The sequence below is a fragment of the Pleurodeles waltl genome, chromosome 10 (genome assembly GCF_031143425.1).
Source record: "Pleurodeles waltl isolate 20211129_DDA chromosome 10, aPleWal1.hap1.20221129, whole genome shotgun sequence".
Taxonomy (NCBI): domain Eukaryota; kingdom Metazoa; phylum Chordata; class Amphibia; order Caudata; family Salamandridae; genus Pleurodeles; species Pleurodeles waltl.
This window is the reverse complement of record NC_090449.1, coordinates 769,387,649-769,676,006: the sequence shown is the minus strand read 5'-3', so window position 1 is coordinate 769,676,006 and position 288,358 is coordinate 769,387,649. Positions and strand designations below refer to the sequence as shown.

General features: G+C 45.3%; 2 protein-coding genes across 3 annotated transcripts; one reads left to right on the top strand and one right to left on the bottom strand.

Annotated features, from left to right (window-relative positions):
* Positions 1-131,243: 131,243 nt before the first annotated feature.
* Positions 131,244-205,237, bottom strand: ENKUR (enkurin, TRPC channel interacting protein). 2 transcript variants are annotated; one of them, XM_069211365.1, is made up of 5 exons: positions 204,948-205,237; positions 192,175-192,320; positions 174,154-174,383; positions 170,107-170,253; positions 131,244-131,851 (listed from the first exon to the last, which is right to left on the bottom strand). In XM_069211365.1, the coding sequence occupies exons 1-5, from the start codon at positions 205,022-205,024 to the stop codon at positions 131,681-131,683; spliced, it is 771 nt and encodes a 256-aa protein (XP_069067466.1). In that variant the 5' UTR covers positions 205,025-205,237; the 3' UTR covers positions 131,244-131,680. The 2 variants fall into 2 exon arrangements, with proteins under 2 accessions (XP_069067466.1, XP_069067465.1); XM_069211364.1 differs by having other exon boundaries at positions 174,154-174,407; positions 204,948-205,212.
* Positions 205,238-205,660: 423 nt separating this feature from the next.
* THNSL1 (threonine synthase like 1) lies at positions 205,661-286,959 on the top strand. Its single transcript, XM_069211363.1, has 2 exons — positions 205,661-205,883; positions 282,940-286,959. The coding sequence occupies exons 1-2, from the start codon at positions 205,847-205,849 to the stop codon at positions 285,189-285,191; spliced, it is 2,289 nt and encodes a 762-aa protein (XP_069067464.1). The 5' UTR covers positions 205,661-205,846; the 3' UTR covers positions 285,192-286,959.
* The last annotated feature ends 1,399 nt before the right edge of the window (positions 286,960-288,358 follow it).

Here is a 288,358-nt window from a genome sequence, read left to right as displayed (position 1 = left end):
ACATTCACTGCTCTGGAAACTCTAAAGCTCCCTGTTTCTCTGTCAATTTGAACAACTGCTTCAACCAAAGACATGGCGCGACACCTCGCTCCTCCATCACAATAAATGCCAGAGAATTTTCCGGTGGGGTCGGCTCCCCCACTGTCACCTTAATGTAACTATCACCCTTCATGGCACTCCTAAACGCTTTGAAAAACTTCATCTTTCTCTGTTGTATTTATTTGATTCAATAAGGAAATTACTTTTACTCCCAAGATTCCCTTCACCCGCTTTCTCAACCAATTGCCTCTTACGGACGGCTGCCAATCCGCTCGTGACTCTTCTCACTAACCGACCTATCCCAGTGCAGCTCACTCCGCCGTCACACTCACACACTGCAGCTGACAAAGTCTTGCGGCTTGTCCTCCTAATCTTCAACTCACACGAAACTAATGCAAAAGTATTGCAAGCACTAACCAAAAACCAATAACCGAAAAAAATCAGCTGGTTTTCTACAGGAAGGTGCACAAACGCTTCAGAGCCCTTACGGATTTTCACTGATGGCATTTTCGCTCATGCAGCTATTCCTCTTTCCCAGTCTCCCACATTCGCAAGCAAAATTCAACCCACAAATTTCACTCTCAGCTGATCAATGGGTCTGTCCTGGTGCACATAGGACTCGCCAAATCTCAGTCGAAAATTTTTCTTTACTCACTTAACTCACACACCAACTTGTTTACCATGCCCTTTCAAAGTACTATACCAGACAGATTACAACATATAACCAAGAGTCTCCTACACTTGTCAGTATACTCCGGAGTCTTAGACCACGCAGGGTCCGTACATCACCAACAACCACGTGGACAATTTTTGAGCACAAAGTGCCACACACACATAAAGTTCGACGACTTCCCTACTCTCATACTGCGGAGTACGCACACTCCTACTAAACCTTAACTGGAGTACGCAGACTCCCTACTTTACCTCTCATACATCACAATTCACCAGCGATCTGCATAAGCCTTTGCAAGCGCAAACTACCACTTTCACACTTATCACTAAAACGCAGAGAACATACCCAACTTTACTAGTGGGATCAAGGATCTGGGAAAGTCCTTTCTGGGCTTAAGGGGAAATCATCTTTGCTACAATTGCCATTATGAAAAATAAAATCCAAATCACAATTATAATGAACAATTAACCCTAACTCAAACTACTACAATGACCACCAGTCACCACATAACTAGTTCGCCAAGGAAACTAACCATCAAGCTGCTACCAAAAACTGCTAGCGCGCCTGGTCCATAGTAAGTACACGTCTAAGGGGACGAGTATAGGCCGATAAACCTTTTGGATCGCATGGCGTATCCTAGCCATGTAGTGACCAATGTTATCGATATTCAATATACCCAAACAATAACCACTAAAATAATTATTAATCATTAATCATTAATCAATTAAATCAACATTTCATGAATAAACACAACACAATATACGTTAAACAATTTTATTTCCCTTTTAGTTACAATACTAAGTTATAAGGTTAATTCAAACTTTATTCAATCAGCTCATAATTAGTTCATTAATGACCACCAATAACATAATCTAATCAGAACTTGAGAAAACATATGCTCGAATGCTTCAGCATAATCCAAAAAAGATAAATATCACAGCATTAATAGCAGAGTTCAGCAATCAGTTCGTCAATCATTTGTCACTGTCAGTGTAACCCTAAGGAACCTTACCTAACCCAGATTAGCATTAGCATGTGGGACTTCATGCAAAAACAATTTAGAACAAGAATTTAGAAAACATCTAGCTAAAAGAAAAACTATTTAAACAGCGTAGTTGGTACCTAGAAAGAAAGGCACAAAAGTCAATCAGTCACATTGTCGTAGCTACCTATCCACGGAATGGATCAGCAACAAAGTCAGTCTTTGTCTTCAGGTCATCAATCGATCAGCAACGCTTCAGGTTCTCAAGAGCATGAGCCCAATGACAGAATCTTGAATCGGGTCTACTGACATCTAATATCTGCATCAAGTCTCCCCTCACATCTGAAGATTTTGCCCTTTGTCATGACTTTTTATTAAGGTTTTCCAGTCCATCCCCCTAATTCCTAATTGGTCAGACAATCACCAGTTATTACCCTAACCAATAATGTTTATTTTATGAATCGATAAATTGTAAGATTACGCCCTTCCCAGTTCATTGATTGGTTCACTGTACAATGTCCTCATCATCCGGCTCATCCTGGGAAAGTCCATCTTGTCTGCTCTACACAACATATGTTGCGATTTGATTCACTCATCTCCTATCCGTCGGTACATTACAGAAAATTCTATCTAGGCAGGCTTTATCAGCAAATGGTTCACGGTCAGTTCAATACATCAGCTTCTCTATAATGCTAGTAATTCAGCTTCTGCATGAGGCGTGGCAAAACTAGGCCACAACTTCAGCTACGTTAGCTCTACAATATAATGCAAAATACATGTTATACATCTTAATATGACATATTACTACAATTTTATTACACGTTTCCAATATTTCATGCATTTTTTATCATTTTTAGTATAACTCGTGAATGATGGCAGCCACTCTTCGTGGGCACATTTTCAAACGTGCACATTAATTTTCTACGTTTCATTTCTACTATCATTTTCTCGTTAATCAAAATGCATAAACATTCATTAATAATCTCTAATTAACATATCTGCTTCAACACAGGGCCCGGGAGATGCCTCTCCTGTGCTAGAGGCCAAAAGGGACCAGGCCGAACAGCTCCAGTTGGAGCATGGAACTTAGTTGACTGCAACATAAATTGGGAAGTCAGAGGTACAGAGTTTTTAGAGGAATTGGGTTCCAGTAGTCATGAAGCAATAAATCCTGGGCAGCCAATAATACACAGGCAAATGGGAGTAACTGTTGCTCAAGGAGTGAGTACAGTGTGAGCCGCCCGAACAGTACTGTTTATTGCACACCAATGGAGTTATCATCAAACAGAAGGAACTGGGGAGTCAGCGGAGGTGTCAAAACACACAGGCTACCCCTGAAGGCCACCTGACTTGCTAGACAACAGAATGAAAATTGCCAGAGATCAGCTGATTCTGGACCTGTGTAATGTTGATCACCACTGCAATTGGAAGTCCAGGGAAAAGAGACAAGAGGGCAAAAAAAAACTTTTAAGACTTCTGGAACCCACAGAGCAACAGGTACAACACTTTAACTCCAGAACTCCAAGCCTCACAGATCACCATGGCACTTGGACAGGAAGATTCATCTCTGGCCAAGGAAGACCTCAAGGAATAGAGGGAAGAAATGGACAAGGTTAAAACCAGAATCAACAAAGCCACCCTGATGTTTTGGCAAGGAGTGCACCAACTGAGTACGTGAAAAGGAGACAACCATTCAAGAAATAAGAGTCTCGTCCAGAGACAGAGCATGCAAGACAGCTGAGAGACCATAACCTGGCTGTGCCCATATGCTCCAGAAAACGTGAAATAAAAGAGTAATCAGTTTCCTACATAACATGGGAAAATGGCTTTTCATTTAAATGTTGTGGACTGAAATACATACAAATAAAGTGCAGGTATGAATATCATGTTTTGTGTAAACTGCATTTAATCATTTTGCAAGAATGTTTATGCTATAGTATTTTAGAAATGTTATTTCCTTAATCATTTTATATAGACTGTGTTTATGAGAAATGAGTGGAATATCATTTAAAACAAATGTGTATTCATGTTTGCGTTAGCTTGGCCGGAGTAAGGGCCTGAGTTTTTTGTCTGTTTCTAACCTTCAACGTGAAGGTTGTTTTATTCCATATTTTCTTAAACTGCAGGTGTCATGGTATGAGTCTTTGGTTAATAAGGATCTGTTTTGCTTTACTGCTGACCGAGCCAAAATACACTCACACTGAAAAGAGTAAAATAGAATCTCTGGAATGTACCTCTTAATCTTAAGACGATATTTATTAAATCACTTCGCAAGGTTCATAAAGGAAGGTGCACATTTAAAATGTGCTCAACAATAAAAGGAAAGATATAGAAAGAATTTTCAATCTATAAACAGCAAATATATACATGCAAAGTTATAGGTATATATATATATATATATATATATATATATATCAGAAGAATTTGAATTTTTTCACATGTTCTCAAATTGCGTCATATGCCACATTATTCCACAGTCAAATCTTCTTACATTTTTTTCCTTTATTCATTCATATTGAAGATGATCTATCCATAGCCAACGCGTTTCGTCCTAACGGACTTCTTCAGGGCTAAAGACATATGAACATATAAAACCATAATTCAATACAAAATTATATATATATATATTCTAAAATATTATACATCCAAAATCCCATAAAACATGTTAGATATCACATGCTAATGTCACCATATTCTTATTATAATACTTCATTACAATGGAGACTATCTTATGAATCTATGGTGGTCATTACAACCCTGGCGGACGGTGTTAAAGCGGCGGTAAGACCGTCAACAGGCTGGCGGTTAAAAAATGGGAATTATGCCCGTGGCGGAAACTGCCAACAAAGACAGCCACTTTAACACTCCGACCGCCACTGCGGTACAGACAAACAGCGCGGCGGTCACCGCCAACAGACAGGCGGAAGACAAAGTACCGCCCACAGTATCACAACCTACCAATCCGCCACCTTTTCCGGGGCGGATTCACCCCGAACAAAAACACGGCGGAAACAGGAATTTCAAAGGGAAAACGCTCACCTCTCCACACTCCATGAGGAACGACAACACCATGGAGCCGGAACTCCATATTCTTCCAGCACTAGTCTTCCTGCTCCTATACGACGATCATCAATGCCGGCGGCGAAGACAACGGTGAGTACTGCACCTACGACATAGGGGAGGGGGAGGCAAAAGACAGGGACACACACATGCAACACCCCCACCCCCACCCGACCCTTACCCACTACAACACACACACCAATGCATATCCAAACATTACAGTAACAACCCCCAACCCCCCCAGAAGAATGCAAAGACAAAAGGAAATGAGTGGAACCATTGTAATATATCAAAATACAGTAACCAAATAAATACATATATATATATATATATATATATATATATATATACACATTAAACAAAATATACACCACGATTAGTAGTGCAGGTAATGCACCATTCATTGTCCGTGGACCACTGGGCCCAAAATGCATGGGTGAGGCCCACACTAGATACCTGATCAAAACGGAGAGAACACTGCTGGGGCATCAGATAGAAATACAACAGGCACCTCAGGGGGAAGGAAAGGGGGGGCACCTCAGCCGGATGAGTGCACCACGCCAGATCCACGAGGGGGCTCCATGCCCATTGACGTATCCTGGGGAGTGCAAAGCCACAGTCTCTCAAGTCTCTACAGTGGGTGGGTTGCTCACTGTACCATCCTGGGGAGTGCAAAGCCACAGTCTCTCAAGCCTCTACAGTGGGTGGTTTGCCCACTGTACCATCCTGGGGAGTGCAAAGCCACAGTCTCTCAAGTCTCTCCAGTGGGTGGGTTGCCCACTGTACCATCCTGGGGCGTGCAAAGCCACAGTCTCTCAAGTCTCTCCAGTGGGTGGTCTGCCCACTGCTGCATCCTGGGAGTGCAAAGCCACAGTCTTTCAAGTCTCTACAGTGGGTGGTTTGCCCACTGTACCATCCTGGGGAGTGCAAAGCCACAGTCTCTCAAGTGGATAACAGTCTCCACAGGTGCTGGAGGGGGACTGGTGCCCAGAGTGCTTCATCCTGTGAAGGACAGAGGTAGTGGATGCATGTCTCCACTGGTTCTGGAGGGGGACTGGTGCCCAGAGTGCTTCATCCTCTGAAGGACAGAGGTTGTGGATGCATGTCTCCACTGGTTCTGGAGGGGGACTGGTGCCCAGAGTGCTTCATCCTGTGAAGGACAGAGGTTGTGGATGCATGTCTCCTCTGGTTCTGGAGGGGGACTGGTACCCAGAGTGCTTCATCCTGTGAAGGATAGAGGTAGTGGATGCATGTCTCCACTGGTTCTGGAGGGGACTGGTGCCCAGAGTGTATCACTCACCCCGTGACGGTCCCAGTTGCCTCACTGCCCCTGCCGCCCATGGGCTAGCGGGGCTTGAGTTGGCGGTCTTTGCCCTGTTCAGAGGAGCTTGCCATGGTGCTCTTTGCCCTGTTCAGCGGTGCTTGAGTTTGCAGTTTCTGACCTGTACAGCGGTGCTTGCCCTGTTCAGCGGTGCTTGAGTTGGCGGTCTTTGCCCTGTTCAGCGGTCTTTGCCCTGTTCAGCGGTGCTTGAGTTTGCAGTTTCTGCCCTGTTCAGCGGTGCTTGAGTTTGCAGTTTCTGACCTGTTCAGCGGTGCTTGCCCAGTTCAGCGGTGCTTGAGTTGACGGTCCTTGCCCTGTTCAGCGGTGCTTGAGTTGGCGGTCCTTGCCCTGTTCAGCGGTGCTTGCCCTGTTCAGCGGAGCTTGCCATGGCAGTCCTTCATTGCCCAGCTGGGCTGGGGCTGGTGGTCCTTCATTGGGCAGCTGGGTTGTGGCTGCCGGGGCCCTCCTGGGCAGCTGGGCTGTGGCTGGCGGTGGCCTCCTGGACACTGACTCCAGCGGTGGCCTCCTGGCCAGTGACGATCGGGCTGCCCTCCTGGGCACTGACTCTGGCGGTGGCCTCCTGACCAGTGACGATCGGGCTGCCCTCCTGGGCACTGACTCTGGCGGTGGCCTCCTGGCCAGTGACGATTGGGCTGGCGGTGGCCTCCTGGGCAGCGGGGGTGATGGCGGTCTTCTCCGCCGTGCTGCTCCTCCCAGACTTTGGCGATTTCTTCTGCCCCTTCCCCACCTTGGGAGGAGTCACAGCTGAGTCGACACTCCCCCCGGGACCCATGTGAGCGGCTTTGCTGCCTGGAGTCTTCACCCTCTCCCGCCGGGCACTGTCCAACTTCTGGTGCTTCACAGGGGGGGGACTGGCTGTGCTGTGGCTCCGTGTCACACTGGCTGGCCTGGTGCCTGGTGCACTCCACATACCTGTAACAACAGACACCACTGGTCCCTGAGATTTTTTGACTGAGGTGCTGGTATGGGACCTATCATTTGGAGTGGGGGGGGTGGGAAAGAGGTCAAGCTTGGTCAGGAAAAGTTTCTTAGGAACACTGGGACGGGTAGCTGGAGGGGGTTTGGGAGTGGAGGAAGAGGTAGTGGTTGTAGGAGGTGTACGTTTGGTGACTTTGGGTGAAGGTGCATGCGCTGGAGGCTGTTGTGAGATGGATGGCTGTTGGGTGGGTGTGTGCCTGCGTTTGTGTATCTTGGGAGGGTGCGTCACAGACACACTGGGAGAGGACACAGGGGACGTGTAATGGTAGTGGGGGTGGTGAGTGCACGTTAGCGGGGTGTGGTGGTCGGTGTGCTGTTGCGGGACCTAGTGGCTGTAGTGGTAGTGCATGCAGGTGAGAGTGTAGACAAGACTGGGAGGGAGGAGGGAGACGACGAGGAGGGGGACACAGTGGAGGCAGTGGATGTTGCTGTGTCTGTATGTGTGTGATGCTTGCGTGAGTGCCTGGGGATGTGTGGTGCTTATGTTTGCCTGAGCTTCCCTTGTGTGTTGACGTGTGTGCATGCTGGTCTGATGGTGTGCTTGGGATAGGCTGGGGTACATGGGATTGGGTCTGGGTGGAGGAAGTTGGAGGGGGGAGGCAAGAGACAGGGACAATGGCTGCCATCAGTGCTGAGGCCAGAGTTTGCAGGGTTTGATGAAGGGCAGCCTGACCAGAATTAATGCCCTCCAAGAATGCATTTGTGTGTTGCAATTCCCTTTCTACACCCTGGATGGCATTCAAAATGGTAGACTGCCCAACAGTGAGGGAGCTGAGGAGGTCAATGGCTTCCTCTCTGAGGGCAGCAGAGGTGACAGGGGCAGGGGCTGAGGTGCCTGGGGCGAAGGTGATGCCCACCCTCCTGGGTGAGCGGGCACAGGGCGAAGGCTGAGGGGCTGCTGGGAGGGCGGTGCTGGTAGGGGGGGTGGTGGCTGCACCTGTAGAAGTGGGGGGCACAGATTCTGCCGCCACCACAAGGGAGCTCCCATCGGAGGACGAGTCTGTGTCGCTGGTTGCAGATCCTGTGACCGCCGTGAAGCTCCCCTCGCCCTCTGTCCCACTGGTGTATTCCGAGTCCGTGGTGTGGCCCTCCATGGCCATGTGGGATGCAGCTCCCTCGTGCTCCGGTGCCACTGTACCTCCGCCTGATGATGCTGATGCACACAAGAACAGGGAGACCACAAAAAAGGGGGGGACGACAGAAGAAAGACAGGTTGAGTGCATGGCTTACCGCTACCGTTGGCGGACAATACAGACACAGCAGCCCCCTGCACTACGCCTCGCTGTTGGGCTCTACAGATGCAATTCCTGGGATATGTCCTACATGGCTATGGTCGACATCTGCACACATAGATGACACAGGGGCCTGTATACCTGTACTTGGCACTCTACAGAGGTGGGGTGGGGTGCCACATGGCCTGCATTACGGAGGGGCCAAGCCTACGGAACTCGCCCTGGCCTAGGGAAACCCACAGCCCTCCTCCCCCACCCAGACACCTTCACAGCGCGCAAAGTCAGCTGAATGATGTTGTACTCACCCCCTTGTGTCTGCTGTGATGCCCTCAAGCACCCATCCAACTCAGGGTAGGCTACCGCCAGGATCCTGAACATCAGGGGGGTCATGGTTCGACGGGCACCCCTCCCACATTGGGAGGCCATCACCAGCTGAGCCTCCGCTGTCTTCTTGCTCCAGCGGCGAATGTCCTCCCATCTTTTCCGGCAGTGGGTGCTCCGTCTGTGGTGGGCCCCCAGAGTTCGGACGTCCTTGGCGATGGCACGCCAAATATCCTTCTTCTGGTGGGCACTGACCTACATGAAATGTACAGGGGAAGAAGAGAAGTCATTACCAACTGCACCGTCGAAGTGAGTGGCCCACATCCCTAGCCTTGCCATGTGGCACATGCATTCACAGTCCTTCATGCACGCAGAACTGTGCCCCCTTCATTCTTACAAGCAGCCCTCTCCACACAGGCATAGCCCATACAACGTGCTCCATGTGTACTTACCTGTTGGTCTGGAGGACCGTAGAGTAGCGTGTACTGGGGGAGGACCCCGTCCACGAGCTTCTCCAACTCCTCTGCAGTGAAGGCAGGATTCCTTTCCCCAGACGCACGAGCCATTGTCTCTTCCAGACCGAGGTCACAGCAGCACTTGCAGTGTAGGTCCTCTCCTGTTGAAAATCAGGTATCGAGTGATTGAACAGCTAGAAAATGGCGGTCACGTCCGCGGCGGTGCGTACCATCACCGCCGGCGTACATCGTCATTGGCTCCTGGGACCCATAGGGTCCAATGTTAACCAATGCAGCATTGCGCCACGGTCTTCGACCGCCTACCGCGACGGTGTAGAACGCAGCGCAATTACCTCACATCCCATTGTCCCACTTTAGAGGTCAGGCAGCCGCCATTTCAGGGGCCCACATGGCCTGATTCACAACTGCGTCACACAGACCTAGGCCTTGTTGCACAACACAAATACAGGCCAGATTCTGTATATGAATGGTGTTCTGTGTAGACTGTGGGTACATACCTCTGAGTTGTTTGACTCTGTGGTCGCTGTTGTCCTTCCTAGGCACCGTCTGCTGGGACATGTGAGGAGATGGCGGAATCCTCCGGTGTACCGACCGCTGGTGGACCTGTTAACAGTGGAGGAGCAACATTTGATCATCACCTACAGGTTTGACCGTGCCACAATCCAGGAACTGTGTACCCAGTTGGAGCCAGACCTGATGTCAGCAATCCGCCATCCCACAGGGATCCCCCTTCAAGTGCAGGTGCTATCAGTGCTCCATTTCCTTGCAAGTGGGTCATTTCAAACAACAGTGGCCATGGCATCAGGGATGTCCCAGCCTATGTTTTCCAACGTGTTGTCCAGAGTGTTGTCTGCCCTGCTCAAACATATGCGGAGCTACATCGTTTTCCCTCAGGTGGAGGATTTGCCTACAGTTAAAGGTGACTTCTATGCCCTTGGACATATCCCCAACATCATAGGTGCCATTGATGGGACCCATGTAGCTCTGGTCCCCCAACACAGGAGTGAACAGGTGTACAGGAACCGGAAGAGTTATCATTCCATGAATGTACAGATGGTATGTTTGGCAGACCAGTACATCTCCCAGGTAAATGCTATGTTCCCTGGCTCTGTGCATGATGCCTACATCCTGCGGAATAGCAGCATCCCTTATGTGATGAGTCAACTCCAGAGGCACCGGGTGTGGCTATTAGGAGACTCTGGTTACCCCAACCTGTCATGGCTACTGACCCAGTGAGGAATCCCAGGGCAGAGGAACGCTACAATGAGGCCCATGGGCGGACTAGGAGGGTGATCGAACGCACCTTCGGCCTCCTGAAGGCCAGGTTCAGGTGCCTCCATATGACAGGTGGTTCCCTATTCTACTCACCAAGGAAGGTGTGCCAGATCATCGTGGCCTGCTGTATGCTTCACAATTTGGCTTTGCGACGACAGGTGCCTTTTTTGCAGGAGGATGGTCCAGATGACAGTGTTGTGGCAGCTGTGGAGCCTGGGGACAGTGATGAGGAGGAAGCAGAGGAAGAAGACATTGACAACAGGGACTCAGTTATCCAGCAATATTTCCAGTGGCACACAGGTGAGAACACATTCCTGCCTACTAAAAGTACTTTCACACTTCTACCTCTATCCTGTCTGTCGATTTCAACCAGTATATGGTAACTGAGTTGTACATTTCCATTACGGTTTCACAGGTGTGGTTTCCAATGCGTGTTATCTGCTTAGATTCCTCATGGACTTGAGATGTGTGACATAGGTATGTTGACATTACATTTGAGAACGCATTTTGTCACTGTCATTGCTAATAAACATTTTCAAAATCACAGACTGACTCCAGATTGTTTTGTGCTTCAAGGGTGTTTATTGCAGTGCTAAATATTGGAGGGGAGTTGTAAAATGTTGAGGGGTGATGGTGGAGGAATGTCCATGGCAGAGTCCAGTCTATTAGTCTCACAGGTGCATTGCCCATATGGGCATAGGAAGTGGAGCTGGGGCAGTTCCAATATGGACCGGGTTACAAAGTGGGACAGTAGGATGACAATCAGGGTGTTCTCATTTCTTGGCGGGGGTCTTGGCATTGTGCTCTGTCTTGTTCCTGGATCTCAGGGACCGTTTGCGGGGTGGTTCTCCGTCTGCAGGGGGTGGGGTGCTGGTGTGGTGGTCCTGTGGCGGTGCCTTCTGTCCACTAGCACCGGCGGAGGTGGTGGGCAGTTCTTCGTCCATGCTAGTGTCAGGGGCCCCTTGGAGTGCCACAGTTTCCCTCCTGGTGTTAAGTATCTCCTTCAGCACCCCTACGATGGTGCCCAGGGCGGTGCTGATGGTTCTGAGTTCCTCCCTGAACCCCAAATACTGTTCCTCCTGCAGGCGCTGGGTCTCCTGAAACTTGGCCAGTACCATTGCCATCATCTCCTGGGAGTGGTGGTATGCTCCCATGATGGAGGGGAGGGCCTCGTGGAGAGTGGGTTCCCTAGGCCTGTCCGCCCCCTGTCGCACAGCAGCCCTCCCAGTTCCCCTGTGTTCCTGGGCCTCCGTCCCCTGGACCGTGTGCCCACTACCACTGCCCCCAGGTCCCTGTTGTTGTTGGGGTGGTGGGTTATCCTGGGTTCCCTGTAGTGGTGGACACACAGCTGATTGACGTGTCCTGGGTATGGAGGTATGGGCCTGCTGGGTGGGTGCTGTGCTGGTGTTACCAGAGGGTGGAAGGTCTGTGGTGGCCTGTGACTGGGTGTGGGGAACCGACTGTCCCGAGGCCCACGATGGTCCGGGCTGGTCATCTGGATCCAGTTTGACAGAACTGCTGTCATCACTGTGGGACTCTTCTGTGGGTGGGGTGGAGACGTCTGGACCCTCCTGTCTGGTGACATTGGGTAGTGGTCCTGCAGGGGTGTAAAAGCATGATTATTGCATCTGTGTGTGTCATGGTGTGCAATGGGTGGGTGACCGTGTTCCCCAGTGCTATCATTCCTGTGTGTGGGCTTGTGTGATGATGGTTTAGGGGGGTGTTATGGTATGTGCAGTGGGCATGCTTTAGTGATGGGTGTCCATGCTTTGTTGTGTCATGCAGGGCTTGGTGTTGGGATGGGTGGTTTGTGTTAGTAGTACATATGTGAGGAGTTGGAGTGATAGGGGAGGGGGCGAGGGTGGGGGTCTGTGATAGCATGCAGGTAGGGTGGGGGATATGATAGTTAAGATTTGACTTACCAGAGTCCATTCCTCCACCGACTACTGCGAGGCCCTCAGGATGCAGAATAGTCAAGACCTGCTCCTCCCATGTTGTTAGTTGTGGGGGAGGAGGTGGGGGTCCGCTGCCAGTCCGCTGTACCGCGATGTTGTGTCTGGAGACCACGGAACGCACCTTCCCCCCGTAGGTCGTTCCACCTCTTCCTGATGTCATCCCGATTTCTTGGGTGCTGTCCCACTGCGTTGACCCTGTCGACTATTCTTCGCCATAGCTCCATCTTCCTAGCTATGGAGGTGTGCTGCACCTGTGATCCGAATAGCTGTGGCTCTACCTGGACGATTTCCTCCACCATGACCCTGAGCTCCTCCTCCGAGAACCTGGGGTGTCTTTGCCGTGCCATGGGGTGGTGTAGGTGATGTGTGGGGTGGTGTATGTGGTGATGTGTGGTGATATGTAGTGGTGTGTGGTGTTTTGTGCATGGAAGTAGTGTGGGTGATGGTGTTGAGTGCCCCTGGCTGCTAGTTTGTGGATGGTGGTGTCTCTCTCTGGCCTTCTTTCAGATTTTTTGGTCGTAGGGGTTTGTGGGTGATGTGGGTGTGTGTTTTATATAGTATTGAGTGTGTGGGAGTGGTGTGTGTATGTGTATCAGGTGTGTTTCTTTCAAATTGTCCAATGTGGTGGTGTTTTGGAGATGTGTGTGTATTTTGAGAGCGGCGGTGTGCACCGCCAATGGAATACCGTGGTTGAAAGACCGCCGCGTGGATTCGTGGGTCGTGATAGCATGGGCGTTTTTCTGTTGGTGTGACAGTGGAGGTTTTGTTTTCGCCAGTTTATCACTGACCTTTGGTGTGGTGGACTTGTGTGGGTGTCTGAATTTTGTCGGATTTCGGGATGTTGGTCACTATAGCTGTGGCGGATTTCCGCGGCCACGGCGGTGTGTTGGCGGTCTTCTGCATGGCGGGAAGTGGCTTTTACCTCCAATGTTGTAATGACCCCCTATATTTCTTACAACAAAATTGTAACAATTTATGATAGAGCATGTATGTTTAAATCTTTTCTGACATAATTGTTATGTGCATATAAATGCTATTATATTATTCAAATTTACTATTATCACAATCTATAACATATATATTTTAATAGCAAGTATATGGCCCAGAGACAGAAAGAATAATACATTTACATTTAAGAATAGAGGCTATTCTGTATTATGGTCATTGAATTATAAGCAAACCAAGTATTGCTTCCTTTATTTTTTCGTAGAGCTCTTTTGTTTAAATGTCAGGCAACTTCCCCTTAATACAGGTTATAATGATCAAAAATTATTGTCATATGATTAAGTAGTCATTGTAGTGTAATTTTAAATCTAAACACCTGTGTTTTGTCCATAAAGCTAACACTTGCATCAATAGCTATTATATTAAGTATCTTGATGCAATATATGAAATACTATATATGCCGATGTATTGGCACATATATCTAAAGTGGTGCCTCCTTGCCTTTCCCCTTGTAAGCTGGTGGTGCCACCTTGCCCTTCCCCTTGTAAGCTGGTGGTGCCTCCTTGCCCTTGGCAGCTGGTGGTACATCCTTGACCTTCCCCTTGGCAGCTGACGCAGGCACACTGCCAGTGCTGATGGGTGTCTCCTTGGAGCCTCTCACACCTGCAGTAACTGCCGAAACTACAGTGGCTGTGGACTGGATGGCTGAGGTGCTAGCCTGGGTTCTGCCCACCCTGGCCTGACGTGAAGGGTGGGGGGGAGGGAAGAGGTCAACAGCGGAAAGGAAAAGCTTCTTAGGGACACAGGGGCAAGAAGAGGATGAAAGTGTGGGAGTGGAGGACGAGAGAGTGGTTGTAGGAGGTGTCTGTCTGCTGTGTTTAGGTGCTGGTGCATGGGCTGGATGCTGTTGTGAGGTAGATGGCTGTTGGGTGTCTGAGTGCTTGCGTTTGTGTACCTTGGGAGAGGACACAGGGGATGTGTGCATGGATGTGGGGGTGGTGACTGCCAGTGAGGGCCGTGTAGTGATAGTCGTGATGGTGGTAGTGGATTAGGATGTAGTACAAGCAGGTGTGAGTGTAGATGCTACTGGGAGGGAGGTGGACGACAAGGTGGAGGGGGACACAGTGGATGCAGTGGATGTTGGTATGTCTGAATCTGGATGGTGTTTGTGTGAGTGCCTGTGTGATGATGTGTGGTGCTTGTGTTTGCCTAAACCACTCCTGTGTGTTGTACGGTAACCCTTGAATGTTTTATGATAAATGCTTTAGTGAGATTGAGATTCTTTCACTGCTTCGGTCAGCCTTTGTTGTGTGTTTATGCATATAATTTGGTTTTGTGATTGTTTTACATGATATTAGCATTGTTAATCTAGGGAGATAAACTTTCTAACTTTACTGAAAGGTGTGGTTACTCTTGGCTATATAGGTCATGGTGTGTGAAGATTACTGACTCCAAAGTGTTGATGATGTTTTATTGTCCATGTTGTTTTATTGCTAGATTGAGGTTATGAGAAATATTGACACCCACGGCAGACCCACTCTAAGCGCAGTCAAAAGGTCTATCGAACCTCTAACGCATCCCCTTATCAATAAATTATAAAAGACCAAATAAGGCCAGACACGCTCAGAGTGGCACAGTGATGAGAGCAAGAAGCATTGGCTCTTTATTGACCACAACGTAGATCGAGTCCAGGTTTCAAAATCGCTTGGATGCCCAGGAGGTTCAGAGCTTGGGTACTAGACTTTTCGTCAATGACACATGCAGCTATGTCCGCATCAGATACCTCAGTGATAAAACCAGGTTTGGCAACTCTTTGATCACCCATCACACCAACAATTGGCAATGCAGACTTTATACCAGGTCTTCACACCAAGGAGTTTGCAAAGTGGCAAGAACAGGCCATACAATGATCAGAGACTTATTTGATGGGAGGGAATAAAATCCTTTCAGCAAGCCAAAGATGACTACACTGTTCCGAGGAGGAGAGATAATAAATACTTTCAAGTTCAACACTGGGTGACTCACACACCAGTTAGACCTGCAACTAGTCAGCCACTCCTCCCCATGGAAAAGTGGCTTATCACTAACATATACTTTCTGAAATCTACAAACACTTTTAACATCCTCGGACAGTTGAAAAAACCATGGACAGAGGAGATGAGAGGGTGAGACAGGGAAGTCACTGGCACCAAGGGGGTGGACTGCTATCTTTGAGAGAGTGGGGGTAACTGCGTAGAGGGCCACTGTTAATGGATAAAACTATGGTACTATATCCCCGAAAGAATTCATACCTTAGACAACTAGAAGACCAAGGGCCAGATGTACCAAGAAGGCCTTTTGCGAGTCGGAAATAGCAATTTTAAAGAAATCGCTATTTCTGATTCGCAAAATGCAATGCATCAAATTTGCGATTCGGTAATAGCGATTTCTTAAAAATCGCAAATGCTATCACCGAATCGCAAATTGCGATACCGGACCCATTCGCACCTATGGGCCTGTAGGCCCATATCTGCAAATTTTTTGCATTTCCAAAATTGCAATTTCTTAACTGGAAATCGCAATTTCGGAAATGCAAAACCCCAGGGTGCTGGGGGCCTAAGGCCCCATCTGCTGCACCCCAAAATAGTTTTTTACAACATGTAAGGTGCACACATGCCAAAAGGGCATGTGTGCTTTACATGTAAATTTTAAAAATGCATTTTTAAAATTTGCACACAGTTACCACCAGGTTCAACCTGATGGTAAATAGCGATTCCTAAATGCCCAATTCGCATTTCGAAATTACTTCTTACATGTGCTTTAGAAATCGCAAATAAGGAATCCTTATTTGCGATTTCTTATTTAGAGAGTCGCAATTTGCGACTCTCTAAACAGGGTCGCAATTTTAAGGAATCGCTATGTTAGCGATTCCTTAAAATTGCTTTCAGAATACCTTTAATACATTCTGAAATGGCTTTTTGCATTCGCAAACGGTCATTCGCACCGTTTGCGAATGCGAAAAGCTTTCATACATCTGTCCCCAAGTAATGTTAGTGGCCATGTAGGGGTAGTAGAACACTAATAATCTGCTTTGGCCTTGCCCCAAGCTTGTAAAAACCTGGGAGGAAATACTGAATGAGATTGATGTCATGTTCAACTGCTCTGTTATCAGACTGCCTGCCTATATGATACTAGGAGTAGCGAATGACTCACGTACCCCCTAAAGTCACCCAAGGGAAAGATGAACCTTTTAAGCGCTGTGAAGCAGGTGGTCCTGGCGGATTGAGACACAAGTAAACTACCAGAATACTGATACTGGCTATACAAAGTTTGGAGATAATTGGTACGAACACCATCTCCATGACAATGGATCACTAAGAGAAAGAGTTTGAAACTCGGTGTGGACCCTGCATAGCGCTTTTATCTGCATAGTTCAAAGAAATTACTTGTCTTCAGTATCTTAAAGTACCGAGACTGTCTACGGAGATAACGTGTATGACTTGGATAGTCACCAAGGTAATAAAGCAAGTGGAACTAGCTATATTCCACAAATAAGATCCTTTATTTACATCGAACATCACATGATTTAAGGTATCATTTACATAGGCAAATAGTAGAACTTTTGGGGTGGCAAAGGGAGGGGTGGGGGGAGTAGGTTGAGTTACAAGTTGAAATTTCTTTTAACTATCACCAAAGTCCCATCGGCCTTTGGACATAGGGAGGATAACGTGGAATCTCTCAAAACTCAATAAAAAGAATTGTTAATTATATGACGTCAGTAATGGATTTTGTCACCGACCCAGCTATATCTGCAACCCTCTAGCATCGTTTTTCTCCAACAAGATTACTAAAATCTAGGACAGACTTAAGATCCAAGGTACAGTTTTCTCAAGTGGCTCAAAAGATTAATAGATTCTCAACCTGATCTCACCAGAGCAGCAACAGAAGTCTCCTACTCCAGGCCTTATTTGAGAAGTTCTTCTATGCAAGAGATACATTTACTGTGCCCGACAAAGCTAAAGGCCACTCCATTGTTATTGAGGACTGGGTCTTTAGAGGACCCGTGAGACATTAAGATTTTTAAAGTCCCCTTTCCAGCAATTAAAGACCACATCTTAACAGCCATTAACACACCTTTGAGGCTAGGCTCAGTGCATGATCAATTCAAAAGAAGGGTTGTCTCTCTTTTGCTAAAAATACAAGGCCTTGATGTAACCAAACTTAAAAACCTTCATCCAATAACTCAGCTACTACTGACAGCTAAATGGATAGAGAAGCAATTGACCGTACGCCGGCGGTGATGGTACACACCGTCGCGAACGTGACTGCCATTTTCTATCTGTTCACTCACTTGCTACCCTACCTTTAACAGGAGAGGACCTACACTGTAAGTGCTGCTGTGACCTGTGTCTGGAACCGACCATGGCTTGTGTCACTGGGGAAAGGGCCCCTGCCTTCACCACTGCGGAGTTGGAGAGACTGGTGGATGGGGTCCTACCCCAGTACCGAATGCTGTATGGGACTCCAGACCAACAGGTGAGTACACTGTGAGCATGATGCATGGAGTGCTGTATGTGAAGGCCTTGTGTAAGGGGGGTGGTTGAGAGGTGCTGGGCTGCATGCTGCATGTATGGTGGGCAATGTATGTGTGTAAGGGGATGGGAGGGATATGGTGGGCCATTAGTGTAACAGGCCCGACGGTATGACTGATACCCTTTTTCTATGTGTATTTCCTCTGCAGGTCAGCGTCCATCAAAAAATGGGTATATGGCGTGCCATTTCCAAGGACGTGCGGACCCTGGGGGTCTACGGTAGGCAGAGCACACACTGTCATAAACGGTGGGAGGACCTGAGACCCTGGGCACGGAAGATGGCGGAGGACCAGATGGGGATGGCCTCCCAACGAGGAAGGTGTGCCCATCGAACCCTGCTTCCCCTGATGTTCTGCATACTGGCAGTGGCCTATCTGGAGCTGGATGGGCGCTTGAGGGCATCACAGCAGCCACAAGGGGGTGAGTACAGTTCCCAATATACTACTTGCGCGTGGTGGGGTGGTCTCTGGGTGGGGGATGTGCTCCTGTTGGTGCCCCTAGGCCAGGCCGGACATTGATGGGTAGGTTCCATGTTGGGCAGGGGCTGATGAACTCCACCTCCAAACAAGCTAGGGGGCATCCACTACTGGGTAGGGCTCTGTGGGTCTCAGGTGTGCTGCAATTGGCGTTAGGTGTTACTGTCCATGGCTGGGTGACTAGCATTGTGACTGGTAGTGCATTGCTTAGTGTGTAGGACTGTTCCCTGTTTGTTGTGTACGCCAACAGTGGTGGTGTTGCTGCCATTGACCAAGTGTATCCTCTGTCTCTTCCCCTCCTTTTTGTTTTGTCATTCTGTCCTTCTGTGCATTAGCATCATCTGGCGGAGGAGCAGAGGCACCGGCGACAGAGGGAGCTGCATCCCACAGGACCCAGGAGGCCGAATCCACAGACGATGAGGGCACCAGTGGGACGGAGGGCGAGGGGAGCACCAGGGCGGAGACAGGAAGGGACAGTTCTGAAAGTGATACTTCCTCTGATGTAAGCTCCCTAGCGGTGGTGGACAGCTCTGTGGCCACCCCAACTACAGGTATAGCCGCGATCCCCCCTTGCCAGGATGAAGCACACTGGGCATAAAGCGCCCTCCAGAACCAGTGGAAGAAAGCATCCACTCACCCCCTTCTTGCCAGGATGAAGCACACTGGGTACAATGTTCCCTCCAGAACCAGTGGAGAAGCCATCCACTTGAGAGACTGTGGCTTTGCACTCCCCAGGACCAAGCAGTGGGCAAACCACCCATTTGAGAGACTGTGGCCTTGCACTCCCCAGGACCAAGCAGTGGGCAAACCACCCACTAGAGAGACTGTTGCTTTACACTCCCCAGGACCGAACAGTGGGCAAACCACCCACTTGAGAGACTGTGGCTTTGCACTCCCCAGGACCAAGCAGTGGGCAAACCACCCAAAAGAGAGACTGTGGCTTTGCACTCCCCAGGACCAAGCAGTGGGCAAACCACCCACTTGAGAGGCTGTGGCTTTGCGCTCCCCAGGACCAAGCATTGGGCAAACCACTCACTTGAGGGACTGTGGCTTTGCACTCCCCAGGACCATGCAGTGGGCAAACCTCCCACTTGAGAGACTGTGGCTTTGCACTCCCCAGGACATTGCACACGGCATGTTGTCCCCTCCAGGACAAGTAGTGTTGTACCATCTTCCGGCAGAGGTGCCCCCCCATTCCCCGTCCCCCTGAGGTGCCTGTGTATTTTTGACCTGATGCCCCAGCAGTGTTCTATCCGTGTTGATGCAGGAGTAAGGTGGGGCCTTGGCCTATGTGATGTGGCCCTGTGGTCCACAGACATTATGGAATGGGCAGTGTCCCTCCATTTGTATATCTGTTAAATACTGTTTTGAATTTTGAGGACGCATTTCTAGAATTTTATCTTATTATACTCACTTCAATCACTTCCTTTTGTCCTTGCATTATTCCTGAGGGGTACGGGGTGGATGCGTAATGTTGTTGCATCTGTTTGTGTGTATGTTGTTGGGGGTGGGGTGTTGCGTGTGTGTGTCACTCTCTTTTTCCTCCCCCCTCCGCTGTGTGCTAGGCGGCAGTACTCACTGTGGTCGTTATCGCCGGCGTTGGTATTCCTGGTGTAGGAGGAGATAGACCAGCATGGGGAATACTTGCAGTCTGGGCTCTATGGCGGCATGGTTCTTCCCTGAGTCTCCAGAGGTGAATCCTTTGACTTTTGAGATCTGTTTCCGCCGTGCTTTTGTTGTCGTTGGTACCACCCCGGAAAAGGTGGTAGTTAGGCCTCTTGTAATACAGTGGGCGAAACATTGTCTTCTGCCTGGCTGTTGGTGGTTACCGCTGTGGTGCTTGTTGCTACCGCCGTGGCAGTCAGTGTGTTAAAGTGGTTGTCTATGTTGGCGGTTTCCGCCGGGGTCATAAATCATTTTTTTTTACCGCCGGCTTGTTGGCAGTATTACCCCCGCTTTATCACCGACCGCCAGGGTTGTAATGAGAGCCTTTATGTCCAAAGTTTCCCAAATGATTCAACAGGGCATATGAGTCATACTTACACTCCTCCCTTGTCCTGGATGCAATCAGCAAATCATCAATGTACTGCACCAGAGTCGATTGGTACGGTAGTTCTAATGACTCCAAATTCTTTTTCAGGATCTGATTGAACAGAGACGGGGACTCTGTAAACCCTTGTGGAAGTCTGTACCACCCGGTTCTCCTGCATTTGATTTCTTTTGCGCAAACAATGGTATCGCTGGACCAACAGTAATCAGCAGCAATATTGCATCTGGTGCTGTTCTGACACCTGCATTTTGTGGAAGGGCTATTCCCATAGTCTGATTCATCACTGATGTCACATCTGACTGTGTCCCTGTCATTGGCGTAAACGTCGGCAAACCCTGTGGCTGTGCCTGAGGCAACAACATTGGAGTCGGCTCAATCTGAACTAGCATTGGCCTTGGGAGCACTTGCTCCGACCACTCCACTAAGTTCGAAGTTGTCTCAAGAATTGGTACGTCTGGATAAACTCTCTGTATCAATGGTGGGTGTATCTGCGCTTGGACCACTGAAGTAGTCACTGCATTAGGAGTACTCTGCACTACTTGTACTTGTCCAGTATCTGTCTGCACTGGTCCCACTGTTCCCGTCACTTATGCTGGAGCAGTCGGAACAGAACTAGTACTCGGACCCCCATCATGCGCTGCATATGGTGGAGGTCGATCCCTCAATATCTGTGTGATAAGATCCTCAAAATCTGAATCTTCTTCATCTACATAAGTCTTTCTCTTCTTTTTATTCCCTGAACTCTTATGACTCTTGTCATCATCCTCTTTTTCATCTGACTTATCTTCCTCTGCAATAGCAAGAAACAATCTAACGCCCTGTAACGTTGTCATTCTCCACTTCTTCTGTTCCGAATCCCATCTTGTGTCTGCCAAAGACTTCTCTACCTTCCTTATTCTCCTCTGGAATTTAATCTCTTGCTGCTGTCTGGCTACAAGCTCTCAAACAACTAAAGTCTCAAACTGTGCTGGGCTCGGAAGTGGCTTCGTCTCATATAACGTCATTCGCAACTGATCCAAAATTCTCAAATTAAACGTTCCATGCTCTGGAAACGCCAAAGCTCCCTGTTTCTCTGTCAGTTTGCACCACTGCTTTAACCAAAGACATGGCGCGGCACCTCGCTCCTCCATCACAATATATGTCGGAATATTTTCCGGTGGGGTCAGCTCCCCAACTGTCGCCTTAATGTAAGAATCACCCTTCATGGCACTTCTGAACGTTTTGAAAAACTTCATTTTTGCTATCTTTTTGTGTATTCGATTCAATAAGGAAATGACTTTTACTCCCAAGATTCTCAGCGCGGCTCACTATAACATCACACTCACACACTGCGGCTGACAAAGTCTTGCAGCTTGTCCTCCTAATCTTCGACCAAAAACAAAAACAAACCTGCTGGTTTACTACAGGAAGGTACAATATCGTTTCAGAGACTTTACAGATTTTCACTGATGGCACTTTCACTTATGCAGCTATTCCTCTTTCTTAGTCTCCCACATTCGCAAGCAAAATTCGACCCGCAAATTTCACTCTCAACTGATCAATGGGTCTGTCCTGGTGCACATAGGACTCACCAAATCTCAGTCGAAAAATGTATCTTCCTCGCTTAACCCACACATTGACTTGTTGACCACGCCTGATCAACCTACTAAACCAGACAGATTACAACATATAACCAAGTGTCTCCTACACTTGTCAATATACCACGGAGTCTTAGACCACGCAGGGTTCATACATCACCAACAACCATGTGGACAATTTGTGAGCACAAAGCGCCACACACACGTGAAGTTTGACGACATCCCTACTCTCATACTGCGGAGTACGGACGCTCCTACTAAACCTCAACTGGAGTATGCAATCTCCCTACTTCTCTCATACATCACAATTCACCTGTGATTTGCTTAAGCCTTTGCAAACGAAAACCAACCACTTTCATACTGTCACAAGAACGCTGAGAACATACCCATCTTTAATAGCAGGATCCAAGATCTGGGAGTCATTTCTGGGCTTACAGGGACATCATCTTTGCTACAATGACCATTTCAGAAAAACAAAGAATTCAAACCTCATAAAATGAACAATTAACCCTAACTTAAACTACCACCATAACCACCAATCACCACATAACATGTCCTCCAAGGAAACTAACCATCAAGCTGCTACCAAAACTGCAAATGCGCCTGGTCCTTAATAAGTAAACTTACAAGGTGACGCGTATAGGCCGATGAACCTTTTAGATCGCATGAAGTATCCTAGTAATGTAATGACCAGTGACATCAATAATCAATGTAATCAATCAATACCCACTAAGAGAAATATTAGTCAATAGACAAATATAACAACAATTCATGACTAACCACAACTCGATAGAGCGTTTAACAATTTTTATTTCCCTATTAATTACAGTTGTGATGCATTTGGTTAACTCAAACTTTATTTAATTAGCTCAGAATTAGTTTATTAGCAACCACCAATAACACAATCTAATCAGAACTTGAGAAAACATGTGATCAAAAGCTTCAGCGTAAGCCAACAAAGATGAATATATCAACACTAATAGCAGAGTTCAACAATCAGTTCGTCAATCATTTGTCACTGTCAATGTCACCCAGAAGAAACCTACCTAATCCAGATTAGCATCAGGATGTGGGACTTCATGTGAAACAATTTAGAAAAACATGAATTTGGAAAACATCTAGCTAGAAGAAAACCATAAAATAGCACAGTTGGTACATAGAAGGAAAGGCACTAAGTTAATCAGTGACATTGTCATAGCGATCAGCAACAAAGTCAGTCTTCGTCTTCAGGTAATCAATAGATCAGCAACGCATCAGGCTCTCAAGAGCATGAGCCCAATGACAGAATCTCGAACTGCGTCTCCTGGCATCATCAATTCTCCCCTCGCATCTCCCCTCGCATCAGTAGTTTTAGCCCCTTGTCATGACATTTTATTAGAGTTTTTCAGTCCATCCCCCTAATTCCTAATTGGGCAATCAGTTCTCCATATGTGACGTTACCCAATACTTTTTATTCTACATATCTATGAGTTCTAATATTTAGTCTTTCTCAGTTCATGGATTGGTCCACTGTACGATGTCTTTATCATCCGGCTCTCCAGGTATCGAAAATGTTGCATGTTCCTCTTCAGTCAGGGTCTCTATTGTTCAAGTCCTGGGAAAGTACATTCAGCCCACCCTGCACATAATTGTATCAAATTGACTTCATCATCTCCTGTCCGTCAGTACATTGCAGAAAAGTCTAGCTAAGCACACAGTTGTCAGGAATCCCCATGGTGCCTCCTGCATTATCTGTCAGCATCTCCAGGGATTAGGGTTAAATCATATCTCTGTTCTGGGTTAAACCTTCATGATTCTCAGTAAACATAATAACATAATGTGCTGTGTTACACAATTGGTTTTATCAATGATTGTTTTACCAATGCTTGTTTGCTAATGTGAGCAGGTGTAGACATGTGCTTCTAATTGGGTGTGGTGTAGACATGTGCTTCTGATTGGGTGTGATGACTCATCCACGTGTGGAAACCCAACTGCTTTCCTGATTGGCTATAAATAGCAGAGCGAAGCATGCCTCCCGGCTTGGCTTTGTTTTGCTTTCTGATCTCAGCATCTGATTTGGCAGTCCAGACCCTGCTATCATCCTTGTGTTCAGGACTTTTGAGGCAATTATTTTCTTCGTTCCTGTACCAGCTGACATCAGGCATTCCTCCAGCACTCCGAAAAAGACTGCAGCTAAGTGACTAGTATTCTCCAGGAAGTTTGTTCTTTGAGCACCCGCTTTCCTAGAACAGCTGTTGTATTTCTGACCTCGTATTTCAGCAGAGTGCTTATCTTGAAGAGACAAATGCATTTCTGAACATTCTACATTATTATTGTAGTTACTTGCCTAAATGTGCTTCAGGAAATCTGTTTGAGCTCAAGTTCTACAAAAAGTGACAGTGCAATTTTAAAAGAGCATTTACGTGACTTTTCTTTCTTTAATAGCATAATTCTTGGATTTAAATTGTGTCATTCATGTCTGTGTTTCAGGTTTGAGGAATTTTCTTTTTGAAGGGTTTTTCATACACAGAGTGAAATCAAACCAAACTGTGCCACCCTAACTGTTTGATCCCAGAGTGGACATTTGTATTTCTTGGATTGTTTTTGTTCCTTTTAGTTTAACCCTATGCATGCAGGAACGTTATATGTGATATAATTAATGCCTGTGTTTGTCTTTCTTGTGCATGATAAGTGCAACCACAGTTCTAATTGTAGTGTGCAACAGTGAATCTCTGTGAAGCCTGCCCCAGTGTCGCAGTACTTATTGTTATGGTACTCAGTTTGGGTTTTTGGTAATGCAGTGTTAGTAATTGTGCCAACAGTAATTATTATCCAAGAAAAGTGCTGGAGCATCCCGGTGTTCTTCTACCACTCCTGTGCCCATATCAGAAAGAGAGATTCAGTTTCAAGGAAGTTAAGTGCACTAACTCTAATAGCACTCTGTCAACAATGACCTGCCCCCCACTCCCCCCCAAGATACAGGATGCCTTGCTGGACCGGCAAGACATGAAAGTGTTTTGTCTCTTTCTATTCCACTCCCCCTTTCCTTTTGGGACACCTGCCGGGATTTCTGTGTCCACCAGGAAGTGCAGAGAGGTGTTCCAGGAGGTTGGGGGGCATACCATTGCCCCTGCAGACATCCTGTTTTTCAGGTGAGTGGCCCTGTCTCAACAACAGTTCACAGTCAGTTTATAGGCACCAGCAACTTCTACATCGTGCGTTTATTAATTCTGCTTCTGCATGAGGCCTGGCAAGTAGGCCACGACTTTGGCTAAGTTAGCTTCTACGATATAATGCAAAACATAGGTTATACATCTCATCATGGCACATTACTACATCATCATTACACATTTCCATTATTTCTCGCATTTTTAATCATTTTAATATAAATTTGTATAAGTGGCTACCACTACCCATGGGCATATTTTCAAACGTGCACATTATTTTCTCTACAATTAATTTCTCTATGAACTTTTTGTTAATCAAAACACATGAACATTCATTAATAATTTCTAATAAGCATATCTGCTTCAACACTGTGGATTATTCTCATGACCTAGTACAAGAATAACAACATTTGCTTTTTCAGAATTCAGTGTATAGACATACCATGGTGTTACAGTCTATAGACATTCCAATAGTTCCTTCAAGTGTCTCAAGTTCTTCTGGAGACTCAATTAAATTAATTTATGAATTCTCTTATGGTGCATTGTGCTTTCACCCTGTGCAGTTTGATCAAGATCAAGCCGAGGTGGGTTGGTTACCAGATTAGTTATCTGGCATTGGTCGAGGCAACTCCATTTGTAAGCAGCTTAGATTGTTTGTTTACAATCTTATGATATCTTCCTATCAGCTTTTAAGAAGATTTTGCACATCCGAATTTTGAGTACTCCACTGAAGAGGCCTTGTGTGATATTCACCGAGAGGAACTGATGTGCTGGCTTATATGACTCATATTCAGCCAATTAACTGCTGAAACATCTTGGGTTGAGGTGACCCTGTTTCAACATAGTTTGAAGGATGAAATCAAAGATAAATTGATTTGATCACATCGTCCTGCTTATTTTGCTGAAATCACTGACTTAGCACTATTGATTGGACACAGATTAAAGATAGATATATGCAAAGGGAGTGGTCTAGAAGAAGTTCTAAAGAAAGTGAAAATATTTCTTCCAGAAAATTACTTCAGAACTGCTCTCCTAGCATTGGTACACTCACATCTGGATGGATTAGCGCCATGCTCTGCTTCATTCCAGACTCCACACTGGCACCACTTAAGGGCATCCCACACACTGCTGCATGGCTCATCGAGGGCCTGAAGAAATATGATCACACCACCCCCACTCTGGTTGAACTCTGTTGGCTCCAGAAGCAAGATATCACTATTTTCAAAACCAGCTGCATCATTGACAAAGCCACCACAACCAGCACTGCACTTATCTTGCAGATAAGCTCACCATTTCTCATCGTTCACGGCACATTTGCAGCCAAGACATCATCAGACTACAGACTCAAAAGTGTAAAAAGAAACAAAAACAAGGCAGCAGGTCTTTTCATCTATGCACTCAGGATCTGGAACAATATTTCCACATATATCAGAACTTCCCCAACGTTGCTCCAGTTTAAGATTGAAGATTCAACTCTTTCAACAACACAACATCACAATGGCACAGTGACCACGGAGTAGACGTTGGACATTGTAATTAGTTTGTCTAGTACATAAATCTGTAAATTGCAGTCTATCCCACCCCTCCCACCCAACCCCACATCATAATCTTTATCCCATATAGTGTATTTGTCATCCTTCTCATGCGCCATGTCCTTATGTTTCATGTCTATAGCTCTGAATTTCTTCATCCAGGCTATAGGTGGTGGGATGGATGGGCTCTAATACAATCCCCCTAGAATCAGCCCACCCTTGCCATATATTTGCATGCTTGCGGGGGGACCCCCTGCGAGGTACGCTAACACCTCCATCCCCATGCCGTGATCAATATCCTGCATTCATGCTGCGAAGGACAAGTGTGTCACAGCTTTTCGTGCCCTGGCAATGTCTCTTTTAGCAACTGTGAGACCCAGAAAGAGAAATAATCTTTTATATCTATTCCCCTCCATTTTCCCCTATACAGTACCCTACCCTGCTCTGTAGGCCTCCCCAACTACCACATCTGCTTCAGGGAGTGCTGCCATAGCTGGAGGACCAAATGAGTAATTGATGAAAGATATAACATCCCTCTCCCTTCATATAGATAGTGCAGTAAGGGAGTGGAACCCATCACCCACTTTTCTGCCGCAAAGGCGGGGTCTCCCGCTGGGCCGTATCACCAGTCATTGACAATTAGAAGGTGGGAAGCCAAGTAGCAGAAGAAAGTTTCAGCTGCAATACTGCCACAGTACATGAATTGAAAGCAGGTTTGGAGTGCAATCTGAGCGCTTCCCCCTCCCCAAAGGAGCCCTCCCAAGATGGAGTTAACGTGTTGGAACCACGTCAGGGGGATAGTGTATGGGTAATTTTGTACTTTATATAATAAGCAACGTAGGGAGACCATCTTAAAGATTGGCAGTCAAGGACCGCTGAAATTGCGACCAAATTTTCACCTCTTCCCTTACTCGGGCCAGTGTGGTCACCACATTCCGGGTCAAGGATATGCCTACGTCTGGGGACACAAAGACACCTAAGTACTGAAAGCCTCCCTCTGCCAATGTGAGGCCCAGAGCCCAACTGGTGGACCCAGTACAGCCATTGAAAGGAAATACCTTGGACTTTGTGGCATTCATGCAGAAGTCAGCCGTCGGCACAAATACATGCAGGATTTATACTATACGCCGTCCCGAAGGTAAGAAATAATAGGACATCATCCGCATAGAGAGCGATTCTGTCCCGTGCCCAACTCGAACCCCGAGAGCTGGGCATCTAATCTAACCCAAACGGCCAGAGGGTCCATGGCCAAGGCAAACAGGAGCAGGGATGAAGGACACATGTGTGGTGTCTCCGTACAAATTGGGAAGGGGTCAGACAAGGCCCCGGCCACGCTTACCATGGCAGGTAAATCAGTATATAATAGCAGGATGTAGAAAATAAATCTGGACTGAAACTCAGTCACCTAAGCAAAGCAAATAGGTACACCCTGCTGACAGAATCAAAAGCTCTGTCGATATCTACCGGGAGCATGCCGCTGGTGTCTCCAGACGACTTGCAAGTGCTAAGGCATTATAGACATGCCTAATGTTGTGTCGCATTGTGCATGTGATCATAAAACCTGACTTGTCTAGGTTTACCAGCTCATGTATGTATTCAGGTGTGTATTTCACCAGTTGGTTTGCCAGCTTCTTCGCCAGAAGTTTAATCTCTTTATTCAGGGGGGAAATCAAGTGATAGGACAAGCGCTCCTTTGATTAACGGCCAAATTTGGGAAAAACTACGACCTCTGCATGTCGCCAGTCGGACAGCAGTGGCTCACCATGCATCGTCTACTGCGCTCCTCTAATGACTGGGTCTGCTGTTCAAGGTCAATAAGTGCCTGGTCTCTGCTTCAGCACTCTTGAGCATAATAACTGACCTCAGTGCCACGAAAAGTTGATTTAAAGGCGTCCCACAATGTTGCCATGGAAGTCACTGTGCCCACATTAAGGATGAAGTATGCTTCTATTGATCCTGCAGTAAGAAAGTGGTATTTGTGGTTGCGCAAATGCCACTGTGAAAGGTGCCAACGGAACGTGGGCCTCTCAGGCCCCATTTGGGCTCCATTGACTAATGGAGAGTGGTTAGACTGTCCCCTTGCTAATATGCCAGCGTCCTGTACCCTGTGCACATGCGAAAAGGGAAGGAAGAAGTAGCCCAGACGGAACGAGGCACCACGTGCCCAAAAAAAGTATGTGTAGCTATTACTGGATGGTGGTGTAGTCTCCAGACGTTTACCAAGCACAGACCAGCTACCAGGGAGTTTAGTCTGAACCAAGTTGTATCTATACTCTCTCCCATAGCCTGCCACACTGTCAATACGTGGAGCCATAATGTCGTTCCAGTCCCCCCAATGACTGACAAACCACCTGGCAACTCAATCCACAGATGCACCACCATGTCCGCAGGTAACTGTCCCATTTGGGGAGGAACGTATAGGCTGCCCAGGATGAGGAGCTCATTGAATAGTGTGCCCACTACAAATGTGTACCTCCCAAATCAATGACGCCATACCTTACCGGGCACAAATGGGATTCTCTGGTGGATCAGCATGCCGGTGCCCCGGGAACCCTAAGTAAACCCGGAATGGAATACCTGATTACAGCCATGTTGGAACAACAACACATCTGCCTGCAGCCTTTTTGCATGTTTTAATACTGCCCCTGTTTGATCTTAGCTAGGACTTCCCAAACGTTTCATAAAATCATGCTGAGAAGTCCCATTGGAGCAGGTCCTGCCCTGTCACTCATAGTTTAGGTAGGGTGGTCATATCTGGGTCATCACATGTGGTCTTTGGTGCGGGGTGTGGTGCGTCATTACATCACAACAATAAAATCCAGAACAACCGTCCCTCAATCCCCCTGTCCACCTGTCTCCCATACTGCGTAAACCAGAAAGTATCTATTGTGGGAGGCATCCACCTGGGCCACAACGTGAAGCACCAAGTGGGAACTCCCAGTGGATCTCCAATTCCAGCAGGTATCAGTCACTATAGATTACTACACAGCAACCTCAGTAGCATGTGGTCTTATAAAGTAGGGGCACCACTGCATATCATGCAAAAAAAGAGGGAGAAGAAAGAAAGAAGGAAACCCTTTCCCTTCAGACACAAACTTGCCATTAAGAACTAAGCACAAAAGCACAGTCACACGGCAATGATATCCCTTGCAAGGGTGGGCATGAAGGCCCTAGAGCTCCTCATCCCTACTGGACTTCCGCCAGGACAATCTGGAATGATCGGGACCCTTAGCTGGAGTCTTCATTGGGTGGTCTCTTCTGCTGCTCTGGAAGGAATTCGGGTCTGGAATTGGTGGCTTCGAAGTGCCACTTTTTCTTCCGTCCATCTGAAGACCTCTTCTGGAGAATCATAAAAGTGTGTCTGAGAATTAAATACCACTCTGAGGCATGCTGTATAGAGGATCATGTAGGACAACTTTAAGGTCATGCAAATGCTCCTTAGCCTCTGTGAAGGATTGTCACTGTTGTTGCACCAATCTCATGTAGTCGGGAAAGATCATCATATGATGAGATTGATACAGAGGCTTGGCTTGATTTCACGCATGTTTGAGCATTACATCCCTGTCCATGCAATTCAAAATTCTGGCAATTACCGGCTGTGGCATCACCCCCGGAGGAGGCATCTGCATTAACGCTCTATGGGTGTGGTCAACCGCAAAGCAGAAGGAGAGGGTTTCTGCTGGCACAATCGATTGGAGCCATTGTGTCAAGGATGTGTCCTTCACATCCCTCTGAGAAGCCGACAAATCGTAGATTGTTAGGGCTTGTCCTTCAGTGTCTTCCACCTGTGCCAATAGTTCTTTTGTGACTGCCATTAGCGAGTTTAGTTTCTGCTGTAGTGTCGTGACTGAGTCTTCAACTCCAGAGACTCGCGTCTCCGCTTCTGTTATACACTCCACCATTTGTCGAAGATCTTGTCAAAGCAATGTGAAATCTGACCCCACAGCACCTATCTTGGGATCTAGCATATACAGCAACTAAGTTATGGCCTCCAGGAGTTCTGCATTATCAGGTACGTCTACTTGCAGTTTGCCTGCCTTTGGCATCAGCGCCATCTGTCCCAGTTGGGCATATTTGTCCATGGTGTTCTGCTTGAAGGTGGGATGGGCCTTATCCTTTGTCATAGTGGAACAAGTCACAAATAGGCACTGGTGATTCTCTTTCTGGTGTATCTTCGTGTATGACCTGCCAGGCCCCTTGGGGATAGACTCGAGGGGTAGCACGAGCAGTCCGCTATTTGAGGACCCTGATAGGCACCTCCAATTCACACAGATGGTACAGTAGATCACAGCACAGGGTAATCAAGTCAACAACAGTCTGCTGGCCACATGCTGTGCCAAGGCCTGGCCCGGCCGTCCCAGCAGCCCACTGCTTATCTCAGACAGCATGCCCCCAATAGAAGACCTCACCAACAAAGTCCAGCAACAAGGTTGAGCAGCTGGGGCCAGATGGGCATATGGGCCAAACAATGCACGATCCTGCCCACGTAGACATGTATGTTGGTAGTCCTCCAGCGCAACTCAAGCAAAAGAATCTATCTTGAGTCCCCATGCAGTACATACAAGCGGTGTTGTATCTCCACTGGCCCTCGCGCTATGTTCAACAATTCTTTTGTGTTTAACCTTCCATAGGATGATGCAGTCTCTCAATGTTTATTGCTGTCCATGTTGGCCAACTGCATCTTCTCTTATAGTAGATAGTTCTCTCTCACATAGCCATCAGTCTATAGACCCCCAGTCCACATTTACAAACAAGGAGCCCCCCCAGGGAACCAGGCCAGCCACCAGGTGCATATGTCCAGCCAGTGCCACGCCGCGAGTGCCACAGCCCACACGGAAAGCAGCATCCAGGGGCCTCAATCTATGCAACGGTTCCCAAGTCATAGGGAGCAGGGAGGCGGTGCTGTTCAAACAACAGGGGCCCCGGTCGATTTGGCGTTTTCCACAGCCAAGCCCACCAGGGCTGCGGGTGCCCCTGGGTGAGTATCAGATTACGGCTTCTTCCTCGTCACAGCCACTAACCCTTGCCCCCACCATCTCTTCAACCTCGGAACAAACCCAATCAGCACTAAACTCACCATCATCCTCAACGCCTCCATCTCCAACGCCTCCATCTCCATAGTAACCTTCCCAAACAGTTGGAGACATGCAGATGTCAGACCCCTCCTAAAGAAGCCCTCTGCCAACTCTAGTCACCTCAAAAACTACCGTCTGATCTCCCTGCTCCCCTACCCAGCTAAAATACTTGAGAAAGCCATCAACCAACAGCACACCAAATACCTCAAACAGAACCACCTACTCAACACCTCACAATCAGAATTCCAGGCCAACCAAAGCATGGAGACCACGCTGATTTCTACCACAGACGACATCAGAACTCTCTTCGACCACAGAGAAACTGTGACCCCGATCCTCCTTGACCTCTCTGCCAAGTTTGACACTGTCTCCCACCACACCCTTATTGACACTCTACAAAATCGGTATAAAGCGGAACACCTCCTTCCTGACAGGAAACACACAGAGCATCTTCAGCCATGCACCCAAGAACATCATCTGCGGCGTACCCTAAGGATCATCCCTCAGCCCCACCCTGTTCAACAGCTACATGACCCACCTCACAGACATCGTCAGATCCCATGGACTCAACCTAATCTCCTACACAGACAACACGCAGCTAATCCTCTCATTCAACAAAGCCCCCACCAACATCAAAACCAACTTCTGCAATGCCATGACCAACTTAGCCAAATGGATGAGCGACAACTGCCTCAAAGTCAACTCCGACAAAATAGAAGTACTGATTTTCGGGAAGAATGCCTCCATATTGGACAACAGCTGGTAGCCAGCAGAACTCAGACCAACACCCACACTGACAGATCATGCACCCAACCTGGGTATCATCCTCAACAGCCAGCTGACCATGAAATGACAAGTCAATGCAGTCGCAGTTGTCTGCTCCCATGCCTTTCGCATGCTCTGCAGAATCTTTGGATGGATCCCAATCAACACCAGGAAGACCGTCACACAGGCCCTCGTCACCAGCCACCGCGACTAGGGCAGTGCCCTCTTCTCTGGAATCTCCACCCAGCTCCTCAGAAGACCATACAAAACATTGTGGTCAGACTCATCCTGGACCTCCCCAAACAGACTTACATCCCCCCCACCTCAGAAACCTCCACTGACTCCCCATCCAGACGAAATGCCAGTTCAAAATCCTCTTGCATGCCTACAAAGCCCTACATGTTCAAGGACCGTCCTACATCAACCATCAACTGAACTTCCTTCTGCTGTCAAGACACCTGCACTCTGCCTCACTTGCTGTCGCACTCCCCTCCACATCCATTGCAGCTGGGGTGGGGGCCGCTTCTTTTCCTACATCACCGCCATAAATTGCAACGACATGCCCCTCCACCTCTGAACAGCACCCTCCCTGGTGGACTTCAGAAAATAACTCAATACCTGGTTTTTGATGGAGACATGGCACCCTCAGTGCCCAGATACCCCTAGGGTTGACAGTGCTGCGCTATACAAATGCTGATTGATTGAGGCCATGCCTCTTTTAGCCTTTCTAAGGTGTAAACTATTCTGATTTGGCCTTCTCCTACTGATGTTACAGAGTCTCAAAGTTTTCTTCGATTTACAGATTTTTATTATAAATTTATCAAACATTTTGCTGAGATAAGTGGTACCATTACTCAAATTCAGAAAAAGAAGAATACGAATATGGGTTTTTGATGGGATGGGATAATCTAGCTGAAAAGGCTTTCAGTATACTGAAAACGTTTGTTCAAGAGTTAATTTTGCATCATTATGATACTTCAGAGAAGAACAGTTGCAAAATTTGTATTGTAAAAACTGGGGGGTCATGGGAGAGAGATCCTGTCTTTTATCTGTCTCATGCTCTGTCAGAGCACAATTATTTCTCTTTGAAAAAAAAAGAGAGCTCCTAGCAGAAGGGGTGAACTCAATGAAAACATTTTTGAAGTTGAAACTGATCATCAGAATTTGAATTGTGTAATAAATATCCAATGCAGGATCAGCTGTGAAGCAAGATAGATACTTTTCTCTGCACATTAAGATTGTATGTCACTTATACACCTGGGTCAAAGAATATGCCAGCAGAGGTCTTTCCCCTTGGTTATATAGTATCATCACTCACTCGTGAGTTGCCTGTAATTCCTCCTCATGTTGGATTTTATATTCTTTATTGGTTCTATGCAAGAAGAAGACAAAAACAGCAAAAATCCTGAGTAAAAGAAACAATGATAGTGTGAAAAAATAAAAAGAACTAAAATTCTCCAAACATTTCCCCAACTCGCTTCCCTACCCTCCCTCGCTCCTCTCACCTCTTCAGTGCTTAGGACAACTTCAATTTCCAGTGTTCTTGTGTGCTAAATGTGCTACTCTTCTTATGATATGCCAGAGGCTACGTGTGTGAGTGCCAATCCCTAGAAAATATGATGCCGTCTGGGCAATGTCGGCCGCACAGTCTAGCACATCCAATAGTAGGATCCGACCATAACCCCCCCACCTGTTCATACCAGCATGCTATGGTCCAGTGTTTGTTAGGGTTACTACACCACCACCCCCCCACTCTGCACTGTTCCTGCATTGTCATCTTGCCCTTACTTATTCAGTAATTCAGTCAACATTGCTGCCCATGCAGCCAGATCATCTTGCACTTTCTCATCACGTCTTACATGCTTCAGCCGTACTGCTTCCGCTGCAGCCCACTCCAACAAATCCAGGAGCCAGTCAATGTACTGTGGGGTTGGTGGGCGGGCTGGGGGCTGTAGCTTCCAGACACATCATGTCACTGTGATGTTTTGCAAGCAGGAAACTATTTAACTTCTTATTCTCTGAGGTTGGTATCAGGCCCAACAGGACAGTTTGCAGAGTTAATTGCAGATCCAACCTTCTGTCAGTATGATGCAGGTGATGAACAACTCCATACAACACGCATAAAGTCTGCTTCAGGGCTTCTGAATCTACTACATCTCTCCGGTCTGTACTCATAAATGTAGTGCAGTGTTTTTGGTGAGATGAAGGCTTGATGGATAAAATTATATTGTATTAACTTAAATTGCGCTTTTGAACTAACCGTTTGCACTCCAGCATGAATTTCTTCCTACTGTATTGTTGGGCTGGTATTGGTTCTCCAGAACCCCCTCCCACTTAGCACATGCCTTCGGTACCTGCTTAGGCATGTCTTCTTGAAGTGCTCTGTACATATGGGAGATCAGCCTGCGCCTGCCCGCAAGGGACAGAAGTGATCTTAATGTATGTGAGGGTTCCTGCTCCCCAGGAAAGCACACAAACATTTTTCTGGGCTGTCGCTGATAGTTTCAGGTATTTCAAATATTGCCCCTTATCCAGTGCAAAGGAGCTGAATGCGTCATCTTGTGTTATAAATTGTCCTCCCAGTTATAAGTCATCAAGCACATCACACCTGCCCTCCTACCATTTTTGTAAGGACATCACCTCGGCAATCTGTGTGTACGGTTTTAGGTCCCATATTGGCATGTCTCACGCATAAGGTGCATGCCTCAATACCTTCCTGACTGTCATTTCCCAAATATAACACAGCTGGCCAATCACGTAGGGTGTATCATGAGAATAGTTGGCAGCATATAATATGGTCCCAATGGAATCCCAGTTATCTTCTGGGTCCATCCAATGGATGGCATATTGCAGATGTATTGCTATGTACTAGAGTTCTAGGTGCGGAGCCCCATTTACCCCCACCACCCGGTTACCAGGTCTGTCAAAGCATAGGTAAGCAAATTCATTTCTTTTTGTTAGCTCACTGGGGATCGAGAGTCAGACAGTCTAATTCAATGAAATAATGCATGGGAATGTCATAGAACGTATTCTGCAATGCATATAGACAACGAGGGAGCACCACCATTTCCACGATCGCTGCTTTGCCCATCAGAGCCAGAGGGAGCACCCTTGAAAACTGAACCAACACTCTAAGACCTTCTAACACACAGTTGAAATTAAGCTCCAGGAATGTCTGAGCTGTGTGGGCCTGTCAGATTCGGAGGTACCTGATCCCCTTTAAAACACATGGAAGGCCCACTAGTGGGAAGGTTTTGGGTGTTGTTGTTGTTAAGCGACCCAAGGGGAAGACTTGGCATTTCATTGTATTGACTCCCAGACCTGAAGTGTCCCCAAACCATTGCAGGATATTTAATAGAATAGGAATTGAGTATTCAGGACATCGTCCGCGTATAGCGATATACAAATAGGTTGTGCCCCCCACCTCTATTCCCCACAGCTTCAGAGCATTTCTCATCATCACCGCCAACGGCTCCATAGCCAAGGCAAACAAAAGGGGTGACAAGGGGCAGCCTTGATGCGTCCCCCCTAAGTAATGAGAATTTACTGGAGACCAGTCTCCCAGGTCTGTATATTGCAGTTTATTCCAGGCATCATATCGTGGGCCCAGGCCTATTTTCCTCAGAACTTCCCAGAGGTACTCCCAATCCACTGAGTCATATGCTTGTTACATGTCCAGTAGGGCCAATGCCCAGTCGGCCACTCCTTGATGGGTAGCATAGTCACATGTGAGAAGTGGCAGAGATTATGTATAGTACTCCTTCTTGGGATAAACCCGCATTGGTCATAGTGTATTAATGTGGACATATATGGTAGCAAACGTGCTGCCAATATTCCACTGAGAATTTTTACATCCACATTTGAAAAAGATATCAACCTACAAGAGGAGGCAAACAGTGGGTCTTTCCCTGGCTTTGGAAGCAGGATTATAAGGGCTTTGCCCATCGATTCTGGCAGGGAGACCCGCTGCTGGGCCGCTTTATATACTTCTAGTAGTTTCTCTACCAGCTGGTCAGCATATTTTTCATAAAATGCAGCCGGGAGGACGTCCCCGCTCGCAGATTTTGCAGTGAGAATTCTTTATAGCGACTAAGACCTCCAGTATAGCCCAGCCCTCCTCCGACAACTGCAGTAGATACACTTCCTGATCACGTTTAGTCTTCCCACTAGCCGTGTATATTGCGCTCAGGTGTGCGTTGAAAATGCCATTGATGACTGCCTGGAAGTGAACCAAGGTTCCAGCCCAGTTGGATTTTGGCCTACCTGTTGTTTTCATAAACAGGCTAGCATAGATCCCGTTTTACCACCCTCGGCATGCAACCTCTGGCAGTGGGCTGAATATGCGTGTTTCTCCAGCCTACGCCAATAATCTAGTAATTCCTGATGCATTTGTCCCCATTCCATGAATTTAGATGGCTGAGTTGGGATTTGTTTTTCTAGGTCGCTTAAAGAGGTTTCCCGGTGGCTTAAGTTTCGCTCCAATTGTGTCCTAATGCTATAGGACGTCTTGAGGGACACACCTCTAATGACCACCTTCACTCAAGGGCCCTATTACCTGCACTGTCCCAATTTTCCATGAAATAGTGTTTTAATGCCTCTCTCACCTCCATTATAGAAGGGGGATCTGTAGGGGCCTCCCCCCGGAAGGCGCCAGAGTGGACTCGCAGGCCGGTCATAACCCCTCCGCAGTCTCATGAGCACTGGGGAGTGATCTGAAAAATAGCAGACCAGATAGGAGATGTCAGTCACTTCCCGTGCCATGGTGGGTGTTAACAAACAATAATCCAACCAACTATATGTTCCCATTGCAGGTGTATAACAGGAGTACATCTTAGTGTTAGGATGCCTATCTCCCCAAACATCAGTCAATCCCAGACCTTGCATCAAACCAAGCAGAGCTCCTGTCATATTAGGTTTGGTGTGAGCCCTCGGCGGGACACGATCCAGCGTCCAGTCAAGAAGACAGTTACCATCCCCCACTAGGACAATATCGGCCATTAAGTATGGAGCCGCAGCCGTCAGGACCCTCAATAGTAGGTACCACAATCAGCATTAGGGGCATACATGTTTCTCACATCTCTCACCCACCCAAAATACCATGTATGATTACGTAGCGGCCCTCTGAGTTCAATACATGAGCCTTATGTTGAAAAGGAACCCCTGAGCCCACACAAATCGACGCCCCACATGCATACCCAGAGTGCGAAGTGGCATATAGCAGTCACCGCGATCTTCTCCGGAGACTAGTAACATACTCTCCCCAAATATGCGTTTCTTGCAAAAATGTAATGGAAATTTGGTATCTCTTTTAGCAGACGTGCTGTCTGCAGTGCTTCTCCAATCGACCTAGGCCTCTCATGTTCCATTTCAGAAATGTAAACCCATCAGTTGCCATTGTCATGATTTCTTCTCATGTTGTTGGAATAGTTCCGTCTTTCTTTAGCTAAGGTCAAGGTGACACAAGAACAGGTGGATCCAAAAAGGTTGGAGGACCTTCATCTATAGGCTCTTTCAGTTCAATAAATCTAAATGTATGTCAGTCAGAAAACTATTTGTTTCCACTACAGAATTACATTTGAATGCTATAAAGAAGTGTTATGACTTAGCTAGTTCTGATTATAGAGGAGTGAAGACTACATTCAACTTGATTCTATGCTCTTCTTTGTGGACAGCGGTTTGTTCTGATATCCAAGATTGTGTTCTTGCTTGTCCTGTTTGTGCCCACCTTACATCCATGCACTCTAAACCGTTTATATTATTGCAGCCTTTACCACATCTGAGCAACAGCACATGATTCTACGGCTTTTATAACAAATATTCACCCTTCAGAAGCATACCAGGTGATATCTTTTGCACCATAGACCTTTTCAAAGATGGCTAATTTTTCTTCTCTGTTTAAATTACCAACAGTTTACAATACGCCCAATTAATAATTTTTGTCAACGTAGATTGCCTTGTATAAATGCTCAATGTCTGTCATGATTCAGGAGCTTTATCTAAGGCATTGGAAGTTGAATAAGCTATCTAAGATATTTGGGGTTGATTAAGCTTTATTTTCTCGTTGTCTTCCCCAGTCTAATGGACAAACAGCACAAACTAATCAAAGTCTGGTGCAATATTTATGATACAACTCTAATTTAACTCATTTCAATTGGACTTCTTATTTACCAATTGCGGTAGTTTCGTACAATAATGCAACTCATATTGCTACCATATTTTCACCTTTCTTTTGTATGAAAGGATTTGATCCAGGAATTTGTCCATCTTCTCCTTGTATTGATGTTCTGCTTCCAGCAGATATTGATTATTTAAATCAGTTACGGAATGGATAACCTGTTGCAGAGGTGTTGGGTTGGGAATGTAGCCTGCATGCTGAAGGTGCCTTTACCCATGCTCTGAGTGCCTGACTGAGTGCGTAACTTGTATTTTCACATTTTATTTAGTCCTAGTGTCATATTAATGTAGCATATGCGTAGAAGCGTAGACCTGTTCCTAGTAATCCCAGGCCCAGAACCTGTTCTGGGAGCTGGGGGGTGGAGGAGGGGTGGTGCACAAAGCATTCTTTCACATTGGGGGTAGGAATGCTGTCCATTTCCGGGTTGAGGTACTTAAGCAGTTGTGACAGCATACTAAGTTTGTGTAAAACAGTGTTACTAGTCCTTTTTTTCTGTGTCATGGAGAGCAGTGTCTACTGACCCCTTTCATGTAATATTCTGCTATTACGTGAATCCCCAGAACCTTGCCTTAGCATCTTACATGCGTGATGAGTGCATGTATGTGTAGTGACTGTAGTAAGACTTTGTATGTGGGATGAGGCTGAGTACTAGGGCCATTCGCCAGACAATGGAAGTGTATTGCTCACATTCTTGAGGGTGGAAACCCAGACTTTGAATTGAGAGAGGACTGAGACAGAGTTTCCTTTGCATATCCAGTGAGGGCCAAGTTAGCAAAAAGTTGCTGATCTGCTCTTTCTTAGCCCTGCCATTTAGTGGATGGCAGGGGTGAGGAGTGGGACTTCAGTTTCTATTGTTCAAGGTGAGGAAGTTTGTAGGCAGGGGCTTCCATTTTGTATGTCTCTAATTGCTGCCCAGGAAGGCTAATGACATTCAGGTGCAAAGAGCTTATACTTCATTGTGTCCTTGTTTTTGATACTCCTGTTTTGAGCCAGCCTCATTACTCCCTGCTATGAGTGCCATCACTTTGTACAAATGCTGTCCCTGAGTGTAGGAGGCTGGCCTGGTTTGTAGTGGCTACCAAGGGGTACTTACACTCTGCACCAGGTCCAGTTATCCCTTATTAGTGTAGAAGAGGTGTTTCTAGCAGCTTAGGCTGATAGAAGGTAGCTATAGCTGAGCAGCTTAGGCTGAACTAGGAGACATGCAAAGCTCCTACTATACCACTGGTGTCATATGCACAATATCATAAGAAAACACAATACACAGATATAATAAAAATAAAGGTACTTTATTTTTATGACAATATGCCAAAAGTATCTCAGTGAGTACCCTCAGTATGAGGATAGCAAATATACACAAGATATATGTACACAATACCAAAAATATGCAGTAATAGCAAAAGGAAGTAATGCAAGCAATGTATAGTCACAGTAGATTGCAATGAGAGCACATAGGTATAGGGGCAACACAAACCATATACTCCAAAAGTGGAATGCGAACCACGAATGGACCCCAAACCTATGTGAGCTTGTAGAGGGTCGCTGGGACTGTAAGAAAACAGTGAGGGTTAGAAAAATAGCCCACCCCAAGACCCTGAAAAGTAGGTGTAAAGTGCACCTATGTTCCCCAGAGAGCACAGAAGTTGTGATAGGGGAATTCTGCAAGAAAGAACAACACCAGCAATGCAACCAAAGTGGATTTCCGGAAGAGAGTACCTGTGGAACAAGGGGACCAAGTCCAAGAGTCGTGACAAAATGTCGAGATTGGCCAGCTGAAGGTGCAAACAAGCTGCCACCGGATGGTAGAAGCTGTGGATTCTGCAAGAACGAAGAGGACTAGGAACGTCCCCTTCAGAGGATAGATGTCCCACGTCGTGAAGAAGCTTGCAGAGGTATTCCCACGCAGAAAGACCACAAACAAGCCTTGCTAGCTGCAAGGGTTGTGGTTAGGGTTTTTGGATGCTGCTGTGGCCCGGGAGGGACCAGGATGTCGCCAATTGCGTGAGGAGACAGAGGGGGTGCCCAGCAAGACAGGGAGCCCTCACAGAAGCAGGCAGCACCCGCAGAAGTGCCGGAACAGGCACTACGAAGAGGAGTGAACCGGAGCTCACCCGAAGTCACAAAAGAAGATCCCACAACGCCGGAGGACAACTCAGGAGGTTGTGCACTGCAGGTTAGAGTGTCGGGAACACAGGCTTGGATGTGCACAAAGGAAATCCTGCAAGAGTGCACAGGAGCCGGAGCAGCTGCAAATCAAGCGGTACCCAGCAATGCAGTCTAGCGTGGGGAGGCAAGGACTTACCTCCACCAAACTTGGACTGAAGAGTCACTGGACTGTGGGAGTCACTTGGACAGAGTTGCTGAGTTCTAGGAACCACGTTCGTTGTGCTGAGAGGGGACCCAGAGGACCGGTGATGCAGTCTTTTGTTGCCTGCGGTTGCAGGGGGAATATTCCGTCGACCCACGGGAGATTTCTTTGGAGCTTCTAGTGCAGAGAGGAGGCAGACTAGCCCCACAGCATGCACCACCAGAAAAACAGTTGAGAAGGCGGCAGGATCAGCAATACAAGGTTGCAGTAGTCGTCTTTGCTAGTTTGTTGCGGTTTTGCAGGCGTCCTGAGCAGTCAGCTGTCGATTCCTTGTCAGAAGGTGAAGAGAGAGATGCAGAGGAACTCTGATGAGCTCTTGCATTCGTTATCTAAAGAATTCCCCAAAGCAGAGACCCTAAATAGCCAGAAAAGGAGGTTTGGCTACCTAGGAAGGAGGATAGGCTAGCAACACAGGTAAGAGCCTATCAGAAGGAGTCTCTGACGTCATCTGCTGGCACTGGCCACTCAGAGCAGTCCAGTGTGCCAGCAGCACCTCTGTTTCCAAGATGGCAGAGGTCTGGAGCACACTGGAGGAGCTCTGGGCACCTCCCCTGGGAGGTGCAGGTCAGGGGAGTGGTCACTCCCCTTTCCTTTGTCCAGTTTTGCACCAGAGCAGGGCTGGGGGATCCCTGAACCGGTGTAGACTGGCTTATGCAGAGATGGGCACCATCTGTGCCCATCAAAGCATTTCCAGAGGCTGGGGGAGGCTACTCCTCCCCAGCCCTGACACCTTTTTCCAAAGGGAGAGGGTGTAACACCCTCTCTCTGAGGAAGTCCTTTGTTCTGCCTTCCTGGGCCAAGCCTGGCTGGACCCCAGGAGGGCAGAAACCTGTCTGAGGGGTTGGCAGCAGCAGCTGCTGTGAAACCCCGGGAAAGGCAGTTTGGCAGTACCCCGGTCTGTGCTAGAGACTGGGGGATCATGGAATGGTCTCCCCAATGCCAGGATGGCATTGGGGTGGCAATTCCATGATCTTAGACATGTTACATGGCCATGTTCAGAGTTACCATTGTGACGCTGTACATAGGTAGTGACCTATGTACAGTGCACGCGTGTAATGGTGTCCCCGCACTCACAAAGTCCGGGGAATTTGCCCTGAACGATGTGGGGGCACCCTGGCTAATGCCAGGGTGCCCACACACTAAGTAACTTAGCACCCAACCTTTACCAGGTAAAGGTTAGACATATAGGTAACTTATAAGTTACTTAAGTGCAGTGGTAAATGGCTGTGAAATAACGTGGACGTTATTTCACTCAGGCTGCAGTGGCAGGCCTGTGTAAGAATTGTCAGAGCTCCCTATGGGTGGCAAAAGAAATGCTGCAGCCCATAGGGATCTCCTGGAACCCCAATACCCTGGGTACCTCAGTACCATATACTAGGGAATTATAAGGGTGTTCCAGTATGCCAATGTGAATTGGTGAAATTGGTCACTAGCCTGTTAGTGACAAATTGGAAAGCAAAGAGAGAGCATAACCACTGAGGTTCTGGTTAGCAGAGCCTCAGTGAGACAGTTAGTCATCACACAGGGAATACATACAGGGCACACTTATGAGCACTGGGGCCCTGGCTGGCAGGGTCCCAGTGACACCTACACTAAAACAACATATATACAGTGAAATATGGGGGTAACATGCCAGGCAAGATGGTACTTTCCTACACAACCCCCCCCCCACAAACGAAGGACAATAAGACTAGCCATGACCTGATGAGTCTTCATTGTCTAAGTGGAAATATCTGGAGAGTCCATCTGCATTGGAGTGGGTACTCCCAGGTCTATGTTCCACTGTATAGTCCATTCCCTGTAGAGATATGGACCACCTCAACAATTTAGGGTTTTAACCTTTCATTTGTTTTAGCCAAAGTAGAGGTTTGTGGTCTGTCTGAACAATGAAGTGAGTGCCAAACAGGTATGGCCTCAACTTCTTCAGTGCCCAGACCACAGCAAAGGCCTCCCTCTCTATGGCAGACCAACACTTTTCTCTAGGGGTCAACCTCCTGCTGATAAAAGCAACAGGTTGATCCTGGCCCTCAGAATTGAGTTATGATAAGACTGCCCCTACCCCTAATTCAGATGCATCAGTTTGAACAATGAATTTCCTGGAGTAACATGGGCTTTTTAGGACAGGTGCAGTGCACATGGCCTGTTTCAGCTCCTCAAAAGCTTTCTGACAGCTAGCTGTCCACAATACCTTTTTAGGCATTTTCTTTGAAGTGAGGTCATTAAGAGGGGCTGCTATGGAGCCATAGTTCTTTATGAACCTCCTGTAATACCCAGTGAGGCCTAAGAAGGCTCTCACCTGGGTCTGAGTTGTAGGGGGAACCCAATCTATGATAGTTTGGATTTTCCCCTGAAGTGGTGCAATCTGTTCCCCACCTACAAGGTGTCCCAGATAAACCACTTTCCCCTGCCCTATCTGGCACTTTGAAGCCTTGATAGTGAGGCCTGCCTTTTGCAGGGCCTCCAAAACTTTCCATAGGTGGACCAGGTGATCATCCCAGGTGGAGCTAAAGACAGCTGTATCATCTAGATATGCTGCACTAAAAGCCGCCAACCCTTGCGGGACTGTATTCACCAACCTCTGAAAAGTGGCAGGTGCATTTTTCAAACCAAAGGGCATTACTGTGAATTGGTAGTGCCCTCCAATAGTCGAAAATGCAGTTTTTGCTTTAGCATCCTCTGATAACATGATCTGCCAATACCCTGCAGTCAAATCAAAGATGCTTAGATACTTGGCAGATGCCAGTGCTTCTATGAGCTCATCTGCCCTGGGTATAGGGTGAGCATCAGTTTTAGTTACCTGGTTGAGACCTCTGTAATCTACACAAAACCTCATCTCTCTTTTCCCATCTTTAGAGTGAGGCTTTGGTACAAGCACCACAGGAGAGGCCCATGGACTTTCAGAGTGCTCAACCACTCCCAGTTCAAGCATTTTCTGAACCTCTTGTTTTATGCAGTCCCTGGCATGGTCAGGCTGCCTATAGATCTAATTTTTGACAGGCATGCTGTCTCCAGTATCTATAGTGTGCTCACACCAAGAAGTGGTGCCTGGCACAGTAGAAAAGAGTTCAGAAAACTGACCCAGGAGATTTATGCAGTGGTCTTTCTGCTCACCAGTAAGACAATCTGCTAAAACTACACCTTCCACTAGAGCATCTTGTTCTGTGGAAGAGAAGAGATCAGGGAGAGGGTCACTCTCTTCTTCCTGTCCTTCATCTGTTGCCATGAGCAGGGTGAAATCAGCCCTTTCATAGTAGGGTTTTAGGCGATTGACATGGAGCACCCTAAGGGGACTCCTGGCAGTGCCCAAGTCAACCAAGTAGGTGACTTCTCCCTTCTTTTCAACAATAATGTGGGGTCCACTCCATTTGTCTTGGAGTGCTCTTGGGGCCACAGGCTCCAAGACCCACACTTTCTGCCCTGGTTGGTACTGAATCAGAACAGCCTTCTGGTCATGCCATTGCTTTTGGAGCTCTTGGCTGGCCTGAAGGGTTTTACTGGCCTTTTTCATATACTCAGCCATTCTGGATCTTAGGCCAAGTACATAGTCCACTATGTCTTGCTTAGGAGCTTTTAAAGGTTGTTCCCAACCCTCCTTTACAAGTGTTAGAGGACCTCTTACAGGGTGCCCAAATAGGAGTTCAAAGGGGCTGAAGCCCACTCCTTTCTGGGGTACCTCCCTGTAAGCAAAAAGGAGGCAAGGTAACAGGACATCCCATCTCCTCCTGAGTTTTTCAGGGAGTCCCATTATCATTCCTTTGAGAGTTTTGTTAAACCTCTCAACCAGTCCATTTGTTTGTGGATGATAAGGTGTGGTGAATTTGTATGTTACACCACATTCCTTCCACATGGCCTTTAGGTATGCAGACATAAAGTTGCTACCCCTGTCTGATACCACCTCTTTTGGGAAACCCACCCTGGAAAAGATTCCCAGGAGGGCTTTTGCCATGCAGGAGCTGTAGTGGTCCTTAGAGGAATTGCTTCAGGATATCTTGTGATATGGTCCACTCCCACCAAGATAAGCCTATTGCCTGAAGCAGTAGGAGGGTCAAGGGGGCCAACTATGTCAACCCCTACCCTTTCAAAGGGAACCCCAACCACAGGCAGTGGAATAAGGGGAGCCTTTGGGGTGCCACCAGTCTTGCCACTAGCTTGACAGGTGACACAGGACTTACAAAAATCTTTTGTGTCCTCTGACATCCTAGGCCAATGAAACAGGGGGACAAGCCTTTCCCATGTTTTAATTTGCCCTAGATGTCCAGCCAAGGGAATGTCGTGGGCTAGAGTTAGGAGGAACTCTCTGTATTGCAGGGGAATGACCAATCTCCTGGCTGCTACAGCTTTAGGGTCCCTTGCCTCTGTATACAAGAGGTTGTCCTCCCAGTAAACTCTATGTGAGTCACTGACATCCCCATTTTGCTGTTTGACTGCTTGCTGTCTTAGACCCTCTAGTGTGGGACAGGTCTGCTGTGCCACACTCAGCTCCTCCCTGGCAGGCCCCCCTCCACCCAAAAGCTCAGCAGTGTCTGCTTCCAGCTCCTCTGGTGAAGGTTCTGCACAGGGGGGAAATTCTTCTTCCTCAGAAGTAGAATCATCTGTAGAGGGAGGGATAGTAGGTAGGGATTTACCTTTACTAACCCTAGCTTTAGGGAGCACTTGGTCAATTGTTCCAGGATCCAAGTCACCCTGTCCTTTTTGCTTTTTGGCCTGAGCCCTTGTCAAAGCAAAAATATGCCCAGGAATGCCCAGCATTGCTGCATGAGTCTCCAACTCCACTTCTGCCCAAGCTGATGTCTCTAAATCGTTCCCTAGTAGACAGTCTACAGGTAAATCTGAGGCAACCACAACTTTCTTTGGACCAGTAACCCCCCCCCCAGTTGAGATTTACAACAGCCATGGGGTAGCTAAGAGTGTTGTTATGAGCATCAGTCACTTGGTACTGGTGACCAAGTAGGTGTTGTTCAGGGTGTACCAGTTTCTCTATTACCATGGTAACACTGGCACCTGTGTCCCTGTAGGCCTGAACCTCAACACCATTTATTAGAGGAAGTTGCTTGTACTTATACATATTAAGGGGACAAGCAACCAAGGTGGCCAAATCAATGGCACCTTCAGAGACTAACACAGCCTCTGTGGTCTCCCTAACAAGACCAACCCCAACTAAATTACCAAAAGTGAGCCCAGCTACTCCCTTTGTTTGGCTATTAGTAGGTTTGCTCCCACCACCACTGCTATTACTAGGGGCACTAGGTGTAGCAGTAGGGGTTGTGGTAGTGGGAGGCTTGGTGCTTCTCTTTGGACAACTGGCATCAGTTGTCCAATGGCCTTTTACTTTACATAAATAGCACCATGGTTTCTTTACTTGATTAGAAGAGGATTTGGAGCCACTACCCCCACCAGAGTGTTTTTGTGGGCCGGATGAAGATGCATTTTTAGATTTGTCCCCACCCTTGTCTGAAGACTTACCATCCTTCTTCTTGCCATCTTTGTCACCCCCTGTATGAACTTTTCTGTTCACTCTTGTTCTGACCCATTTTTCTGCCTTCTTTCCCAATTCTTGGGGAGAGGTCAGATCTGAGTCCACTAGATATTGGTGTAACAAATCAGACACACAGTTATTCAGAATATGCTCTCTCAGGATCAGATTATACAGGCTTTCATAGTCAGAACCTTTACTGCCATGTAACCACCCCTCCAAGGCCTTCACTGAATAGTCAACAAAGTCTACCCAGTCTTGTGAGGACTCTTTTCTGGTTTCTCTGAACTTAATCCTGTATTGTTCAGTGGTTAAGCCAAATCCATCCAAGAGTGCATTCTTCAAAACTGTAAAATTATTGGCATCACTTTCCTTCACAGTAAGGAGCCTATCCCTACCCTTTCCACTGAAAGATAGCCATAGGATAGCAGCCCACTGCCTTTGAGGGACCCCCTGTACAACACAGGCCCTCTCAAGTGCAGCAAACCACTTGTTAATGTCATCCCCCTCCTTGTAAGGGGGAACTATCTTATGCAGATTCCTAGAATCATGCTCTTTCACAGGATTACTATCTGTAATACTGCTGCTTCCACCATGGGGTCCTAACCCCAACCTCTGTCTTTCTTTTTCTAAGTCTAAAGTTTCCCTGTCTAGAGCCAGCTGTTGCTGTTTAAGCTTCAGTCTGGACTCTTCCACTCTCAATTTATTGAGCTCCCTTTCTAACATTCTCTCATCAGGGTGGGTGGGTTGGTTATGCTTTGACACAGAAGAATGGTGTGAATGAACAGAGGGAGAATTGTCCCTAACAGTTGGCACTCTAACAACTTGACCTGCAGGAATGACATCCCTACTGTGATGAGAGCTCACATTAGTACCAGTTATGCTAGGTGGTCTGCTAAGGGGCAAGTTGGAAAGAATACCATCTAACAATCCTACTGGGGCTACCCCAGAATCAGAGTGTGAACCATCTGCTAACTTCTCAACTGATGTGCCAGCTAAGGCCTTATCATTTTCAATGAGCATGTTAATCAACAATTCTCTAGAGGGATTCTTCCCTACCCCTAAACCTCTATCAATGCAGAGACTCCTTACACCTTTCCAGCTAAGGTGGTCATAAGCAGAGCTGACCAGATCAAGAGTAGGACCTGTACCAGACATGATAGAAAAAGGTTTAAGGGACAGAAAAAGAAATAAAAAGTTTCAGAACTTTTTAAGGAAACAGAAAAAAAACTTTTTCAACGTTTTAGAACTTTTTGAAGGTTTTAGAGGTACTTTTCAGCACTTAGCAATAGAGTAAGAGAAGAAAAGCAAAACTTTTTAGTTAGGTGTACATACACTGAACTTGTTTTGTATATTTTTCTCTTATGAAAAGTACAATATGACAAAGTGGTAAGTAGTTGCAAGTACTTATCCCACCGCTGCACAACCAATGTAGGAGGCTGGCCTGGTTTGTAGTGGGTACCAAGGGGTACTTACACTCTGCACCAGGTCCAGTTATCCCTTATTAGTGTGGAAGAGGTGTTTCTAGCAGCTTAGGCTGATAGAAGGTAGCTATAGCTGAGCAGCTTAGGCTGAACTAGGAGACATGCAAAGCTCCTACTATACCACTGGTGTCATATGCACAATATCATAAGAAAACACAATACACAGATATACTAAAAATAAAGGTACTTTATTTTTATGACAATATGCCAAAAGTATCTCAGTGAGTACCCTCAGTATGAGGATAGCAAATATACACAAGATATATGTACACAATACCAAAAATATGCAGTAATAGCAAAAGGAAGTAATGCAAGCAATGAATAGTCACAATAGATTGCAATGAGAGCACATAGGTATAGGGGCAACACAAACCATATACTCCAAAAGTGGAATGCGAACCACGAATGGACCCCAAACCTATGTGAGCTTGTAGAGGGTCGCTGGGACTGTAAGAAAACAGTGAGGGTTAGAAAAATAGCCCACCCCAAGACCCTGAAAAGTAGGTGTAAAGTGCACCTATGTTCCCCAGAGAGCACAGAAGTCGTGATAGGGGAATTCTGCAAGAAAGAACAACACCAGCAATGCAACCAAAGTGGATTTCCGGACGAGAGTACCTGTGGAACAAGGGGACCAAGTCCAAGAGTCGCGACAAAGTCGAGATTGGGCAGATGCCCAGGAAATGCCAGCTGAAGGTGCAAAGAAGCTGCCACTGGATGGTAGAGCTGTGGATTCTGCAAGAACGAAGAGGACTAGGAACTTCCCCTTTGGAGGATGGATGTCCCATGTCGTGAGGAAGCTTGCAGAGGTGTTCCCACGCAGAAAGACCGCAAACAAGCCTTGCTAGCTGCAAGGGTTGCGGTTAGAGTTTTTGGATGCTGCTGTGGCCCAGGAGGGACCAGGATGTCGCCAATTGCGTGAGGAGACAGAGGGGGTGCCCAGCAAGACAGGGAGCCCTCACAGAAGCAGGCAGCACCCTCAGAAGTGCCAGAACAGGCACTACAAAGAGGAGTGAACCGGAGCTCACCCGAAGTCACAAAAGAAGATCCCACGACTCCGGAGGACAACTCAGGAGGTTGTGCACTGCAGGTTAGAGTGTCGGGGACCCAGGCTTGGCTGTGCACAAAGGAAATCCTGGAAGAGTGCACAGGAGCCGGAGCAGCTTCAAATCACGCGGTACCCAGCAATGCAGTCTAGCGTGGGGAGGCAAGGACTTACCTCCACCAAACTTGGACTGAAGAGTCACTGGACTGTGGGAGTCACTTGGACAGAGTTGCTGAGTTCCAGGGACCATGCTCGTCGTGCTGAGAGGGGACCCAGAGGACCGGTGATGCAGTCTTTTGTTGCCTGCTGTTGCAGGGGGAAGATTCCGTCGACCCACGGGAGATTTCTTCGGAGCTTCTAGTGCAGAGAGGAGGCAGACTACCCCCACAGCATGCATTACCAGGAAAACAGTCGAGAAGGCGGCAGGATCAGCGATACAAGGTTGCAGTAGTCGTCTTTGCTACTTTGTTGCGGTTTTGCAGGCGTCCTGAGCAGTCAGCAGTCGATTCCTTGTCAGAAGGTGAAGAGAGAGATGCAGAGGAACTCTGATGAGCTCTTTCATTCGTTATCTAAAGAATTCCCCAAAGCAGAGACCCTAAATAGCCAGAAAAGGAGGTTTGGCTACCTAGGAAGGAGGATAGGCTAGCAACACAGGTAAGAGCCTATCAGAAGGAGTCTCTGACGTCACCTGCTGGCACTGGCCACTCAGAGCAGTCCAGTGTGCCAGCAGCACCTCTGTTTCCAAGATGGCAGAGGTCTGGAGCACACTGGAGGAGCTCTGGGCACCTCCCCTGGGAGGTGCAGGTCATGGGAGTGGTCACTCCCCTTTCCTTTGTCCCGTTTCGCGCCAGAGCAGGGCTGGGGGGTCCCTGAACCGGTGTAGACTGGCTTATGCAGAGATGGGCACCATCTGTGCCCATCAAAGCATTTCCAGAGGCTGGGGGAGGCTACTCCTCCCCAGCCCTGACACCTTTTTCCAAAGGGAGAGGGTGTAACACCCTCTCTCTGAGGAAGTCCTTTGTTCTGCCTTCCTGGGCCAAGCCTGGCTGGACCCCAGGAGGGCAGAAACCTGTCTGAGGGGTTGGCAGCAGCTGCAGTGAAATCCCGGGAAAGGCAGTTTGGCAGTACCCGGGTTCTGTGCTAGAGACCCGGGGGATCATGGAATTGTCTCCCCAATGCCAGGATGGCATTGGGGTGGCAATTCCATGATCTTAGACATGTTACATGGCCATGTTCGGAGTTACCATTGTGACGCTGTACATAGGTAGTGACCTATGTACAGTGCACGCGTGTAATGGTGTCCCCGCACTCACAAAGTCCGAGGAATTTGCCCTGAACGATGTGGGGGCACCCTGGCTAGTGCCAGGGTGCCCACACACTAAGTAACTTAGCACCCAACCTTTACCAGGTAAAGGTTAGACATATAGGTGACTTATAAGTTACTTAAGTGCAGTGGTAAATGGCTGTGAAATAACGTGGACGTTATTTCACTCAGGCTGCAGTGGCAGGCCTGTGTAAGAATTGTCAGAGCTCCCTATGGGTGGCAAAAGAAATGCTGCAGCCCATAAGGATCTCCTGGAACCCCAATACCCTGGGTACCTCAGTGCAATATACTAGGGAATTATAAGGGTGTTCCAGTATGCCAATGTGAATTGGTGAAATTGGTCACTAGCCTGTTAGTGACAATTTGGAAAGCAAAGAGAGAGCATAACCACTGAGGTTCTGGTTAGCAGAGCCTCAGTGAGACAGTTAGTCATCACACAGGGAACACATACAGGGCACACTTATGAGCTCTGGGGCCCTGGCTGGCAGGGTCCCAGTGACACATACACTAAAACAACATATATACAGTGAAATATGGGAGTAACATGCCAGGCAAGATGGTACTTTCCTACACTGAGGAACAGCCAGAAATTTACATTTGAAGACTCCCAGCCCATACTGGTTTTGAAGCCTTAAGCAGTGGATCCACATCCCCTGTATGGAACAGAAACAATAGCAGTAACTACTAGATAAGATAGCATACCAACTATAGCAGTAAAATCATATTAGCGGAAAAAAGGAATTTGTAAGGTGACCCCTTTAACAAAACTAATAATCATTCTTATGTAATATTCAAACTATTTTCTACAGTCACGGATCCAGCTTATTGTTTTCCTTTGTGCGGGATGATCGATGGATATATGTAACAATTTCAATACATTGTTCAGTGACAAAATTAAAAGTATAGGACAAGTATGGACACACTTGCTGAATCTGAATGGTCATTGTTGAAAGCTTGCTGAGCCTCAGACTGACAAATCCTTCATTGAATTCAGCCCAAGCCAAGATTTATAACGACGGTAGCAATCTTTTTGAGTCCTATAATTAACAAATTAAGCAGTACATGTAAACATATTAGAGGCTATTGTCCCTGCGTGTTTTAAAACTGTTTTGTACTACTCTTCCTAAACAAATACAGTACACCCCTTTCATCTGGCCAAGAAAGTCATGTACATTTTAATACAAGATATTTTTAAATGCTTAACGGTGTCTCTTTTGCATGGTGTGGATTAAGGGAAAACACAAACAGCACTCTTTATTTTGGAGGATGCCATGTGATTGGGAGGTGAGGACCCAATTAAGCTGCTGGATATGTTAAGACCTCTCTACAGCATTTAATATGATGGACTACCAAATCCTGTTTTATATGTAATTAATGGACACCCATGCAACCATGTCCACAATTAGGTCCTTCCAACCTTTCTTGGCACCTTAGAATCAATATGTTAGGTTTAGTTATTTTCTTCCTGAGGAAGTCTCAACTTTGTTGTAGTTCTGCAGTGATTTCTTGTTTTGCCCTGCTCATTTTAATAACTCGTGCCTCACTTTTAAGGTTAACATACTTATACTGACTGTCATCATAATGAAAGGAAGCAATGCAGTCAGAACTCATCATCCTTATTGTCTGTCCCCTGGTGCTATGCCAACCCGTTCTCGCTCACCTAATTCTGACCAGCCACAGCGAGACATCACATAAAAAAGAATGAACCTTTTCTATCTATTAATATGTACAGGTGCCCATGATCTATCAAAGCTCACAGAAGTTATTTCAACATATTCCTGAGGTAGGTTAAAATACATAAGAGGGGCAGCGACTCTGCTTAGGGTGCAATTTGTCTTGCCCAGATATGCTGCATGCCTTTCTACTCCCCTTTTCCCTTTTGTGTGTAATCTAAGAATGGTTGCAGCTAGAACTGGCCCTTTTTGCAGAGTCGTCCCTAAACATTTTGCCTTTCTCCTCCTATTTTTCTGACCTCTTTTTGTTGGCCTTGGGACTCTGGACACTTTATCACTGCTGATCAGTGCTAAAGTGCATGTGCTCTCCCTTCCAAACTTGGCATGATTGGCTTACACCTGATTGGCACATTTAATTTACCTACAAGTCCCTTGACCAGTGGTATCTCTTATACCCAGGACCTTTAAATGAAATGCTACTAGCGAGCCTGCAGTGCAGCTTGCGTCACCCCCAGAAGTAGTCTTTGAAACCTGTCTCAGGCCTACCACCACGGGGACCTGGCATCTAAATTTACTTGCCAGGCCTGCAACTCACCTTTTACAACATATAAGTCACCCCTATGGGAGGCCCTAGCCATCCCTATGGTCAGGGTGCTGTGTAGGTAAGTGGTAGGACATGTCCCTGGTTGTGTGGCCTGTCCTAGTAGTGACAAACAGTCTATTTGGTTTCTTTCTACTGTGAGTGCTGCCTCCCTCATAGGATTGCATTGGAAATGCTCTTTCCTATAGCTCAGTGGCATTGCCTGATCTATGATGGGTGGCGCAGGCATGTTTGGTATGGTTGGAATGATAGTGAGAAATGCTGCTTACTGGTGTAGGTGGATTTTGTATTACCATCGTAGAAATGCCACTTTTAGAAAGTGGGCATTTCTTTGTGCTTATATCTCTGTTGCTTTTGCAGTTTGACTCCTATCCACATCTGAGGCAGAATGATAGCTGGGCTTTGTGCATACTTTTCAAACAGCTAATACACAGGGAGGGTGGAGGTGTAGCAACATCTGCATACGGAATTGTCTTTCTGGGTTTGGAGAGGTAGAGGCGGGCACACATGCATCTGTAAAGGCTGTGCCCTGGCCTCACACAAAGGGCTTGTTTAACCTCTACTGATGTCTGGAGCCAGTGCTGGAGGAGAAATGGGATATTCCTGGAACCGGCTAGTGTTGGTTGGAACCCCATCTCCCCCTTTTGTGGAAGCAGTGCAAAATAAGGCTATAGTACAGGGGGTTGTCGTCCACATTTCTAGACACTGCGTGGACTCGAACCAGATGCTGCTGGAGGGGGCTGTGATGCTATAAGGAACCGCCACTGGACTAACTTGTGTGGTGCTGACATGTGGCCTGGTGACCCACATGAAGGACTGCCACTTACTCTACAATGACCCTGGTGTGCTGGCCTGTTGCTTACACCCTGTTCTGTGTTCCCCAGTGATTTCCAGGGGATGAGTGGTGTGCCCCCACCCCTGCTTCTTACTTTTGAACAGGGAGTGAACCGCATTATGAGGGCTGGAAGAAGCACTTCAGGTTTCTCCTTTATGGCTCCTAATGTGTGGCGAGTACTGTTGCCCAGGAGAACTGCATGGAGAGCACTCTGCCCAACTCCAGGGAGTGCCCCCTTGTTTCTACTTCCAATGTGCAGAGGCCAGGGAGAAGAAGAAATTTCTTGCCTGCATCGTTGTAGTGTCCTGGGGGTTTGGGGGAGCGCGGACAAAGCTCACCCTCCCCAGTGCCCCTGCATCATAGGTGGGCACTTACTTTTAAGGATTCACCACCACAACCCTGGCCAAGCAAGCCGAGTAGCAGACAATGTGGGTGAAGACACCAAGAGGTCTCCCGGGGCCGAGCCGCCCCCAGAGACAGAAAATAGCTGTTGTGGTGGCCCTGGGGGGTTCCAGACATGCTGCAAATAGGAGCTGACATTTGGGGAAAGACTACAGCCGCGCTGCATGGACGCAGGCGGCTGCTGTGTGGTTATTTCCCTCAGAAGGAGAAAGAGCCGGCAGGAGCCACCACGTCCTGAACTGATGCGCCGCCCCTGAGTGGGTAGCAGCCCCTTACGAATCCTGCCCAGGTTCGCCAAGAGGTGGTGCCGTAGTTCCTCTGGTAGAGGCACAAGCGGGTGCCTCAGCTGCTGCCTCCGCATCCGCCTATGCATTCTTGTCCTTGTTTATCCTGACGTGCATTTTTGGTGACAATGATGACCTGACTACTGCAACCTATGTGTTTACCTGACTACTGCTTGCTTTCACAGAGTACTAATAACCTATGTGATGTTCTGACAACTGTCTGTGTCGCAGGGTATTACTGCTACATGTCGTATATGGTCTACCGATTTATGTGCAATACAATTTATTTTTATATAACTGATTGTGGAGTTTCCTTTGTGGTGTATTTATTGTGTCACTAGTATTGTGTCACTAGTATTCTGTGTGTTGCGCAATAGCTTTACACATTGCCTCTGGGATAGGCCTGACTGCTCCTGCCAAGCTACCAAGGGGGTGAGCAAGGGTTATCTTGGGTGTATAGCTCTCGTTCCCTGACTAGAGTGGTGGGTTCTGCCTGGCTGAGGCGCATACCCTAGCCAACCAGACACCCCATTTCTAAAAGTTGCCATATCCCCAGAAAACATCATTTTGATCTTGAATATGATACAACAATTTTTAACACATTAATATGTACCACTAAGTTGGGATGGAAAAGTCCCCAGCATGGTGACAAATATGCACTCCCACCCTGGGTGCCCCAGCTGCATACATATATATATGGACCCTGGTTCTGATTTTTAGTCATGGGCGAACAGGGAGCCTGTGTGAGCACCATGGTCTAGGCCTGTCTCACGGTAAGGTGATCTTATTAGACCGAGAGGGGCGCACCAAGCACTACCCTGATATTGGTAAAGGACTGGGACCCAATGTCTGCTAGTCTTCCTACTGTTGAGGGGCCAGCACCCAAGAAGCCAAGTCACTTGCCCTAGCTGGAGCTTTCTGCCTACCTGCCAAGATCATTGTTCCCTGTGAAGAGAAGGATGGCGCCTGAAGTGAGCTAGGCCCATCAAGGATCCAGTTGTATGGATTCCAGTGAGAGAAATGTGTGACTCCAGGTCCAGTTGGGACAATCATGAGAGTGTGGGCAGTCTGCTCCTCACATCATTGACAAACCTGTATGCCAAGTGGAGAACCACCATGAAGTTAGGACCATTGCCCTTGTGTTTCTGTAAGCCGGGGACCCAAGTATGCCAGGTGGGAGCCTCCATGATGAGGGCCATTGGCATGGAACATTGTGCCAAGAGAATCCCTGCCAAAAGTTCTACAAGTAAAGACCTGCACTGGAGACCAGTGCATGTGGTTACAACTACTGAAAGCCAAGGAAGCTGTGGAAGAGACATTCAACACCTCAGCTGGCTGTCTGGAGACTGCAGTGGCCCCAACACGACATCTGGAAGAGACCACAAGACTCTGTGACCCTCCAGCATCGACAGGCCAAGGTACAAAAAGATGTGTCCTGGTCTTCCCTGATCTCACTGTTTGCTCTTGGTTGGGTTAGACTTTTTCAAGGCCACCAGGCCTTCCTGGGACTGGCACAAATTTAGTGCTTGGTGCTGCTTAATTGGCACTTAAGGTCAGAACAACACTTACTTGTGTGTTGACTAGCATGGGCCACACCTCACAGGGAGACTCAGGGACACTAACCAAGAAGCACGCCAACCTTAGGAAACTGCAGATATTATTTAGATATTTGGATATTATTTATTTTGCATTGTGTGCTTATACTAAATGCTTTTTTTATCACAAAAGCAAGTATTTGACTGGACAATCAGTTTATTTGTGTTGCTGATTATACTTTGAGTCATGTGCTTTTGTATGCCTTAGACCTACCTGTTCCAAGAAGCCTTGGACTGCTTGACCTGCGCTACCACTAAGAGTCACCTTCATCGCCACCTGGCATCTGCACTATCCTCCAGAATGTTGCCACCTTTTGCACAGCTGCAAAGAACAGCAGAGAGATGGGTTTTATTCCATTGTGGGTGAAGTAGTCTTGGTCTTTATACTAACCTAGAAACTCGCCAGCTTCAGGCATGACCACCTAAGCATGTGTCAGAAAATCATGCACTTGCTGTATTCTCACTGACGGCAAACACTTTTCTGTTGATGAGTAGTTCAAAACTACTCTGAACTTCATCTAGCATAATATAATGGTAGACCTGGTGCTGACTGCTGGCATTGTGCTCCCCCCTCTTGATTGTTGAGCCCCTCAGGGAGTCATTTGGTTAATGCACTGTTGGAAATGTCTCTTTCTGCAGGGTCATCGCCAGACCTTTTTCCTTTCTCCTCCCCTATTTATTGAATTAATTTTTGTTGACTCTGTGCACTTTACCACTGCTAACCAGTGCTAAAGTGCTTGGGCTCTCTCCTTAAAACATGATTAGATTGGCTTTTACCCAATGCCATATTTAATTTACTTATAAGTTCCTAGTAAAGTGCACCATTGCAGAGCCTGTGTGTGCAGTTTTAAACTGTCATTCCGACCTGGCAAAATAAACCTTTTGTCCGGCTGAAACCTTCTTTTTTAATACATATGTCACTCCTAGGTTAGGCCGTGGACAGCCCAGAGTGCAGGGTGCAATGTATTTAAAACGTAGGACATGTACTTTTAAGTTTTACATGTCCTGGTAGTGAAAAACTCTTACATTTGTTTTTCACTACTGCAAAGCCTATCTCTTCCATTGGATAACAATGGAGTTGCGTTCTTACATTTTATAAGTGTAATTTCCAAATGGGAAGAGATTACTAGTTCATGTTTGGTGTCTCTGGAATCCTAATTTAAAATCCTAATTTATGGTGTAGCTGTATTATAAATTACAAATCTGAAAATTACACTTTTAGAAAGTTGACATTTTCTTGCCTTAGCCGTTTGGTGCCTGAAGCCTGTATCTGGTCACAGGACTGGGTGTAGTTGGCAGTTCGGCTTTGTGTATTCCTCCTAGACAGCCACACACAATCGGAGTTTGATGTGATTTAAAGCACCAGTAATGGCAGGATGAGATTGAGGAGCAAGACCCAGCCCCACTTGCTACTGTGTAGGCTATGTCCTGTCTCCACACAAAGGGATGCATACCCCCTGTAGTTAGTCTGGAGCCAGGGTATCAAAGGCAGGTCATCTGTGCACCTCAAAGGAATGACTCTAAAAGCTTCTTCCCACTTCAAAGGCACAATTGTGTATAAAAGAAGAACCGCAGACATTACCACATAGTACACTTCTGGACCTGTGGATACTCTACCAGGAAGACAGACTGCTGTGCTCCTGAAATGACTGCGACTCTGCTGGACTGCTACTTTGAAGGAACTGCTGCCTTGCTGTGCTGACCTGCTGCCTGCTGCCCTCTTGCCTGGGGGAGAAGACCTGAAACTCCATTGTGAACCCAGGACCAGTGACTCAAAGAGCTAGTCTGATGGCCTTCTAATCTAAGCCTCAGAGACATTACTGTCTCCCAACAGCTCCTGGACCCATATTCAACAAGTTTCTGACCTCCCAAGAGGCGCCTTTCAGGTCCTGGGCCCTTGGTGGGCCTCTTGAGCTCCTAAAGTCAAGCTTTTGGGCTCTTCACAATTGTGATCGGGCCCGTTGGCACCAAACCTGCACCCCTCCCATGGAAAAACAGTGTGAGCTGCCGCACGTCCATCTCTTCACACAGCAAGCATCATCAAACTGCATGGATTGCCACCGTGAGGCTCTAGCTCACCCGTCTGCAAAGCCCGGCCTGCTCCTTGCACCATGCAGACCATCGTCAGTGACATGAGAAGGTAAATGTCTGCGGGACTAATCTGGGACTATCCGACCTGTGCTTCATCGCAGTCTGCTTGAACTTTTTATTTTGACCCGGTCCAGCGAGACCAGATAGCCAAGGTTGGCCTTGATGCTTTTAGATGTTATTTTGCAGTTTATTCTTTAGAAATTCATAACACAGGTCCTACTGATTGGATTTTTGTTGTTTTTGGTCTTGTTTAATGTATTAACTTTTACTCTATTTTTCTAACTTGATGTGGGATCTTGTGTGGTGTTTTTACTGTTTGAAGTGTTGCACAAATACTTTACACAATGCCTCTAAGTTAAGCCTGACTGCTCTGAGCCAAGCCTCCAGGTTAATTTGAAGTTTGCTTGTGCGTTACCCTGACTAGGATTGTGGTTGCTGCTTGACCAGGGCTCACTTCCCAGTCAACCAGTAACCCAATTTCTGACATGCACCATTAGATGCACCTGCATGCTTTTGAATGATAGACTTTCCCTGATATACTATAAGCGTATTTCAGGCACCTCCAAACATACCCGTTATTTTCTGCTGAAGTTGGGCAAGAATCCAAAAACACAAATGCAAGCACTGGCTGCGACCACAATAGTGGCAAACATGTTTTCTACCTGTAATTCAAAGTCGAAAAAAGAGAAAGAGTGTGTGAAAGAAGGGGAAGAAAAAAACACTGAAAATCAGTGACAAAGTGAGAAAGCAGGGGTGAAAAAGACCCTGTAAGAGTGAGATAAAGGTTCAGGGAGTGTGTGGTGATGGATAAAAGCAGCCTGGAATGGAATCAAAACTACGAAGCCTTGGTACTGGTAAGCACTGAGCCCCGGCACTTTTCGCTCACAAATTAAGCAATGTTTCCCAGTTTGTTTTAAATGAATTACATAAAGTTTTCTGCCCGCCATTACTCTGTTCTCCCATCTGCGAAAAAACATGTATTCACATTTGTTCCATCTCTATGCCCTTGCACGTGGCTGCATTGAAGAGGAGGTTTCGTTATTGGCAGCCACTCTCATTTCCTGCGCACATATGCGCAATTTGTGAAGCTTCCTGGAAGACTTTGAAGGATATGAATGTTTCCCTTGTATTCCTGTTTTCGAATTCTTGAGTGTAATGCATTCTTTTAATAACTATCGAGTTTTTTGCACAAGATAATGGTATTGCCAAAAGGAGCGCGCCCCCCTCCAGGTTTAAAACGCCGGTTAAAAAGGTCTGTTTCTGAGAGGCAAGCATTAGCCTGGTATGATGTGTCGAGATTCACCTTCCCAGCGGTGGTGCCGCCTTGTATCGAATGTATCTTGCTCCCGCTGTTTTTCTGAATTTTACTGGAAAGTATGATACCGATTGGAGAGATGAAAATGATCTTTCCCTCAGCAGAATCATGTGTTTTGTAGGCGTAACTCCTGGGTGCCTGAAGATCATGAGATGTTTCTGGCAAACAAAAATCTGCACGCATGACTCAAGCCGGAGTGTATTGGAATGTTGTTATTGGCTAGTGTCAAGTTTGGGTCTGTGCAATACTTAAACCAGGGCAAGCCGAAGGAAGAAAGTGGGCAATGTTAAAAGCTGGAGGTATAATACCACAATAGAACAATTAGACTTCGTATCCCAGCTCAACTGGCCAATATTATATATTTCACTAGTGTCCCTTATCAGAATTTAGAGCTCCGGATGGCCCAGAGATTGTCTGGAGAATCTGCGAATCTGCTGGTTAACAGTGATGGACTTCTCAAACCTCCTTGTATGGGCAGAGATTGAAACCACATCGGTCTCACCCCTGAATCTTCTCACTGGGGCAAGTTGGCTTGAATATATGTCAACCCCAGTTGGAGACATAATAGATGGCGGGAAGAAGATCTTAACAAGTGTTGGAAACATATGTCTAACTCCTGACATCTTATTGGTGACATTGGCAAGGTCATTAATCAACCAGCTGTAGGCCATGCACTGGATTTTTACCCAGCACAGCTCATGGTAGTCAGTGCTTCTGTGTCTGAGTGAAGATGGGTTGACTAAACCTGTGGCTAGTTGAATTAACAACATAAAAGGGTAAAGAGTGCCTGAAGGGAGGTAATAGGGAAAACTAGGAGGGGGTACTGTGTCTTTCCTAAGGTCCATTCACACACTACTGCAAGGGCCTGAGGCAGGAGAGGCCAGAACGATGAAAAGAATCAGACCAGATTATTGTGTTTTTTCCTCATTAAACCAGGCATGGAAGAAAATCCACTGTGGAGAGGGAGAACTATGGGTCAGCAGTTCCAGGGGAGGGTGGAATAAGTAGATCCACTGAAAACAAACTCTTAGGCAGCTAGGTGCTGGGGGATGTCCAGAGAAATGTTTTTGTTATTGTCTTTCCAGTCAATGTCTTCCATAGGCTCCTGAGAGGAATTTATGTTTCTAGAGACTCGCACATCACCATAGTAAACCTAGTATAACTAATCCCATTTCTTACATGTGAAAAGAGCAGTGAAAGGAAATTAAAATCTTGCTGTACATGTGTGTGCCAGGAGACTTGCCAGTCTCACCCTTGCTCGGACACAGCCATGTTTGACACATGACGGAAAACTGCACCTTCCATCGGATAAAAGCACAAGTTAAATACAAGGCATGAATGTCCCAACAGAAACAAAACTGAAACCCTGCAGGTGGATGGCAAAAGAGGGACATGTGGCAAAGAAAGAGGTGCTCGCCTTTGGCTGTGAAGGAGACCAGGAAAGTTGAAGTCTCACACCAAGGTAACCTGTGCTCCTGTTAGCTGCCCACACTTTTCTCGGTGTTGTCACTCGAACCCAGCCCAGCCTATAAGCACTCTATCAGTCTGAAGTTCAGTTCTCTCAGCAGGAAGCCTTGAACAGTACATTCATTCAGACGGAAGTGTGTTCCATTGCCCCCCAGCGAGAACCAAAGTTCAATTAAACATTTTCGCCCTATGGATAAAGGATTGCTTTATTTATTTAATTATTTTACGATATTATAACATTCTATATAGCGATAACTCACTGAGCAGTATGTGCGCTTTGCATTATAACAATTACATTGTTTATTACATCGAAATAGAAGAACGTAGAGAAACAAGCATTGGCAGAGCCAGTAGGTCTCGCCTATGTGAGAGCTGTTGACTTTGTCAATATTTTAAGGAGTCAGCAAATAAGAGTGACACAAAAGACAACAAATGTTACCAGTGGGCAGGCTCCAAGCCCCTTACTTTACACAATACCCCTGGCAGTGACAGTGCATGCACTGTCGGCAGGCGAGACATTATCATGATCTACTGCTGACACTGGTCTTGGGGTCACTGCTGGTAGGCAAGATGATAGTAACAAGGCATGATCACCAAGAAACTGATTAATTTTGGATCTCCTTTGAAGCAAATCCCAATAACCCAAATGTCTCCGAAATAGATGTAAAGGTAGAGAAAGTGATATGCATTCAGGAGATGTATGTTAATTTTTATTTGCGCTGGGCCCAGAAGGTATGGAAGCTCTTTGAGCACCAGTTACAGTATATAAAGATCAGACAGGCCAGGACCACAGGGGGCATTGGAGGGCCAGGCCACCCATATTAACCTTTCCCCCCCACCAACAATGATACAAAAAGTTGGCATATTATATTAATCAAAAGATAGTTTCATTTAAAAAAAATGCATTCATATTTGAATGCATACAATGAAAAACAAAAGCCTTGGACCTCAAAATGATCCAGCTTTATTAAAGGGGAAACACTGCAATTTGGCACCTTTGAAGAAAAGCAGTTTGCTGCCAACAGCCAGCCTGCAGAAGCATGTCTGGGGCTTGTCCTGGGTATGACCTCTCAGAGGGAGTCACAATGGACCACCTGCATGAAGAGTGAAGTTCCCTCAGCATTGTTTCTGCTGAAAACCTGGGAGTCACGTGGAGCTCCCGTCATGCTCCGTGACTAGAGCGTTCCTGCCTGGAGCGGTAATGGCAGACACGAAGTCTGGAACACCGCGCAGATCAGGGAAAAGGTTTGTGCGGCTAATGGTGCTCCCCCGCCTCAAAGATTATCGGAGGCTGCCTCCGAGGACATTTCCCTACACGGAAATTGCCACGCTGACCGGGGCAACCGTGTGGCTGATGGTGCTCTCTCCCTTGTCCTCCTGCCTGAAACCTGTATCGGAGGAGCGCCCCCGAGGGGATTCACTTACTCGAGGTGTGCCGCATGGATCAGTGACGACCGCGCGGCTGATGGTGCTTCCCCCCTTGTCCTCCTGCCCTGAAATTTACCGGAGGAGCGCCTCTGAGGAGATTTCTCTATACGGAGTGCCAGCCAGATCAGTGACACCGCGTGGTTGATGGTGCTCTCCTCCCCTCTTCCTGTGCAGAAGTATTCACCTTTGAGGCGGGAAGCGGCTAGTCGGGCCGAATTACCCTGCAATCGGCTGGGAAGCAGGGGGATGGTGAATATATACAGCAAGAAGACGGCACGATTAATGGACTGGCTCTGAGTCTCCTGGATTCAATAGACAGGAGTATGGACCTGCAGTATGAGCAAAGAGGAGGAAGGTGAATGGTGTTTCCACTACGGATAGAAGCAGCAGAGAGCAACTAAGGACGCAGATTTAACAACATCCAGCAGATAAGTGGAGTATTGGGGCGAAGCATGTGGTTTGGGGGGTGGCAGGGGTGTTGAAACAGGAACCTGTGGTGCCCAACAGAAAGAACTTCTTTCATGAACCCTACATGAATCGAAAGTTTTGTTAAGGACTATTAAAGACTATTAAAGATTGGCAAGACTGCAAAAGAAGGGGGGGGAATACTTAGCAGTTGTTGGCAGGGGGCAGGTGTTTCCTCAAGATTAAAAGGGGTCTAGGGAATATGACCAAAGCAGCTGTAGAAGTGACCGTGCTTCCCTGACACCCACTGCGGTCCTGCTACCCCTTTTACCCCTGCCGCCCACTTTTGGGTGCCCGTAAACCCCACCACACCAAGGACATTCAAGTTGCCTACTAAATCACCTAGTCTGATGCCAGCTTCTATAGTCTAATATTCCACCTCCACCGTTGTTTCAGTTCTATTCGTGGCGTATCTCCTCCTAGAGTACAATGAAACGTATGACCAGGGATGGTGGTTTGAAAGCACGAACAATGACAAAGCACTCAAGAGGAGCAAAAACAAAACTCGTGTCTCCCACCTTGGGTAGGTTGAGGCATAGCTCTCATCAACAAGACGGACTAGTCTATATTAGAGACTATGCAGGGAGCCAGGACTCTACATCTTCCCTCTTAGGTCTCTCCACCATGCTGGAGTTCGGGGAGGACTCAGCGCAATCAGTAGTGCGATTGTACGACCCGCATCTGCAGGATTGTTTAACAGATCTGACTCCCTCTCTAGTACTACCAAGTAATCCCCCGCCTTCTTATTCTATGACATCCTCTCAGTGCAAGGGAAAAGCCTATCTGCTTTTTTCTAGTATTACTAAGGAATCATCCAAAGCAACCACAGGAGGCACATCAAAGGTAGGAGGATCTGGCAGTACAATTTTCCCAGAAGAAGAAGAAACCGCAATAAGTATCACAGCACCTCCCATCGATACTAGTATCAAGACGCCAAGCAAATTAAGGATAACTAATCCATCTTCAGAGAATATAGCAACCTGCACTCTGCTCCCGACACCCTGTTCTGTGCAGAATCCTCTTGTTACGGGGAATACAGAAGGTATTACAAATCCTACTGCAACAATGGAGGAGTTGATGGGCCAGATCTTATCGGAACTTTGAGCCATAAAAGTTTCGCAGGAAGCAACCTGTAGGGAAACAAGGGGACAGTTGAATCAACTCAACACCCATTTAACCCTTCTTTCGACTAGAGTATCACAGGTAGAACAAAGGGTTTAGGATTTGGAGGACACCATTAGACAAGTAGAGTCAGCAAACTCACGGGTCCAATCCGAATTAGAGGATTTACAAAATAAGCTGGATGAGATTGAAAACAGATCACGACGTTCCAACCTCAGATTCGTAGGAGTTCCGGAGGGGTTGGAAGCTGGCTCATCTGTAACTAAGGTGGTGTCGGATCTTATTACGAAACACATTCTTCCAGACAGGGTTAATCCGGAAGGAGATTCATCTATCATGAGAGCTCATAGGGTACCTTTTGTGCGCCTGGTCAATTCAAAATATCCACGTACCATTTTGGTTAACTTTGGTGATTTTAGAATAAAAGAGCAAATTCTCTCTCAAGCCTGGAAAGCACGTGAATTTAAAGTGGACGATGGCTCAGGATTTCGTGTGTTTTCAGACATGTCAGCGGCAGCAGCCCATCTGCGTCAGGAGTTTGTCGGCCTACTTAATGACTTAAAAAAATCGGGGGCTCCAGCTGGGATAGTGCAGCTAGGAAAACTGAAAGTATTGTACAAGGGCAAGCAAAAATCTTCCTAAGTGTTCAGGAAGCAAGGAATTTTTTGCAGAACATACAAAAACAAGGAAATAGTTAGTTGAAGTCTTCATGTTCAATGGGACAGACCAGTTTTTACATAATATGTACCTGTTTTCTTTTGAAGTTTCGAGATTGCTAATATTGCATGCTTTTCAGTGTTTTGAAGCACATGTCTATTTCAGGATTTAACTAGCGCATAAGGATAGAAAACTTTGCCATGAGGTGTAGGGGCCTGGTAAATCCATTTAGGAAGGGAGGGAGGGGACAGGGAGGGGGGGTAGGTACCAGAGTCGCGCAATATACAGTATATATATTTTTTTGTAGATTGAATGATTAGCTTTTACATATTGTTTTTCCACCTTACCGCTCCCTGGGACGAAGGCTCTATTAGGTTCCACATCAGTGCACCTCACTGTCGGTATCTTGGGGTACAGGGAGGGGGGAGGTGAACTGGCTGATTGATCCATGACGGGTTGGATCCGTCAGGGCTGGGGGGTGGAGGTGGGGGGCTGAGTTTCACAGTGGGGATAAGAGGGGGTACAGGGGGCTTGAAGGAAGAAAAATGCAGGTGCTAGGTAACCAACTTAATTGTCCGGTCCAGAAAAAAACACAAGATAGTAGCTTGGTACGAAGGCGATGGGCTATATTAGGAAGGAACAACATTCTTGCACAAAGATGGAATCCAAATTAAGAGTAGCCTCCTGTAATCTGAATGGGGCCAATAATAACGTGAAATTATGTACTTACTTGGTTGACAACAGAACAGGCTCAAGTGCTTTTGGTACAGGAGACACACTTAAAGCGCAATGCCAAGCTACCAAGATTACCGTCTGACATTGCCTATTCGTTTTATGCTTCAGCAGATGCTGCTGTACGAGGCGTGGCAATTTTGTTTACCAAGAGATTCATAGGGAAAATTAATAGGGTTATTTGAGACCCACAGGCAAGGTGGATAGTAGTCTCCACAATGTTGGTAGATAAAGAGACTCATTTCATAAGCTATTATGGCCCAATATAAGATGAGGCAACGTTATTGCAGACATTATATACGCATCTCTCCCTTCTTCAAGGGTATTTCATAATAGGAGGAGATTTTAATGTTATGCTAAATACCCTCTGGGACTCTTCACGTAAGAATAAATCACAGAAAAAAACCAAAACTTCCCAATTTTTGGCAAAGCTGATACTAGAGCTGGGTTTAGTAGACGAATGGCGAGCTGATCACTTGCACGCTAAAGAGTACACGTGCTGCTCTAAAAGGTATAATACGACGTCAAGAATTGACTTTATTTTGGTGTCATTTAGATTAAAAGGGCATAGAACAGGAATTCTTACAAACTCCTTCTCAGACCATTCAGTTCCTTGGATCGATCTTGAAGATTTCAAGGATCGGGCTTATCAGCATCGTCTTTCACAATGGCATCTCGACAGGTCACTTCTGGCAGATGAAGATTGGGTTTCTAACCTTAAAGTATCAGTGTCGGATTTTCTGAAGATAAATCAGGGATCTTCCTCTATTTTTTTACGTGTGGGGGGCACTTAAGGCCTTCATTCGAGGGGAGGCTATCTCATTTAAAGCCCATCTAACTAGAATAGCTCGCAAAAAGAGCTCTAAATTACAAAATGAGCTAGAACAGGCATTAAGGAAAAAACAACTACTTTCTAGTTCGGAGACATTTCAAGGGTTGGCAAAGTCCCAGCTTAATAAAAAAAAAATGTTTGTCTAAGGAAATACTTAATCGACTTACTAGTTATCAACGTCAATATGAAGAAAGTCAGCATGCCGGTAGGTTTCTAGCTTGGTCAATCAAAAAGTGTGCCAGTATTAATTTAGTAAAAGCCATTTCAGATGAAGAGCAGGGCAGGATGGTTACACATTCTAATGAGATTGAAAAAGTATTCCTGGCACATTATGGTAAGCTATATACGGAGGAAAAACAAGCAAAGAATTCACAAATACAAAGATATCTAGATACAATACTGTTACCCAGGTTAGATACAGAAGCCCAGAATTCATTGCTTTCTCCTATTAATTCTCAAGAAGTTATCAGGGGTATAAGGCAAGCTTCCAACGGTAAAGCCTCTTGCGAAGATGGCCTCCCCGCAGAAATCTACAAAATACTAAAAGATCAAATTGCTGACATATTGACTAATTTGTTTAATGCGATGTTAGAAGGAGCAGAGATTCCCGCCGAATTCTCAAGAGCAATTGTGGTTCGCTTTATTAAAAAAGATAAACCCCCTGAATATCCTAGTTCATATCGTCCAATGAGTTTGCTGAATCAGGTTTATAAACTTTTTACTAAGATTCTGGCAGTTCGTGTAGCTCAGGTTGCACAAGCGTTGGTACATGAGGATCAGTGCGGATTTCTGCCGGGCAGGCTACTATCCACCAACACAAATTTTTTAAAACAAACTATAGATTATTTATCGCATAGTTCCCACCCGGCGGTAATTGTGATGCTCAACGCTGAAAAGGCTTTTGATCGAGTACAGTGGCAAGTGTTATTTATGGTGCTAGCAAAATTCGGGTTTCCTGAGAAATTTATTCAGATTATACAGACTCTCTATGCAGGGGCCCAAGCATTAGTTTCAGTCAATGCCCAAATAGTAGGATCAGTACAGATAACCTGAGGTACGCGACAGGGCTGCCGTCTCTCTCCAGTCTTGTTTGCACTATTTATTGAACCGCTAGCTGCAGCAATTAGGCAGGATTCCAATATTCGATCCCCTTTACCTCTAGCTCCCAAAGTAAAATTATTTGCTGACAATATCATCCTTTATCTTAATGTAGAACTTAAGAATATAGATAGAGCATTTGCAAAGATCAGGGCATTTTCTGAGCTAGGGGGATATAAGATTAATCAATCTAAGTCAGAGGCTTTGGTATATAATACAGGAGTGTCGGTCCTGCCGCAAGGTATTCGTGTTGCAGCCTCATCCTCACATCCCATTAAATATCTTGGGATTTATGTATCTCCAAACTCGGCAGATCTGTTTCAACTGAACCATATGAATGTTTTTTTAAAAATACAAGGATTGTTACTTCAATGGCAGGAGACTCCTATGTCTATTATAGGAAGGATTGCTTTGGTTAAAATGTCGATCCTTCCGCTACTGCTATTTGTCTTTTCAAGCGTGATTCTGCGAGTTCCAAAGAAGTTTTTTGACAACTTAGACGTATTAATTAGACAATTTATCTGGAATCACAAGAAACCCAGGCTCCAATTGGCTAAGTTATCTCTATCAGTGGAAAACGGAGGGTTAGCTCTTCCCAGTATGGCAGCCTACTACGAGGCAGCGGTACTCAATTGGGTGTCGAGGGCAGCACTAAATCCGTAAAAGTAATTTCTAATTGAACCAGATGATGTTAGAAATTAATGTCCGTCTTAAGTATTTCTTGAAATGTCCTCGTCTACCAAAAAGGGTCAGGTATAAGCTACCAGCTATGATCCAAACAATTGTGCTACAGGTAAAGCATAAATATCAAATTGACGTGGCACCCTCACTCCTTCAAGTAAGGGACATTGGATGTTTAGGAATAGAACTAAGTCAAAACACTATTCAGCAATGGGAAGAGCTGGGATTCCAGACTCTAGAAGATTGTTACGTAGCGATCGTTTGAAAACATGGGCACAGTGCACAACGGGCGCAAGCAATGTTCCAGTCAATCTACAATTTACATATTGTCAAATTCAACACCTTTTGCAACCAGTGCTCCAACCATTGAACAATGCAAATAGACGTATTGCCCAGGCCTTCTAAAATAACCAGCAAGGTATTGGGAAATGGTATAAATCTCTTCAGGAGGCAGGGACAATTAAGTTAACCGCCCAACTACTGGTCCGAATAACTAGCATGACAGGATGTTGGATAGAGTTACAGTATTGGAGAAAACACAACGAGCTGGCCCACAAAGCACTTAGAGGGGACAATTTTAAAAAGATCGCCCTCTTTTCCGGGTGGTTAATGTATTATACCCCCGCTGTAGTAAGAGATATGCATCCAGAGACATCTGGCTCCTGCCCACGTTGTCAAACCTTCCAGGCAGGTTGGATACATATGGGTTTTAGTTGCATTTTTTTAGCAAAGTACTGGGAGCAGATCTTTCAGAGATTACGTTTCTGGATAGGGCATGTGATCAATCCTAGCCCACTAGTTGCCCTTTGGTAGTATGTCACAAAATATGAATCTTTCCAATGCATCAAGACAATTGGTATTTGTAGGTTCAGTAGTAGCTTTATCACTTATCTTGCAGGCATGGAAATCACTAGCCCCCCGACATACTCACAATGGGAGGCAAAAATAGAATATACAAGGGCAAAAGAAAAGCTATATGCCCAGAAGATAGGAGCCACGAAGAGATATCATGCGATTTGGGCCAGAAAGACTGAGCTGGCGGCAGTTGAGGAGGAGGGCCGGGACAGTCAAGGAAGGAGAATAAGCAATTGATTTTGGAAGTATATCAAAGATGCAACTGTACGTTATAAGTTATTGTGTCTTAGCAGTTATGTATGCAATGAGAAAAGTTGGAATTGTTTTTCTTTTTGTTTTTTGAGTGTAGCTTATGTAACGTAACCGCACCTGCTTATAAATAAACAAAAGCATTGTCTCTGCTGAGTTTTGCAAAGTGGGTGTGCTGGGCCCCTGACCCAGACTACAGGGATCTAGAGAAAAAGAGTGGATGATTTCAAGGGCAGACAGGAAGTGTGTGTGTGTGTGTGTGTGTGTGTGTGTGTGAAGCCTGTCTGTATCTTTTGGACATGGGAAATGGAACAGGGGAATTAAACTGGCCAGGAGTATGACTGGATCTGTAGTTTGAGTACATTTTGCATTACCCTCACTTATGCAGTCTAGCAGGAGAGGAACCACTGAACAACTTTCTTGATGCATCACATGGATTAATTGAACAATACAAATGTTTCAAAAACAAAGTTAGTCCCGCAGGCGGGATCCCCGAAATCCTTGTATTATACAGTTTGGAGCTCGAATGTCCATTTTAACAACAATCAACTGCACTGTCAGGATAATTTTGCTTGGTGTTTTTTTAATTTATTTACAGAATATCAGCATGTTCCTCGCATACCCTTCAGAATTGTTGTGTGCACACATATAGCTACTCCCAGTGACTCCATCATTATGTGTAACACAATCAACCATTCTTAACCAGTTTTATCCAAAAGCACTTAACATTTTTGCTTTACCACAAAAAACATGCTTGTAAGCATCACAGCATGTAAGGTATTGTTGGATAAAATCAAGGACTACTGTAAGATCTAGCACTTAATACAATGCACCTTGGCAGCTTTGCACACCTGTTTGTTCCCCACTGCCAGCAGAGTGTACATGTTTTGTGAGGAAGGCTAGAAGTGCTGATTCTTTCCTGACCTGGACCTAAGGTTGCCACTTTTCCAAGAGAAAAATACCGGCTATATGTTCACATTTTAAGTTTCTGCAAAGGCCAGGACATGATACTTAAACAAATCGTTGGACAAATTGTCTATTTTCATTTTTAACATAGCCTTTCCTTCTTACTTATTCTTTAACTGTCAGTCAGGATTTAATGATGCAACTCTAAAACACATTCTAAAGTGATTTTTTCGTGTAACTACTGGTATACATATATACTGGTAAGGGGAAAAATGACAGACTTTGGATGATTTTCTTAATTTTTGTTCCAACTGGGCCATTAAAATACTGGTTATGCCAGTAAATAATGGGGAACAGGGTCAAGACTGATTTGCATATGGCTGGGTCCAAACTGGGGTGACGTGGCGAGCAAAAGAACAATGGATTAAACCCAGATCTGTGACTGGGGGCAAGAGTTTGAAAAGTTTCAACACTCCGTCCATCATTTTATTTTGTTTTGTGATGTTGCTAGGTGGCAACCCTACCTGCATCTAATTTTAAGATGTACAAATGCTCTTCTACTGAACATACTGCTGTTTTTTGTGATTGGGGCTCGCGCAGCTGGTGTCAATGCTGTATATTTGGTGAAGATAAATGTCATTGCTACTTGCTTCCAGAACTTTCTATTTATGCTTTGTGTCAAGGAGAGTTACACACAGTACCTACCATCCTCTATCTATTTTGTGAGGGAAGTTCCTCAAGGTTTAAGAATTTCTTGAGGTAAGTAACAGGTCTCACTTAATTAGAGCCCACATTTCATCATCATCATTTAATCCAGTTCTTGCTGTTTGGAATCTCTCAATGAATCTTGCTTCCATTCTTAATAATTTCTTATTATACCTGTTACTTACCTCAAGAAATTCTTAAACCTTGTTAGTACTTACAGAATGACAATACACTATGCCTAATTATATATATAACATCAGATATAATAGGTTTTCTGAGATTAATATATATATGTAGTACCCAGGTTTGAAGAAAAAAACATGTATACTGTTTATTGGTTTTTGTTTAGCTTTCATAAAATGACCCAGAGCAATTAGGAGATTCTCCCTAAGATTACCTCTGGTAGAAAGTATAAAAGACGAAGGGGCCCTTTAGATAGTTAAATCGATAATAACAGAAGGTGATTGGTCCAAGTACAGAAACTTTAAGTATAAATATGAGTTAAGTGGATGGAAATTACCTGATTCTTCTGCTCACTAATTTTTTCAATTTTTTCTTTTTTTAGGCGAGGTCTCATACATTTTTTATTGTTACCGGCTATGATACTAGATCTGTTTAAATGTAGGATTGAAACACTGGCTTTTATAATGGCAAAGGCAGGTCTGTTTCCCTGCTCTAAGATGGCCGCGTTTTTTTCCGACGTGCACCATCATTTTTGATAGATTTCCCACAATTCCACTGGTTTCCTTCATTACTAGAGACGCCAGCACGTCTCCAGCGCGTGACGTCGCTTAGTTACGAGTTCAACACGAAAGACGCGTTTTTTTAGTATACGCGCTGAAGTGGTAGCTCCATTTGTTGACGCGCTGAATACGGTAAGACGACAGCGGTTTTTTGACTTGATAGCTACTTCGAGCGGTGAGATTAAAATAAGGATGGTGTGAATGCTGATTTAAGCTTTTGTTTTCCCTGTTAGGGAGCCGATATTAGCAGCACTGTTTTGACTTCAGATGGGCGTAAATAAGCAGCTGGGTCCATCGTATAAGTTAACTGAAGATGATATACAAGATCTCTGTTTCCTGTTGTTATCTTTATAACCAAGGTAAAGACATGAGGTTTTTATAATTTAAATAGAGTATATATGGAGAAATAACTTTGTTGACTCTATAAGCAGTTAAGCACTTTATCACAGCCAGACATAAAATAATCTTTTGTATGTCGGTATAATGGTATATATTACTAAATTCAGCTAATACTGTTTCTAAATATATATAAGCTTTATTTAATATCATATATTCTGTAGGCATGTATCATACACCTTGTAATTGATTTATCTATTATATGTATGAATGTATATTTGTAAGCATTTCCTGTGCTCTTTTTTATTGTCTTTTCTAGAACTACTATTGCCCTTCTCCAGTCCTGATGAGGCCCTAAATCAGTAGGCCGAAACGCGTCGACCTTTTTGTATTGCAAGTGTATTGGGCTTGTCAAATAATGGAGTATATTGTAAAGATTTGAGATGCACTATATCACGCTTGTGTGAAAGAAATGCACAACATGATGATAAATGATTGCATGAAAAAAAGCCCAGTGCCTTAGCATATAAAAGTGGATCACATGTGGAGTGATAACAGTGACCACGACTTAAATATATAGGGCATTATCTTAAGATGGTTTTACAGTGGTAAAACCTAGATGTGGTCTATTGTGTATGTTTTGTCAAGGGTCATTTGGTGTATAGTTATCGTTGTAATGTATATAAGTTTTATATTACCATAAATCCTTTTTTGCTACTTGAATAATTTGGTTGAAATAATTTTGGGAAAGAAATAAACTCAGAAGCAACAGAATATAGGACTGTTCTTACAACTTAAGATTTAATTTGTCTCTACCTGCCATCGTTTTCTTTGTTGAGCTTATGCCGCCCTATAGCCTATGAAAGAGATTTAATTTGCTGCTGTCTTTAAGCATTTAAGTGATCTCTATGATAGCCCTTGCCCTCGACTCTGTGCTGTGCCCTCAATCGCAATGTCATAAGTAATCTGGTTGAGAAACTGACTTGACAGGGCTAAATGACAACAGGGAAGTGGACTGCAGAGTTGCGACAGTAGGACAAACTGGTACTGTTAAAGAACTGGGAGGACATCAGGCAAAGAGGGGAGGGAACAAAAGAAGGGGGAAAGGAAAGAAAAACAAGGAAAATGAAGAGGCCAACCCTTGATACACTATACCATTGCAACTACCACACTATTTCTCTCCTTGCCTTCTCAGCATCAGCTTTAAAATCAGCATCTTGTTCTTAAATTAATATTGTGTAGCACATCATGGCCACCTTCATCATGTGAAAGCAGAGATTCTTCCACGCCATAGCTTATGACTGATAGTGCTGTCGATCCTGGGTGACCTGAGAGGAGAGGTTTACTTTGGCTGTGTCAGAGTCCAGAATGTTTTACTTCTGTTGGCATCTTTCATGGTTGTTGTCTTTGATAAGCAGTTTTGCAGAGGTGGTATCCAAGGCTCTTAATCTACATTGCTAAGAGAGTGCCTTGAATACCCATCCATAATTCAATTTTACAAAATCCCTGCAGCTGTGGTTTGTCAATTTTCCTAGCTGTGGGTAATTGGAGAATTACATGCGGGAGTGAGAACTACCTCAAATAATAATCACAATTCTTGTGAAGGTGAACCAATTGAGTCACCCACAGAGTACATTTCAATAAATAAAATGACAACAAAACTCCATAAAATCACCTAGTAGAACCAAAGGTATGAATTTTTAGATTTTGAATTAAAAACCGCAACAAAAAGCACACAATGACAACTACAGTTATCTTCTCACGCTTGACAAGGTCAAAGTTTAAAGTTAAGGACACTCGTGAAGGAGTGCTGGTTGTGGTGGAATACAGCTACCACGTTCATCCCAGTAGAATGTTAACTTCTGACTTATAAACTTATATGCGGAACAGGGATTGTTAATGAGTTGTCAGAGAGGCACACAGTTAGCAGGACCCGATATGGAGCTCGGCGACGGCACGTTGCTCAAGACCGGGGTCCCAATGCAGTTGTCATCAAAGGCAGGAAAGTAAGCGGTCCTGATTAAGTTTTTTATGCTCGGACTTAGAAACTTTTCCAGAAATATCTTTTTGTGGGGCAAACCAGTAAGTTGAAGTTGACTGGCAATGCAAGGGCTGCGGCTCTGACAGGGATCCCTCTCTCAATTCGTTCTCCAGTCAGAGAGTTAGCAAAACATTTCCAAGTCTTACTTCCTTCAGTTTGGGGGCAGGAGGAATACACTCTAACACCAGCAGGGGCCAGCAGTAGGGTCCAGGGCAGGCCTAGATATAACTGGTCACCTGGGCAGTTACAGGGAGAGAGGCCTCTGGATGCTTGTCATGTCCATGTAGCTCAAACAGGAGGTCAGTCAGCTGGCCCTTGGAGTCCCCTCTGGGGTCCTGGGTTCAAGGCAAACATGGTGAGTTTTCCTTGAGGTTCTTAAGGCTGCAGGGCAGTCCTTCTGATTCCTCACAGCCCAGGACTGTTCTGAGGAGAGGTCTGTGGGGTCCACTTTTATACCCAATGTCAGCCTTTGTCCATCCCCTAAATCTGTTCTGGTCAGTTCCTCCCCTCCCACCGGGTCGGGAGCCAGCCTAACTGGCGGTACAAAGGGGATAGAGGCCTAGGTGTGAGCTTGATCTGCCAGTAACAAGGCCTCAGTAAGGGCTGGGTACACCCCCAAAGTCATCTTGACAAAGGAGGCATTTCCCTCCCCACACCCAGAAACCATTGTCTACTGTCTATGAGAGGTCTCACTGCAGGGGCGCCATCATGGGTCAGGTGACAGCTGGACACTCTCAGGAAAGCCTATTGGTTTTGGGCCGTTAAATGGCAACTTTCTAAAAGTGTAATTTCCTAACAAGTAATCTAAAATCAGACTTGACCATTGCGTTGAACGTTAAATTGCTATTAAAATGAGCCCTTGAATCCTTTTCTAGCTATTTCCAAACTGAATTTAGCACTTACTGAATATAATGGTGTAAACCACTGCTAACCTGCGGGAGAGACAGTTTTCCTACTGTAAAATACGACTTTGGATGTTTTTAACTGCCAGGGCATGCAAAACATTAAATATACATGACCTGGTTTTAAACACCATGTACCCTGCTATGAGAGCATTTATGGATTACCTTGGGGGTGATGTATAAGTATTATTAAGGAACGTTTAGGCCCGGCAAAGGTTTATTTTGACAGGTCGAAATGGCAGTTACAACTGCACACCCAGGCTGCAGCGTTAGGCCTTGAGATATGTTTGCAGTCTTACTGCAGTGGGTGGCACAATAGGTGCTAATGTCCACTAGTAGAATTTAATTTACAGACCCTGGGTATAGATGGTACCATATACTAGAGACTTAAAGGCAAATTAAGTGCACCAATCATGTCTATACCAGTGTTACCATCTTTGAAAAGGAGAGCACATTCAGTTTACTACTGGTTAGCAGGGGTAAAGTGCACAGAGTTGTACAGCCAACTAAAACAGAGTTCAGTGGAAACTGCAGGAAAGGCAAATTATTTCATGGAAGACACATCAATTACAAAAACATAAAGTAGAATTTTAAAATTCTGGATGTATTCTGCTATAATGAAGGTCTAAAGAGAATTTTTTAGAGGTTAGGAATATCTGTGGTTTTTTTGTGATTTCAAGTGCTAGTGTTTAGTCATTAAATATCCTATAGGAAGTGCTGGTCTTGTACATTTATAGTGCAATACTTCTACTGAGAAGTGCATGCATTGCATTATTATAAATCGGGCCAGGTGGATCAGTTGATTAGTGCATGCATGGCAACTTTCTTTGTTTGGCTCCATGGTCAAAGATTTGAATCCAACCTCATGAGCTAGCCTTTGCCTTTCTGAAAGAATACAGTTAATGCCATTGAGTGGGTGATATTAAGCATCTGTATATTATTAAGCTGGGTGTATATGCACATTTCCAAGCATGCCTTTTATATTACCAGTATAATAAAGCAAAAGATAACAAAGCAGAAGAGTGAAAAGTAAAGATAAACTCACTTCTCTTCCCTTTATAGACACAACAATCCATGAAAATTAGCTTGCTACCAAGATCCAGTGCATCAAAGTGCCCTTCTCTCAAGTATGTAGGAAACCCCTTTAGCTTTATTAAAAGAACCCTCACCCACTAACACTAGTTTATGGCATGTTAGATCATAAGATATCTCCGATCTAGACACCTATGCATCTGGGTGTGTAGCGACACCTGAAGTACAGCCGAGTGGAGCTTGAGGTTACGGTGAGTGTGGAGCCCACTACCTTACACATAGTAGACAATGTCCTCAAGGGCACAGATAGGATGGTCTCTATCTCCTGAGATTACTGGACCTAATATTGCTTCAATTGGCACACCAAAGATACACAGTTCTACTTGAAAGCTTCCTTTCTTCAGACATCAAACAACTGAAACACTGTCTAAACATCATCCAGACCTGGATACCCTGTGCCTACAGGGCGCTTACCCCTGCCAAGGCAGAATTCCTGTTGTTTGGGAAGAACAACAAACAAACAAAACAGTACAATATGAAAAAAGTACAGGGTAGTCAGTCCTATAGTTGTAGACACATTTGATAATGACTAGTATTGTGCTTTGACGTTCACAGGAAATACATTTCTGTAGATGTTGGCGAATTTTATATTCTCACAGTGTGTTTTTGCACAATTTTAGATTTGTAGTTCTAACCAAAACATTTTTTGGAACATCGCAAGAATGGCAGTCAGCACATTTCACCTCTCTTTGCACACAGGCCTAAGGCTTTCTCATGCCTAAAACTCCATTGTCTGTAGGGTCGTGAGGGGCCGCACATTTAGAGTGGAGTATGGAAAGTTGATTGAGTCTGCTTTAATATGTACCTTAAAAAATCCATGCATTCCTTCAAATAGAATGACATAAAAAATTACCAAAAAGCATAGGGTGCTTTAAAACCTTACATACTGTATGTTTTCCTCTACAAATATTTGGGAGAGAATGCACCTTTCTTGTTCGGTCATAGCCGAGGGCCATGCCACCCCCCCCCCCCCCCAAAAAAAAAAATGTACTTCTAGCTAGGGCCCATTCTTTTTTTATAAAATAGCGCATGGAGTTAATCGGCATTAGATATGACGTCACAAGTGCTTTAGTTACTTGCGCTTTAAACCTTTCTTTACTGAATCCGGGTAGATAAGTGCGTGTGTTTCTTTTTCTTTTCTTTTAAAGTGAGTAGACCTCCGATACTGGTTCATGTGTGTCCTCATTTAGCCTCTTTCTAGCCTTGTTACCCCCACTTTTGGCCTGTTTGTGAGTGTATGTCAGGGTGTTTGTCACTGTTTTCACTGTCTCACTGGGATCCTGATAGCCAGGCCTCAGTGCTCATAGTGAAAACACCATGTTTTCAGGATGGTTGTTATGTGTCACTGGGATCCTGCTGGTCAGGACCCCAGTGCTCATAGGTTTGTGGCCTATATGTATGTGTCACTGGGACCCTGTCACACAGGGCCCCAGTGCTCATAGGTGTGCATGTGTATGTTCCCTGTGTGGTGCCTAACTGTCTCACTGAGGCTCTGCTAACCAGAACCTCAGTGGTTATGCTCTCTCATTTCTTTCCAAATTGTCACTGACAGGCTAGTGACCATTTTTACCAATTTACATTGGCTTACTGGAACACCCTTATAATTCCCTAGTATATGGTACTGAGGTACCCAGGGTATTGGGGTTCCAGGAGATCCCTATGGGCTGCAGCATTTCTTTTACCACCCATAGGGAGCTCTGACAATTCTTACACAGGCCTGCCACTGCAGCCTGAGTGAAATAACGTCCACGTTATTTCACAGCCATTTTACACTGCACTTAAGTAACTTATAAGTCACCTATATGTCTAACCTTTACCTGGTAAAGGTTAGGTGCAAAGTTACTTAGTGTGAGGGCACCCTGGCACTAGCCAAGGTGCCCCCACATTGTTCAGAGCCAATTCACTGAACTTTGTGAGTGCGGGGACACCATTACACGCGTGCACTACATATAGGTCACTACCTATATGTAGCTTCACCATGGTAACTCCGAATATGGCCATGTAACATGTCTATGATCATGGAATTGCCCCCTCTATGCCATCCTGGCATTGTTGGTACAATTCCATGATCCCAGTGGTCTGTAGCACAGACCCTGGTACTGCCAGACTGCCCTTCCTGGGGTTTCTCTGCAGCTGCTGCTGCTGCCAACCCCTCAGACAGGCAGCTGCCCTCCTGGGGTCCAGCCAGGCCTGGCCCAGGATGGCAGAACAAAGAACTTCCTCTGAGAGAGGGTGTGACACCCTCTCCCTTTGGAAAATGGTGTGAAGGCAGGGGAGGAGTAGCCTCCCCCAGCCTCTGGAAATGCTTTGTTGGGCACAGAGGTGCCCAATTCTGCATAAGCCAGTCTACACCGGTTCAGGGACCCCTTAGCCCCTGCTCTGGCGCGAAACTGGACAAAGGAAAGGGGAGTGACCACTCCCCTGACCTGCACCTCCCCTGGGAGGTGTCCAGAGCTCCTCCAGTGTGCTCCAGACCTCTGCCATCTTGGAAACAGAGGTGCTGCTGGCACACTGGACTGCTCTGAGTGGCCAGTGCCACCAGGTGACGTCAGAGACTCCTTGTGATAGGCTCCTTCAGGTGTTAGTAGCCTTTCCTCTCTCCTAGGTAGCCAAACCCTCTTTTCTGGCTATTTAGGGTCTCTGTCTCTGGGGAAACTTCAGATAACGAATGCATGAGCTCAGCCGAGTTCCTCTGCATCTCCCTCTTCACCTTCTGATAAGGAATCGACCGCTGACCGCGCTGGAAGCCTGCAAACCTGCAACATAGTAGCAAAGACGACTACTGCAACTCTGTAACGCTGATCCTGCCGCCTTCTCGACTGTTTTCCTGCTTGTGCATGCTGTGGGGGTAGTCTGCCTCCTCTCTGCACCAGAAGCTCCGAAGAAATCTCCCGTGGGTCGACGGAATCTTCCCCCTGCAACCGCAGGCACCAAAAAGCTGCATCTCCGGTCCCTTGGGTCTCCTCTCAGCACGACGAGCGAGGTCCCTCGAATCCAGCGACACCGTCCAAGTGACCCCCACAGTCCAGTGACTCTTCAGCCCAAGTTTGGTGGAGGTAAGTCCTTGCCTCACCTCGCTGGGCTGCATTGCTGGGAACCGCGACTTTGCAAGCTTCTCCGGCCCCTGTGCACTTCCGGCGGAAATCCTGTGTGCACAGCCAAGCCTGGGTCCACGGCACTCTAACCTGCATTGCACGACTTTCTAAGTTGGTCTCCGGCGACGTGGGACTCCTTTGTGCAACTTCGGCGAGCACCGTTTCACGCATCCTCGTAGTGCCTGTTTCTGGCACTTCTCCGGGTGCTACCTGCTTCAGTGAGGGCTCTTTGTCTTGCTCGACGTCCCCTCTCTCTGCAGGTCCAATTTGCGACCTTCTGGTCCCTCCTGGGCCCCAGCAGCGTCCAAAAACGCCAAACGCACGATTTGCGTGTAGCAAGGCTTGTTGGCGTCCATCCGGCGGGAAAACACTTCTGCACGACTCTCCAAGGCGTGGGGGATCCATCCTCCAAAGGGGAAGTCTCTAGCCCTTGTCGTTCCTGCAGTATTCACAGTTCTTCAGCCTAGTAAGAGCTTCTTTGCACCAACCGCTGGCATTTCTTGGGCATCTGCCCATCTCCGAGCTGCTTGTGACTTTTGGACTTGGTCCCCTTGTTCCACAGGTACCTTCAGACAGGAATCCATCGTTGTTGCATTGCTGATTTGTGTTTTCCTTGCATTCTCCCTCTAACACGACTATTTTGTCCTTAGGGGAACTTTGGTGCACTTTGCACTCACTTTTCAGGGTCTTGGGGAGGGTTATTTTTCTAACTCTCACTATTTTCTAATAGTCCCAGCGACCCTCTACAAGGTCACATAGGTTTGGGGTCCATTCGTGGTTCACATTCCACTTTTGGAGTATATGGTTTGTGTTGCCCCTATCCCTATGTTTCCCCATTGCATCCTATTGTAATTATACATTGTTTGCACTGTTTTCTAAGACTATACTGCATATTTTTGCTATTGTGTATATATATCTTGTGTATTTTTCCTATCCTCTTACTGAGGGTACACTCTAAGATACTTTGGCATATTGTCATAAAAATAAAGTACCTTTATTTTTAGTATAACTGTGTATTGTGTTTTCTTATGATATTGTGCATATGACACTAAGTGGTACTGTAGTAGCTTCACACGTCTCCTAGTTCAGCCTAAGCTGCTCTGCTAAGCTACCATTATCTATCAGCCTAAGCTGCTAGACACCCTATACACTAATAAGGGATAACTGGGCCTGGTGCAAGGTGCAAGTACCCCTTGGTACTCACTACAAGCCAGTCCAGCCTCCTACATTGGTTGTGCAGTGGTGGGATAAGTGCTTGAGACTACTTACCACTCTTGTCATTGTACTTTTCATAAGAGAAAAATATACAAAACAAGGTCAGTGTATATACACATAGCCAAAAAGTTTTGCATTTCCTCTTTTCACTCTTTTCTAAGTGCTGAAAAGTACTACTAAACTTTCAAAAAGTTCTTAAAAGTTTAAAAAGTTTTTTCTGTCTTTCCAAAAAGTTCTGAAAACTTTTTTCTCTTTTTCTATCACTTTAACTCTCTCTAAAAATGTCTGGCACAGGCCAAAAAGTTGAACTGTCCAAACTTGCATATGATCACCTTAGCTGGAAAGGAGCAAGGAGTCTCTGCATAGAGAGAGGTTTGAGTGTAGGGAAGAATCCTTCTTTAGAACTGTTAATTAATATGCTTAGAGTACAGGATAAGGCCATAAGTGCCCAATCTGTAGAAAAAGTAGCTAATGGTTCTCAATCTGATCCAGGGACTCCCCCAGGAAAAGGTTCAGGAAAGAAACTTCTCAGCCTGCCCATTACTAGACAGTCTAGCATAGTTGGTACAGAGGTTGAATCACATCATACTGATGATGTGCTCTCACATTATACTGGTAGCCAAGCTGTTAGGGTGCCCTCTGTAAGGGACAGGTCTCCTTCTGTTCATTCCCATCATACCTCTGTATCTAGAAATGTCCCTCCCACCCACCCTGATGACAGATTGTTAGAAAGGGAGCTCAATAGATTGAGAGTGGAACAAACCAGACTGAAGCTCAAGAAGCAACAGCTGGATTTGGATAGACAGTCTTTAGAAGTAGAGAGGGAAAGACAGAAGTTGGGTTTAGATACCCATGGTGGCAGCAGCAGTATTCCCCATAGTCATCCTGCAAAAGAGCATGATTCCAGGAATCTGCATAAGATAGTTCCCCCTTACAAGGAGGGGGATGACATTAACAAGTGGTTTGCTGCACTTGAGAGGGCCTGTGCTGTACAGGATGTCCCTCAAAAGCAGTGGGCTGCTATCCTATGGCTATCATTTAGTGGAAAGGGTAGGGATAGACTCCTTACTGTGAAAGAAAGTGATGCCAATAATTTTACAGTTCTTAAGAATGCACTCCTGGATGGTTATGGCTTAACCACTGAACAGTACAGGATAAAGTTCAGAGAGACCAAAAAGGAGTCTTCACAAGACTGGGTTGATTTCATTGACCATTCAGTGAAGGCCTTGGAGGGGTGGTTACATGGCAGTAAAGTTACTGATTATGAAAGCCTGTATAACACAATCCTGAGAGAGCATATACTTAATAATTGTGTGTCTGATTTGTTGCACCAGTACCTGGTAGACTCTGATCTGACCTCTCCCCAAGAATTGGGAAAGAAGGCAGACAAATGGGTCAGAACAAGGGTGAACAGAAAAGTTCATACAGGGGGTGACAAAGATGGCAATAAGAAGAAAGATGGTGAAAAATCTCAAGATAAGCATGGGGATAAGGGTAAAACCAAAGATCCCACTTCAAATCTTAAACACTCTTCAGAGGGTGGGGATAAAACAAATTCTTCCTCTTCTTCCCAACCTGCACACATTAAAAAGCCTTGGTGCTTTGTGTGTAAAAACAGAGGCCATAGGCCAGGGGATAAGTCCTGTCCAGGTAAACCCCCTGAGCCTACCACCACTAATACATCAAGCTCTAGTGCCCCTAGCAGTAGTGGTACTAGTGGTGGGACTGCTGGCAACAGTCAAGCAAAGGGTGTAGTTGGGTTCACTTATGGGTCCATAGTGGAAACTGATGTAATCAGTCCCAAGACAGTTTCTGTCACACCTAGTGGCATTGGCCTTGCCACACTGGCTGCTTGTCCCCTTACAATGGATAAGTACAGGCAGACAGTTTCAATAAATGGTGTTGAGGCCTTGGCCTACAGGGACACAGGTGCCAGTTTCACTTTGGTGACTGAAAACCTAGTGCCTCCTGAACAACACATCATTGGACAACAGTATAAGATTATTGATGTCCATAACTCCACTAAGTTTCTTCCCTTAGCTATAATTCAGTTTAGTTGGGGTGGAGTTACTGGCCCTAAGCAGGTGGTGGTATCACCTAGCTTACCTGTAGACTGTCTCTTAGGTAATGACCTAGAGGCCTCAGGTTGGGCTGATGTAGAGTTTTATGCCCATGCAGCCATGCTGGGCATCCCTGAGGAATTGTTCCCTCTCATTTCAAGTGAAATGAAAAAGCAAAGGAGAGAAGGCCTGAAAACTCAGGATCCCTCTCCATCAACAGGTAAAAAGGGTATCACAGTATCCCCTAACCACCCTACCATTCAGGATACTATTCCTGTGGTGGGAGAAACCTCTCCTGGGGTGGCACCTGTTCTAAGGGAATCATCAGCTGGCAAAGCTGGACTCCCTGAGGTGGAAGTACCTCTCTGTGGGATAACTAACATTGGTGAGAAAAACAGCACCATTTTAGTTAACATGGAGCATCCCTCCAACCCTTCCAGAGAAACTTTAGTGCAGAAACCCTGCACTACCTCACAACACTTAGGACAGCATCCCTGCCCTAGTGTGGAGCTCATAGGACAGCATCCCTGCCCTGCTCCAACTCAAGAGAAACAGCATCCCTGTTCTCTCTTCCAGCCAAATGGACAAAGTTTTTGCCCAGCTATGGCTTTTCTGAGACAGCATCCCTGTCTGGCATTTCCATCACTACAAATAGGTTCAGTGGACAATTCCCACTGCTCTAAACTAAAACTTACTGATAGAAACTCTGAAAATACATCTTCACATTGTTGCTTAGCTAAAAAACTTCAAACAGGGTGGTTTACATCCCCACAGGGAAGTAACCATATAGTGGATGATAAAGGGAGTAACCAGTCTATTGCAGAGCTACTCTCTACTTATCACCACTTAGACAATAAAGTCTCAACTGGCCAAGGTTAGCCTTATTGTCCTTCGTTTGGGGGGGGGTTGTGTGAGAAGGTAGCCTCTTTCTAGCCTTGTTACCCCCACTTTTGGCCTGTTTGTGAGTGTATGTCAGGGTGTTTGTCACTGTTTTCACTGTCTCACTGGGATCCTGATAGCCAGGCCTCAGTGCTCATAGTGAAAACACCATGTTTTCAGGATGGTTGTTATGTGTCACTGGGATCCTGCTGGTCAGGACCCCAGTGCTCATAGGTTTGTGGCCTATATGTATGTGTCACTGGGACCCTGTCACACAGGGCCCCAGTGCTCATAGGTGTGCATGTGTATGTTCCCTGTGTGGTGCCTAACTGTCTCACTGAGGCTCTGCTAACCAGAACCTCAGTGGTTATGCTCTCTCATTTCTTTCCAAATTGTCACTGACAGGCTAGTGACCATTTTTACCAATTTACATTGGCTTACTGGAACACCCTTATAATTCCCTAGTATATGGTACTGAGGTACCCAGGGTATTGGGGTTCCAGGAGATCCCTATGGGCTGCAGCATTTCTTTTACCACCCATAGGGAGCTCTGACAATTCTTACACAGGCCTGCCACTGCAGCCTGAGTGAAATAACGTCCACGTTATTTCACAGCCATTTTACACTGCACTTAAGTAACTTATAAGTCACCTATATGTCTAACCTTTACCTGGTAAAGGTTAGGTGCAAAGTTACTTAGTGTGAGGGCACCCTGGCACTAGCCAAGGTGCCCCCACATTGTTCAGAGCCAATTCACTGAACTTTGTGAGTGCGGGGACACCATTACACGCGTGCACTACATATAGGTCACTACCTATATGTAGCTTCACCATGGTAACTCCGAATATGGCCATGTAACATGTCTATGATCATGGAATTGCCCCCTCTATGCCATCCTGGCATTGTTGGTACAATTCCATGATCCCAGTGGTCTGTAGCACAGACCCTGGTACTGCCAGACTGCCCTTCCTGGGGTTTCTCTGCAGCTGCTGCTGCTGCCAACCCCTCAGACAGGCAGCTGCCCTCCTGGGGTCCAGCCAGGCCTGGCCCAGGATGGCAGAACAAAGAACTTCCTCTGAGAGAGGGTGTGACACCCTCTCCCTTTGGAAAATGGTGTGAAGGCAGGGGAGGAGTAGCCTCCCCCAGCCTCTGGAAATGCTTTGTTGGGCACAGAGGTGCCCAATTCTGCATAAGCCAGTCTACACCGGTTCAGGGACCCCTTAGCCCCTGCTCTGGCGCGAAACTGGACAAAGGAAAGGGGAGTGACCACTCCCCTGACCTGCACCTCCCCTGGGAGGTGTCCAGAGCTCCTCCAGTGTGCTCCAGACCTCTGCCATCTTGGAAACAGAGGTGCTGCTGGCACACTGGACTGCTCTGAGTGGCCAGTGCCACCAGGTGACGTCAGAGACTCCTTGTGATAGGCTCCTTCAGGTGTTAGTAGCCTTTCCTCTCTCCTAGGTAGCCAAACCCTCTTTTCTGGCTATTTAGGGTCTCTGTCTCTGGGGAAACTTCAGATAACGAATGCATGAGCTCAGCCGAGTTCCTCTGCATCTCCCTCTTCACCTTCTGATAAGGAATCGACCGCTGACCGCGCTGGAAGCCTGCAAACCTGCAACATAGTAGCAAAGACGACTACTGCAACTCTGTAACGCTGATCCTGCCGCCTTCTCGACTGTTTTCCTGCTTGTGCATGCTGTGGGGGTAGTCTGCCTCCTCTCTGCACCAGAAGCTCCGAAGAAATCTCCCGTGGGTCGACGGAATCTTCCCCCTGCAACCGCAGGCACCAAAAAGCTGCATCTCCGGTCCCTTGGGTCTCCTCTCAGCACGACGAGCGAGGTCCCTCGAATCCAGCGACACCGTCCAAGTGACCCCCACAGTCCAGTGACTCTTCAGCCCAAGTTTGGTGGAGGTAAGTCCTTGCCTCACCTCGCTGGGCTGCATTGCTGGGAACCGCGACTTTGCAAGCTTCTCCGGCCCCTGTGCACTTCCGGCGGAAATCCTGTGTGCACAGCCAAGCCTGGGTCCACGGCACTCTAACCTGCATTGCACGACTTTCTAAGTTGGTCTCCGGCGACGTGGGACTCCTTTGTGCAACTTCGGCGAGCACCGTTTCACGCATCCTCGTAGTGCCTGTTTCTGGCACTTCTCCGGGTGCTACCTGCTTCAGTGAGGGCTCTTTGTCTTGCTCGACGTCCCCTCTCTCTGCAGGTCCAATTTGCGACCTTCTGGTCCCTCCTGGGCCCCAGCAGCGTCCAAAAACGCCAAACGCACGATTTGCGTGTAGCAAGGCTTGTTGGCGTCCATCCGGCGGGAAAACACTTCTGCACGACTCTCCAAGGCGTGGGGGATCCATCCTCCAAAGGGGAAGTCTCTAGCCCTTGTCGTTCCTGCAGTATTCACAGTTCTTCAGCCTAGTAAGAGCTTCTTTGCACCAACCGCTGGCATTTCTTGGGCATCTGCCCATCTCCGAGCTGCTTGTGACTTTTGGACTTGGTCCCCTTGTTCCACAGGTACCTTCAGACAGGAATCCATCGTTGTTGCATTGCTGATTTGTGTTTTCCTTGCATTCTCCCTCTAACACGACTATTTTGTCCTTAGGGGAACTTTGGTGCACTTTGCACTCACTTTTCAGGGTCTTGGGGAGGGTTATTTTTCTAACTCTCACTATTTTCTAATAGTCCCAGCGACCCTCTACAAGGTCACATAGGTTTGGGGTCCATTCGTGGTTCACATTCCACTTTTGGAGTATATGGTTTGTGTTGCCCCTATCCCTATGTTTCCCCATTGCATCCTATTGTAATTATACATTGTTTGCACTGTTTTCTAAGACTATACTGCATATTTTTGCTATTGTGTATATATATCTTGTGTATTTTTCCTATCCTCTTACTGAGGGTACACTCTAAGATACTTTGGCATATTGTCATAAAAATAAAGTACCTTTATTTTTAGTATAACTGTGTATTGTGTTTTCTTATGATATTGTGCATATGACACTAAGTGGTACTGTAGTAGCTTCACACGTCTCCTAGTTCAGCCTAAGCTGCTCTGCTAAGCTACCATTATCTATCAGCCTAAGCTGCTAGACACCCTATACACTAATAAGGGATAACTGGGCCTGGTGCAAGGTGCAAGTACCCCTTGGTACTCACTACAAGCCAGTCCAGCCTCCTACAAGCGACACCTGAAGTACAGCCGAGTGGAGCTTGAGGTTACGGTGAGTGTGGAGCCCACTACCTTACACATAGTAGACAATGTCCTCAAGGGCACAGATAGGATGGTCTCTATCTCCTGAGATTACTGGACCTAATATTGCTTCAATTGGCACACCAAAGATACACAGTTCTACTTGAAAGCTTCCTTTCTTCAGACATCAAACAACTGAAACACTGTCTAAACATCATCCAGACCTGGATACCCTGTGCCTACAGGGCGCTTACCCCTGCCAAGGCAGAATTCCTGTTGTTTGGGAAGAACAACAAACAAACAAAACAGTACAATATGAAAAAAGTACAGGGTAGTCAGTCCTATAGTTGTAGACACATTTGATAATGACTAGTATTGTGCTTTGACGTTCACAGGAAATACATTTCTGTAGATGTTGGCGAATTTTATATTCTCACAGTGTGTTTTTGCACAATTTTAGATTTGTAGTTCTAACCAAAACATTTTTTGGAACATCGCAAGAATGGCAGTCAGCACATTTCACCTCTCTTTGCACACAGGCCTAAGGCTTTCTCATGCCTAAAACTCCATTGTCTGTAGGGTCGTGAGGGGCCGCACATTTAGAGTGGAGTATGGAAAGTTGATTGAGTCTGCTTTAATATGTACCTTAAAAAATCCATGCATTCCTTCAAATAGAATGACATAAAAAATTACCAAAAAGCATAGGGTGCTTTAAAACCTTACATACTGTATGTTTTCCTCTACAAATATTTGGGAGAGAATGCACCTTTCTTGTTCGGTCATAGCCGAGGGCCATGCCACCCCCCCCCCCCCCAAAAAAAAAAAATGTACTTCTAGCTAGGGCCCATTCTTTTTTTATAAAATAGCGCATGGAGTTAATCGGCATTAGATATGACGTCACAAGTGCTTTAGTTACTTGCGCTTTAAACCTTTCTTTACTGAATCCGGGTAGATAAGTGCGTGTGTTTCTTTTTCTTTTCTTTTAAAGTGAGTAGACCTCCGATACTGGTTCATGTGTGTCCTCATTTAAGTTGAGAAGCGAAACTACATATTTTTCAACTGAAACTGCCCCTTGGCTATTGTGTCACACATACGATGGGGCCAGGTGACACCAAAGGTCACACGTTCAAATTACCGAATGGATGTTTTAGGCGTTCGCGTTTCTTGTTCTATTGAATTATGTAATAATATCAATGAAACATCGCCAACAGACATTTCTGTACACTAAACAAATCCAGTATCATAACTCTCCGAACCGCCTGGTATCTCCAGCTCTCTCCCTTCAGCGCTGCAGCTTTCCGCGGCCTGGAAGTCCTCAGGAGTAGTTCGGCAGACCCCTTCCCTGCATCCCACTTTAGAGCTCTCCTCAATAGCACCAAGGCCCCGGGCCTGCCTAAAAGAGGCTCAAGGGTCCTCCTAACAGGGGCTTTTGGTTAAAATAACTCCCCTTTTAACAATACCGTTATAGTCTCTGAGAGGGAGAGAGAAAGTCGAGAAAGAGAGATAGAGGGAGAGAGAGAAGGAGGAGTAATTAACTTGAAGAGAGAGATTGAAAAAAGAGGGACAGGGAAAAGGAAATACCCAAGTGGCAGACTGCACATAAAGGTTCACTCCTCATTCACTAAGCAAGAGTCATATTTGCTGCATAAATGAGTTCTCCTGAAAATCCAGGGTGCAGGGACCGCCGCACACATCACATGCATGACCCGGAATCACTGGAACAGGGTCCAGCTCCCTGCTACACTCATGTGATGCTGAGCAGCTCACTGCATTGGGTTGTGATATGTCCAGTCAGTCAGTGCACCGAAGCAGTGGAACATGTCTTGGATCTCTTATCAGGACAAGACCCTTACCCGGTTCCTTGACCTCCAGCTACTATGTAAACAGAGGGTGCCACAGTCAAAATAAAGTTCCTGCAAGATATCTGTACCCTGAGAGAAGCTCCTGCCCGAAGCCCACTCTACACAGTCTGTTCCTGTGGATGCAGGGCTCTGCTGAGTGTGACCTGGGCTAGGAAGATTGGTAAAACCTGATATCTAAATGCCCAGTTTGTTCAAAGCAAGCACACCTTAACTACAACACCCAGAGAGCACCAAGACAAATACATCGATGGGAGTGCTCACATTTTCCTCTGGGCCTATTTTTCCCGTGTTGTTTTGTCTGATGCACACTACACACCCTCCCATCGCACAGAACGAGAAACGGATTCAACTTGCAGACATTTCCACATTGACCCACATAGGGACAAGCCACTAACATGGAAAACAGACATCTCTTAAGGATCTGCGTGACACTGACCCAGGGTTTACAAAGAGCCGAATCCCGTACTGGAAAGGGAGATGTATATTGTAAGCCACTCAGCGAGCCTACGACAGGGAAACAAAGCGTATGTAAAGAGACGAATGATTTTGATAGTTCTTAATTTCTCAAAAAATACACAAAAGCTACGCTACGAATATATTAAATTAAGTCTACATTTTATATTATTAAAAAAATACAGTTCCGCACAAAAGTGAAATATCAATATACGTGACATTTTTAAACAGAGTAAACAGTTTTCGTTACAGTTTCAAATCACTTCTGCGCAGATGTTTTAGTGTGTGCTGGAATGACTCGAGGTTGGGGGAAGGGCAAAAAAATAGGACGGGAGGCGAGCGGGAAGGGATAGTCTAACGGGATAACGTGCCAGCTGCAGAGAACTGTTGCTGCCCAATACGGGGGTTTGCAGGGCCTCAACATATCACAAAAATGATGAATTGGCTGCTGCCCCGTCCACACCTCGCAATTGAGATATGACAAACAATGGGTTAACTCATACGTGCATGTGACGCATTAGAGATAGCATACTACCTCGTATGTCAAAGCTCGTGCTGCTTGCAGATGAGAAGCGGAGGTTCAGAGCGTCAAGCCATGGTGCTTCACTAACAGCCTCTGTTCCCGTGCTATAGCTGTATAAAATTATGTTTGATTTTGCTATTTTCTGTTAATAAATGAAATATGATGCTGGGGAAAAAGTGAAATATCATGTAATTATATATGACATTTTGAAACAGTGTAAACTATTTTCATTACAGTTTCAACTCACTTCTGCTAGTAGTAAACGAACCAGCATCATTCTATCATGGTTTATTAATCACATTCAGCAAGTCAAAGCACATGTGTGTTTATGTATGCTGGAATGACGGGAGGTTGGAGGAAGGGAATAACAAGACAGAAGGTGGGCGGGTGCCAGCGAGGAAGAAGAGGAAGCAAGGACGGGAAAGCAATCCATAGCAATATATGAAGGATACATAGACTAGAATAATAATTAGTATCTAAATCACAGTACAAGCAGTGAATAGACTGCGGAAGGACATTAATTAAAATAAATCAACCAGTACTTGGTCCTTGCTCCACAGAAAGGAACAGAAGTGATGCTTGGCCTGAGCTGGCCAATTAGGTAGCAGCAACGACGAGTGACACTGAAGCCAAGAAATGGTAAGCAATGAGCAGGCTCTAAGCCTTTTACAGTAAGCAATAGTCTTGCAAGCAAGATAGCAGGCATCACATGCACTGTCACAGGCTCAACCTAAAAAGCTAATTCATTTAAACAGCAATGATAAATAATTTACAAGTATATGAAACAGCCAAGACATTTTCAGTCAGTACGGTGGCCCTGCTGGTATCCTCTACCTGAAAAGAAGACAAGAAAATCTCACTTGTCTTAGTTTAAAACCAGTGACAAAAATACGGTCAAAAATACAACACAATTACATTAGAGATCAAGCCCAAACAGTACCTAGAATGTAAGATAATTTATTCACTTGCTTTTACAAAAACATATTTTTAAAAACAGACATCTACCAAAAAATGCATTGTCTCAAATTCCTAATAAAGCATTAAAGAGGTTCCTAGTACAGCAATAAGACGAGTCCATTCTGTCATCCAATTTATGATTAATAAATTGAGCATCGCGAAAGCACAGCCTTTGAGGTCAGATGATTGCAGCCAACATGTTTTTTGCAGGTGTTCCTGCTTCTTCAGGGCTTCAACGTGCTTAATGACATTAAATTAGAATACATTAGATAATCAAGGATAGTCATTTATAACACATTTCGGGGAAAAAAACGTTGTCAATTCTACATACAGAATGCTTCAAAACCAATTTTTGGAAGTGGACCAAGGCCACCGCTCCCTCACAGGTATGATGAGAATTGGGAAAATTAGAGCGGGAGCAAGGTATAATGGTCTAACAGTCATAAGAGAGACTAATAGGATAGTGGTGTAAGGTTAAGGGAAAGAGTGGGATAAAGAAGGCAAGATTGCTGTCCTACACAATGGAAAACAATGGGCAAGGTGGAGCAAAGAAGGCAATATCGCAGTACAGCTGCAGTGGAGTAACATTTCGTAGAAAGACTGATATGATAGTGGTGGGAGGATATTAGCAGTATGCACCACTGACACACAGTAGAACTTACAAGCCAGGATGGACTGAAGAAGGCAAGATCAAAGTACAGCTGCAGTGCTATATAACAAGGGGTAGGATTGGGTGAAGAGGACAAGATCAGTGGACAGCTGCAGTGAATAACAGAACTTTAGCATAGAAAAATAACTGTAGCAGAAAAAGTCAATAGCATTCATGGCTTTTGAGTTACATGGAGTATGAATAGACAAGGGTTTAGGTGCTAAAGGATAGACAGTAAGGTAGGTGTATCTCTGAGTAGGAAGAGAGTTCCACGGTTAAGTTCCAGCTTCTGTGAAAGATTGATGTTGGATGCACATTGTTTTGAAACCTGTGCTTTCAGCCAAAAATTGTTTTTGCTCCTGAAGCCTTGCATTTCAACTCATAATCTTCAGCCAATGCCAATGGAAAGGTAGGGCAGTGACTTGAGAATAATTGCTTTATTGGCTAAATGTGACTAGTTAATTATGATCTCAAGCGGATGCCGGTGTGGCTCAATGAGGACTGGAGTGAAATGGTCAAACTTCGTAGCGAAAGAGAGAAGTCTGTGGAGTGGAGAACAGCTTCCAGTGGATACAGGGGAACTTGTGGTAGGTCTCCTAAACCGCCAAATGTGACAGGATTAAGCCATTTGCAGTACATTTCAGAAGATCAGGTTCAGATTCAGAGCACCTAGGTGAAAGTTCGTTGCTTGGATTATTTTGTTTATTTGAAGGATCACCAATATGGTGAGGCCAAACATGATGCCAAGCGAGGTTAATGAGGATGGGAGAGATGTGAGAATTCAGAAAAAAATCAATTTTTTTTAGCAGCTCTGGATTGATTGAAACTGTTTTTTTATGTTTTGAAGAAAACTGTAGGAACACTTTTATGAGTTTTGCTTTGATGATGAAATGTGAGGAAGTTTTTAGTTATCCAGGTTTAAATGGCTAAAAGAACATGTTGGGTGGTGAAGATTGTAAGTAGTGAGGAGGTTTCAAGGTAACAGTATACCTGTAGAGTGTGACCTCCCTTTCCATTATACTCTTTGTATAGTGGTACTTTATATAGATTGAAAAGTTTTTGGGCTAAGATGGAACCCTGAAGTACCCAGAATATGGTGATCGGAGGCTCTGAGGTGCTTCTTTGGTCTGCACTATTTGGGATGTGGTTGGACAAGAATGAGGAGATTCAGAAGAAGTCTGAACTCCTGATCCTGACTCAATGTCCATGCTGGGAAAGAAGGCTAGTGTGGTTGATTGTGTCAAACTATGTTTTGAAAACTAGAGGCGCCAGAAGGCCGGGAGTCAACCTCAGCATCCAATGCATGTCATCCATAGTATTTTTAGTGAGAAAGTTTCAATGCCATTGACAGCAAAATTGGTGAAGAGATTTTTCATGGCTGATGTAGATTGTTAGTTGAATGAAAATACATTTTTCATTGTGTTAACCTAACTACGGGAGGCTGGAAATCAGACAGTAGTTGGACAAACCTCCAGGATGAGATTAATTTCTTTAGCAGTAATCTGTGGACATTTCAGGGAGTTTGGGTAAATACCTTGTTTGAGCAATGTATTGACACGTTTACACCTTGCATGAGTAAAATAGAGGTTTGTTTTGATGTTGTTTGGTTAAATTGCATCTTTGTAGTATACAGTCAGTTTGAGATTTTGGATCATTATGGTGATCATGCTAATGGGCTTGTAAGGTCCCATATGTTCAGTATTTTCTGTATTTTCGGTTTGGTAGTGGAGATAATCAGTGTGCAACTGTTTAGGATGGTAAACAGTTTAATAGTAAAGAATTCCATGAATTCTCTGCATTTTTGCAATGAATGATTTGGGACAACTTTGCTGGCCAAGGAACTGTTGGACTGGATGAATCGAAACAGCAACTTGGATAGGTTTGCAGTCTTATTTATTAGTGTTAGTTGATAATTTGTGTTGGACAGCTAGCTTGGATTGATTGTTTGTACTTAATCTTCAGTGATTTGAAATTCGTAAGGGGAATCAGTAGATTGGACAGCCTGCAACCATTTTCTAATTTGCAACTCTTTCTTCTTTCATTTTAGATCATTGGAGAACCGAAGCTGAGAAGGTTTATGGTGTAGTTGCTTCAGCTTCAAGGGTGTTACAGTGCCCACTGCTAAGGATATGAGACTGATATAAGTCTCAAGCTTAGAATTTATGTTATCCTTGTGCAACTGGATGTGCATTTCTAAGTGATTTGTAACTCTAGAGCATTTGAAGAGAGCTTCTTGAAAGGGCATTTCCCTACTTTTTAGGGCTGAGTTGTAACTGTAGCGAGGAGGTGCAAAGCGACAGCTGAAATATATTTGAGGTAGTGACCAGACCAGTTGACATCAGTTGGAGAACCGTTAAGATCAGTGAGGGGTTGAAAGTGATGAAGTATAGAATAAGTCCTTACTTGTGAGTAGGGAAGTCAGAGTTGCTGTTGGTCATGTAGTTGTAAAAGGGAGTTGGGATAGTTCAAATATTTGCATTTCTTGTCTCCCAATGTCGATATTGAAGCCACTCAGAACGATGATGTTTGGAGAAAGCATTTGGCTACATGAGACATAGTGGGTCATTACGACTTCAGTGGGCAGTTTTCACTGTCCATCGGAGACCCGCAGTCAGGTTGCCGCCAGTGCAGCTGCCTTCCCATGGGCCCATTAGGAGTTCCCTGCTGGGTCACCGGTGCTGGTGGTCCCACCACAGCACGACCGGCAAGGTCATAATGTGGTGGTCAGACCACCACTGCGACCCTGTCGGTCTGTAGACCACCAGGGTCGTAATGAGCCCCATAGTCTGTTATTTGTACACAACATGACTTAGGACTGGCTGCATGATAAATGATTCCGCCAAAACGTGGAACACTCTTCCCACCCACCTGAGCCAGACCAAATACATCCTTACCTTCAGGAAACTTCTCAAGACCTGGCTGTTCAAGCAGTAGCAGCACCCCCACCTTTCCCCCCCTCCCCTCCTCAGTGCCTTGAGACCCTCACTGGTGAGTAGTGCGCTTTACAAATTCCTGATTGATTGATTGATTGATTGAATGATGTGCAAGTAGTGAGTGTAAATTGAGGAAACAAAGATGGCAGCTTTGAGACACTCATAAGTGAAAGATAGAGTTGTAACATGCAAACACTTGATAGACTCATTGGGGATGATTGAAATTCCTTCTCCCTGTTTGGTTTGCCTGAATTTTCTATAGTATAGTTTTGCATAGCAAGTAAGTCCATAATGGACTGGAGCGTTCATGTAGCCATCATTTCATGATGCAAAAAAGGTCCAAGTTGTTTGAAGTGATGAGGTCTGGGTGATGAGCACTTGCTTATGTGGGTTTGTGAAGTATGTGGAAAAAGAGAGAGGAGGCAGTGTTTTGGTTGGGTAGAATGAAGTTGGTATTGGATATAAATTAGGTTGTTTGAATTTGCTTTCTTTTTGCGAACTATATTAGGTAATGGAAGGTGCTTGGCATAAGGTGCCGCTTTGGAAGAATACACATGTTTCCTGTACTGGAGGAGTGAACCCAGGTGTAGGAAGTTGGCTCTGTATGTACTATTTCAAAGTAAGAAATAGCCTCCACAGAGTCCAATGGTTCCCCTTAGAGGTAAGATAGTGGCAAAAAGAGATAATTCTAATGGTCTATTTTGTGGTAGTGTGGTCGAGCAGTAGGCTAATCAGAGGTTAGTGTTAAGCATTTGTTGTACACACACAGGCAATAAATGAGGAACACACACTCAAAGACAATTCCAGGCCAATAGGTTTTTATATAGAAAAATATATTTTCTTAGTTTATTTTAAGAACCACCGGTTCAAGATTTACAATCATTACTTCAAATGAAAGGTACTTCACTTAGGTATCATAGGAACTTTGAATCACCAAAATAGCATGTACAGTTTTGGCAAAAATGGCAATAAGCTATTTTAAAACTAGACAGTGCAAATTTCAACAGTTCCTGGGGGAGGTAAGTATTTGTTAGTTTTGCAGGTAAGTAAACCACCTACAGAGTTCAAAGTTGGGTCCAAGGTAGCCCACCGTTGGGGGTTCAGGGCAACCCCAAAGATACCACACCAGCAGCTCAGGGCCGGTCAGGTGCAGAGGTCAAAGTGGTGCCCAAAACGCATAGGCTTCAATGGAGAAGGGGGCGCCCCGGTTCCAGTCTGCCAGCAGGTAAGTACCCGCGACTTCGGAGGGCAGACCAGGGGGGTTTTGTAGGGCACCGGGGGGGACACAAGTCAGCACAAAAAGTACACCCTCAGCATCACGGGGGCAGCCGGGTGCAGAGTGCAAACAGGCGTCGGGTTTGCAATAGGTTTCAATGGGAGACCCAGGGGTCTCTTCAGCGAAGCAGGCAGGCAAGGGGGGGGCTCCTAGGGGTAGCCACCACCTGGGCAAGGGAGAGGGCCACCTGGGGGTCGCTTCTACACTGGAGGTCGGATCCTTCAGGTCCTGGGGGCTGCGGGTGCAGTGTCTTTACCAGGCCTCGGGTTCTTTGAAGCAGGCAGTCGTGGTCAGGGGGAGCCTCTGGATTTCCTCTGCAAGCGTCGCTGTGGGGGCTCAGAGGGGTCAACTCTGGCTACTCACAGGCTCGCAGTCACTGGGTAGTCCTCCCTGTAGTGTTGTTTCTCCGCAGGTCAAGCCGGGGGCGTTGGGTGCAGAGTGGAAAGTCTCACGCTTCCGGCGGGAAACGTGGAGCCCTTTTAAAGTTGTTTCTTTGTTGCAAGTTTTGGTTTCTTTGGAACAGGGCTGCTGTCCTCGGGAGTTCTTGGTCCTTTTAGATGCAGGGTAGTCCTCTGAGGCTTCAGAGGTCGCTGGACCCTGGGGAGCGCGCCGCTGTTGCAGTTTCTCTCGAAGTGGGGAGACAGGCCGGTAGGGCTGGGGCCAAAGCAGTTGGTGTCTCCGTCTTCTCTGCAGGGCTTCAGGTCAGCAGTCCTTCTTCATCTTAGGTTGCAGGAATCTATCTTCCTCAGTTCTGGGAGCCCCTAAATACTCAATTTAGGGGTGTGTTTAGGTCTGGGGGGTTAGTAGCCAATGGCTACTAGCCCTGAGGGTGGGTACACCCTCTTTGTGCCTCCTCCCTGAGGGGAGGGGGGCACATCCCTAATCCTATTGGGGGGATCCTCCATCTGCAAGATGGAGGATTTCTAAAAGTCAGAGTCACCTCAGCTCAGGACACCTTAGGGGTTGTCCTGACTGGCCAGTGACTCCTCCTTGTTTTTCTCATTATCTCCTCCGGCCTTGCCGCCAAAAGTGGGGCCGTGGCCAGAGGGGGCGGGAATCTCCACTAGCTGGAATGCCCTGTGGCGCTGTAACAAAGGGGGTGAGCCTTTGAGGCTCACCACCAGGTGTTACAGCTCCTGCAGGGGGATGTGAGAAGCACCTCCACCCAGTACAGGCTTTGTTCCTGGCCACAGAGTGACAAACGCACTCTCCCCATGTGGCCAGCAACATGTCTGGTGTGTGGCAGGCTGGTAAAACTAGTCAGCCCACACTGGAAGTCGGGTATGTTTTCAGGGGGCATCTCTAAGATGCGCTCTGGGTGTATTTCACAATAAATTGTACACTGGCATCAGTGTGCATTTATTGTGCTGAGAAGTTTGATACCAAACATCCCAGTTTTCAGTGTAGCCATTATGATGCTGTGGAGTTCGTGTATGACAGACTCCCAGACCATATACTCTTATGGGTACCCTGCACTTACAATGTCTAAGGTTTTGCTTAGACACTGTAGGGACCTAGTGCTCATGCACCTATGCCCTCACCTATGGTATAGTGCACCCTGCCTTAGGGCTGTAAGGCCTGCTAGAGGGGTGACTTATCTATGCCATGGGCAGTGTGAGGTTGGCTTGGCACCCTGAGTGGAGTGCCATGTCGACTTAGTCATTTTCTCCCCACCAGCACACAAGCTGGCAAGCAGTGTGCCTGTGCTGAGTGAGGGGTCCCCAGGGTGGCATAAGACATGCTGCAGCCCTTAGAGACCTTCCCTGCCATCAGGGCCCTTGGTACCAGGGGTACCAGTTACAAGGGACTTACCTGGATGCCAGGGTGTGCCAATTGTGGAGACAAAGGTACAGGTTAGGAAAAAGAACACTGGTGCTGGGGCCTGGCTAGCAGGCCTCAGCACACTTTCAAATCATAACTTGGCATCAGCAAAGGCAAAAAGTCAGGGGGTAACCATGCCAAGGAGGCATTTCCTTACACCAGGTCAACCAAGAACTCTTGTTATTGTCAAGTGAAGGGGTGATGGACAGAACTGCTTAGCAAGACTCTTACTGTACTACCAAGTTATTTAGTAGCTGGAAGTGGTCAAACGCTTGACACATTTAGCACTGTGAATTTAGGCAAACATGAGGTGACCTAGAGGATAGATAGTGTTGCAGAAAGAATTTTAGATGGTCGTAGCAGGATGAGTGGAACAATCAGACAATGACTACACATGATTGCTTTGCCAATACATTTGCTAAAATGGAGTGAAATGTCCCTGGAAGTTAGCTGTCGTGTATGATAGGAGCTGGTAGTGATATAGTCTCAGAACACACTGCTTACCAGGGAAATAGCTGATTGTTGGCTTGGTGAGGGAGAGCTTGATGCATTGAGTCAGTTGAGAAAATGGGTTTTGAACATAGGTGTAGAGTAGCACGCTAAGTCACTAAGGTGTCTTACAGAGACAGAGAGACACAAACAGCTATTGTGGTCCCTTAGGACTTATTATGCCTATCTGCTTTTCAAAATGGCTGCCACTGATCAGAGCTGGAATTAGATGGTTTGAGGGCTCTTCACCGTGCTGTGAGTTGCGCTGTGCATAAGATATTGAAGGCAGAAATTAGAAAGTAGGCTGTTGGTAGTACAGGTAGTAAAATTCAACGGCACAAAAGACCTGTGTACTATCAGTGCGTAGGGCAATCAACAGTGATGCGCATTATGGTATTGTGAGTTGTGTGGTGCAAGCAAAGTTGAGGCTGTTGGTAGTACATTTGAGGATATTTTAATGAGAGAGGTAAGTTATGTATGGAGGCAGGTAGTGACATGGCACAAAAGATTTTGTATGAGTGGTGTGTTCACCATAATTACATTACTTGTGGTGGATGAGTTGTTCTTTCAAGAACTGCCACCTCAATACTATCAGGGGAAATGTTGGGTGGGCTAGATTATAGCTTGAAAGTAAGGATGCAGCCAGCATCGATGAGGCTGGAACTTCAGCTGAACATTTACTGTAGAAGTATCTTTTTTTTTTCTTCAGTTGATGCAGCTTTTGTTCCAGTGGGTTGATTTGCATCCAATCAATTACACCCACTAATACCTGATTTTCAAATAGTCTAATTTGAAGGTGACTTCATCTAAGCGATGCATCGGTAAACTGCACTCAGTGCATGCAAGAGGTATTCTTCACATGGATCCTAATTTGACTAAGGAGCCTCCATTGTCGCAGTATATCCACAGACAAGATTCCCATTTTCTTCCCACTTTTCATCTTGCTCTCGAACAAGTCAGGCTACAGAAGACAACAATGGTGTTTCCGAGACAGTGATCACATAGATCCTGTGAGTACTCTCTCCACTGTAATGCATAGCTATTTCAGGCTGTCACCTCTCAGGATTGGAGAACATTTCTTTTAAATATAGAGGAATCTGTGCTGCAATTAGGGTTGTGCCATCTGACTCCAGGACACTGCCAAATTGATCTTGTCTGAATTTGTGAGACAAGCCAAGTCACGTATCAAAAGATCTCAGTCCGCACATCAGGTGAAGATGGCTCTGGTTGTGAGGTAGGGCCAAGGGCCGGGCAAGATTGCCCCTTAAAACCGAACTCTTTCTCTGCTGCTCCATTTTCTTTATTAATCTATACTTCTCAAGCCCCAGAGGTGACCACGGGTGGCTGCCCCGTATGACGTGCGACCAGCTACAGACCAAGCCTCCAGCAATGCAAGTTTCTGTGGCTAATCCAAGTGATGACATGGGCAAGCTCCCAGCCCAGCCTGGTGTAAGAAGGGGTGAAGCCCGGCAGCGTGAGAGAGGTGCGGCTGCTGGAACATGCCTTATGGGGCTGCTGATGTCCCCCCCCCACTCTCTGGATCCACGGGGTCAGGTGGCAGCCATCCCTGGGACTGCATCAGCAAATGGGCCCCGTAGCCCATTCCTATTAAATCCCATTGACTCACTCTGGGCCTGCACATTCCACCCCTCTCCATGGATGTCTCTGTTTTGCCCTGCGGTTGACGCAGTGCCTCAGATCTGCCACAGCAGAAGATAACTGAGTGCAAACACTGCTTTTGGGCCCTACTAAATTCCGCAGGTGACAACTGCTCTCAGCCCCCGGAGCCCTAATTGGCCCACATAGTGCTACTGATATATCCCACTGGAGGACCAGACTCATAGGCAATAGACCTAAAATTTCATGGCCCACTTGTTACACAGGGCCAGTGAGGACCATCATTGGCTGCAACCCCCCTTCTCCTGGGGATGCCTGACTACTCTGCAAAACGTGGTCCTGAGGTGTACCTCTCGGGGTGCGATATTGAGCATACTCCACAGTAACTGAGGAGACCACTTTGACAAACCAATCACTTGTATGCTTCACTACTCTGCCACAGCCTCTGCGGTGATATTGCCAATCATGGGAAAAACTGATCATGAGCAGAGCAAGCTCCAATTTGAACAATGGCAACAAACGGGCAAATGCTCCAGACTTTCCTAATCAGTGCCTGAACCCCCGACAGAATGACCATTACAGACAGATCTGGACATAAAATCAAACCTCGTCAATCAGTGTTAAAATGGACTATGTGAGTACACACATGGATCTGAGGAAGGACAGATCAGACAGGCAGGGGAACCACCTGGGGGAATCTGAGGCTGGGATTTTTTCACCCTGGACGATGTTGACTCGGACACTAAGGGCACAGTAAGTTGACTTGAATGTGATCTATCCAAGGTGATGGCTATGAATGAAGACCTGGATCCCGCTTGCACAGAAATAGCATCAGCATAGTAGGTCTCCTGGAAACCACTAATATGGGCAAGCTGGAACAGTTTGTTGAGTCCCTACTAGCAGAGCTCCTTGGCAGAGGGAACATTTCTGAACTAATGATGTTTGAAAGAGACCAAAGATCCTTATATTACAGACCACTGATGAGGGCCACCCCTAAGCTGGTTGTTGCAGGGCTCCTGAACTACAGAGACCGGGACACTGCCCTGCAGCTGGCCAGAGAGCAAGGCCGCTTGAACTACCAAGGCACAGACATTTCAATCTTTCCAGATTTCACCCTGGTGGTGCAGGAGGCCCGCAGGTCATTCACAGAGGCGTAGAAAATCCTACGTGAAAATGAGATCAAATACGAGTGCTCTACCCAGCCTGACTCCACATACAGGCAGACAACAACTCACAAATTTATACCAATCCCAAGGAGGCACAAACATTTGTTAAAAAAGTGAGAGGACGCGAGCCAGATAGGTCTACTAGCCAAAGCACGGGGCCCGCATAGATCTGCCTTGAGGCTACTGTGAACTTAAGGTGATACAGTGGATGGTGACTCAACTTGAAGGCCTCTTTAGCACTAACCTATAACACATGAGCTGCTGTCTGAGATGCCTGCTCCTGGAGGGCAAGGCACACCACTAACCTAACACCTTCCCTGTCATGTCCTAGCAATACAACACTATAGTTAATATCTGGCTTGGATGCTTCCTGACAGTGGATGTTTATCTAGGAGATGTGAGAACTGATTGAGAGAGGGATGGTTGGCAGTAGCCCCTCTATTGAGTGATGTGCTTAATTTATTGTTATTGAGATGCATGCAGAATCTATGGGGTATTAAGTGTGGGCTGGAGGAAGATGGGAGGGCAGAGGTTGATGCTATTGTTTTTGTTGAGATTAATCCACCACAAGCGGCAAATACACTATGGGTAGATGACTTTACCAGAAAGCCCATTCGCCCCAATCTCAGAATCTTGGAACCCCAAAAAAGAAATGTTGAATTTTGGCACATATGGACAGACACAATATTGAATTGGATTCTCACAGGAAAACAATCTTGGGTCAATTAACCCTACAGCGTTTGCAATGCACTTGGGAGCAACATACCTATTGTGTTTCCTATAGTACCTATGCTAGGCGGGAGCTATGCTACTCAAAAAATCCTTGTGATTCAACCTATTATTTCAGAAAAGTGACCCCGAGGGGCAGTATCGCTATGTAGAGAGCACACCAAACAGAACACATCTCACCTTCATAAACATATACACTCTCAACTTAGATAGCCCTGAGCTATTTGAGGATGTGATGCAACTGTTTAGACAGTGCATGGTACAAAATATAGGAGGAGGGGAGACTCCAATTTAACACTGTGTCCTGACATCGATAGCAGAAATCCCACTCGTACTAATCACTCACGAGCCGCTAGGCTATTGTGGCAAATGATTGCCATGGGGGGGGATGAGAGGTGTATGGAGAGAGATATATCGGCAGACAAATTGTTTTCCTATTAGTCCGCAGTTCACAACACCCATTCCCACATAGACATCTGGCTTATCACAGTAGAAGTACTCCCCTGGATTCTAAATGAAACTTACTTACCTCGTATGTCCTTGGACTATTCCCAAATTGTGCTTATCCTGGAACCTCCAGAAGATGGCCCATCACACCACCCCTAGTGATTCCCCAACTGGACCATTAGAGATATGGCCTTCCTAGATGACCTGTGGGGCCATTGAGGAGTTCTTTATAAACAACATTGGCTCTGTAGTAAGCTTTGTCATGGTGTGGGAGGCATTCAAAGTTTATATAAGGGGCTTTACACTGGGCAAATATGTTGGGGTCCTAAAGTCGATCCAGACCCAACTGAGGCTAGCAGAGGCGCAACTGAAGCACTTAGACAAAACATATGAGCTGACATATAGTACTCAAATGTTGACAGACTTGAACAAGACTGCTTTCGAGGTTGGGGACCTGATGGATAGTGAAATTAAATACCTAGCTTATGTTGCTGATGTCTCTCATTGCTACTGAAAGGGCAGGTACACAAAACAACAAACACTCCCTCAAACTGAACACAGGGGAAATACTAGGGGATAGAACCACTATAACCTGTGACATAGTACTGCACACTGTATACAAGCCGTCTAATGACAAGGGATTGTGATCTGCAGCACTTTCGTGCAAGCCTGGATCAAGGGGACATCCAGAGAATTTCTCCTTAAACCTATTGATGCACAGGAAATAATTTTAGCCATTGACAGGCTGTCAAGTGGAAAGTCCCCAGGCTCGGACAGCCTCACAGCTGAGTTGTATACAAAGTTCAAACAACAACCAGCAGGCTGTAGATACTAGAAAACTGCCTCCTACCGCAAGATAGGCAATACTCATCACAATCTTGAAATCCGGCAAGGATGGGCAACTCTGTCATTTCAGTAGACCTTTCTCTCTTTTGAACTTGGAGAACAAGATTTTAAAGTGGGTAGTTGCAAACAGATTAGCTCTTTTGATGACTGGCCTGGTCCTGATGGAGCAATTGGTATTCTTTCTGGGAAAGGGTACACTAAGCAGTTTGTGCACCTTCTTTATTGTAATGCCGCAGAACTATCCAGAGGTGAAGGCCATAGCTGTACTCCTGGATGCCGAAAAGGCATTTGAATCCCTTGAATGGCCTTTTCTATTTAAGGCCCTCTGCAAATTAGGTATGCCCTTCAAAATACTGAACATAATCCAACTGCAAAACACCACCCCTAGCCAGGATCCGCTTGAATGTCTGTCTTTCAGATCCTTTCCCAATCGGCAGAGGAATGAGGAAGGGAAGCACCCTCTTGTCACTGGTATTTGCTCTCGCCATGGAGACCTTGGCTACCTAGCCGCGAACTGCACATGTGCATCGTGGGCTCATATTCCGAGACAAGCCTATACTATTGTCACTCTACACTGATGACATACTGCTTTTTGTGAAAGACCCGGCTGTGAACCTTATGCCATTCATAGCTTAGATAGGGCGGTTTGGCAACATGTATGCCATGTGCATCAGTTGGTCTAAATCTGAAATGTTCCTGCTAATTGCTGCAGCCCACAGGCTGGTAATAGTCTACACCTTAGAATGGTGCAACAGCTCGGCCTGATAGCTGAGGATTATACTCCACAGAGATAGACACCAAATAGTATTGGAAAACTATGGCTCTAAACTAACAGAAAAAATTGAGAGATGGATAACACTCCCACTATCTATGGCGGGGCAAATTGAGCTAAAAAAATGATAGTGCTCCCTAAGTTCTTATACCTTTTCCAGACATATCAACATATAAATACCAATAAACCAAGCCTTCTTTGCCAGATTGAGCATGGTTTTAAACCACTTGGTGTGGTGGGGGGGTCAGAATCCGTAGATCCGATGCGAAACACCCTGCCATATGACGGAGGGCAATTTGCAGTGCCAGATCTGGGAAGATACTTCTATGCTGCACAATCACAGCATGCAGCATACTGGTGTTGCCTAAACACATGATACCCCTCATGTCCCAATAGAACAAGCTCAGGTATTGTCGGGTAGGTTTTCATTCTGTTAATGAGGCTACTGGATTTAGGAGACAGGATCACATGGATTGCGGGTACTAAGTACGATTCCACACCACATGACGCCTGTTGGCCTAATCCAGGATCTCCCGCTAACTAGCTGCGCCTAATCTCTGGCCGAGATGATTGTTGCAACCGCGCGAATGACAAGGAAGACTCCTCAGGGGAATCATGGTCGATCAGATCCCATCTCTTTCTCTCAATTACAGAAAGTCTCATTCAGGCAAAGATAAAAGAGGCAGAATATAGAGAATATAGTTCAATAAGGATTTATTGAAGTAACTGCATCTTATATAAAAAGGCATGTATTGTAATAACTAGGATGATAAAACACATTAAAAGCAAGCAGGTGACTAACAGAGTAAAACAAAAGGACAGTACTACCATACTGTCACTAGGAATTTTCTATATATATATATCCAAACACCAATGCTCCTGGTAGGCTCAGGTGGCCTGTGAGAGGTGACGTGCAACCGGCTAAGAGCAAGCCGGTAATAATCATAAACTCCAAACGAAACGATAAATAATGCGCACTCAGGACTTCAAAAAAAGAAAAGCAAAGCTTTTAATCACAACGCGTTTCGGCTGATAGCACAGCCTTGATCACGTGAATTACAGCACCAATTGAACAGTAGTTTAAATATGTCGTATTCAGTTGCATAAAAATAGGACTAAATACCAAGAAAGAAGCTCAGAACACCAGACAAAATTAATTACTTAGCATAAAATCTCTTAATAATCTACCATTGCACAGATTACATTAAAAAGATAATCTTCCTTAATTTATCACTGTATAAAACATCAATATAATATATCATGATATATCTTTCAAATAATTTATACAATTGATATTTAAAAGAGATCTACAAAATAATTATAAATGCTGTAAATTTAATTGCCCTAAAATCTAAAAAGAAGGGGGGGGAGGGGTGAGATGTTATTGGTACATAAAAATTAAATAAAGTTCAGTATATATATAACCTTCATATACATAAATTACCATCTTCTAAAAGGTCAATAAATACCAAATGGAACAATTCCTACATCTGTACTAGCCCCCTTCCCCATTACAGAATTATGAATGTTGACATCATGTTCCTACTTCCTCCATGATAACATAAGCCTAAAAAACACAACTAAACACAATTATTATCTAATTCTTCACCAGTTTTGCACATAACAAAGAAACCAAAAAATTATGCTCAAATAAATAAATTCCTTATCTGCATCCATCACCAAAAACACCAAGTGAAGTTCAAATCTAAGTGAAGTGAACGGAAAATGAATGGGTGTTTTTATAATAAAACAACTGACATTCTAAGAAATGGTCCCCACGTATGAGTGTGTATTTTTCTGTGAATTGGAGACAAAGCATACCACGCTTGTCGCAACCCTATCTGACTGACTGTAGCCTTGAAGAAAGCACAAAGTGAAATAAATGTCCAACTAAGAATGGGATGCTTTCCTAGGCAAAAGTACAATAAGATAAAGAAAATACAACAGCACTGCAAATGTGGGTTATTTATAGGAAAATAAAGCATGCTGAATGAAATATAACTGAATTAAAGTGCATAGCGGCAAGCCTCATTAGCTAATACAACGTGTCTAAAACATGGCTAAAATACCTATACAACACTCTCCTCTTGCTAGTCAAAGGTGGTTTAAAGTTCAAGATAAAAGAAACTTAATAAATCAATTTAAGAGACACAGAGGCAAAAAAGGACAATTTGAACAAGTGATGAAAAAATCCAAATTCAATAGTCAATGTCACTTTGGAAATCTGCAATTACATCCGGGACAATTGAAGCCAGGAGACATTCTACTTTGGCAGGTGGTAAAAGATCCAGATCATATCCAAGGAAAACCACAGAGCACTTGTGTTCCAAAGCCTGAGCTCCAGCTGAGGCAGCAGCAACTCCGTGTCACCATAGAGGTAAGAGTCGCAGAATCCACAAAGGGCAACTCATAAACGGCTTCCCATAGCAAACACACCCTCATCGTGCATGTCTGATAATGAGCCCTTATCGAGAACATCAACAGATCAGCGGCCAATGAAAGTAAGCGCTGCGTAGAAAGACTGACTTTCAGTGCACATTCAAAGAGTCACCAGAGGCATTGAAACACGGGCTGCACACAATCCAGAACCAGCCAGAATGACAAAGACCAGTCACACTCCAAATACTGCATCATGTGTCCACAACACAGTTGTGCTGGTGGTAGTGCTTTCAGTACTCTTTGCTGTGACAGGACAACCATTGTGCAGAAAAAGTAGCATCAGCAAAATGCCACCTATTATAGCCAAAGTAATAGGAAATCCCCCCAAAATACTAAAAAATATTGAATGTACGGCTGATGGTATTAAACCGAATATATAGGAGAAGGTGTGAACAAAAACCAGAACCAACAGCCTTAAAAAAGTGGGTTATTCCAGTAGTACTGAACACATTAAATATTCGTCCCACGAGTTCACCAAAGTGTCTCGGAAAGTTTGTAGTTAGAAGGGACTGAATCTCTGCTGATGACCTTGCAACCTGAAGCGCATAGGTCTCATGTGCAGATGTAAGCGCCACATTTTTTTTAAACAATGAAGCCTTTAGGCTCCTCAGCTTGTCAAAATTCACATCAGAAGTAGCAATATGAGTCCAGACGTCTGCTACTCCTTGAAGCTGCGTAGGGGGGAAAAAGGACATTTACGCAACACATAACAATTTGGGAGACCGGAACGACATAAGCTATTCTAGCTCGCATTCCACAACAGCTCTCACTGTTAAGGAGCACATAGCTTCCATTTGAGAGCACCTGGAACGCAGGTCAATTTGCCTTAACCGGACAGCTGCTTCTTGTTGGGAAAGCTTCCATATTTCATTATTTGCAGCATATAAGAAGCGTTTATTACTGTGTTGTCTTCTGGGACCTAACAGGAAATCCTGTAAATCTGTGTGTATTGGACAGGAGACTTAGATGTTCTTTGACAGCATCCAGCGAGGAAACCTTCAACCATTGCTGGCGTAGGTTTCCTACACTATATGTTGCCACTATACCCGAGTGTTCTGAGGACACATAGCGAGGGTCCGGCCTATTCATTCTAAAACTCCGAGGAGTTAACAAAACACGTATGGCACCCATTGGTGTCTACAAGCCACAATAACCACCCACCAGGACATGAAAATTATGTGTTAAATGTGCCATTCTGGACCCATTCATTGAGCTGATCGTCAGATGCATTTATATACTTTTGCCATTTGTAAAATTTAGCAGTGGTGGGAATACTGGGCGCATTCAATTCCTTAATGTTTGCTAAGCCTAAACAGCTTGTTTGTTGTACTGTTTCATTTAAAACTATAATCTGAGCAGGAATCATGCATGCTCTAAATAAAGCTTCTGTTCTCCTTATTTGCCAATTTTTTGTTCCCCCACACTTTTCAAGTCAACTGACTTCAACCAGTACTCATAGCCTTCTATAGCCAATTGGGAAGCAAAGAAATTAGAATAAATACATTTTGTGTCTGTCAATAAAACATGTTGACTTTCCATTTCTGGCAGTTCAAAATAATATGACTCAGCATTTTTAACATTATGTCCAGAAAAATAAGAACATTTTTTAGTACATGTCTTAGAACTGCCTACTGGTGGAGTCAGACAGTGTTCCCATTGTGTATATTTAAAAATAATCTTTGAGGTGCTTGTTCTGTGAATGAAATAATGTCCATAATATTTATAACAGAACACATCTCCATAATTTCCTTTAAACTGGTACAATCTTCATTTTCAAATACTGAATAATACTGCAGATCAGACATCATAGCATCAACAGTTTTCACATCCCAATCATCTCGGGTGTAATTACATCAGTCCTAGAAAATTTGAGTATATATGGTATTTGAATGACCTCAGTAGGCCCATATATATTGAATAATACTTTGTCCCAAACAGTCCCATCAGGAATTGGTATGGCTGTAATGTTCACTAGGGACAAGTCTCTGTGAATTTTGTTTGATGAAAAATGTGGTTTTAGGTCCTCATCCACCAGTTCAACTGTAGAGCGTTCAGGAAGAAAACGACCATGTAAAAGGAGAAAGAAAACAATAACAAACCCAATCCAAAGGAGGAAGGCAAGTCCAGTCAATAAGGTAAATCCATGGACAAATGAAATAGTTAATTTTAAGCCAATGTATCAGCTTACGTGATCTTGACAGTTCTGTTGCAGTAGAGGCAAAGGAGTCACTGAAAGTGCTGTTAACGTCGACAAAATAACCAATCTGTTCGTGCAAAAACTGGGTCTGTGTATTGAAGAGGAGAACTTGTTGAAGACTCCCTTGATGGTTCATAGTAAATTATGACATCCGTTTGTATAGAACTTGTAAGAAATTGCTCATTATTATCATTATTAATTGTAGAAGTAGTTGTAAGTGGAACCAATGAAAGCTTATTTTCCACCCTCCCCAAGCTTGGAGAAGGGTCAACGTTGCTTTTAAAGACGTGTAGGGGAACATTCTGGTCTGTAGTGGGAGGGATTCGGGCACTACCCAGGACTCCTCTAGGTCTGCTGTGTGAGATCGGCCACATGGTGTAACTTGACTTTGTCGATGGAGACAAAGCGATTTTCTTTAGAGCCAGGCAGCAGTGGTAGAATCACAGTTCTGGTACCATGTATTCCCAGGACTGGAACCGGTGCACGATAAGAACAGCAACCTTTTTACGTACTAGATCCCCAAGTTTAGGAATCCAGCCGGTAGATGTTACTGGTACATCCCTAATTCCAGTGGAGGCAGCATTGGCAGATGCGTTGTCATCACTAAACAGTTGTGAGCCTTGCAAGACAGTGACTTTTTCATTTATGTCAAAGGGTGGATCTGCCGCCTCCACACCAGGACCATCAAGATCTGGAACATACATTCGAGTTCCAAAGAGGCATTCCTATGATGTATGCCCCCCAGGGACCTTCTGGGCAGATTGTTAAGTGCTCTCTGGACTCCATAAAGGTCTGCAAGCAAACTATGACCCATGCCTCATACTCTAGCTGTTAAGTATTGCTTTAAATCTCGGTTCAGTTGCTCCACAATGCTATTCCTGTGCAATGAAATGGAGACGAGTAATGCAGTTGGACCCCTAACAAAGCCATGGTGTCCCTGTAAGCCCTTGAGGCAAAATCAGGGCCCCAGTCTGAGTGTAAAGCCGCAACAGCATGTGTTCCGATAAAGACTTGCAAATCTTTAATAACAATTAGAGCGTCAGCCGAGCTATTTGTATGCTCTGTATGTGGTCAGTGGACCACAGTGGTCAGGGTACACACATTGTAAAGGTTTGTTGGAAATTAGGAGAGGTGTCTGCAGTGGGCGTTTCACAGTGGACCCTTTTATTTGCTGGCAGATGTCACAACAAAGGACATACTGCTATGTCTGTTTATAGAGACCTGGCCACCAATAGCGTGATTGTACTAATTAAGTTGTAGCCGCCACACCAGCATGACCAGAAGCAACTCCCTAATGCGCTGCCTTTATTAATCTAGGTCTTAGGTCTTTATTTGGAATTACTCGAACTCCCACACCTGGTATTCTTACTCAAGCATCAAACAAGCCTGCCATCCGGTAGGAATATTTAGCTTAGAACGAGTTACTGCAGCATCAGAAGCCAGGGCTACTGCTGATTTGGGTTGTTCCCTTCAACTGTATTCCAACACTGATGTCCTAGTATATGTACAACATGGACATTAGGTAGCATTTCTTTCAGCTCTGCTACTTTCCCCCACAGAAGACTGTGTTTAACGGTGTTACCTTTTGAATCTCTAAACCCATTTTTGCGTCAGTAATGCAGACATTCATTAAAGGACTGGAGGCAATAGTACAAATCACAGACAATCAAAGTCATCTGCTCAGGATCCGTATGTTTCAGTCCCATCACCCGAGCCTTGAGCTTTGCAAGCTGTGCAGTGCAATCTCCTAGAGTCTGCGTGTAAGTATTTTGTGGATGGAACTTGCCACCCTTCATGTAACCACTCACGACTGCGCAAGCAGCGGAGTATTGATGTTTGGTTTCTATTGCTTATTGGGCTGAACCATCAGTGTACAGGATTCTATGATATTGTTCAAGAGGCAATGTATTTGCTGGAACTGGGCATTCAAGTTCATATTGTAAGAATTCTTGGGTCTGTAATTTAAAGTCAAAAACATAATCAACATCAGTGGCTGTCAGAGACGTGGCCTATTGGATCCAACGTGGATGTAATGCTTTAGCGTTTGGAACGCTTGCTTTGATAACAGCCTCAATGGCTGGAATCGGGGATACGACAATAATGTGCTTCCCCTGGGCAAGAGGTCTCTCTTTAAGGACCGCCATCTGGACAGCAGTAAGGATTTTCTCACTGGGAACAAAGTGTTGTTCAGCTGTGGAGTATAAGTGTGATTTGTATGCATTTGGGACGGTCTCACCCTCATTGAATGTAACATAGGTGAACCCAATGGCACCAGCAATTACTCTGATGACCAAATATTTTTTATTGTCCCTTGTATGCAAGTGTTTTGCTTCAAACATATCTTTTTGCAAAGCTTTTAGAATGCATGTATGTTCGACTGTCCAAAGGTTGCTGGTAAAATCTGGGCGTATTAAGTCGTACAATTATTTAATGCATTGTGCATAATCTGGAATATCTGTTCTGCCAAAGTTTAAAAAAACCAACACTGACTGGAGCTTTTTTATTGGGTTTGGAGGTTGTAGTTGTGAGCATTTTTCTAAAAATTGGGGCGCCAGGCTCCTGTCTTCATCCAACAGTTCGCATTCCAGAAACAGGACACTAAGGAAGGCTATTTTCGTGTTTTTGAAGTTGAATTTGTAGCCGATTTTGGCAAATCCTACAACAATGTGGGCTACCCGTCTTAAATGTTCCATGAGGTTGTCGTTTGTGAGATAAATGTCATCCTCATATCACAACGCCTCAGGGTCGATGTCGTGTAGAATAGAAGTTACACGAGCTGAGAACAGTCCTGGGCTGTTCTTGTACCCCTGTGGGAGTCAGCAGAATTTTGCTGTGAGCCAAGGGCACTAAAACTTGTTAAGTCCCTACTTTCAGGCGCTATGTTTTGGCAGAAAAACCTGTTGTATATATACAGGGTCGTCTTATATTTTTTGTGCACTATATTGTTCATAAGTGCTGTGCTGTATGCATTTTGCATGGCAAATGTTTTTGTGTGAATGTTGAAATGTCTATAGTCTAAAACTATTCTATATGAATGGTCGGGTTCTGCGACTGGAAATAATGGATTATTCATAGATGAGTCCGAGGGTTCAATTATACCCTTTTACTCCAATTGGTTGAGGATTTCCCTCACAGGTGCTTTTGCATCATATTTTATTTGATATTGAGGTTGCGGTTGGGGTTGGGATTTTATTGGTATTACGTGGTAGGGGGAATCTTTGTCCCATCCTACGTGATTGCGATATAGGGCAGGTGCCTGTGCCACTACCCAATCAATGGCATGCATTTCAACGAGCTTTCTGGGAACAAGGGGCGAGAAGGATTTTTCAATCCTATCCTCTCCATAACGGAGATTGCGGATGAATTCTGGCAGCCAGTCTTTTTTCAGCCAGAAAAATATCATTGAAAAAAATGATGAAATCCCAAAAGATGGCATCAATCCTACGTTCAATGTCTCCTGAACTGAGTAACTGAATAGTTACTCTGTACACCCTATCGGGTGTGGAGAAACTCATGCCCGCAGTTCAACTTGTAAGAAGTCATCAGTTGCTTTCACCTCCAAATGCTCTTGAAGATCCTGGCAAATTATTGTGACCTCTGCTGCACTGTCGAGCAGTGCCAGTGCCCACTTCCTATTCTTCAGTAAAGCCCTCTTCTTGAGTGGCATGTTGGATTGGAACTGCTGCCACTTTTTCTTTTTAAATTGGGGTTTTTGTTGGGGAAGTTTCTCTTCTTTTCTAACTGGAACTTCAGACGAGTGTTGTGAGTCCTTTCTCGGTTTCACGTACTCAGGTCGCTGCTCTGACCGCCCACCTCTCTCACTGCATTTTTCCAGTGAGTCCTGAAAGGAACGAGATTGGCGTGTATCAGTATATTGATATCTGTCAGGCGTTTTTATAGTATCGCTATTTCTAAGGTTATACCTATACTGTGGAGTCTCCACGTGCGGAGATTCTCCCCTTTCTTTTTTAGGTGTTTCCTGTTTTTTATCGCAGTGTTTTTTGGAACCTTCAGATGCTTGCTTGGTAGTATCTCTACTAGATCTGCCTTGAAATTGTGGTTTAATCGGTCTGGCCCCCAGACTATCTCGACCAATACTAGAATAGGTTTCTGCGATAATCTTTGGTAGCTCGCGTTCTTTATCCTGTACAGGAACGTCCCGGAGCTGCATGCACACTGCTAGTGCAACTGCTTCCCCTTCAAGGTTACTTAATATTATTGAGGATACTGTGGCAAAATTGTCCATTAATTGCATCCCTAAATCCAGGGTCGGGGCAGCCCCATATTCATCTTGAATTTGTTTTAACACCTCCAGAAGATTGGCAAGTGTTAGTGTACTGTGTGCGGTGGTATAGAGCGTGGCAAATACCATGCCCCATGTAGTGCAGTTATCAACTGTGGGAACCATCCCAAATGGCAAGCACATAGTGAGGATTCTATGTTTATCCTGAGGTCCTGTATGGGGAAAAACTGCTTCCAATGTATTAATTTTTGAGCTAATCAAAATGGAATTTCCCCCTGCTTGGTGGGTAACTTACCCATGATCGAATGTACAGTGGCAGGGTTAATGCCTGGCATGACTGCATGTTGTTGCACTGGGGCAGCACATGCTGTGTTAGTATTTAATGTTTGCATAACAAACTGCACTAATAGTCTGTATATCATTGTGAGCTCTATATAGAGGCAGCGAACCTCAGCTACCACTTATGTTGCTGCATCATAGTGTGGTGTATATGTGGCCAACAAAGGCCAGGTCGGGCCATGGTTTACTCAGAGGACCTAACCTAACATGTAATATTGTATGTGGTAGGGCGCCATCAAGCCAGTTATTGTAGTCTTGATAAGATAAAGTGATTTCTAAATATACATAAGCTCTGTATTGTGCAGGTATGTTTGCAGGTGTGTAGTGGTGAAATGTATTTGTGTTGCCATCTACTGCCGGAAAAGTGCCCCAAGAGTAAAACATTTGTGTTCTATAGGCTGGATGAGCCTCAACAACAAATGTGACTGGACCCCCCCGGGCCGTTAGGCCATTTGCCAATAAATGGGCTGTAAGGGGTGGTCGCATACTTACTGCAATTGCTACAAGTTGTGGGTTCGCCATTTTAATGGTAGATGTATGTTCAGAGATAAGGACACCAAGTGGGGATTGGTTGAACAACCTACAGCTCAAGATAGGTACTACCTATTTAGCTGAGGAGGAAACCTCAATACCCCTGACATCTCCGTATATAGTATTGAGGTGTCCCTTAGCCTTAAATGAGACAGAGATACTCAGGAGGATCCAAATATAAGTGCCTGACCAAATGTTGGGCGCCATGTCGCGTAGGTTCTCATTCTGCTAATGATGCTTCTAGATTCTAGACAGGATCACATGGATTGTGGGTATTAAGTATGATTCCACACCACATGACGTCTGTTGACCTAACCCGGGTTCTCCTGCTAACTAGCAGCGCCTCATCTCTGGCCGAGATGACTGTGGCAACTGGGCGTATGACAAGGAAGACTTCTCAGGGGAATTGCGGTTGATCAGATCCCATCCCTTTCTCTCAGTTACCGAAAGTCTCATGCAGGCAAAGAATACAGCGGCAGAATACAGTTCAATAAGGATTTATTGAAGTAACTGCATCTTATTTAAAAAGGCAGGTATTGCAATAACTAGGATGCTAAAACACAATAAAAGCGAGCAGGTGACTAACAGAGTAAAACACAAGAACAGTCCTATCATACTGTCACTAGGAGTGATGTGTGTGCATATATATATATATATATATATGTATATATATATATATATATATATTTCTCCTACCTACACCATGTTTGAGCACGGCGTAATAAGCCTAATCTGCCCTTCGGGTTTTCCCCCTGGGGGTACATCATCCCTCATACCTAGAGGAAGAAGCCTGTAGTCTAGGGAGACACTGTCAGTGGAGATCACTGGTCTGGCCGTCTAAGCAAGTAGCCACAGCGAAGCAATCAGCATACAGATGTGGTCATCTGGCTGGAATCTCCCTCTAACGTGTCTAGGACAAAGGGGTGTTTTTATAATAAAACAACTGATGTTCTAAGAAATGGTCCTCACGTATAAGTGTGTATTTTTCTGTGAATGTTGGAGACAGAGCATACCACGTTTGTCAGCAAGCCTATCTGACTGTAGCCTTGAAGAAAGCATAAAGTGAAATAAATCTCCAACTAAGAACGGGATGCTTTCCTAGGTGAAAGTACAATAAGATATAGAAAATAAAACAGCACCGCTAATGTGGCTTATTGCTAGGAAAATAAAGCAATGTTGAATGAAATGTAACTGAATTAACGTGCACAGCGGCAGGCCTAGTTAGCTAAAAAAATGTGCCTAAAAGATGGCTAAAATAGCTATACAACAGTATGGCTGGAAGACCTACGAATGTGCAAGGGAACTATGACCCAAAGGCTACCCAAACTGCTCGATATGCCACCTGGTTTATCTGGAATATGGTGGGGAGGGCCCACCTAGAGCACCTCTATTCCCCCCTCTTACTATCCTGTATTAACCCTGCCTCCCTACGACCAAGGATGGGGCGGGAGGAGCCAACTGCGGGGCTGGACTGCTGAGGGTAGGACATTTATTTATGAACAGTACATATCTTACTCTTGACCAGTTACGGATGGAAAGGGAATCCTCGCTACTTTACGGTTTTTATCTTATGCATTTACAAAATGCAGCATCTTCTACCTGGCTAACTTTCTTTAAGGAACCTCAGGAGTTCCTTCCACTTACCCAATTCCTTCAGAACCCGACTGACGAGGCTAGGTCTCCGTGCTGTACACAATGTACACTAAGATATACACAAATACTGACCTCAGAGCATTAGAAAAATGGAAGGTGGAAGGCGACTTAGCTCAAGATATAATCTTAGAGGTTTGGAAATACTGCTGCACTCAAATTAAAAATGTTCATATTAACTGTAATCACAAACTGCTCCACATCAAGTTCATTAATAGATCATATTGCTCCCCACAGAATTTGCACAGATTAGACCGGGAGAAACCGTTGCAATATCCCTGTTGCCCATGTTACCCTGCTGTTTTTTTACCTGGCATGGGAGTTCCTCCCTATATGACACAACCAGGCAGAGGTTTTCACACTATGGCAACTATAGTATAGACCAGTGATACTCAAAGTACGGCCTGGAAGCTGCATGCGGCCCTTTGGCCTTTACAAAATGCCTCCCTGGTCAACAGCAGCACTGGGCTGATGTTTACTCGACTCAGCACAAAAAAAAGAAGAAGTTAAATAAATAGGCAAGCATTTCTTTAAAGGATAATTGAAGATACAAAAAGGAAGTAACTAGGGTGTCCTTCACCACTTAATCTTGGACACCCTTCATCTTGCAATATGATAGTCTCTTTAACATTACAAAAATGTGTTTCATTTAATGAAGAACCATTTCACCTTAGTACATCAGATTATATCAGTGTATTGGGAGGTATTTTGTTTTCAAAGTGATAGTTTTCAAACATAACTTTAGAAACATTGATTCTTCAGCCCGCCCTGACAAAATAGTGAACTAAGAAGCAAGGCAGTTGTTAATGTGCACTCTTTGAGTTTTCTGGATTATGTTATACATGAACAACATTATAGCTTATTAAAACAAACATAGAATAAGGCTTTGTACAGTTCACATCCTGAAGTCATGTATTTTGAGGTTCTCTTATATGCAATAATGAGAAAAAGGGGGGAAAGTGAACTAAAGCAATTGCTTAGGATCACACAGTTACGTTAAGTGGGGAATCATGGACTAATCCAGGTTTTCTGGTTTTATGATGTATATGCTTCCCTTTCTCAACACCCACCTTACCGCCAACCACCTCTTCAACCCCCAACAGCCAACTTGCTGTCATCAAAGTGGCCCTCGGTCACATCACAGACCAAACTTTTTGGCCCCTGGAAAAACATTTGTGAATACCCATGGTATAGACTTCAGTTGACTGCACCCCACTTACTGCCCTCTTAGGGTACACCAAACACAACCCGAGCTCGGTCAGGAGGCTAGTGAATGTGATGCTCCTACTGGCCAAGAAACAACTGGCCTGTGCTGGATGAGAACATCTTGACCAACCCAAAAAAATATTGCAAATTGCCTGAAAGATGTTGCCCTCTTCAGAGAACAAGCTGAAAACCATGCAGAGTTACAACAACTTACTCACAACAGCTACTCAGTCTGATTTGCTGTAACTGTACTGCACTCTATAGTTGACTGCCTGAACTGCTGTTTTATGCCCAAATGCACTCCTGTTTCATGACGCCCCTCCCATTAGGGCGGAAACAAAACTTTAATCACTTTGTGATGTCTTGTATAGAAACTATTTGGAATTCATAACATATGCCTTGATACATACTGCTTGTTATGGTTAATACTGAATAAAGGAATCAATACATACACTTTTTTTTTAAAAAGATGGCTCTGGTGAGAAGGGATGCAGCTGTTGTCATCCAATGTGCAAGTGCTGAATCTTTCAGCTTGATCATTTGTGGTTAAAGGTAACAGTTCTATGCTATTCCCAAATGGAAGACTGTGTGATCTGGTTATCCAGAGCCCTTGACCCAGGCTGCAGGTGGTGGGGGGCAGTCAGTTTCACCTCAGTTGCTTGGCCCGCATTGCAATTTTTCACATTGGGATAATCGTGATGGAGGAACAGAGATTGTTTATTCCATAATGTAAATTGGTTGTTTCTGGCTCAGTTTAGCTGCTTTTCACTGTTACTGGCCCAGGACGTTAAGCCTGTACGAGTCAGAGATGGGAAGGAAGGTCGGCTATCTTGCTCTTGATCGGTACTGTTGTGGCATTGTAATCTTCTCAAGCGTGCAATCCTTCCACAGAATTTGGAGATGCAGGGATCAAATATGCTCAAAAGCATGTCATTATGCATTAGCTGCAGGATGAAGACTGATGGTCACTTTCTGTGGAACTGACAACAAAGCGAAGAGATTCCCTCATTTGCATGAGGCCACGCTCCATGTAGTGAGGAAGCACCCTCTCATGATAGCGCTGGCCCAATATGTGCACCGTAGCCATCAATATTACAGATGCACAAACGTCTGATGTCCCTTCTGTAATACTATTGTGGCCCGGGAGAGCACAAAGTGGGTGCACACACCCTTTGTGCCCCCGCGGCACAAATTATAATACGCCTCCTGGTAAAAAAGTAGGTGAGGTCGGCAGTGGTTCCTTCTGCTGCAAAGTAATCTAGCCAGTCTGACATATGAAAACTATGTATTACTAAAAATCCGTATTCACAATATAAACAGTAGAATATGTGATTTTTATGATGACAAATATTTTTCAGTCAAAACAGATGGAAGAGCTTTAGTGCTGTTACTTAAGAAAACACGTCTGGGAGTAGTTAACAATCAACAAGTGCTCAAAGTTTGCAGAGGCTTGTAGACTTCAAAGCCCTGTCCATTCTGTGTAGAGTCTGGCGTGAGTAATGGCCCAGCCACATCTGAGCCGATGCTCCAGGCTGGGAATGCAAGGTATCTGCATGTGTAAATAGAATATTGCAGGGAGTTAGCAGTGTCCTCTGGGCTCTGTTGTTGTGAGAACAAGGAGAACATTTTAGATTAGGCTAAAGTCTATTAAATGGTGTATATGTGGCAAAGTGCTGCTCTCACTCTCTATGCAGGGGCCTTATGGCTGTCCCCAGCCTCACACAACAGCACCCGGTGCAGAGCAAGTGCTGGTTCTGTGCATGGACTTTGTCTCTCTTCAGACTAAGGGGGAAATGGAGAATACGTTTGTGAAGCCTGACAACTGGAACACCAAGTGATCGCTTTTCGGCTGACCCCAGTTTGAATGGTACTGGTAAGAAAGCCAGTGGCTTAATGGGGGTGGGGGGTGGCCCATTACCCCACTCTATGTCTGCTAACTCTGGGCTCATGCAAAAAGTGAATGACACTCCATCTAAGCAGTATCTGAAGGACATGACAGATTTAAGGCTGAATATTAATTTTGTCCTCCAGTGGCTCTGTCCCTTGGTTGTGGCGCTGAGCGAGATAACATCGCCTTTGCACAGGAACCCTGGATAGTTGCCAAGATGCTGCATCTCCTCAAACTGTAGAGACGATCTAATCCGCCCCTCTCCCCGATTGCTATGCCTGCTGTCGGATGGTACTGTGCCTCAAGGCCTCAACCCTCCTTTATGCTCTTGCTGTCTCTTTACTTTCCCATCACCATGCTGTACATGACTTGGCATTCCCTAACCTTGGATAATGGCATGCTCTAGGCCTAGACATTTTGGTGACTTATTTCGCAAAGGGTCCCTGCTTGCATTTGAGGAGCTTCAAGACCAGTACAACATACCTCAGGAACACTTGCACTAATTTGCACATTGCGGTGTCAGTGGCACATAGCGTCCAGAAGGCCACATGATGTGGTTAAGACGCCATACACCAATGGCACTGGTCACCATCATATCAAATGGCTGAACAAGGCATTAGGCGCACACGCATTTCCCTTTAGATGCCCTGTGAACTAGGTGTAATAGTACCTCCCAGTGGCCCACCTTTCTGCAGCTCTGCGTAGCATACACCAGAGTGACAAAGTGGCCAAATGGGGGGAAGGGTTTATAGGGTAGATCCACTAGTGAGAGAGACCTGTAAAGGAATTGGCAATCATACAAATAAACAATGTAACAGTTCTCAATTGATAAGCAAGCAATCTCTCATAAATAATATTTTGAGATGGCAATAGAAGAGAAACCAAAACACAATGTGTAGAGTACCAGCTTTCTACCACCAAAGCTGGTTAACAATTACCCTTTTTGCCTTTAAGTACACCATTCAACCATTGTGTATGTAATGGTAACAAAATTGAAGAAAATGAGGTTGCTAGTGCACCCTGTCCTTAATAAGTAAACTTACAAGGGGACACGTATAGGTCGATTAACCTTTTGATTCGCATGGAGTATCCTAGCTACGGTGTAACCAATGTTCATCAATAATCAATACACAACCCAATAACCATTAAGCAAAACATTGAATAGTAGCTATTAGTGTCAACATTCATGAATAACCACAACTCAATATACGTTTTATCAATTTTAGTTCTCTATTGGTTACAATACTAAGTCATGAGGTTAATTCAAACCCAATCAAAATTAATTCATTAGTGACCACCATTAACATAATCTAATCAGAACTTGAGAAAACATACATTCTAATGCTTCAGCATACGCCAACAAAGGTGAATATATCAACATGAGTAGCAGAGTTCAGCAAACCAGTCCATCAATCATTTGTCACTGTATATGTCTACGTCTCAGAATAGGAACCTCACCTAACCCAGATTAGCATTAGCATGTGGGACTTCATGTGAAAACAGTTTAGAACATGAATTTGGAAAACATCTAGCTTAGGAGAAAAACTATAAAACAGCTCAGTTGGTACCTAGAAAGAAAAGGCATAAAAGTTAGTCAGTCACATTGTCATAGCTACCTATCCACAGTATGGAACAGCAACAAAGTCAGTCTTCGTCTTCAAGGCATCAATCGATCTGCATCGCATCAGGCTCTCAAGAGCTTGAGCCCAATGACAGGATCTCAAATCGCATCAATTTCGGAAAAGGTCTCTCCTCCGACATCTGCCCCTAACATCTCTGCACTCTCCCCTTCTCTCAAGTCATTACATCAAAGTCACCCAGACTATCCCCCAATTCCTAATTGGTCAATTAGTTACCAGTTATTACCCTATCCAATGATTTTAGTTTTTCAAATCTATGAATTCTAGTATTACACAGTTCTCAAGGTGTTGATTGGTTCTCATCATCCGGCTCGTCAGGTATCAAAAATGTTGCATCTTCTTCTCCAGTCAGTGTCTCCATTGTTCGAGTCCTGGGAAAGTACATCCAATCTACTTTACACTGATTTTGATACATACTCTAGTTCCATCATCTCCTGTCCGTCGGTTCATCGCAGAAAATTCTAACCAAGCAGACTTTATTAAACAACGAGCAGTTTAGGGTCAGTTCAGCACATTAGCTTCTCTACATTGCTTTATTATTCAGCTGGTAAAACTAGGCCACAACTTCGGCTAAGTTAGCTCTATAATATAATGCAAAACATATGTTATATATCTCAATATGATATGCTACTACATTATTATTATGCATTCCCAACATTTCACATATCTTTAGTCACTTTTAATATAATTTAGTGAATTTTGGTGACCACTCTCCGTGGGCACATTTTCAAACGTGCACATTAATTTTCTAGGTTATTTATTTCTACGTTTTTCTTATTATTCAAAATGCATAAACACTCATTAATTCTAATTAACATATCTGCTTCAGCAATCCCTCCTCTGATGACTAAATATGTCATCATACTACCTTTACCATCAACATTTCACAACTCAATTTCTTCAATATTTTGTTTCCTTCTCAAGTCTTCTCTATACATTCTTTCCCAGTTTCGTTCTTCCCTCCTCTGATTATTTTTAAACCTTTTCAATTTAATCTTTTGACATAATTTACATGCACCCCATAATCCTAATATACAAGCAATCACAATTAATATTCCCTGTATGATTTTTAATTCCTAATGTTACTAAGCCAATTTCCCACTAAAGCAAATCAATTTCCAACCTTTTCCCAAACACCTGGTTCCTTCAATTCTTTCAAATCCTTACTTGAGTTAGTCAGGCTAGTAAGTAAGTCTCTTTTCTCCTTACTATTGTTAGGTATGTAAGAACGGCAATGCCTAGAGTTAATCATTTTACAGACTCTGCCGTCCTTTGCTAAAAGGATGTCTAAAGCAAGGCGATTTTAAAGCGTCATAGCTCTATCCTCAGCTAATTCAGTATCTATCAGGAGTATTGCCCTGTAAAAGTTGTCAGCATGTTATCCACAATAGTAGACAACTTTCGTATCTTGATCGAATTCAGGATGACTCCCAGTGAAGGAATCACTGCACCAAATATAACTCCGACAACTTCAGAAGAGGATTCCCATCTCTGTCGCTTATGATGTAATTCAGTCAATTTCGGAAACTTCTTTAAGCCATCTATCTGATAAATCTTTGGGAAAACTATCCCCAAATGACATGTCCCATACCAACCTCTTGGAAGACAGTAATAAGCATTAAATCCACAAATATAATAGATACCAAGAATCTCAGGGTCCTTACCATTCAGCATAAAGATCCATTTACTCTGAAACAAAAACACATGCCTACATTCACTCGTTCCCACAAATAAAGTGTCAGTGCGTGATTTTGACCTATATAAACAAAGCTTCCCTACGTGTAATGCATCTAGTGCAAATTTTCCTTGCGTTTTGATTGCCGTGTAAGGATAATTATTCCTATAAGTCCTTTTCTCTAAGCCTTTTTCTAGTTTTTCTTTTAATGCCTTTCTCCTGTCATCAGTATGCCCTATGAAGCTCTTCTCTAAAGGTGTAAGCAAGCATGTGAGGTTGTTCTTGTGGGCATATGCTGTTCCAAATGTTAGTGTAGGCTCAAAGTATCCTCTAACTAATACTATATCATGATCCTTAGCTACACTACTCAAATATCTAATAATAGGAACAAACGAAAACACCAAATCATAGTTAGAATAAAAATAGTGTATATACTCTTGATTATAGAACCTTGTTAGTAGCAAACTACGGCTTATTCCGTAGGTTAGCGGAAGACAGTGGTACGTAACTCCTTCCTCTACTGATGAAGGAATTTGCGTACACATAAGACAATCCCTTGCATCCATTGTCTTAACATATTAATTCAACAAGCGATAGAAAACATTAGAAGAAAGCTCTCCTTGGGCATTAGTATAATCCTGCAAATACTTCTCATCTAACTTAAACTTCTCTAAAGCTGTTAGTGTAGTAGTCTCAAAAGCAGAAGTATGATTGGCTCCTTTCACATTGAGAACAGACATTCCCACAATCACCACTATAAACAAGATCCCACACATAATTGCCAATCCATCACTCATATATTTACAATGCCCAGCATTCCTAACTAGATTATTCAACTCAGCCATGATCTGTAAAGAATCAGAAAGCAGAAGTAACTCTTATATAAAGTGCAGTAAAAATAAAAAAATAAGGAAAGATTCTTCTCTCACAGTTCAGTCTCACATTCAGGGACCCTTTTCCTTTGTCACAATCGATTAGCCGTTTGTCACATCCAGTTAATGTCAAATCAGGTTATCAATGTCTCTTCCGGTTTATTTTCAACAGTCTCTTTAAGGATTTTCAGATTGGTTCAACAATTCAGCTTCTTGTTCACCTTCAGGTTATATCAAAGTACTGACTCGGAACCTCTCTACCAAAACAAAAGGACATAAACTTGTGTTGCCATTCATTAGTAGTTGCATACGCCCATTCAGGACCTGTGTAATGTCGACTTGCTATTCTCTTTCTTTTTCTACTTTCGATCACCACTTAGTTCTCCTTCACTCAATTCTTCTTTTCTCATAGTATCTACTTCTTCCTCTATTGTTTCATTTATGACCACTTCCTTTCTATACTCTACTTGTGATTCAGGCCAATTATCTTCTTTTCTCGATCCTTCTGTCAATATTCTTCTCATAATTGGACTCTTCTCCTTCTCTATGGTGTTTTCTCTGGATGGACCTGCAACAGGCTCAGGAGGAGCCGGATCACTTTGACTTTGATCCGTCTCAACTCCTTCCCCCTCTTGGTCTGGCACTTGCTCTGTTTGCTTCTTGGCACCGTCTGCTTCTGGGAGAACCCCTGCTGAGCTAGGCTCTCCTGCTGTCTCCGTTGAGATTGATTCTTCTGCACCCTCCTGTAATTCCTTACTTTCGTCTCTTACAGGGGTAATAGAATCATCTTCCACAAGCTCTTGTTCAATCTCAGACTCTGTTGGTTCTTTTTCTGGTTCAGGTGTGGCAACCTGTTTCACTTTTGTCGGTGCTCTAAACAACGCTTCTTCATGATCCGGTGGACATGCCACTTTCTTCGTATGACTTGCGTGAATCCAGTTCGGGAATCCTACACACTTCACAGCTGTTGTAGTCGTTAGAACCACCTGGTAAGGCCCTCTCCAGTGTGGCTCCAAACACGTCTTGCGAACATGTTTTCGGACAACGAATCAGTCGCCGGCTCTCAGATTGTGCCCTAGATAGTGGATGGGTGGCAGGGAAGCGGCCTTCACCTGGTGAGAGATGAAGCAAACCACATCAGCCAGACCTTTGCAGTTGTCCAACACCATATCATCTGTAATATTCACAAGTGCATTGGCTTGAACTGCTGGTAATCTCATTGCTCTGCCCATGAGGATCCTGTGGGGCGACAGCCCTGTCTTCCTGTCAGGTGTATTTCTCATTGACATCAGCACCAAAGGCAATGCATTTGGCCATTTCAGATTGGTAGCTGCACACATCTTGGCAATTCTGGATTTGAAGGTACCATTCATCTGTTCCACTAGTACTGATGCTTCAGGACGGTAGCTACAATGCAACTTCTGCTCAATGTTTAGTGATGCACATAAGAGTTTAATCACCTCGTTGTTGAAGTGAGTTCCCCTATCTGATTCTAAAGAGATAGGAAACCCGAAACATGGTATCAACTCCCTGAGCAACAACTTTGCTACTGTGAGACCGTCATTCCTTCTTGTGGGGAATGCTTCAATTCAGTGACAAAAAATGCACACAATCACCCACACATACTTTAAACCTCCACGCGCAGGCATCTCAATAAAATCCAATTGCATCCTGCTGAATGGTCCTCCTGCTCTTCCAATGTGGCTCAAATTCACCACTGTCCCTTTTCCCACATTTAGCTGCTGACAAATTATACAGCGATGACATACTGCCTCTGCTGCCTGCCTAAACTTAGGATTGAACCACTCAATTTTAAACAACCGAACCATTGCATCCCCCCCAATGTGTGCCTGTCCATGATAATGCCTGGCCATTTGTGACAATAAACAATTTGGCAGGACCATCTGACCCTCTTCAGAAACCCAGATCTCATCAGGTCTTTGGACACATTTTAGTTTAGATCAAAGTCGTTTTTCTTCCTTGTCAACATTTTTTTGCAGTATTTTCAACTCTTCCAAAGTATCCATTACTTTCAATGCAAAACTTGTACATGTATTATCTTCTTCTGACATCAGTTCCCACTTGTCTTTGAACGATCTACAGTTCAATGCACAAAATCTTGCGACTTGATCCGCATATCCATTTCCTAGTGAGATGTAGTCCTGTGACTTTAGATGTGCACTGCATTTCACCACAGCAATTTCTTCAGGTAACTGTATTGCATACAGCAATTATTTTATTCTGTCGCCATTTCTTTCTGGTGTACCAGTAGAGGTCAGGAAACCTCTTTGCGACCACAATTGACCAAAATCATGAACAATTCCAAATCCATATTGGCTATCCGTATAGATAGTGACTCTCAATCTTGCAGATACATGGCATGCTCTAGTAAGAGCTACCAATTCTGCTGCTTGCGCAGAATACACACCTCAAAGCCAAGAAGCTTCTAAAGTACCTGTAATTGTGCACACAGCATTTCCTGCTTTCAATGTTCCTGTACCATCTCTGAGACATGAGCCATCAACTAAGACAATTTGGTCATTTTCTTCGAATCGTGTATCTCTGATATCTAATCTGTGTTTTGTGCATAATTCAGTTACCTCCAGACAATCATGCTCAATGTCTTCTTCTTTTTTAATTTCAACAGTATCACTTGGAATGGTTGCCGGGTTCAGCCCTGTACATCTTTTCAGTGTTACATTTGGAGCACCTAGAATGCTTGTCTCATACCTTGTCAGTCTGACACCAGTCAAATACTGTGTTTTCACCCTTGTTAGCAAGATCTCAACAGAGTGAGGTACCATTACCGTCAAAGGTTATCCCATCACCACTCCCTCACACTTTGATAAGCTTTGACCAACTGAGGCAACCGCATACAAAGAACCTGTTAAGGCTGCTGTGACTGGGTCCAAGGTAGCTGAAAAATAGGCTACTGGGCGATAAGCACCTCCATGGACCTGTGTCAAGACAGACAAAGAACATGCATCACGTTCATGACAAAACAATATGAATGGCTTTGTGTAATCAGGCATTCCCAACACTGGAGTTCTGCACAAACTCTCTTTCAATTCAGTGAATGCTTTCATTTGATCCTGGTCTAATTTAATGGGATCTGTAACCTCCTTATGTGTCAGCTGCTGCAATGGTTTGGCAATCTCAGCAAAATTTGGAATCCACTGATGGCACTAACCTACCCTTCCCAGAAACATTCTGACATCTCTCTGTGAAGTCAGGGGACATCTCTGCAATGTCATTGTAATCCTTTCTCTGATAATTCTCCTTGACCCTTTCTCAATTTGGTATCCAAAATATTTCACTGACTTCTGACAATTCTGCAATTTCAATGGTGACACTTTGGCCTATATTTATACTTTTTTAGTGCCGCATTTGCGTCGTTTTTTGACGCACAATCGGCAGAAACTTACAAAATACAATTGTATTTTGTAAGTTTGCGACGGTTTTGCTGTAAAAAAATGACGCAAATGCGGTGCTAAAAAAGTATAAATATGGGCCTTTATGTCCAAAGTTTCCCAAATGATTCAACAGGGCAATCGAGTCTTACTTACACCCGTCCCTCATTTTGGATGCAATCAGTAAGTCGTCAATGTATTGCACTAGAGTCAATTGGTACAGTAGTTCCAGTGACTCTAGATTATTTTTCAAAATCTGATTGAACAAGGATGGTGACTCCATGAACCCTTGAGGAAGCCTGCACCAGCTGTAGACTCTGTCTAGGAATAGAAACTGACTATCCTCATGAAGAGGCACAGAAAAGAAAGCTTGTGACAAATCAACCACTGTGAACCACTCTGCATCGCATGGAATGTGAAAACAATATTACTGCTGGGTTCAGCACTACAGGGCAACACTTGACCACCATGTCATTCACTTTTTGCAAGTCTTGCACAATTTGTACTTTCCCACAAGGTTTCTTCAGGCCCATTATCAGTGTATTACATGGACTGCTCAACACTTCCTTCAAAACCCCTTTGTTTCACAAAATCTCCAATCATCTGCGCCACTTTCATCAGAACATCCTGTGCCATGTTATACTGTGGAAGCTGCGGGAACACTACATTCAGCTTCAAAGTGATCTTAATTGGCTCCACTCCCTTGATCAAACCCACTTCTTTACCTGTCAGGTCCCGCACATTTTCCTGTACTGTTCCATGTAAGTCTGTTTGTAATTCTTTCACAGTAAACATCGGGAAAAACTCAATCAACTGGTGCTCTTCATTAATGGCTTCATTCTCAGTTTCAGTAGCTTGTTCTTCCTCATCATCACTATTCGTCTGGACCTCTATTCCAGCAGTTGAACAACTAATCGAACATCTGGTCTTGCATAACAAGTCCCTTCCCAGTAGGGATACTGGACTTGAATCACAGACTACAAACTTATGCAGTCCCTGGAAGTTGCCAATCTCAACCTATACTGGATCTGTGATTGGATTCGTCAACTGTCTTTTCACTACCCCTATAACCTGAACTGTCCTGCCTGAAAGAGGTAAGTTCGGAACTTCTGCACTCCTTACTGTAGAGCATGTAGCTACTGTATCCACTAAAATTGAGACACTATGACCCATCACCTTTGCTTTCACAAAAGGTCCTCTCTGATCTACCTCTAGGGACGCTGCAAGCATGCATGGTTCCTCATCTGAACTCTCACACATCCATTCGTCGTTAATTTCATTCTCACTATGTAATGGGAATTGGTGCACTGTGTCACTATTTCTGTCTTGTCTCTGACCTGTGACCTGCTGAGTAAGCATCATCTGTTGCTGTTCCATCGGGGTTTAAGGTATCTGCATTTGCTGTCTAGGTACCATAGGAGCCTGCTGCTGAATTGGTTGCAACTGTCAACTGTGCACAAGGCATTTGCATCTGCTGCATGGGTTGAAAGTTCTGCACTTGATTCATGTTATTCTGAAAATTTGGATTAAGTCCTCTCATTCTAGGGACTTTTACAGTTTGAAATGTGTTGACTTCACCACTCTGCTGAACAACACCATCCTGCACCATCATCGGACTTTCCCGCTTCCAGTGTCCCACGTTTCCACAAAGATGACACAGTAACATCTTTTTCATCTCTTGCACATCATTCTGAACCACTAAAGTACTCAAATTCAGACCACGATCCATATTGATTCCTCGACCCCTACCTCTCGCTTGGGGTTGGAACATGACAGTTCCCTGCTGCTGCGGTATCTGTTGCACTGAAGCTCCCTGCACTCCAGTTTGAGCTGCCTTAATCTGCATCACCATAGCCTTTTCCTTCAACCTTTTCTGCTTCAACTCAATGTCATCACTACAGTATTTCGCATACTGCAATACCTCATCAATCGGCTTTGCTTGCCAACAAATCAAATGACTCTTAATCATCTGACCTACTTCAGGTCTCAATCCTTCAACAAACCTGAACACAAAGTGCAACATGTCTTTTGGCTTAATTGCTTCCTTACCACTGTACTCCTTGGACGCTTTCAACAACCTCTCATAATAAATATGTATTGACTCCTTTACTTCCTGCACTGTCCTGTCAATTCTCTGCCAATCAATATTTTTAGGTGAGATTCTCATCTTCAGGAACTCAAATCACCTTATAATTGAGTTTCATTCACGTCAGGTGATGGTGCACCTGTAACTCTATCCCTTTCTGGTTCGTTCATCAGCCAATCCACTTCTCTCTTGCACTCAACCCACAAATCGGCTGGAACCACTATCTCCAACAGAGTATTCAAGTCTTCCCACAGACATTTCAAAAGCTTCACAAATCTATCTGTCTGATGGTACCACTCAACCGGTTTCTCCAGTTTTGGATAATCATTTGTGAATGACAGAATATCACTCCTGTGCCAGGGAACATGAACGAATTGCCCTCCTAGAATTTCCCTCATTGGTAACATTTTTATTGGATCTTTTTCGTTCTGAATGCTTTCAGACCCTTCTTGTGAATCTTGTTTCCATTTATTCTTCTTTTTTGCCCATCTGCCTTCCCACTTCTCTAATGCTCCCCAAATTTGAGCACTCTGCAATAATTCTTTGAGATGCGCTTTCATCCCAGCTGACCTCATGTGTTCAAAATCCTTTGCCTCAAAATCCAGTCTGTATCTTCATTTCAAATGCTTTGTTTTCTCAATTTCTATGTCATGTTTATCGGCCAGATCTGCCAATTTCTGATATATCTTGCTCCCTTCTCTCATAATTCTCGGACACAAATATCTCCGCTCTTCTTCTGTATAGGATTCTAACCTACTCACTCCCATCGACCCTTCAACTAATTTGGTTATTTCGGTAGCCAGCCTTACACGATAAATCTGCTCTTCACCCTTGGATGTATTTCGAGGGGAATTCAGACTGCCTAACCACTCATTTAACTGATGTGCTATTAATCCCCCGTAATGAAATATTACTGGCGTTCGGCAATGGCATCTGTTGTACCACTGCACCTGGAGTTTGTGGTGTCAAAAGCTTCAAGCTCTGACTTACAATCGGGTCATTTATGGCATCTGGAAGTGCAACAAGTGGACTAAGGTCCATTATTGACCTGGATCTATCAAAGGTCTGACCCATAGATGAAACCACCTGCACATGCTCTCTCACCCCCATCCTCACAAGGCTTTGTGACATCTTACCCTGTTCTCCTGCAATCGGCTTCTTTTGCACAAACAATGGTACAGCTGGACCAACAATAATCGGCAGCGATATTGCATCTGGTGCGGCTCTGACACCCGCATCTTGTGGAAGGGCTACTCCCATCCTCTGATTCATCACTGGTGTCACATCTGACTGTGCCCCCGTCATTGGTGTGAACTTCAGCAAACCCTGTGGCTGTGCCTGAGGCAACAGCATTGGAGTCGGTTCAGTCTGTTCTAGCATCGGCCTCAGAACCACTTGCTCTGTGGGAACCACTAAGTTCGAGGTTGTCTCGAGTATCTGTATCTCTGGATTAATTCTCTGTATCGGTGGTGGGTGCATCTGCGCTTGGACTACCGAAGTAGTCACTGCATTAGGAGTACTCTGCACTACCCCTTGTACCTGTCCATTATCTGTTTGTACTGATCCCACCATCCCTGACACTTGAGCTGGGGCAGTTGGAGCAGAACTAGTACTTTGTCCCCCTTCATGTATCGCATATGGTGGAGGTCGGTCTCTCAACACCTGAGTAATAAGATCCTCAACATCTGACTCTTCTTCCACATAAATCTTTTTCTTCTTCTTACCCCCTGACAAACTCTTATCACTCTTGCTAGTATCCTATTTCTCTTCTGACTCATCTTCCTCTGTGATAGCAGGAAACAACTTAATACCCTGCAACAACGCCATTCTCTGCTTCTTCTGTTCCCAAACCCATCTGGCCCCTGCTAAAGACTTCTCTACCTTCCTTATTCTCCTCTGGAATTTCATTTCTTGCTGCTGTCTTGCTATGAGCTCCCAAACCGCTAATACCTCAAAGTGTGCTGGTCCTGGAAGTGGCATTGTCTCGTACAGTGTCATTCGCAACTGATCCAAAATTCTCAAATTAAACCTCCGATGGTCTGGAAATGCGAAAGCTCCCTGTTTCTCTGTCAATTTGCACCACTGCTTTAACCAAAGACATGGCGCGACACCTCGCTCCTTCATCACAATAAATGCCGGAGAATTTTCCAGTGGGGTAGACTCCCCCACTGTCGTCTTAATGTATGTATCGCCCTTCATGGCACTCCTGAACGCTTTGAAAAACTTCATCTTTCTCTGTTGTATTTATTCGATTCAATAAGGTAATGACTTTCACTCCCACAATTCCCTTCACCCGCCTTCTCAACCAATTGTCTCTCATGGACGACTGCCAATCCGCTTGTGACTCTTCTTACTAACCAACCTATACCAGCGCGGCTCACTCTGATGTCACACTCACACACTGCGGCTGACAAAGTCTTGTGGCTTGTCCACCTAACCTTCAACTCACATGAAACTAATGCAAAAGTATTGCAAGCACTTAACCAAAACCAATAACTAAAAACAAACCTGCTGATTTTACTACAGGAAGGTACACAATCGCTTCAGAGCCCTTACAGATTTTCATTGACGGCCCTTTCACTCATGCAGCTATTCCTCTTTCTCTGTCTCCCACATTCGCAAGCAAAATTCGACGCGGAAATTTTACTCTCAACTGATCAATGGGTCTATCCTGGTGCACATAGGATTCGCCAAATCTCAGTCGAAATTTTCTCTTACTTATACTACACACCAACTTGTTGATCACGCCCGATCAACCTGCAAAATCAGACGGATTACAACATATAACCAAGTGTCTCCTACACTTGTCAATATAGTCCAGAGTCTTAGACCACGCAGGGTCCGTACATCACCAACAACCACGTGGGCAATTTTTTAGCACAAAGCGCCACACACATATGAAGTTCGACGACTTCCCTACTCTCATACTGCGGAGTACGCACACTCCTACTAAACTTCAACTGGAGTACGCACACTCCCTACTTTCCTCACATACATCACAATTCATGTGCAATTTGCATAAGCCTTTGCAAGCGCAACCTACCACTTTCACACGATCACTAGAACGCCGAGAACATACCCAACTTTACTGGCGGGATCCAGGATCTGGGAAATTCATTTCTGGGCTTAAGGGGACATCATCTTTGCTACAATTGCCATTTCAGAAAACAAAATTCAAATCTCATAAAATGAATAACTAACCCTAGTTTAAACTTCCACCATAACCATTGGTCACCACATAACTAGTTCTCCATGGAAACTAACCATCAAGCTGCTATCAAAAGACTCATGCTATGAAAGAAACCTTGTTATATTATTCACTCAAAATTGTGTTTGGAGAGCTGAATTTAAGAAGCCACTGTAAGCCAATACTAGATTGTAGTGTGCCAGCACCAAAAGCTAAACTCAGTCTTTTTTGTGAAAAAATATTCACAATTTCAGCCTTATAATTTTAATGAATTTCCATTCAGGCATCTTTGGCAGGCTGGCTTGAGGACAACAAAAGCATTAGGTGCAAAACATGTTTACTTGTGAACTTGCTTAACTGGTTCTCTGTTATTTGTACTGGCGGTCTGAATATTATTAGCACTATTCTAGGTTGAAGCCACCATACCATTTGTGAAATACTAAGGACTCGTAGAATTTGGAGGGAACTGAATAGCCTTTAATTTCTGTAGAAAACGTATAATGCAGAGTGGAATCAGCAGACTGAATATGCTCCACTGTAGGAATAATAATGTACTGCTCTGTGATCATGAAACTCCAAGTAATAAATAATGCTGACTTTAAATTCTGTATTTATCTTGTCACAGTTGCTCCACTTCAAAGACAGAGGTTAAATGTCTTCTGACAAATTGCTGCTTGTTTTTTAACACAGAGATTGGTGTTTAAAAACTTCTCACTTTTCAGTCAGAGAAAGTAAAGTTGGAGGGATTGTGAAAGGAAAGGCTTTAGGATGTATTTTTTGTAAAACACCACAAAATGAAAATACCTGTAAATGAACTGTACACGTTCAGCAGTTAGGGGAGCAAAAATGAAGCACATTTTTATAATTTTAAAGTAATGGAAACTAAGATTTTAGTAGGATCAAAATAAATCAAGACACTTTACTTGGTGATGCACAAATATTCACTGAGACCTGATTTCCACACATTGTCATTTATATGCAATATAGTTTTATCAGTAAAATTGTATATTTCTGCAACTTTTGTGATCATTTCAATGGAAAACGGGATTTTCAGTGCCCTCCAAACTCTCAATGAAGTCCTAAATCTTTGAACCCCTCAATCTCAAATCATTGCAGATCTTGTGCGCCAGTAGCACCCGGATTTCACTTAAAGAGATAAAGGCCAAGCTTTTCAGTGACTCTAACTCAGCCCGATGAAAGTGGTCTGTGACAATGATCATTAAGACTACTTTACGGGAAGACTGGCTTGCTAAGTTAAACACTTGCTGCTGAGATATGCTGTGAATCATACGTCACATGTTCCAAAATCAGCAAGGCCGACTCGGCTTCCTGGCCTTCCAAAGTCACTAAAATGAGTACCATAAAATTCGGTTAGCAGTATCACTTGTTATTTACAGTGCTTAGAACCCGTATGAAGAGTTATGCAAAACAAGTTAGCATTATTAGAGTCGCCACCTAACACTCCTTTTATTTATAATACATTTATTAGAATCATTCACTGTTACATGATGTTAATACAATTAATGTTCCTCATAAGGATCAGACACAGACTATATTATGGAAAGGTACCATATGAATACATGCTGCTTTACCATGTTAATCCTCAACTATGAAAAACGCTGCCTTTATTCACTCATCCTAGCTACCCCAACTTTTCTGTAAATGGAAAAGTAAGAATGTAATTTAGTAGTATAGGACAGGTGTTTCCTTCATTCTAAGGCATACACAGAAGTAAGTGTCCAGGACAGCTTCAACAGTTTATGTCTGCCACTGTTACTGAGAAAATCTTTCTTTTTAAGAAGTATAAATATAGTATTGCTTTTTATTAAATTGGCATGTCCTCCTGCCTCTCTCCTATATTACAATCACAGAAGAAAATATATGTGTGCAGGACAGGCGTCAGTTTGCAATATAGATGATTCTGTGCCTCTCAATCAGTTCAATATCACGCTCCAGTTGTCTCATCTGAGCTTCCAGTCTTTCTTTGTGGATCTTCTTAGGTGGGGTGTCAATCACCACAGACAGGCCTTGGTATTCATGATGCAGTTCATCCCAGTTCTTTTTCAGGCCCTTGGATTTGAAAATCAGAAAAGGAAATGGATCAGAAAATTTGACATTTAACCCCACATTCGTTTGAATTAATTTGAACACAATATAACATAATTTTAAGAAGGTTCATCTCTAAATAGAATTCCTTGCATTTTCTCCATAATTGTATATACGAACTGATAATTTTGTTTCATGAAAATATACTTGTTCACAAAATGAACATAAAAAAGGATGGTTATTTTTGAGTGAACCAATTGAAATAGTAAGAGCATAAACAATGTTGTGAATGCTGCTACAGAGACAAATATCCACAGTGGAACGCTTTAATATCCAAATTACAAATGTCAGCAAGTTGTATTTTCGACAAACTAGTATGTCCTGTCATTTGTAACACCTATTTTAGAGGTGTTACGTATCTAACAACTGTAACAAACTCACCACAGAAGATAGGCAACAAACAAATCGCTCATGGTGTTGATATTTTAGAAAAAAACTATTGATTACAAGAAATCTGCATATTGATATAATACAAAAGGGAAACCCAGAAAATAATCACCATGCTGTATTTATAAATTAAAATATTTTAAATATATAGCGCATGAAGCAGAGATGAGATGGAAGATTATGGATTGAATAAACTTCACAGTGTTATGAAAAAATAGAACTTAAAAGTAACTGTTGAGGCAAAATAAGTCTCCACTACACAGAATGTGTCTCACAACCTGAGGGGTGTAACCTCTTCAGCTCCTGATATGCCTGGGATGAAGTGAATTCAGAAGGCGAAGCCACTGATAAGAGTCCATATAAATCTAAACAAAATGTCATGTGGGACTCATTCAAAAGGAGGGAGACCTCATCCATGGGTTTGAGGTCATATTCCTTGGCGCCCATACTCTGCAGTAATCACTGCAGGTGTCACTGAAGGGTATGCACTGCAGTGCATACCCCTTAGCATCCATACACACCCTGCAGTAACTACTAAGGTAAGGGAACCAAGGAGTATGCACTGCAGTGATTTTTAAATTTATAATTAGTAAATTCCTCCTCTTCAGCCAGCAGAATTAAACATTCCACCCAAACCTGTTTATATCTCCCTCATTTACTTTGATTGCTTTATGTGGATGGGAGCAGCTCTCTTTCCCTCTGCCAACGTGGCTGTTTGGAGTCAATTAATATTAAAGTGGTGACGTGGCTGTTGGGAGTCAATGAATACTAAAGTGGCGTACATGCACCTGCTTCGTGACTATTAGGATACCACTGGGTTACAACAGTCTCCCTAGAACTTACAGTCCCAGGCAGCCATCTTTCTGCAAACGGGTCCCCTTCAACTGCCTGCTGAAGAACGGAAAAAAGACCAGCTCCAGTTGTTTTTGTTGTGTCAGAGTTTCTGATGCAAAGTATTTCTGCTGTGATAGACACATGTATCTCCTAAGCATCTAGGCTTTGTTCTGGACAACCAGTAATTTTGATATTAACATATGTGTTCTTTTAGATAGATTATCTTGTTTCCTCTGAAATGTATTCAATTAATATATTGAATGTATCAAACATAGTGAGAATTCTTAAAAATCCCTTCCCTCTAAAATACAGCAGTGGACCGTCCTTTGGGGCTGAGGTGCCACGCCCCCCACCTTTTGCCCCTTAAGAAGAGTGTCTGTCGGGCTGAGCAAAGGTCAGCCTGACAGACACTCTTCATTTTCATGTCAGGCAGCCAGGAGCTAGACATGCGCTATTTGTGCAGACTCCCAGCTGCCTGAGCTGAACTTTGCTGGGCTGAAGAAGTCACAGCCCTGTGGGCGTGACCTCTTCAGCATAGCAAAGGTGCCTTAAGGCCCTCCCCCCTCATGACGAGGGGGAACATCACGGATTGCTGTCTCACTGACCCCATCCCACTCTGTGACGAGCTGGGACTGCTGTCTTTCCTCACTGGTTTAGCCAGTGAGAGAATGCAGCAGTCCCAACCTTCCTAAGATCTCCCAGGCAGAGCTGAAGGTAAGTGTGTGTGTGTTTTTTTTTATAATGAATGTTTGGTGTGTGAGCGTATGTTTGAATATCTGATAATGATTGTTGTGAATAGATGTGTGTGAATGAATGAATGTGAGTGTGCATGTATGCCTGTGTGTCCCGCCCGCCCCCTTCCTCCTAAAATTACTGGCCGCCCCTGCAAAGAAATGTCAATATGTGCTTTAAAATGCAGTTTTTGACTGTAAAATACTGTTGGTTTGTAGAAAGAATACATTTTACAGTTGTGTTGTTTTCAACAAATTATTAAAATTAAAATGCAACTAAAAAATGATTATTTTTTACGCTGAAGCTCACAGAGCTCCTGGATGGAAGCTCGACTACAGACCTCCAACATTACTCAATTCTCTGAATCATATTTGGCAGCCTACCTTAGTATTGTAGGATACACATTTGTATAGAGGATCCTCAAAACATCCCTTCACCACTATATCTACTCTTGAATTGTTTCCTTGTTGTTCTGACACAGGAGAACACCAAGTAGTGGACAGCCCTCTTGAACGCGGTTTTCGCATCTTCTAGGATGGTGCCGCCATTCATGAGTGGTGCCTGAGTGGGACCTGGTGATACTGTAGCATAGGTGCTACATAGTTCAGCTTTTTGGGTTCTGCAACAAAAGCCAGTTAGCACATAGGGCTACAACATTGAACCAGTATATGGCTGCAACATGTGGTAATGGCCTTAGAGTAATTCTGCAACAATAATCTCCTCATTGTAAACAATGCCAAGTCAAATGTGTATTTAGTAGAGAGTTAATGAAGAAGGGAAAACGAATGGTGAAGAGTTTGCATTGCTATGTGATTTCTGTACAGAGCTAGCTGCATATTACAACTAACTTTGCTGAAAACTAGAGCTGGGTGCATTGATACATCTTGCAAAAAAACTAATGGGGCCTTCTGTAAAATCCTTTTTAGATGTTATTATAGAAAATGAATGCTATTTTTAATGTATGGATGAGTAGGCTTTAATGCTAAAGTCATAAAATAGAGTGAGCACAATGTAATCTATTTACAAGGTTTTTACTCTTTCCTTATTAGTCTGTAGGCTCAGAATCATTTGGATTTTTTTCTTATTTAAGCAAACCTTAGTGCAGGCCATACAGAAAATATGCTTTTGGTATCAATGTGAAAATGCAGAGTGAGCAGCATTAAAATCCACGATATGGCTAGAGCTAAAGAAATTGAGTAACAGAACGAAATGCATGCATAATACTTATTTTTCAAGTGCACTAGATTCATTAGAGATAAATGAATCCTCGGAAAAATAGTAATCCCTAAACCAATTTAAAATTATTTTTAAAAATCAATTACGTTGTAAAACGTTTGAATCTGACTTAAAAACTTGTTTAACACTGAGCCCTGCTGGATTAGTTTTAAAGTCTTACAAGATTATATACTCCACCCATATCTTGAGCAAATGCCCATAAAATTTAAGTAGAATATAATAATTTGTGCTTTTGTTTACTCAAGATTGGCGAAACTGAACAATAATGGAGTTGTGATTGGGCCAATAATGGCTGCATGTTCTGTGGGTACAGGCCTGAAAGTCCAATGCAGAATATACTGCTGCATAAGTGTCACTGTGGAACAGACTAAAGAGCAGATGCACTAAACGCTGGTCGGAAAACATCAGTCTAAATTTGCAACCAGTACTTTTGCGACCAGTGTGGTATCTTGCAAAGCAACCTCTGTATCAGTAGGTTGGCTCTCCCCACCAAAAAAAACACAAGTCATAGTGGGTCACAATTCGACCTACCTCATAAATAATAATGAAGTAAGTCACAAATTGCTACCCACTATGATTCACTGACATCAACGGGTTTGTGGCAGGCTGGGGTACGAGAGACCACCATTTCTGTGATTGCTTTTTGCAACCCCTTTTTTCTTTTTTTGTTTGTCTAAGACCAAGGGGACACTGTCTCTTTGGCAAACGGATTACAACCTTGTTTGAGGTGTCGGTAAAAAAAATAATCAATGTTTTGCAGCCATGCCTATAACACGCCCCTCCCAAATACTGAGTTGGTATCCATTTCTAAATATATTTAGGGCCTGATTACAACCTTGGTGAATGGGATACTCTGCCACATATGTGACGGATATCCAGTCCGCCGTTTACAAGTTCCATCATATCCTATGGAACTTGTAAAACGGCAGGCATGATATCTGTCATGTTTGTGATGAAGTATCCCATCCGCCAAGGTCGTAATCAGGCCCTTAGTGATTCCAAAACACTTTTCAGAATCACTAAATGCCTTTAATACATAGGAAAAAGGGTTTTAGCATGTGCATATCTTCTGATTTACCAATTCAGAGGGTTTGTGAATGCTACAACCCTTTGTATATCTGGCTGTTAAGTTTTAAATCGTCATGTATTCACCTGTGAATTAGAAAATGTAGTCGCTAATAGTGAGAATATACGATTAGCTAGTGGTTTGGTAAAATTCGTGAAAGGAGTTAATCATTAGTGTATTGTAAGTTTTTGTCTGTCCCAGAATCAATATGCATGCATGTCCATCTTATGTATGTTCTTACATTTGTTTCCACAGTGCTGCCAGAAACTATAAACTATTAATATGCTAAGAAGATGTGTGCTCCACTGAAATGTTGCTGGTATATAGCCTGTTTATCTTACGGCTGAACCTGAATATTTCTAAACACTTAGCTATTAGCATGCTTTAAATCAGGATGTATAAATGCTTGACTAAGATGTTTTATATTGTGTATGCATGGCCTACATGCATCACCACAATACCAGATTAACAAGTTGCTCAGTGCACAATCGACTTTAAAATTTAGAACTGATGGGAACTTTTACTTTTTATAAAGATTTACATTATTTTACACTGTGGGGCAATGTTATCAATGTTTTGTGTCGCCATTGTGCGATGCAAGTAACGCAAGGGTGACAAAAAACCTAGAAGAGATTTACCAAGCCACGCAAGGCCACCTTGCTTGGCCCTGCGTGGCTTGGTAACCCTGGACCAACAGAAGGCAGTGATTACTCTGCCGCAGGAAGGCATTCTATGGATGGGCCGTGGGTGTTCCCCATGCATCCACCCATGGATTGTGAAGCATTCCCAGATTTACCATTACTGGTAAACCTGAGAATGCGTCAGAATGTGATACATCCCCAGGGGAGGCGTAACGAGGAGCTATATCTTTATTTCTCTTTGTTTTTCCCTCTTTCTACGTCTGCTGCATAACGCAGCAGACATAGAAAGTGGAAAAACCTCAGAGAATTGTTTTGTGCAGGAAGGTATGCCTTCCTGCACAAAAACAATCCTGCTTGGATGCAGGCACCTATGGACCGTGGTGCAAGGGTGGTTGTGGTGGTGCTAAGCAGCAGTTTGTGCACCAGCGCAGGCAGAGAGCAGAAATGCACCATATGTTGATAAGTATGGCGCATTCCTGCCCCCTCCCTTTCATTCAATGCAGCAAGGTGTCTTGCTGCTTTGCATGAAATTTTGAAAGATATGGACCTGTGTTTTTGAATTAAGATCTATATGAAAATTGTAATGGAATTTATCGACCTACAACAAGTACATTGCCAAATATATATATATATATCATATTATTAAATACACATTCACTTTCCTAGACTTACTTTGAAATGTAGTGGTAAGAGTGTTGATGTTTTTGTTGTGCTATACATACATGTGATATAGTGGTACCTCACCCTCCTTGGTCATCTGCTCTACAGACATTGCTAAATTTCTACTGGATGTGAGACCGTCTTTCCCTCAATCGATCTTTTTCCTCCTTACATTCATTCAGGTGCTGCCAATGCCTCATAAGGAATGTAAAGTGAAAACCTCAGAAACAAAAAATAATTTGTTACTCCTAGACCCTCTCCCCCTCTGGAGACTTATAAAAAAAAGCCTACTGAACAGCACTTTGCAACCTTAATTAAAGAGATCAGCCCTACTTGAAAGTACTTTACTTGGTCATGTTTGAAACACACATCACATTTCAGAGAAAGTTTCAGCAGTCAAGTAGGTATTAGCCCAGATGAACTCCATAGTAGAAAACGCTGAAAAGGAGACACAAGGTTTAGACAATAATGAGCACTCCAACAACATGAGGCTGTAATCCAAGAGAATAAGTCAATTAATGACTGCATCATTGCCTCAATTATGTCATTAGTATTATAAGTGGTGGTTTAGGACATTTTTCATGAGCTAGCAAAAGGAGAATATCTGGGGTGTGTATTGTTGGACTTTGTGAATTCAGAGTTTTTTTTTTAGAGTTACACGTAGTGTTCCTCTGAAATAAAGAGTATCAAGGATCCCTACAAAGGGGCTGTAAAATACACTGGTTGGGTAACACTATTGTAGACCTGGGGTCACTAAGGCAGAACTAAGCTTACCACATTGGCCGGACCCATGCTCTTTAGATGAAAGCGATTCTAAATATGTTAGTCTTGAATAAATCGAAATGACAGATTGAAGTTAACATGAAATATTTTCCTGGATATAGGTCACATACTAAATTATTTAACCACAGGATCGTACTCTTCCTTTAACTTATACCATTTTTCTTTTACATTTTGGAATTATCCAGCTATTGAACTCTACTTCAATTACTTCTGTCTCGAGCCTGGAACTTCCATTATGGATAGCCAGTTGTAGAAGCTACGAACCACGGCTTGCTAATTAGTATTCCTTACACTGTAGTTGCTACCCTGAGTGTCAAGGGTCATGAAGTCAGAGACTTGCACAGAAGCTTACCAGGGGATAAGTACAATGGACACAGGAAACATGGAGGGAAGGAGACTGCTGCCACGGGGGAACTAAGAAGGAATCAGACGCCTCTCAAGAGGTGAAGCTGGGCAAAAGGCATGTAGGAAGTAAGATTGGGGTTTCACACTGAGTGGTTGTCCAGGAGTTTGGTAGGGCACTTGGAGGATTTTCCAGAGCATGAGGAAGTATGATTTCTATTTGAATGTTTCAATGAAAGTTTTGTCATACAGTAGGCCCAAATAATCAGTCTGGGCTAATATGAAATCAATTTGGCATGTGGCAGAGATGTTGATGGAGAAGGTACATAAGGAGTGTGACTTGGGGAAGGCAGGGGGCGTTTTTTCTGTTTTTCCATACTGGGGTTTTAGAGTCTCACATTTGGGTCTGGTGCCAAAGAGCAGTGAATTCAGTATGATGCACCAAGATACAAACTCATGAACCACTATTTGGACAGGAAAGCTTGTTTGGTGTTGTCATATGATTGTTTGCCAGTGCTGAAGGCCTCTTGCGAGAGACTGGCAAGAGGGCCTTGCAGGGGAAAGCCAGCGATAAAGTGGCCTTTAAATTGCTGCTTGTTAATCTTGAAAGTTACCCACTATTGGGGTTTGCAGTGGAAGGGTAAGCCTTCTTTGCTAAATGCTTTTAGATTAGGTGTGCGGTCTCCTGGCCTTCTGTGGCATAACAAAACGTAAGGCCCCCCGCAAAGCACATGGAGGGGGCCCCCCTCCCTGGCCTATCACCTACCCCTTTTGCTGTAGGTTGATCCCAGAGCCAGGGCCCCCCATGCATCTCAGGGGCTGTGGGTGCGTAGGTTACACCACTGATCGCCTTATTTGTGGGAGGGCCTGCAGAAGACTAATACAGCATGCTCATGAGGTCTTTTGAAGAGTTGATAATGCCACTAGGAGTACCAGTAGCAATAGAGAACAGAGAAGAGCAATGACCCGGTTACCTCCCTTTCAGTCTGGGGAACTGAATAGGACATGGTGAGACAGAAATCCTGGTTAACTATGGAGAAAGTGGAAACATTTAAAGAGGTGGTGAGGTGTTGTTTGCTGCCCGAGGACATGCTGCAACAGCTGCAGTGCCAACTTGGATAACTGAACCTTGAATGTGGGTGATTCCATTGTACCTCTGGGCCTTAATTACTAGGTGGTTGGTGAGACCTAAAGTGGGTTATGACATATAAAACAGTATCTCACAAAACTTAGGAAATATGTAAAGGATAAGCTGGAGGAGTGGGAGGAATTTGTGGAGAAATTCAATGGGGGGTTTGATCTGGAGAAGTCAGACAATGTCTGTCTAGTGATACCTTGGAGATTTGCTCAAATTCACCTGCCATTTTTAGCTTTGGAGCTTTATTGTACAGCAAGTGGTGTGTGATGAGATGGGCAGTGGAATGAAAAGACTAAGACATTGAGAAGAACATCAACTTCCTAGAGCTTTTCCTCATGACAGTGGCAGTTGTTATTTGGAGCAAGGTTTTGGTCATCAAAAGCATTGTGTTTTGATTTGACAGTTGATCAATAGTGCAAGTGCTAAACAAGCTTTTAGTAATAAGCTCACACATCCTGAGGTTGCTCAGGGTTTTGAATATTATGTTCATGGCAAAGCCCATACGTGGGAACAAACCTAACATAGCTGATTCTCTTTCTCGCTTTAAATGTAAGGCTTTCACATCTGTTTCTCTTTCTCACGTTAAATGAAACATTTTCATAAGATTGGATTCTAAGGAACAGAACGAGTTTATACCTTTTCAGTAGGGTGCTTAGAGAGTTGGATACTTGGATCAATATGCTAGTGTTGAGGTCATTATCACAAGGGACTCTTAACTATTAGGTGGGCACGAAGATCGCCACAAGGTTGTACAGAACGGTCTATAAAAGGATATCACATTGGCTGCCTAGCAACCCAACTTTGCAATTTGTATGGTGACAATGGGAGAATGAAAAGTTGAGCTCTTGGGTGGAATTAAGGATGTATTTATTTGCAGCGAAGATGAAGGAAAAGTGAGTTGCTGACTGGTTTTATGATGAAGATATTAACAGAATGAAGCAGGTCAGCAGGAACACTAGGCAACAAGAGGAAAGGCATCACAATGGAAAAGGTGGTTCAAATAGTAGTAAGCCTAGGAAGAGCATGCAGAGATCTAATTGAAGCTCTCTCATTCAGAGGTACTTTCATGATGTTCTATTATGGAGCAATTTGAGTGAGGCAGCTGGCAGGGAAAAGTAAAGGCATGGAAGTTGAAAGGGTGGTCCAGAAGGTTCAGCACTGCTAAATAGCCTGCCCATCATTGATAAAGGCACATAATAGGACCGAGTATGGGCCAAGACTGTTGACATAAGACTGTTCCAGGAGAATTGCTTCACCCGCAATTTTCACCCAAGGTGTTTTTTGGCCACGTGGGCTTTTCACCTAGACATGCTCACTGAGAGAGCTTCAAAAGCCAGTATTAGCAGGCGTTAATGGGGGCCATAGGGGAACCATAAGATACAAGAAGACACTGGTTTTTCCCCAACCATCTGAAGAGATGAGATTTTTAGCTAGTTGTGCAACAAACAAGACGTGCCTCCCTAAATTGTAGTTGAGCCCAGTTAATGACTGTAAAGGGAGAGGCAAAGGTGTAGGAGTGGGTGAATTTTGCCAGATGTGGAACAGCATATATATCTATAGATTACCCTGTATTGGGTAATTTTTCTTTAAGTTAGAGAGGGTGCTTTCGTTAATTAGCTATGGTAGTACCATGGTGTCACCTGTTTGCACCACCCTGACTGGTACACAGGTGCATGGCCAGGTCGGACCAAGGAAAGTTACAGTTCAAAGGTCAAAGGTGAGAAGTTTCCCCCATCACCAATGAGGCTATGGCTGTGGCTACAGTTGGAGCATCACAAGGGAGACTAGGGAGGTTGTGGGGGAATCCCAAGGCCAGGTAGAGCCACCAGGGATCCTGAATTCCTGCTAAGAGGGAACCTATTTAGGGGGCTCTTATTAACCTAACAAGATCTGACGGGTTAGGTGAATCTCTCCTCATGCATAATATGTGTTAGGTCTGTTCCTAGTTCCCTACACACTCTTTCCCAGTTTTGACCTTATAGCGACTGTGTTTGAAACTGTGTTAGAGTACTTTTTCACACAAACAGAGCAGAACAGATCAGAACAGAAAACCATCTTAGAGTAGCCTTTGTGATGACTGTGGAGTGATTTTGTTTAAATATTTCGTCCTATACATATAATTCTGGTTGGTTTCGGGTGACTTCACCAGATCATTACTGAAGTAGAACCTCATGGAGTTATGGGATGACTTCAGAATGACTCCAAGAAGATTATTCTTTTTGACTGGGAATATCAAAACCAAAAATAGGAGGAGAGCAAGGTACACATACTGAAAACTCAGAAATGGGCCAGAAATGCAGTGGGAAATACTGGATAGAAATTCCAGCAGCATGCCAGTCGTACCCAATTCCCAAGCACCTTGGAAGATTCCACAGAAAGCAAGATGGCTGGCACAGAGATAGGAGACAGTGGCAGCCGAGAATAAAAATGTGTGCTCCATGAGACCCATAGACAGGAAAGGTGTTGATCACAACGCTAGGAAACCTCCTTGTTGCGTCCATTTATTAATCAATCAATCAGGATTTATACAGGGAGTGCAGAATTATTAGGCAAGTTGTATTTTTGAGGATTAATTTTATTATTGAACAACAACCATGTTCTCAATGAACCCAAAAAACTCATTAATATCAAAGCTGAAATTTTTGGAAGTAGTTTTTAGTTTGTTTTTAGCTTTAGCTATGTTAGGGGGATATCTGTGTGTGCAGGTGACTATTACTGTGCATAATTATTAGGCAACTTAACAAAAAAAAATATATACCCATTTCAAATATTTATTATTACCAGTGAAACCAATATAACATCTCAACATTCACAAATATACATTTCTGACATTCAAAAACAAAACAAAAACAAATCAGTGACCAATATAGCGACCTTTCTTTGCAAGGACACTCAAAAGCCTGCCATCCATGGATTCTGTCAGTGTTTTGATCTGTTCACCATCAACATTGCGTGCAGCAGCAACCACAGCCTCCCAGACACTGTTCAGAGAGGTGTACTGTTTTCCCTCCTTGTAAATCTCACATTTGATGATGGACCACAGGTTCTCAATGGGGTTCAGATCAGGTGAACAAGGAGGCCATGTCATTAGATTTCCTTCTTTTATACCCTTTCTTGCCAGCCACGCTGTGGAGTACTTGGACGCGTGTGATGGAGCATTGTCCTGCATGAAAATCATGTTTTTCTTGAAGGATGCAGACTTCTTCCTGTACCACTGCTTGAAGAAGGTGTCTTCCAGGAACTGGCAGTAGGACTGGGAGTTGAGCTTGACTCCATCCTCAACCCGAAAAGGCCCCACAAGCTCATCTTTGATGATACCAGCCCAAACCAGTACTCTACCTCCACCTTGCTGGCGTCTGAGTCGGACTGGAGCTCTCTGCCCTTTACCAATCCAGCCACGGGCCCATCCATCTGGCCCATCAAGACTCACTCTCATTTCATCAGTCCATAAAACCTTAGGAAAATCAGTCTTGAGATATTTCTTGGCCCAGTCTTGACGTTTCAGCTTGTGTGTCTTGTTCAGTGTCTTGTTTCAGCCTTTCTTACCTTGGCCATGTCTCTGAGTATTGCACACCTTGTGCTTTTGGGCACTCCAGTGATGTTGCAGCTCTGAAATATGGCCAAACTGGTGGCAAGTGGCATCGTGGCAGCTGCACGCTTGACTTTTCTCAGTTCATGGGCAGTTAATTTGCGCCTTGGTTTTTCCACACGCTTCTTGCGACCCTGTTGACTATTTTGAATGAAATGCTTGATTGTTCGATGATCACGCTTCAGAAGCTTTGCAATTTTAAGAGTGCTGCATCCCTCTGCAAGATATCTCACTATTTTTGACTTTTCTGAGCCTGTCAAGTCCTTCTTTTGACCCATTTTGCCAAAGGAAAGGAAGTTGCCTAATAATTATGCACACCTGATATAGGGTGTTGATGTCATTAGACCACACCCCTTCTCATTACAGAGATGCACATCACCTAATATGCTTAATTGGTAGTAGGCTTTCGAGCCTATACAGCTTGGAGTAAGACAACATGCATAAAGAGGATGATGTGGTCAAAATACTCATTTGCCTAATAATTCTGCACTCCCTGTAGAGCGAGGCTACTCACTCGCAATGGTATCCAGGTGCTGAGAACATAGCTGCTAACGGGTTCAGCCAAGTCTTGAGTCCTTTCCTGAATTCCAGAAGAGAGGATGAGGTCTGTGGGTCGAGAGTGAGGTTGTTCCAGGATTTCACCATTAGGTAGAAGAAGAAGCATCCTCCACTGTTGCTTCGGCGGATTCAGGGGGTGTGTGCGAAGGAGAGGGAAGCAGAGAGCAGGTGTCTGGAGGGTTGGTGGAAGTTCAGGTGGTGGCTGATGTATGCTGGTCCTTGATTGTGAAGGCCCTTGTAGGTGTAGATCAGCATCTTGAATTGACATCTCTTCTGAATATGAAGCCAGTTGAGCTTCTTGAGAAAGGGGTGGGGTGGGCCCATTTGGGGAGGTCAAAGATGAGTCTGACCATTGAATTTTGTAATGTGTAATGTTTGTAGTCCCTCCAGGGGGTGCCTGGTGATTCCTATGTAGAGTGGGTTTCCGTAGTCCAGCCTGCTGGTGACTAAGGCTTGAGTGACGGTTTGTCTGTGGTGATAGGGAGCCATTTGAAGATCTTAAGGAGCATGCAGAGAGTGAGGAAGCAGGCAGAAGAGACTGCATTGATCGGGTTTTTCATGGTGAGCTTGCTGTCCAGGATAATGCTAATTTTGCATGTGTGGTCTGTCAGAATTGGTGCTGGTTCTAGTTGAGGTCACCAGGAGTTGTTCCATAGGGAGGTGTTATTCCCAAAGATCAGCACTTCAGTTTTGTCTGTGTTGAGTTTTATGCAGTTGTTTTTCATCCAGTCGGCGATGCCTGTCATGCACCTGTAGAAGTTGGACCTTGTGATGGAGGGCTCTTCTGATAATGAGAGGATGAGCTGGGTAAAGTCTGCTTAGGAAATTATGTTCATTCCATGGGTTCTGACAATGATGGCCAAGGGGGTCATGTAGATATTGAACAGTGTAGGGCTGAGGGGCGAGCCTTGTGGGACGCTGCAGATTATATTCTTGGGTCTGAGGTGAAAGGTGGTAGGCGGATTCGTTGGGTTCTTTCACTGAGGAAGGAGGTGATCCATTTGACGGCTTCTTTTTGGATTCCGATGTGAGGAAGCCTCTTGATAATGGCGTGGTGGGATACAGTGTTGAATGCTGCTGAGAGGTTGAAGAGGATCAGGGCTGCCATTTCTCCTCAGTCGAGGAGGGTTCTAATGTCAGTGGCAGCGAGTAGGGTGGTTTTGGTGCTGTGGTTGGTACAAGATCTGGACTGGGCGGGGTCCAGAAGATTGTTAATCTCCAGGTGGTTCTGTGAGTTGGCAGTTCATGGCCTTTTCAAAGACATTGGCAGGAAGGGGGAGGAGCGAGATGGGATGGTAGTTCTTGAACTCGCTGGGGTCGGTGGAGGGGTTCTTGAGAATGGATTTGACTTCTGTGTTTTCTCAGAATTTGGGCAGGTGGCCATGGTTATGGATGAGTTGAAAAAGGTGGTGTGCTTGCTGCTCATCATCTTGCTTCTGAGGTTGAAATTTGGTGGGGACAGGGATCCATAGATGCTCCTGAGTGGACAGAGTTCATGGTGGCTGTGGTGTTTTGTGTGGTAAGCTGGACCCAGGTGGTGAGCAGGTGGTCTGAGATCACACTGGGGTTTCCATCCGTGGGAGCGAGAAGGCTGAGGGTGTCGGCGGCAGTGGGGTTTGAAATATTGTATATGGTGTAAATCTTGTCATGGAAGAAGTCCACCAGGGTTTTGCAGAGTTTCTGAGACGGGGTGATGATATTTTCAGTGGCTGAGGGGTTGGCAAACTCTCTGATGATGCTGAAGAGTTCTTTGCTGTGTTTAGAGCTAGCTTCTATGCAGTCTGCTAGGGCGCTTCTTTTCATCTCTTTCAGTAGTTGGTGGTATTGTTTGAGGAACAGACTTGAATGTGGCTCTGAACTTGTTGCTTGTGCACCATCTACTTTCTAATAACTTGCAGTTGTGTTTCATGGTTCTCAGTTCTGTAGTGTACCAGCTAGCCTGTTTGGTGGGTCTCTTGAGTTTGGTGGGCTTGACGGGGGCAACTCTGTCGGCATAATCGGTGATATAGGTGGAGAAGTTTTTGACAGGCCTTTTCTAAGTTGGTTGCAGTGCCAGGGTGGGAGGTGTTGAGGGTGTTGGTCCACTGACTCTCGGATACTTTGTTCCATCTGCGGTGTGAAGTGCTGGGCAGCTTGGTGGCGGTGCCAAGGGATCCTGAGATGCTGAAGTGGATGATGGCGTGGTCTGTCCAGGTGAGCTTGGTTACATAGTGTACTTGACTGTCGCTGGCCATGAAGATGGGGTCGAGTGTGTGTCCTGCGTAGTGTGTGGGGTCGGTGACTAGCTGGGTGAGGCTGATGTTAATGCTTTTGAGGAGTTTGGCAGTGTTGGTGTTGTTAAGGGCATCAAGGTGAAAATGTATTTCTCTGAGGAAGATGTAGTGTTTGGAGCAGACAGCGAGTGAGGCAATGAATTTGAGGACGGCATTGCAGAAGCTGGGGCATAGTCCTGGAGCTCTGTAGGTGAGAGTGCCTCTGATGATGGTTTTGCAGTCAATTTGGAGTTGGAAATTGAGGTGTTCCATGGTAGGGGTGGTGTTGTCTGATGTAGTGGTGCAGTGGATGGTTTCTTGGAGGATGATGGCGATTTCACCTCCTCCGTGTTTGTTGTTGCGGTCCTGGTGAGCTATCTTGCAGTTGTCAGGTGTTGCTGAGGCACTCTTGGGAGTGGCTGCTGGGTTGAGCCAGGTGAGGAAGACGACGTTGGGGGAGTGGGAGGTGATGGTGTCCCAGATCTCAGTGGAGTGCTTGCAGAGTGATTGTGCATTGAGCAGGAGGCAGTGGAGTCATTCCGAAGCAGTCATGGTTGCCGTGGTCGGAGGTCGTTGTGCATGCAGGTGCTCCGGTGTTGCAAGAGAAGAGACAGTGCAAACAGATGAAAGGTCTTACCCTTGATCGTGGAGAAGTGCATCAAGAATTGTTTTTGCAGAGTATAGGGTCCAGGGCTCAGAGCTCGATGGTGGTGTATCTTTGAGTAGTGGGAGAGCCAGGGTCCAGGCACTGGGAACGGTCCAGGTGTGGACAGGCACAGATGGGCTTGCCTTTGCTGCATGTTATTCCCAATTAAGTGTTGTTTCATCTAGATGTGACTTAATTATGTCTCTTGCAGCATTCATATTATATTACAGATAGGATATGAATGAGAGACCAAGGTGTAGTGTGTGGCATCAACATTTCTGGGATAGGTTCAGTATGAGATACTTGAGACTGAGGAATATAGTTTTGCTTCTGATCTCATTATTCTTGACACAGTGGATCATGACACACTAAACCAAAGACTTGAAGAAGCCAGAATAGAGGGCACAGCTCTCACTTGGATCACGTTGTACTGACTGATACAAGAGAACAAATATTATACATACTCCTCCATTTGCTTCTAAACCATACAGCATTAAAGCAGAAGTCTCTCAAGGCTCAATCATCTCACCCATGCTTTTCAACAACTATATGAAAGCATTACGGGATCTCATCAATGGTTTTCACTTCACCTGCTATAACTATGCAGATGACATGCAGACAACTCTGAAATGGAAAAACCCACAGAAAATTGGAACATCAAAAGTCTTCAGTTGCTCCAGGCCATTGACCAATGGATGACAAGAAGCCACCTAAAATTCAATTCCTCCAAAACTGAAATGCTCACCTGCGGTGACAGGGAAACCTATGACCCTCTCTACACCTGTCTTATCTTGGATGACCACCACAAAGGGGCAGACGCTCAAGAATAGCTTCCTGCCTCAACATTGGGTTGAACATCTTCCTCTATTCATGCAACCAAAATACAGAATGCACTACCCACAGACTTTAGATTCACTACAACCATCTTTGCTTCAGAATATTACTCAAGAGTTGGCCCTTCTTCATATGACAACTATACTAACAATACTACAGTCTACCGTAACAGTATACTCTACCAAGACAAACTGTAATTCTCATGGTATAGAAATGAAATTATCCTTATAAATGTGTCATCATAGATTGAATGTTTTCCTGTTATAAGCAAATAAATGTATATAAGGGAAAAATGTCATAATCGCAGCTTCTATGTACATAAAGACATAAAGAGTTTATGCCTGCAACTGAAATTTTAAGACATGGCTTGACAAATTGTGCATACTTGACTAAAAGATAAATGTGCACATCAGACCAGGTAAATATTGCTGCTTCTAGTCACATATGAAGATTTATAAGAGAGGTTTTGTCCAGCCAATAAATCCTTACCAAGTGTCGTGTACATATTTATGAATAAGTTAATTTCAGTTTTTTGTTATAAAAAAATCTTCCTTTCAACCTTTATCCCATCCCTCTGACTCATACCAAACTTTTATGAGTATGATCCCCCAGATATGATTCTCATACTTACCTTTCTTTTTTAAGCCATGTCACTCAACTAACAGGCACACTGGACCACTACTTACAAAAACAACTTACTACTTCCCCTTTCAAATCTATTCGTACCACTCTGTCCCTACTCTAAACTAAACTAAACACACAATGAAATCAAGAGCGCAAATTAGCACAACTGATGCACAAGGAAAACAAATACTAATCTACTAATCATTAACCTCTAATCTTGAGTTCTGGAGTAGGTTACACAGCTCAAATTAACTCATATTTCCCTTAAACAATCCACCACTAATCCTTTGTGGGTTCCACAGTAGCGTGCTACTTGTCGAAAAGGCTTTAGCACCTCTTCAGGTGAGGTAGTAGGCGCTACTTAAATACAATTACAAACAGGAACATGAATTGTTATAAGGTTCCATTAAGTTCTACGTGGTCAAAGTTTCATCTTTATGATGTACTTGTCTTATAAAATGGGGCACTTGCCCTCACTACGAACTACAGGAAGGTCTGTAATAATAGCACTTAAAAGATGTAAAACGCGTCTCTACAACTGTTTCTACAACTCATTCGCTGTAAAAACATATGCTGGCACTAACATTTATTTTGCTCAGAGTACGTCTCAAATCCCTGATTTCGTTTTGCAAGATTTCGAAACCATATTGTCATGGCAATGAAAGGTGAACAATTGAAAGTCTGTGTAAAGAAAACGAGAAGGCGTCGCTAGAAGAGGATAACATGGCAGCACTGCAAACATGAAGTCGATTCGAAAAATGTTTTCGATTTCTTTGCCTTTTTCCTAAATAAATACTGTTCTCTACGCTACGGGGCTATGCAGGGACAAGCTAACCAGCAACACGAACGTGCAAGGTTATAGAAACCCCGCATACTACTATTTACATAATAGGAGGGAATAACTTCCGCTTTTTGAAGTCCTTCAGTGCTAATAATAATCTTCGCGGTTTACAAAGTTCTTTTTAAAAGTGCGACGCAGCGCCATCTAGCGAGCAGAGTTCAAAAGAAATGTTTTTCTGCCTCAGATACACTTTTATCTATCGAGGTCAACAGCCACCGGCATTTAATGTCACGCGATGGACGTTGAACATAGTTTTCAATAACATAATACAATTAGGAACATTATCAAGACCTAAAGATTTTTTATTTTTGGAAAACGTAACATAGCTGGGGACATATTGGAACAAGCTTTTGCAATGCAATGGGTCTCGTATTTGCTCGAGTTAGAGCTATTAGCGTTGTAAACTCGTAACCGAACTTTTCTTGCCACATACATTGAAAATGAACAGGAATACAGTTTCACATATGCAAGTCGATTCAAAGCACCACAGCATCAGCGTGAAGCAGCACACAAAAGGAAAAAGAAGTTTGCTCGAAGTCAAACGTGTCGCAAAAGTGCAATTAGCCTTGTAATGGGCAATGTCCAAGGCGGTAACTAAACCATCCCAAGGAGAGACAAACATAAAGCATTTACCAACTAAAACAGCATTTTTGAAAGGCAAGCCAATGAAAGAGTGATAGCGATGGGCGTGCGGTGGGTGCACGCTGCTGTCCTCGACCTAAAACATGGAATCAGAGGTTTGTGCAAATCGCTACAGTGGCTTCTTCTTGACATAGCAGGCATCGAACTCGAGCCCACTCTGCTGGTTTAGGAAAGTCTTAAGGCTGTCTTAATTCTGGAAAACTTCTTGCTAAATCGGTCCCAGGATATTTGGTTACTCCTAAATTACAATTTTGTGGCAAGAACAGAGGCTCATATTATGCTTCTCTTTTCATTTATTTTTAAAATAGCAGTGCGGTCAAAACTACAAATCCCAAGAGGCCAGGAACAATAGCCAATGGGAAACAAAACAAAGACTACAATAATGCACCAATCAATGATCAAAGCACCCTTGAAGTAGTTATCTTGCACGCAAACAGCCCTCTTTTCTTGCTGCTCGCGGTCAAGATAAGTACTCTTCAGAATAAGTTTTCATTGTTTTAGTGCTCTGCTTATAATGTATGTTCTCATGTTTGTTGATATAACGCGCTGTTTCCCTTGTGCGCTCCCTTCAGACGGCTTGTAGCCGCACACCCAGGTTTTCACCTTCGCGCTCGGCTCGGGCGTTTCCTAACTGTTTCTCAGCGTTCCCCTCACCTCGCGTTACCATATTAGAACGGCGACAGTTGAGGTGAATGCTGCATTTCTCCTTACCTCCTCTGGAGCGGCTGGCTCCCCGTCAGCTGCATTTGCTCTCCGTTCTCACGAGGCTCGTTTTTCCTCATTATAAAAGGTTTTCCCTTCAACCGATCACCGCCACTCCCCTTTCTTCCCCGCCCATAGTGGAGTTTCTCCATTTCTGCAAGAGACTGATTAACCCTTTCCTTGCTGTTTTTCTACCTCTTCCCTCTGTCAAGCTTTTTTACAATGGAAATTGATAGCTCTCCCATAGCTATTAACCAAAATGAGGAGGAAGAACTTATTAATGATACTTTGAATTACTTTATTCAAGTCTCTGTGGAACAGGCAGTTTCTGCCTCTATGAATAAATTGTCAAAAAATCTCGAAAAATCTGTTTTAAACCCCGTGTCCAAGACGATTTTGGCACTAATCTGCGGGGGATAGCAGAAAGCGCCCTCTCCCCAAAAATTCTTTAAAAATGGCGCTGTTGATTGGTGAGTCTTCCTCACACGAGGCGGAGGACGTGGCTCCTCACAGGCCTCTCTTAAGGGAGGGGATTCCTAATACTAAATCGTCTTCTAAATGTTCCATGAAAACAAAACATATTTCTTCCCCTATAGTTATATCTAAAATTCTGGACATAGACGATGAGTTGGGTGATGCAGCCTCGGAGGCTGACAAATCTGATATGGACAATGATGATCCTTTCAATGCTCCTCCTCCAGAAAAGTCCAAACTCTCCTCCTCCAATCCTGCCGCAATTTCTGGATCTCAAGGAGTCCCTTTGTTTGATCCTAGTGAGATACATCACCCTCAATCAACCAAATGGTTCCTAGCTGAACATGTTGGAGAGTACGTTGCCTCACGTTTGCGTACTCCGCTGGACAAACAAACTAGAGCAAAGTTACGCTTTGAATGCCCTCGCCCATCTCTTCACTCTAAAATGTCTTCTAACCCATCCATTGACCCTTCTTTGCTCACTTTTTTCACTAAATTTGGCAAAGACCCACGTAAGGGAGTGGACAAGGCCTTGTCCACTTGTCAAGACAAACATTTGGATGTGGTGGGCCTCTTGACACGTATTTTTGACTTAGCAGAATCAGCTAGATTAGAACATGCCGCCGTGAATCCAAACAAACTACCTCTATGGGTCCAACGTGCTGTCTGCCTCTTAGGCAACGCTAATGCTGCCATAACGCACAAGCGTAGGAAGGGCCTCCTTCTAAAGTTTGATCCCAGGTTGGTTAATTTAGCAGTTTCTGACCCAGGTATCAAGGCAGAAGGCATGCTCTTTGGGGATTCCTCTACTAAGGAACTTAGTAAGTACGTGGCCACCTTTGCATCTCTCGACAAAGCTCAACAGTCCTTGAGAAAAAGGCTTTCTGGACGGGTTTTTGCCAGGGCCAGCAGAGGTAGGAACCGCTTTGCCAGCCATTCATATCACACCCAAGGTTCCCGAGCCACCTACCAAGCCTCGTTCCAGGAATATCGTCCACAATTCTACCCACAGAGAAGCCGTGGATATCGTGGCAAAGGCAACAGAGGTTCCAAATATACCTCTCAAGCAGGTAAGTCTCCCTTCTGGCCTTTCTATTTAAAGAAGGTCGTCTAAAGTATTTTCTTCCAAAGTGGCAGGTTATCACTTCGGATCCATGGGTTTTGAACACTGTTCGGGGTTACGTCATAGAACTTTATTCAGAGCCCTTTCAAGCGGTGCTCCCTCATCCCCCATCTTTTTCTACAGAAATGACAAACTTGATCTCATTGGAGGTTCAGGCTCTTCAAAAACAAGCCATCGTCCCTTATTCTCTGGACCCATCTGGGTTTATCAGCTCTGTTTTCCTTGTTCAGAAGAAAAACAAAAAGATGCGGCCAGTCATCAACTTAAAACAATTCAATCACTTTGTCGTCTACAGGCACTTCAAGATGCAGACTATTTTGCATCTCCGAGACTCTCTCTTACAATGAGATTGGGTGGTTCGCCTAGATCTTCAGGATGTGTATCTTACTGTTTCAATTCACCCCCAATCCAGAAAATTCTTACAATTCCAATGGCTGGATCAGATTTTTCAGTTTTCCTCTCTTCCTTTCGGTTTTTCTTCCGCTCCATGGTGTTTTACCAAACTCATGAAACCAGTTGTAGCATATCTCGGAGCTCAAGGCGTCAGACTGATTATTTACTTATATGACATTCTCATCATGAATCAAAGTCTTTCCTCCCTTCAACTTCAAATCCATTTAACTTGTTCTCTTCTCTCAGATCTCGGGTTCGTCATCAACCCAGAAAAGTCTGCTTTAATCCCTCAACAACAAATAGAATTCTTAGGCTTCCTCTTAGACTCCGTCTCCACAACCCTTCACTTACCTTTTGCAAAGGTAAAATCCATCAAATCAGAAATTCTCTAGATTTTACGATCAGCCCAAATTTCTCTCAGAATATTAGCAAGAATGGTAGGCCTCCTCTCCTCTTCCATTCAGGCTATTTTTCTGGGGCCCCTTCATTATCAAGCTCTTAAAAGACTCAAGATTCAACATCTTGAGAAAGGCCTTGCTTATTCAGATGTCATTTCCCTAGATCAAGAATCTCAAATAGAGTTACAGTGATGGCTAGACCATTTAGACGCTTGGAACGGAAGAACAATTTTTGCATCAGCCCCAGATCTTGTCTTGGAATCGGACGCAAGTCTTTCGGGTTGGGGTGCCCAGTGTGGCCCAATTTTGACTGGGGGTACATGGTCACTAGAGGAGTCCAAGTTGCATATCAATTGTTTAGAGATGCTTGCCGGCTCCTTTGCGATCAGAAGCCTCGCAAAAGACGGAGGGGGTCATTACAACCCTGGCGGACGGTAAGACCGCCAACAGGCCGGCAGTAAAAAGTTTGCAATTACGACCGTGGCGGAAACCGCCAACAAAGATAGCCACTTTAACACTCGGACCGCCATGGCGGTACAGACCAACAGCTTGGCAGTCACTGCCAACAGCCAGGTGGGAGACAATGTACCGGCCACACTATTATGACAGGTCAATCCGCCACCTTTTCCGGGGCGGATACAACGCGGATAAAAACACGGCGGAAACAGGCATTTCGAATGAAAAACGCTCACCTCTACACACTCCACGAGGAAGGAGGACAGCATGGAGCCGGAACTTCATATTCTTCCAGCGCTAGTCTTCCTGCTCTTCTATGAGGATCACCAACGCCGGCGGCGAAGACCACGGTGAGTACTGCACCTACGACATAGGGGAGGCAAAAAACAGGGACACACACACTCAACACCCCAACCCCCACACAACCCTCACCCACTACAACACACACACCAATGCTTATCTATACATTACAGGAACCCCCTCCAACCCCCCCCCCGGAAGAATGCAAAGACAAAAGGAAATTAGTGTAACTATTGTGATATATCAAAAATCAGTAAGCAAAAATATACATCTATATATATATATATATATATATATATACACTATAAACAAAATATACACCACGGTTATTAGTGCAGGTTTTGCATCATTCATAGTCCGTGGACCACTGGGCCCAAAATGCATGGGCGAGGCCCACACAAGATACCCGAACATGAAGGAGAGAACACTGCTGGGGCATCAGTTAGAAATACAACAGGCACCTCAGGGGCAAGGGAAAGGGGGCACCTCAGCCAGATGAGTGCACAACGCCAGATCCACGAGGGGGCTCCATGCCCATTGATGTATCCTGGGGAGTGCAAAGCCACAGTCTCTCAAGTCTCTACAGTGGTTGGTTTGCCCACTGTACCATACTGGGGAGTGCAAAGCCACAGTCTCTCAAGTCTCTACAGTGGGTGGGTTGCCCACTGTACCATCCTGGGGAGTGCAAAGCCACAGTCTCTCAAGTCTCTACAGTGGTTGGGTTGCCCACTGTACCATCCTGGGGAGTGCAAAGCCACAGTCTCTCAAGTCTCTACAGTGGTTGGTTTGCCCACTGTACCATCCTGGGGAGTGCAAAGCCACAGTCTCTCAAGTCTCTACAGTGGGTGGTTTGCCCACTGTACCATCCTGGGGAGTGCAAAGCCACTGTCTCTCAAGTCTCTATAGTGGTTCGTTTGCCCACTGTACCATCCTGGGGAGTGCAAAGCCACAGTCTCTCAAGTCGATGCATGTCTCCACTGGTTCTGGAGGGGGACTGGTGCCCAGAGTGCAGCACTCACCCCGTGACGGACCCAGTTGCGTCACTGCCCCTGCCGCAAATGGGCTAGCGGTGTTTTCCATGGCGGTCTTTGCCCTGTTCAGCGGTGCTTGCCCTGTTCAGCAGTCCTTGGCTTGTTCAGCGGTGCTTGAGTTGGCAGTTTCTGACCTGTTCAGCGGTGCTGGCCATGGCGGTCTTTGCCCTGTTCAGCGGTCCTTGGCCTGTTCAGCAGTGCTTGAGTTGGCAGTTTCTGACCTGTTCAGCGGTGCTTGCCCTGTTCAGCGGTGCTGGCCATGGCGGTCCGTCATTGCCCAACTGGGCTGTGGCTGGCGGTCCTTCATGGGTCAGCTGGGCTGTGGCTTGCAGGGCCCTCCTGGGCAGTGACGATGGGGCTGGCGGTGGCCTCTTCCTGGGCAGTGACGATGGGGCTGGCGGTGGCCTCTTCCTGATGGCGGTCTTCTCCGCCGTGCTGCTCCTCCCAGACTTTGCAGGTTTCGTCTGCCCCTTCCCCACCTTGGGAGGAGTCACAGCTGAGTCCTCACTCCCCCCGGGACCCCTGTGAGTGGCTTGGCTGGCTGGAGTCTTCCCCCTCTCCCACCGGGCACTGTCCAACTTCTGGTGCTTCACAGGGGGGGGGGACTGGCTGTGCTGTGGCTCCGTGCTACACTGGCTGCCCTGGTGGCCGGTGCACTCCACATACCTGTAACAACAGGCACCACTGGTCCCGGATATTTTGTGGCTGAGGTGCTAGTACGGGACCTATGAGTTGGAGGGGGTGGGGGGTGGTGGGAAATAGGTTAAGGGGGGACAGGAAAAGTTTTTGGGACACACTGGGATGGGTAGCTGGAGTGGGTTTGGGAGTGGAGGAAGAGGTTGTGGTTGTAGGAGGTGTACATTTTGTGGATTTGGGTGCAGGTGCATGCGCTGGAGGCTGTCGTGAGGTGGATGGCTGTTGGGTGGGTGTGTGCCTGCGTTTGTGTATCTTCGGAGGGGGCGTCACAGACACACTTGGAGAGGACACAGGGGACGTGTAAATGGTAGTGGGGGTGGTGAGTGCACGTGAGCGGGGTGTAGTGGTGGGTGTGCTGGTGCGGAACATAGTGGCTGTAGTGGTAGTGCATGCAGGTGTGTGTGTAGACGAGACTGGGAGGGAGGAGGGAGACAAGGAGGAGGGGGACACAGTGGAGGCAGTGGATGTTGGTGTGTCTGTATGTGTGTGAATCTTGCGTGAGTGCCTGTGGGATGTGTGGTGCTTATGTTTGCCTGAGCTTCCCTTGTGTGGTGAGGTGTGTGCAGGCTGGTCTGATGGTGTGCTTGGGATAGGCAGAGGTACAGGGGATTGGGTCTGGGTGGAGGAAGTTGGAGGGGGGAGGCTAGACACAGGGACAATGGCTGCCATCAGTGCTGAGGCCAGAGTTTGAAGGGTTCGATGAAGGGCAGCCTAACCAGAATAAATGCCCTCCAGGAATGCATTTGTGTGTTGCAACTCCCTTTCTACACCCTGGATGGCATTCAAAATGGTAGACTGCCCAACAGTGAGGGACCTGAGGAGGTCAATGGCCTCCTCACTGAGGGCAGCAGAGGTGACAGGGGCAAGGGCTGAGGTGCCTGGGGCGAAGGTGATGCCCACCCTCCTGGTTGAGCGGGCACGGGGCACACGCTGAGGGGCTGCTAGGAGGGTGGTGCTGGTAGGGGGGGTGGCGGCTGTACCTGTTGAAGTGGGGGGCACAGATGTTGTCGCCACCACAAGGGACCTCCCATCGGAGGACGAGTCCGTGTCGCTGGTTGCAGATCCTGTTACCGCCGTCCTCGCCCTCCGTCCAACTGGTGTTTTCTGAGTCCGTAGTGTGGGCCTCCATGCCCATGTGGGATGCAGCTCCCTCGTGCTCCGGTGCCACTGTACCTCCGCCTGATGATGCTAATGCACACAAGAACAGGGAGACCGCAAAAAAAGGGGGGGGGGGACAGAAGAAAGACAGAAGAAAGACAGGTTGAGTGCATGGCTTACCGCTACCGTTGGCGGACAATACAGACACAGCAGCCCCCTGCACTACGTCGCGCTGTTGGGCTCTACAGTGCAATTCCTGGGAAATGGCCTACAAGGCTATGGACGACATCTGCACACATAGATGACCCTGGGGCATGAATAGCTGTACTTGGCACTCTACAGAGGTGGGGTGGGGGGACACAGGGCCATGCCTTATGAATGGGCCTAGCCTACGGAACTCGCCCTGGCCTAGGGGAACCCACAGCCTTCCTCCCCCACCCAGACACCTTCACTGAGCGCAAAGTCAGCGGAATGATAGTGTACTCACCCCCTTGTGTCTGCTGTGATGCCCTCAAGCGCCCATCCAACTCAGGGTAGGCCACCGCCAGGATCCGGAACATCAGGGGGGTCATGGTTCGACAGGCACCCCTCCCACGTTCGGAGGCCATCCCCAGCTGAGTCTCCGCCGTCTTCTTGCCCCAGCGGCGAATGTCCTCCCATCTCTTCCAGCAGTGGGTGCTCCGTCTGTGGTGGACCCCCACGGTCCGGACGTCCTTGGCGATGGCACTCCAAATATCCTTCTTCTGGTGGGCGCTGACCTACATGAAATGTACAGGGGAAGAAGAGAAGTCATTACCAACTGCACCGTCAAAGTGAGTCGCCCCCATCCCTACCCTTGCCATGTGGCACATGCATGCACCGTCTTTCATGCACTCAGAACTCGGCCCCCTTCCTTCTTACAACCAGCCCTCTCCACACAGGCATAGCCCATACAACATGCTCCCTGTGTACTTACCTGTTGGTCTGGAGGACCGTAAAGTGGCGTGTACTGGGGGAGAACCCCGTCAACGAGCTTCTCCAACTCCTCTGCAGTGAAGGCAGGGGCCCTTTCCCCAGACGCACGAGCCATTGTCTCTTCCAGACCGAGGTCACAGCAGCACTTGCAGTGTAGGTCCTCTCCTGTCGAAGATCAGGTATTGAGGGATTAAACAGTTAGAAAATGGCAGTCACGTCCGCGGCAGTGCGTACCATCACCGCCAGCGTACATCGTCATTGGCTCCTGGGACCCATAGGGTCCAATGTTAACCAATGCAGCATTGCGCCGCGGCCTTCGCCCGCCTACCGCGGCGGTGTACAACGCAGCACTGTTACCTCACATCCCATTGTCCCACTTTAGAGGTCAGGCAGCCGCCATTTCAGGGGCCCACATGGCCTAATTACCAACTGCGTCACACATACCTAGGCCTAGTCTCAACACACATACCGGCCACATTTTGTGTATGATTGGTGTTCTGTGCATACTGTGGGTACATACCACTGAGTTGTTTGACTCTGTGCTCGCTGTTGTCCTTCATAGGCACCGTCCGCTGGGACATGTGAGGAGATGGCGGAATCCTCCGGTGTACCGACTGCTGGTGGACCTGTCGACAATTGAGGAAAGACATTTGATCAGCACCTACAGGTTTGACCGTGCCACAGTCCAGGAACTGTGTAGCCAGTTGGAGCCAGACCTGATGTCAGCAATCCGCCATCCCACAGGAATCCCCCCTCAAGTGCAGGTGCTATCTGTGCTCCATTTCCTTGCAAGTGGGTCTTTTCAAACAACAGAGGCCATAGCATCAGGGATGTCCCAGCTGATGTTTTCCAACGTGTTGTCCAGAGTGTTGTCTGCCCTTCTGAAACACATGCAGAGCTACATCGTTTTCCCTCAGGTGGAGGATTTGCCTACAGTGAAAGGTGACTTTTATGCCCTTGGACATATCCCCAACATCATAGGTGCCATTGATGGGACCCATGTGGCTTTCGTCCCCCCCCCACAGGGATGAATAGGTGTACAGAAACAGGAAGAGTTATCATTCGATGACTGTACAGATGGTATGTTTGGTAGACCAGTACATCTCCCATGTGAATGCCATGTTCCCTGGCTCAGTGCATGACGCCTACATCCTGCGGAATAGCAGCATCCCTTATGTGATGGGTCAACTACAGAGGCACCGGGTGTGGCTATTAGGGGACTCTGGTTACCCCAACCTGTCATGGCTACTGACCCCAGTGAGGAGTCCCAGGACCAGGGCAGAGGAACGCTACAATGAGGCCCATGGGTGGACTAGGAGGGTGATCGAACGCACCTTCGTCCTCCTGAAGGCCAGGTTCCGGTGCCTCCATATGACAGGTGGATCCCTATTCTACTCACCAAAGAAGGTGTGTCAGATCATCGTGGTCTGCTGTATGCTTCATAATTTGGCTTTGCGACGACAGGTGCCTTTTCTGCAGGAGGATGGTCCAGATGGCGGTGTTGTGCCAGCTGTGGAGCCTGTGGACAGTGATGAGGAGGAAGCAGAGGAAGAAGACATTGACAACAGGGACTCAGTCATCCAGCAATATTTCCAGTAACACACAGGTGAGAATACATTCCTGCCTACTACAAGTACTTTTACACTTCTACCTCTATCCTGTCTGTCGATTTCACCCAGTGTATGGTCACTAAGTTGTCACTTTCCCTTACGGTTTCACAGGTGTGGGTCCCAACGTGTGTCATCTGCTTAGATTCCTCATGGACTAGAGCTGTGTGACTTAGGTATGTTGACATTACTATTTCCTGGAAATTTTGTCAATGTAATTGCAAATACACTATTTCAAAATCACAGTCAGACTCCAGATCTTGGTGCTTTAGGTGTGTTTATTTAAATGCAAAATATTGGAGGGAGAAGTTAAATGGTGAGGGGTGATGGCAGAGGAGTGTCCATGGCAGAGTCCAGTCTATTTGTCTCATAGGTGCATTGCCCATATGGGCATAGGAAGTGGAGCTGGGGCAGTTCCAATATGGACAGGGTGACAAAGTGGGACAGTGGGTTGACAATTAGGGTGGTCTCATTTCTTGGCGGGGGTCTTGGCATTGTGCTCTGTCTTGTTCCTGGATCTCAGGGACCGCTTGCGGGGTGGTTCTCCATCTGCAGGGGGTGGGGTGCTGGTGTGGTGGTCCTGTGGCGGTGCCTCCTGTCCACTAGCGGAGGCGGAGGTGGTGGGCAGTTCATCATCCATGCTAGTGTCAGGGGCCCCTTGGAGTGCCACAGTGTCCCTCCTGGTGTTTAGTATTTCCTTCAGCACCCCTACGATGGTGCCCAGGGCGGAGCTGATGGTTCTGAGTTCCTCCCTGAACCCCAGATACTGTTCCTCCTGCATGCGCTGGGTCTCCTGAAACTTGGCCAGGACCGTTGCCATTGTTTCCTGGGAGTGTGGTATGCTCCGATGATGGAGGAGAGGGCCTCGTGGAGAGTGGGTTCCCTTGGCCTGTCCGCCCCCTGTCGCACAGCAGTCCTCCCAGTTCCCCTGTGTTCCTGGGCCTCCGTCCCCTGGACTGTGTGCCCACTGCCACTGCCCCCAGGCCCCTGTTGTTGTTGGGGTGGTAGGTTATCCTGGGTTCCCTGTAGTGGTGGACACACAGCTGATTGACGTGTCCTGGGTACGGAGGTATGGGCCCGCTGGGTGGGTGCTGTGCTGGTGTTACCAGAGGGTGGAAGGTCTGTGGTGGCCTGTGCCTATGCGAGGGGAACCGACTGTCCCGAGGCCCACGATGGTCCGGGCTGGTCATCTGGATCCAGTTGGACAGAGCTGCTGTCATCACTGTGGGCCTCTTCTGTGGGTGGGGTGGAGATGTCTGGACCCTCCTGTCTGGTGACGTTGGGTAGTGGTCCTGCAGGGGTGTAAAAGCTTAATTATTGCATCTGTGTGTGTCATGGTGGGCAATGGGTGGGTGACCGGTGTACCCCAGTGCTCGCATTCCTATGTGGGGACTTGTGTGATGATGGGTTAGGGGGTTGTATGGGTATGTGCAGTTGGCATGCTTTAGTAATGGGTGTCCATGCTTTGGGGTTGCATGCAGAGCTTGGTGTTGGGATGGGTGGTTTGTGATAGTGGGGTATATGTGAGTTGGTAGAGTGCTGAGGGTGAGGTTACGGGTAGGAGTGTGTGATGGCATGCAGGAAGGGTGGGGGATATATTAGTAAAGGTTTGACTTACCAGAGTCCATTCCTCCACCGACTCCTGCGAGGCCGTCAGGATGCAGAATCGCCAAGACCTGCTCCTCCCATGTTGTTAGTTGTGGGTGAGGAGGTGGGGGTCCGCCGCCAGTCCGCTGAACCGCCAAGTGGTGTCTTGAGACCACGGAACGCACCTTCGCCCGTAGGTCGTTCCACCTCTTCCTGATGTCGTCCCGATTTCTTGGGTGTTGTCCCACTGCGTTGACCCTGTCGACTATTTTTCTCCATAGCTCCATCTTCCTTGCAATTGAGGTGTGCTGCACCTGTGCTCCAAATAGCTGTGGCTCTACCTGGACGATTTTCTCCACCATGAACCTGAGCTCCTCCTCCGAGAACCTGGGGTGTCTTTGCCGTGCCATGGGGTGGTGTAGGTGATGTGTGGGGTGGTGTGTATGGTGATAGTTGTGGTGATATGTAGTGGTGTGTGGTGTTTTGCACGTGGAAGTTGTGTGGGTGATGGTGTTGAGCGCCTGTGGATGCTAGTTTGTGGATGGTGGTGTCTCTCTCTGGCGTTCTCTCTGTAATAGTGGTCGTAGGGGTTTGTGGGTGATGTGGGTGTGTGTTTTATATTGTAATGGGTGTGTGGGAGTGGTGTGTGTATGTGTCTCATGTGTGTGTATTTCGAATTGTCCAATGTGGCGGTGTTTTGTATATGTGTGTGTATTTTGAGCGCAGTGGTGTGTACCGCCAATGGAATACCGCGGTTGAAAGACCGCCGCATGGATTCGTGTGTCGTGATAGTGTGGGCATATTTCTGTTGCCGTGAAGGTGGAGGTTTTGTTATCACCAGTTTATCACTGACCTTTGGTGTGGCGGACTTGTGTGGGTGTCTGAATTTTGTCGGATTTCGAGATGTGGGTCATAATAGCTGTGGCGGAATTCCGCATCCGTGGCGGTATGTTGGCGGTCTTCTGCACGGCGGTAAGCGGCTTTTACCGCCAATGTTGTAATGACCACCAGAGTCTCTTGTTCTGTTCTCCTCAGATTGGACAACATTTCTGCTGTTCGTTACATCAACCACTTGGGAGGCACCAAGTCCAAACTCTTGGCGGATCTAGCCAGGAGTTTTTGGGATTTCTGCCTTCAAAACAGAATCTCGGTACATGCAGAATATTTACCAGGAACCCTAAACTCTGTAGCGGACTGGCACTCGCGTCATTTCCAGGACTCGAGCGACTGGAAACCTCATCCAGACATCTTCAACTCTATCCATCGAATGTGGGGTCACTTCAAAATAGATCTATTTGCTTCCCGTCTCAATGCCCAACTCCCTCTATTCTTCAGTTGGCGTCCAGATCCATTGGTCTTAGCATCCAATGCTTTTTCTCAGGACTAGTCACAACCTCTCTCAACTACGCTTTCCCTCCTTTTATTATGATCAGCAGACTTCTGGCCCAAGTCAGACGCCAAGGTGCTATACTAGTTCTCATAGCCCCTTTCCGGCAGTCTCAGGTGTGGTTCCCCACCCTTCTAGAACTCTCAGTGGAACCTCCATTCCTTCTACCTTCTTTCCCTCACTTGCTCTCAAATCCTCAAGGTCTCCTTCACAACCTCATTACCGACAATCTCTTAACTCTCAGCCTGGAAAATTTCAGGGATTCCTTTTCAGTCCCGCTTATTTCCGAAGAAGCTTCAAACTTCATTACCCAATCGTGGGCCCCAGGAACTAAGAAAGCATACAGATCCGCATAGTCCTTATGGGATAGCTGGTGCTTGGGAAAACACAATGATTCCCTTTCAGCAGATGTATCCGCTATAGTCAATTTCCTAGCTGCTGAAGCTAACAAAGGTAAGTCCTACCACATCATTAACCTATATCAATCAGCTATTTCCTCTTCCCATCCTTATATCAACCGAAAACCAGTAGGAGAACATCCTTTAATCTGCCGGCTTTTAAGGGGAGTAACATTTTGTAATCCTCCTTTACCAAGCTATAGTTCAGTGTGGGATGTCAACCTAGTGTTAAACCTTTTTGTTTCATGGCCTGATAACATTTTCAATGAAAGAAGTGAGTTTTCTGCAAAACTTACTATGTAGTTATGCCTAGTTTCTATAAAACGCCTTTCCGATGTCAGAGCTCTCGATGTTACTGCTCGCCAATTTACTCCTTCAGGTGTCCTGTTTTCAGTTCCTAGACGTACTAAAACTAATTTGTCTACAGTGTTTTATCCTTATTTCCCAGACCATTCTAAGCTATGTGTAGCCCAGTGTTTAAAGATTTATGAACAAAAGACAGCCGATATGAGATCGTCCTCAGCGTCCCAGCTTCTGATTTCCTTCAAGAAACCATATAAGCCAGTTTCCTCTCCTCCCCTTGCTCATTGGGTTAAGTGGGTTATATCTTTGGCTGGCATTGACACCTCTTCTTTTGGAGCTCATTCCTCCAGAGGAGCCATGGTTTCTAAAGCCTTTAGGGATGGTTCTCGTCTGGAGGACATTCTCAAATCGGCTGATTGGTCTAATGATAATGTTTTTAAAGTTTTTTACTGTAAACCTGTTCAACATGCTACCTTATCTGCGATTAATTCGCTTTAAACAAGCATAATATGAGCCTCTGTTCTTGCCATAAAATGTAGATTTTCCTAGTAATTTATGAAGGAAATTCTTAATTTTATTAAAGACACAGAGGGGAGTATTATCCCACCACATTGTTTTTCACTTCTGTTTTCTCCCTCCCTAACAGCTTCATCTTCCTCAACTCAACCTTCATCGCAAGGATAAGTCTACTCTTCGTCTCCAGCTGCTGAGTAATACGTCATCTCCGATTCTCCCCCACATTGCTGTTCCAGAATCCGTTTTGCTGCAACGACTGCATCAAGTTGTGAAATTTAAACAAGGACTTTTTTCAGATGTAATGGCTGCTTGTATTATCTTAACTATTGTTCCTCTGTTTTTTACCTTTTGATCCTTCGCACATGAAAAGAGGGCTGTTCGCGCGCAAGATGACTACTTCAAGGGTGCTTTGGTCGTTGATTGGTGCATTATTGTAGTCTTTGTTTCGTTTCCCATTGGCTATTGTTTCTAGCCTCTTGGGATTTGTAGTTTTGACCATGCTGCTATTTTAAAAATAAATGAAAAGAGAAGCATAATACTCGCCTCTGTGTCTTTAATAAAATTAAGAATTTCCTTCATAAATTACTATGAAAATCTACATTATTGCCAATCCTTACAGTTCACACAAACATGTTCTTTCTGAAGGCTTAATCTTATTAGCAAATTATTCAATATGTAACATTCTATCAGATGTTTTGTTTGAAAGGATATGTAGCACGGCTCAAATAGCTGGTTATAGTAGTCCTAGTATTCTCTGTGTTTCTCATAGGTCTGCCATGATCTTGTCAGCACGCAAAGTTTTCAATAAACATGGACATTTTTTGAAAGGTCACAGTGGATGAGAGCACCAGGCTCTTGTCAGGATGCAGAACCGACTAATTAGGGTATGCAATACGTAATCTTAAATGGTTCTTCATATCTCGTAGAGATGTTTTACCACCCAGTATGAATAGCATTCTAAAACTATATATCGTCATTTCAGATGTCACCTTTTGTTAGTTACTTCCCTTCCCATATTTAATTGGAGACATTATAATCCCGTCAGCATATTTTTTTAGTACTACACATGTAATGTTAGGCTCTTGCTATCTTTCAGTTTAACTTGCCCTTTGCAAATTTGTATCTTTTGACCACTTTTTTCCTACTTCAGAGAAATACGTCCTATAACATGAGCCACCAGTGCATTTTGACTTAGTTATTCGGAAGCTCCTATCTATCTAGTTTGCTGTCATCCACAGTTCCAGATCTTTCTCAATTACTATAAACAAGACCACACACCAACCATTTTGTGTTTTTTTTGTTGCATCCTCTCCTGCATAGTGACTTTGCATTTATGTAGGTTATTCACCATTTCAACCATCAAATATGACTCGTATCTATATATATATATAATAATAATAATAATTAGGGGTGGGCAGAACTCGCAGAGTTTTCACTCTGCTGAATTCCACAGAGTTACATGAAAACACTGCAAGATCTGCAGAGGTCCACGAATGGGTGGCATTCAGAACATCACACTGCTCTGCTGATTTTTAATGCCAGGAGCTCCAATTCGCACTGAAAAATCAGCTCGAACGGCACCACGCAGTGCATCGGAGGGCGCTGTTGCTCAAAATTATTTTGATGCAGCTCGAGTAGATTTTCTACTCAAACTGCAGCTTTTTCAACGCCAACAGCTGCAACCCCCGTTTTGGGAAAATCTCGACATTACTGTTGGCGCGCTGCGTGTGGGGACAAAACTTAACCACGCCGTGGTTGGTGAAATTTGGCCAGAACTTGTCACCACAAGCATAAAGCGGAGTGGCCAAAACTCTGCCAGTGAAGAAGAATTTTTCACCCACCCCTAAGATAAATTATATATATATATATATATATATATATATATATATATATATATATATTTATCACATATATATATTGCTGTAGGAAGAATAGGAACACATCATATACATCACATACATACAAACATAAGTTCCCAAACCCCAATACAAACATTGTAGGCTAGGTATATTCGTAAACCAATGTAAGTAGTGAAAGGCTTAATACATGACATGTTAAAAAAGACAGACTGTGGGTTCAATAGAAAAGGCAGGTCATACTTAGGACAAACACGTATTACTTAGGAAACTTATACACATGCTGCATTGTTAAGTTAGCTGTTCTGAAACACACAAGAGGCCCAAACCACATTAGGATGAGAGTTTTTCCTTGGAGCTGCACCTACTGTTGCTTTCAAAATCTTCACTTAGCACGAACAGGGTGGAACAAAAGGGTGTATCCTGCCTTAGCGCAAGGGTCCTAAAAACCACAAGTCATTCATATCGTAGTGAGGGAAACTGCTTAAGGGTCAGATAAGCATTTGCACAAGGCAGGGCTACCGTGAGCATCATGTAACATAACTTGTTGTGCAGAAAGATAGACATGTTGAATGACGTCAATGTTACTTACTCACCCATGAGGCAACCAATAATCGTGCATGTGCTCTTTTCAAGAGATACCTCTCCCCTACTATCTTATCTGTACTGCTTGTTCTTGCTTATGTCAATGCTGAACTTGTAACCGTAGTATTTGTGTTTTTTACAGTATAAATATCACTGCTTGTGAACTAGAACTTTGAACTTCAGTCATGGCCTCTATGTTGAGACTGCCTGTTGTTCCCAGCTGAAAATCGATTAAACCTATATTACTTTGTCAAATTAATCTGTCCTATTTTATTAACAGATTTCCTTCTAACAATATATGCACACTCTATAACTCGTACCCTAAGGTAACTATAACTCGCGTCCGTCCCATTATGCAGTTTTTTGACCAAAAACTTTAATACAAATATTTATTGATATTACCAATGATGTCATCAAAGATGTCATGAGTGCCAAAATTTGTGGGATAATTACCAGTGCATGGTGAGGGTGCAAGTTTTGGTACCTTAGGGCACTGGCTATAGTTACTTGAGATAACGATAACTATAATTGGTGAATTTCTATGTTTTTGTTAGAGTAAACTCAGAACCTACCTATAACGTCCCTGCAACCTTTGGTTTTTAAGTGAATTTCTATGTTTTTTTTAATTCTATTTCCTAACTATAATGTCTCTGTAACCTTTGTTTTTTTACTGTGAATTTATATGTTTTTTTTTTTAAGTCATTTTTAATACTATACTTTAATCCAATCACTGTGCGCAGTGGCGGTTGGCTGCAAGGCTAACCCCCTATAACCACTCAACCTTCAGCCATGCGCAGTGGGGATGGTTGCAGGGAATGGGCTGTGGCCAGATCTTGTGCCCAACCCCTCTAACCACCCAACCCCGAGTGAAAGAGCATAATTGAGAGGTTCAGAGAGAGAGAGAGAGCAATTTAGGCTTTGATTAATGTTATACATAGAATTAGATATTTTAGGACACATTTTAAAAAAAATGTATTTATCATTTAAAACAAGTGAGACCACCTTAACTATGAACTTTTAACTTTTGAAGTTTAAATTAAATTAAAGAAGGGAAAAGACCACAGACACAACTGGAGTAGAACCCTCACACAGATGACTCCTTACCCTGCTTTTTTCAGACATTTGTATGACATTCAACCCATGCATGTGATAGGAAAGAAACATGAATGTTCCATCACTAGAAAGGTTTAACAGTCAATACACTAGTGAATAAACAAACACACTACCAAGCAATACTAGGATTTCAACCTTCAGCCTACTGAGAGACAGCACAAGACCTTGACCATTAGGCCAGAAGTGACTCTGTTCTGCTCTGGATCCCATCGTAAATCTAACAATTGTACCAAACATCTTGCTAGTCTTAATCTTTGAAGTCATTGCATGGAAACACCATTGCAATGACAATCTCTCTCTCTCGCTTCCATCCCATTATGGGATGGAAGAGAGAGATTGTGAATAGATAGCAGGAGAGCCTCCAGGCCCCCATGGTCCTAGCCAGCTTCTCGCATCTTGCGAGAGCCAGCATTGCTCCCACAAGCAGGGAGCAGCTTGAAATAGCAGCTCCCTGCTTGTGGGAGCAATGTTTTCATCTGTTTCCCTGCGCGCATATTTGCGTGCAGGGAAACATATGAAAACTTCACTTTCTGCAAGTGAAAGCTGTTTGACATCTATCATTTGCAGAAAGTGAAGTGTTTGCTCTGACTTGGTGGGAGCTTTCAAAGCTCCCGCCAGCTACATCCTGGGGCTGGGCACCACAGTACATAGCAGGAACTGGCTCTGGGGGGTGGTGGTCCCCAAGGCCATCTCTGGCTTCTCGAGGGGGGCGCACAGGCCCCCTCGAAAGGGTTTTGCCCCAGGGAGATGATGGTTTCCGGGTTTGTGGGGGTGGGGGCATGGCCCCCGCACTCTATTTATTAAAGCCCTGGGGAGGTGGTGGTCTCTAGGGCTACGGGGTGGGGGGCCGGGTGCCCCCAAGTTACAATTGTGTAAAACCCAGAGGAGGTGGCGGTCCCTGGGGCTGTGGGGGGCCACATGCCCGCACTCTATTTGTTTAAAGCTCCAGGGAGGTGGCGGGCCCTGGGGCTGCGGGGGGGCAGTTGGCCTGGACATTTCATTAAACATTAGCCCAAGGAAGGTGGAGATCTCTGGTGTTGCAGAGGGCCCATGGCCCCCATGCTTTACCCCACACTCAACTTGATTAAAACCCTGGGAAGGTGGTAGTCCCTGAGGCTGCGGGGGGGTCAGGTGGCCCCCCTGCACTTCAGTAAATATTAGCGCAGGGGAGCTGGTGGTCCCAATGGAAGCGGAGGCGTGCAGCCCCCTGCACTCTACTTGATTAAAGCCCCGGGGAGGTGGCAGTCCCTGGGGTTGCAGGGGCCACGTGCCCCCCCATGTTTCATTAAATATTAGCCCCAGAGAGGTAACAGTCACTGGGGCAGCCGGTGGAATGGGGGTGCACACCCGGCTCTCCGTATTAAAATGGCAATGCCCCCGGGACTTGGCCCATCTGGGAGCTTCAGAATTAACAAGCATGGGAACCCACACTTGTTTTTGTTTTTCAATTTTCACCGGATCCATTGAACCGCTGTGACTCATGGCAAAAATGTTTTAAAAAAGGCTTTTTTAGGTCTGGGGGGTCCCTCTGGGACCCCAGCACCAAAGCTAAGGGGTGAGGGTGTCCCGAACCTGGCCCCTTTTCTTATTTTTTATCTTTTTTTTCAGGGGGTCAGTTGAAGCCAAGTCCCTGGATGGCTGCCAACATTTCCTTGTTGAAGTGTTGGCAGCCAATCAGATCTCAGCATGAGATCAGGAGGGTTCACGGAGCCTGCACGTTCCTATATATATACAAATTTGGATTTTCTTTAATTTCTCAAAAACAACTGAACTAAGAATTTGTAAAGATTCATCATGCAGCGCCAAAGATATAGGCAAGTAAAAAACGACTTTTTAAAAATAGAAATTAGGTCCTAACTATAACTATCTAGCGGTGACCGTCACTAGGTTAGAGAGCAAGAGAGAGAAATAGATATACAGATACAGATATAGATATAGATAAATTGCACTCTTTATTGTGTGGTGAACATTGCTGCAATGGTTTTTCTTCAACTGTAGGTGGTAGCAGTGCTGGGAAGGTCGTTTGCAAGACCTTATCATGGGCTATCTCCAAAATCAGGCACTGATTAACCAAACAGAAAAACAGAGAACATAGGTGTCTTTAAGGTCACGGAGGCTCAGATTGTTGGTAACAAGAACAAAGCTTCTTTATGAACAGATTGGTGGCAAATAACAAAGGAGAACAATTGAAATGAATAGAGAGATACAACTCCTACAATTTAACAAAGAAGCAGGGGATGACCAAGATGGCAGATATAGAGGAGGCCTGGTGGAATCAGAAGCCCCAGAGACAAACACAGTTGAAAATATCCATCTGATGTAAAGTCTTTGACAATCAGACTGTCTAGCCTGAGGACGAAGTCTTGTTTGAGCAGAGCAGGGCTTGGAAATGCACTGGATGTTCCCCGCTTTGAACAGACAATGATTGGAATAATGCTTGAATTATTTAAAAAAATACAGGTCTAAAATTAAATGAGCAGTCAGGTGTTTGGATCCCACTTGCAATTCATTGAAGTCAACCATGTTAAGGAGGCTTCCCCAATTAACATAGCTTTGTTCATACTTTTGATCTGGACCACTGTGTTGATCCTTATAGTGTTGTTGTTCAAGGACATTTGAATGATACACAGAAGCAGACTCTGCTTTGTGGTTGATCCCACTTGTCAACTTTTTAGACATTAAAAATACCTGATTGGAAGAGCACTCCATTTCTTTTGTCTGTATTAAGTCATGAGTACAGAAAGAGAAAGAGTACACTGCACCAGTGTGGCAATGGTATCTGTCCATTTTTGTCTCCTGGCATCCTATCTTCAAAAAATATTTGTCTGATAATAATTAGATTACTCCAATGTACTATGTTTGAGTAGAATAAACATGTTTGTGTTATATTATAGTAAAGTTCCTAGGAGCATAATAGGATGCCGCTTTAGGATGTGGCCTAATACCCTAGAATATCAGGATAATTCGCACACAAAGAGAAATACTAAGTATGTTCACAATTACCTAGGCACAGAATAACTGCTTTGGAATAACTTCCATGTGTACCTGTTTGGTTATATAGATGCAAAGTCCCTTGTCTCTATGGGAAAATTCCCCTTTTATACTTCCATTTTGAAGCAGGCAGCAGAGAGAGGCTTAGCTTGCCCAATGAAATGTAAGGTAAGGTCAATAAAAAGGCTTGATTTAATTCAAAAATATTATAAATGCACATAAAGGAAATATCTAAAAACCTTAAAAATAAAAATTCAAAACTGAAAATTAGCTGCCACCCAAAGTCTTCTTCAGCAGCAGTTTCCAGACTAACCTACTAAGCAGGAAGCTTCCGAACAAGTTGTCAAATAGCGAGATCAGCCTGAACAATCATGAATATTATTTATTTGCAGATTTACTTTCACTTCTAATATATTTATTAAATCAATCAAAATCTGTGGGCGTACCTCTAAGACACTTGTTCTTTCTTCCTCTGAGAGCTGTTTCATGGCACCTTGCCTGAGGCGCTCCCGGACGTAGTTATCATACTCTTCTTGGGCTCTTATCACTTCCTCCTTACGCTTGCAAATATATTCAGGAGTAACACCGTAGTCCTGGCAAAAGAAATAAAAAGGAACGTGTAACATTTAACCTATATTATTGTTCTTTTGTTCACAATACAAAAGTCCTAGAATGGATAATGCGCTTTAAAATTCTCCAACAGTGTACTATCACAAGTGAGCAAAATGAGAGGCACCACACTTATCTTCAGACACAAGGATAGCCTGAATGTGAAAAAATAGACGAATTAAAGACAACAAATTATCTCTTCCTTACTGATCCCCTAGTCTTTTCAGTAATTGTGCTAATTCTCAGTCTTCAAGGCCCTAAAGGTCTTTACATAAACTGGTGCAGGTATTAATTTCACCAATACATGTTTAAAGAAAACATTGTTGAGCTCAAGAACGTTGATTTACCAAAATAAAGGGGTACTGTAAGGGGCATCACAAATCATTGGACTCCTGATGACATCACATCTTTGACAACTTGTACCACACATAGGGCCTGATTCACAAAGGTAAACTTATATGTTCGGCCTAAACTTAGACCAGTTGTCTAAGTTTATGACTTTGGGAATTCACAAAGGGCATTTAGGAGTAGTATCTTTAGGTCCGCATTCAGGGCAGGTCTCCACCCCAAGTGCGGACCTAAAGATACTCTTTGTAAAGGCCCTTTGTTAATTCCCAAAGTCGTAAACTCAGACGTTTGGTCAAAGTTTAGACCAAACCTCTAAACTTACCTTTGTGAATCGTACTTTCAATACCCTCTTACTTGCTGCAGATGACATAGGAATATATCATGGTGTATGAACTACAGAAAGTAAACCAAATTCTTTATCCCGGTTTACTTTTTTGCTCTTGTCTCTGCATTCGGGATCCTTGACATTAAGGATAGCAACTGCAGTGTCGGCGTTACCAGTTAGCAAGCATTGGATAGCAACTGCCACAACTGGATATCCATATTGGACATCCATGTTTGAGGCACAAGTAAACAAAGTATAGCATGTTAGCTGGGTAATCCAAAATGTAAAAATACACAAAAGGAGAAATGTCACAAACATAAAGAAAGAGTACAAACAATTTAGTTTATGGCCTATCACCATAGAAGTATCTCATGTTAAGTACATTCGGTTACTTTCTATCCCTGTACCGGAAAAGGAGAGGAATAGGATTCCTCTAGTACATACCTATTCATATTCACTTGTATCTATGAAACTTTGGTTGTGTCCTGGTCTTCAAACCATCCCGCTCTAGTATTGCCTAGCAGAGTAACTTGGAGGTATTGTGTTTGCTCTCTGGGCATACAATGTATGAGAAAAGGTTTCACCCTTTCAAAACCAACACATCTACATACTAAAACACAATCAAATCAAGTATTGATTTTCTTTGTTGGTGTCATTACACCACAAACAGGGATAAATACCTGCCAGACGAGATGTGATCTATTAGAATTTTTAAAAGGTGGCTCTAGGTGCCAGTTTTGAAGAAGAAAGTAAAGAGTGCAGTAGCTCAAATGGGGTAAGGAAGACAATGGGGTACAGGGTCGGCGTTATATCATCTTGTGATATTATCACACCACCTATCCCAGTCTAACCACTACATCATAGTGTAAGTGCAGATAATCATATGTAGAGTTAAGAATAATAAATATATATTCATCCTACGATGCAGTGGATGTCGATACAGAGGATGCAACATTATTGGAGGTCAAATATCGACCTCACTATGGTAACGTAAGTCCATCAAACAGCAATTTCCAAACGTCCTTACTTCAAAGTCTGTTCAAAGATGAGGAGTTCAAGTTTCCTTATGTGAGGCATTGACACTGTATTGGGAGAAGTTTGCAAATACCAGCCACCAAACTGTTGTATACTTATCAACACTTAGGGACATGCAAGAAGGACATTTTGGCTTGAATGAGTTGTGTGTATCTAGTGTACAATAGAGCAAGTGTTTTACTAAGACAGAAAAGTAAAACAACTGTTGCAAAAAAATACCGCTTGCCTTAAGCAGAGTCACCGCTCTATTATTTTGCAGCATTAATTTCTATTGTTTCACTTTGTGGAGCGGTGAAGACATGATACCAAGCTGATTCTAGCCTACCTGCTTCAAGCCTATCTGTTGCATTATCAAGGATGAATTTGGGTCAAAGCCCTGGTTGGAATGTTGAAATCAGCCCACTATTGCACTATGAGAGTGAGCGTAAGTGAGGTTGCCTGCCTTCTTCAGCTGATTTGGAAGTGGTGCTACCCTAAAAGACAATTTTGGGGAAACAAGACAAAATGGTGCAAATTAAAACATAAGTTTCAAAATGATTCCCTAGGAGCCTTTGAAGCTGGATCATGACGGCCATCAGCCCTCAAAGCAGCCTGGCTTGTATCCTACCGGGAAAAACCAGAACATCAATTTGGCCAGTCCAAATCTGTGTGTTAACAGTGATACAATTCATCAAAAAAACAAGAAGAGATGATGGCTGCACTATGGATTCCCAGCTGATCTCTGTAAATATCTGCTCCATCTTCATGAACATTGTATTTTATAATGACACCAGATTTTCTTTGCTTCTATAAGTTGAATATTTTCTGTACTTTCTTACATTCCTCTGTGCTCTAGTTAGCAGCTATGTCTAAAAATTCTATGCACTTTCAGATATATTTGTTTTGCCTGCCGGAGCAGCAAAAGGTTTTGTTGTGCCACATAAATAACATTAAAAATACAAATCTAATAAGAAGCAATAGTAATTCTATTGATTGTAACAAACCAGAAAATGTTATGACATAATCAGTACTTGTTTGAACTTGCGGCTTCTAATTTGTGAAGAGAGGCTTCACTTATCTACTTTATTTATGTATCATTTACTTATATTTATTTATCCACTAATTTACTTCATTTTTAAACAATTGTATTGATTTTTTTTGTTTATAGGTTCCTTGCCTTTTACGTTTAAACTCCTCCCTTCAGGTTCTAGTAAGGGTCTTGTTCTAGCAGGCAATGTGAATTTCTGGTGCATATTGGTCTTTGTGGAATATTCATGTATGCATGTCCAGGACATCAGAAAATTTAAGGCTTGATTGATGAGACTGTGGCAGCACAGACCCTTGCAAATGTGGGTCTGCGCTTCTGGACCTGGGGGTCCTCTGTTAATACCAGGACCTCCTGGAAGAGGTAGGGCTAAGCAGCTAGTGCAGATATGTTCTAAACGCCAGAGGTGAGCACATGTCCACAGCTCATACAGACAATGGCTCCCAAGTATGGCACTCGAATATCATGGTCAGAATATTGTTATTTGTCACTAAGAAAAATATCGTCCCCTTGAAGCTAATAAAAGAACATCTGAACCTAATGTGGCCACATCTCCGTGAACAATATTTAGAACACAATATTTATGCCAGATAATGTTTCTGACACCACAGTCAGCTACAACAAGACAACAGCATTTTGTGAGGGCAGCCTACTGATGTCAGTATACTCCGTGCTGAGCACTCAGGTCACTCATAGCAGCACACTGACAATGACAGGCAATAAGGTCCTGTGTATATTAATGCACATTGCATTTCGCAAGTAATAGCTGGCACCAGGCCACTCGGGGATTTCATGAGCAGTGAACAGTGTGGGAAATGCAGACAAAGGACATTACAGCTTTTTGCATTGCGCCCTCCTCAGCAGGCTTGGTCAGGACTGCCATACAGTTATCATAGATGCAGATTTCAGTGCATCCATAGGTGAATGACAGATGCAGCGGAATCTGCACCTGCCATACCTGCCATAAGCTCAAAATGAGAATTAGCAGAAAATTGGCCTAAAAAAAATATTCATTTATAAAAACGTACTTACAAACAGCATAACATATGAAAAAGAAAGATACAACCGTAAAAGGGTAAATGCAAATGAATGATAAAACCCAAGAAGCACAATTTAATATAGATCATTTAAGATAATTTGACAATAATATACCTTTCTCTTGATGTACTTTGGAACAAGTCCAGATGTTTCAAGGGGATGTTTGTCTCCTTTCCTACTATCAACAAAAATGTGTTCAGGTTTCTTTGGAACGCCCAGAATCGCTTCGGTTGCATTGGTAGTTATAAAGTTTTTTTTCGTCTGAACTCCCATGATTGGCTGTTCTGTTCTTCGCGGAACGGCTGGCTTTCTTTTCTCATCAACTACGCACCTCTCAGTTTTTTCTGAAAAATCAAACATAACACTTCCTTGGTGCCACAAGAAAGTAATGCAGGCCATTTAGTATTGTAGATAAGTGTACAAACAAATTCACCAGCAACAAAATAGTAATGTAGCAGCGCATTTTAGGCTATGTGGTTTGAGGTAACCTTTTGCGAGTAGGGAGTTGTGGTTGCATTAACTTTAGCCCATGGAAAACATGCTCTTAAGTTCATAACTTCTAGATAAGTGCCACTGAGAGTTTGAAATTTAGTTAAAGGGAAAACGAACATGCTTATAAACGGTCCAGTCCCATTGAACCCATCCCTTCAGCTGCCCCCTCCATCCACTCATTTGCACAGAAATATTTGACTGTAGTGGACCACCAGATGTCTTATAAATACAAATGTGGCACCTGAAGACACCATTCCCATTTCAAGCTCTAAATAAATGTTATTGTTCATTCACATCTAACTCTATGTACCAAAGTGAATACTTCTCTGAAGACATAAATCTATTTCTCTATCTGAATTTATTTTTATTATTTATTTCTAAAGGTTTGAGGTCTTTGCTGAACTGCAATGATGATGGAAAAAGTATGTGGATTGGAACTTCATATGATGGAGGAAGGGTTTAATTTTGCAAGTAATGAAAGCTGGAACTAAGCTGTTTATGCCTTTTTAGGTCCAGTGTGCAAGCTCTCTGAAGTGTTGTAATGTATCTGTGGGCCCGACTGCCAAAACGTTTGATTGTGAGCGAACTTCTTTTTCCTTTTGTGACTCTCCTTCGCGATCATGACAGCGATGGCGCTTTGAATCGACTCGCTTATGTCAACTGTTTACTTTTTATTTTCAATTTATGTAGCAAGGAAAGTCCATATAGGAATTTACAACGCTAATATCTCTATAGTTCGGGCAAACACAAAACCCATTGCATTGCAAATGCTTGTTCTGGATGTGGTCCTTGATAGAGGATGATGCACAGCAAGAGAAGCCATCAAAGTTCATAAAGTTGACCACTACTGGATAAGAGGCTCAGGTTCTTCCATTTATAAAGATAAACTCAATGTTTGAGATAAACTGAAGACATCCAGGTTTGGAAGAGGTTTGGACAGCATCTAAGTGTCAGAATAATGTCAACACTTTTAGCACATAAATGTGTGTCATCAGAGTACTGATGAGTGCCAATGTATTGTTGGCTAGGAGTACTCTCAGTAGCTCAATGTGTATAAGGAACAACTTGCAAGTGGGAATAGAGCCGTATGGAACTCCACATAGGATCGAAATTTGGGGAGATGTGTGATGATAGAACATCACAAACTGTCTTCTGCCTGAGAGGTAGAGAGTGAATATTTTAGGGCAGTGTTAGTGTCTTAAACATACATGACGGGAGAGTGTTAAGTAATGGGGTAGTAGTTGGAAAGCTTATTTGGGTCTAGGTTGGGCTTTTGAGAAGGAGAGGATTTTCTGTCAGTCTTAAAGGATGTATAAAATAGACAAACATGTCTCAAGAGATGTAAAATAAGATATAACCCATTAAAACAGAAAGGAATCACTATTGTCAGTGAATGACATTACTTATAGTGCCTTAGTAATGCCGGTCTGCATAGGCAAAATCCAGACTGCTGGGACTGGAAGGGGAATTTGATATGCTCTTGAAACTGGTAAGCAACCACTCTTTCAATGATATTTCCAGGGAAGGGAAGGGATGTAATGAGGCGGCAGTTACAAAGCTTGTCTGGGTCAAGGTTGGGTTTTTGAGTTAGGAGAGGATTTCATCAGTCTTTAAGGATGAGGATTGTACGACAGCTGAAAGAACTATTGATTGAACAACTTGGTGATGTAAATATTAAACAAATGGGGTCACTGATCCTCAAGAAGTTGACATAGATCAGCACTGTAGTAAAGATATAGGACTGAATTAAAAATGTGTGTCCTTACTAGGTGAATGTAAAGCAGATGCTATTGATATGATGTAGAAGAGTATTGATACAGATATAAATTAGTTAATAGTTGTTTGCTATATTCTAACCAAAACATAAATAAAGGCATTCATTTATACAATGGGTGTTGAAAATGGCTATTTCTGTGTGGTTATCCCCAAACTTTTTGCTTTTCTCCTCCTATTTTTCTGGCCCTTTTTTGCTGGCTTTTGGACTCTGGGCACTTTACCACTGTTAATCAGTGCTAATGTGTATGTGCCCTCTCCCCTAAACCATAGGATGAATGGCTTACACCTATCTGGCATATTTAATTTACATATAAGTTCCTTGTAGAATGGCATATCATATACCCAGTGCCTGTAAATTAAATGCTATTAATGGGCCTGCAGCACTGATTGCCCCACCCACAGAAGTAGCCTTTTAAACCTGTCTGAGGCCTGCCACTGCAGGGCCCGTGTGCACAGTTTACTACCATCTTGACTTGGCATTTTAAACTACTTGCCAAGGCCTACATTCCCCTTTACTACACATCAGCCATCCCTAAGGTCCTAGGTAGCCATATGGGCAGGGTGCTGTGCTTGTAAAAGGTAGGACATGTACTCTTATCTTTTGCATATCCTAGTAGTGACAAACCGCCTTTTCATTTTTCAGTACTGTGAGGGCTGCTCCTCTCATAGGTTAGCATTGGGAATTCTCTTACATATCTTTAAGTGGTAATTTCTTATCTGAAAGGAGAAGAGTAGGCACGTTTGGTATTTCTGGAATGGTAGTGAGAAACCCTGCTTACTGGTGTAGTTGGATTTTGCATTACTATTTTAAAAATGACACTTTTAGAAAGTGGCCCTTTCTCTGTGCTTAGAACTCTATATGCTTTGCAGCCTGACTCCAATCCACATCTAGGGCTAAGTGACAATTACAAGTTGTGCTTACTTTCCAGACAGTCCACACACCGGAAAGTTTAGATGTTGTAGGAGAGACATCTGCGTCCATCTGCATACTGATAGTCTTCCTGGGTTGAGAGACAGAAGAGGTTGTTCATACCTTTCATGTCAATAGGCTGTGTCCTGCCCTCACACAAAGAACTGATTTACCCCCTACTGATCTCTGCAGCCAGGGCTGGGTTGAAAGGGGTTTGTGTTACACTTGAAAGGGTTCCTTTAAAGTCCACCCTTACATCAAAGACATTTTTTATTATAAGTACAAGGGCTCTGACCCCTTTGTTTTTAGAGCACTTTTGGAATTTGGACCGAGCTTCTGTCAGAAGGACTGCTGCCCTGCTCAAAAGACTAATCGGGACTGCTTTTCTGCACCAAACTCCAAATCTGATGCGTTTGATAGCTGATCTGCTGATACCTATTGTATGAATTCTTTCATCATTAGTATCCTGAATATTGATTTTTTTGGCATAATATGCACAGTATTTATGACTGATGTCATTGTTGGTCTAATGATATATACAATAGAAAACATTTTTTTTCATATAATCATGTGTGGAGTCCCTTTTGCTGTGTTTTTATTGTGCGACTGGTATGAGTGTGTTACGCAAACACTTTACACATTGCCTCTGGACGATAAGCCTGACAGCTCTGTGCCAAGCTACCAAGGGGGTGAGCACATGTTATCTTTGGGGTGTGACTTACTTGCTCTTACTAGAGTGGTGGGTTCTGCCTGGCTTAGGTGGCTACCCTAGCCAACCGGAAACCCAATTTCTAACAATGGCACAATGACAAGGACAAGGGCTTGGCAGGATTAAGATTGAATTCTACTACATTGAAGTATTCCCAGGCCAGACAACAAGATATCTTTTCAATTTAGTTTTCAGTATTCTAATTAAATGTTCAAGGCGTCCTTAGTTTTTTACAGCCTATTTGTGTGTTTCCCTTTAAACAAGTTTGGGGAGTGGGTTATAAAGATAACACTTGTAGGATCTACATTATTTGCCAGAAAACCTCTAAGGCCTTGTGTGATTTATGAAGAAAACAAAAATCCGAACGTTTTGTAGAACAAAGAGCAAGTGGTTTTCGATGATAAGAATAGAACAGTTCAGATATCTGTTCCTAGTATCCTCATGATATTTTCTAGACAAAATTTGATCCTAAACACCTTATTACTTTATTATTGTATTTATTTTCATTTTAAGTCAATTGATCCCAGTCCATCCTATAGTGAGTGATCCAAGGCTCTGCTCGTTTTAGCTAAGTAGATACTGCTGATAATTCTGCTCTGTTTTGAAAAATTAAGCTTAATTATTGTACCCTAAACTCTACAAAGGTATTTTGCAGCTGCAGAGACTGTACTTTGCAAAATCATAGAGTTTGCAACCTTAAAATACCTTTTTACAATGTACCAAAGCCTGGAAAAGTCTCATAGACATTTTTTTGAATGGTAAATAGGAGAGTGTGTGAAGGATGCATTCCCTCTGGTTTGAGAATCGCAAAGGTATGGATCAAGGGGTTTGGGATGTAGTTGTGGTTGCACTGGGGTGATAAGCGATTCACAAAGGGAATCATTGTGTGCAGCCTCAGAGGGAGCAGGCAGTGGTCATAGGGATAGCTGTATGCTCCGACGATGTCTTTCAAAGAGATCATCAGTCTTTTTTTAATTTCTTTTTTTTTTTTTAAGTGTTGACATCCGAGGAAGGAGAATGTGAAAAGGTCTGCTGTATCTTCCACGTGCCCCTTGCAGCATTCACAGGCATTTGTATGGGGTTGTAAATTGCGTCCTGCATTATCAATATGAGACTCAGAATGTTTCGAGGCCTCCTGTGAATATCCACTTTACGATGTGACTGCCTCACAACTTGCATGCACTCTTTGTGACGTTCCCATTGATACATGATCATCTATATTTCGCGCCGATTTTTATTCTTAACTGTATAAATGCAGCGGCGGGTCAATCAAATGTTTAATTGATCAGAGTAGCATTTTTTGGGCTGTAATCGTGTTTTAAAATGTAATTTTATTTTATGACTTATTTTGGGTGTGATTTAATTAAATATGTTTATATGCCATGTGCCAATAGAACGGTCTAAGGTTTGTTATAATAAACAGAAATTACATTTCACCTTGTAAAATATCCTGGAACACTTGCCCTGCAGCAGATACTATCTAGCTTTCATCATTGTTCTCGTTTCCTTCTCATTCTCGTTGCCTTTACATGTTACTTTATACAGCTATCAAGTAATAGCTCACAGGGATGCAGCATCTCTATGTGACTAATGAATTGCAAGCTTCATGTTCTCAAAATCACAGTAATTTTTATTGTGAAATAGGGTCCTTTGGAGTACTTTCACCACGATTTAGTCAGTCAGCGGTCCCCCGGTGACAAAAGTACCACATACAGCAAGCAGGTCGTAGTGTCAAGAGTAGAACACAGAGGACCATAATGACATAGCATAACCCTCTCTCCCCCTTACTCGCCCATCCTACAAACCAGAGGCCTGTGACTCCACTTTCCTGAGCCCTGAGGGACTACAGGGCTCATCCCCCAAGAGGTGGGTCTTGCTCCATGTTCTCTCTCAGCTTGGTTAGTGGTACCCACAGCTGCCGAGCCACGACTACCCTTTCAAGACATCTGCAATACCCTCTAGACGTGTGTAGTAGGTGGTCCTAGCCAAGTCATCTTAGAGCGCTCCTCTCCTCCCTAATACCGTAAGGTGACTTCTAAATTCAGCTTTGAAAGTCCTTATGGTTGGGTGAGGGGTATCTGTTTTATTTTACTTCTCTTCGCCTGGTTAACAACAGTCTGATACAGTTGTGCATGGTGACGGACACATATGCCCCACGTTTACCTTGTAGCTGAGCTACATACTGTCTGTGTAACACGAGGATGTTTCCTGCAACTCTGGGAGAAGTGTCGGGGCTAAAATCAATGTCTACTGTACTATTCTCAATTTGACAATAAGAGCCACTCATGCCTATGTGCACATTGTAGCGATTATTTTTGATTCTACTAAAAAAACAATAAAGATACATTAAAAATAACACTTAAAATGGCCACTCTGGATATTCAAGTTTTTCTTCAGACACTATGGCCTTGAGACACCACTTCTCCTTCAAAATTTCCCTTTGCATGAAACTAAGAAAACCAGCAACATCATTTGTGTGTTTTCCTTAATAGCAGTCATAAATTAATTCCTTTTTCTAGCTGAAATAAAATAATTTACATTCCATGCTGCGCCTCCAAACCCATAAACTATGTTATTGATTTTATGCCAATACTCTCTACTCTCTTCTTCCTTAATCGAACCATTGGTCAGCAGTAGTCAATGCAAATCACACAGGGGAATAGTTATGTGATGGGCACAAAGCTGTTCATCTCCTTGGTAGCAGCATCATTTGATTTCTGCTCCTCAGTGTGCCTTTTATCTTTTTTTCATGAAAAGCTCTTACCTTAAACGTTGGTAGGCTTTAACATTCTCGTAGTTCAGCATTCGGTTTTTGGATTGGCTCATGTGTCATGTATCACGTTTTCATTTAGTGTATTTTTATCTATGTCTGTTTTGTGTCATACGTATAGGCCTTTAATTGCTGCCCTCCTACCCCTCCTCCCCCAGTTACGTGCAGCGATTTCTGTAGTGATTCACATGTTAGGACCTTCGTTTACATAGATTTGCACTGTGTTTGTCCAATAACGCTGTCGTGCTTCCAGTCATTTTATAAGCCGGTGAGCTGGGTCAGAGTTTGAGCCTTCGTTGCTAACTAGACTTTGCAGGAAGTAATAAAGTTTAATCTTGGCAGCGCCATCTCCTTCCAAGGCTGATCAACTGAATATCATCAGATCGTAAAGTAGCAAAATAAGTTATTTATTGCGCAATTAAACACCAATGCTCTAGCTAGCGCTACTCAGGAAAAAAACATGTTGAAACGTTTTCTTACTGCTTTTTCAAGGAACCCAAGAGCCCGTATACAAATTGCTGTTTGTTCCTTTGTGTACTAAAGCCCTTGCCTTATTATTAAGATAACGTCGTCTGCATATCTTGGAAAAGGTGTGTCATACTGCCATGCCGGATTTTTCAGGTCTGCCCTATGTTCTTCCTATGCTGTTTCTCAGCAGACTTGTTCTCGATTTACATGCGTCCTTCCAAAGTGAACCCCCAACCTGAGTGAGAGCGACTCACCCGGCGACAGTAGTGGCAACGGAATTATGGCCCAGGCATGCAGACCTCACCTTTAATCCTTCAGGCAAAGGAATAAAGGCCGGGCCTGCATACTTGGGCTATACTGGTGGAGTTCATGGAGGATCCGTGTGAATAACTGCATAACATGGTGGTTCTGACTCTTTCCATGGTTGAAACTACAACCTGTGCTCAGGACCCTTTTCCACACACAACTGCACTTGGCGTGCTGAAGGAAGCAACAGAAGTGCTCCCGCAAGGAAGGAAGATGGATATTGGCAAGCAGCAAATGTAGGTTTAGCCCGAAAACGTAAGAGAACCGGTGCTTGCCAACTCCTGAGGGACATGGCTCATTTTGAGAGAGACATACAGAAACATCTACACCTATTATAAACAAGCTTGATTTTCAATAGCTTGACATGATTTGCAGGAACACCCAAAAAGAGACAACTATCTAACTGGAATCAACGTTCATATTGCTGCTCCTGAAATGCATCCCACCAGTTTCACGTCCTCAGGAGAACCCTTGATCAATTTCTGGTTTTGAACAAGTCATCCTATTGACCCGAGGCAAGATGAACACTGACATTTTGGGGAACAAAACTAGTCTTGCTGTCCTAACCCTTGGTGTTGATCATTAGTGGTTGATCATTAGTGGTGGGCCCAGTAAGATACAAGAGGTCACTTCATAAGGCAATACCCCGCCTCCCTGAACCCAAATGTGGAAGGACTGGTGTTTTCTTGATACCTAATAAACTTATGAATTTTCCTTTCTCTCGCATAATTGCCTTTCCAAGTATGACACACATCACAAAAACTGATGAAGGGTTCCTTTCACTGTAAAAAATATCCCTTTGAGACTTTATAATGAATGTATTTATCACATAGCCTTATGGATTTCTCACATGAGATTATGAAATGTCAAAGGTGAGATAATGGTGCTCCATGCTTAGGAGTTTTAACCTGAATTTACATTATACAGATAATGTCATGCATTGTTTCATAATAAATTAAAGCGGTAAAGTGATGTGCAGATTGCATATGTTCGAACTTAGAGCATCTGATGTTAAAATACATACTGATCTACAGTAGATGCAGCTCTTTTTGTGTTTGTAGTTGAAGGCCTAGCCATTTTCTCTACTTCATATAAGTCTGACCCTTTATGTAAAGATCTTTTCCCCTTCACCAGTCTTGGAGAAGGAGAGATGACATCCCCTTCCCTTTCTTCAGTGCAGGTTTTCCTTGACGTTTAGATTCCTGAGGGACATTAAAGTCGATTCCGGTCTACTAGCAATACATCCGCTCCACCAGAAAAACAGTAAGCTCCTTGATAGCCATGATAGCCACTGAGACACACAGCACCCTAAAACTACACCTTTTATGTGCCCATCGGTAATTGAGTGGTAGTTTTTTAAATAAAGATGTTTTTTACTGTTGGTTACATGGAAATTCAGCATATGGTGCTGTGGCCAACTGAGATGTACAGAACTGACGTTAGGGCAAAAGACCATTAAAAAGAGGGTCAACGCATATCAGGATTGTGAACCTGTATTCTTTCTATCCGACACTTCTGTGCCATAGACTAAGACTTTGTTAGTAGCATAGTAATAAAAATGAGGAGTCCTGAAGTCTTCAAGGGTACTTGAATGCAGATACCATCAACGTTAGAGACAAGCATTTGCAATGCAATGGGTCTCGCATTTCCTCTAGTTAGAGCTATTAGCGTTGTAAATTCCTAACTGGACTTTTCTTGCCACATAAATTGAAAATGAAAAGTAAAACAGTTGACAGAAGCAAGTCAATTCAAAGTGCCATGGCTGCCCTGAGCATGAGCGCAAGAGTTATTGTCTCTCTGCATGAATGTCTAGAAAGGATCACAGCTGGGCTGAAAGGCAAATTGAAACCGGAGGTGGGGTCATCACACGCTGTTATAGGAGGAAGCATGACGTAGGGTGATGGCCAACAAAAATGTTCACTTAGTGTAATTTCCTGGGAGGGAACCCAGCACCCAAAGGAGGGACATCTCACAAAATGCACCAATAAAAATGAAGCATTTAAAACAAGCAGAGCAAAGAATGAATAGCAGGAGTGGGTGTGGTTAAAAGCCTACAGAGAGATTACAACTTTAGCACTTTTGAGCTCGAACCTAAAAAACTAGCAAAATCACAATTTTAATCTGAATGGTACTTTCCTAAATTTAACTAAGGTAACCCATTGTTCATACTATATGCTGTTTGAAGCACTTGCACTGTCCCATGAATCAATCTTAGGCTACCAACTTAATTTTGACCCTCCAAATAAAAATTCCTTCACATTTACAGGACGTTTTATAGTTTACATTTTCAATTTTGCTTTTTTATTGCTATACACGTTATTAACCTGTTAATATTATTTAATTTTCTTAGCGGTTGTGGACCCCCCAGGTAGGCTTTACTTATCCCCAGTGGTCCCCAAGACCACAGGTTGAGAGCCTCTGATACATTCTGATTTCTACTCTGCATCATCACTTTAAATGTTCATTTTAATTACTTGTAACTAAAAGTAATATTCATCACTGAAGACATAGCACTGGCTAGACACCAAGTTATTTAGAGTGTAGTTACTGTAATGCTGCTTCTAAGTTTGTAACCCCCTACATCTACTAGAGTAAGTCTTGACTGCTTTGCTACCACCAGAGAGGTGAATGCCCAAAGAGAGCTATTTGGTGATGCGTTTGAAGTGCAATAATATTGGTAGCCCTGGGGCGCTAGCTGTCAATGAAAGGTTTTTAAAATTAAAACTCTGGGTGCCAAAAGACCCCATTAAAATGCTTCACACTTTCTTTTTGTTTAAAAAAAAGATAGGAGGGAGAAGAGAAATAGAAGCTTCCAATATTTTGAGAAGCTCTAATATTCTGATAGCACCTTCACTAATAATCATTTTTCGACCTTCCTTTCCTATTTCCTCTTTTTCTCCATGCTTCTCACCCCTTGGAAATCCGCTATCTAATTGCATGTTGTCCAACTGACAGCCACTGTGAAAACCTTCTATCCTCAGATAGATAAGGAACTATTACAATGTTTGTCCCTCATCACAATAATCTTCTAAATTCTTAATTAAAACACCAAAATAAAGGTCTACTAAATAGACTAAGCCAGAGGTACTTATCCTTTTGACTTCTATGCACCTCCACTCTAGGCATTATTTAGAGTTCGGTGGATGGGTTACTCCATCACAAATGTGGCTTATATCTCGTCAACCATATTACAAGTACATTATATTCTATGGCACTTGTAATACAGTGGACGGGGTATCTGTCACATTTGTGATAGAGTACCCTGTCCGCAGGACACTAAATCAGGCCATTAGTTATTACTGGAACTCAGGGAATCCCAAGTAATCATTATTGGAATCCAGGGACCACCACCGAGTTATTACCCAAAGCTGAGTATCACGGCCTAAGCATTTTTGATGATCTGATCCTCAAAGTAACATACAAAAATACAGAAACAAGCATCCATCAAGCAAATACACAAATGAATAAGTATTTTATTAAAGTCACCTGCAATATATATTTTAAAAAAATGTTTTAATTTTAATAGGAAAGAACTTTTCTAAATTCAGTTGAGGCCACTCATATACTCTGTTCTGTTTGATGTAGTTCCACTACTCCTATGAATCAATCAGAGGATACTAACTTAATTTTAGCCTCAGTTTCAAATTCCTTCACATTTCTAGAATGCTTTAAAAGTGTTAATTGTACATTTTGCTTCTTTATTTATAGACATTTTATCAACATGTTAATAATATTTGATTTTGAAACAGTTGCGGACTCCCAGAGTAGGCTACAATGAGCCCCAGACCACAGCTTAAGACCCATTGGACTAGACCAAATGTAACATTTCTTGATTACTCCTCATCGAGCTTCATTTATCCGTAGTAGCCATCTTTGATAATAATACTCCTGTGATTAATACAGTAGTGGATTTTATTAAATCAAAGTAAAAATTAAAACTCTTCATCTTGCTACCCTCCCACACTGAGTGAATGTTCCATGAGGATGAATTGAAGTATTTGAAATTGGTTTTGGAAAAGTATGGATTTCAACAAAATACACTTTTTATTTTTGACAAATTTAATTAAACCTTCCTCCAAGGTTAAAGCGCATAGCTCTTAATCATGGGCTATCACTTTAACATAAGATACAACACAGAATCTTGCTCTATTTCTCATGGAGTGCTCTCATTGTAGTACACCATGCCTAGAAAAAAGAATCTGGTGAATAAATGCCATAAAGGGATCCAACATCAAGCACAAACACAAACCCTACAATGCAATACTGTCAGCAGTATATGACTTAACACAAAACTTTGATTACCATGAACCTATAAGATTTTTTGCCAGGTGTGAGGCTTCAAGGTTAATTTTGTAATTTATTAGGGTTCATGTGCCAAAGTGCCTTTTAATTGTCTAACCATGGCACCATGGTGGGGGTTGGCCGCAGGGCCTGGCCTCTTGCAGACAACTCCCTCTGCGTGCACCCAACCCCATGCTGGCCACGGCCTTTGGCAATGTGCGACACAGGTTTCATGTAGGAATGGGTGTATTTTTTTTAAGTCTGCTTTGGATCTGAGGATCCATAGCAAATTTACACTGGGGGTTGTGCTGAGCCCCGCAGTGGCTCTGCAGATGTGCCGATTGGCCAAAAAAAGGGCAATTTGGAGCCCACGAGGGGTCCCTGAGGGACTCTTATTTTCTATGGGGTCAGGATACCTGTTTACTGACCTTTTATGTGTGTTTTCCTTTTTTTTCCCTCCCCCGGCCCAAGCGAGAAAGAAAATGGAGACTGCAACTTTCCTGTCAGGTTGTGGTCAGCCAATCAGAGCCTTACTTTCCTCGAGGATCCGCGGATCCTCCATGACTAGATCCGCTAAGGATCCGGGACCCTAGATATCTATATTTCTTTTGTTTTAATAACTCCAGAACTACTAACTGAATTTACATCAAATGGCAAAAATCACACTTTCTAGACCAAGATCTAGCTTTCTGCCAAATTTGGTGTAATTCCGTTCTGCGGTTCGGCATGTAGTCCTGTCCAAAGTCCATGTGGGAAATTGCCGGGGAAAACACGTTTTAGGACCCCAAAACAGAAGCAAAAGTCAGTAGTAAACTAGTTTTTAAACTTTTGTGAACCTTTGTTAAACTGCACCAAATGTATGGGCAAAACAAAAAATGCTTTTCCTATGGAAACTAGGTCCTAATGATAAATACCTACTGGTATCGCCAGTAGGGTGTTTATGTATATATTTATATATATATATATATACACACACACACACACACACAAATATATATACAATTTTACACCATTGTGTAGTTATACTTGAGTCAGAGTTTCCATCGGAAAAGCGTTTTCTGTTTTGCTAATAACTTTGGTGCAGTTTAATGAATCTTCATAAAACTTCTCCCCAGCCAAAAACGGTAATCTTCCTCAATTCCTTCCTGGAAAATTTTGGAGCAATCCATAAAGCAGGGGCTGAGGAATGGCAAGGGGAGTGTCGAAAACACTTTTTTCTCTGTGCATTTTCCATTGGAAAAATTAGACAACTAAACAGAAACAATTGCAGAATTACAACAGATTTGGTAGAAAACTAGATTTTTATCCAGAAAGTGTGCTTTTTGTGATTTGGTGTAATTCTGTTCAGCTGTTTTAGAGAAATTAAGATTTATGATTTATATACATCTGTTGCCGCAGAACTGCAGGAGTCCTGTGGGGGAGGATGTCAAGATGTGCAATGTGACTGGTATCTCCCACAAGACTGCGCAATGTGATTGGCAGCGGGAACATGAAGAAAAAATAGGGGCCACCATTTGAGGGCTTGGGGTCTCAGTCTCTAAGTCCTCACAAACAAAAATTAAAAACACACAAGGAGCCAGAGTAGGGATATTCTGAATACCTAGGTCTTGTGGGCCAAAAATCCCCCAAATCAAATTCTTTACATTGATTGCGGTCCCGTGGGACATGCGCGGGAGGCAGAACGGCCCCACCTTGTGGTCCTGTGGGACTTCAGGGAGTGGCCAGCAGGAGAAAAGGAATGTTTAAAAAATGTGGGGTGTGATCACCAATCCCCTGCTACGCAAGTCTGACTTAAGTACAACTTTCACAGCTGAGATGCTCTGCTTATGACCCCACACATTACTACACTGATGACTGGCAAATTGTCCTGGTTTTATGGTTTATAAACAGTGGAGATTTTTGAGTGAATTTTGAAAGTTTTTTTTTAACCTAAGTTAAGGTCTTACTACTTTCTTCATGTCTAACTCCACTTTAATCTTAGCTTTTTTAGCGACTATATATATATATATATATACATCTGAGAATACATTTGGAAACGATTAAAGTTCATGCTACCATGAAACCGTCTGACAAAGAAACAACCTACAGTAAACAACCTACAGTGACTCTTCGGATGAAATGTACTCCCAGAATGTGTTTTCTTGCCTCGGGTACTCTAATATGGATAACATATTGTAGGAAACTGCCTTATTTGGCAGTCTACATTGGTAGAAAGGTTTCAGGAAGTAGAAATATGGAGTGCTGATCATCCACTCGATGGCCTCTGGTACTGTTGATGTGCGTTTATCAATTGCAACGTAGCCTGAGCAACAGTATAATCCTGAAAGGACGTCCACGGGGCGCTGGGCATTAACAAACCAACCATTGCAATAACAAATAAGGAAGTTCAGTGGCCACAAGGAAATTGACTAAAATAAATTCTGGAAACATAAAGCAAAAAAGAGCAATACATTTAAAAGTAATGGAAACCAAAAATAATGAAATCTCGATCAACTGAAATGCATGTTTAAAGTGTTGGCTTGCACGTCAGTGAAAAAGAAGATTAATTAACAATTTTCACCAATGAGATTTAATTCTAACAACACTGATGAAAATATCGTCAATGGAAATGAATGTTAAGCTCGCGTTGCACCAAAAATAAATGGAAAACCCAAAATATCGAAGTGTCTTCCAAAATGTTGACCTGGGCCTTGGCATTTCCTTAGTCATCTTCTGAGAACTCTTTTTTGAATTTCTTAGGATAAGGGAGGCAGCCCCCAACGCTGCTCATTTTGCTTTTGAAAAGGGTACACGCAACCTTATGCATCGCACTTTTTCTAGTGGGCTGCTCAGGCAGCATGATGCTCTAAAGCCCCCCCAAGGCCCTACCTCAGTAAGATCACCTCGTGGAAATAATTCTAAGGATGGCAGGTGCACAGTTAACGCTTTTAAAAATATCTACAGGTTATGAGTTTTATTTATTTATTGAAAATCCAGTGTGATGAGAACCACTCAGTCAACACACCTAATAGCACCATATTTTCCAAATATTGCACACCAGTTACCTCTTACTCTTGATCACACAAATAATGACAGTCTTAATATTGTCCCTTTGCAATTTCTATTTTATATTAATAGAATATGTTACTATTACCCTGTTAAAAGGTAGACTATTTACCGAGCTTGGAAGGATGAATGGCTGAGTTTGCCTTGATGAGTTCAAACCTGTGACGTGCAGAGATGCAGGCAGTCGGGACTTAACTCACAAACGCACTTTCTTGGCTTAGAATCTAAGATACTGAGTATTCTGGCATGTGGAAGAGGAGACATTATAAGAGTAGTAATGATATTCAGATAATATATGTTTTAAGTCTGTGTAGCTTTCGCTGGACAACACTTAAACCAAAAATTAAAAGAATAATTTCTTAACCATTTTCCCGTTTAGCCCCACTCTAGGAAGACTACAGAAATAGATTGTCAAAGTAGGCATATGCACAAAAATTCTACTGCTGAAAGCGTTCACATTTTATTCAATGTACATTTATTTAGCTTCTTACTGTTAATCAGGTTTTCACATATTCTCTTACTAATCAACACAAAGGCAATTTCATATGATATTCTGGGAGTTTATGGAATTGATAACAGCACTACAGTTTCTAGTGAGAGCTTAAAAGTTTCTAGACCTGATCCATGCAGATTTTTCAAGATACCTTCAGGATAACTGTCAATGTAAATAAGTTCCATATGGACTATGTGTAAGTAGTTTTTTAAAAGTAGATATCCACAGGATCTGGAGTGGATTAGGCCCACCAGGACCAGCGTTCACCACTACTGCTTTAGGATCAATAAATCAATCAGGGGTTCTTGTAGAGCGTAAACTTGTCACCTCAGGTGTCTCCAGGTGCTGCGAGCCTCGACCGGCTGGTGATGGCAGTCAAAGGGCCAAGTCTTGAGCTGCTTTCTGAAGTCCTTTGGAGAAGGAGAGGTGCACAGGTGGAGGTCGTTCCAGGACTTGGCGGTCAGGTGGGAAAAGGAGCAACCTCGGAAGTGTTCACAACAGATTTAGGTGATGTGGGCCTGGGCAGGGGTGGCTGAGCGGAGTTCTCTGGTCGGTCGGTGGAATGTGAGGTAGTTGTTGATGTAGGTGGGTCCGGTGTTGTGGAGAGCCTTGTAGGCATCTTTGCAGACAGGGAGCAAGTGGAGAGCCCTGAGGTGGGGACTGATGCTGGTTTATCTGGGGAGGTCAAGGACGACTCTTGTTGCTGCGTTCTTGATGGTCTGGAGGCAGCCTGTGAGCTGCTTTGTGGTTCCGGCGTAGACTGCATTGCTGTAGTTGAGTCAGCTGGAGATGCGGTCCTGGGGGACTGTCTTCCTGGTAGAGATGGGGATCCATCAGAAAACGTTGTGGAGCATGCAGAGGATGTGGAAGCAGGCAGAGGAGATGGCGTTAATCTGTTGCTTCTTGGTCAGTTGGGTGTCCAGGATAATCCCGAGGTAGCATGCATGATTGGTTGGGGTGGGTGGGGGGGGGGGAAATCGCACGGTGGCGGCAGCGGGGAGGGCTAGGACGAGCTGGGTGTTAACTTAGGAGACGATGTTGAGTCCTTGGGTGCGTGCAATGTCTGCCAGTGGAGCTATGTATGTGTTGAAGAGGATGGGCTCAGGAAGGAGCCCTGGGGAACACCACAGATGATGTCTTTGAGTGCGGAGACGAAGGGTGGGAGGAGGATCCTCTGTGTTCGGCCAGAGAGGAAGGAAGACATCCAGTTGAGTGCGTTGTCTTGGATGTCCGTACTTTGGAGTCTGGTAATGGGAGTGTGGTGGGAGATGGTGCTGAAAGCTGCCAACAGGTCGAGGGCCGCTGTTCCCCCTAGGTCAAGGAGGTATCAGATGTCGTCGGTTGTTGCAATCAAGGTGGTCTTGGTGCTGTGATTGGGCCAGAAGTCGGACTGGGATGGGTCGAGCATGTTGTTGTCTTCGAGGTAGCCTGTGAGCTGGTGGTTGATTGCCCTTTCAAAGTCTTTGGCGGGTAAAGGGAGGAGAAAGATGGGACAGTAGTTTTTGAGCTCATTGGGGTCGGGTGAGGGTTTCTTCGGGGGGGGCTTGACCTTTGCATACTTCCAGGCATCGGGGACGATGGCTGTGGCGATGGAGGTGTTGAGGATTTCTGTAAGCGAGGCTCTGATTACTTCTCTTCCTAGGTTGTAGAAGCGGTGCAGGCAGGGGTCTGTGGTGATCCGGAGTGGAGATAGGTCATAATGGAGATGGGGTCTTCGGTAGAGAGCTATTTCCATTCAGTGATCCGTGGGGGAGAGGGGTGGGTTAGGGTGTGGGGGTGGTCGAGGTTGGTGGGCTAGGGGTCAAAGTTACCGTAGATGTCAGTGATCTTGCCGGGAAAGTAGTCCGATAGCGTGTCACAGAGGGATTGAGATGGGTGGATCGTGTTCTCTGTAACGGAGGGGCAGGAGAATTCTCTGACGATGCTGAAGAGTTCTTTGGTGTGGTTGGTGCCTGCCTCGATGCCAGTGGTGGGTGCTTCTTTCTTGGTCTCCCTGAGTAGGTGGTGGTATCTACTGAAGGCGGACTTGAAAGACTCGAGGTTTGCGGGCGGGAGCACAGAGGGCGGGAAGATAAGGTGGGAAACGCGGTGGGGGCCTGAAGCGCAGAAGTGGCAGTAAGAGTGGAGCGTGGCAGTGAGAGCCTGACTGATGCACAAAATCAAAGACAATGCAAGACAGTGCAAGTAGAATTTGCTGCACTGCAGGCGCTATCAAGTGCTTTGCGGTGCGAGCGCAAAAGAGATGTCATAGGACCTGCTCAATAGCGCTGCGCAGCAACCGCCATCAAATAGGTCCTGGAATGGGAGGGGTGGAAAAGGGGGAGGCATATGGGGGCGCAGAGGGCACGAAGAAATGGAGGGAAATGGGGTGGTGCCACAAGCGCAGAAGAGGCAGGAATAGCTGGGGGAGGCGGCGGGAGCCTGACTGGGGCAAAAAATCAAAGACAAGGCAAGGCTGTGCGAGCAGAAGCACTGCTCTGCAGGTACTATAAAGTCCCTCGCGGTGGCAGTGCAAGAGAGCTGTCAAAGGACCTACTCAATGGCATCACGCAGAGAAGGAAGGCGGGGGGGCACAGAGAGTGGGAAAAAAAGATGGGAAGCGCAGTGGGGGCTTGAAGCGGAGATGAGGTGGAAAGAGCGGGGGAAGGTGGCGGGAGCCTGACTAGGGCAAAAAAATGAAACACAAGGCAAGGCAGTGCGAATAGAAGACTCTGCACTGTGGGTGTTATAAAGCACTTTTGGTGCGAGTGCAAGAGAGCTGTCAATTAACCAGTGCTTACAAATGTCCGAAACAGGCCACACCTGTGTTTGTACTCTCCTAAACAAACAGCTCCAAGAGCGACATCCACAGGAAATTTTAAAAAAAAAAACTGTCCTGCACTTACTTTCTTGCATTTTTAGTTCTTTTGAATGTTTTTGGAGATAGTCTTTAGGGCAGGGTACTTCCACTTTCGCTGGTCCCATCGTTTTGTTTGAGCATTTGTTTTTCTGAGCCTCCTGTTTTACTTGCTCCCTGAATGTCGATGTATACCTTACGAAACAGAGAATACAAACAAAATATGAGTATAAGACATAAATAGGAACATACATGTTGAAACCACAACAATGATGTGCCTTATTCAGTATTTCGCCGAGCTTCCATCCTACAAACGTGCAGTCCCCCTTCCCCAATCCTCTGGTCATGTCAACAGCTAGTTTATAGCTATGGCGCCTCAAAGGTTTCAGCCCCAGTAACACCAGGTCACATTATAGGTAGCCTTGGCCAATTTAGCATGTGGTAACTGCCATTGATATTTCTTGCCTGGAATGCCTTCGTCCACCATATAAGGCATACTCCGACAAAGCTTCTTGAGTATTAGGACCATCATTTTGTTGTTGTTTGGGTTTATGAAACTAACGTCTGCCTTGGGAGTTTGCATCGAAAGAACACAAAAAGAATGCGCTTGGTAACAAAAACGGTGTCAGCTGAGCATTCTCTGTGTTTTCAGTGCATTTACCACACCACCGAATCCAGGGAAGGAGATCTCCATCGGGCAGATGGGCTCTATAAACATGGTGGACTGTCCTTCACCGGGGCAGTCGCAAGCAATGGCCTTGGCTGATGTTGCAGAATAGTAACACTAAATGAGACTACAGTTGACTTATTTTTGCTTTTTTAACATTCTTGTGTGGTGGTGCAACAAATTCCTATCCTGGAATTAAGTGTTACTGCATATATGTTTATGTGCTTTACTGACTTAAAGCAACGCCAGCTTTGTACTTATTGATTCGATGGCTGTGCTCGGCTCCATTCCCTTCCACCACTAAAGTTTGTAAATTAAACTTTCCGTGCCAATAGACTGCTGGAAGGCACTGTGCCCTTGTTTCAAGACAAACATAGCACATTCTAAGTATTGTGGCTATAAGAAAAGCCCGTGGCTCTGTTCAAAGGGGCCAGATGCATAAGAGGCCTAGATGTATTAAAATAACAGAATGGGTGACGATAGCCTAGAGTGACCCACTCCGCTCTTTCTAAATGGCATTACCTCTCCAAATACAGGTCTCCATTTCTCACTATAGTCTCCCTTTTCCATGGGTCCCCCAAAACACGACAAACCCTCCTCGGGAAACCACGCCTTATCCATTCAATTAATCCAGTGTCTTCCCTCAGATAAATCACGCACAGCCAAATAATACCAAACCTCACAACATTTTTCTATATTCCTGTATCATAACTCACGATTTTAACAACATATTTTCGGGTATACCGGAGTACCCATTTTCGCTTGTTGCCTTCCAACTTTCGTGATAACACTGCAGAAAATGCAGTAAATCCTATACATCATTGTGTATTTATTTATTCCACAAACAGGCTTAAAGCTTATTACAGCAATTTGTGTTGTGTGACAATGAAAGACGGTGAGAACAACTTTTCTTTCAGTTTGGATATATCCCAATGTTCTTTCAGTAATGGTCGTATTTTGCCACACTTTTGCTTTCTTTTCACTAAAGATATGTGTTGGTGAGTGAATTGGTTAGAGAAATCTTTACCGACCCAAAAACACATTTTCTGCCTAAGCTGAGCTGGGACTTCTGTACACAGGGAAAATACTATCCCATGCCATCCTATACTTCACCATATGCCCTTCACCCCTTGTTGTCTCTAGTATTTCCATTGCATTACCTCGGGACAGCATTCGTTTTGCCATTGTATCTAGTGCACTTCAAACATTTCTGTCGACTACACTTTAAATAGGCGAGAGAGACGGGCATCAGCAGGAAATGTTTAGCTATGCCAGAGTTCTAAGAATTACCTGTCTGGCATGTGAAGGACACGACTGGCTAGTCTTCAAGTCTCCTTACCCAGGATATCCTCAGTTTTTTGCCACCTCATTTTAAAGGAATATACAAGGACTTGAGTGTCTATCTACAAGGACATGTCTTCTGAGCGGATTGACCTTTGAGCTCATCATTTCATAGGGAGGCTAGCGACACCTTGCATTTCACAGGGAGGCTAGATTGGAGCAGAACAACAATGTGAGTTGTCTCTTCTGTAATGTAGCTGGCAAAACTTAAATTTACTTTGGAGGCAACAGAATCTTGATCTGAGTGATAACATACTGAGATGTCTGTGTCTGTGTCTGACAACTGCAAGTGTAGTTCCTGAACTGTCAGTATTGTGTTATTCTCCAGACAATCTTTGTATCTGTTCTTCAGCTCCCCTTGAGTGTCCGGCTCTCTCAAAGACAACTTTTGTGTTGGTTCTTACCTCTGTGGTGTGCCACTGACCGCTGATGTGCAATGCATGTCCACAATCTGAACTGTAAAGATCCACCCGCTCCTAAAGTACTGGGATGTTTAATTTAGCCCCTTGGCTTTGCTGAGTGCAGTATTCACAACATTTCATGTGTGGCAACTGTGTAACAATATTGGATCCTAGAAATAAATCCATGTGAATCAAAATCTATGTGAGGCTTCAACCATTTATTATTATAAACAAATAAACAGTATCTTTATGTTAAAGATTCTGCCAAGCTGTTTGCATTTATTTTGCTATTCAGCTCCTACATGTAAAATCCCTACCGCTTGCCTTGACTGACAGCTGTCAGAATATCACTGTCAGAATATCACTTTGACAGGGAACATCTGAAATAGTCAAAGGCAGATGGGACAGCCCAAGAATTAGAAATATATGCCTATCACAGCACAAATGGCAGGACGGAAGGATGCGCTCCCCAATACCCAGGAGCCTGTGAAACTACTATGCTGTCATTGTATTGTGCCGCTGGAAGAGGTCTTCAGTCTTCTCTAATGCTAACATTGTTTCTAGCCTGGCAGGGTTATTAAAAGGATTGTGTCTATGACTGTCCAGATGAACTTGTTCTTTTTGGATTCAAACCAAAATAATTTTTGAATGTTCATTATAGATCCATTTAAAAATGGTCCAGTTGTAATCTTCGTAATTCTGAAACCTGGTAAGGACTTGAGGGATGCTTGCTCCTATAGACTGTTATCTTTATTGAATGTGGATAATAAAATCCTAGCTTGTGTCCTTGCTAACAGATTAGAGCGGTGTGAAGAATGGAGGACTCGTAAGTAAAAGATTAAATAATATATTTTATTTTCAAGATGCGGTTCGAAGTAAGGAGCCATGCTGGCACAACACGCACCAGCAACCGCCCACAGCAACTGCCACAAACACTCTCCCCAAACCATTCTATTCCCATATTCCAAACCTATTTTGACCTATTAACATTCTAATCACCACACATCTTCCCCCTCAACAAAAACATTTGTTTTCTTTAAAACAACAAAACAAAACATTTATATATTTTTTTCCACAACATATGTTTCAGGATAACACAATAAAATAAAGTTTACTAAACAATGGAATGAATAACCTTCCATTACAAATTCTTTAAAGGTACCTCGGTAATTGTTTTTCTCTCTGACTTGCGAACAGCACATCGAATAGGCAAATTTCCGGTACCAGGACCAACATCATCACCACCATCAGAATGCACCACATCTGATTGCAACATAGAATTATTTCCCCATAAATACCCATTAACATAATCCTGTCTGCTGTACTCTTCCCCCTCATGTATGTTAATTTCTTCACACAAACTCACATGCCGCAAATTACGTATTCTCCCATCTTCAAGCTTGACAGCACCATCCAAAACCTTCACAATCTTCATAGGACTTGACCACCGAGTAGCTCCTTTACTTATTAACCCAGGATTCCTCACACATACGTACTGCCCAACTACCAGGTGAGGTATGGACCTCCCATCATTAATTCTGTTCAACACTCTACCATGATACTCTTGTACTCGTTTCCTCATAGAATTATAGTCCTCTCTAAATGTCTCTTTTTGTCTTTTATTCTTCAGCCACCAAGGAATTAAGGGCCAGATGTAGCAGAGGGTTTTTCCCATTCTGTGTCAATGGGAAAACGTGTTCGTACATATGGCCCTAATTTAGAAGATTGCTTTCTTCCTCTCAATAGCTCAAATGGTGTCTTCCCCATTACAGAATGGGGTGTATTCCTGTAAGATAACAACATACTTTGGATAGCCTCTTTCCATGCTAAATTGGATGCTAACGCTATATGTATAGCCCCCTTGACTACCCTGTTAAACCTTTCAACCTGACCATTACCTTCTGGATGATACAACAATGCCCTCACATGGTTCACCCCACAACTCTTCAAGAAGGACTGCTTTTTACTAGATGTAAGCTGTACCTCATTATCTGAAACAAGGGTTTCAGGAATGCCTTCCCTGGCAAATACATCTTTCAAGAATTCAATGACAGTATCTGTGGTTACATTGCTAACCATGTGAACCACCGGCCATTTGGAAAAATAATCAACCAGGACAATGGCATATGATTCCTTAGCAGGTAAGGTGACAGACGGTCCCATGAAATCAATTGACACCTTCCGCCACGGCCCTTAAGGCAATTCAACCACTTATAACGGTACTACCAAAGGTTTGATAGTCTTATCACTCAGTTTACACGCACTGCACTCTCTTACCCAATGGTCCACCATACCTTCCAGGCCTGGCCACCAAGAATTTTCCTTTATTTTCCTTCTGGTACTTGCCGTACCCCCATGACCTTCATGTCCCAACCTAACAATGGTTCCTCGCATTCCATAAGGAGGTACTATTTTGTCATCCCTCAAAATAATCCCGTTAGACACTGACAATTCATCCATAACTTTCCAATATGTACCACATTCACCTTGCAAATGCCGTTCTGACGGCCACCCCTTCATGAGGAATTTCTTTACCTTTAAAAGTATCTCATCTTTGTTTGTGCATCTCCTTCATCCACACTTCCTCAGATATCTCCAACTCCATTTTATCATTTTGCAGAAACACCACATCATATTAAGTAAATGCCACATCACATTCACTATCATCAACCTCCTCAACACTTTCATTGTCTAAATGTAATCGAGACAACCCATCTACCACACAATTATTCTTCCCTTGGAAGATGCAAAATCTCGTAATGATATATTTGTAATTTCGAAACAAGTCTTGCTAACTGCGAAGTAAGATTTTGACCGCCCCCTTCCAAACTCAAAATGTTTACCAATGGTTTATGGTCCGTGCAAATTTTGAATTTACACCCTCATATATACATCCTAAACTGTTGCACAGCCCAAGTAGCAGCTAACAATTCCCTTTTGATTACAGAATAATTCCTTTCTGCGTGAGACAAAATGTGGGATGCATATGCGACAACCCACAAACTTCCGTTCCTCCGTTGGGACAATACCTCACGGATACCACAAGCATCCACAGATACAATACATTCTGCACCTTCATCAAATGATCTTAAACAAGATGCATTCACGATATCTTCTTTTATAGCTGCGAATTCTTCACTATTTACTTGTTTACAGCAAAATGTTGCATTTTTCCTAAGTCACGCTCGTACATACTCCACTTTGCATGCATAGTTTTCCACAAACCGTGAATAAATTCAGTCAGACCTGCAAAAGATAGTAATTATTCCTTACATTTAGGCTCTGGAGTTTCATGAATAGCCTTTACGTGGCTGATCTTAGGTCGAATGCCTTCCTCTGAAATAATATGTCCTAAATATTCTACTTGTTTTTTTACAAATTTACTTTTTTGTTCTTTCACCGTTAACTCGTTGTCCTTTTAACGCTCACAAAACTGTCTTCAAAATGCAATCATGCTCAATTTTATCCTTTCCATATATTAATATATCATCTTGAAACACTTTTGCACCATTTATGTTTGAAAGCACTTTGGATAATTCTCTTTGGAAAACAGCTGATGCACTAGCCAAGCCAAATGACATCCTTTTATACTGAAACATCCCTTCTTGTGTAACAAAATCTGTACAATGTTTAGAATCTGGATTCAAATGTATCTGATGGTAAGCACTGGCAAAATCAATTGTTGAAATAATGTATTTTTCACACAAGTCACGTAACGTCGTTTAATTTCCAGTTGGAAATATTTTTTGAAAATCAGAATACGAATCATGTGTACTCTGTAAGCTACACTCACCCACAACATACACAGGCGGAGTAGCACTAGGGCCCACTTTCAATCCAAGTTCTGATATATGTGGCCCACCCAAAATCATGGTCCCTTTTTCAGCAATAAGTATATCTCCTGAACATTTCCTCCCAGCAAATTCAAACTCTGCTTGCATTTTACCTACTATAAACATTTTATGACCTGAATAACTACATGGACTTATTTTTGTGCTTTGCAATTCCCTGCCAGGCCACAACTGGTCAAACAATGTTTTCCCCATTATAGTATACCATGCGCACGAATGTACTATAACTTCCACCTGCATGCCATCAATACTTAACCAACACTTGGGTAACTGAAGGCTTCTCCCTTTGATGTTGCCACTCTGTATACTTAACACCGCATTTTGCATTCCATATTCAAGTTCATCATCATCAAAACTCTCCACAATACAATTCACTTTATTTCCAAAACCTTTACATACTTGTAAAAAATGTCCCTTTTTCTTATATGCATTACAAATTTTGCCAATAGCAGGACATCTTTTAAAATTTGCCACATGCGTACTAGCACCACACCTGAAACACACTAAAGCTTTGATATTCTCTGTCATGCCAATTTTGTTACTACCACTGGCATAACAAACTACAACCTTCTGTTTTTTCCTTACTATCCTTTTCACCACCTACAGCACATACTGTACAGTTGTCTTTATTTTCTTTCCTCATGACTTGTATGCAACTCTCTGTTACTTCAGTACCTCTTGCCACTTCTATTGCTGTTTTCAAGGATAGTTCTCCTGAAGACCATCATTTCTCATGTATTTTTTTTAGACTTGGTCTTCATCAATAACTGGTCCTTTAAAACCTTGTCATACGCAATGTGCTCAAAAGCACAAGTAACCGTGAGTCCTCTTAACACTGCCATATACTGGTCAATAGATTCATCCTCCTTCTGTTCCCTGGAGTAAAACTTATATATCTCCATGACAACGTTAATCTTCCTGCCATACCTCTCCTGTAATTGTTTCAAAGCACATTTATATACATCTTCTTCATTAACATTATCTACAGGCGGAAGATTTTTAAATTCTCTCAATCCAATAGCCCCCCAACTGATGTTTAAATAACAACAAATGTCTCTCTGGAGTACACTCACCATCCTCCAACATTTCCACATATGCTTCGAATAACTTTAACCATAACTCCCATTGAATAGGAGGATCTCCTGACTCAGCTATACAAAAAGGTGGAGGTTGAATACTGGACATTTTTCACTCACACACCAATTACAAATCTGCACAAATAAATGAATACTTAGAAAATAAGTGCACAAGTATCCAATGTTAAATAAACTATTCAGACCAAGAAAAACCTCCTCAAATAAATATATTAAAAAACTACAAATGCAGTCTATAACGTAATCATTGGAAATTTCACGGGCTCCAGTAAGTAGATGATAGGCTCCAAACAGGTGTGCCCATCAACGTGGAATAAATATATCCAACAAACGTTTTTTTCAAGTAGAAGTACTGGTACAGTAAAACTTGTACCGGCAATTGTAACCAGGAAAATGCACTCTCCACGGCCTGATAGTCACTTGACAGGCGTAAAGGTGTGCCTACCATCGTGTAATCAATGTAAAAGCATATAATGCTTCCCAAAAAGTCAAAATGGCCGCCAGCACGCAGCCTAATGTGCTTTCCATAGGAAACTGGGCATACTCCTACCCATAATCCTTACGGGAAGCAGGATTAATTTGTGCGGTGGCAGCACTGTCACTGTATGTGCGTGGCCCTCTTCATGCGCACAAGATTCTCCGCCTGCACACAAACCCTTGCGTGGTGGCAAAACAGTTATAGTATGTGTGATACGCACCAGCAACTGCCCATAGCAACAGCCACAGACGCTCTCCCCAAACCATTCTATTCCCATATGCCAATCCTATTAGGACCTATTTACATTCTAATCACCACAAGCAGTTAATGTCTCCGCTTGCTCTGCCGAATCAATTCGGCTTCATTCCTGGTAGAGCCACCTCAAACAACCTCTGCCATACACTGTTCTCAAACAAGCCTTTGACTCACTGGAGTGGACACTCTTGTTTGCCAGCCTCTGCCAGATGGGCCTAGGGCACAATTTCATTGGCTTAGCTAAACTACTGTACACTGGCCCCCCACGGCCATTGTTAGAGTTAATGGATAATTGACTACGACGTTTATGGTGGACAATCATACGCGACAGGATTGTCCCCTATCACCACTGTTGTTTGCACTGGACTTCTAGACTTCGCGAGAGATACATACATAGTAGACTGAGGTTTCCAATGTGCAGGATTCTATTAGATCTCTACAAAGACAAAATAATGTTATTTGTGAAGGATCGGGGGAAAAATCGTAGCCCAATCATTCAGGATATTACGCATTTTGGAGACTATGCAGGTCTGTACATTAATTGGGAAAAATCAGAAATCTTCCCTCTCATAGATGACACTCTGCCAATTACTTTAGATTTCCTTCTTACATGGAGGGAACACTGGATAATAGCTTGGTATAAAACACAACAACTGATGATAGTCTACAGGACAATTATAAGCCAGTTATGAAACAACTCGAGGCGAGTTGAACGTGGGATTATTCTCTCTCTATCCCTGGCTAGCAGGGTCGCTCTAGGTGGATGAATGTTCACTCTAAATTCTTATTCCTGTTCATAAATAATTCTATTTCACCAAGAAAAAAAGTGTTTACTAAGTTTCAAGCAGTTCTTATGTGATTCATCTGGGTGGTAGGTTTCCTTCAGTGAGTTGGGAAAGACTCACACAGGCATGTGAGGCTGCTATCCCAGATTCTAAGCGCTACTTTCTTGCAGCACATGTATATTATACTATAAACTGGACAAGCCTGAAATGCCCGCTCCACATCTCCGATTTGAGATGGAGCAGTTATAGATGGGCAGACTAGTTATTGCATTAGCCATTAAAAAGCCAAGGCCTGGTAAATATATAGAACTCTTCTTATTTTTATATCATAACACGGTTAATTAAAACCTTATATGATATAATACAGATTTTTTCAAATCAATTGACAATCTTCTACAAAACGCTAATTGATATACCACATGAGATAAATCCTCACTTAAAGAAACAGTCTATAAAGGTAAAAGTCATTAAAATACGAGATAAGGCTTGGTGTACTAACTGGGGGATGTAAACACTGGTGAAACACACTGGACTTTCCATGATCTGTTCCCCAGTCCAGTCTCTGTAAACCCTGCCTTACTCACCACACTGGATAAATCATCATGCACTACTCTGTCACAATTGGGCAACTGTTTCAAGATGGCCTTTTCATTACACTAGACCAATTTTGGGAATGAGACTAAATCAATTCAGTTGACCTCCCTGCCTCCCTAAGACAATGCTATGCTGCTGCAACATAATGGAGTGGTTTCCCTCAGGAGCTACTGAAGTTCACCCCCCTCACGCAGATGTGTTTCTCCACGACCAGAAGGGACTAGTTCTCAAGACTATATAAAATTATTGGGTGCCTACTTCCTACCATATCAAACAATGTTAGGGAGCGATGATGGAAGTCCAACCTGGGGCTGCCTATATCCAAGAAGATATGAAGTTACTGTTGTGAACAGATAAAACAGGTTTGTATTAATCAAGGCATGGATTAATCCAGGTTACATCAGATGGATCCATCCTCAGCTCCTGAATGTCGATGGTGCTCCACTGTCCCCAATTTGCGCTTTTTGGTCAGAGGTTTAATACATAATTGCAGGACCCAAGAACGAGGCCTACAGATATATGGGTCCATACTGGGAATATATGCTACAACTGATTAAAATTGGGGAGCAGGCCTCGGGCTCTGCTTTCAGCACTGCTCCTTCCTCTGGGCAGGGGCTCAGCTTGGGACATGACAGGGCTACTTCCTGGTTCCTCAACTGCGACAGATGGGGGCTGTGCCTTGGCCTGGTATGTGTTGTTGAGCTGACCCTATCTAAAGTTTGTTGTATCCGTCATGGCCATGTTTTTCCTTTTGTCATTCTGTTTCTTGGACTCAGATCTGTCACTAATCATGTACTTTTTTTTCCTTTTTGTATCTTAATATCAGAAAATTATATGATATTATTGTATCTTTGTTAAATCTCAATAAAAAGATAATACAATAAATACAAAATTTGGTCCAATAGACCAAGGCAAGTCTGCACAATGCTAGGTAATGAGAATATGTTTTTATCAGGCATCCAAAACTGTTGCTTGCTGATTGTAATTTGCAGGATGCACACAAAGCTGAGTTAAGATAAATAGGGGGGGCTCCTACTATTGATAATGCTGATCCCCTTTAGAAAACAGATTATATTTCAAGTGGTTTTGATGTATATGGACATGAAGGTAGGTGTTTGGCGAGTCCATTGAACACAACCAGTTGTCATCACAGGTCAAAGTCGGCCAATATTAGCATGTTAAACTTCTCAAGAGAGAGAAACTGGTGCCGGTCATAGAGATCTAATTTTGGGACTAATCCAGAGATTTGGTGAAAACAGCATTATCAGGAGTAAATGCTTCTCCACTCCTTGAAATGCAGCATATCTTCTATGAGCATTAACAAAAAAGCATCTGCCATAACTTTTGGAGATGCTGACTGGAGAGCATGAATTTTAACATTGGCAGATGCTCACTTATAGTTAATTGTGAACTTCTGTGCGTCTCCAGATATTCATAGTGCTTTGTGATCAATGGTGGTGGTGGATAGAAGGCATTCCTCTGACTGGTTTTGGGTGCACCTCCAGAAGTGAAAGACTGTGTCTGGCCCCAAGTGAAGTCAGTGGGGCTTTGGCATCAGTCATGGCTGGAGTGGAAAAATGTGATCTCTTTCTGATCTGCCTACTTGCCACAAATGAGGTAAAGGAAGAGTAGCCAAAGTAATGCTTGGGACAAGAAATTGGTTGCAACAGAAACATTTTGATTTACCTAATATATTGTTGTATTTATACTGAATTCATATGTACATTCTCTAATATGTTTATTCGTTACTGCTATTGAAATTTATGTGGAGTGAAATATGGTCACATCACATTGACATTTGCAAAAACCTGGCTTACAGGTAATATTTTTTCCACGCTTGGGATTCTTTCATGTGTATTACTCTCTTTGGGGCCCTTCTACTTTATGACCCCTGAATGCCCCTCTGTGTATCATATACTTTTCATTTTGCAATGCACAGGGGGCATCCATCTGGTAATCTACACAATATTATTATATTGGGTGCTAATTGAAATAGGAAGGTCTGAAAAAGTGTAATAATCTGCTCAGGTATCATCCAGCAAATACCAACTTTATTCTTCACAAGTAAACGACCTGTAAGTGACCTCCAGCTGCGATGCTCTACATGACTGACTTCTCTTAGAACTTCCTCACACATCCTATTCCACTAGCATCATCACAGGTACTTCATAACATTGATACACGCTCCTCCCTCTCCCATCAACCCTAGCAAATCTCAGTAGCTCACCTCTCCTTTTGTAAGACATATATATCCTCTTACAGACTTGGGGCTTATCGTGGCACTCCGGGTCCTTATTAGCTGGAATATGGCTCACATTTGTATCCTGTTGAGGTAGTAAATCCTTCCCAATAAAGATGCAAGTGGAGCAGGAACTTTAAATGAGGTTTATTCATCGAAGGCAATGATAAGCTCACGAACGACCTCCTGCGCCTTTCAGCTGTTCAACGATGATGGAAAACGTTGAATCACCGAGCGGCGTCAGAAGCCAGAACGTGGAACACAGAACACAAATAAACAATCCATAATCCTCCATTACAAGGCAAATATCTTGAGGAACTGAAAACAATAACTTCAGTATCAACATATATATAACATATCCATTCAAGGAGTACTTGTATAGTCACAGATTTGCTATTTTTTTGGTAAACTGGAAACCATGTATATATTCACTTTTCTTATCCAACAAATAGACAAGTTAAAATCTCTAAGTGAAATCAAGACAATGATAACATAGCCATAGCTACCTGACTTAGAGCCCCAGACCCAACTACAAAGCGATGAAAGCATTTATTTGGGGGATGTCGCACACCAAACTCATGCCCTGAAGCTAGGCCCCTGGGACCAAATTGTCATGCACACAGCTAAACCTAATATCCAGGACCAGGTGTGGGCTAATGGCAAATCACGGCTACAAGATGTCATTGCCATTGCTGAGGAAGATGAGTCAACTGCGAGGTGTGCCAAGGCTGTTCTAGTAAAAGGTGGCAAGAAAGATGTAATTATGAAAGTTAGGGGCAATAGTAATAGCTATCACAATCAGAACAACCATTAAAAATAAAACTGAGCTTCTGTTTAGACAAGATGTGCATTTTAAAGATAGCCCTTTGCAAATTGTCATGCTTTGATGTAAAATGCATTGACAATCGTAACATATACTTCGTTCAACATTCCTATGAAGAAAAAAGGAAAATACTGGTACGAGGGAAGCACATTCATTTTTGGTTGCCCTTCATTAGGCTTAGTAACACCTTCTGACTTGTTTAAAAACATATCAGCTATGAATCCAACATTATAATTAGGCAAATAAAGGAAGACTGACTTTCACGATACACACACCTCAATTTTTATCACGTACCTAGACGCCTTTGGTACTGTCACCTCGTCTCGCGGTATGAGGTTATAGATATTCTCTGAGGGGCAAAAGTCTGTCATATTAGCGAGTCGATGAATGTCAGTGCAAAAGGAAATTATTCCCGTCTACTGTGCTTCTCTTTTCCTGCTTTCCTCTCGGGTCCCCTGACCAGTGCTCTGGTTGCTCCCTAGGCTCATCAGTCTAGAGTACATGGGAATGGAATGAGCACCACTCCAGTCCCGTTTGTTTCGTTCTCTTTGGTTACTGTTTCCAAGCAACGCCTCTGTTGTCTTAGTGACGCGTTCAAGCTCGATTTTGTGGAAGTGGTACTTGAACGTCACTTCCTGAGCAACTCATTGTACGAGTATAGCAAAGCAAGAGTCGTATACAGCCCTTAAATACATTGAGTTGTTAATTAAGACTATGTTTATTTTTAAAGCCTATTTTCCTGAAGTTCGGTGAAAGCGCACAAAGCGTATAAGGCGGATTTATGATTTCTATAGTTTCTTAAGACAAACTTAAAAACATACTTTGCCCGAGTTATGCGAGATGTATTCTGAATAATAAACCTTGCAATTACAACATGGCCGCTCTGGTTACGTGATGGTAATAGGTTGCTCTGGAGTTTTGTCCAGCGCCAGTTGTAAGGTCGCATAAATGCAACAACCACGCCCCTTCATTCTATTGGACCTTTTAGCCTTTGGTCGTTCGTTACTTCCTCTTCAAGAGCACTACGGCTTTTCGATGTGCGGTCTAGTGTTTTAAAGAGGCGATTTGGCGACTCGAAGTGCGTGTTTGACAAGTTGAGATCTCGTTGACAGTTCCTCCGGTCAACCAGCTGGTGAAGCCTTGAGACAGCCCGTGTACATGAGCAGGAGAGATCTGCGACCTCGTCTAACGCTATGGCAAGTGCGGGAATGCTCGAGGTCGCCTCTTGCAGTAAGTTTGTGTATAGGGGAAGTGATGCCACACTCATCATAATCTGTAGAGGATCTGAGTGGACACGATTGGTAATCTCTGGAAGGCTGCACCCCGAATTTTGCTGAAATGGGAATCTATAACTCATTTCACCTATTGCCCAGGCCCAAATTAGGTGATTTTTTTAAATGACAAAATTACTCCAAATCCTGCTGAGGTGGAGATCAATGCAAGAATGGGAAATACGGATGAGATGAATTGATTCCGAAAACTAGACGCTGCACCTTCTCCACTATTGTTTCTAGCAATTATTTTTCGCAAACGTTTTTCTGAAATGTAACACGTAAGCGCTTCAGCTCCCCAAATAGGGAACGCCAGCGCTATATAAATGTTGCTATAGAATACAATACAGTGCACATGAGTTCAATTTTAAAAAGGAGATTGAGGCTAAAGTTTACGCGACCCTGCACGCGTACTCATTATAGCTCTTAGGATATTTAATTCACCTTGTAGAATAATCGAGATAACACTGCTTCACTGCTAGGTATGTTATACAGTATAAGTATGTTATAAATGGTATACACTGGGGGTTCTTAAAAGGGGCCTTGCCTAAGAAGCGTTATTAAGACTCCTGGCCAAGCGACGTGGTCTGTATAATTAAGGGTGTGGCTTAAACATGTAAAATAACATTGAAAAGGTTTCAGTTATGAAAATATGACACTGTAAATATAACAATACTAAGGTCTGTGGAAGAGGCAATTCTTTTTGGAGAGCCTCACTCGCTCCAGTTATTCCCTTCACACCACCTTCTTCTGCGATCTCTCTGTTAGATACATACTCCTTTTTCACCTCTCATCTTTTCAGATATTTTCCAGATACATCTCACACCTTGTTCAGCACTCTCTTTTCACTTTCTTGCACATACCTCCTGCACCGCCTTCGCTTCACCATCCTCACTTACACGGACAACGCACCCACTCACCAGTAAGCACTGCATTTCCTTTTACTTTCACCCTGTCAGTATTTTGAGAGCTGTATACCGTCTTCACAGATTACAGCATAGAATTACAACTCCAGTTGTTACACATGGCCATTACTCTGTGCGTTCTGTAGAGGCTAAGGATTTGATGAACATGTGAACATCTTTATGACCCACTGGCAAGCAATGTGGGAAAATCGCGCTGCTTTTAGCCTCGGCTCCAGAGCTCTCAATTGTGGCCTACTATAAATACCCACCCAGAACCTGAAGTCACACAGATCTCTAAGGGCCACACGGTTCACAATACACACTAAACAAGAGTTTTATGCTGGTCGGAAAAATACAGGAACACAAACGTGAAATGTAAACAGTGATTAGATTGCTGGCCTGGATTACCTTAATGGTTTTTACAGTAATTTTTCAGAAATTGATCTGTGTTTTTGCCTCTAAAGTTAAGGAAATAAACATATGACCCGATGAAGATATTTTTAAATGTCAATTTTTAACTACTGCTGTGTGCGAGACACGAAGGGTCCTGACCCACTTAAAGCACTGTTGTTAGGTATCCTATGCTTTCTTATGATTTTTGAGTGTGTTGCATTGAGTTATTCAATTGAGCATATAGTAAAAAAGAACAGGTTTACAAATGATTACGTAGTGTTTTACAGGATACATAAAAACAAAGGTGAAGCAGAAATATACATTTCCACCAACATGAAAAATAAACTGTAAGACTTTGGGTTATTACTAGAGAGGGGTGGAAGCCGCACTCAAATAATAAACACAATCTTTGTCAATGTAAACCACAAAAGTCACTAAATTAGTCCGTGCTTAACCCTTTGATAGCTAGACACAAATGCAGTGAGGTTTAACGCAAAGGCAATGTGTAAAGTATTTACAAAACACACAAACAGTAATAACGTGACAACACAATAAAAATCATAAACCAATTTAGAAACCTAAATGAAATGTTAATAAATAAAATGACACCTAAATTACAAACATACAATTAGTAGAACCAGAGAGGTTTATGTTGAAAATACTTTGAAGAAGCTCAAAGCATCACTCATGGTTATCTGGTTGCACTAGACAGGGGAAAAGACAAAGGAAGCTTGGGTGTGAGAGGGAGAGGGTCTCCCTGAAAGGAAGGCTAGGGAGGATCTTTACCCTGCCCTAAGTACCCTTAAAAGGGCTATGCCTGCAGCACACACAAAGGAATGTGACACCAGGCCTACCATTGCCTTTGTCACCAAGGACAGTTTGGAGCCAGGGCCAGAGAACAGGGAAGAATTGAACAGACACAGTTAAAGGACTAGGTGAGGGAATTGCCCCAACACAAAGGCTGCCACCAGTTATAAAAATAGTACCTTCAGAACCTCTCATCAGAAAACTCCTTTTCCGAAGAAGGACTGCCCTGCTGTCTGAGGAAGAGGCACTGCCTTGCTGACTAAAGAAAAGATTTGTCTTGCTTTCTTTGAAACCAGGCTACCCACAGTGACTCCAAGGGTCAGTTGACTGACCTCCTCTGTGAACTACCAGGACAAAAAAAAGCTTCCAGTAGCCTCCTTGAATGTGCCCAACTGACCAGCACCAACTAGACGTACCTGAGTCTTGCTGCTGGCCTCTGCTGAAATTAGTCCTGTTGCCCTCCACAGGACCTACACCTGTGGCTGGCATCAGAGAGCGCTCCTCCTCTCTGAAGGTGAAGATACAGAAGTTTTTTGGCTTCTTGCGACTGCAGAGTGACCACTTGGCCCAGAGAATTGACCGCCAGTGACAACTGCCAATGTGAAGCTCCAGCGAGACCTGCACTTTTCACCAACAGAGAACATCCACCATGACCGGCAAAGCGAGACCTGTACTTTGTGTCGACAGCGACCATCTGTGACGATCAACCAATGTGAAGCTCCAGCAATGACTGCTCTTCTCAATACAGCAATGACCAGTGCTCGATACAGCAATGACTGACACTCAAGCTGCTCCTCGTGCTGACAGCCTTCTCCACGCAGACACTGCAAATGTGACTGGCATCCTTCGTACAGGATTTGAGAAGGTAACTCTTCATCGTGACTAACCTGGTCCTTGTATCCGAGCCGGAAAAGGCAGCTGCAGACTCAGCCTTTGAGTCCTCTCCTGCTTCACTTGTCTCGCCACTGCATATTGGACTTCCTTCCTCCCACTCATTTCTTCTGGATAGTGTTCATGGACCTAGTTTTAGTATCACTACCTTCTGAGTTTTACTGGGACTCTAAAACTTTCAACTAAGAAGTGGCCAATTTGCTATGGAAAGATTTTTCCACTGGCAGACTAATGCAGACAGCTACCCTTTTTATGGGCAGCCACCCTCCCAAACCCATGGTGACCACGTTTAAGGGGTAGTCAAGCTAAGTATTGTGGATGATGAGTGTCCTAGAAGTGTTTTCCGTAAGATACAGCTTAGAGTATGTGATTTTTTTCTCTCCACAATGGTATGAGTCACATATTTGACGTTCAAGGAAATCTCAGCAACCCCAGTGAAATCTAAGGAGACCTTTATTGCCCTTCCATCCTATTGGGGCCTTAGTCCATACACAAATTTGGTGGGGGCAAATATGCACTCGTCTTCTGTGGTTCAGCTGTGACAACCCCAGCACAGTACTTGGGATCTGGAAATTTCAAAGGCAGGCTTCCCCTCTGTAAATCCCTTCCCTCCTTCCATAGTTCCGTGCCATCCATTTTTTCCAATGTTTTGAGGGCAAGAAACTTCTGTTGAGTTTCCTTGTTTAGATGGACACCCTAAAGATAGCAGTTGGGGCCTGACCCAACATTTGTGTGGTCTCTACATTGGTCTTTATGGATCTGGTGCTGAACCGCTAGCTAGCCAGCTTAGTTAACAAGCACTCTGGAGTCATTTAACTTGCTGTTAACCAAACATTCGTATACATCTGCAAAATAATTACTTGCCTAAGCTGCCTTACAATAAGATTATTCAAGTATTTATACTTTGTGACATTTATACTTTTATTCCAAAGCATTCAGTGTTTTATGATGTCTCCACACCAAGTTTATATTAGACTTTTTGGCACCATCGTTGAATTTCACGGAGGAGTTGGTCAATGATTTCTGATCAGAGCTTCTTAATGTGTGTTTATTTTTTGGTAAGGTCTGAGAGTTTCCGAGCCCACTGTAGGTAATCTCGACAATACTAAAACTCTTCAATACTCTTTGCTCCGTGGTGCATGAAATAACCAAGCTCAAACGGCACAGCCAGTTATCAGTGTGCAAACCAGCAGTATAACCAGCAGCCATCTCTTTTGCAAAGTAGGGTCTGGAAATTTCTAAACTTGAATATCTACTCGACTCACTGTTGCTGCCACCTTGGTAACCATATGTTAAGCAACTGGAGCTTCAAATTGCATTTCTTTATGCCATTAACATGGATCAAAGCACAGTGTTCTAGTTCAGGGCCAGTCTGCACCGTTTCTCTGGTCACTCGAAACTCATGTTCTTCTCCCTCTGCCTGGTCATCCAGAGCTGCTTTCAAAGGACCTGCTACGACCTCAGAGAGTTCAGGAGAGGAGTGATGTCTATGTAATCTCATTCTTAAAGGGCATATTCCTCTTCAAGGTCTAGTGTAGGGGCTCTTCCCTTAGTTGTTTGGACTTCTTCAAGTATATAATGTAATTTTCAGGCTCTAGCTTTTCATCCCTAAGATTAAGACAGTGCAATATTCCCCTCAGTTTGTTCAGTACATTATTCTCATGACTGTAACTGGTAGGTCAGTCAGGAAAACCATCTCAGTCTTAATTTTTTGAAAATATAGCATTTGTGGGGGTGGCCGGTAAACTCCAGTTGACAGTATGGAGACACGCAACATGAGGCATACTTCCTTACCCTCGCTTGCTGGCTTGTCCATTTAGGTAGATGCGCATAGAAAGCCTCTGACTCCAGGCAGTAATGATGTGGATTGGAATCAGGCCCTGCTCTACTAGACAGCCAGCACTGTGTTCTCTGATCTAAAGTTAGTAATCGTGTGTCATATCTATGGATCTGCAGGAGAATGCACGGGTGTAGGAGGTATGGTAGCTACATTCTGGCATCTAACAGCCATGAAGTAGAGGTCCTATTCTCAGGCGAAACTAGCAGATGAGTAGACAGTGGGGATCTGTCAGTTACCTACAGAGTGGTGCATGGTAGGCAGGTCAGCAGCTACCTTACCAGGACCCAGCTACTGCCAGTCCCTTTTGTCTGGATCTGCGTCCTACTTTGATAACAAGTGGGAATGGTGTAAATGTGAAACAATGCAAATATTTGCCCCACCCCAGATCAGAAGAGCTGGACTATAGAATAATGGGAAGAATGCCAGGGAGGTAACAGTGGATCAATGTCCTAAGTGATGTCATCTATGTTAAGGGACTTGTGGTGCTAATGCTCTACTACTGCAATTTCTACATCCAGTTTTGTTCACCTAAGACCTCTCTCTACGAAGTGGCCCATCCTTTCAGTGTCCCAGTCCTTGATTCATGTTTCTCTGTAATGATGCCTGCAAACTATGTCCCTAGACCTCCTTTAAGAACATTTCCTTCCTGGGCTCAAGCAGCTGAAACAGACCTAGACCAAGCTCAAGAAACTTTTAAAAGAGGATCTTGTCTGCACCTTTCATAGTTATTCAACCAAAGTAAGTATGTCAGTTTGAAATAAACTAGAAGTAGGCCCCATCCCTCATTGTTACCAGTATGCAGCCAAATGCAGTTGGGACATCTATGGCCACGAATAAATTGATTTAAATGGGCCTGCTTGAAAACACCCTCATTTGAATATTTCAACACAGTAGGATTGAAATAGTCACCAGGAGAGTAAAACATAACAACAAAGCTATCATCGTGTCTAATAGTTTCTACTCTCCCTCTGCTTGTTCTAGTTCGAGCACAGCATGTTAAGCTTCTAGCTTGCCTTTCTGAATCACTGGGGAGACATCAGCCCTCATACCTGAGCAAAGGCCTGTGATCTTGGTTCAGCATCTGCAACGAGGCAGTCAGCGTCTAGTTGTGGTTCCCTGGTCGGAATCTCCCTCTGACCGCCCACCTCTCTCACTTCTCTTCTCTGAGGAGTCCTGAAAGGAACGAGATTGGCGTGTATCAGTATATTGATATCTTTCAGGCGTCTTCAAATTATCCCTATTCCTGAGATTATACCTATTCTGCGGGGTCTCCGGTTGCGGAGACTGTCCCCCATCTTTCTTAGGTGTTTGCTGTTTCTTTTCCCAGCGCTTTGTAGTACCCTCAGGTTGCTGTTGTTTAGCATTATCTTTATTATTTTTACCCTGTAATTGGGGTTTTTGCGGTCTAGCCCCTAGGCTATCGCGACCAATACTGGAATATGTCTCTGCTATTATTCTCGGAAGTTCCCGCTCCTGATTAATCTGCGGAATGTCCCGAAGACGCATTCGCACTGCTAGTGCTACTGCCTCTCCCTTGAGATTACTCAAAATAATAGAAGAAACTGCGGCAAAATTGCCCATCAACTGCATGCCCAAATCTAAGGCAGGGGCAGCCCCATATTCATCTTGAATTTGTTTAAGCACTTCTGGTAAATTAGCTAATGTCGGTGTGCCGTAGTGTAGAGCGCGGCAAACACCGTGCCCCCGGTATTACAAAGGTCCACCGGAGGAACCATCCCATACGGCAAACACATCGTCAATATTCTATGTTTATCCTGAGGTCCCGTATGGGGAAATACTGCTTCCAGCGTATTAATTTTTTGCGCCAGCCAAAATGGAGTCTCCTCACGTTTAGCCGGTACTTTACCCATAACAGAGTGCACAGTGGCCGGATTAATACCCGGAACCACTGCTTGTGGGTGCGCCGGAGCAGCACGCGCTGCGTTTGTATTTAGTGTCTGCATTACAAACTGAACTAATCGTCTATATGTAGCCGTTAAGTCTGTATATAAACGACGAACTTCAGCCACTGTCAATTGAGCAGCCGCAGGATGAGGTGTATATGTAGCCAATAAAGGCCAGGTAGGACCATCATTACTTAGTGGACCTAACCTAACTTGTGCTACTGTGTGTGGGAGTGCGCCATCAAGCCAATTATGGTGTTCTTGATAAGATAAAGGTATCTCTAAATATGCATAAGCCCTGTATTGTCCAGGGACATTCGCAACAGTGTATTCGTGAAAAGTGTTTGTACCCCCATCAACTGCTGGAAATACGACCCAAGAATAAAAAAGTTCTGTTCTATAGGCTGCATGGGCGTCCACCACAAAAGTGACCGGACCCCCTTGGACTGTCAGTCCATGTGCTACCAGATGTCCTGTGAGCGGTTGTCACATATTGATTGCTATATTCACTACATTAGGATTCGCCATTTGTAAAAAACAGCACTAGGTCAGAGAAGGCACACCAATATCGGGGTTTTCCTTTTAAAGTTCAAGCTTGAACAACCAACCACTAAGTAATGGGATATTCCTATCCCGTGGCGGCGGAAATCCTCAGCCCCACGGACATCTCCGCTTACGGAACCGAGTAGTCAAAATATATATGAGACCGAGAGAGTCAGCCGGACCCAAATATTAGAGCCAGACCAATCGTTGGAATGAATAAACTCATAGTCCCACTGGTAATCTTCTGGTTCTTCTTAGAACCTGATGATCTTGATCTCCATAGTTCTTCACCTCTCAGTTATACAAAAAGGCTCCTAATGGAAAGTATGACTATTAGAAATGGGGTTTCTGGTTGTCCATGGTATGCACCTAAGCCAGGCAGAATCCACTACTCTAGTCAGGGGAAGTGAAATACACAAACTAAATTAAGCTGTGCTCTCCGTCTGGTAGCTTGGCACAGAGCAGGCAGGCTTAACTTAGAAGGTAATGTGTAAAGTATTACACACACACATACACACACACAAGAAATACCACAAAAGGACTCCACACAGGTTTAGAAAAAATAGATGAGGTTTATCTGATTAAATTTAGACCAATTTAATATAAATCCAATAAGTAGTTTAGGAGTTAGATTTGAATATATTTTTTTCCATTCAACATGAGGGCACGGCAATAAATAAGATCCTGTGATGAGTTCCCTCCGTAGTTCAAAAAACAGTTGAACTGAAGGAGGACTAAGCAGACTCCAAGTGTGCACATCTAGTTTTAGGGTCTTTATGGTAAGTTTCAGTAAGACTGTTTGGGCAGTGAATTCAGGAAAGTTGTCACACTCCTGATCAGCCTAGAAGGTCTCGCTGACGGTATACTAGACGAAGTACAGTTTTAACGCTCTGAGTGAGGGGCACTGAGGGTTTCCGTCAAGTCACGTCCCAAAAATATCCTCGGGGCCTCTGGCCGGGAAATTACCAGGTTGCCAGTGGGAGAGCAGAGACAAGTAGGACCTGGTGGCACCCAGAGGACTGGGCTAGGCTGTCAGGCAGTTTGTGCTCCCAGCTGCTGGGGGACCCGGTGCCTCTCCCTTGCTGGATACATATTGCCAGTCGGATATGCTGTTTGGCAGCAGTTGGGGCCGGGTGGATGAGCAGCGCATGGAGGTGTCAGTAGGAGTGCAGTTTGTCCTTGGAGGGGTGTCACCTACCGGGTACTTCTTGCAGAGAAAGCTGTAGTGGCTCTTGATGTGGGGGGGTCGTGCTGAACTCATGAGAGTCTCTGCGGTCACACTCCTTAAGGCACTCGGCCCATGGCACTTGGGCAGCCCTGCAGCACCGATCAGGAGGCAGATCCTCAGTTACTGATGTAGGCAATTCTTGAAGCCCCAGATCAGTATAAGGGGGGACCAGACAACAGGCCCTCACGGACACTCTAGAGTTTCTTGCAGGTTCAGGGTGTTGGGCAATGGCCCGCAGGCAGCAGGGCAGCACAACACGACAGGTCAGCAGTTCCTACGATCAGTCAATCATAGCAGTGTGGCAATCCTCCTGGTGCAGCAGCCTTTGCTCCAGCAGTGTTTATCCTTAGTCCAGCAGTGTTCTCTCTGAGTGGGTCAAGAGACCCAGTACTTATACTTATAAGTGCCTATGATGTGGGGGTACTACAAAAGAGTTCTGGTGAAGTGCACAGATCCCCCTTTCAGGTCAGCCTCGGATCAAGACTGCCAATGGTGGTACTCAACCCCTTTGTGTGGACTCTAGTCACTACCCCTTGAAATGTAAGTGTGAGCCCTTCCCAGCTTCCTCCCCAGGGAGACCCATCAGTATGCAGATTAATGCAGATGTAGCTGAGTATCCTGTGTTGTGGATGTCTGAAGGGAATGCACCCTCCCCTATGGGCTACCTAGGCCTACCTTAAGGGTGACTTATATGTAAGAAAGGGGAGTTCTGGATGTGGCAAGAGGTTTTAGATGCCAAGCTGGGGTGGCAGTGAGACTGCACACGCAGACTCTGCAGTGGCAGGCCTGAGATGTTTACAGAGCTACTTGAGTGGGTGGCACAATCAGTGCTGCAGGCCCACTAGTATAATTTAATTTACAGGCCTTGGGTATATGGTATACCACTCCACAAGGGACATACAGGTAAATGTAATATATACCAATTGTGGGTACACCAATGTTACCATATTTTAAGGGGGGAGTACATGCACTTTAGCACTGATTAGCAATAGTAAAGTGCTCAGAGTCCTAAGGCCAACAAAAAGATACAGCAACAAAACACAAGGTAAAGGGAAAAAACCTGGGGTAAGGACACTCTAAGGTTGTCAGGTCTAACAATGACTAAGGTAGTTTGTATAAAAGGTGCCACTATCACCCGTAATAGGGCTGTAGTATAAATTCATAACCATTCTACATAGATTCTTTAAATCATTGAGTGTAGTTAAAATGTATTTCCTAAAAGATAGAGAAGATCATACCTCACTCAACACTCACAATCCCCTTTTCCATCTGTATAGAAACACTTGTATGGATTAGGCCTGAGTGGAGTACACAGAGTTCCAATCCTGGGCAGGCAGGTGCACAAGATAAAAAACCTCAGTAGAATTCCGCAGAGGTGGAGTTCCTTGTGCCATGGAGTGGCACCCTCTTCCTAATGCGCCCAATCTCGGAAGCGCTAAGCAGAGTTGGGCCTGGTTAGTAGGCCTTAGGCAGTGAAATCTGCCTTTTCAGGCCTCTTGTGCACCGGCCTGTCCTGTGTGCACTGCACACGGGACAGGCCAGTGCACAAGAGGCCTGAAACGGCAGCTTTCTTTCGCTGCCTACGGCCTGGCCTGAATTCAGGCCCGGCCATAGGCAGTGAAAGCTGCAGTTTCAGGCCTCTTGTGCACCGGCCTGGCCCGTGTGCACTTGTGCTGTGTGACCCATAACTGGGCTGCAGTGCGCACGCGGTGAGCTCCGCTCCACTGGTGGGGCTGGTGGAGTTTTTGGGCAAACTAGCGCAGTTTGCCAAAAACTCTGTTAGCTCCCCCAGCGGAGCGGAGCTCGCCACCCACCCCTAGTATGGATTGTGACATCTTCTGAGCCGGTGATCGAAGGGGACTCTATGTCTCTCTCCATGGAATCACTTGGTCTGGCACCTGTAGGTGAAATCTTTGCTCTGATTATTATTTTTTTTGTTTCTTTTCCTGGTACACTCTCTTCTGCCTCTGCTATTGGCACCCCTCATTTTCTCCTTCTTCCGACCACGTTCATCCTTCTGTCTTCTTTAGCCTTCATCTCCTCTTCTCTATTCTCCATCTTCTGCTCTACTTTTGATCTCATTACACTATCACTCTAATAGTCTCTTGCCTGCATTATTTATCCATAGCTTCTTCTCCTCTTCATTGTCATCCTTCCATCCTTTTCAGATTCCTCTTCACTCCTCGCTACCCCTTGCTCCATCAAAGTCTCTTCTGCCTTACAAAAGGCAGTGTGTAACACCACACCCATCAGTTTCTGTTTTTCTTCTGACCTGCGGCCATCCCGTTCCCTGGCAGCAAATGAAACGGCAAATTATGGAGATGGTAAGCTATTGGGGATTCATGTGTTCCTCAATTCCTAGACTCTGTCAGACTTCGTTGGCCTCAGCCACAGGTCCGTTCTGCCACATACTGTCTCTCTAGAAGATGGCATATGGGGTCAGTCGAATGACTAAGTACCATAAAAATAGTCAATGTTCTTTCTGAGGGTACCAGCAAGAAAGCACTCCTGAAAAGAAAAGAGATGGTGCGCCAGGAAACACCTTAAAATATTTTGGATGCACTCACGATTGTGATATAACCAAGTCAAAGGTGCTTGATCTGTGTATAGGGTAAAGTGTCTGCACAGTGGAAAAAATGAGTGGTCATCTATGACCACCTTTATGACAAGATATCTTTTTCCTGTTGTGAAATAATGGGTCTTCCTCTGTATTACCTTCCTTCTGATATATAAGAGTGGGTATTGAGCCCCTGCACTATCTTGTTGCAACAATACAGCACCAACATTGACTGCAGAACAGACCTAGAAAAATCCACTCAACCCCTCGCTAGGGTGAGTCAGTATTTCTCAGGGCGAGTTATTTTTAGGGCCTACTGGCCTGTTCTGCTGAGAGAACTCAAGCTGGCAAAGAACAGGAGCTCTGTGAATTAAGCAATTTCATGAGCAGTAAAGATGTCTTTGTGTCTTGCTCTTATCTTTTTCCCAGTGCAGCGTTTTCACAGACAGAGGTCATATGTTGCTTGTGGATGAACTGTACAAATATTTCAAAATATATCAGCCTTAAGGACCACATTTTTTGTAATTCTGAAGTGTGAGGGAAACAAAGATTTTAATAGGATCAAAACAAATCGGAACAATAATAAACATGCTGAAACCTGATTTCCACACAGTATAGTTTGAACGCTATATAGTTTTATCAGTAAAACTGCATGTCATTGGTAAATGTTGTGGCCATTTCAATGGAAAATGTACTTTCAGTAAATGACAGAGTTCTACCACAGCATGCTTTACTAATATATTTATTTAAAATTAGTGTTTTAAAACATGAACTAAGATGCTTTCCTGACCCGCCCTGATTACAATGCTATTAGTGAACTACGAGGCAGGTTAAGGGTCATGTGCACCCTACGTATGGGCTGGATACTTAATATACGTGGAGCACAGGTTTATTCTATTAAATCAAACAAAGAGCTTTTTGTACAGCAGGCATGCTGAACTTACATTTTGGAAGGTGCTCTGATATGTGATAATGAAGAAAAAGGCACATCGGTGAAATAAAATATTTGCCTAGGATCACACAATTCGAGAACAGTTTATGGGTCAAGACCATTGTATTTAGGTCAAGTAGAATATTCAAGAAACAAGACCTGCAGGTCTAGTAAAATATTGTTTTTTTTATTTTTCATGGTCTGCAAAAACATCTGCTTGTTAAATAAATCATTTGGAAAGTAACTACGTAGCAAAACAGGGTATTACCATTTTAATTCCTGGAAGGCAGCAGCTACTTTTGGAAGAAAGAGCTAGTTTTGTACCAATTGTCTTTTCTATTTTTAGATCACATAGGCGACCAGCTTTTTCTGCTAACCTAGGAGTAAATATCCAGTAGTAACCAATTTAGTCCTAAAATGACCAAAATATATTTTTTAGTGGTTGGGAGAGGTAGTTCTTGGATGGTTTTTGTTTCATCAGTTTGAAGAAGAATAAGCTTATTGCCCAAGATGTAGTCCAAATATTTAATTTTGGTGGCAGCTAAGAGGATTGTTTTAGGCTTTGTATGTATCTCTGCTTCAGTTAGTGTGTATAATATATTTTGTTAATTGTTCCTTTGATTCACCCAATCAGGTGTGTAAATGATAATATCTAAATATATTGATGGATCTTGGTGATGGTTTCTCAGCAAGACATCCATCAACCTTTGAAACGTGGCCAGTGATCCATGAAGTCCAAAGGGAAGGACGTTAAAGTGCTGTAAACTTGCTAAAGTTGATAAGGCTGTTTTGTTTGTCTCTCTCTATCAGAGGGCTGATCTGCCAGTTGCTTTAGTTGTCATTTGAGGTCAGAAGTGGGAGAATTCCAGGCACTTCAAAACAGTTCGATAATATCATCTTCAAATATTCTTTGAACTTTTTGTCCTGTTCTTCTGCCTCTCTTGTGTCCTTCAGGATACACTAGGGTCTTTGTCAGATTACTTTATTTATTTTTCTAAGAATAGGTCAGGAAACAAGCCTAACAGATCTTGGAGATCTTTTTCTTGGCTTGGGGGTTAGGTTTTGTTCCTTCAGAACCTTGATCTCACTGGAGGGATTTAGAATGGATACGTCACATTTAGGAGTTTATTGTTTCAAGAAAAAGGTAAGCTCTGGGTCAAGTTCCGGTTATTATTTTTGTTTAAAGGAGACACCTTTTCTGTTTTTCTTATTTGTGAAAGGCTGTTTGATAGATGAAAGGGGTAACCTTTTTAATCACTAAAAATGGACTTTGTTGGTAGGCCTACAGTTCATGTCAGGTATGAGAATGAGAAAATAATCCACAAGGTTAAACTCTTTGAAAATGGACCTCTTATGGAAGTAGAATTTTTGGTCACTTTCAGCTTCAGCAGTATATGCTCCTTGACATTTTCCTTCAAATTGTGGGGACTCTTATGGATACACCATAGTTCAGGAGAGGTTTCGCTTAACCTTCCTGCTCTTACTAGTGTTCGTATGCCATGTCAAATAGAGTGCAGGCTTTTTTTTTTACCAGATAAGGGCTCGAACATGGAATATCCTTTTTAGTCTTGGGGATGACCTCTGATAGCATATAATTAAGGTTTCTTGTTTTCATTTTTTTTAATTCTTTAGTGTTTTTCTCACTTAAGAAAATCAGGGATAGTAAGTGTTTATATTTTTCAGTGCACCAAAATATTTTCCAGTATCTACAAAATATATTGCAAAGAACTTCACCAATAACATTTCTATTGTAGCAGGACCATCCCCAACATGAAGTAATCCTGTTTAGTAAAATATTATGCTCACTGGACTCGTGCCCATACTTTCCCTCACTCTCTGTCTCCAGAAAGAGGCGGGGCTTGGTGGCAGCGGTGAAATTAAGGCACCTCGTACTCATGTTGCACAGAATGCTCTCTAGACTGTGTTAGTGGCTGAAGGGGCTGGCTAACTACAACCCCTATGATCCACTTACTGCCTTTCTGGTTTGGGGTACTACCATTAACCTGGTTCCTCAACGTATGAAAGGAGAGGTGCCAATTCATGATCAGGTACGTAGACTAAGATGTGATATGGTGAACCTCGTGTTGTTGGTAATGCGTTATTTATACTTTGTTCTCTAGATTTTAATGCTTGTCTGAACAAATGTTCACCACATGAGGAATTCTTGGACTCCTTCAGGTTATTATGGAAGAATGTGAAGAAGTCCTACGATCACCCAGGTGCAAACCATTAACGCATACCCCTGCAGGTGGTTTGATCATCCATGCTCGAAGGCTCTTGGAAATGGCCCTATTTGCTGGATTATGCCAAACATTTTGCCCTCCACCTCTTATTTTTCTGACCTTCGTTTTTTTGGCTTTAGTACTGTGAGTACTTTAGCACTGCCAACCAGTGCTAAAGTGCATGTGCTGTCTCTCCTCTAAACATGGTACAATTGCTTTACAACTGTGTGGCATATTTGATTTACTTGTAAGTCCCTTGTAAAAATGGTATACCAAATACGCAGGGCCTGTTAATTAAATTCTACTAGTGGGCCTGCAGCACTGATTATGCCACCACAGAAGTATCCTTTCAAACCTGTTTCGGGCCTGCCACAGCAGTGCCTGTGTGTGCAGTTTACTGCCAATTCGACTTGACCTTTAAAACTACTTGCCAAGCCTCAAGCTCCTCTTTTATTACACATAGGTCACCACTGAGGTAGGTCCTAGGTACCTGTTTGGGCAGGTTGCTGTGTTCGTAAAAAGTAGAACATGTACTTTTATGTTTTGCATGTCCTTTTAGTGACAAATATCCTATTTAGTTCCTCACTACTGTGAGGCCTGTTCCTCTCATAGGCTAGCATTGGGAATACCTTAATGTAGAGAGTAGTAGTGTGGTAACTGTAGCTCTTGGAACTTTACAGCATGACCTCACTGTGGGTTCTAAGGCAAGAGTCATAGTGTGAATGTTGGGAAAAGAACAGGAAAGCAGGTGCAGGAGGGAGAAGCAAATGGTGTTGGATGAGGTCTTTTAGCCTTGTATATAATAGAGAGCAAGGATATACTCCAGCTGGTGTTAGACTGTCTTTTCCACAAGTGGCTTTGTCATGTTTCATATCTTTGGAATGGTAATAATAAATCCTCTTTACTGGTAAAGTCGGAGATAACATTACTGTAGGAAGTTGGCTCTGTATGTGCTATTTCAAAGTAAGGAATAGCATGCACAGAGTCCAAGGGTTCCCCTTAGAGGTAAAATAGTGGTAAAAATAGATAATACTAATGCTCTATTTTGTGGTAGTGTGGTCGAGCAGTAGGCTTATCCAAGGAGTAGTGTTAAGCACTTGTTGTACCTACACATAGACAATAAATGAGGTACACACACTCAGAGACAAATCCAGCCAATAGGTTTTGTATAGAAAAATATATTTTCTTAGTTTATTTTAAGAACCACAGGTTCAAATTCTACATGTAATATCTCATTCGAAAGGTATTGCAGGTAAGTACTTTAGGAACTTTAAATCATAAAAATTGCATGTATACTTTTCAAGTTATTGACAAATAGCTGTTTTAAAAGTGGACACTTAGTGCAATTTTCACAGTTCCTGGGGGAGGTAAGTTTTTGTTAGTTTTACCAGGTAAGTAAGACACTTACAGGGTTCAGTTCTTGGTCCAAGGTAGCCCACCGTTGGGGGTTCAGAGCCACCCCAAAGTCACCACACCAGCAGCTCAGGGCCGGTCAGGTGCAGAGTTCAAAGTGGTGCCCAAAACACATAGGCTAGAATGGAGAGAAGGGGGTGCCCCGGTTCCGGTCTGCTTGCAGGTAAGTACCCGCGTCTTCGGAGGGCAGACCAGGGGGGTTTTGTAGGGCGCCGGGGGGGACACAAGCCCACACAGAAATTTCACCCTCAGCAGCGCGGGGGCGGCCGGGTGCAGTGTAGAAACAGGCGTCGGGTTCGCAATGTTAGTCTATGAGAGATCTCGGGATCTCTTCAGCGCTGCAGGCAGGCAAGGGGGGGATTCCTCGGGGAAACCTCCACTTGGGCAAGGGAGAGGGACTCCTGGGGGTCACTTCTCCAGTGAAAGTCCGGTCCTGTAGGTCCTGGGGGCTGCGGGTGCAGGGTCTCTCCCAGGCGTCGGGACTTTGGATTCCAAGAGTCGCGGTCAGGGGAAGCCTCGGGATTCCCTCTGCAGGCGGCGCTGTGGGGGCTCAGGGGGGACAGGTTTTGGTACTCACAGTATCAGAGTAGTCCTGGGGTCCCTCCTGAGGTGTTGGATCTCCACCAGCCGAGTCGGGGTCGCCGGGTGCAGTGTTGCAAGTCTCACGCTTCTTGCGGGGAGCTTGCAGGGTTCTTTCAAGGCTGCTGGAAACAAAGTTGCAGCCTTTCTTGGAGCAGGTCCGCTGTCCTCGGGAGTTTCTTGTCTTTTCGAAGCAGGGGCAGTCCTCAGAGGATGTCGAGGTCGCTGGTCCCTTTGGAAGGCGTCGCTGGAGCAGGATCTTTGGAAGGCAGGAGACAGGCCGGTGAGTTTCTGGAGCCAAGGCAGTTGTCGTCTTCTGGTCTTCCTCTGCAGGGGTTTTCAGCTAGGCAGTCCTTCTTCTTGTAGTTTGCAGGAATCTAAATTCTTAGGTTCAGGGAAGCCCTTAAATACTAAATTTAAGGGCGTGTTTAGGTCTGGGGGGTTAGTAGCCAATGGCTACTAGCCCTGAGGGTGGGTACACCCTCTTTGTGCCTCCTCCCAAGGGGAGGGGGTCACATTCCTATCCCTATTGGGGGAATCCTCCTTCTTCAAGATGGAGGATTTCTAAAAGTCAGAGTCACCTCAGCTCAGGACACCTTAGGGGCTGTCCTGACTGGCCAGTGACTCCTCCTTGTTTTTTTCTTTGTTCCCTCCAGCCTTGCCGCCAAAAGTGGGGGCCGTGGCCGGAGGGGGCGGGCAACTCCACTAAGCTGGAGTGCCCTGCTGGGCTGTGACAAAGGGGTGAGCCTTTGAGGCTCACCGCCAGGTGTCACAGCTCCTGCCTGGGGGAGGTGTTAGCATCTCCACCCAGTGCAGGCTTTGTTACTGGCCTCAGAGTGACAAAGGCACTCTCCCCATGGGGCCAGCAACATGTCTCTGGTGTGGCAGGCTGCTGGAACTAGTCAGCCTACACAGACAGTCGGTTAAGTTTCAGGGGGCACCTCTAAGGTGCCCTCTGTGGTGTATTTTACAATAAAATGTACACTGGCATCAGTGTGCATTTATTGTGCTGAGAAGTTTGATACCAAACTTCCCAGTTTTCAGTGTAGCCATTATGGTGCTGTGGAGTTCGTGTTTGACAGACTCCCAGACCATATACTCTTATGGCTACCCTGCACTTACAATGTCTAAGGTTTTGTTTAGACACTGTAGGGGTACCATGCTCATGCACTGGTACCCTCACCTATGGTATAGTGCACCCTGCCTTAGGGCTGTAAGGCCTGCTAGAGGGGTGTCTTACCTATACTGCATAGGCAGTGAGAGGCTGGCATGGCACCCTGAGGGGAGTGCCATGTCGACTTACTCATTTTGTTCTCACTAGCACACACAGGCTTGTAAGCAGTGTGTCTGTGCTGAGTGAGGGGTCTCTAGGGTGGCATAAGACATGCTGCAGCCCTTAGAGACCTTCCTTGGCATCAGGGCCCTTGGTACTAGAAGTACCAGTTACAAGGGACTTATCTGAATGCCAGGGTGTGCCAATTGTGGATACAATGGTACATTTTAGGTGAAGGAACACTGGTGCTGGGGCCTGGTTAGCAGGGTCCCAGCACTCTTCTCAGTCAAGTCAGCATCAGTATCAGGCAAAAAGTGGGGGGTAACTGCAACAGGGAGCCATTTCTTTACACAAGCCCCCCCCAGCCCACAGGCCAGGAGACTCAGCCCAAGCTGGGAGAGTCTTCCTAGTCTGTCAGGCGAGGAAGAGTAGGAGAAATAGGCTGGTTAGTTGCAGGGCCTACTCTGCCTTACATCCTTCTGTTCAGGTCATTCCCTTTGGGGAACTGACCTACTTCCACAGTGATAGGACCTAGTCTGAATTGCCTCTTGTCTGCCTCTTCAATGTCTCCACCCATTCTTTCTATTTTGGTCTTAGAGGTATCCACCTCTGCTAACCTTATCTTGGCCAGGGTTACCCCTAGCTTACCCAGAGAGGTTACCCAGAGCTGGAGTAACCCCACCATGACCAATAGGGTCAGGGGGCCTAACTTGCTATTTGGCATGGGGTCAGACCACCATGCTAAGGATAGTGCAGCCATAAAGGCTAACACCCAGCAGAGGCCACTGACAGCTGTCAGTGCCCAGAACCACACCTTTAGCTCTTCACCTAAAAGGGAAGGGGCTAAGTTACAGGCCTCTTTGGGTTCAGGTTGCCTGTCTGCTGTATTAGAGTGGGGGGTTACCACATCTTGTAGTAAACACCCTTCTTCCACTCTTTCTTCTGTTAGCTGAGGAGCCACCCACTCAGGTTTAACAGTTGCCTGACTAGCCAGGACTTCTTGTGGGTCAGGTTGGACTTTATCAGGGCCATTTTTGGAGTTCTCCCCTACTGGAGCAGAATCTCCTTGGCTTGCTGTAACCTTGGCTAAAGGTTGTCCACCCTTCCTACTCTGTTTTCTTTTCTTCTTCTTCTGGGGCCTGCTTGCATTTACTGCAGAGGCAGGACTTCCAGAATCCTTGGGAGAGGACTGGCACTGGACCAGTTCCTCTCTTGGGCTCTGACTAACCTCTGGGTAGTCATTTCCAAGGAGACAATCAAGGGGGAGGTCTGTACTGACTACTACCCTTCTCCAGCTAAGAGTGCCACCCACTTCTATGGGTACTAAAGCCACAGGCCTCTTAGTGACCCTGTCTAGGCTAACTCTTACCCTGGCAGTCTCACCTGGGATGTACTGGTTTGAGAGCACCAGCCTGTCATGCACAATAGTGTGACTGGCACAAGTGTCTCTCAGGGCAGTGGTTGGGATTCCATTCACCAGTAGGTGGTGGAAGTGTCTACTTCCCTCTGGAATCTCCAACTCACCTGTTGGGCCCTGTTTCCAGTTGAAGGCTATGAAGACCTCCTCATCTGAGGAGTCATCTCCCATGGCTACACTGGTTACCCCTGGAATTTTGTTCTGGGGTTTGTTTTTGGGACAAGAAGTGTCCTTGGTGTGGTGCCCAGACTGTTTACTGTTGTGGCACCATGCCTTAGTGGCATCCCAGTTCTTACCCTGGTACCCACCTTTGTTTTGGGTTGTGTCTTGGGGCCCACCCACCTGTTCTGGTTTTTGGGGGCCTACAGAGGACTCTTTTTCTTTGTTTCTAGTGTCACCCACTTTCTCCTGGGGAGTTTTTGTAACCCCTTTCTTTTGGTCACCCCCAGTGGAAGTTTTGGTTACCCTAGTCTTGACCCAGTGTTCTGCCTTCTTTCCCAATTCTTGGGGAGAAAGTGGACCTAGGTCTACCAGATACTGATGCAACTTTTCATTGAAGCAGTTACTTAAAATGTGTTCTTTCATAAACAAATTATAAAGCCCAACATAGTCACACACTTCATTTCCAGTTAACCAACCATCTAGTGTTTTTATTGAGTAGTCTACAAAATCAACCCAGGTCTGGCTCGAGGATTTTTGAGCCCCCCTGAATCTAATTCTATACTCCTCAGTGGAGAATCCAAAGCCCTCAATCAGGGTACCCTTCATGAGGTCATAAGATTCTGCATCTTTTCCAGAGAGTGTGAGGAGTCTATCCCTACACTTTCCAGTGAACATTTCCCAAAGGAGAGCACCCCAGTGAGATCTGTTTACTTTTCTGGTTACACAAGCCCTCTCAAAAGCTGTGAACCATTTGGTGATGTCATCACCATCTTCATATTTTGTTACAATCCCTTTGGGGATTTTTAGGATGTCAGGAGAATCTCTGACCCTATTTAAGTTGCTGCCACCATCGATGGGACCTAGGCCCATCTCTTTTCTTTCCCTTTCTATGGCTAGGAGCTGCTTTTCCAAAGCCAATCTTTTGACCATCCTGGCTAACAGGGGGTCATCTTCACTGGAGTTATCCTCAGTGATTTCAGAGGTGTTGGTCTCTCCTGTGAGGGAACCAGCATCTCTGACTATTATTTTTGGAGTCAGGGTTTGAGGGACCCTGTTCTCCCTAGATAGGACTGGTAGGGGGGAATTTTCCTCCAAGTCACTATCCTCTTCCTCTGAGTTGCCACCCTCAGAGGGGTTGGCCTTTTCAAACTCTGCCAACAGCTCCTGGAGCTGTATTTTGGTAGGTTTGGGGCCCATTGTTATTTTCTTTATTTTACAGAGTGACCTTAGCTCCCTCATCTTAAGATGGAGGTAAGGTGTGGTGTCGAGTTCCACCACAGTCACATCTGTGCTAGACATTTTGCTTCTAAAAGTTGGAATACTTTTTAAGAATCTACAACTGGTTCTAGAATCTAATTCAAACTTTTACAAACTTTTAAACTCTAAAAGAAATGCTAAACAGGATCTAACACAAGGCCCTAGCAGGTCTTTTAAGAATTTAGAAAACTTTTCAAATTGCAAAAATCAATTTCTAATGACAATTTTGGAATTTGTCGTGTGATCAGGTATTGGCTGAGTAGTCCAGCAAATGCAAAGTCTTGTACCCCACCGCTGATCCACCAATGTAGGAAGTTGGCTCTGTATGTGCTATTTCAAAGTAAGGAATAGCATGCACAGAGTCCAAGGGTTCCCCTTAGAGGTAAAATAGTGGTAAAAATAGATAATACTAATGCTCTATTTTGTGGTAGTGTGGTCGAGCAGTAGGCTTATCCAAGGAGTAGTGTTAAGCACTTGTTGTACCTACACATAGACAATAAATGAGGTACACACACTCAGAGACAAATCCAGCCAATAGGTTTTGTATAGAAAAATATATTTTCTTAGTTTATTTTAAGAACCACAGGTTCAAATTCTACATGTAATATCTCATTCGAAAGGTATTGCAGGTAAGTACTTTAGGAACTTTAAATCATAAAAATTGCATGTATACTTTTCAAGTTATTGACAAATAGCTGTTTTAAAAGTGGACACTTAGTGCAATTTTCACAGTTCCTAGGGGAGGTAAGTTTTTGTTAGTTTTACCAGGTAAGTAAGACACTTACAGGGTTCAGTTCTTGGTCCAAGGTAGCCCACCGTTGGGGGTTCAGAGCCACCCCAAAGTCACCACACCAGCAGCTCAGGGCCGGTCAGGTGCAGAGTTCAAAGTGGTGCCCAAAACACATAGGCTAGAATGGAGAGAAGGGGGTGCCCCGGTTCCGGTCTGCTTGCAGGTAAGTACCCGCGTCTTCGGAGGGCAGACCAGGGGGGTTTTGTAGGGCACCGGGGGGGACACAAGCCCACACAGAAATTTCACCCTCAGCAGCGCGGGGGCGGCCGGGTGCAGTGTAGAAACAGGCGTCGGGTTCGCAATGTTAGTCTATGAGAGATCTCGGGATCTCTTCAGCGCTGCAGGCAGGCAAGGGGGGGATTCCTCGGGGAAACCTCCACTTGGGCAAGGGAGAGGGACTCCTGGGGGTCACTTCTCCAGTGAAAGTCCGGTCCTGTAGGTCCTGGGGGCTGCGGGTGCAGGGTCTCTCCCAGGCGTCGGGACTTTGGATTCCAAGAGTCGCGGTCAGGGGAAGCCTCGGGATTCCCTCTGCAGGCGGCGCTGTGGGGGCTCAGGGGGGACAGGTTTTGGTACTCACAGTATCAGAGTAGTCCTGGGGTCCCTCCTGAGGTGTTAGATCTCCACCAGCCGAGTCGGGGTCGCCGGGTGCAGTGTTGCAAGTCTCACGCTTCTTGCGGGGAGCTTGCAGGGTTCTTTCAAGGCTGCTGGAAACAAAGTTGCAGCCTTTCTTGGAGCAGGTCCGCTGTCCTCGGGAGTTTCTTGTCTTTTCGAAGCAGGGGCAGTCCTCAGAGGATGTCGAGGTCGCTGGTCCCTTTGGAAGGCGTCGCTGGAGCAGGATCTTTGGAAGGCAGGAGACAGGCCGGTGAGTTTCTGGAGCCAAGGCAGTTGTCGTCTTCTGGTCTTCCTCTGCAGGGGTTTTCAGCTAGGCAGTCCTTCTTCTTGTAGTTTGCAGGAATCTAAATTCTTAGGTTCAGGGAAGCCCTTAAATACTAAATTTAAGGGCGTGTTTAGGTCTGGGGGGTTAGTAGCCAATGGCTACTAGCCCTGAGGGTGGGTACACCCTCTTTGTGCCTCCTCCCAAGGGGAGGGGGTCACATTCCTATCCCTATTGGGGGAATCCTCCTTCTTCAAGATGGAGGATTTCTAAAAGTCAGAGTCACCTCAGCTCAGGACACCTTAGGGGCTGTCCTGACTGGCCAGTGACTCCTCCTTGTTTTTTTCTTTGTTCCCTCCAGCCTTGCCGCCAAAAGTGGGGGCCGTGGCCGGAGGGGGCGGGCAACTCCACTAAGCTGGAGTGCCCTGCTGGGCTGTGACAAAGGGGTGAGCCTTTGAGGCTCACCGCCAGGTGTCACAGCTCCTGCCTGGGGGAGGTGTTAGCATCTCCACCCAGTGCAGGCTTTGTTACTGGCCTCAGAGTGACAAAGGCACTCTCCCCATGGGGCCAGCAACATGTCTCTGGTGTGGCAGGCTGCTGGAACTAGTCAGCCTACACAGACAGTCGGTTAAGTTTCAGGGGGCACCTCTAAGGTGCCCTCTGTGGTGTATTTTACAATAAAATGTACACTGGCATCAGTGTGCATTTATTGTGCTGAGAAGTTTGATACCAAACTTCCCAGTTTTCAGTGTAGCCATTATGGTGCTGTGGAGTTCGTGTTTGACAGACTCCCAGACCATATACTCTTATGGCTACCCTGCACTTACAATGTCTAAGGTTTTGTTTAGACACTGTAGGGGTACCATGCTCATGCACTGGTACCCTCACCTATGGTATAGTGCACCCTGCCTTAGGGCTGTAAGGCCTGCTAGAGGGGTGTCTTACCTATACTGCATAGGCAGTGAGAGGCTGGCATGGCACCCTGAGGGGAGTGCCATGTCGACTTACTCATTTTGTTCTCACTAGCACACACAGGCTTGTAAGCAGTGTGTCTGTGCTGAGTGAGGGGTCTCTAGGGTGGCATAAGACATGCTGCAGCCCTTAGAGACCTTCCTTGGCATCAGGGCCCTTGGTACTAGAAGTACCAGTTACAAGGGACTTATCTGAATGCCAGGGTGTGCCAATTGTGGATACAATGGTACATTTTAGGTGAAGGAACACTGGTGCTGGGGCCTGGTTAGCAGGGTCCCAGCACTCTTCTCAGTCAAGTCAGCATCAGTATCAGGCAAAAAGTGGGGGGTAACTGCAACAGGGAGCCATTTCTTTACAATTACCATTTTAAAAATGCCACTTTTAGAAAGTGGCAAAAAGAACAAGTGATGGACGTAATGATGAACAATGTCAAACATTCACCCCAGTACAGAGATCTGGACCTAAATCCATTGTTTTTTGCTACTCATGCCATTCAAGTTTGGACCCAGCCATATGCAAATCAGTGTTGACCCTGTTACCCATGGGAATAGTCCAGCCCTAAGTGCCAGACCAGGTCTTCCCTGGAGTGGAAACAAGCATCCTGGAACCGTTTTCGGAGTATCACCCCTCCCCAGCCACTTTTAGAAAGTGGGTATTATTCTGTACTTCTCTGTGTGCCTGACAGCCTGTCTCCAAAACACTACTGGACTGGGCTGGGTGACAGCTACATTTTTGCATTCCCTTCAGACAGCCACAACACAGGACACTCATCTGCATTCATCTGCTACTGATGGGCCTTCCTGGGCAGGAAGGATGGGAGTGACTCACACTTGCACTTCGAAAGGTAGTGGCCTCACCCCACACAAAAGACTGACTGTCCCCCATAGATAGACTGGCAGACAGGACTGGGTTAAAAGGGATATATATGTGAGTTTCTTTGAAGTCACCCCCTACGTCAAAGGCATTTTGGTTATAAGTACTGGGTCTCTGATCCCCTAAGATCAGACACTTTTCGACCTGTGACCAGAAATCAATGGCTGTACATCTTCACATTGCCAAAAGGAACTGCTGTGTTACCAGGAGAGGGAAGACTGCCACTCTGATAACTGCTCTGCTGTGTTGGCGTGCAGCATGTTAAGTTGCAGGAAAGACTGCCACTTTGTGACCTGCCTTGCTGTGCTGCCCTGCTGCCTGCTACTTTTGGTGCTGTGTGGACTGAAAGTGTTCTCCAAGGGCCTGTTGGCTCGCCCCCTGTTCCGAAGTCTCAGGGCCATCAAAGACTTCACCTTTTTAGCCCCCTGCCATAGGACTTAGCACACAGTGCATCCGGCAGTGGGCTCATGATGATGAACAGATTGCTCCTAATCCCCTGCTCGTGGTGTAAGCAGAGCGAGAACTTCACCCTGCTGCAGAGTGAGAGAGTTCGAGCACCCTTTAGTTCCCCTTCTGATTCACACCACAGGAAGAAGTTTGCAGAGGGAAGCCGCCATGCTGTTGCCAAGCAACGCAGTGTCCTGCCTGCATTAAAGATGCTGCAGCCCCTGAGGACAGCCTAGCGCAGTTGGTCTGTGCAGCCCAGTCTGCCCCCAAGAGAAGATCACAGCGCGGGTCCCGACCAGAAGAGGTTGCCACGTCTGCCTGATTTGCCTAAAACCGCTGCAGCTGTTTAAGAGTCGCAAATCTCTGCAGCTGGTCTATGCGACGGGTTCTGTGCAGACCGAGACCCGTAAGGTCTCCGAAGTTGTTCTACGTGGCCTCTCGGGCAGCTGTTCTTACCTGGGGGGTCCCTGCCTTAAGGGCCCCGCCGCAATCCTGCCCGTTACAGATTTATTTTGAAAGCACTACGAAACTATCGGTCCCTGGCTGGGATCATTGCTGAGTCCTGCTCCTGACTTAAATACCTGAATAGGCGAGTAAGGGCGCTTCGAACCTTGTAATTATCTGCATACATTGAAACTGAATAACTTACGAAACACTGATTGGATTTTTGTCATTTTGGTCTTGTTTTACTCAGATAAATATCCTCTTTTTCTAAACCTATGTGGATTCTTTTTGTGGTGTTTCCCTTGTTACAGTGTGTGTGTGTGTGTGTGTGTTGCACAAATACGTGACACTTTGCCTCTTAGGTTAAGCGTGCCTACTCTGTACCAACCTACCAGAGTGTGAGCACAGATTAATTTAAAGTCTGTATCTGACTTACCCTGACTAGGATTGTGGTCTCTATTTGGACAGGGTGCATACCTCTGCCAACTAGAGTCCCTATTTCAAGCAAAGGCCCATCAGGATTTGATCAGTGCCCTCAAAAATGCTTCCTAGAGTGAGATCAGAAGTAGAAGCTTTTTCCTGCAACTTATGAATGGGCGATCAAGAAAAGCAAACAAGCCCTGCAGCAAGAAGCCTGGGAGCAGTTGTTACTTGCTACCTGCCACAGGAATAGTTCTTTCTTTTGGAAGGTTGGTAATCGTCTTCTTTTGGCGCCCTCTGATGGTATTACTCTGTGTTATTGCTCCTGACAGGTGGGTTAGACATTTTGAATGCATAAATGAGTTGCCCAGCACTATGGCTTCAAGTATAGCCTTTCACACCCCTTTGAGTGTGTTTGATTTTTAGGTGACATTTTAGGAGGTTGGAGATGCCATTGTTATGACCCCTAAAAACAAAGCCCCCGGACCTGGGGGGGGGTCCCTGTCGATCTGTGCAAATAAGTAATCACACTATGGGTTCCCGCAGCTAGGCACAGTATCTCTAAGTCATGGTCACAGTCTATAATTGTGCCGTATTATAGGCCAATTTTTTTAGTCTATTCTGTGGCAAAAACTATTGGGCACATCTCCTAAAAAAGCTGACAATATGGGCTGATGAAAATCGTATTGTCTCTGACCTTCAGTGTGGTTTTAGACCTCGATTGGGAACGATTGATCAATGTTTAAATCTTTACTTGATCATCAACAGATATACAGTGGCCATGCAAAGCTCCTTACACATAGCATTTATGGACCTTAGCTAGCCTTTGATAGAGTGAACAGAGATAAACTGTGGAGCATCATGATTTCTTTAGGAGTTGAGCTTAATATTGTCTAATATTTATAATTCTTTCAGGATCTCCATTTCAACTTGGCTGCTTCTGTTAGGCTTGGTTTGGCGGGATAATTTTCTGAGTTTAAATCAAGAGGTTCAACCAGGACATATTCTGGCTCCCTTTTTGTTCCCTCTCTATATAAATCACTTGGAAAGTACTCTACTCATGGGTAGACAGGATACCATCCATGTCTGAAAGCGCTCGATTCCAACTTCCTCAACTGCAGACAATACCATCCCTCTTGCCAGAACAACGCCAGGCCTGCAGTATTTGGTAGATTCTTTAATTGCATTGGTTGACTCCTTCGAGCTGGATACCAATTTAAAAAAAAAACATGTAATGCTGATGTTTATAGTTACTGACCGCACAACCACCATATCTCAGGTTGTAGTTTGATTATTCCAATTCCTGGGTGTAACTATTAACATCAAGAAGACACTGATTTGCCATGTCTATTTTCTTTGATTATGCACTGTGTGTGGACACAGGCCTGTAGAGGTTGTGCTAAATATTTATAGGGCTAAATGTATTTCTGTTGTTTCCTATTGTAGATACTTTTGGGGGTTGGGGTGCAAACCTATTGCCTTTGCAAGCTGTGGAAAATCAGTTTGAAGAGGCTTTTATCTCATCCCCAAAGCTGTGCTTCGTTTATAGCTCAAGAAGAGCTTAGTCTGGTTTACCTATAGACTTGTTAGTTTGACACACCTTGGTGCTATGGATTTCACTGTGGCTTCAAACAGAAACTTAATCGACTATTAGTTACAGACTGTTTAAGCCTGGCCCCGGCTGATAGAATTCTGTGGCTATCATTTGTTAACACCTCATTTACACAGTTTGGACGGCCTGATCTCTTTTATAGTCTTGATAAGATTGTGAAAACTGACATAGTTTGAACCAAACATTCTTTTATGGTTACTTCACGTATCAATAGAGAAAACTTTGATTTGGTCTAACCCTCTGTAAGACCTCCTGACTCATTGAAAACGACTCCTTTCTTTAGCCTTATTTATTGTTTCTTAGCTCGAATTTCCACAGAGTTCTATTAACGCAGTTTAGGTTCAATATATTTCTTCTCCTGCTTGTTGTTCCTAGAGGTGGAAAAGGGATCGTAATGTGGACCCAGCTCGTGATTTGTTGTTTCTAAACAGAACACTTTGCCCTTTATTAGGTTTGCCTGTTCTACATTCAGTTGTGGAAGGATTTTATCACCCTTCTTTGGGTAAACATTTTACCCACCTTAAACCAACTTTGTTATATTTACAATTACTTCTCGATAAATGTACTTTTTCTGTTGCATGTTTTTAGCTGAAGCTGGTAAAGTAAAGAATTTGTTGGCTTTTATATGATGAATTTTATATCTTAAAGTTTTTTAATGCAGTATTCTGTGTACTCCGATTTTTATAATTATATTGAACTAGATAATGTCTGTTTTGAAACGCTTATAATTTTCCCCCGATGTGTGTGACGGTGCTTATGTAGAATGCTTTTTATTTAGTTGGTGCAATTTAAATAAGATTTTTTCTGTATTTCATTTGATGTATTGTATTTTTGATTGTTGTCTTTTATAGATTTACTGAAAAAAACAAAGTAAGAAACAATAAAGGTGTAAGAAATTAGGTTGTTGGTTGACTGGGGAGTGACAGCATCCACAATCCCTTTCGGGATGAGGCGCAAGCCAACCCTAAATTAACCTGTGCTCAACCCTCAGGCAGCTTGGCACATAGCAATTGGGCTTAATTCAGAGGCAATTTGTAAAGTTTTTGTGCAACACTTCAAACAGTTATAATGGAAATACACCATACAAAAAGGATCTATCATCAAGTTAAAATAATAGTTATTTTTAATAAATAAAACAAGACCAGAACAACAAAAATTCAGTCAGTAGAACCAGAGATATGCAGTTTAAAGATTTCAATAAAAATAATGGTTGAAAGCACAAAGCAGGAACTGTGGAAATATGGTTGTGCCATACCGGGACATGGTCACAAGTTCAGGCCGACTGCAATGGAGAGCGGGCCCGCTGCAGGGACGCAATTAGGCCAGCTGAGCAGAGTACCTTAAATTCTAGTTTGCAGAGCATTGCAAAGGTCGGCGTTGAAGATGTGTTGCTCAGCCGAAGAGATGTGTCGGCTCTAAGATACGATAAATCTGCGGTATGAGGACCTGCGTTGTAGTCGAGGATCCAATCTACAGGGCTTGCGATGTGAAGTGTGCCATTAAGGATGTGTCACACAGTTGTGGCGATTTGTCGGTTCCAATGAGCTGTGAGACTGTGATTTGGAGTCCGTTGTTGTGGCTGCCGTCGGCAAGGGATGCAGTGCGCAGTGGCGGTTTCGAATAGGCTGAGGCACCGTGGGTCATGGCGACAGGTTAGATCCATGCAGCAGCTGCAGTGTCCGTTCTGCTAAGGGTTACGCAGCATTCGAGATGCATCATTTCTGCTAGATCCAGAGGGGCTGGAAGAGCATCTTTCTATTAACACAGTTTCAGTTCATTATATTTCACATCCTGCTTATTGTTCCCAGAGGTGCCAAAGGGATCATAAACTAGAGCAAATCTCAATCTATGTGATTTTTGATCCTAAACAGAACACTTTGCACTTTATTAGGTTTGCCCATTTTACATTCAATTAGGGAACGATTTTATGACCCTTCTTTGGGTAAAACATTTTACCCACCTTAAACCAGCTTTGTTATATTTACAATTACTTCCTAATCAATGTACTTTATTTTATGTTGCATGTTTTTAGCTGGAGCTGTTAAAGTAAAGAATTTGTTGGCTTTTATATGATGAATTGTATATCTTAAAGTTTTTTAATTCAGTATTCAGTGTACTTCGCTTTTTACAAATACATTGAACTATGTAATGTCTGTTTTGAAACTCTTATAATTATCCCCCGATGTGTGTGACTGTGCTTATGTAGCATGCTTTTTATTTAGTTGGTGCAGTTTAAATAATAAAAAATATATATATTTCATATGATTTACTGTATTTTTGATTGTTGTCTTTTATGGGTTTACTGGGAAAAAACAAAGTAAGAAAGAATAAAGGTTAAGAAATTAGGTTGTTGATTGATTGGGGTGTGATTCCCTGGTCAAACAACAGCCACAATCCTTTTCAGAGTGAGGCACAAGGCAAACCCTAAATTAACCTGTGCTCAACCCTCGTGCAGCTTGGCACAGACCAGTCAGGCTTAATTAAGAGGAAATATGTTTCGTTTTTGTGCAACACTTCAAACAGTAATAACGTAAATACACCTTACAAGAAGGATCCATCTCCAAGTTAGAATAATAGTTAATTTTAACAAATAAAACAAGACCAACATGGCAAAGATTTAATCAGTAGAACCTGAGATATGCAGTTTTAAAGATTTCAATAAAAAATGTTTCAGAAAGCACAAAGCTGCAACTGTGGAAATCTTGTTGCGATGTGAACTGCGGCATTGAGGGGCAGTTGGGGTGATTCGACGGTTCCGAGGAGCTGTGAGGCTGTGACGCGGAGTCCTTCATTGAGGCGGCTGTCGGCAAGGGATGTATTGCACAGTGGCGGTTTTGAAAATGCTTAGGCTTTGTAAGTTTTTGCGAAGAGTTAGATCCATGCAGCAGCTGCAGTGTGTGTTCTGCTCGGGGTTACGCAGCATATGAGAGATATAATTTCTGCTAGATCCACAGGGGCTAGCAGAGCAGCTTAAGCCCACTTCCAAGGGTCCAAGACTGCGGTGACATGGTAGACTCACAAATTGCAGAGTCCATTTGCTGGGATCAAGGTTGTTGGAACCTTCTGTCCATGAGGCTCATATCAGGAGGCCAGCCATCTAGCCCTTGGAGTCACTCTGGGGACCTGAGTTCAACAGATGCACCTCCCTGAGAAGAGGGCAGAAGGCAGCTGGTCCGGGCAGCAGTCCTTCAGAGCAGCAGTCCAGAAGAGTGCCAGTCTTTCCAACAGCACTACAGTCCTTCTTCGTGGCAGAGTAACCACAGGTGTTTGGTGTCTGAGATCCAGTATTTATACCCAGTTGTGTCTTTGAAGTAGAAAGAAGCTTCTAGTGGCATGCCTTTGAAATGCATAGGTGCCGTGGCTCCAAACTAAGTACTGGGGGTATGCAGCCCTTTGTTTTTAGGCAGGACACAGCCTATTCAAGTGTAGGTGGGGCTGTACCTAGCTGCTCCCTTCCATCTAGCTAGTGATTGCAAATCAAGGCACAGCTAAGCTCCCCAATGTGTGTAGCTGTCTAGAAGGAATACACAAAGCCCAACTGTCAACTACGCCAGGTGACCCACAGACAGACCGCAAGCACCAAATTGCTAAGGCAGGAAAATGCCAACTTTCTAAAAGTGGGGAACAGGGTCAAGACTGATTTGCATATGCCCGGATCCAAACTGGAATGGCATGGTGAGCAAAAAAACTGATGGATTAAACCCAGCTCTGTGACTGGGGGAGAAAGTTTGATTTGGTCTACATTCCATCCATCAACTGTTCTTTTTGCATTTGTCACCCCAGGTAGGAAGGGTATGCCCAGACGTGGGTCCCGTGCTCACTATGCCACCAGATTCAAGCTAGCCTGGCTCAAGAGGTGTTATACCCCAAAACCCGTCCCAGGATGCTTGTTTCTAGTCCAGAGAGGACCTGGCCTGGCAGTTTGGGCTGGACTGTTCCCATGGAGAACAGGGTCAAGACTGATTTTCATATGGCCGGGTCCAAACTGGAATAGCATGGTGAGCACAAAAACTGATGGATTAAACCCAGATCTGTGACTAGGGGAGAAGGTTTGATTTGGTCTACATTCCGCCCATCAACTGTTCTTTTTGCAACTTTCTAAGAGTGGCATTTTCAAATTTATAATTTAAAATCACCATCAGTTAGGACTTTTCATTACAATTCCAAAGACACCAAACGTGAAGGGGTTATCTAGTCCCATTTGAAAATGACTGCTTATTAAATGTTATAAGGTAACTCCAATGTTATCATATGGGAGCGATAGGCCTTCCAATAGTGAAAAACAAATTTAAGAGTTTTCACTACCAGTACTTCAGTACTTTAAAAAGTACATGTCCTACTTTATATATATATATATACTGCTACCTGCCCTCTGGGTTGCTTAGAGCCTTCCTTGGGGTGACTTGTATGTATTCAAAAGGAAGGCTTAGGTATGGCTTAGGTATGGCAAGATCTTTATTTTGTCAGGTCGAAATAGTAGTTTAAAACTGCACACACAGACTGAAGTGGCAGACCTGGTACAAGGGCTACCTACCTAAGTGGGTGGCACCGTCAGTGCTGCAAGCCCTGGGCACAGGTAGTGCCACTTTACTTGGGACTTACAAGTAAATTAAATATGCCAGTTGGGCATAAGCCAATTCTGCCATGTTTCAAAGAGAAATCACAAGCACTTTACCACTGGTTAGTAGTGGTAAGGTGCTCAGATTCCTAAAGCCAGCAAAAACTAAGTCTGCAAAAATATATATGGCAGAGACAAACACAAGATTGACAAGCTGAGGCACGAATAAGAAGCAGGCAAGTAAGAGTAACAAGGCAAGCCAACCAATGATAAGCAATGGGTGGGCTTTAACAAGCTGTATATTCTGGACGAGTTACTACATATCTTGCAGCAGTCAGTGCATGTACTGTCTAGTAGACTTCGACCTAAATAGGGCAAGTAAAGAAAGACCACTCTGAGACCAAAATACTGATAATCAGAAACTTTGCAGTAGGCTCGGGTGTACATCTCCCAGGAATTGGCATATTACTACAGTTCTCATGGTAATGGACTCCTGTGCTGCATTGAGGGGCACTGACCATCAGTTATCCAATATAGAGTTGGAACCTGTGGTGAGAGCACACAGTGACACCATATAGCAGCTCCCATGAAAGTTAAGAACACCACAAATTCAATGCCCTCCCAACCCCGCATTCTTCTGTCAGCGTTGAGATGTGCCATTTTTTTTACTGACAGGTAGTGGTGGGTTGGGGTATGGTACTGAAGGGCTTTTGTTATTGGTGTGCAAGGATGGGAAAGTGTGACCCCCCCCCAAACAAACCAAAAAAACTAGCCACATCTTTCCCCTTTCAGACATTTTATTATCTCACCTTCAAACATTCCGCCAGTCCGAGTAGGATAGATTGACGGATGCTTCCTCATTGAGGGTGGCTCCACCACTTCCTCCCCCTTGCTGTCTCAGCGTTTGGGAGAGGCCAATTACTTAAAAAAACTGTGGATTCTGGTTTAAGCCGAAAAGGTTAATTTTAGACCTCGGAATTAAAACCTACATAAAATACAAGCAGTGCGTTTTTTGTCCCAGCTCCTTTCATCATTTTGACCTGTCTTTTGTAACAGAAATTTTATTTTGTTTTACCTTTCTACGAAACCATCCTTCTGAGATGCATATATTCAAATATAGAGGGGAAGCACATCGCCAAGCATGTCACAGAGTACTGGCTTGTGCAGAGAATTGGACAGTGTGTTGTCATCTAAGTCGGAGAATCAACCATATTACTACCAAATACGGTCCCACTCTAGTGCAGCCCCCAGGGATATGGACAAGATCACTTTCCACACAGCAGGAGCCCAGCCTTGCATAACCAAAGTGGTGACCAATAACTGTTTCGAATAATTTTGAAGTAAAAGACCTTCAGTTAAAAAAGCAGAGCTGATTCGTCTTAGTATGAATATTGATGTTTTAGTGCAGTCTGCCAAAAGCCTGTAACTGCCTCTCTCACAGGAGTGGAGTAAGTGTGGTTGATAGATAATCCGTAAAACAGCAAAACCATTCATTTAATCCCACACTATTTTTCAAGGTATGTCTGGATCAGAGACATTTGTATGAATAGTAGGTCCCTGCAAAGCCTGTCTCAGAGGCAGTGAACCATATATGGGTATCTATGTCCATTACTGGGTTTACCAAAACCCAAACTCAGACTGGAGATCAAGGAAGGACTTCAGAGTATCATTGGTAACAAACTGATTTATCCGCTCCACACCAGCAGGCCATCTCACGTTCCTAGGCTTAGGGGTGTATCGGCATTCATGCCAGTGTTATGGAAAAGTCGCACCGAGGTGTGTAGCTAAGGGCTTACTGATAGTATGTGGCAGTATCTCTGTGTCAACGTTATGGCTTTGCCCATCAGTTTATTGGTCTGTGCAGAGCATCTAGGCTACTTTCACCATTCATAATGGCACTGTCAATGGCCTTTCAAGTTGGGTGTTCAGGGATGGCTGGTGACCAATATACCACCTGTAACAAGTGATAAACGAGCTAATACAAACCCAAGTGAGGCAGCCACAAGTTTCCTGATTCCGTGTGCACCTGCAGCTTGCCAGGCTTGAGCTTCAGTGTTGCGATCTGCGAAATCAACAACTTGATATCAGAATTCTTACAGAACAGGGCAGATATGTGAACCACTACAGGCAACATCACAAAGACAGAATTAAAGGGGGCATGGCCTGACGCCGATGGTGGCCACGGCAGCACGGTGAGAAGCTCCTAATCCCGGAGACCCTTCCCGATGGAATCCTGCTGTGCAGCTCTAACAAGACTACACGAGGTGCAGCAGACGCTGGGGCAGACTAGATCTGGGGCTTGGTGTGCGAGGCCGAGCAAGCCCTGGACCACCCTAACGTAGTGAGCACCCTAAAGTAGTGAGCAGAGCAGCAGCCTCCAGGGCACAAGATGGCGCCTTTGATGCCGCATGAAGGAGATTTGACTGGCTGGACTGCTGGGGAGCCTCCAATTCTACGCTCCGGGCGGCAGTGAACTGGTGTGGCAGTGGCCAGAGATTAGAGGGGGTGCGGCCTGAACATCGCGGCCGGGACCCGAGGAGTGCGGCGCGAAGCAAGTCTTTGGATGCGGCTCACCCAGGAGGCCTGCCCCGAGGTGTGCTGTGTGGTCGCGCCCACCCAGTTCCCTCCATGGTCGAGGGTAACTGCTGGGGAGGCAGAGGAGTTGGACACCACATAGTGGCAGTGCTCCCTCTCTTTTTGTTCAATCGTCAGACCGGGTCCTGATCAGTGAAGGGCACTTCTTAAATGAGAGGGGGAGTGAGAGCACCACTTCTTAAATGAGAGGGGGAGTGAGAGCACCACCGCCCTCCCCCCTGGGACCCTATTAGACTTTCAAAGCCTGAATAACTGCTTGGGGTACTGCACCGGGTGTGGGCAACCTCTGTTGAGACCTGCCTGCGGCCCTGGCTCTCCCCCCCACTGCCTGCCGGATCCTGTCCCTTGGGCCCTGCCTCCTGATTACGACTGACGCCCTTGGTGCCTGGAGGGGGAGCCAGGAGGCCAGAAGAACTGCGGGTGGTACAGAGTTGGGGGACAAAAATGGCCAATATACTGCTGCTGGGGCACAGACCACCTCCTGGACTTACTGGTGGTCTGGCGGGCCTTGCCTGTGGCACCTGAGGTGGGGCTTGTTGGACACCAGAGGAGGAGACTTGGCCGCCTGAGTGATACTTCCCTGGGGAACGCAAGTCAGCATGCAGCCTGATACTCCCATCGTTGGAGAGACAACTACACAAGCCTGGTTTGGAAGAGCCGTAAAGCTCGGCCACCTGTTGACATTGCAAGGCCAGCAGGGAGCGGGAGTGGGAAGGATCCTGCCTACTTGATGGTGACCAGAGGAGCGCTCTATCTGCCGACCCCGGGCATATTGGTGGTGGTGCTTAGTCCCTGGCTGACGACAGCAGCCATGGGAAAAGCGGTGAAAAAGAAGGATCCCATCCACCCATCTGTGGATCCCATCCACTCATGGTGGTCACAGATCTAACAGCGTGTCTGACGGCAATGAAGAATAAGATCAAACACTCGAGCTCTGAGCTTAAGATGGGGGAAACAGGTCCAGCCGAAGCAGTATCAGGATAGTGGGGCTACCGGAGTGGATAGAGGGTGTCAACATGATAAACTGTCTGGAGGAACTCATAGCTCCCTCAGGAAAGACTGTCCCCCTTTTTTGCGCTAGAACGGGCCCACTGGATCCCGGGCTGGCCACCGGCCCTCCCGCACGCGGTGTTGGCGAAGCTTTTTTTCTGCAAAGATCGAGACTGTATACTTACCCAGGTCCTGCAGAGGAGGGACATACTGATAGATAATGGCAGGGTCAAGATTTTTCCCGACTTCTCCCATGACGTCCAACAGCACAGAGCCACCTTCAACTAAGCTAAACAGCACCTATGCCAAATGGGGCTGCAATATGGAATGATGTTCCCGGCTCCCCTTACAGTTGCTAGGGTGGAAGGAGATTGGTTCTTTCACTCCCCCTTAGAAGTTTGGGACTGGATCGACAACCATCCTCCGGCAGGTCAAAGCAGCACAGCAAGGGAGTGGTGCCCATCTGGGCCTTGGAGGAGGCAGAGAGCCAGCCCATGCAGCGCAATGACACCATTGGTTCAGGAATCCCAAAGGGAACGGCAGCGAGCAGTTGAGCTAGTCACCCTACTAAGGGATTCTGATGCTGGATCCCCGTTGGTAGCCGTGGAGACCATGCAGAGGACTCTGAGTTGGAATCAGCCTCTAGTGTTTCGTATTCTTCTAGTACCTTGCTGCAGCATGTCACCCCTGGAACTGCAGATGAAATTATCTAATAGCCCATCAGGGGAACATCCTTTTTTACGACTTTTTTTTTCCCGAAAGTCGTGGTTAACGAAAGCGCAACAACGCTTTTTTTAACCACGACTCCGGTTTTTTGTGCCTTAACTACGTATGTTCTGAACAACGAACATGCGTGGTTAAGGTACAAAGAAGTGAGTTGGCGAAGGTAAGTGGTGGGTTTAGGTTTTGGGGAGGGGGTGGGGGGTCAGGGGGTTTTAGGTTTTGGGGTGGGGTTGGGGGGGTGGGGGCGTTTTTGGTTTTGGGGAGTGGGTGGGGGGTCAGGGGGTTTTAGGTTTTAGGGTGGGGTTGGGGGGGTGGGGCGTTTTTGGTTTTGGGGAGTGGGTGGGGGATCAGGGGGTTTTAGGTTTTAGGGTGGGGTTGAGGGGGTGGGGCGTTTTGGGGAGTGGGTGGGGGGTCAGGGGGTTTTAGGTTTTGGGGTGGGGTTGGGGGGGTGGGGCGTTTTTGGTTTTGGGGAGTGGGTGGGGTCAGGGGGTTTTCGGTTTTGGGGTGGGGTTGGGGGGTGGGGCGTTTTTGGGGAGTGGGTGTGGGGTCAGAGGGTTTTAGGTTTTGGGGGGGTGGGGTGAGGGATGTAGGGTGAATGGTGCCTATTGCTAATGATTTTATCAGGAATGCCTTTACAACGAAATATCGTTGTTAAGGCATTCGTGGTAAAATCATTAGTAGTAGCAACAAGGTCGGTGTTCCGACCTCGTTGTTAAGGCAGTAGTTGTTTTTGAAGTCGTTGTTTCGTCGTACAGTCGCCCATCAAGATGTCTCTTTATAGACTGAAGGCTGCTTAGAAAATCTGCTGGCATTACCTTGTGCCCCACAAGAAGACCGAACTCTAATATGTTGAAGTTAATATCCTTTAAGGCTGCACAAATATAATTGTTAAATGTTTCTATACGGGGCTTTGGATGTAGGACCCACGATTGAGGCCCTTCCTTAATTGCTAATGTATTTTTGGGCAAAAAATGCCCATGTCTTAAGTTTAGTTATCTACTGGTTTGGACAGGGGACCCAGCCCGATTTGTCCTGGGGATAGCAGGTTCGTTGAGAGCTGGAGGGTTACGTGGTAGGGGATTTTTTAAATGCATTAACCTGAACTTTGAGATGTCAGTCCTGGGGGCTCCTAGGATGGACATAGGGGGAGACAGAGTGCATGTACGACCAAATACTAAATGGATCGAACAGCCCCCGCACCAAGCTTTAGGATTCTTTCCTGGGACATCAGAGGCATGCACACTATGTCAAAGTGGTATAAAGTGTATTCGTTCCTAAAAAGGGACTACATACACATAGCGTTTCTTCAAGAAACTCATCTCACTACTTGGGAAGGACTGGCACTCCAACATAGGTGGCGGGTTCAAGTCTGCTACACTAATTACTCTCCCTTCACAAGAAGTGTCCTCATTTGTCTGAGAGCAGGGGTCCCCTTCCAATACGTGAGTCATGTGGTAGACCCAGATTGGAGGTATGTAGCAGTGAGTGAGAGGTTGGAGAGTAGAGATCTGACCCTAATTGACGTATATGTACTGAATACAGGCCAGGGCTCCTTTCTAATGAGACTTTCAGGATCCCTGGTGCACTGCTTTGTCCAATCTATGGTGGCAGGGGGCGACTTCATTTGTGTGGCAGACTTAGATATGGACAGATCGCCCCCCCCCCCTCCTCTATGGGACTATCCAACTCACAGGACAGCCCAGACCTTCCTAGACTGGCACAGACTTGGGGTCTAGTAGATACCTGGTGCCTGGCACACCCCTATGCATGGGATTACTCCTACGTTTCTAGAGGTATAGAGTACAGCAGGGCACAAGACAAGTGTGCCATCTGTTTCCCCTTCTCTTTGCCTTGGCGGTGGAGCCTTTAGCGGCCTGAACCCATTTCTGGGGACAGACTGCGGGAGCATTGGCATAGGGTAGCCTTGTATGCAGACGACATGCTGATATTCTTCGAAGGGACCAAGACCATGCTAGACATCTTTGGACGGCTTTCGGGCCTCAATGTGAACTGGCAAACACTGGGTGTTCCCAATAACATCAGACCTGCCCCTTCCCCCGGGGAGACCTATCTCCCCTGCAGTGGGCCCCTAGATGCATATCCTACCTGGGAGTCAGGTTCTTTCATAACAATAGTGATCTTCTCTATGGGAATGTAAGTAGTGCAGTGTGCACTTTGAAGTCTAGCATAGACTTCTGGGACACACTTCCCCTTTCAGTGATTGCCCTGCCGCACCTACTGTATGTATTTGAGACGCTCCCGCTGTGGATACACCAGGCATTATTTAGAGGTCTAAACTCAGAAGCCATATCTTTCATCTGGAGTTCAGCTAGAAGGCGGTTGGATCTGACCACACTCCAGTGCCCTATAGCAGATGGATGGTTAGCAGCAGCGTATTTCGAAGGGTACTATCTGGCAGCCCAGCTTCAGTGGCTTGTCCAGTGGGTGACGGGGAGGCAAAGATCAGCGTGAGAACTCAGCTCATTTTTACCTGGGCTGACAGAACTAGGTCAGGCCTTGCTGAGGGCGTGGTGTGTATTGCCCTCAAACACTGCGGAATTCCAGGTGATCGCCAAATGCTGGGCTCGCTACCTAAAATCCCATATACCCCGGACCTACCAATAACAATGCTAAGGGCCTTACTACTTGGGGGGGAGGGGAGTGTCTGGAGAGGTTTAGAGGACTGGGTGGAGGCTGGAGCCACTACTCTGGGGGACCTTTGCAGTGAAGGAGAATTGCTCCTCTTTGTGGACTTTAGGGCTTCCTTTGATGTTCCACAATTGCACTTCCTTCTGTACAGCACCTTCACTGCGACCGTTCAGCAGCATTGGCAGAATGGGAATGTTGAACCTACAGCCTTAGGAAGTTGCTATTATATTGTGCTGTCACCAGACACCATTAAGGTGGTCTCTTGTCTGTAGGGGGACTCTCGTAGCCCACTGGAGAAACTGAGGACCAGATGGGAGGAGGACACAGAGACCCCGATTCCGGAGGGGGCCTGGAGCTCCATTCTTGAAAGGAAACCTTGCGTGTCTAGAAATGCTAGCTTCAAATTGATTAAGTTCTATGTATTGCTGTGGGCATATCTAACCCCTGAGCGTATTCAAAAATATTTTAAAGTGGACGAAGCAGCGTATCCCAGATGCAGAGCAAATGGAGCAGGCCTATTACACGTTATGAAAGTGTCCTCATCTTCGCCCCTACTGGGAGAGGGTCACTGACCTGTTGACGGAAATAGATCTTCAATCTCTTCATACTAAATGTTTGAGCTTTATTAAATGCTGTATAGAGCATAAGAACCAGTTGAGCTTTAAAGGTGTTTAAAAACTTTTGAGCAAATGTGGCTTCACCTGGGGTTTACATGGTGGAAGGCACATAGGCCCTCATTCTGACCCTGGCGGTCGGTGATAATGCGGCGGCCAAGCCGCCAACAGGCCGGCGGTCCAAAATATGCAATTCTGACCCTGGCGGGAACCGCCAACACAGCCCGCCGCATTAACACTCCGACCGCCACGGCGGGACAGACAAACAGCGCGGCGGTCCCCGCCAACAGCCAGGCGGCAGACAATGTACCGCCCACCCTATTACGACCCACCAATCCGCCACCTTTTCCGGGGCGGGAGCACCGCCGATAAAAACACGGCGGAAACAGACTACGAAAGGGAAAACGCTCACCTCTACGCACTCCATGCGAGATTCCGGCAGTATGGAACCCGAGTTGCAGGTCATCCCCGCACTCCTATACCTGCTCATCTACCAGGAGCACGCCCGGCGGCGCGGAAGACATCGGTGAGTACTGCACCTACGACACAGGGGAGGGAAAAGATTACCGGCACACACCCACCCACCCATACCCACTACAACACACACATCAATGCATTCCCACAGATCACTGTCACAACCCACAAACCCCCCCCTCCGAAATGATGCAAAGACCAAAAGAAGAGATCATAAACGGGCAGATATATTGAAATATGGACACCAGTAATCCCAATAAATAAATAAACTATGTACAAAATATATACAGCTACTAAATGTAGTCCAACCACTGTCCGTGGACCACAGGGGTCCAGTGCAAAGGGGCAAGGCCCAGTCCCACGACAAGAACTCCACGGAGAGAACACTGCAGGGGCATCAGAAAGAAAATAGGACAGGCACCTCAGGGGGAAGGGAAGGGGGGGCACCTCAGCCACTTGAGTACACGACGCCAGATCCATGAGGGGACTCCATGACCACTGGCCCATCCTGGGGAGTGCAAAGCCACAGTCCATACAGTCCATACAGTGGGTGGCCTGCCCACTGGGCCATCCTGGGGAGTGCAAAGCCACAGTCCAAACAGTCCATAACAGACCCCACTGCCACTGGAGGAGGCATGTTGGCCTGAGTACATCCTGCAGCCCTGCCCGAGACAGATCCTGCCCTGCCACGTCTGCCAAAGGGCCAGCGCTTCTTGCCTTGAAGGGCCCAGTTCTGCGCTTCTTGCCTTGAAGGGCCCAGTTCAGCGGGTCTTGCCTTGAAGGGCCCAGTTCAGCGGTGCTTGAGACGGCGGGGCCCAGCGGAGCGGTTCTTGAGACGGCGGGGCCCAGCGGAGCGGTTCTTGAGACGGCGGGGCCCAGTTCAGCGGTGCTTGAGACGGCGGGGCCCAGTTCAGCGGTGCTTGAGACGGCGGGGCCCAGTTCAGCGGTGCTTGAGACGGCGGGGCCCAGTTCAGCGGTGCTTGAGACGACGGGGCCCAGTTCAGCGGTGCTTGAGACGGCGGGGCCCAGCGGAGCGGTTCTTGAGACGGCGGGGCCCAGTTCAGCGGTGCTTGAGACGGCGGGGCCCAGTTCAGCGGTGCTCGAGACGGCGGGGTCCAGTTCAGCGGTGCTTGAGACGGCGGGGCCCAGTTCAGCGGTGCTCGAGACGGCGGGGCCCAGTTCAGCGGTGCTTGAGACGGCGGGGCCCAGCGGAGCGGTTCTTGAGACGGCGGGGCCCAGCGGAGCGGTTCTTGAGACGGCGGGGCCCAGTTCAGCGGTGCTTGAGACGGCGGGGCCCAGTTCAGCGGTGCTCGAGACGGCGGGGCCCAGCGGAGCGGTTCTTGAGACGGCGGGGCCCAGTTCAGCGGTGCTTGAGACGGCGGGGCCCAGTTCAGCGGTGCTCGAGACGGCGGGGCCCAGTTCAGCGGTGCTCGAGACGGCGGGGCCCAGTTCAGCGGTGCTCGAGACGGCGGGGCCCAGTTCAGCGGTGCTTGAGATGGCGGGGCCCAGTTCAGCGGTGCTTGAGACGGCGGGGCCCAGTTCAGCGGTGCTTGAGACGGCGGGGCCCAGTTCAGCGGTGCTCGAGACGGCGGGGCCCAGTTCAGCGGTGCTTGAGACGGCGGGGCCCAGTTCAGCGGTGCTTGAGACGGCGGGGCCCAGTTCAGCAGTGCTTGAGACGCCGGGGCCCAGCGGAGCGGTTCTTGAGACGGCGGGGCCCAGCGGAGCGGTTCTTGAGACGGCGGGGCCCAGTTCAGCGGTGCTTGAGACGGCGGGGCCCAGTTCAGCGGTGCTCGAGACGGCGGGGCCCAGCGGAGCGGTTCTTGAGACGGCGGGGCCCAGTTCAGCGGTGCTCGAGACGGCGGGGCCCAGCGGAGCGGTTCTTGAGACGGCGGGGCCCAGTTCAGCGGTGCTTGAGACGGCGGGGCCCAGTTCAGCGGTGCTTGAGACGGCGGGGCCCAGTTCAGCGGTGCTCGAGACGGCGGGGCCCAGTTCAGCGGTGCTCGAGACGGCGGGGCCCAGTTCAGCGGTGCTCGAGACGGCGGGGCCCAGTTCAGCGGTGCTCGAGACGGCGGGGCCCAGTTCAGCGGTGCTCGAGACGGCGGGGCCCAGTTCAGCGGTGCTCGAGACGGCGGGGCCCAGTTCAGCGGTGCTCGAGACGGCAGGGCCCAGTTCAGCGGTGCTTGAGACGGCGGGGCCCAGTTCAGCGGTGCTTGAGACGGCGGGGCCCAGCGGAGCGGTTCTTGAGACGGCGGGGCCCAGCGGAGCGGTTCTTGAGACGGCGGGGCCCAGTTCAGCGGTGCTCGAGACGGCGGGGCCCAGTTCAGCAGTGCTTGAGACGGCGGGGCCCAGTTCAGCGGTGCTCGAGACGGCGGGGCCCAGCGGAGCGGTTCTTGAGACGGCGGCCGGTCTATGGCCAACTGCTCATTGCCTGGTGGTGCCCTCCTGGGCAGCGGGGATGGTGCTCCTTCAATGCCCACCTGGGCTGTGGGTGGTGGGGCCCTCCTGGCCAGCTGGGCTGGGTCCTCCCTGGGCAGCGGCTATGGGGGTGGTGGGCTCCTCCTGGGCAGCAGGCCTGCAGCCTGACCTCTCCGACTTGCTGCCCTTGCCCTCCTTAGTCGGGAGTCTGTGGCCCTTTCCTCCCTTTGGATCTGTGGCTGGTGACTGTGTCTGGGTGGTGTCCGGGGGGGATGTAGAAGCCGGGCTCCTGCGGCGCCCCTTCTGCTCCTCTTCCCAGGGGGTGGGCTGGCTGTCCCCTTGCTGCTGGGCGAAGATCCAGACATGCGGGCTGGTGGGCTCCAATACCCCTGCACCCTTGTCAAGGGGGCTGCAGGGCTGGTGGTGGCTGAGGTGCTCTTCTTACCCCGACGAGAAGGAGGGGGGGGCTCAGGGTCAGGAAAGAAGTTAGCAGTGGCGAGGAAGAGTTTCTTGGGACAATGGAGAGTGGTAGGTACAGTGGGAATGGGAGTGGAGGGAGAGGATGTGGTTGTAGGTGAGTCACGTTTGCTGTCTTTGGGTGCAGGTGCAGGAGGGATAGGCTGTCGTGAGGTGGATGGCTGTTGGGTGGGTGGGTGGCTGCGTTTGTGTGGTGTGGAAGAGGGGGTGACAGACACAGTGGGAGAGGACACGGGACGTGTAAATGGCAGTGGGGGTGGTGACTGCACGTGTGCGGACTGGAGTGGAGGGTGTGCTGGTGATGGAAACACTGGCTGATGGTGAGGTGAATGGAGGTGTGAGTGTAAACGTCACAGGGAGGGAGGAGGGAGACGAGGAGGTGGGGGTCACAGAGGTGGTAGTGACTGTTGGCATGTCTGCATCGGAATGTTGCGTGTGTGAATGTCTGCGTGATCTGTGGTGCTTATGTTTGGATGAGCTTCTCTTGGGTGTTGAGGTGTGTGCAGGCTGGTCTGATGGTGTGGGTGGGACAGGCAGAGGAACAGGAGACTGGGAGGAGGGAGTTAGTAGAGGGAGGCAGGAGACAGGGACAATGGCTGCCGTCAGTGCTGAGGCCAGAGCCTGGAACGATCGCTGATGGGCAGCCTGACCCGAATGAATGCCCTCCAGGTACGCATTGCTGCGACGAACCTCCCTCTCCACCCCCTGGATGGCATTCAAAAGGGTAGTCTGCCCAACAATGAGCGTTCGGAGGAGGTCAATGACCTCCTCACTGAGGGCAGCGGGGGTAACAGGGGCAGGGCCTGAGGTGCCTGGGGCGAAGGAGATGCCCGGCTTCCTGGCAGAGCGGGCACGGGGCGAACGCTGAGGGGCTGCTGGGAGGGCGGAGATGGTGCGCTGGGTGGCGGCTGTACCTGTAATGGCGGGGGGCACGGATGGTGCCACCCCCGCAAGGGAGCTCCCTTCCGAGGACGTGTCCGTGTCGCTGCAGGGTCCAGTCGTCCCCGTTGTGGAGCTCCCCTCGCCCTCCGTCTCACTGGTCCAGTCTGACTCTGTGGCATGGCCCTCCTGGGCCATGTGAGATGCAGCTCCCTCCTGCCCCGATGGCACTTCTCCTCCGCCTGATGATGCTGATGCACACAAGCACAGAAAGACAAACAAAAAGGGGGGGGAGAGAGAGAAATAAAGGGATATTGAGTACATGGATCTCCGGTACAGTTAGCGGACATGACAGACACAGATGCCCCCTGCACTAAGTTGCGCACTTGGGGTCCGCTACGCATTCCGTGGAACATGCCCTACACGCCTAGAGTTGACAACTGCACCCATGGATGACACGGCCCAGGGATGGCTGTACTGACAAACTACTGAGGGTGGTGGCTGGAGAAACAGGGGCTTACGGGGGTGCCCAGCCTACAGATATCGCCCTGGCCTAGGGGGACCCACAGCCCTCCTCCCCCACCCAGACACCTCCACTGCGCGACAACAGAGTAGATAATGCTTGTACTCACCCCCTTGTGTCTGCTGTGCTGCCCTCACGCGCCCATCCAAATCAGGGTAGGCCACCGCCAGGATCCGGAACATCAGGGGGGTCAGTTGACGGCAGGCACCCCGCCTACGTTGGGAGGCCATCCCCAGCAGAGACTCGGCGGTCTTCTTGGTCCCGCGGCGGATGTCCTCCCACCTCTTGCGGCAGTGGGTGCCCCGTCGATGGTGGACCCCCAGGGTCCGGACTTCCTTGGCGATGGCACGCCAAATCCCGATCTTCTCATGGGCGCGGACCTATGAGACACGTACAGGGAGGGAGAAATACCACGTTCAAGTTTGTCTGCATTTTCGTTGCCAGTGGCCCAACGCCCCCCATCCCCGCCAGGCCCCCCGCCATGCCCCCCACCAGCCCCAACATGCCCCCCATCCCCGCCAGGCCCCCCGCCAGCCCCAACATGCCCCCCCATCCCCGCCAGGCCCCCCGCCAGCCCCAACATGCCCCCCCATCCCCGCCATGCCCCCCACCAGGCCCAACATGCCCCCCATCCCCGCCAGGCCCCCCGCCAGCCCCAACATGCCCCCCCATCCCCGCCAGGCCCCCCGCCAGCCCCAACATGCCCCCCCATCCCCGCCAGGCCCCCCGCCAGGCCCCCAAGCCAGCCAGTGGCCCCAAATCCAGATTGAATTAAACTCACTTGTTGGTCTGGAGGACCGTAGAGTAGCGCATACTGGGGGAGGACCCCATCCACAAGTTTCTCCAACTCCTCTCCAGTGAAGGCAGGGGCCCTTTCCCCAGGCGCAGCAGCCATTGTCCCTTCCAGACCGAGGTCACAGCAACACTTGCAGTATAGGTCCTCTCCTGTGAAAGTTCAAGTCGCAAGTGGATAAGTAGATAGAAAATGGCGGTCACGTCCGCGGCGGTGCGTACCGCGGCGGTGCGTACCGCGGCGGTGCGTACCGCCACCGCCGGCGCCCTTCGCCATTGGCTCCTGAAACCCATAGGCTTCAATGTTAACCAATGCGGCTTCGCGCCGCGGTCTTCGCCCTCCGCCCGCCGCGGTGTGCCACGCCAGCGCATTGACCTCACATCCCATTGTCACACTTCACAGGTCAGGCAGCCACCATTTCGAGGGTCCACATGGCTCAATTTCAACTGCGTCACACAGGCCTAGGCCTTGCATAGCCACTCAGACACGCCATTCACTGCATAGAGAATCGTTTACTGTGCTAGCTGTGAGTACGTACCTGTGGGTTGCTTGACTGTGTGCTCCATGTTGTCCTTCCTAGGCACCGTCCGCTGGGTTTGGCGAGGAGACGGATGAATCCTCCCGTGTACCGACCGCTGGTGGACCTGTCGACAATGGAAGAACGCCACATTATCCTGACCTACCGTCTTAACCGTGCCACACTATACATGAACTGTGTGCCCAGCTGGAGCCCGACCTGATGTCCCCCATCCGCCAACCCACAGGGATTCCCCCTCTGGTGCAGGTCCTGTCAGTACTCCATTTCTTGGCAAGTGGGTCATTTCAGACAACAGTGGGAATTGCTTCTGGGATGTCTCAGCCCATGTTTTCGAAGGTGTTATCCAGAGTGTTGTCTGCCCTGATGAAATACGTGAGGAGCTACATCATTTTCCCTGAGGTGGGCGAATTGGCTGCAGTGAAGGGTGATTTCTACGCCCTTGGACATATTCCCAACGTCATTGGTGCCATTGATGGGACCCATGTGGCTTTGGTTCCCCCAAGAGACAGGGAGCAGGTGTACAGGAACAGAAAAAGTTACCATTCAATGAACATCCAGGTGGTGTGTTTGGCTGACCAGTACATCTCGCATGTAAATGCCAAATTCCCAGGGTCAGTGCATGACGCCTACATCCTGAGGAATAGCAGCATCCCTTACGTGATGGAACAGCTAGAGAGACACCGTGTATGGCTATTGGGGGACTCTGGGTACCCCAACCTGTCGTGGCTACTGACCCCAGTAAGGAATCCCCGGACCAGGGCAGAGGAACGGTACAATGAGGCCCATGGGCGTACTAGGAGGGTGATCGAACGCACCTTTGGCCTCCTAAAGGCCAGGTTTCGGTGCCTGCATATGACAGGTGGATCCCTAATGTACTCACCTAAGAAGGTGTGTCACATCCTCGTGGCCTGCTGCATGCTTCACAACCTGGCTTTGCGCCGCCAGGTGCCTTTCCTGCAGGAGGATGGTCGAGACGGTGGTGTTGTGGCAGCGGTGGAACCTGAGGAGAGTGACGAGGAGGAAGACGACGGGGCTGAAACAGACAACAGGGACAGAATCATTGAACAGTACTTCCAATAGGACACAGGTAACAATTCAAAGATAATTTAGTAAATGTGAACTACTCTCCTGCATCTCTGCTGCCTGTCTATTTGCCCCAGTGTATGATGACTGAGTTGTGGCTTTTCCCTCCCTATTTCAGATCTGGGGTCCCCACTACGAGTCCTGTGCTTCGTTTCCCCATGGACTACAGCTTTGTGCCAGCTGTTTGTTGACTTCACTATGTACAAGGACATATTTGCACTGTCATGTCAATTACAATATTTTGAAATCACAGCCAGACTCCAGATAGTTTTGTGCAAAATAGGTGTTTATTTAAGTGCTCAAAATGGGATGGGTGGTTTCAAGTGGGTGGGGGCTATGGTGAAGGAATGTCCATGGCAGAGTCCAGAGTAACAGTCACACAGGTGCATTGTCCAGAGGCCTGTGGAGAGATGGAGCATGGGCAGTTCAAGGATGGACAGGGTGACAATGTGGGACAGTGGGATGACATCAGGTGGTATCCTTTGCTGGCGGGGGTCTTGACATCCTACTCTGTCTTCTTGCGAGATCTCAGGGCCCTCTTGCGGGGTGGTTCTTCTCCTGCAGGAGGTGGGGGTCTGGTGGGCTGCTGCTGTGCGGGGGCCTCCTGTCCACTAGCGCCGGCGGAGGTGGTTGGCTGTTCTTGGTCCAGGCTAGTGGCAGGGGCCCTTGGGTGTTGTTGAGTGTCCGTCCTGGTGTTGACGAGGTCCTGCAGCAGCCCGACCATGGTAACCAGGGTGGAGGTGAGGGCTCTGATGTCCTCCCTGTACCCCCGATAGTGTTCCTCCTGCAGTACCTGGATCTCCTGGAACCGGGCCAGTACCGTCGCCATCGTCTCCTGGGAGCGGTTGTATGCTCCCATGATGGTGGTGAGGGCCTCGTGGAGAGTGGGTTCCCTGGGCCCGTCCCCCCCCTGTCGCACAGCTGCCCTCCGAGTTACCCTGTTTCCCTGGGCCTCTGCCCCCTGGCCGGTGTGCCCACTACCACTGCCCCCAGGTCCCTGTTGTTGTTGGGGTGGTGGGTTATCCTGGGTGCCCTGTAGTGGTAGACACACCGCAGATTGACGCGCCCTGGAGACAGAGGCATGGGCCCGCTGGGTGGGAGCTGTGCTGGTGTTCCCAGAGGGGTTTGGGTCTGTAGTGGCCTGGGCCTGTGTGAGGGGAACCGACTGTCCAGAGGTCCCCAATGGTCCGGGCTGGTCATCGGTGTCCAGGTCGACAGAGCTGCTGTCATCGCTGATGGCCTCTTGGGTGGGGGGTGTGGAGAATTCTGGGCCCTCCGCGGCGGTGTGTTGACGGTCGGGTCCTGCAGGGGTATAGAGGTATGGTTATAGTTTCAATGTGTGGCATATGGGTGTATCTGTGGGTTCCCGTGTCCCCAAGTGCTGGCATTCGTGTGTGGGGGCTTTGGTGAGGGTGGCTTGTGGGGGGGGATGTGTATATGCATTGGGCATGCTTTGGTGATGGGTGTCCATGCTTAGTGGACGCATGCAGGCCTAGGTTTTGGGATGTGTGGGTTGTGATGGTGAGACATTGGCAGGGAATAGGTGTGCTGGGGGTGGGGGTGAGGATGGTGGTGGGGGTGAGGATGGTGGTGGGGGTGAGGGTGGGGGTGAGGATGGTGGTGGGGGTGAGGGTGGGGTTCGAGGATGGGGGTGAGGGTTGGGGTATGATTTGGCATGCAGGTGGGGGGGAAGCAGTAGTGAAGCTTCAACTTACCAGTATCCATTCCTCCGCCGACTCCTGCGAGGCCGTCAGGATGCAGGATGTTCAAGACTTCCTCCTCCCATGTTGTAAATTGTGGGGGTTGAGGTGGGGGTCCTCCGCCAGTCTTCTGCACGGCGATGTTGTGCCTGGATACCATGGAACGCACCTTCCCCCGTAGGTCGTTCCATCGCTTCCTGATGTCTTCCCGATTTCTGGGGTGCTGTCCCACAGCGTTGACCCTGTCGACAATCCTCTGCCATAGCTCCGTCCTCCGGGCAATGCTGGTGTATTGGACCTGTGTGCCGAACAGCTGGGGCTCTACCCGAACGATTTCCTCCACCATGACCCTGAGTTCTTCGTCTGTGAAGCGGGGGTGTCTTTGGGGTGCCATGGGGTGGTGTGTATGATGTGTGGGGTGGAGTATGTGTAGTTAAGTGTGAGTGTGGTGGTGTGTGTTGTTTTGTGTGTGGATAGTGTGTGGGTGATGGTGTTGAGTGGCTGGGGCTGCTAGTTTGTGGATGGTGGTGTCTCGCTCTGGCCTTCTTTAAGAATTTTCTGTCGTAGGGGTTTGTGGGTGATGTGGGTGTGTGTTTTATATTGTATTGTGTGTGTGGGAGTGGTGTGTGTATGTGTATCAGGTGTGTGGTATTCAAATCGGCCAATGTGGCTGAGTTTTGTTCGTTTGTGTGTATTCTGACCGCGGCGGTGTGTCCCGCCAATGGAATACCGCGTTTGAAAGACCGCTGCGTGGATCCGTGGGTCGTAATGGCATGGGCGTATTTCTGTTGGCGTGACGGTGGAGGTTTTGTCACCTCCACTTTTCCGCCGACCGCTGGTCTGGCGGTCTGTTGTGGCTGTCGGATTTTCGGAGGTTTGCCTTCTGCGGGTCAGAATGACCGTGGCGGGTTTCCGCGACCGCGGCGGGATTATGGAGGATTTCTGACCGGCGGTAGGCGCCTTTTACCGCCGAGGTCAGAATGACCACCATAATGGCTTTGCTAAACCCCTCAAGGATGACTTCCCAATTAAACAAGGCCTGGTCCTCCCCATTGAGGAAGAGAAGGCAAAGAGTACCCAGGAGCCCAGGAACCTCTTACCAGAGGCTGATGCCCTGTCTGGAGACAAGTCATGTAGCTATTAATAGAAGAATGCAAAAGCATCTGATATATCCATGGGGTGTGCCAGAAACCTTCCTGAAGTATTATGAATTACTGGTATAGTTAGTTAAGTTACCCTCTTATTTAATAAAAAGCCCAGCATCATGTATGCCTTTTCTCACACATAATGCTCCTTTTGAGCTTCACAAGAGCTTTTTCCACGTCTGAGCCAAATGGGTATTCAGACCTGATTTCTTATCCTCCAAGTGACAACGTAGTAGAGACGAGGGATTGGAATTGTATATTGCCATCATGGAGGCAATGGCAATTTTCTGCTGAGGTAGTGCAGCAGAGAATTTCTTCCTGGCTATAGCGGTCTCCCTCATAACTAGAGACAGCCAGGCCACCTTACCTGACACCTTTACAGTTTGTGCAGAAATGACAATTTGACCATTCATCTACCTATGAAGGCAAACATGTGAATTAAGAACACTAGGTTTGCTCTGAAGCCTGTACGTAGACATTCCATTAAGTAGTATGGAGTAGTAGAACAAACATAGTGCAGGTCAATGTCAAACTAGACAGGGGAATGGCCTGATAAGGCCCCCAGCAGCTTGTCAGTGTAGCATGCTACCCCAAGAAGCAGACCCTATGCAATAATGTATAAGAAGAGGTTTTATGAAGGAGTGCACCTTCTTGATAAGAGGAAAGTGTACTCCTTGGTAGGGTCAGAATTGCGCCAATCATCTACCAGATTATGATAATGATAATATGTAGTGGGACACTGTCCAACAGTTTGCCGTTGCCTAGGGTCCTAGTTATGTCAATTATTGGGTCTACAGCCAGTTTCCAGGCACTACCAACTATAGTTTTCATATTGCCAAATTCTGCGAGCAGTCGGGATACCTATGGATAGAATCTGATTTTACTTGAATTTGGGACCTAAATTGATCCCAGAACTAGTATCAGTCGGCTGTCTGGCTGTCTTTAGCTTTGACAATCATGTTCTTGGAGTCGATCTATGCTGTGTGATCGTGTGTGGGAAGTCTTACAAATCAAAATCACCACTCCATAATTTCTGGAGCAATTAGAGGCCTGAGCCCTGTCAACCTGTGCAGCAGCTGCTTACTACCCAGCCCATCCCATCCTGTTTAAATTATCAGCTTCCCAGAGTGGTATCTGTGTTTCCTGTAACAAGGCTATGTAAGCCTTCTTATTGTTCATATAGTGCAGGATTGTTGTCCTCTTGACATAATTAGTTAAGTCATTTGCAGTCATGGCCTTGTCAGGGGAGATTTATAACTAAAACAACGAACACGGTTCCCTTTTGTGTAAATATATCATACCTCACCAATCTCATGTAACCAAGCTGGCAAACTCTACCTACACTCTTTACACTAAAGCTTAAACACATTAAACAAGGTAATGATCAAACAAAATGTATAACAATTTATACCAAAACAAAATCTGGCGCACTGTGTTCTTATAAAAAATATGAACTTATTTTTAGATCGAAAGTTTGCATATTCAGTACCTCGTAGAAATTACAAGCATAACATTCTAAAACCTATAATCCATTCACATTTCTTATAGTACAGCATACATGGTATAATTAATACAGTTTACTTTGTTCATAAATCAATTTCAACACAATTACAAAAAATACTTAAACAATTTAAAAACAAAGGTATCTGTCGACACATAATTTCTGTGGTTTTCCAGTTGTTCCACGTTCATCAGGACACATGCAAAGTACACAGTATTCTGGGGAACAGAGAAACATAAATTACTAAAACATTGCCATTACACCAATTTTACATACATATACTCTGTGTCACTAAGACGTACTAATTTTCTATGTGGCAGGAGACTGGTGGCATATTTTTACCCCTTATCCCATTAGGGTAAAGACATTTTTTTCCATCTTAATAAATCCTTATAATTAATAATCTCCTAAACCTTCTTCATATATTCCTATTACCAGCAATTATATCTAGGTACCTGCAGTTTTTCCTTCCTCTGCAGTTCATTTAGGTCTTGACAGTGGGGGCTCATTTGTGCCTGTAGATTACTCCTGATAAGTTAGAACCTGCTCCTTGTCCTAATATTTATGAAACCCTACATTAGACCACATAATCATTCAAATCTTCAGTGTTCAGGTAGTCCTCTATTTGATGACTTACTTTATTTTGGAAACAATATTGATAGTTTCTTCTATCCTGTGGCTTTTAATTTCTCTTTTTCGCTGCTTCTGTGAGTCTTCGATGAAAATACCATAAATTGGAAAACAGGATGTTGTATTACCTTACCTCCTTTTTTTATCTAATGGTATTCTCAAATCAAACACATCCTCCATTCTTACCTCACTAATTTCTAATAGTAAGTGTTAGAAATGGGGTCTCTGGTTGGCAGTCAGTTTGCACTCTGTCCAAGCAGGGATCCTCACTCTAGTCAGGGTAAGGGAGTGACACTCCTAAGACAAACCCTGCTCACCCCCTTGGTAGCTTGGCACAAGCAGTCAGGCTTATCTCAAAGACAATGTATAAAGTATTTGTACCAACACACACAGTACCACCGTGAAAACACTACAAAATGGACACCACAGCAGTTTAGATAAATAGGCAATATTTATCTAACTCAAACAAGACCATAATGACAAGAATCCAACGTACATAAGTCAAGATATTAATTTTCTAAGTAAAAAGAGCCTTACTCCATAGAAAACAATGGAAACGTTGTTACACAAAGTTCCTGGTTTGCGTAAAAAAAAAAAGCTGCATGGGCGTGCGTGCTTCGGAAAAGTCGATTCCTTACTCCCAAGTGAGGCTGTGCGTCGTTTCTTCTCTGGTCGCATAGGTGCTGTGTCATTTTTCTCCCCCGCAAGAGAGCAATGCGTTGATTTCCGGACAGGGCACCTCGGATCCACGCAGGTTCACAGTGACTTTGACGCCCAGCGACACTGCGTGATAAATCCGGTCGCACAGTGTTGGAAAACCGTGCTGCATGGCATTTTCGTCGTTATTAGCAGCCGCAAGCGGGTGTTGCGTCATTTCTCCAGCGGCGATGCATCGATCTCCCAGCTGCGATTCAGGTGGTGCATCAGAAGTTTCCCCACATGGCTTCCTGTGCATGGATATCCGTCCTTTTTCTACAAGCTTCACCTTTCAAGGGCCCAGGGACTGGATAGGGCACCACTTGGCAGGGCAGGAGTCTCAGCAGAGTCCAGGTGCTGGCAGAGGAAGTCTTCGATGGCCCTGAGACTTCAAAACAGGAAGCAAGCTCAGTTCAAGCCCTTGAAGATTCTTCACAAGCAGGAGTATACAACAAAGTCTAGTCTTCATCCTCTTTCAGACAGAAGCAGCAATTGCAAGCCAACCCCGCAAAGCACAGTTACAGGGGCAGTACTCCTCCTCCAACTCTTCTACTACAAGAGGTTCCTCTTGGTTGCAGAAGTGATCTAAAAATCTGGGGTTTTGGGTCCACTACTTATACCCCTTTCTGTCTTTGAGGTAGGCAAACTTCAAAGGAAAGTCTCAATTGTTCACAAGATCCTGCCTTGCCCAAGCCTGTCACCAGACACACACCAGGGGGTTGGAGACTGCATTGTGTTAGGGCAGGCACAGCCCATTCAAGTGTAAGTGACCACTTCTCCCTCGACTCTAGCCCAGATAACTCATCAAGAAATGCAGGCTACACCCCAGCTGCCTTTGCAACACTGTCTAGAGGGGATTCACAAACAACCCAGCTGTCAGTCTGACCCAGAAAGGGAATACACAAGCAGGCAGAGTCACAGAATGGTTTAAGCAAGAAAATGCCCACTTTCTAAAAGAGGCATTCTAAAACAGACAATTTAAAAACCAACTTTACCAAAAGATGTATTTTTAAATTGTGAGTTCAGAGACCCCACTCTCCACATGTCTATCTGCTCTCAAAGGGAAACTGCACTTTAAGGTTATTTAAAGGCAACCTCCATGTTAACCTATGAGAAAGATAGGCCTTGCAACAGTGAAAACTGACTTTGGCAGTATTTCACTGTTAGGACAGGTAAAACACATAAGTACATGTCCCACCTTTAACATACACTGCACCCTGCCCATGGGACTACCTAGGGCCTACCTTAGTGGTGCCTTACATGTATAAAAAGGTAAGGTTTGGTTAGCACTGGTCAGCAGTGGTAAAATGCCCAGAGTACCAAAAACAGAGTCCAGCACACAGTCAAAACACAGGAAGGAGCGGCAAAAAAAGATAGGGGAGACTACGCTAAGGTTGCCAGGTCTAACAGTAAGGCTCTTTATTTGTACCATCTGGTATGTTCTTTATTTCTTGCTTCTCCCAATGTCTAAGATCCTTATTTGCTTATAGAAAAATAGAACAATAAGGAAGCAGGTTGTACATACATATAAAGAAAAAATAAGGAGCATACCAACTAAGCATAGGTGATGGCATTAAATTAATTTGGAATTTCCCGTGCGGTAGTTGCGCCTATTAGAAATTAGTGGTTTAAGGATGGAAGACTTGTTTGATTTGATTCTTTGCCATCTAGGTTACAAAAGATTGCTGAGGTATGATATATTTACACAAAGAGAACCGTGTTTGTTGTTTTAGTTATATTTACCCTGTCCCTTGTTGGTGCTGAAGGGTGATTCTCTTTAGTTCCAACTTGTCGGGGGAGATGCAGAGGGCATCATATTGGACTTTATACCCAAGGGAAACGACCAGCCAGCAGGAGTGAATAGCTGAAAATACTCTTTAGGGTGGAAGGAGGGAACAGGGGCAGGCGGTGCAGTGGCCGATGTTGAGAAAGCTGTTAAAAAGTTGTTTAAGGGGCCCTGCAACACTTGTCACAAGTGTGAAGCAGTGTGCGGCAATACCAGGGCTTTATGGTATGGCCCCAGGGTGGCATGCAGTTGTCAAAGGAGAGATGCTTAGTCTGAAGTATCCGAACTAAGAACCACAGAACCTTTTAACTGGGGACCAAACCCAGTCTGCAATGCACCGGAGAACCCCAGGGCCCACAAAAGTCAGAACTTACGAATTAGAGGCAATTCACCAAGGTCCCATGGTAAGTGGAGAGCAGGAGAAGATAAATAATTCAAACCATGACTCACATAGAGACCAAAAGTGCAGAAAGTTGAGTATGGACCTCTCAGCCCACTGTACGAGAACCCCACCCCATACTAAAGCTGAGAGAGGTAAATTTGCTTGCAGCAGTCAGAAGATACATTACAACAGTGGGCAAAAGAGATGAACAGCTTTCAGGGAAGCATTTGGAACATGGCAGCTTGGGTCCATACAAAGGATGCGAAGTCCGAGAACCTAAGTTAAAATCAGAGTAGCTGAACAAGGCATGCAAGGTCAGGTAATATAGAAACTGTGAACATTGAGTCTAGAATGCTCCGGGCACCCAGACATCCCACTGGTAACGTACAAAGGATATCAAAAAGTTGAGGATGCAAGCTGGGCAAGATCCATTGTCCCAGATGACCGATATTTCAAGCTCTCTCTATCACTGCCTTTGATGTGATAAGTGGCCCCAGTGTGATGGGTGGGGGGATGCATGGTGCCTCTCCTCCATCTTGATCAACTTCTCCAGAGCGCTTCCCATTCACTGGATGGGTTCCACCTCCATCTACACTAGCCCGATAGAGTCCAGAAAGTCAGTTCACTCTGAGGTTTTCCCATCAATGATTACAATTATGACTGGACTAGGAGCCCAAACTTATTTTTTTCTTTTGCAGTCTAGGTGGCAACACAAGAAACTTCTTGACAGAAGTGTCATGAGGCTAGTGTGCATCCAGAGGACATGGTAGCTGTCATGGAGGAAGGAGGCCCTCATGCCTTTAGGCTGGTTGAAGAATTAGGCATGTATGCTGATATCTATAGTAGGCAGACTATAAAAAGTGTCAAGTTGTTCTCTTTCCTGAGACCACCCAGAACAAATTATGTGAGCTGTTTGGAATTCAAGAGGCTTAGACAATTGAAAATTCAACAGACTATGGACCTGAGGCACCAGATTTCTAAACACATCTGGTTGACATTTTACTTGATGCTGGAGATCCTTCTTTTTGTCCATGGAGACCACCAGCAGTTACAAGAAGTCAAATATCAGACCCCTTGAATTTGATTTCTTCAGCTGTAGTTGAGTTCAGAATGCCCACTTTTGTGTAGATGGCAGACATTTCCTTCGTAAGGGTGTCAAGAGTAACCTCTGGCATTTTAGGCTGATGCTGATGGGTATGAGGTTTCCAACTCGACCCAGCCTCGGAAATCATCAGTTGAAAACAGCGGTTGAAACAGTGATTTTGAAGAAGAGTTCAAAAATGAATTTCGAAGACTGTAGATTATGCTTAGACCCGTGGAGCATGAGCACTCATTGGATACAGGGGAGGAAAAACACAATTGCAAGGTTATCTATCACTGTTAACAGTGCTGCACTGAGAACATTGGGTGCATTACCAGGAAACTCTTTCCCTCTATGCACCAGTGCCCCCTTCAAATTAATGAAATGCAGGAATAGTGCTCTCACCATGGGAACAATAGAGGAAATAGGCAGCAGCCAGAGGTGGGGGCTTTGTTGTGGGGGTAGTATCCCCATCTTAATAAGCTGAGAGGGCCGCCAAGGAAACAAGGTGGCCCACTAGTCAGGCGCACATTTCAGTTCAGGTTCAGTAAATGGCCCCAAAATAGCACCCACGGACACAGGTCCTGAAGGGCTTTAAGCACAAATACAGGGTACTCCTGTAATGAAAAGGTAGGCGACCCTAGTGCAACAGTCTCTGACTAGTTCACCCCCCCCATACTGATAACAATGACTGTGTTGTCACTGATATGCAGATAAGAAGGGAAAAGGTGCATGACATTACTCCACCTTTTTGTTACATGATGCTCCAGTGCCTCAGTTCAAATGCCCAGGTCAAGGGTCTCTTACCGCAAGCATCATTTCGGAACCCAAATTGACCCATTTGCTTCTTTCATCTTGTGTAAGGGGTGCCGCCCACTGTGTGCCTCCCAAGCAAGGAGCAGCTCTGTCTCAGGATTCAATCTTTAGCCCCTTGCTGGTTGCACTTGCAGCCTGATATGAAGAGATGCTGCGTCTCATAGGTTGATCGCCTTGTCACACTCTTTGGGGAGGTGGGGTTTCCAATAGTGTTATCTCTTGAGTGAGTAGCAGAAGCTTGCCTAGCTCTGGCCACTGATTTCCCCACTCCTCATCTGTGCATTCCATGTCTGCTATGGAGGGGCATTGCACCTCATGGGAAGAAGCCTGGGTCACTGTCTTTGGGGGATTGTCATTATCTACAGAGGGGGTGGATAATGTGGGTTCGATCACCGCTTGTGGACATGCTGTGATGAGAATCGCTTCCATTCTTCGCCTAACGTCCATGGCGTGCAGTATTTCACTTGGATGACGCGAGGGCCTGTATGATGTCCAAGTGAGATGGAGGACTTCACAGTGTCGCAAAGTTCAAACCTTTTATAAAAAAAATAAATAAATAAATAAACAGGACCTCACCGTAGTGTTCTCGATTGTCAAGGGCTCCCTCTGATGCATGTTGCAAAGTATGATCTTCCATTTCGGCTTTTCAGAACTTCTGATGGTGTTCCCACTCAAAATCCATTGAAGAGAAGGGGTAATTTTTGTATGTTTTTCTCCTACCCCTATAAGTCTTCCTGGATATTTACATTATTGCCTCCTTTCCCTTTTAACTGTTCTGTCCTGTTTTGTGTGAATTTATATCCCTTTTCTTGAAAGGTGCCACCTTCAACCAACAAATAGGTGTACCAATTACTAAAGTCTGTTGCAAGCATTCTCAAACTGAAGATTGCCTGTCCCTAAGATAAAACAGTCTAGTGAATTGGATTCACTGGGTATTGTGACCTCACTCCTTACACTGAACACATTGTGGTCCTTGTGGAATAGTAAGGAGTGTAAACCAGCCATGCAATGAACTAGGTTCTCCTTTATCAGAAGTGAATGGAGCCCGATTTCACCCTCCTCCTTCCCTTCTTCTTCTTCCTACAGTTAAACAGTCTCTGTGGTTTGAAGTTATCGGCTCCCTGACAAGTGCAAACAATTTCAGTAGTGTCTTTCAAGTTCAGGTGGGGTTGTCGTTTTATACCCTTCTGCCGATTTGTGGAAAGGGCCTCCAAAAACTGTTGTAGGTATAGTTTATCCCTCCATTAATTTAGTCACAGAGGTGGTAGCAGATTTCAGCTATTTATCCACTTAGACTTTTATGCAATACTGAAGGGTCACAGAACTTTCACCAGATATCAATTTATCTTTTCTAAATTTCCCTCTGTAGCTTTCCTCATCTAATGTTAATTTTTCTAATGCGGGTTTGTTTTACTTTAGTATATATGAGGTTGTTCTCTGGGGGTAGCCACTTGATAGGTGGCTTGCAATTCCCTCAAGTGTAACAGGACACAAATATTAGCCCCATCTTTCTGGTGGTCAACCTGCATTAGAGGCCACCCTTTCAACATTTATCAAAAACATACATTTGGGTGGTCATCTCCAGTTTACAATTTTGAGATAACTGTGATGGTTCATTTAAATGGGACACCAGCTTGCTGTAACAATAGTCAATCAGTCTCAATATTGCTGTGTGCTAAGCTTGTTGGTGGGGAGCCAGGCGTGTTGCCTGATCTCGCATAGTCACCTGTATTGCATGGCTCTCTTGTTGTGCTAATTGTGCATTTGTTCAACATCATTGATTTAGACATACTGTTGCTGTTTCTCAGTTTATATTTCTTACATTGAACATGGGTAAGAAGAGGTCAGTCACAACTAAATGTGGGTCATCAGTATTTTTATTGTTTTACGGAATGAATGACACTGCACAAAATCCCATTGGTAACCTTCTGAGGACCCAGTCATCCGGACCTGGAGAGATATTCACCCCTCAATAGTACAAATAATTTGCGACGGGAGTAGGTTTTGATAGAAAGTGCCATCATGACCAGCGTTGTGGTTATCCTATAGGGGCCAGATGTATGTAGATGCAATTTTGCATTTCCTTAATAGTGACTTCATAGAAATCGCTGTTCAGGAAATAAAAATGCTATGTACCAAGATACCAATTTCCTAATAGCTATTTCTGCAAAGTAGTAATTGCTATTAGGAATTAGCATATAAGAAATCCCATGCCATTCGTGACAGTAGGCTGGTTTTGCATTTCCCAAATAGCGATTTCCTATATGGGAAATGCAAAACTGATGATGGCTACGGATAACAGGCACCCCGAAATGCATCCCAAAAGTAGTGGTGCAAATGTAGAGCACACATATGCCCAAGGTGCATGTGTGTGCTCTATTGCAATTAAAAAAAAACATTTTTGGGTGCTTTTTAGGTCGAGCATGGAAGCAAATTGACCTGTTGTAAGTATTGTGGGCCTTTAACCATGCCCACCTCATGCCCATCACTTTCACTTGTTCATGGGCTTGCCTTTCAAAAATCTCTTGATGTCATTGGTAAATGCATTACGTTTGTCCCACCTTGGGGCGGTTTTGGTACTTCCTGGCAGACTGACCCTATTACAGGGATAATTGCACGGTTGCTGATATACTTCATCGTGGGTGAACTATTTTCTTTTCTTTTTTCTTTTGTCTTTCCCCTTTGTGGTCCATGGCAGCCATGGCCCGCACAGCACCAATAGCGCTGTGCGATATTGGAGCACTGGTCACAATGTTCACACTCTTACCTAATTAGAATAATTTCTTTTGGCTGTCCCCTTCACGCTCCATAGCTTTTCAGAAAACACTTATAATTGATCAATTCTTTACTAAAAAACACAGAAATCTCAGCGCGGCTCTCCTGGCACAGTGGGAGAGCCAATACTACAGTATTTACTACACTTGGGGAAAAGTTGCCCCATAATGTTTTGCAAGCATTCTTTTTCAAATCATTTTTGCCCATAACTCAGCCTGTGGTAATCCTAGGACAATGGGACCACCGCCAAAACGTTCAGCATGACACACTCTTTCTGTTTAGCTCATCTCTGGGTCCCCATACTAGGTGAGTAGGGACATCAAAATAATAACCCCTCCCACCATTCAGTCCCTTTTTAAAGGTCTTATGGCTGAAACTTTTGTTTTACAGCTTGGAGTAGTTTGTAGTCTAAGGGCCTTAGTATTGCAATAGACCTGCTAGGTCGAAAATGTGTAAGACACTACACCCTTTAGGGGGTAAATATATAGTTGCATTACATTACTTTGTGCCATTCAATTTTAGTGTGGTTATCCCCTTTAGGGGCTAATTATATGGTTACATGACCCTATTTGTTACAAATTAAATTTTTATTTTGGTGTCCTCTAGGGCCGTTCTGAGCATTACAGTCAACATAGTACAATATTTGCTGCACTCCTTTGTCCGATAAGTTCACCACAAACAGTCCTTCTGTCGAGGTCATCTCTGGGTCCCCACACTAGGTTAGTGGGGACCCCAGAATAATAACCCCTCCCTTCATTCAGTGTTTTTTTTAACCTCTCTAAGGCTGGAACTTTTGTTTTACAGCTGAGAGTAGTTTTTATTTTAAGGGTCTTGTTTGTAATATAATTACAGTAGGCCTGCTAGCTCTGAAAATGTGTAATGCAATATAGGGGCTAAATATCAGATTACACTGCAATACTTTGTCATTTTCTTTTCATGTGGTTATGCGCTCTAGGGACTAACTATATGGTAACATGATAATGGCCCTCATTCGGACCTTGGCGGGCGGCCAAAGTCCCGCCGTCAAAATACTGTACCGCGGTCGCAAGACCGCGGTGGGTATTTTGACTTTTCTCCTGGGCTGGCGGGCGGCCGCCGAAAAGGTCGCCCGCCAGCCCAGGGGAAAATGACCTTACCACCATGAAGCCGGCTCGTAATCGAGCCGGCGGAGTGGGAAGGTGCGACGGGTGCTACTGCACCCATCGCGTATTTCACTGTCTGCTATACAGACAGTGAAATACTAGCAGGGCCCTCTTACGGGGGCCCCTGCAGTGCCCATGCCATTGGCATGGGCACTGCAGGGGCCCCCAGGGGCCCCGCGACACCCCCTACCGCCATCCTGTTCCTGGCGGGCGAACCACCAGGAACAGGATGGCGGTAGGGGGTGTCAGAATCCCCCATGGCGGCGCAGCGAGCTGCGCCGCCATGGGGGATTCAAATGGGCAACGGAAAACCGGCGGGAGACCGCCGGTTTTCCATTTCTGACCGCGGCCAAAGCGCCGCGGTCAGAATGCCCAAGGGAGCACCGCCGGCCTGTCGGCGGTGCTCCCGCCCCCGTTGGCCCTGGCGGTGCAACACCGCCAGGGTCATAATGAGGGCCAATGTTTCTTACAAATGCGATTTTCATTGTGGGGTCCTTTAGGGGCTGTTCTGAGAATTACTCTAATGCCAAATGTTTATTTCTGATAAAGGTTTTTATTGGGTTTATATGATAATTATATACGTTTGATTAATCTCTCCTTATTGCAATTATGACCATAATTCAGGCCAATTTAACATCCTTATTACACTATGACTGTTTGAACACTCTTGGATGACCCTTCTAGTTTATTTCTCTAGTTACTCCTCTGTGGCTGTCTTGTTTTGGGAATTGTGTTAGCCAGACAGCAACTCTGATGTTGGGGTACTGAAAGTGGTATTCTATTGGAATTAGCATGACAGATTTAAATTAGGATACTGAATGGCAACATTTTCATTTTTGGCTGCAGATAGAGGAAGAAGGTAAATGGAAGTAGTGCTTTAGTTATATGCAGGGACACTGGACTTTTTGGCAGGAAAAGACCAAATTATGACGCATGGTTGACCAATTTGTGTGGCAAGGAAAGTCCAGTTATGAATTTACAACGCCAATAGCTGTAAATCAGGCAAATGCAAGACCCATTGCATTGCAAATGCTTGTTTTAAATTGCACATGGTTACGATTGACTTGAAGTTGATGGTAACTGCATTTCCTAGATGCCCAATTTGCATTTAGGAACTGATTCGTACATCTGAATAGGAATTGCAAATAGGTAATCCCTATTTGCGATTTCCTGTTCAGAGGATTGCAAATTGCAATTTCTACTGGGTAGAAATCGCAATTTGCAGTTCCCTAAAGGGCTTTGTACATCTGAAAAGCCCATTTTGTATTTCTTAATGGCCTGAAATAGCAGTTCGTACCGTTAAGAAATACAAAATGGCTTTGTACATCTAGCCCTAAATGTATACCCATCCACCTAGATGCCTTAAACCAGTGAGTATTTTATAGATACTCTAAAGGACAGAGAAGACCATACTTGCTTTAGTGTTCCTAGTCCAATGCAGTCATCATACATATGTACTACCTCAACCAACACTCAGAATTCCCTTACCCCAAGTATTCTGTTACTTGCCTTGAGCCCGTGTGTTGGAAATTGGGTTACTGATTGAGTGGGTGAAACCCTTCTTAAGCAGTGACCACAATTCCTGTCAGGGTGAAGTCACAAGCAAACCCCATATTAATATGTGCTTAACTCCCGGTTGCTTGGCACAAAGAAGGCAGGCTTAACTTGGAGGCTATGTGTAAAGTATTAATGCTGCACTTCAAACAGTAAAAAAGTATAAACGCTATTAAAGGAATAAAGGAAAATCCCACACCAATTCACGAAAATAGAGCAAAATTTATTAAACTGTTTCAGACCAAAACAACAAAAATCAATCAGTAGACCCAAAGATATGCAATTTTAAAGATGAAAGCAGTGAAAACAGTGCATAAAATCACACAGTGCCAGTTGTGGTTATCTGGTCAACCTGGACTGTGGCAAAGTCGTGGTCCAGATGCCGGGATCAAGTTAGGTAAAGCAAGATCCCGCATCGAGGAAGTGTCGGACAGTGTCGGTTCTCATGGACTGCGGGCAACTGTGCGAAGACCTGCAGCAAGGATGCCTCTCGTAGCTGCAGTTCTGAGGAGCTTCAGGGCTTTGATGCAAAGTCTGGTGTCACGATGCAGAAGTTTTGCATCAGGGCTGCAATTTCGCAGCTGGGTTGCGAGGCAATGCAATGCTCCGCATAGGTTCTACTGGGACCACAGCTAGGCTGGCAGGGCACCTTCACGTCCACTTCCAAAAGTCTGTGACTGAGGTGGCATCACTTGGGGGGCGGGCAAGACTCACAGCAGACAGTCCAGGTACGTTGTTCTAGGTGATTGGAGTCTTTTCTGTCCCTAAGGCTGATAAGAAGGCCAGCCAAGTAACCCATGGAGTCACCCTGGTGGTCCTTGGATCAAAATGCAGATCCAGTCTGTTAGACTTGGCATCCTTGACGTGGTCTCACCTAACTTTGTGCCTCTGTTTCCCAGGTTGTTGATGTATGCTGGACTCTGTTTTTGCTGTTTTTGTTACTCTCGCACTTTACCACTGCTATCCAGTGCTAAAGTGCAAGTGCTCCTATGTAAAAGTTATGTGTGATTGGCTTTCCATGATTGGCATTATTGATTTACTAGTATGTCCCTAGTAAAGTGCACTAGAGGTGCCCAGGGCCTATAAATCAAATGCCTGCAGCACTGGTTGTGCCACCCACATAAGTAGCCCTGTAAACATGGCTCAGACCTGCCACTGCAGTGTCTGTGTGTGCAGTTTTAAACTGCCAATTCGACTTGGCAAGTGTACCAACTTGCCAGGCCTAAACATTCCCTTTTTCTACATGTAAGGCACCCCTAAGGTTGGCCCTAGGTAGCCCCATTGGCAGGGTGCAGCGTATGTTAAAGGTGGGACATGTACTTATGTGTTTTGCATGTCCTGATAGTGAAATACTGCCAAATTTGTTTTTCACTGTTGCAAGGCCCATCTCTCTCATAGGTTAATATGGGGGATGCCTTTAAAAGTTATTAAAGTGAAGATCCGTTTGTGAGCAGATGGAAATATGGAGTTCAGGATTTCTGAGCTCACAATTTTTAAAATACATCTTTTAGTAAAGTTTGTTTCTAGATTGTGTGTTTGAAAATGCCACTTTTAGAAGATAGGCATTTTCTTGCGTAAAACATTCTGTGACTCTGTGTGTTTTGTGGATTCCCTGTCTGGGTCAGTTTGACAGTTGGGCTGCTTGCACCTCTCTCTAGACAGTGACACAAAGGGGGCTGGGGTGTAGCCCGCATACCCTGATGAGCCATCTGTGCTGGAGGAGAAGGGAGGAGTGGTCACTCACACCTAGCTGGGCTGTGCCTGCCCTCTCACAATGTAGTCTCCAACCTCCTTGTGTGTGGCTGGGGCCTATCCTGGACAAGAAAGGATCTCACAGGCACTTGAGAATTTACTTTGAAGTAGGCCTATTTCAAAGGCAGAAAGGGGTATAAGAAGAACACCCCAAACCTCTGAAAATGAGATTATTTCAAGGATTTGAGGGAAACCTCTGCCTGGAGTAGAGCTGGAGAGCTGAGGAGAAGTGCTGCCCTGGCTTGTGACTGTGCTGGGCTATCCTGCAGTGGCTGCTTCTGCCTGTGAATGGGGATAGAGACTGGACTTTGTTGCATTCCTGCTTGAGAAGTGACTCCAAAGGCTTAGAGTATAGCTTGCCTCCTGGTTTGAAGCCACAGGGACAGCAAAGGCTTCACCAACCAGACCCAAGTCTACTTTCTGTGGACTCTAGCTTGCCAGAGGGTGCCATTACAGTTCCTGGACCTCTGGAAGTGAATTCCTGGAGAAAAAACAGTCTAGCACCGCAACTTCACAAAGGACGCCGCTGCCCGGAACCGTGATGCCGCTTGCCCAGAGGCCGTGGACCTAGCTGAAGGCGAATCCAACGACCCTGTGAGCTGATGCCGCTACCCCGGAACTGCGACACTGCCTGCCCCGAGGCTGTGGACCCTGTAGGCCTCACGTTGCTGCAACCGCTGATCCTGCCTAACTTCGCTGACACCGGGGTGTCGTAAGTCCAATGTCCGTGACCATCCAACTCCATCGCAGCGCCTGCGGCCCTGTGACATCATCGCGACCCCATAAGGTCGCCCTGAAGCATCGTAACTCCGCCGGGCTTCGCATCTGCTGGAACCAAGGGACCGACTACGCATCCAACGCCACCTCACCTCCACCGCCCTGTAGAGAGAAAACGATGCGGCTGCGCGGCGCCGCAGTCCTTCTGCCCTGGGGCACCAGAACCGACACCGCATCGGACCCAGCAAAGCCGCTTTCCCCGACTCTTTGTACCGGCCTGTTTTCTACTTGTTCTGAAGGTACTCTACCTGGGGGGTCGACCGACTCGGCCTTGGCTTGTAGGAAACGACGCATTTTACCCACTTGCAGTGTTTTTACCTCAAATCACTGTTTTCTTCCTAAATTCATATTTTTAACTGTATATTGTGGCTTTTTATTGTATTTGGTCTTGTTTATTTAGATAAAATATTTACTATTTTTCTAAACCTGTGTTGGGTCATTTTGTAATGGTTCACTGTATTACTGTGTGTTGGTACAAATACTTAACAAATTGTCTCTGAGTTAGCCTGCCTGCTCGTGCCAAGCTACCAAGGGGGTGAGCGGGGATTAACTGAATGTAATTCCCCTTTACCCTGACTAGAGTGAGGGTCCTTGCTTGGAGAGTGGGTTACCTGACTGTCAACCAAAGACCCCATTTCTAACACAGTGCTTTTCACTCAGGCTGCAGGGCAGCAGAGTAGCAGTCCTTCTTGCATCAGAACAGCACAGTAGTCTCTCTGAGTCTTCTACAGGTCCATATGTGTACTGAAGAGTTGGGTCTGAGGGTCCATTATTTATACCTGGTGCCCACTTTGAAGTAGGAGAAGGCACCCCCAGAGGGGTTTGGAATTTCCTGCCGCCCTGCCCTGTCACCAGCTTCTCTGGGGACACAAAAGACTAGAGTCAGAACCCTTTGTGAGTGTGCTGGCCAGAGCTTTTGTGATGTGCAAGTGTAGTAGGTGACGGCTCTTCCCCCTCATCAAGTCAGAGATGGTCAGTCCTTTCAAAACGTATGACCCTTTGTGTCAATGTCTGGGAGCAATACACAAAGACCAACTGCCAGCTACACCTAGTCATGAAACCCAGGAACAGGTTGTAGGGACTAAGGGGTGAGGACAAAAGAATGGCAATTTGTTATAAGTAGCATTTTCAGAATTTCAGAATTGTGACTTAAAATCAAACATTATCATTAAAGAGATGTTTAAATAGCAATTCTTTTGATATCAAACTCTACATTCCTGCATTAAAAAAATAAAACAAATTAAAACATATTTTATTGAAGGTTAAAATGCACACGGGTAACATGCCGGTATCCCCAGCCAGCTGACATTAGTATTAATGGAGGCATCACCTTAGCAACGGTAGTGTCCTAGAACAGTGGTTCCCAACCTGTGGTCTGCAGACCACCAGGGATCCACAAAGCCTCCTCGGGGGGGTCTGCGACTGATTAGGAAATTAAATAATATTAACAGATTAGGTCCCCAGCTTTCAGTAATGATTCAGTGGGGTGGTCCCCAGAATCCAATAAAGATTCAGGGAGGGTCCAAGGGCTCCAGTAATGATGAAGTGGGAGTCCACAGAAGTCAAAAGGTTGGGAACCACTGTCCTATATGGTTACTATACAAAGCCATTTAATTCCAATGATGTCACAATATTTCAGTATTATCATTGTTCATATGGTTACTACAATGACATGCCATCTCAACCCAAGTGTCCTCGAAGCTGACTTATTTGCGGCTAGTGTGCTTATCCCCGTCCCTCCTCTTCTGCGCTCTGCATCAATCAAGAGTCTTGTAATATAATGGTTCTCTGCCACTGTGTGTGGTGCCCCCAGGGAGGCCATGCATCCCAGTCTCTTAACTCCTCCCAAGAAGTGTGAGTGTCAGGAATAGGGAGAGCGCCTTGCCCCCCGCCCATATATCATGCCCAGTGCACCCCAGATCTCACAGTGAGGGTGCTTCGGCGGGTTGTGGATCTTCCAAGTTCTCCATTGCGACCACCAGTGTGCCCCAGGCTTGCACCTCGTCGGTTGAGCTCAGGCCTCTCCTAGCCTCACGAAGCCTCACCATCCCCCACCCATTTCAACATTTCACGCCTTCAGTTTACACCCTGAGGGCCCCTTGAGGCCTTCCAGTTCTACACTACATCCCTGTCAGCTAGGAAAAGTGCCAGCTCTTGGAATTGGTTGGACACCCTAAATCTGGCTGTTTGAGTGTATCCTCCGAGAAAGCAGTGTGTAGGGCCGAGGGGGACCTCGCTCAGCCAGTGTGCTAGTTACCAATTCCCAGAAGTCCTTCAAGGCAAGGTGAAGTCTGCCTGAATACTGCGGTAGGGACACAATACTGCTTTATATGTGCCTGTGGTGCTTGTTAGGTATTGACAAACACCAGACTGGGGGGGCTCTGCTCTCTTGTGTTTCCAGTGTCTAGTAACCACTTCCGTAAGTGCCCTACAATGGAGAAAATGCCCTTGAGGTAAGTCATAGTTAGAGCAGAAGTCCTCAAACGGTAGGAAGGCATCCACTTCAAATAAAGCACCTATAGAGGTTGCCCTGGCCTCCACCCAATGGGAGTAGCCACTCCAATCATCTCCGTGAGGGAGCTCCATCAGGAACTGCAGTGGGATCTCAGGGGTATAGGGCATAGAGCAGCCCGATCAGCAGAGGTAAGGCAGCCAGCAGTGGTGCAATACCTGCAGTTCAGCGAAACCAAGATCAGATGGTTGGCTGAGGAGTAAGACCTTTCTGGCAAAAGTCCGGAGTGAAGGGCGCTGCCTCCTTTTCTGGCATCATGTGGCCTGCTATCCATTGTGTCAGACATTGCAGATAGCTCACTAGATAGTAGGCTTCAAAGTCAGGAATGGCATACCTGCATCCACCATAGGCCTCTACAGCGTTGCCTCGGCCACTCTCCTTCTGCCCGTGCCCCATAGGAAGCCAGCAATCCGTGAATTTAATTCCATGAAGAACACTCCCTGGATCTACAGCGGAAGAGTGAAAAAAAAGTAAAGGAGCTGAGACAAAGCAATCATCTTTAGCAGGGCTCCTCGTCCTGCTACTGATAGTGGTAAGGACCCACAGAATGTCATGCTACTGTGCAGGCCACGTACGGCCTGCCCTACATTCACCTCCATAAGGTCCGGCCGGACGTGGTATACATGCATTCCTAGATAAGTGAGGCAGTGCAGCTCCCACTGCAGTGTACTGATGCCCGGAGGGGCCACTCTGTCAGCTGTCGCGGAGTAAGAGGCTAGATTTCTGCCAGCTGACTCCGAGTCCGGAGAGCGCACCAAAATGCTCCAACAGTCGCTTCACTCCCTGAAGGGCCCTACCCGTGTCCTCCAAGAGCAGCAGGAGATTGTCTGCATAGAATACAATAAAGTAATCTTGCCCCACCATGCGCAGGCCCTTGTAGGTGTTCCCAGTGCGGGCCAGACACGCCAGCGGCTCAATAGCAAGGGCAAATAGGAGAGGGGACCACAGGCACCCCTTCCGTGTCCCCCTTTCCACCTGGTATTCCTCTGAGATGGATTGCCCAGTGCGGACCCTCACTCACAGCATAGTGTAGAGCATCTGGGTCCAGTGCTCTCTGAGGCCTAATCTGCGCCGTACCTCATTTAGGTATGTCCTTTCCAGGCTATTGAAAGCTTTTTCAAAATCTACAGCAAAAAATTGCTGCACTGCTTTCAGCATAAGTGTCAGCATCGAGTAGCGAAAATAGACGGTGGATATTAGGAGCCGTGTTGGGCCTGGGATGAACCCTGCCTGATCATGATGGACCAGGAAGGGCATGTGGCGTATTAAACGCCTGACCAGAATATCTGTAAGTATTTTATAGTCTACAAAGAGCATCGACGAGGATGATAGGCCGTCCTATCAGTGGCTGATTTTCCAGGCTTCAAAAGAGGGATAATGAGGGCCTCGCGGGCATAAGAGGGAAGGATCCCTCTCTCTCTCTAGCCTCCTCGTACATGTCAACCAGGCTCAGACCCAAAGTTTCCACATACATTGAGTAAAATTCAACTGGACGCCATCAAAGCAGGGGTTTTATTCCTGGGCATGTTTTTTATGGCTGCCATCACTTCAGGGAGTGTGATCGCCTGTCCCAAAGTTTCAGCCTCTTGGTGTGGCAGTATCTGAATATCTGTGGTCTTGCTTCTATAGAGGTCAGCATAAAAATAATAGAATTCTTGATTAATTTCAGCCTGCTGGTAGACTGCAGTGCCAGTGGATGTACACAATTCAACTATAATAGACTTTGTTTTTGCCAGGTTCGCCAGCCACGCCAACAGGGAGCTTGTGCGATCACCTTCATCATAGGAGCGTGCCAAATAGGCCCTGCAGTTATAACAACTCAGCCTCTCAACCTCCATCGCCACCTTCTCTGTGGCCTCCATGACGGCTTCCTGAAGGTCTGGGTCACCTGAGTACCTTTGTTATAGTGCCCTCAGCCCCTCCTCTGTGTTTTGAATATCTTGAAGTAGAGTATGGCAGACTCCCAAAGCCGCTGAGATGCACTGTCCTCTGATCACTGCTTTGAAGGCATCCCACTCAACCAGCCGTGAGTTAGTAGAGCCCTCTTTATCCTCAAAGTAAGTTTTTATGGCAGAACCAAAGGCATCTCTAAAGGCCTGGTCATCTAAAAGGTCCGGCTTAAGTTGCCATGTGGGCACTGGAGGCGGGGGGCATGACCAGTGGAGACCCAACAATAGCGGGTTGTGGTCCGAGATTGTTCTTGCCAGATATTCAGTCAGGTGTGTCAGCTCATGGCCATCTGGAGAGCACAGGAACGTGTCCAGATGTACATTCAAGTCATATAACGGGGAGAAGAAGGAATAATCTCTTCCCTCGGGGTGGTGCGCCCGCCAATAATCGACCAGCCCCCACTCCTGCTGCCATGCTAAAAATGCCCCAGCCGCTCAGGTCGTCGGTGAGTCCCTCAGTGGGGGGTGCAATCTATTTAGAGTCAGATCGGTTATGCAGTTGAAGACCCCACCCAGCAAAACTGACCGCGTGTGGTATGGGGCTAGCTGGCCAGATAAAGCCATCAAAAAACCTAGTTGGTAGGTGTTGGGTCCATAAATACGACCCAGCCCAATGTCCTGACCATCCAGCCTCCCATTGAGTATAACGTATCATCCCAGAGGATCTAAGATTGTTGCCGTCTGCTGGATCACACGGGCCTGATCCATATAAGGGTCCCTGTGTGCATGCTGAATAAGATGTGCAATATACCTGACCCCTTCACCTACGTTGAAGGGCATGCCCCTCTTTGGCATCTAGGTGAGTCTCCTGAAGGACAGCAATGTGTATCCCTCTCCCTGTGAGGTAAGAGAATACTTTATGGCGCTTGGACATCGTGTGCATCTCCCTAATATTCTATGTTATAATCAAGCATGTGAGCCATCAGGAGTATACATTTTGGGTATAGGCTGATGTTGAAATGCCAGCTCCACTCCCATCAGTAGACCCATCCCCCCAACGGGTCAACATTCGGTACCTGGGCCCAATATAATACAATCCCCTTAACAACTGAATCAAAAACATCCCAACTCCCAATCCCCAGGACATGTGGTGTAATCCATTCATCCAAACATTCAGGAAAACAGCAATAGTCAAACATAATTGTGCCTGTCATCGCTCAAGTGAACAGTGTCGGTGAGGCGTAGGTCCAGCGAGTTGACATTGCCTGACCCCTGGTGTCTTGGGCCCCATCCAACCAACAGTATAAGAAAGCGTGAAAGAAATAATGCAAGGCAGATAAGTTGGTCTCAATGAACAAAAGAGGGAGGTACCCCCTAGTCCCCTCAGCTCTGATCAATTGATGAGTCAAGACTTTGTTAAAGGATCTCGTCCGCGACCCCGGCGTAACCACTGGCAGGACTACACCAGAATCCGCTGATGTGAGGGACGCACTGTCAGAATCCATTCCCCCTTTGCTCCCTTCCTGGGATGAGGATGGAGGGCCCGTTGTTGGCCCACCCAATGAGGTGACCGCGGCAACCACCGTTTGTTGCTCTCTCTGTGCTTCCTCTTCGGTGGGCGAACCAGTCTGTGTCAGAGATTGCCTCCTGCTGGAGCAAGGGCAACGCTTCCTCTTTTGCTCCCTGGGCATCTCTCTGTGATCTGAGTTAGGTTGCTGCTTCCGCCAGGACCAGGCCTCTTGCGGCATGGTAAAAAACTGCACTCCCATTTGTGTGATTACATGAAGCCTCGCAGGGAACTGCATGGAGTATACTACCCCCAGCTCCCTAAGCCTCCTCTTTACCTCAGTGAATGCAGCCCTCTAGCATTGCACCTCTCTGGAGAAGTCTGGGAATATCAATACTCTGTGGTTCTCCATCCCGAGGTTATCTCTCAGCCGGGCCCACTGCAAGATTAGGTCACGATCTTTGAAGTGGAGTAAGCATGCCACCAGCAGCCTTGGAGGAGCGCCAGGCAAAGGGGCCCTCGAGGGGACCATGTGGGCGCATTCTAGAGCAAAAAAAGGGGATAGGTACTCATGAGCCATTTCTTGTCAGAGCCAGTCTTTTAGGTACCGCACGACGTCAGGGCCTTCAGTTTCTTCGGGCAGCCCCACCGCTCTAATGTTGTTACGGCGCACCCTGTTTTCGGCACCCTCTGCCCTATTCTCAAATGTCTTTAAGCGGGTCTCAATAGAGTTCATGCGTGTGCCAGCTGCAGCCGCTACTGGGGTAGTCTCTGATATCTCTTGCTCTGTCTCAGTGACCCTCTCCGCCAGGTGCCGGTGGTCATCCCGCAAGAGGCCCAAACCAATGCTCCACGTGTCGATCTTAACTTCCAGGGCCTCCTGCGATGGCTTGCAGTACATCCCGGAGCATGGGAGTAGGAGGCATTGCCGCCGCCATGGGTTCTGAGCAGCTGTGGCTGACCCCAGGGTGCTGGGATCCCCGAGGAGCCCCCTCTTGCTGTCTTGTATATTTGCCTATCATAAGCTCTCTGTGTATTCAACCAAGCTTCTATCAGTCCGGCCCTCTCCGGTTGGAAACAATTTTTGACGGGTGTGCTCTCAAATTCACTGTGGGCACTGTCCCACATAAGGGAAGGGGCGCTTATACCGCTAAAGGAGACCAGCTGGAGCATTCCTCTATGTTTGGTGCCAATAAGGGAGTGATGGTTAGGGTTGTCTGGCCTGGGCCCTCGCGCACACCAACAGAGACCAAGCCTCCACAGACCGGGTTGCATATTAGGGAAGAGGGGCCAGCCTTCATGACTCCCGCATCTTCTGAGTTAGACCTCAGGTCCCCACTCCCTGCTTACTCCATGCCATGGAACGGCAGAGGAGGGAGGAAGGCCGTTGAGCCAAGGCTTGTGACGCCACTCCTGCAGTCGCCACTGCTCAGAGGGTGCTACAACTTAGGCCCCTCTTGCAATCAACTGGCACCACCCAACCCCTTACCTCAGGTGCAGGGGATGGGGTCAGCACTACCCTCTCTTCCGCCTCGCTCAGCCGGACTCGCAGGCTGCCCACCTCCAGCCGCTCAATCCCCCATGGAGCTGGTCCTGCGTCTCCCGGCCTCTGCTCCGCAGATCCCAGCGTCCCTCAGCCAGTAGGGCAAAATGAAACTGACTCTGTCCAAGTCCACTGAGGGCTGGTCCAGGTCCTCTCAGATAGCTGCACTGAGGGTGAGGGGGCTAGTGTCCACTCTTTCTCTCAGCCCTGCATGGCCCCTCACCTGGGTCAGTCCTCAGTCTATACAGTGCTTCAGGGGAGGACCTGCGCCCTCACTCCTTCACCCCGCAGACCCCTTACTGCCACGGTTGCTGAATGCAGGGAAGGGCCACAAAGTGGTCGGGGAGCTGAAGCCGCCAGGCCAGTGCGTCGTCACCTGCTCCGTCCGGGTGCCGTGGATGCAGCTCGAGATCTCCAAGCAGAGTTGGGAGTCTCCTCCACTCCCTCTCAGGGGCCTCCACCACCGCAAGGCACCCAGCTTCTGCTCAGGGCCCTTTGATTAAAAACGGTGGAGCTACCCCACTCCCCAGGATCCACAGTTTTCCTGGTGGTGTTGCTCAGCACTCCTGCCGCCCTGGTGCCGGGGAGCATATAGCTGGTGGCCGCCATCTTGGGCGTCACCACAGGGCCCCCAGATGCAGTCCCAACAGTCCGTCAGGGGCTGGGGCGCAGACTCGCTCCCTGACTTCCGTCACCTCCTCGGCCCAGCGGTCCAGCTGTCCCTCCGCCGCAGAACCAGGATGCGTTCCGCTGGCGGCCACCATTTTAAGAAGTCCAGCTATGGGCTGCCAGCTCCAAGTGCCTCAGAGGGGTCTTCTCCAGTATCTGGTGAGGGAGGGGCAGGGGGTGCAGGGGGATATCCTCTGCAGGTAAGATTTGATGGAGAGGATGGGGTCGGATGGGGCCGAGCACTCTGGAGCTTGCCGTCTCACTCCATTTGTTGCCTGGCCACACCCCCCTCAAAATTCCTACTTGCTCCCCAATTGAAGGTTAGCACTTATTAAATATTATAAGATAACCCATTATTTTCCATAGGAGAGCTAGGCCTTGCAGTAGTGAAAAACGACTTTGGGAGTTTTTTACTACCAGGACATGTGAAAGTTAAAAGTACATGTCCAACCTTTTAAATACGCTGCACCCTGCTCAGTAGGTTTTCTGGGCCTACCATAGGAGTGATGTATATGTATTAAAAAGGAAGGTTTATGCCTGGCAAAAGGTCCTTTTTGCCAGGTCGAAATGGCAGCTTAAAACTGCACACACACGCTGCAATGGGAGGCATGAGATATGATTAAAGGGTTGCTTGAGTGGGTGGCACAATGAGTGCTGATGCCCACAGGTAGCATTTAATTTACAGGCCCTGTGGGATATACAAGTAAATGAAATATGCCAATTGGACATAGGCCAATTTTACGGATAGAGCACAAACACCTTAGCATTGGTTAGCCATGGTAAGGTGTGCAGATTCCTAGAAGCCAACAAAAACAGGCTTAGGAAACAGGAGGGTGAAGCAAAAAGTTTGACGATGACCCTGCAGAAAGGGCCAAGACTGATTTATATGATCCATATCCCCATGCAGAGTCTCCATTCCGGGAACAGTTCTGCTCCATATGATTAGTTCAGGTGGCGGTCAGGCTGTGCTTGAGGCCTGGCCTGCACCTGATTATACTGTCTAGATTTTCTGTCCTGTAAAATCACGCCCAGTGCAGGAACACTAGTCTATTGTGGTTGAGCTGAGCTGTATCTCACTGCGCTTTCTCACCCAGGATTGTAAATGGATTGAAGACTACTATGATTGCTTTGCTGTAGAATGTCTGCTCAAGAAGTGTGAATTTAATGGAGTGCTGCAAGATTAGAAATTCTTGGTAGCGAATGAAAACATCTGGCAGAGCAAAAAGTATGGGATGATGTACAAAATTCTGTCTATGAAAAAAACTCCAAAGAGTTCTGGCGAATCGTCTTATGGGTAAACCAAGAGCAAGCTTTTTGCTCTGATTTATGCACAGGGGCTCATAATTATGGCTAGCAGTCCTTGCCAGAGTTTTCTGTGCTGCCTCTGATAGTGGCATTATTTCTAATACTTCGAGATAGACGATAGTTGTCCTTCTACATGAAAATTATAGTTGTGCATTTCCTACCAGCTGTAAACCACTATTGTTGCTGGATGGAATAGTTAAAACTGTGAAGAGTTTTATTAAATCATATACAGGGTTTGGTGATTCTGAATTATTATTGTTCAGCATTCAGGCTGGGTGTTGGAAAGACATTGGTACTACTGACCATCCAAGAAGCTTGTTAAGAGTTAAACAATGTCTCTCCCAAGAGAGTCCCTATGTGCATGATCGCAATTGACCTCAAATCTGGCTTTGATCTTGTAAATCATGACCAACTCTGGCTTGGTTTAGACCAGCAAGGCCTGGATAAAGGTGTGATATGGTCAACATGGGGAGTGCACTGAGGCCTGAATCATGTCGGAGAATGCTCAAGAAATCTAAACTTTTCAATATCTGATATCTGTACATCAATGCAATTTCAGCATTTTTGTTTACATATGAAGTTGCCCTGCTTTCATTGGTGGAGCCCATTAATGTTATTGTGACAAAATGTATGATTCTGAAGATAGGGGCTCAATTTAGGAGAACAATTAGCATTAATAGCCAAATGTAAAATTACTTTTCCTATTCTGCTGACATTGGCATCATTCTGATACTAACTGAGCATGCAGGGGTGAATGCAGGAGGAGGCGACTGCATAGATCTGCCGCTTCATGGACAGCTCACTGTTGAGGATGATGCCAAGGTTGCAAGCGTGGTCTGTGGGAGTGTGTTAAAGTTCGGCTGGCCACCAGCTATGGTCCCATATAGACGTGTTTTTTCCAAAGATCAGGACTTCTGTCCAATCGGCTACGGTGGTCATGGCATTGTGAAAGTTGGTTCTGGTGGTGGAGGAGTCATCATTAAGCGAGAGGATCAGTTGAGTATCATATGCATAGGAGGTGATGTTGAGTCTGTGGGATCTAATGATGTCTGTCAGGGGGGTCATGTAGGTATTGAACGAAGTGGGGCTGAGGGATGAACCTTGTGGTATGCCACAATTGATGCTCTTGGGTGTGGAGGTGAAAGGGGCTAGTGAGATGTTCTGGGTGAGTCCTGTTAGGAAGGAGGAGATCAATTTGAGGGTGTCGTTTTGTATTACGATGCTGTGGAGTCTGTTGATGTGGGTGTGGTGGGAGACAGTGTCGAACGTGGCTGATAGGTCGAGGAGGATCAGGGCGGCAGTGTGCCTGCGCTTGAGGAGTGCTTTGATGTCGTCAGTGGCGCCAATAAGTGTGGTTTTGGTGCTGTGGAAGGAACGAAAAAGTGATTGGGAGGTGTCCAGTAGGTTGTTTTCTTCCAGGTAGCTGGTGAGCTGCTGATTGGTGGCCTTCTCAAGTACTTTGGCTGTGTAAGGGAGTAGAGAGATGGGTCGGTTATTATTGAGTTTGTTGAGGTAGGCAGAGTGTTTTTTCAGGAGGGGTTTGATTTCCGCATGTTTACATTTGTCTGGAAAAAATCTGTAGAGGTGATGGAGGTGTTGAGTATGCTGATGAGTTCCGTGCTGATGAGGTTGGTTATGAGGTTGAATAGGTGGTTGGGGCATGGGTTGGTGGGTGCCCTAAAGTGAATGGATGACATGATGGCTGAGGTGGATTGTTTTGACCGGTGCACACGTTGAGATAGTGCTGTTGGTGTGCGTAGGGGGAGGCTCAAGAGAGCTGAGGTTGGAGATCCTGGGTTGAGGGTCGAAGTTGGTTTAGAAGTAGTCTGAGAGGGTGTTTCAGAGTTCTTGGGAGGGGTGGATGGTGTTCTCTGTGGCTACTGGGTTGGAGTATTCTTTTACTATTTGGAAAAGTTATTTTGTACAATTAGGTGCTAAGTCGATGCGTATTGTGATGGCCTTGTTGATTTGGAACGACTTGTTGATTTGTGTTATTCCTTTAATTTGTAGTTGGGGGTACATTATCTTATAGATAAATGGCTTAACTAAAACCACAGAATATGCACCTTGTTTGTCAGCAGGTTTTAAACCAACATTTACTAAAAGAACTGCGTACTGATAAATTGGTATTGGAAGGGTCATCTGCTGCACCCACTGAGCTGGTGTGTGAGGTAGAAGAAGGTGTACTTAACGTGACACTTCTCCTGGAGGCCCCTAAATCTACTTCCTGGGTTTCTACAGCAGACTAAGGAACTGTCGAAAGTAAATTAGGCTTTGGCGAACGTTTCTTTTCACAGTTTGACACTTCCGTATTCTTTTTTAATTCTACTTAGTTTCCTGAGTAAAAAGTACTTAAAAATAAACCACAGCTTTTACATAAAGATTGAAAACACTGAACTCAATGTGCAGTTTTGAGATACCATAAGATATGTGCTTGGTTTTCCTTTAACATTTTGAAATGTTTGTTTTTTTAACTTTTTTTATACCATACGTTACAGACAAACATTGGCAAAGCCAACAGCTCGGCGCTTCCATTATAAAGGCACCACATATTGGCTCTACCAATTATTTATCTTTTAGGTTAGTATTGTATTCTAATATTGTATGTTCATCTCACTGTTAAAATATTTATTTGTTTACATGCTCGCTGGCTCGTGTTGTGTCTTCAGCATTTACCTCGTTGCTCACTGGCTTGCACCTGTGCTCTAATTCTAGAAAATTGACAGTTAAAGCCTGGGACCAGTATCCACATGGTGTCTACTAGTGGGCTCCATTGTTAATCTGAAATAAATCACCCTTAACCTCGGTTGCTGCATCTGGTTGGTTATATTCACAGCACCACCGAACACAGCTGTTAGGCATTCCATGAGTCGTGTGCTTCTTCCCTGCCCCCGCACTGGCGTTTCCCTCAGATGCTGCTTGTTCCCATCGTGTGTGCATCTCATCCACACTCCCCTTCTCCACATTCTGTGTTGCTCTTTCACTTGTGCTTTTCTCCTCGAACCCCTGTGTTGCTCTTGTGTGCTGCCTTTCCCACATGTCTCGCACTCGCTCCTCCATTACCCACTCCCTTCAAACCCCTCCCATCTGGCCCTACGATCATGTTTTATTTTGGGCTTTTCCACTAAAAAAGTATATTTTTTATTTACTGATCCAAGTGGCATCTGTTATCCAGAATAGGTAAATAATAATAAAACAAAACAAGTACAGTGGCGCCCACATCATGCATGGTTATGCTTGGGCACACCTCCAGAATTACGCGACCCGCAACAGCAGCTGCATCCTGGTGCCTTGTCTTTTTGTTTGTGCCGATGCACAACAGTGGCTTGCTGCGTTGGCAAATCCAATTGGTCCCAAACCCGAAAGCCTTTGGCTTTGCCAAAGCTTATTTATTTCTGTGAACATGTGCAGGAGTTACGCAGAGGTTCCACACGCTTGATTTGACTTTAATAAATGATTAGCACTACATAGGAGAGATCCCTGTGTAAAGCATCAAATAGATAGAAGCATGAATCTTTATTAACACCTGTTCTGTTGAATATGCAGCTGCAAAACAAAGTCCTTCAAACCTGTTTGCATTTCTTTTTTACCTTCCTTTTAGAATGAAAGGTTCTTGCTAGTTACTTACGTGAACTGCACGATTGTTTTAATTATCCCCGGTTTCTTCAATCAGTCCTGAAATTCTTATTTTGCAGAATCACATTTCGCATAGCACGGTTCGTAAAAGATTGTACAACATTAACGTTATACACGTATTGTTTAGTAAACTATTTCTTTCTCTTTTTCAGTGATCCAAAAGAGGAAGCAGCAGTTACTGCATGCCTTCCCGTGTCCATTTCTGAAGCAAACAGCATGGAAGTCTCCTACAGAGTGCAGACCTTTCAAGTCGACCTTACTGAGCCCCTCGGCACATCCTTTCATGATGAAGTCATGGCGCTCAATCCATCACTCTCTTATTGGAGACCGGAATCTAGTTCTTATGGGACCTCCTGGAGCAGGGAAAACAACAATAGGAAGACTCCTTGGTCAGAGACTGGGCCTTCCTGTCATAGATGTGGACGATGATGTCCTTGAAAAAGATTGGAATATGAGTGTTTCGGAAAAATTGCAGGATGTCGGTAATGAGCAATTTTTGGAAGAGGAAGGAAAAGCCCTTTTGAAATGGTCAGCATCTGGAAGTGTCATTTCTCTTTCTGGGTCGAATCCAATGCACTCTGCTAGCATGGAGCACTTGAAGAAAAATAGCATTGTTGTTTATCTCGATGTTCATGCTGGAGAAATAGTTGACCGACTGGAAGTCATGAAAATCGATCGCATTGTGGGGCAGAGTTCGGAAAGCTCAATGGGAGACATCCTTCAGTACCGGAAGCATTTCTATAAGAAATGGCATGATTTCCGTGTCCTTTGTGAAAGTGGTGATACCACAGAGGCCTTAGCAGAAAAGGTACTTCATGGAATTAAGAGATACGAAAACTCTGCATCAGAAACATTCACTTCAACGCGGAGCAACTGTCTCAAAGAACCCAAGACAGCTAATTCTGCAAGGACTTTCAGCGAGGTTATTGTGGATGGGCTAGCCTCTGATGGTGGGCTCTTTGTCCCTGATGGAGGAGTCCCAAAATTAACTAAAGGAGAGTGGATGCGGTTAAAGGGTGCAGATTATATTGAAAGGGCGCAAGTTATACTTGAAAGGTGCATACCTCCTGCTGACATACCAGCAGTCAAGCTTGGAGAAATGATTGATCTAGCATATGGGAAAAACTTTGCTTGTAATCAGATTGCACCAGTTAGGCATTTGATGGGGAACCAATTTCTCCTTGAACTATTCCATGGCCCAACAGCATCATTTAAGGATTTAGCACTCCAGATAATGCCACAGATGTTTGCTTATTGTGTCCCGAGAACATGTAACTCTCTAATTCTCACTGCAACTTCTGGAGATACAGGTAGTGCTGTCTTGGATGGTTTTAGTCGTCTCAATGACATTGACAAGCAGAGGATTGCAGTGATTTCACTGTTTCCTGAAAATGGAGTCAGCCCCATTCAAAAGTCCCAGCTGTTAGGGTGTCAGAGTGATAATGGGTTTTCAGTAGGTGTCAAATCAGATTTTGATTTTTGCCAGAAAACTCTAAAACACATGTTAACAAATTCAAATTACACTGGCTTTTTAGCAGCAGAATATGGAACTGCTTTAAGTACCGCAAATTCTATTAACTGGGCTCGTCTGGTTCCTCAGGTGGTCTACCATGCTTCTGCCTACCTTGATCTTGTTAGCCAGGGCGTCATTCATTTTGGAAATCCTATAGATGTTTGCATTCCAACAGGAAACTTTGGTAACATATTGTCAGCAATCTATGCCAAACTGATGGGAATTCCTATCCGAAAATTTATTTGTGCTTCTAATCAGAACAATGTTCTGACAGAGTTCATTAAAACAGGGCATTATGATTTAAGGAACAGGAAACTAATACTTACCACTTCTCCTGCAATAGACATTCTCAAGTCTTCCAATCTTGAAAGATATGTGCATCTAATTTCCAACGGAAATGGACAGCTTGTCAACCAGTTATTTAGTCAGCTTGAAAGTCAAGGTCACTTTCAGTTACCAAATGATTTGCTTGCAAGGCTTCAGAAGGATATGGTAGCTGATTGGTGTTCAGAAGAGGACTGTTTGGCTGCTATCCACTCTGTGTATTCCAATTCAGGCTATGTATTAGACACACACACTGCTGTGGCTAAAGCTGTTGCCGACAGACTGCAGGATAAGACGTGTCCTCTTGTTATCGCAAGCACAGCCCATTATTCTAAGTTTGCATCTACTATTTTGAAAGCACTGCGCATTTCGCAGATAAAGCAAAATCCATTAAGCCAGCTTCACTTACTGCATTCTTTGAATCCACTGCCTCCCGCGCATGCAGCCTTGTTGAAAACATTGAAAAAGTCAGAGAACAATGATCATCAGGTATGCGCTGCCGATCAGAACGTCATGATGGACCACGTTGAAACGACCATCCACAATCTTTTCTTTAGAGTTCGCTGAGTCCCGACTAGGCCATTTGCGCTCTTGTTGTTTCCACTCACAACTGTACCATTTCACAATTGATATATTTTACATTGCTCTGTTTTCAAAATGTTCTCTACATTCAACACTTCTTTCTCCTCATAGATTGAAATCAGCTTTTGAAAATGAGCCTTAATGAATGGGTAGAATATTTGTTGGCCATGGTTCAATAACAACCAGTGTACCTGTGTGGCTTGTTAGATATGTTTCTGTTGTGATAAAACACATGAAGGAAGCTGCATAGTTTGAATAATATCTTTGATGTTTGTTCAATGTTTATCAAATGAAAAACCCTACATAATCAAGTAATAGCTTTTATGCTTCAGATATCCTTATCTCTTCTAAAGCTTGTTGATATAGAAACCATTACCTTAGAAAAGGCCATTGTACGTTTTAAGTTACTCCTCAAAGCAACGTATCCAACTCTCTACTAGTGTTTGCCATTGTTGCTCAGTTCCTCTTTATTCCCTGTTTGTTGATATTCTTACACCTTGGGGTGAAGGTCACTAATTACCTTTTGTAGTTTATAGAAAGGAGTATCTCTTGTGGAAGGGAGTATAGTAGCAATGAACATTATGGGGGTAATTATGACCCCGGCGGTGAGTGGTAATGTTGCATATTGCCAACAGGCTGTCGGTACATACAGGCAGCCAACCTGCCACTTCTCCAGACATATCGCCATGGTGGTATGAGCCGCTGGAGATGTCCATCTTCAGCCTGCTGGCCGGCATTGTACTGGCGGTGGCATTATGAGCCTGCCTACCACCATGGTTTTGGTGGCGTTAGCAACACCGCAGAAAACATGGTGGCAGGCCCTACCGGTGACAGGGAATCCCTTCCTTGTCACTGGTATGCGGCTCCCCCCCCCCCCCCCCCCCCACACCTGACACCCCCCTCTATCCAAACTCTCCCCCACCCCCTCCGAACCTCACACTCCCCCACCCCCTCTGATCCTCACACTCACCCCACACCCCCTTCGATCCTCACACTCACCCCCACCCCCCATACACGCAGACACCTGCAGACATGCACCAGGCATATGCTCAATCACACACACTGGCATACACGCATTCATTCATGCATACTTCCAGATATACTCACACACATTCTTACACACCATCACAGACATGCAGACAGGCACTCACTTCACCATTCTTACATTCCCTCACACGCATACATCCACGCAAACAACACAACACACACAGACGCATTCACACGTACACATTCATGCACACACTCAGACACACACACACAACATCCCCCCCTCCAACCCCCTCTGTCGGAAGCCTGACTTACCTTGGTCGAGGAGGGCTTCTGGCAGGGAATGGGAAGAGGCACTGCTACCGCCAGCAGAACACCACCAGGCTGTATTACTGGACATAATACGTCTGGCAGCGTTCTACTGGCGTGGCGGTGCTGGTGGTAGCAGTGCCAGCTTACTACCGTCTAACAGTATGATCACTATCGGATTTCTGCCCTTCTTGTGGTAAAAGTCAGGCAGTGCTCATAATATGGCGAACGAATGGTAGCTGCGGTGATGGTATGTTGGTGGCCATCACCACCGCCAATGTCATAAAGCCGGCCTGTGTGTATACCGCTTTGTACTCACTGCACCCCAGCTTCTAAGTGGATGTTATGCTTAGTTAAGATTTTTCCACTGACTATTGAAGACTCAGGACTGCTTTTTTATTTGCTCATAAATCCTAATGTCTTACATTTGATGTGAAAAATATACCCTTTTCTCAGATTTAAATGCCTCCGTGTTAGTTTTGTTCTGGTTAGGGGATATGTGCACTTTTCTGTTTCCTTGTCACACAAATGTTATGTTAAATGATTTTAGATTGATCTTTCACCCAAAGAGAGAAGGCAAAACTGCTTATAGCTGCCAATAAGCAGGAATGTCCGGCATCCAGCTTGATCGTCCAAAATGCATGCATGATGAGAATTACCTTGTGAAGGTATGGTGGGAAAGGCCAGATTTTTGCAAGTTAAGATGAAAGGAGTAACTTTTAATACCAGCTGAAATTGGAGGCCTCAGAAAAAGGTCCGTGTGCACAAGTATCATATATTATTTACTCTGGAAGTCGGTTCTGGACATATTCTAATAATGATGTCAAGCTTATCGGGTCATAGAGAGGGAGTTTAATCCGTTATACTGATTTAAAACTAGGATTCAATTTCAGGGCATCGGAACTCTAACTACCACCAGACTGCTGACAAATCTGACCTAATGTTGTTGATGGTAACCCAACCTCCCCCTTAAGACTAAGGAGAAATTTCGTTTGTTTATCAAAATAACCTAGTTTGTGGTCGTGGAACAATTGAGCAAGAGGTGGTAGCACTAGTTGAAAAAAAGACAAGATTATTAAGCCTTTTTTGACTCCCAAACAGACTCAGCAGATGACTTAAAGCGGGACAGCTTCCCATTTGAAAGCAAGCAGAGACAAAGAGTTGAATCATTTGAGCTCCAGCCTCCGAATTCTGACCTCAAACACTGTGGGAACAGTTAATGGTCAACATGTCAGAACAACACTAACCGAGCTAATGAATTTGTGAATCTGCCACCAAGTAAGTCTAAGATTACAGTAGGGTCTGTCTTTATATTGGGACAGAATCCTGCTTTCCATGGGTGCAGCATACCATTAGACTAAGCAGAGTCTTACACGTATGTGCCCCCCACTAGTTTATGTTGTTTAACCAGGTAATGGAGAATGGTGGATGTAAATTCAACACAGAATGTAGGGTTAAGGGATGACTTTTTCAGTAATGTCTTGACCGCAGATTATTTCTCACATCTGGGACTATTTTGAGTAGTTGCTCAGCTGCTAGAAAAAAAACGAATGCAAGGTGTTTCCGTTTCAATAAGCTTGGCTGTGCAGTGCTGATGGAGGATGTCGAATGGGCCTACTGGCAGCAGGTTGCTGTATACATAGAAACATTTTCGGTGGTCGTATACAGTTGCATTACATATGGTATTTCGGTACATCGTAAAACTGGTTAATTTGCTGAGGTCCTCTATTGGTAGCTTTTCTGTATCTCTAATTTTTGTCAATATTTTGCTGTGATATTGATCTATTTCTTCAGAAGTCACCATTACCTTAGTAAAAGTGATATGGGAGAACTACAGTAGTTGGAGAACTTCATTA

Bases quoted from the DNA above. Each gene is read 5' to 3' on its own strand.
- ENKUR (XM_069211364.1), bottom strand. From the start codon at position 205,024: ATGACAGACTTTTGCCCCTCAGAGAATATCTATAACCTCATACCGCGA. The intron at 174,408-192,174 runs GTAAGTGCAGGA...TGTGGCACCAAG, and splicing joins AGAACTAAAAATGCAAGAAA to GAAGTGTTATGTTTGATTTT. The intron at 170,254-174,153 runs GTATATTATTGT...TTCTTTTGCCAG, and splicing joins CAAAGTACATCAAGAGAAAG to GACTACGGTGTTACTCCTGA.
- THNSL1 (XM_069211363.1), top strand. From the start codon at position 205,847: ATGGCAAGTGCGGGAATGCTCGAGGTCGCCTCTTGCA. The intron at 205,884-282,939 runs GTAAGTTTGTGT...TCTCTTTTTCAG, and splicing joins GCTCGAGGTCGCCTCTTGCA to TGATCCAAAAGAGGAAGCAG.